Source organism: Enoplosus armatus, chromosome 13 (genome assembly GCF_043641665.1).
Source record: "Enoplosus armatus isolate fEnoArm2 chromosome 13, fEnoArm2.hap1, whole genome shotgun sequence".
NCBI classification, from domain to species: Eukaryota; Metazoa; Chordata; class Actinopteri; order Centrarchiformes; family Enoplosidae; genus Enoplosus; species Enoplosus armatus.
In genome coordinates, this window is record NC_092192.1 from 14,997,779 (window position 1) to 15,244,690 (window position 246,912).

The 246,912-nt window shown below is 41.3% G+C and overlaps 10 protein-coding genes across 17 annotated transcripts; 3 read left to right on the forward strand and 7 right to left on the reverse strand.

The window, feature by feature from the left end:
* Positions 1-5,736: 5,736 nt before the first annotated feature.
* On the reverse strand, positions 5,737-9,244 carry LOC139295250 (leucine-rich repeat neuronal protein 4). The gene is made up of 2 exons (XM_070917405.1): positions 9,196-9,244; positions 5,737-8,403 (listed from the first exon to the last, which is right to left on the reverse strand). Exon 2 carries the CDS (start codon positions 8,393-8,395, stop codon positions 7,664-7,666), a length of 732 nt encoding a protein of 243 aa, XP_070773506.1. The 5' UTR covers positions 8,396-8,403; positions 9,196-9,244; the 3' UTR covers positions 5,737-7,663.
* Positions 9,245-22,489: 13,245 nt separating this feature from the next.
* ltbp3 (latent transforming growth factor beta binding protein 3) lies at positions 22,490-53,866 on the forward strand. Its single transcript, XM_070916682.1, has 29 exons — positions 22,490-23,031; positions 36,238-36,516; positions 36,618-36,781; positions 36,880-36,985; positions 38,940-39,026; positions 39,207-39,323; positions 39,408-39,563; positions 40,323-40,430; positions 40,559-40,572; positions 40,674-40,743; positions 40,991-41,068; positions 41,932-42,060; positions 42,976-43,107; positions 43,196-43,324; positions 43,495-43,614; positions 44,281-44,403; positions 44,544-44,666; positions 44,878-44,997; positions 45,349-45,477; positions 45,770-45,940; positions 46,126-46,206; positions 46,507-46,635; positions 46,764-46,901; positions 47,026-47,166; positions 50,267-50,395; positions 52,008-52,169; positions 52,264-52,353; positions 52,469-52,597; positions 52,795-53,866. Exons 1-29 carry the CDS (start codon positions 22,794-22,796, stop codon positions 52,944-52,946), a joined length of 3,744 nt encoding a protein of 1,247 aa, XP_070772783.1. The 5' UTR covers positions 22,490-22,793; the 3' UTR covers positions 52,947-53,866.
* Positions 53,867-83,046: 29,180 nt separating this feature from the next.
* Positions 83,047-121,346, forward strand: sptbn2 (spectrin, beta, non-erythrocytic 2). 4 transcript variants are annotated; one of them, XM_070917947.1, is made up of 39 exons: positions 83,047-83,203; positions 89,162-89,287; positions 99,379-99,530; positions 99,795-99,968; positions 100,300-100,391; positions 100,570-100,650; positions 101,756-101,871; positions 102,225-102,337; positions 102,510-102,697; positions 102,813-102,930; positions 103,140-103,298; positions 103,416-103,718; positions 105,186-105,339; positions 105,454-105,848; positions 105,934-106,197; positions 106,280-106,491; positions 106,849-106,986; positions 107,102-107,321; positions 107,446-107,982; positions 108,769-108,971; positions 109,080-109,170; positions 109,370-109,516; positions 109,795-110,058; positions 110,336-110,560; positions 110,674-110,763; positions 110,979-111,257; positions 111,357-111,487; positions 111,592-111,796; positions 111,906-112,280; positions 112,372-112,616; positions 112,704-112,842; positions 113,005-113,089; positions 115,261-115,457; positions 115,630-115,754; positions 115,857-115,932; positions 118,219-118,397; positions 118,636-118,809; positions 118,982-119,024; positions 119,121-121,346. In XM_070917947.1, exons 1-39 carry the CDS (start codon positions 83,047-83,049, stop codon positions 119,331-119,333), a joined length of 7,185 nt encoding a protein of 2,394 aa, XP_070774048.1. In that variant the 3' UTR covers positions 119,334-121,346. The 4 variants fall into 4 exon arrangements, with proteins under 4 accessions (XP_070774048.1, XP_070774049.1, XP_070774050.1 ...); XM_070917948.1 differs by lacking the exon at positions 89,162-89,287 and adding an exon at positions 116,996-117,088; XM_070917949.1 differs by lacking the exon at positions 89,162-89,287 and adding an exon at positions 116,999-117,088.
* Positions 121,347-126,109: 4,763 nt separating this feature from the next.
* dpf2 (double PHD fingers 2) lies at positions 126,110-133,198 on the forward strand. 2 transcript variants are annotated; one of them, XM_070916797.1, is made up of 12 exons: positions 126,110-126,141; positions 127,833-127,993; positions 128,423-128,530; positions 128,781-128,959; positions 129,047-129,139; positions 129,245-129,323; positions 129,819-129,860; positions 131,673-131,810; positions 131,928-132,059; positions 132,171-132,283; positions 132,360-132,441; positions 132,691-133,198. In XM_070916797.1, the coding sequence occupies exons 1-12, from the start codon at positions 126,110-126,112 to the stop codon at positions 132,771-132,773; spliced, it is 1,242 nt and encodes a 413-aa protein (XP_070772898.1). In that variant the 3' UTR covers positions 132,774-133,198. The 2 variants fall into 2 exon arrangements, with proteins under 2 accessions (XP_070772898.1, XP_070772899.1); XM_070916798.1 differs by lacking the exon at positions 129,819-129,860.
* A 7,062-nt stretch (positions 133,199-140,260) lies between these two features.
* Positions 140,261-161,352, reverse strand: LOC139295008 (sodium/potassium/calcium exchanger 3-like). Its single transcript, XM_070917057.1, has 17 exons — positions 161,250-161,352; positions 155,262-155,372; positions 148,400-148,476; positions 148,145-148,219; positions 147,964-148,048; positions 147,472-147,575; positions 147,316-147,390; positions 147,193-147,218; positions 143,089-143,142; positions 142,855-142,997; positions 142,611-142,777; positions 142,293-142,530; positions 141,838-142,004; positions 141,450-141,564; positions 141,230-141,342; positions 140,987-141,052; positions 140,261-140,371 (listed from the first exon to the last, which is right to left on the reverse strand). Exons 1-17 carry the CDS (start codon positions 161,350-161,352, stop codon positions 140,261-140,263), a joined length of 1,830 nt encoding a protein of 609 aa, XP_070773158.1.
* An 8,653-nt stretch (positions 161,353-170,005) lies between these two features.
* Positions 170,006-183,672, reverse strand: sipa1 (signal-induced proliferation-associated 1). The gene is made up of 15 exons (XM_070917672.1): positions 182,559-183,672; positions 181,664-181,788; positions 181,379-181,567; positions 180,180-180,354; positions 179,715-179,818; positions 178,434-178,591; positions 177,388-177,994; positions 177,028-177,302; positions 175,852-176,274; positions 174,678-174,804; positions 174,449-174,572; positions 173,146-173,244; positions 172,798-172,867; positions 171,601-171,679; positions 170,006-170,149 (listed from the first exon to the last, which is right to left on the reverse strand). Exons 1-15 carry the CDS (start codon positions 183,670-183,672, stop codon positions 170,006-170,008), a joined length of 3,813 nt encoding a protein of 1,270 aa, XP_070773773.1.
* An 18,830-nt stretch (positions 183,673-202,502) lies between these two features.
* On the reverse strand, positions 202,503-210,476 carry LOC139294935 (histone acetyltransferase KAT5-like). Its single transcript, XM_070916940.1, has 15 exons — positions 210,447-210,476; positions 210,300-210,360; positions 209,273-209,341; positions 209,047-209,183; positions 208,146-208,214; positions 207,104-207,274; positions 206,942-207,016; positions 206,507-206,569; positions 206,076-206,324; positions 205,885-205,974; positions 205,639-205,779; positions 205,450-205,543; positions 205,190-205,349; positions 204,992-205,073; positions 202,503-204,415 (listed from the first exon to the last, which is right to left on the reverse strand). Exons 1-15 carry the CDS (start codon positions 210,474-210,476, stop codon positions 204,281-204,283), a joined length of 1,626 nt encoding a protein of 541 aa, XP_070773041.1. The 3' UTR covers positions 202,503-204,280.
* Positions 210,477-216,574: 6,098 nt separating this feature from the next.
* abcg4a (ATP-binding cassette, sub-family G (WHITE), member 4a) lies at positions 216,575-229,483 on the reverse strand. Of its 3 annotated transcripts, XM_070917258.1 has the most exons (16): positions 229,376-229,483; positions 229,195-229,283; positions 227,266-227,504; positions 222,234-222,351; positions 221,973-222,105; positions 221,839-221,889; positions 220,983-221,128; positions 220,767-220,890; positions 220,449-220,563; positions 220,222-220,361; positions 218,999-219,097; positions 218,713-218,881; positions 218,513-218,613; positions 218,269-218,427; positions 216,913-217,031; positions 216,575-216,800 (listed from the first exon to the last, which is right to left on the reverse strand). In XM_070917258.1, the coding sequence occupies exons 1-16, from the start codon at positions 229,481-229,483 to the stop codon at positions 216,575-216,577; spliced, it is 2,136 nt and encodes a 711-aa protein (XP_070773359.1). The 3 variants fall into 3 exon arrangements, with proteins under 3 accessions (XP_070773359.1, XP_070773360.1, XP_070773361.1); XM_070917259.1 differs by lacking the exons at positions 229,195-229,283; positions 229,376-229,483 and having other exon boundaries at positions 218,999-219,126; positions 220,227-220,361; positions 227,266-227,494; XM_070917260.1 differs by lacking the exons at positions 229,195-229,283; positions 229,376-229,483 and having other exon boundaries at positions 218,999-219,101; positions 220,214-220,361; positions 227,266-227,494.
* Positions 229,484-235,977: 6,494 nt separating this feature from the next.
* Positions 235,978-240,275, reverse strand: hinfp (histone H4 transcription factor). Its single transcript, XM_070917686.1, has 9 exons — positions 240,039-240,275; positions 239,233-239,459; positions 238,678-238,789; positions 238,353-238,505; positions 238,191-238,268; positions 237,481-237,601; positions 237,233-237,371; positions 237,011-237,135; positions 235,978-236,913 (listed from the first exon to the last, which is right to left on the reverse strand). The coding sequence occupies exons 1-9, from the start codon at positions 240,202-240,204 to the stop codon at positions 236,583-236,585; spliced, it is 1,452 nt and encodes a 483-aa protein (XP_070773787.1). The 5' UTR covers positions 240,205-240,275; the 3' UTR covers positions 235,978-236,582.
* An 821-nt stretch (positions 240,276-241,096) lies between these two features.
* dpagt1 (dolichyl-phosphate (UDP-N-acetylglucosamine) N-acetylglucosaminephosphotransferase 1 (GlcNAc-1-P transferase)) lies at positions 241,097-245,413 on the reverse strand. Of its 2 annotated transcripts, none has more exons than XM_070917438.1 (10): positions 245,002-245,413; positions 244,732-244,852; positions 244,433-244,646; positions 244,042-244,188; positions 243,853-243,937; positions 243,559-243,747; positions 243,363-243,450; positions 242,450-242,605; positions 242,311-242,352; positions 241,097-241,390 (listed from the first exon to the last, which is right to left on the reverse strand). In XM_070917438.1, the coding sequence occupies exons 1-10, from the start codon at positions 245,154-245,156 to the stop codon at positions 241,367-241,369; spliced, it is 1,221 nt and encodes a 406-aa protein (XP_070773539.1). In that variant the 5' UTR covers positions 245,157-245,413; the 3' UTR covers positions 241,097-241,366. The 2 variants fall into 2 exon arrangements, with proteins under 2 accessions (XP_070773539.1, XP_070773538.1); XM_070917437.1 differs by having other exon boundaries at positions 241,097-241,380; positions 242,218-242,352.
* Between the last annotated feature and the right edge of the window lie 1,499 nt (positions 245,414-246,912).

Genomic DNA, 246,912 nt, shown 5'->3' on the forward strand with positions numbered 1-246,912 from the left:
TGGCAGACAGCCAGGATATCCTGATGTTACTCCTGCTAGATGTATTTATTTTTGCACTGAATCACAAGCTGCCTTTCATTATTAGACTCTACAAAGGTTTCAGAAAAGGTTTACATCTCTCTCGCTCTCTTTCATCATGAATATTCAGAAAAGGTCAAATCTTTGCTCTCCTCTTGAGCTCTCTATCCCCCCGTGACTGTGTCCTGAATAATCTGTCCCTGATTCATCTCTTGTTCCAGTGCTTGTTCCTGCCCCAGCTGTAGTGTTTTTTTATTTTATTTTATGGCAGAGGCGGGAGGGAGTAATTGGGATTTGTTTTGTTAAACATCTGGCCTTGTATAAGTCCTAGATTTTCATTTATGCCTGAGTTGTGTCTCATATCTAAAGGTATTCTGTGTGCAAATCGCATGTTTGTATCCTCATTCTGTACTGGATTAAAGCTCCAAAAAACATTATTGGATAGAAAAATCTTCTTTTTTCCCTTGTTGAATCCTGTACCTGGTCTAAATACAGGACAGGGTGTGCACACAACTACCTTTCTCTGCATCTCATATTTATATTATATTTTCATATTACTGCAGTGAGCTCTCCCACTTTTTCATGCAAGTTTCTTCGCATAGCTCAAAGTGGATTGCAGACTCTGTGATAGATTGGCAGCCTGTCCAAGGTGTCTCCCTACTTTCAACGCAATGTATGCTGGGATATGCTCCAGTGCACCCTTGACAATGAAAAGGAAAAAGCAGGTAAAGAATATAAATGGCGGTGCGGGTGATGCAGTTTGCACACTGAGAGCTTTAAACTGTGAGACTCTCCTTTGAGGCAACAAAGAACATGTTATTTTATAAAGTGCATTAAGAGCCACTTCCTCCGGACCAACAGAGAAGAGCGGGGAACTGGAACAGTGCAGCTGCTGTGGGAGGACTACTTAACCTCACAGGGTTAAATACAGCTCCGGTTCTGTGTCCCTCCAGGTTTCCTTCACTCTTAAAGATTCAGCTGAGAGCACCTGATCCAAACTAAATCGAATCAAATAAGCAGCCACACGTTTAAAGAAGAATACATACGAAGCATACATCTTCTTTCAACACGTACTATGTCAAGTGTCATGAATTAAATGTTCTCTACCTGCTGTGACCTGATGACATTTGCAGGTTTTATTTTGTTTTTAATTCATGTAGTGAAAGATCTTAATTATTCGACTAATTCATCGTAAACCTGTAAATCTCCACAGAGATCCTTAATTTGTTAATGAGTAAAGGTCATGTCTTTTTATTGCAAAGCAAACTGAAACATAAAACTGAGATATCATTTCTCCTATGATTTGAAGGTATTTCTTTTTCTGTTTTCTAAATGAATTACATGTTATGATTGGAGTGGGCTCCTCCAGATGATAAATCATAGTCTGGCATACTGGCCCTGGTTTTGAAAACTTTGACATCTACAAACACTTTTTGAGTGATTTATGCATCCACATCTATCCACTGGACACTGGCGCACTGAAGTGGATTTTGTTTTTTGTTCTCTGATGAAAAGGAAAATGTCATGATTCCTGGCCTGTGAAGTCATGTGAGGGATGAAAGAGCAGGCGTGTGTGTGTGTGTGTGTGTGTGTTTGTGTGTGTGACAGTGCTGATGCCAAAGTGATTGATAACTCTCCTCCCTGAGCTGAGCTCACTTTCAACCTCCTCAGTTCGGTCCTGTATAATTCCAGGTTGCCATGGTTACCCTAGCTCTTCATACAAGGAAATGGAAAAAAAAAAACAGGAAAGATTTTCTCCTCCTCTCCTTTACGAAACGCTCTTGCTGATCTATCCTGGGGAGACGCAGGGAGAGCGCTGACCTGCCTGAAAAGAAACGGTGGCGGAGAGCAAACATTTAGCTGCTTCTCCAACACAAACTCTTCCTCTTCCTCGCAATGTAGAAATGTTGCTGAGCAGATTACCACCGCAAACTCATTTTCATCCCTATTAGAGCAACTAATTTCCATTTCCACTACATTATCACTGAGTGCATGCCAGGGCCCCTGGCTTTGGTTTCTACAGTGCTCTTCACAATGATGACCTCTAGTGGTTCCTATATGAAAACTAATGAAAGTTGCTCTGACTCACACTGACCTTGTTTTTGAAAGACATCCGGATGATGAGAGATGTCACACTCTTGTTTTTTCGTCACCGATGATGCCAAGAGAAGAAATGTAATCTAACACACGCCTTGTTGCATTTACATAAACCCTCGATCATCCTTCCAGAGACACCAGAGTCACACTTAGAGACAGAAGTTAATCTTTTTATTTACAGAGTTGTGGTTTGAGCCAAGGCAGACAGACACAGTCTAAGACATAACAGGAGTAAACAGGATGAGACGCCTGCAGGGGGGGATCAGTTTCTACAACCACCCACCACAGACCCAGACTTTCCTCTGATGAAGGCCCAGAGTCCCCCTGTAAAAAGCAGTTTTTAACACCCAGCTCATTTAGCAAGTTCTTTGATTGACACCCTTTTATTTGCCTTTCTTTTTGTTCATTGTGCTGTCTTCAAAATGCTTAAAAGACTAAAGAAGTGAAAACCTTCCTACGTTTGAATAAAGCCAGTCAGGACAGTCTAGATCCAATAATGGGCACTGATGGATGCCTGACCCACTTTGAACATTTTATGCCCTCTAAAAGCTCACCCCAGCGGGCAGAGAAAGCAGCCATTAGTGCCCCTGCTGGTGGATAACTAATAATGAAAACCAACATTCATTTTCCCAGTGCTAAATGCAAATTAATTTTTCATGAATAATTAATTGCATGAAAATGAATGATGGTTTTGAATAGGTACCAGTATAATGTTATGAGATGAACATAATATTACAACCTACAATTACTTTCATTGCAGTAAAGCCTCTTAAAGCCTCAGCTGCAAAGCTGCTGCCATGAAAATACACTCGGTGAAAGGAGATTGTTTTCCTCTAGAAATGAAACAATCAGGCCTTATTCAATGTAATGTCACATGCAACACAGGGGGTAGACAAAATAATCTTAACACTTTATGAAGAAGAATTTAATTTGCAGAAGCTGCTGCAGAAGAAATCAGGTTACAATTAGCATTTTTTACAGTTTATCCATCTTAACACTGAAGGTCTCAACTTCAACGGCTCTTCCTCTTTGTCATCTCAGATTTCATGTGTTTCACATATGCTGTCATGATTTCTATTCATCTTGACATATTAAATACTTTTGCACTGTGCTGGAACATTTACTTTTATATTAATACATGTACCTTACTTGATTATTTCTATTTTATGCTACTTTGCACTTCTACTTCAATGAGTGGAACATTACACTTTTTACTCCATTTATTTACAGCTATAAACTTTACAGATTCAGGTTTTACACATCTTGTAAAATATGAGGCTTTGTTATAAACTACCAAAAAGATATAGTTAGAATTACCTCCATGTCCTCCTTACTTAACTTAATAAAATTACTTTTTGGTCTTCACAAACTCCTAAGGGAAATATTTGTCTCTCTTTAACTGCTAAATGCTCCACTGTGTTCACCAGATAGCCACTCACTGTGTCTGCCCGCCGTTTTGTTCTGGGAAGGAAGTGTACAGTGTTTTTTTTTTTAATGAAAACAGCTGCCTGCTGCGTCTGAAAACTGCACTGATGAGACCAGTGAAAGTGAACCAGTAACAAATAACACGTTTCTGGCATGAAAACCAAAACAATGAGCTGAAAGACACTAAAACGCTCCACAGCGCTGAGGGGGAACTGCAGAGAGGTGATATTTCACCTTTCATTACACCGTCATTCGAGCCATTGTTAATATAAAAGCATTGATTAGGAAAGGATTAAGTAAAGGATCGAGCAGACAAAGGCCTTTAATTTGCACTGAACCAAATAGGATCCAGCTTTGTAGACATGATTATTATCGTGATTATGTTTTGGGTTTTTTTGCGTTAATGTTCTTCTCTGCCTTTCAGTACATCCATTCAGTACTTCTCTCAAGGTTGAAAGAGACCAGCAGAGGGCAATAAGGTGACTTTTATACTCCAAGCCTGGATTACTTCATGCCCCTTTAAAATGTCTCGTCTGCTTCGTGGCTTATGTGACATTTTCCATATTTAGTTGAGTTTATTGGGCGAGTCATTTTTCAACTCTGTCTGTTTAATCATCATTAGCCTAATGACCTAATGCAGCACCTGCATGAAGACTCCAAAACTTCATAAATACAAATAAAAACACGTCAAGCAGCAGTTCTTAGACTACACAAATACTCATACTGACACAAACAAACTCTGTCGTCATTGTTAATCACACAGTTTCGGCAGCAGTGGTGGCAGGTGGAGGCTGACACAAAGTATTTTCATGTGAAATTCCACATCCTGAATTCAGCTGATTCACTGTTTCATATGTGACCTCCTCACCACAAAGTAACATGACTCACCGGATTACTAAATGAGATAGCAGTGATTCAACATGACTCGTCCTGACTGAGAAGTGTCCTGTCAACATGCATCCCTGCTGGTGACCTTGCTGCAAAATTCGCTTGCAGTTACAAAAAAAAAAAAAAAAAGCAGCCACCAATAACCGAGTCACAGCTGAGCTTCATCGGGACCGTAATCTGCTTCGTCTCTCTCTTAAGATGTTGAAAATGAAAAACAGCTGACAAGAGCAGATACCTTACTGAGAAATCTCTCCTACGCACATTCTGCACCTCACATCTGTGCTTCTTCCAGATGATCTTCCGCTTTACTTCTACTGACATCAAAAACTGTTTGCAGAGATGCCCCGCCTGTCTGGGAGGTGCTGCCCATCGCTACAAAAATGTGGCATTTTTCCACTGAAAACCTCAGGAGATTATTCATTAGAGGCACAAACTCAGCATCAGCGAATGATTAGCAGATATAATAGTCTGTGTATCTTGTGTGCCATATGTCCATTATACATCAATCACTTTAAGTTTTAAGTCATTAGTTCACATATTTAGATTAGAAAATGTAACTAATACATTAATCTTCAAACAAATATCACAGAATACCACTGAATTTATTGGGTTCACAAAATTGAAGTGCCCACTGTGATTAATGTAATCTTGAGAGTATTCGAGCTTGCGCGAAAAAGCAATCTGGACTCCATCAGATCTCGTCAGTCATGTGATCCAAGAGAGAGAAGCTCAGGTGAGAGACTGGAATCCCCTCGCGCTTGAATTTCCTCTCTAAATTTGTGGAACCAAATAAAGTTTTTGACACAGAAAAACTTAAAATCACCGAACGAGGAGAGGAGAATTCAAACCACATAAATAAATGTTTTTCAGATTAAAATATTTCAATGCTATACATTTAGTGGGATTCAAATGTTACTGTTCAGTAGTGGTTACATTTTGTATTTAGGTTTTCAATTGCTTTAATAATTCAAATTATTACTTTTTTTGCTTCCATATCAGTAGTGTATGAGGCTCTCTTCAAGAGAAAATGGTGGCGTTTACCAGGTCTCCTCTACATTGTCTTTACAGTCATGTATCTTTCATGTCTTATATTGAGGTTGTAGATTTCTAGGCTCTGCATTCTTATGATCAAAGAGCTCAGAAGCATTTAAACTCCAGGCGCAGCTGCAGAGGCAAAGTACACGCTGCTCCTTCATTTTCCTTTTAGGTGCATGACTGGATGACAGTCAGTTTGCTCATTGAGAACTTTTTAACTTTGCGTAATAGGTAGATTTTGATTTCTTCATGAACATTCAAAAACATCCAGAGTTTCTCAAAAATAGTTTATTTCAAAAAGGCAAACCACATCAACTTTGTAACAACATACATATACGTGTATATTTGTTCATCTGTAAGTACATGTTGTGCTGTTCTGGTACCATCACCAGAACAGCACTGCTCTGGCAGTAGTCCTATTCTGCATGGGGTTTAAGTACATTACATCTTGGTCTGCTACCACCACATGATATTGTACGCCCATGTTTTTGCATTTTGTCTCATACTGGCCCATTCAAGTCAACTTTTCCCTCCCAGTTTGAGAGTGACTGCACTCTCTGAATGGGTGTCATAAAAGCAACATCTTGGGGCCATTTCAGCGACTGAAATAAACAATCTGTTGTGTCTCCAAATTACAGATGTTAGATGACTTCCATACAGCTCTGTGCGATGTAAATTGGAATGAGAAAGACGCCAAGAGCAGTGGAACAACTCTGCGGCAGCAGCCAGCAAGAAGGAATTATAACATGGCTGCGAGACATGCACATGGAGGCTTGAACATGAGATAAACTGGGAGAATTTAAATATTGGACTTTCTTCTCTTTTTCATCATGGTAAAAAAGAAGAAAAAAGCCAGAAGCTTCTCACCAGCCCAGTGCTAGATGACTGGAAGTCTCAGCTGGAATGAGACAAGTCTCACAAAATCCATATCCTCTGAGCAGGGCTATTGTATGACAGCTGGAAAAACAGCTCTGAACACTTGTGCTCATCCAGTGCGCTGACACAACTTCCGAAATATGACAAATGGAAAAACCCACCCATCCAAAAGCTGTTAAATAACTTCATAGTTTGACACATGGGTATAAAAGCAACTAATTATATGTTTTACTTGAGTCAAGTAGTCAGACTTTTAACATATACAGTCGCTCCAGTTTTAAAAGTCTGCCTTGTTCTGTGTTTTGTGTTTCAGTTTGTTTCTCCAAAGGAAACCTGTCAAATCAAACTCGTAACATGTATAAGGTCTAAGGCAACAAACAAAATGAGGTTCATAAATACAATACAAAATACAGCACATCATTCACTTGTAATGCTTGAAACCATAATCAATCCATTCACTCTTATCTACATAACTCTCACAGAGTTTCAAAGAAAATGTACATATACTGTTCTGTACTGTGGACACTATGTTTTGACGTGTCAACAACTGCTACATGATCACAAATAATACTTTGTCATTTGAACCTTTGTACCTTGTTTCTGGTGTGAATCTATTGTTATTTTCATTGTATTCTGTACTATTAAAACTGTCTCAGTAAATAAATTCCTATTCATCATATGACCTACACTGTTCAAAGAAAACTGTGTCTCCAAAGATAAACTTGAGGATAAAGTGCTCCTCTTAATCTAAATAAACTACAGTAAAACTCATTGGATTACTGGAAAACTGCATTGACACAAAGCTGAAAACATGACAGTTTTCTTAGCTCATGAAAAGCTGATGTCTTGGAGATATGTTGTTGATTGATTGTTTTTTTTGAGGAATCAAACAACATATTCAATAATCTAAAATCAAGGAATAAATAAATACTTAAATTACTGTGATTTTTCAAATGCAAAAATCCACATTATCTCTCCAGCAACATTCTTTTTGGCTTCTGGATTCCATTTTCAGACAACGCAGCTAAGAAATACCAATATTTTTCTGCAGCTGGTTTTTAAGTCATGGATTTGTGGAATTCCTTTGACACACCACCAATGGGTTTTCAGAATGAAACAAGAATTAGGCAATGAACATTACCGGTCAGATATTTTCATGTGAGATAATGAATTGTGTTTCCTACGGCATTTTCAGAGGACCTCTTTGTGCAGAAAGCCTCAGACACTATAATGTAGTCACAGTTAATTAACTGCAATGGGGCGGAGGAGTCTCGCGGGACAGAGTCTTATCTCTCTGAGCGTCCAGTCTTGCTCTGTTTTCTGTTCACTGTGTCTCGGCTGTGTCGTGCATGGAGATGCTGGCCTCCTGCTTCCTTTGCCTCTTGTGCCTCCAGAGGAGGACGGCCAGCAAGAGGAGCAGCAGGAAGCCCAGAGCTCCCCCAATGAGTCCTGCTTTCAGAGGCAGACTGCTGTCCCTGGGCTGGAACATCAAACAGGACCCGTCACTGTCTCCAGCATCATTCACTGCAACCACACAAACCTCTGAGATGTGATCTATGTCGCCAACTCCACCGCTCCTCTGGTCCTTCCCAAACGTCTGCCTCTCTTGCCCCCCGACTGTCACAATGTAAGCTGTGACATGTGAAGAAGGTGCACACCACTGAATTACAACCTCTGACCCGTTCCAGGACACTGATTTCAGGTTGGGAGCCTCTGGAGCCACATCATATAAAGTGAACCCTGGACACAAGCAGCCGGTGGAGGCTGCTAGATCAGCACAGGGGATCTGACCCTCGAGACAGGGTTTGTAGTTGCACCGTGTAAGGGTCCCTTCAACTGGAGACACTCTTTTGGGTAAAATAGGGGTGACTGTGTCATCTTCATAGTAATCATCTGGGGGAAGCACAAGGGCCTCGGTCGAAAACCAACGTGGTCTCAGAGGGCTCACGGGATGCGTCCCAGCGACTCGTGATGGCGTAGGCAGGGGAGCGCAACCCCTGATGAGAGCCAGGCAAACGATCACCAGGGGGAAAGGAAGGTCCCTGCTGGCAGCCATCGTGCTGTCTGGAGATCACAGAAAGTACAATTCCATCAATGTTTTGGAAAATCTGTATTTTTGCATAGGACTGAGAAGTATCCCCCTGGGCCTCCAGCAATGTGTACATTCAGAGCATGAAAGAGCCTGAACGAGGACATACAGCTATTCCTCCCCTGATGCTGTGTCTTTTAGAGATTATGCACAGGGAAGGAGTGTGTCGAATGAAACAAAAGGCTTAAACGTGGGCCTGGTTTCAGTTGGAAAATAAAAACATTCTCCCTAACTTCAAAGAATAAACTGTTTTCTCAAAACCAGAGCACATTGCTTTTACTCTTGGGTAAGCAAATGACAAAACATGTGGACACTTAATGAGTTGAAATTTATTATTCTGCGGCATGTTTGTCAATGATTTACAGTCTTGTACACAGAGCTGCTAGGAATAATCCCCATTTGTTGAGCTTTGGAGGTACTTCACATTACTTCAGCATTCCAGGCGGTATTGCACAACAGGTCATACACACCCAAGACACAGCTCACCCCGTTCAGCTGGATCCAGTTACAGGAAAGCTGCATGCGCGATTTCCACAAGAATCTACACAAACATACCTGAAATGTGCTCTGTGGTCAATGTGCATAGAGAGATAACAATGGCGCCCATTCAGAAATCTCCCTAACATAAGTCTGTGTCTAACTGCATTGAAAGCAGAGCAGGAGCCTCCATTGAATACTAATATACTTTGCTCTCTTTGTTTTTGCCACAGCTAAACTCTGTGTGTTAGGAGTGAATATGTGTCAAATATTAAAATATATGAACTTACCTGTTGTTTGCAAAAGCGTTATCAAAATGTGGGTGAGCTCTTTCCTCCGTGTCCCTTCACTTGCTACCCTCTCTTGCTCTGCCCCCCTTTATATGCTTCTCTTCTTCCCCAAACAATCACCTCCTTCTTTCTGCCCTCCCACAAACCCCCTTCTCCCTCATTCCCGACCGTTCTCCACCAGCTCCACCTCCCTTCCTGCTAAATGGTTTAGTAATGTGAGTAAGTGCGTGTGCATACTGTTCGTGGTATTACTTTAGTCTGCTATTAGTTAGATCACTGCTACCTAATTTCTGACCACATGGATTCTTGTTGCATTCTTTCTCAGTGGGCTGGTTCTTCAGAGCGTGTCAGACTCTTTAATGAGCTCTTGTTTTCCTTTTAGGGGTGAGGAAAATTGAATGGGATTGGGAATTATCTGTGTCATGGCTTTGATTCATTGGAATTTGTCATCTATACCAGTGGCTCCAGACAGTCTTTCACTCCCTATCCATCCCCTAACCTCTCACCCAAATAAAATGAATGACTTAAGTCCAAACACTGAAGCAAAACTGAAATGACTGAAACTGTTGTGCAGATGTGCAGCATGAGGCCGGAAATTAACCTGACTGGACTTGTTCCGGGAATGATTTGCTCTGTATGAAACGGCCAAGCTCGTACCTTTCTTAAAAATTCACTGAAATGAATCAAAATAAGAGATAAAATAACAAGTGGTGGTAATGAATTTGAGATAGCATCAACATCACAACAAGAAATCTCCACTCAGCACTTCTCATGTCCCAGGGAGGAGAAGAACTGAACAATATGTTTTGGTGATGTGACATCAGGAAAAGCAACTTTATGTGACAGCTGTGGGCTTAAATCCAGCGGTGCAGATGCGTCTCTGCTTGGATTTTGAGCTCAGTCTGCAGAAAAAGTGACCACAATTAGCTTGCATTGTCCTGTAAGAGAGATATTCACGGTCAGCTGAAGAGGTTCTTAGATGTTATAACCGATACCCCCACCCAACGCGGATATTACATTGAGTGACGGCTGCTCTGCGACCTAATCTTTAGGTTTTCGAACTCCCTGTGTCCCAAATATTCAGAGAACTTTAACCTTAACACCAAACAGCAGCAAAACATCAGACAACTGAGCTGAACCTATTCAACATGTCCTTCCATGTTGTACATCATAATATATACATAGCAGCTTTCATTAAAATTCACCAATCCAAGTCTAAGTGGCTACTTAGATGATCTCAGAGAGGAGCAAGACAGGACTTTGGTTGGAATGTACAAAATACAACCCAGTTTTATTGGAGTTTTATCAAAAGAGTAAATGAATACAAAATGTTTAAAAAGAAGAAAATATAAAACTTAAAGGAACAAAAGCAATTAAGCCAAAACCAAGTAACAAAGTCTCACAAACAACCAAGAACCCCAAAGGACCAAAAAGGCAACCGAAGAGAAGAGCCCCAAGTCTTTGTTCTGCTCTTCCTTTTATAACCCTTGACCCCTGTTCTCGAGGGTCGGAGATCCATAAAAGGTCTACCTCTGAAAAAACATCTTAGCTATTGGGTAACAACACAAGAGATCACAAATTACCTTTTCCAGCACGCTTCAACTTCCATGTTCAGCGAGGCGCCTGCAGGCACCGAAGCAGCCGTGCGTATGTGGTTTTTCACTGCAAGCGTAGGCGTGTTGTTGTACCTTTAATTGTCGTTTTAGCAGTTTCATACAGGCATAGATTCTGGGCCCGTATTGGGGAAACAGGTCACCTAAAGTACATCTTGACCTGAACTGTTAAACTTAATTTGAACTGTTACTTTGAAGGGGGGGGGATATGACTCAGACACAACACAGGTGGATTGCTCAACACAGATCAGACTAAGAAACATTTCAACCAAAGCTTAGATTTTACCTACTGAATGTGTCATATTGCTGCTACAGTATGCAAACACTTTGTTCCTTCAATAACAACTTTTGTCCCAGAGATTTTTGTCCCTATGTCATTATCAGCTGTTTCTTTTTATGTTCCTTTCTTTCTTGTATGATTATTTGTCTGTGGGTGAGTGAATGTGTTTGGGTCTAAGTACATACAAGTACAGCGTGTGGGTGTGTAAGTGTGAAGGAGATACATATAGGAATGTGTGTGGGTATGTTTTGTGTAATATTAATTGTGTTTGTGTATTATATCTGAGTCTAATACTGAAAAACACGTATCTATTTTTGCCTTATTTTATAATAATTCCTGTTAATGGTGAAATACCTCTTTTGTAATGCGTCAGTCTCTAAAGAGTGTATCCACAACAAGCCCATAATATAAACAGAGACACAACTTTTTTTTAATAGGCACAAAGATTATATATTGGGCAATATTAGCTACTTGTGTTGTGACTCTGGAAGTGACACAAAATCAAGCAGATGGTAACTGTTAGACAGTTTGTTATGTAATCCCACAATGCACTCCCCCTCTTTGCCATACACTGCATCAGTTTTTCCCCAACCACTGTGGATGTCTGGGAAGTGTCTGCTTTCCTCATCAGAAACTATTCCATAAGGAATAAATTATTTTTATATATGAAATGGAAGAGGCCCAAATGAATACTATAAGGTCCTGTTATGGCAGGACCAGAATATCTGTATTTTTATAGCTAAGATTTATAGCTAACACAACATCAAGCTATGATCAGGGCAACTCATGGGCTGAATGCTGCTGCCTACTTTTTTTATGGTCAAGGAATCATTAGTTGGGGTTATTTAACAGCCTACGGGAAAACAACAATAACTTGTTGCCAGCGTTGACTCCCTTCAGCGTTGACTTCTTTCATCTTTAAAACATCCAGACTAGTTAACACTTGCAGGAGTGAGGCACTGCATCACATATTTTCCATAATAATGTAATGGATTCCTCAGGCAGTATTCACTGGACAGTATGGCCTAATGATTTACTTCATCCCTCTGAACAACAATAATAAAGTGACAAAGAAAACCATTCATTTAAATCAAACATGTTAAAGTGCTCAGTGTTTTCATGTTTGTGAGGAGTCATAAATGATAAATGTGGGTCTTATTACCTGACCTCAGTATCATTCATTATTAAAGCAGTCTACAGTGCCTCCTACAGCCTACAAAATAAATTAAAGGCAACACTGGACAAAAAACACATGAATAAGGGTGTATCACTATAAGCAAAGAGCCAGGCGTTGTCTGTGTCTTTTCAGCCCAACAACTAGGCGTGGGTGACATTAATTGGTTTTCATGATGGATTGCACTCTGACAAAGAGCGCTTCATCTGCAAATCGTCAGAAAGTTCATGATACTTTTGGCTATGTTTCCGAGATTAAAATAATCAGGCCACAGCATCCTGCCCTGTTGATAAACTCTTGCCTTCAGAGTTTGTATAACCACTGAGAGGTCGACGACCTGCGGGTACAAGTAGATTTTGAACCCTGGAAGTTTAATTTTAGATTGAAAAGGGCAAACTTCAGCTTCTTTTCTCCGCAAATGGCTGCTGAACTACCGGGTAGTCAGAGCATATTGCACCCTGAACTCTGACTTGCAGGCTGACAATCTGAAATCAGAATCAGAATCAGAAATACTTTATTGATCCTGGGGGGAAATTGTACAGTGCCGGTGCTCCCATTCAAGACAAGTGGCTATCATGACTTCTCAAGGGTCACTAAGTCATATGCTAATTAGCATGTTATTTAATTGTGTCATATAAAGCCATGTGATAATTTTCGATTACACATGCAACAAAAACCAATATGCAACAAAATAGGAATACAAAATAAATAATACATTTTCATATTTGTCTATTGGTGGATTCATATATATATGTATATATATATATATATATTAAACTGATTACAATTAATTTGTCCATTTCACCCAATTGTGCCTGCTAGAGACAAAAAATATTGAACATGTGCACATACAAAGATTAGATTGAATTTCGTACAGTAGTAGATCAGAATTAATCATTTTAAATGGAAAGTAGGAAAGCTCGTGTGAACGTGGGGTTTACAAAGCAAATTGTCTTAATGATTAAGTCCTTTTTAATGTAACCCCACTGCCACCCCCTTTTAATATGCAAGATTTAATCGAATCACAAATGGCTTGATATGCAGACGGTAACTCAAGTAAAGTCAACGGGAAGCCCCATTACTCTGGCTGCTGAAGATACTCCCTGAAAGTCAAAGCTCAGGGAAAATAACACCCATGTACAACCTCTTTCTTGACGTCATTTCTATGCGACAGGCCTCAGCGTACAGTCCGGTACAGTTCTACCTACAGATGCTGGGAATGGGTGAGTCGCTGCTGAGGGCCATGGTATCAAAGTATTTGAAGATTAATTTACGTACTTGAATGACGCAGTTTAAGACCATCGGCACATTTCTCCCGCAGAGTCACGGTGTTTGCAAGAGTACGTCTTTCACCGACTGGCAGTGTTAGAATTTAAAGCTAGCAGGCTAATGTTAGCGAGCGCAGCCAGGCCCTGCGGAGAGTCGCATCTCAGAGTTGACTACATTGTTTTTGTCAGCGACGCCAGTTAAACAGTTAATGAGGCAGATGTAATTGGCGGCACCTCACTCATTGCTCTGACTTCTTCCAGAAACAAAACTCTCATAGTTACTCCAGTTCTTTAGGATTTTGGACTGTTTTTAGTAACACAGTAAACGTTAGCATAGCCCATAAACGTTAGCTAACTGAATTAAAGCTAGCTAACTACATTACAAATAATGACTTCCAGGAGGACAGGCTATGCTGGTAGCATGGATTCCTCTCCATCAAATAGCGGCAGCAGCTCAGTCCACAGTGGAAACCGTAAACAAAGTATAATCAACATTCCCGACAGGACTGGGGTAGAGCCCTGCTACGATCGGAAAGCGGACAAGGCTGGGTACGGAACTGCGCAGGGCAGCATGACTGTAACCTCGCTGAAATCACGTCTCGCCCCGACCATTCAAACTGCCATGTCCGCTGCGGTTGATACTCTTCTGGGCGAAGTGGTGCTTGTGCTCAATGAGACTCAACAAGAGTTGCTACATAAGGAACAGGAGAATGAAAGACTCAAAGTGCGCCTTGAAGTGTCTGAGAGGGAGCTGAAGACTTTACAGGAGTGTCTGTGTAGTGCTCAGAAGCTCATAGACCAGCTTCAGATCTCATACACAGGCCCTCAGACAATTAGTCAGTCAGTATTCGCCCCATCACTGTCTTCCATGGCTTCAATGGCTTCAGGCTTGGACCGGGACCACCAGAATTCCCGTAATGTGAACGGAGCCGGTGTCGACTTGGGTCTCGGTGGCTCTGTGGATGATTCGCTCCATGGGTTTGATTCAAGAGATGAGTACAAAATGTGCCAGCTTTCAATCCAACCAGATGGCTCTGTGACTAACCACGCTCTGGACTTTGCATCCAACACATCTCATATGTGCTCCGATTCCAGCAGACCAGGTAAATATACATGTGTGTTATACTGTATATTCTGGTTTCTTTTGCAAAAAACTTGAAACCAAATGAATCAATAACTTACTTTAAATGGACACAGGGATTCATATCTGTGTTTTAATATAGGAATGCTTGTAAGTTAACCATCTCTGCGTGTCTCGATTTGTCTTTAGATGAGAGGCAGTCTCAGGGACCAGGTGGAGCATCCAGGTTTGAGATTAAAGAGGAGCAGGGACCAGCTTCAGGCTCTGGTCAGCCCAGCAGGAAGGAGTCTGGGCTGCGTAACGATAACAGAGTCGGGGATGGAGAACGATCGTCCCACAACGTGGGTGATCTTGGCTACGTTCAAGTTGGAGGGGAGGGAGGTTCCCAGCGCGCCTTCACTCACCCTCTGCGTCACCAAAGACCTGTGCGAGAATGCAGCGGTGCCTTGCAGCAGGGCGGACTTGATGGACAGAAACAGCTGGCTAGGACTTCTGGAGCTGGTAGAGGAGACAGTGTTTCACCGGGCAGAGCAGAGGACTCAGCAGGACCCTCAGCCCCTGACACAGCAGGGGACCCCTCTGGAGATCGGCCTCACCACTGCTTGGAGTGCGGAAAGACCTTCCGTCTGATCTCCAGCCTGAAGAAGCACATCCGCATCCACACTGGAGAGAAGCCCTACCCGTGTGGAGTCTGCGGCCGGCGCTTCCGCGAGTCAGGGGCGCTTAAAACCCACCTGCGCATACACACAGGTGAGAAGCCGTACTCCTGCTCCGAGTGTGGAAACTGCTTTCGCCACTTGGACGGTTTGCGCAAACACAGGCGCACACACACCGGTGAGAAACCATATGTGTGCGCCATCTGTGGGAAGCGCCTGAGCCGCCTGCAGCACCTCAAACACCACCAGCTCATCCACACCGGAGAGAGGCCGTGCTGCTGCCCCTTCTGCAACCGCAGCTTCAAAGAGCCGGCAGCGCTGCGGAAACACATCCGTACGCACCGGGAGGAAGGCGGTCACATGGGAATTGGTGCCAGTGATGACACGGACCCAGACGCGATGGATGACATTAACAACCTCCATCCGGCAGCTCCGTCCCCTCAGATGAGGTTTGGGGAGTGGGGAGCTGAGGAGGATGACAGCTCGGTTGTGGACTGTGTGTAGAGGTTGACTAAAGGAGTAACTGTCTGCTGGTATTCTTACCATCGAACCTACTCCAGGTGAACGGAATAAGGTGTTTGTGTAGTTTGATGATGGAGAATCAGAATCAGAAATATAAGGTCATCTCTGTTCCATGCTGTTAAAGTGAAGAACGAGGCTACATAGAACACTAGCCTCGGAGTTTCCTTTATATCTGACATTTTCATTTAGAATAATAACTTGTAAAAATAACTTTTAAAATATCCACTGTACGTTCTTCAACAGCGAGTACGTTTTCATTCATCAAGCAGCAGCAGTATACAGGTTGTTCTTGGCACACGGAGCTGCTAATTTGGCAACTTCTTGGCAATAATTTGGGAAATTGATGGCAGAAGTGGAGAAGAAGAGCTGACTCCCCACTTTAAAAATATAAGTGCCTTGAACACTCAACCATCAGCTGAGTTGCTGCTGCTGCTGTTCAAGATAGTTCCCCCCTGGGTTTTACTCAGATTCTGGTCATGAGTTTCTAATAGTTTCACACATTAGTCAGTTTTTAATTTGCTGTTGCATTATCTCCAGTTATTATTCAGGCATGCTTTTGCCAACACACTGAGATGCTCAAATAGATAGAAATGGATCCATAGAGCTGGTTCATGCTTCATGTGTGGACAGACATGCAGGAGTGCAGACCATGTACATTATGCAGCTGGGCATTATTGACTAAACCAAATATCACAGTGTTTTTAGTTCAGTTTTTTAATCTTGATGAAGTGATGATATTTGAGTAGGGGGTGCTTTTATACAATATGTATTAACTCAAATGTATAGTCATCATTAGTGTTGTGGATGTCATGCTCAAGAACATAGTATTCATTTCACTCAGCTGAAACATGCATGCATCCATTTTAACCGATGGCAATATTAACCAAACTCCCTGACAATATCTGTCTCCTATTATGATATCTGTGTTATACTGATATGATATACCCCGAGCTCTACCACAGAATTCATCCTCGCTGTGTTGCTGGTCTTATTTTTTCTGCTAATCCCGTATGGACATTTTGCAGCACTGTCTAGTATCATTCAAGTTTTTGATGGTGCATAATAGAGCAGTCATAAACTAAAAACAATCATCTGTTTACTTATAGTCATCTGGTTTCTTCACCCAATCAATTAAGGTGAGTGGATGCAGTCACAGTAGAAAATCTAGTGTTTATGAAGGACCATAGCACATTTGTGAATATTATTGTACTGCCACAGATGACACCACTATTTTCAAGTAATAATTAATAACTACCAAAATACCATAATAAACACTAATTGACAAAAAATCCAGAGTAAACATAACCAGCCAGTTGAGTCATCAAATTTAAGAGGGTAGTGTGGCCTTGCAGTCTACCCTAATGAGGCCATTTGCAAGCTAAAACGCCAAAATATAATTTTGACTACGTTCAAACTGTCACGTGTGTCTTCATGAAGCATGAACCAGTTTCTCTCCCCATTCTGAAGCTCCACTCTGTCTTATCTCTTCTTGTCCCTCATCAGTTACACAATTGTAATGTTTTCAGTCAAGCGGAAGTCATCTGTGTCGAGAACACCTAAGCTTGAAGACATCCGTACATGCATTTGTTTGTTCAATAAAAACACACAGGGTTGTTTGAGGAGGTATATGAAGAGGACATGGGCACAGTTATTTGGCTGCAGCACCCAGAACAACAGCTTAAACAGCGTTCCTCGAGTCTGATCATCGTCTCTCTCTCATGGACCACATCTTAGCATTCCGTTTCTTTTCTTTTCACGTTCAAGCTGCTGCTGTATGTCTAGGAAGCCTTTCCTTTTCTGGACTTGTATTATTGTTACCAGCCACTTACTAGCAATTACTAGCGGACAGACTTTGGTGCTTGCATGTGCATATCTGTCCCTCTGCTGGCCGCGATGCCGCCCTGCTGTTTCTGTAAATAAGAATGTAGTTTTAGCCATTTTATCTGGATTAATGAGGGTTAACATTTGTGGAAAAGTTAATGTGCAACAATTACTTCTTTTTTTTTTTAACGTAACGTGCTTTGAAAACATCAGTATGCTAACATGCAATGTAATTATATATATATATATATATATATATATATATATATATATATATATATAATCTTATTAAATTTCTTCCTGATGCTCTGATGTGACGGGACTGATGCATCAAGGTTAACAGCAGAGCATTAATCTTTTCAGCCTTTTGAGCTAAACTGTAGGTCTCTGGTGTCATTTACCATGTATACTACTATAACGATCTCCATGTAACTATTCTATGTACATTTACAAGTGTAAGTCATTTTGAAAGGCGCTCAAAATGTTGGATATCTGTTACTGTATACCCAGAATATGACTTGCCAAGGTAGTCTTTACCCCAGATAATCATATTTATTGTTTTTTTGTATTACATACAGAGGGGGGCCTTTGCATGTAGGTTGAAACTGAAACGGCATTAAGAAGTCAGTGTTAAATGTGAAATTAATTACTTTTTTTATGCTTCTGTGTTCAAAATATACTCCCTCACATCACATCCATCCTGTTACCTACTGTAAATGTTACAATATTAAAGGGCCTTGTTTATACTTCTTTTCTTTCTTTATTCAATGTATGAAATTAAGAAGAGGTTTCTTTTTAAAATGTAAATTATGACCACAGTAAAACTATTAACTGGACTGACAATGTTCGCTCAAAGCTAAAGCCATGAGTGTCTCCTAATTTTAGATCATCCTGTCTGTTCATCACTTCAGTTTCATTGTATCATGGCAGGAAAACCACATTAAGCCTGGAGGAGAGTTTTCTCACCGACTGAAACGTTGCCAAACAGATTGTGTAGGTGGTGCGGACACGCCCAAAGACGGCTCCAAAATAACACCTTACTCTCCTCCAACGCCGAGTAATGACAGCTGTGTTCGTACACACAAACTGCTATTTGAGGTGGCTTTTGTTATGATTACAGAAGCTTTGGTTGGATGTAGCTGAAAAACATGGGAATGTATAGCAGTATTTCATCCCTAATACCAACAACTTTTGTATGAATAATAATAATAAACTTTACTTATATGGCACTTTTCTGGTGCTTCACAGAAAAAGAACAGTAAATAAAGAAGCGAAAACAAACAACACAGGGATCATAAAACATCAGGGGATAAATGACCACCTCATCATGTCCCTCTGAGGAAGGTCATTAAGGTTCAAATCAAGGTGGTTTTGCAGCTCTGGGATATTGATGTTGGTTCATGATCATACTGTACGTAATACTGTCAACTGTTTATTTAAGATTCTCAAATAGTATTCAAGATGTCACATGTAAACATCACAGTGAGCTGGATACGCCTTCGTCACATCAGGAAGATAGTGATGTCATTGATATATAGTTATGTTTAAGTAACCATAATTAATACACTGCAGTAAATACCACACTTAACTTTAGGCCATTACCTCTGCTGTCCTCGACATGACGTCTGACATGCGAATTGTTTTCTCAGGGATTACATCATCGATCGTTTGCAAATAAATGATCAATTCAGTCTTCATGGAGATTAAAGTCGCTTTGGAGTTTGAAGCTGAATTAGTGGGTTCTGTTTTGCTTTTGTGTCCCTTTAACCTTCTCAAATAGTTTCATTTAAATCTGTTTTAGAGGCCTGAAGAGACTAAAACTATTTAGTGTGTTGTCCAAAACATTAACATAACTTCATGGAGCAGAAAAAATGTGTTTGCTCTTTTTCCTTAACTTGTTGATCATCTTGTGACCCCTTGCGATGAGTCAGACCAGATATTTGAGTGAACAGATAGTATGCTTACATTTACTAAGTAATAGAAAAGAAGAAAATACACTTTCTTTGCACAACATAAAAGGAAACTGATGTTGAACTTTTTTTGTTTGTTGCACCCTTTCCAGTGTTGTTTCGACATGTCTAAGTTATGGTTATAAAGCTTGTGTTATGATATTTCATAACCTAAGACATGACAGTGGTAATAGTTTGTATTGCTGTAATGTTTCTGCTGTTGTTTCAGTGGAACAGGAGTTGCTGCAGGAATATCCGAAGCTGCTTAATTACGTGTTTATAATCTATTTGGAATAAAACAAACCAGTGTTTGTTAAATTTACAGAATTTAGGCCTACGTCTAAAGACGACATGCCCACGTGTGGATATTGCTCTTTTCACTTAAACTGAATGAAGTTAACCTGAAGACTCACTTGGAAGGATGCAAAACTTGTTCTAACAAAACAGACCACAAATTGGAGTTATGACATCAAGTTGAAGCAAGTGCTGTGGAAGGCTGAGTGCATCAGAGGAAGCTCACACAGGGGCCGAGCTTGTGATTCATAACAAACGGCACGGCGGAGCAACTCTGCATCTAAACAAGTCGCAACAGCTATTTTAATGACAGACAGAGAGGGGAAAGGAAATCTCACAGAAAGTACTACTGCAAAATACTGTAAACTGGGTCCTATCGTAAGACTCACAATGTTGTCCACCTGTTTTGATCTTAAAACGTTTGAACACACACACATTTATGGACATGTTTCTCAATAAGCTCATGTACAAGCTGAGTATAAATTATCATCTTTGAATAAACAGTGGCAGAAAGTAACTATGTACACTTACTCAAGTACTGTACTTAAATGTAATTCTGAGGTACTTCTACTCTGCTAAATTTGCGAGGTAAATATTCTATTTTTAACTACACTGCATTTATTTGACAGTTACATTTTGTAGATTTTGGTTATAACGGGTGCAAACAAATACAGTAAATAACTACCCAACAGTATGTAAAATTGTTTTATACATTCGTTTTATAGCTGCTGTTTTATATCTGGCCAGCTACAACGTTAAAATGCAGCTTACATGTCGATGCATCTGTAATAACAATCCCATAATATAATCGGTGGTACTACCTTCTGCTGCATAGTGAGTATTTTTATTTTGACGTTTGATACTTGAAGTACATTGTGAATAATTTTGAATGCAAGACTTGTTATGGAATGTTTTTACATTGTGGTTTGACACTTTTACTTAAATAAAGCATCTAAAAACTTCCACCACTATCCTCAGATAGACAAAGTTCCTTCTCTCTGGTAACATCTGGTTTTATCTTTCGGTTTTGTAATACAGCTGTTTATTTCTGTTTGTCATTACTGTCTGGTGCCATGAGTAATACTAAGGTTTCCGTTTTCAGAAGGGAAGTAATTATGTTGTACTAATAATAACAATGGTTTATGTGCGACCTATAATGTATTTGCATTGTGTGTGTGTTTCTTGGCAGCCGGTGATGCCGAGATGGCGAGTAGCAGAGAGAAATGTGAGAGCGGCCTGTGAACTCTCTGCAGGCCCATGCAGTCATTTCCTCAGCGACTGAAGGTAAACACTCTCCCTTTTTGGACGGGAAGTGACTCAACTCTCTCTCTCTTTCTCTTTGTCTCTTTCTCACTCTCACCCCTTGCCCATGTGACCCCAAACATAAGCTGGCCCCCGTGATCCTCACAGATTTTAAATGTTTAATTGTTACGTGTGGTTTATCAGCACACTTACTTTTCCCAGCTGTGAGAGTCACAGTTATTATATACGACTGGAATGACTTGAGGTGTTTCAGAGGACCCCTGCACAGTGAATTCATTTTTTACTTTTACTTTTTACAGTGTATGGAGCATTAACATCACCTATATAAAATAAAACCTTTATTAGGCCTTATTCACAATGGGAGGAAGACAGTTTTTCTGAATTAAGCATTTTTAATTTCAATTTGTATGTAGGTTTTACTGCTTATAACTTTTATTTAGGTAAAAAAGTTGAGTGCAGAGCTTTTGTTTTCGACTGTAGTATTGTGACTTTTTCTTTACTTAAGCATGTGGGTACTTTGTCTATCAGCAGGAAAAATGAGGTAATCTCGTCTTTGTTTACTGAGACATGTTGAAAAGGGTCACACGAGTAACCTTTTGTGGTTTGCCATGGTGACACTGCAGGTCGTACGTTAGAGCGTGAAATGTGCGATAGAAAAACTGATGTGTGATCAGATAAAATGAATACAATAAACAGATTGCACATCTGTACAGCTGTGGTGCAGATGTCACATAGTGTGATTTATTTCTCTCTCTAAGTGAACACATCAATGGGACGTCCACCTAGCTGCATCCTTACAGGTTGACCTCAGCCTGACCCTGATGACCCATATCTGAAAAAGTCCACACATTTGGAGTAGGCTCTGTCTGAGCCTTTTTCATGATGTACATGATATAGTCACTGGAGGTTGGGTATCAACACTGGGCTGAACTAGCAGGTAAAATGATCTGTTTTCTAATAAGCGATCCAGAGGTGATGCAGGTGTGAGCGCAGGGAAAGGCATTAATAAAGAGCTGATTTATCAGTGTCACTTTCTATTATTAATACTTTTCTACATCAGAAACCAAACACAAAGGTGTGTACAGCAGTATATTATGTCAGTATTTTTTTTATTTTCAGAGTGACACACACAGCTGTGCAGCTATGATTTGCAGAGTGGGGTCTGTGCGGGGGAGGAGGGGAGAGGAGGGGGGTGTGAGGAGAAATAACCAACAAGGAAACCACTTTCAGCTTTGCTCCTGCACCGCCTGGCTGGCCCGCAGCCAGGTTTCTCCAGAGAGGGTTGGCTCACCCCTTCTCCTCTCCTCCCTTCTTTCTCTCCCAAACCCACATACGCACTCTCTCCAGCCCTCCACAGCGACAGGCGAGAAGGAGGAAGAGCGACAAAAGCCCGGGGCAACTTTTCAAACAACAGCAACGAGGGCAACAAGAAACTTCCAAAGATGCCAAACGTGTCGGTTTTACAGACGGATCACTTGGGAACGCGAGGGAAGTGACTTTTTTTTCCCCCTTGACGAGAAAACAGGAGGGAGGACGCGCTTTTTTCCCCCTCCGCCGTATGAGACGTCAAACCTCTGCCTCGGTTTACAAAGCAGGCGCTTTTGAGCTGGAGCCGAAGCCCTCAGCTTGTGATTTAATGTCCCCGGGTCTCTGCGCAGGGCAGTGAAGGATGCCAGGATGCCCTCTCTGATCTCCCATCTGCTTGTCATCTGGCTGAGCGTCCACAGGCTGGTGTGGTGCACGGAGCGCTCCTCCACACGGGAGCGCTTCAAGGTGGTCATCGCTCCTCTCATCTGCAAGCGGATCTGCCTGAAGGGACAGTGTCAGGATACCTGCGAGCAGGGCAACAACACCACGCTGATCGCGGAGAACGGCCAGGCGGCCGACACGCTCATCGGACAGGGCTTCAGGGTCGGTGAGTGGCGGCGCGAGGCTGAAACAATGCTGTTTATTTATGAGGGGATATAATTAGGCCGCCGCGATTAACTAATAGTGCTGCCCTGACCTCATGGGTTTAGTTTTCCTCTGTGGAGCCTTTTTGAGAGGCGAGGGAGGCCTGTGTGGTTGCTCATATAGACAATCAGACAACTCACTGTCACTGGTAATATCCATTCAGCACTATGTCAGACATTATTCTGGGACAGTAACTACTTTGAATTGTTCATTTAGACAATACAATTGGAGTCACCACTATGAAACTCAATAAAAAGCTTAATATGGGTCTGATTCATATATTACTAAGCCCAATACAAAGAAAAGTCCTGCCTTCAGATTCTTAGTTCAGTAAAAATTACAACAGTGTGAACAGAAAAACGTACTTAAGTATCAAAAGTGAAAGTAATCACAATGCAGATTGACTCCCTTTCAGTGTCTTTAACTATTAAATTGACGCTAAAGTGAAGCCAGTCCAGCTGGTGCAGAGTCCAACACCTTATACTGTATAGATACCTCACTTACCATATGTTTCATATATAAAACCTTTACCTTATCTATCTTGTCAGATCAGTGAAGCGTAGTTGAGTAAGAAGTAAACATTTTACCTCTGTAGTGTGGTTGCGTGAAGTAAAAAGTATTTTTTTCAAAAAGCAGAGTACAAATACTGTATCACAAACTGGTACTTCAGTACAGTACATGACTAAATGTCCTTTGTTTCTTTCACCTCTGTGTAAAATTGGCAAAAACATCAACTAGGACCTGTAAGTGCCAGAACAAACAAAAATCAAGTCTGATTGATTCAGACATTTATTGCCTTAAAAGGTCCTATCTTCTTTATAACTTACATCAATTTGGTACCAGTTACTTATATCATGTCGTTAAGATTTATGTCAAGTGGGGATAAACTCTGCTCCGCAAATAAATAGGTGGCTATGATGAGGTGAGCTGGGTTTACCCTCCACTGCGTTGCTGGAAAATGTTCCCATGTTACACTTTAATTACTGAGGCATGGCTCATTACATAGCATATAAATGTGCTCTTAAGATCTATACTTTCCCCCACCGACTCCAGTGTCTGCTTGGTATGAGTGGAGCCTTTCTGCGCTGTATCAGATCAGCTGTGGTGAGACGTGGAGCCTTGCAGTCTACGTCAGTCTCTCCGGCCCAGAACTGGATTTCGCTGGTCCTCTTTTCTCTCCCTCGGTCAGTGTAGAGAATAAGATACTTAAGAAGAGAGTGACATGTTGATTGATCGTCTCAGATATGATGAAGTGAGTTTAAAACTGATAAAGGAGCTTCAACTTCTCACCAACATGTCTGTAGTGGACAGTGTTGTTGTGCCATAGATGATTTCTCTCTTTGTGTCAGCAGCTGTTAATTATTAGTCACTTTATCCCTGTTTCACCAACATCATTTAATATAGATTAATACAAAATCCACATTCCCATGTAGCAAAAGTCTAAAATAATAAACCAAAAATAACAGCACAATGTGCAGCTTCTTGCACCTATTTCTGTGGACATCACATCTTTTCTCGTCTGTCTGAAACAGAGCATAATCGACTTTAAATCCCCAAAATTATTAATGGTGATTTTGTCCAGAGTTTACCAGCCGCTCTGGGTGCTCACACACATGTTTGGATTTTAAAGGAGTAGCTAAGATGGAGCACTACTGAATGAAAAATGTCTTATATTCATAGCCAAAGCCAATGAGGAAGTCATAATAAATCACAAGCAGGTTACTGACTATAAGTTGCAGGGTTGTGGTGCTTCCTAAAGTTATCACACACAGTTTTGCGGTACAGAGAAGTTGTACTTGGTCATACAGATGTAGCCTCCCCAGCTGTTTTCATTGGTTGGCCCATGTGGAAGTAAGCAGGCTGGATTTAATCGAGGTCAAGTGAATCCTGCTTGTAACGCAGCAACAGTATTCCTCCTCGACACCGTGTAGTGCTGTAGAGTCAGAGAGTTTGCTCGGCCACCGGTCCTCCCTCTTGCGGTGCGTCACGTTTTGGAGCTTCTGTGTCAAATAATTCAAGAGAGACATTTTAAATTCCTGGAATACTTCATGCTGCCTCACATTTGGTGAGGATAGTGAAGCTGCTCTACAGTCACCTGTCACCTGGATTTCACAGTCAGAGTATCTGAGGAGAGTCCTTGCTGAGTGGATGAGTTTTTTGCGGCAGGGGATAGAGGGCTGGACTTCGGCTCGGAGAGGAGACGTGTGTTGTTCAGTGTGAGTGCTGGAATGTGGTGTGGACAAGTGGAAATTTCTCTCTTCCGTGTTAAAACGGCCACGGCTAGAGCAGCAACAATATGAAGACTTTTCCATATTTGAGCTGTTGTGACGTCAGCACAGCGAGGCCCAAACCGAGCGAACCTGACCTAAAACCCTTTCCTCAAAAGAAACGTAGTTCCTGTCAGTGTGTGATAGTGCAGAAATACCTTTCAGTACATGTGCTTCAATATGTACAAGGATTTTCACAGGCAGTAAAGAATTTGGCTGGAATTTGGTGGACAGGCAGGCTGAGATTCATTAATGAGGGCCAAGAAACAGTCAGGTTTTAGTGGCAATCTGGTATTTCTGCCAGCAGATGAATATCATATTATGGCTAAAATTTAGAAAGTATAGAGAGAGAAAGTTATTTTGTTTTAACCTTCATTTGGCTGGTTGACATGACAAAGTGACAAAAAACATGGGGATAAGAAATAGATAAATATACATCTGCTCCCAAAACATATATTTTAAATCCCAAGTGAATGTTTACGGGATCAGAAATACATTTAACCTTAAATTGAAGTTGGTTGAATGATATCACAGTGTTGAACAGCTGGAGAACAAATTGGAGAGCATATCAGTGTTGGCGGAGGTTTGGGAGTTGTTTCGACATAGTTTACTTTTTCCTGCGATGATATGAAACAGAGAAGGAAGAAAATTCCAGATTTAATAGGTGTTACCAACAAATGTTTGATATTTTTAGCCATGCTGGCGGGGTGGCTCTCTGGACGGTCTGTGGGTCGGTCAGTCGACCTCTTTGGTCCAGACTGAAATATCACAACAACTATTGGATGATTGCCATGAGATTTGGTACACAAATTCATGGTTCCCAGAGGATGAATCTTAATGACTTTGGTGGTCCCCTGACTTTTGCAGTGTGTGTGTGTGATAACGCTGTCCCGGACTGAGACAGACCACCACCCAGATGTTCAGTAGAGCAGATCTCAGTCTGGATCACCTGCTGTACATGAGGACAAATCACCTGACCGACAGGCAGCTCTTTTGTACTTTATGTCCCATTTGAGAGACCTTGCAGACAGACAGTCAGAGATTCTAGGATGTCTGTTATGGTTAAGTAAGTAGCAGTTAGAATGAATACTGGCCCATTTAATATACAGTGTGCAGCATACAGTACATCATAGCAGTCCATCTATGCAATCATTGTTTTACACATGTTCTCTGAGCTCTAGCAAACACTGCAGTTCATATACTACACACTTCATCATTAACAACACTTACTGCATGTCTGCATGACATGAGCTTCGCTGCAATAAAGGCAAAGTATGCCTGATATGATCTGGTCATACATTTCCAGGGAATCCACATTGATATTGTCATTGATATTGATCTATATTTCACTCGACACTTCCTGAAACTGATGAAAGCATGGAAACTTGAAAGCCTCCCCGGCATGCTGGCAGGCAGAGAAAAGTTGACGTTTTACAGCCTGATATGCCCTTTTCTTGGAGTCCACGTTGTATCTACTGTATGTAAGTCGTCATGGGGCTCTGCAGGAGTTTATGTCGGGAATAAAAGATTGAGTGCATCTTGAGGCTCGTCAGAATGGTTGCATTTGTAAATCACAAAATTGTAAAAACCTTGAATGAACCATTGCATTCTCATCCCATTGCATGTCCTCTTCCATACCTCTCTGGAACATGAACCTGTTTACTGGTATATGAAGACTGTCTTTGTAATTATCTCCATGTGTTTGGCTGACAAAATATCCAACGGCCAACTCGTTGTTTTTTTTTATCCTTAGCACTTGAAAGCTTGGTGTAAATTGTAGGATAGGGAGAAGTAGAGAAGGTCACAGGGTGCTTTTTTGCTGCTTGGAAACTGGGTGTTTTTGTTTATGTGTGTGCATCTGTCCCACACTTTGTCCACTTGTGAAAGGAAGTGTAGTCATCAGATAAAAAAAACTGTGGTTACATAAAAATCAGTACAAGGCATGTGCACAGACTACTGTGCACATGCCTGGGTTGCTCTGACTAAAATGTGTTTTTTCCCAACAAGAATCAGCCCAGGTCTGATTTTTTTCTAGCCGTTGCTAGCACAGAGGCATCCCATCCATCAGCCGTACTGACAGCAGCTGCTCGGCTCCCAGACGGCCCTCTTGAGTCTCGTCTCTCCCCTGCATCTCAGCAGCATCTCCTCTTTATCGGGGCTCCAGACGTCCAGGCTGCTCGAGATTCTCATCTTCTTCTGGAATAACCAAAAGCACAGGGCCTCAAGTTGCACAGGAAGTGGTCTTATCATATCCCAGTCCCCCCTAAAATGGGCATCATGAGAAGTGGATATGGCTATTTCAGGATTTCCCATGTGGTTCTGTATTTAGAGTAAAGTGACAGTAGTAGCCCTGTGGTTTGTTTTGGTTTTCCCTTGGCATGGGTCAGAGGTCCATGGGAGCCTGAAAATGAAGTCAAGTCAGTCAAATACAGGAGACAGAGTTGGTTCTGCTTTCTCTCTATTTAGGCAGCGAGTTTATTTTACCTTTCAAAGCCCTCTGCTCTTCCCCACACACTCTTTTTCCTCTTGTGCCAAACTATGGAGAAGGCGGTCTAGCACGGGCGACCAAAAACCTGCAGCACTCCAGATTTTTGCCACAGGTTGGACTGAAGTCAGAGGCGAAGCCGGGCACGGTTCCCGTGCTCACACCCTCTCAAACACAAACACACATGCTCGCGGGTGGCTCATGCACATTCATTTGCAGCTTATTAATTGTGAATGCTTCTTACATTTTGGTGAAATGCGCATTTATCATGTGTTTTTGCCAGCTGATCATTACCTCCTGTCAAGGCTTTAAGGTTTTAATATTTATGGATGCACATTCTGTCACCTCTCCCTGTCTATTTATGCTTGTTGGGAAAATAATACATGGGGTTATTTGGAGTCTGGAGTCGCTCTCATTAACCTTTTACCGCTCTTTCGCAAGCGGGATGCTATGCTATGCTATGTAGAACTTTCACAGACTTTCAATGCCACAAAAAGTTGTTGATGTAATATACTATATGTATTAATAGATTAGACTCTCATCCTTTTGGTCACTTTGAAAAAGAACGCTCTGTCCTAAAAATAATCAAGGTACACTTCACAGCAGAGTCAACAAGTGAAACCTCAAAAACATGGTGTCTCCCTCCCTTCAAAGCAGTCTGAATGTGATGAATATATAAAAGCTTGTTGTATAAAAGGCTTAAATCCACAGTCAGTTCTTTCTGTGTTTATATTTGTCAGGATTGCACCACAACACTCATTCAGAGAGAAAATCCACATGATCTGAGCAGGACTTTCCCATGAATTCAGACTCCTCCATGTCGTGACTTTCTGCAGAAAAAAAGCCAATTCTGCTGGGCAGGTTGAAAAAAAAGGATCATAGTCAGTTAAGTTTGGAAAACAAAAGCAGCAATTAGGTGTTTTTTGGAACGTCACAAGGGATCAGTGTGTATATTTGTGTGTGTGTGTGTGTGTGTGCCTAAGTGTGTTTGGTGCTCAAGAGCAGTGTACTGAACCCAGCTCAAACAAACAGCCTTCTTTGCCATCTTTAACACTCTCCTCCCATTTGCTTAGCGAGGGGGAGAAACGGAGCAGTTATTTAAAGCTGCGCAGAGGAATGCAAGCGCTAGGGACTGCACCCACACCGTGCAGGACCCTGGAGCTGTAGCGATTAGCCAGGGTAAACAGAATAACACGTCCTCTGCCAGCGCCGCCTGCTGCCATGGCCTGAGACTGTGCAATCTACCGACGTTACCTGCCACGCGCTCCAGTGCTGAGTGCTGAGTATCCCGCAGGGCAGGTATCTGACATAATCTCAGCAGAGCACTGTCAGCACTCCTCTACCTGCCTGCCCTCCAGTCCCAATAGCTGGGGCTTTAGGACAGTCATTATATGACATCATCCCCATCCATGCCAAGATCCTGTCTGACTTTCTGGCTCTCTTTCCACAAACATCTCTGCCAGAGGGTAGTGACAGGGTAATGCTGGACTCGTGCCCACCCAAGAGCTATGGAAACCACACTGCATATTTCCATGACATGTGAAAATCACGTTGTGCAAGGCAGAGTTTGATTTAGATTTGGATAATTGCAAACCTCCTCACTCAGATCCGTCCTGATCTTCCTGATGATGGCTGCTTCAGTTTCTCAGGAGGAGTGTGCTCATCGCCATCGTCCAGTTTCTGTAAGGTTAACAAACTGTTGTTTTAGGCCGACTGCGAGAGGTAATGAATGCCTTTGGTGACAGTGGTCGACTCTGGAAAAGGGCAGCACTATTGTTTGGACAGCTGAGGCCGCTCAGAGTTTCTGGGGGTTGACGGAGCACAGAGAGTTCTGCAGGGGGAGGAGGAATGCGTACGCAGGTTTGTGTTTTCAAAAGGCAGTGATTATGTCATTTACTCCCAACGTCTGGCTCAGCTGCAGCAGTCTGACCCACTTCATACGTCGCTCTTTCTCACTCCGTGTGGTATGTGGTCTCACAGTGCCAGTTGATGGTAGGTGTATTTGGGGATGCGGTTTCCTGCTTTGGAGCTGATGGTAAAGGGAAGCACGTCATATGTTGGTAGCCATTCCCCTATTCTCTTTTTAAACAGTGGCTCTTGCAGCAGCTGTGTTTACCGTTTATGGGGCCCAGTGTTGTTTAGTCACGGTTCTCTCAGGTCATGAAAGATGGCGTTGGATTGTAGTACTATACTATATCGAGGGATACTCATGGAAATAGCTTTTAAACTTAGATTAAATTAAACTTTTGACAATAGCATTTAATCAAATGACTGTGTAATGCGAAAGGGTCACTCATAGCGCCGAACCCACTGAAAACACCCAACACTGTAGCTCTATGCGGCTTTTAGCTGCTTGTAGCTCACTGTTTTGGTTTTCCAGGCAGGACATCAACAGTATGGTTGAGCCTCAGTGCTCTCATACTCGTATCACACCATAGGTAGCCAATTCCAGCATACTAGCTCAGAATAGTCAAGTTTATGCGCCCAACAAAAAAACAGCAGTTGAAGAAAGTCGAGCTACTAGCCGGCTAAAAATGCAGATATTCTTCTCTGGAGAAAACCGTACAAAAGCTAAAAGTCTCCCTGGTGTACAAAACGCTTATTCGTTTTCTTGCAGAGAGTGACATGAAAAGATCGATACCAAAGGGGAAACAGCTAGCCTGGCTCTGTCTGAAGGTAATAAAATCCACCTACCAGCACCTATAAAGCTCCCTAATTAACATGGTATCTTGTTTGTTTAATCTCTACAAAATCTGAAATGTAAAAACAGCAAGTGAGGTTTTATGGGGGACTTTTTCTTGGCCTGGAGCAGCGACTTCCTGGAGTCTCTGCTGGTTATTTGGCAACCTCACAGTGAAGACGAAGTGATGAAGATGATGACTAATTAAAACTGCAAGAGAGAAAAGATATTTGAGTCAATATGTTTGGAAGTGTGATACCAAGATATTTGTGAGAATTTCCTTTGTTGCAGTGTGAGTTGTAGTGTGTAGTAATAAGGCAGTGTATTTTAGAAATCTGCATCTGCATCATGCATCATAGTTACATTATAACTCCACTAGTGGAAACACAACTCATTGTGGTATCACAATGTGTATTTCATTTTTAAATCATCTCTGAGTGGGTTGATTCAGACCGGATATGAATCAGAGTGGAAGTGAGCGTCATCACGGATTTTGATGTCTGATTCTTGCTGACTGGGTAAATTTCTATTTGTAATTCCACCAGAATATGACTGTGTGGCTCTGACTCTGTATGGTGAGAGATGATGTCTGCAGTAGCTTTCAGTTCAGTGAGCTGGGGAGCTTTTGAACTGTGGTTTGTAGGGCTGTAATTTGTTGTTTTTGTGCTGGGAGGGTGCGGCTGTGGCTGAACGGACGCTATGGAGGGAGGGGGCTGAAGATGCGTCATCTCCAGACAGTGAGTGGGTGGGTGGGTGGTCACAGGGCACTCAGGGGGCAACCTTTCCTCTCTTTCTCTGTCTCTTTCTATTTGTCATTACACACATATACATGCCTGTACAAAGACATTTTTCTCTTCAGCTTCCAAAAAAAGGACAGACTAGTGTAATTTTCCCGCTACCAGTTATTACCTGTAATTTGGTAGAAATATGAAAAATGTGTGTCTGAGTCTGTCTTTATGTGTTTTCATGGACATACATGGTCTAGTTACACTAGACTTGCTTACTTAACAGTTGAGGAATGTACAGTATGTGTATAAAAAAGTGTCTGGGAATCACAATAATCCCCCTGAAACATCACATTCGCTTTTATTCTCTGGATTTTACATCTCTCCCCTCTGCCTCTTTATGCTTTATTCCCTCACTTTCCCAGATATATAATACACTGTATATGGCAATGATATCTTCCCTCTACCACCTCATGCTGTGAGGAGATCTGTCTTTCTCCTCACGGAGTGAATCATGACATTATGAAGAAGGAGCTCTCACTCGTATGTCACATGAAACACTCGGACGAGAAGAGCCTGAAGACAAAGCCCCCCCCCCCCCCTTTCTGTCTCTTTACTCCGTTCAGTTCACTCTTCTACTTGGAGTGAGTGCTGCATGGGGAAATGATACGCTTCCTGGCCGTCTTGGAACGTACCTGCAAGCTGACGTTCAATATTGAATTAGGTTTAAAAGCCTAGGATGAAGTCAACATTGAAATTTCTCTTAGCTGACTGAATCCATATATGGTGAAAATATGGCTATATATTTGATGGCGGTGCAGTGTGTCTTCATTCAAATCGTTAATTACAGTTATTGAATCACTACTTTGTGCAGATCTGAATTCCATAGATGGATGACGCGTAATCTTTGAATGGGATCCTGGATTGTTCTTAACTTCCTCCATTTTCTTTGACTAGCACGTGTGGAAAATAAGGTTCATGGCAACATAACTGCTTCACATCCACATGTCCCTCACCCCACCATTCAGCTAGCCGACGCTGTTCATGCCTCACATTCATTCAGACCTCTCAGTGGCGTTTGATTTTTTAATAACACACCACCTCTAGTCTCAGGAATGTGTCAGATCCATGAAGACAAAGGCGTAGTCCAAGACAGAGGGCGGCTACCTCTGAGACGCTAAGCTAACTGACGAGGAGACTCATTGAGCGATTTGGGATCATAAATTCTGCTGATGAACTCCGAGGTGATGATTTAAAGGGAAAGTCCGCTGGAAAGTAAAATCCCTGTTATGATGTCAACCTTAAAGCTTTGTGCTCTTTTCAGTATGTAATGTGGTGCAGTCACCTAACCACAGCGGCTCTCCAGGAGACGGTACACCCTCCACTTAATAGCTCACACACACACACACACACACACACACAGATGAACACACCCATTCTCATACAAGATCTGCAGAAAACATTAGCCAGTGTGGCTCAAGCTTAAATGAAGGAGGCAGATGTGAAGGAGAGGAGTCGCTGTATTTCATTATAACGTACAAATTATTCAGTCCTCCTGGAGCTCTGAAGACAAACAGACACGAGACGGCTAATTTGAACAGACTGCAATAATCAGGATAATATAGACATGTAATACAACCTGTTGTTGAGAGCTTTAGTTTGATGCTGTGTGGAGCTGTGATGAACCTGGAAACCCTGCTCTCCCCTGAATATGGATATGTTTAATGACAGTGAATAACTGTCTACTGTACTACTTTTCTATTTGCTATATTATTATGGCTCTGTGTGCAGATAGAAAACAAGCTGAACATTAGGCAAGGCAACTAACAGCAAGCTAATCAAGTTAGCAACAAGTAATATGATAAATAGAAAAAAAATATTGGACATTTGATATTTGATAATCCAATTCTGTGTTTATAAATAATGTTACACAAGTTCCAAAGTGTAGTTCAGTGAGAGCTGCCATCTCACTAATCTCTCAGTAAGTATATTTCCCTTCCCAACCTTTGATGGGAAGTGATATTGATTCTGTAGACATCCAGTATTTCAGTTTTCTCAGCAGACAAACACATGGCACACTGAGACAAAGATAAGGCATCCTTCCAACATCAAATTCCCCAGAAACTGAATTATTCTCCATATCAAGACTATATAAAAATGTAATTTATGTATGCAGTTAAGTGCATGCTTTACTTTTTTGTGTATTTCCTGTTTGAGTCGACACATGAAATGGATAAAACTGAGCCGTCACAGAAATGAGCCATGAGCCTCATGTTGCCTACATGAGAGTAAAGTTCCACATGAGGTAAAAAAAAATTACATTTTGGGGAAAAGAGAGCAAGGGTATGAGATCTGTAGATCAGCAGATATCCTGAGTTGAGGTATTGGAATCGGTATCTGTATTGTACTTTGCACTGTGTGTTGCATGGCATCACGCTGGGTTCATTTCACAACACACCTCATTCTCATGATCCCCACCCAAGAAATCTGAAATCTGATTCCTCTCCTCTCCTTTGTGTTCATTACTGTGGTGTTGACCCTGGCTGTGCTACATCAGAGTGCCGGTCTCATTCAGACACCTTCCCAGCCAGACGGGGCCTCAGCACCAGACTTTTCCCTGCAGTATGTCGTCTCTCCGCTCTCTGTGGGTTTAGATTGTGTAATCACGTTTGGAAAGCAGCTCTTTTCCTGACTTTCTGTGTCTGCAATCCTAATTTTCAACCCCCGCATCTTTCCCAGTTTCCTCTCATTCTAAATACAGTATTGAGACGAAATCTGAACCATGGAAACCGAAGCAGTGGTGTCAGAGGAAGTCTGACAAAGTTGAGTAGTCTGTCCTCTGCAGTCTGAGCTGCTCTCTTTCTTTTTCCTGCCTTCCAGCTCGATTCTGCATGTTGCTGCCTGCACTCAGTCCTAGTGGTTAAAGACCATTGTCACATGGAGTTAGGTAGTGGAAGGCTGCTTCTGAAGTATCCATCTTGCTTCGGATTTTAAAAAGTTTACCCCACTAGTTGGGTGTTTCATTGAGGTCCTTTCATTTTTATGCCTGACTTTCACTATGTGAGGATGTCCCTGCTGTGTTTAAAGTGATCTAGTCCCCTAATTACGCTGCAGCCCAGACTCCCTGGCAGTCCACACCTAATTACTTCCATGTGTGCACACTTGGCTCAGCAGCAGAAAGAGGCCTCCTCTCCTCTCCTCTCCTCTCCTCCGGCCAACATTTCACTTTCAGGATGGGTTTGTGTGGGTCTGAAAAGTGTTCAAGTTCAAACGTCACCGTTTTGGCAGCTCCAAATGGCAACAAGTAGTAAGCGTTTGAAAAATGTGAACTTCAATAGTCATCGTCAAATCATGAGTAAACTGCACAGAGCATGCTTGTGTTTATTGTCCAGGCCGGTCTGTGATGCATTATATTGACAATGACCAAATGTACTAAAAGGAAAAAGAACATTAGTAAGCCTTACTTTCTCTCCCAAACTTAGGGTAAACTGCAATGTGCCTGACACAATACTGGTAGTAATGGTAGTTATTGTTGTAGTAATACTAGCTGTAGTTGTTATATGTGAAGTAGTAGCAATGGAAGCAGAAGTGTTTCATGCATAGAAACCAACAGATAAAATAGAATGAATTGTGTTTTATGATACTTGTTACTTTGGTGTAAACCTCAGCACTGGATTTAACATTTTTAACAATTCACCGACGATACAAAGTTGATGTAAGAGAGATGATGAAAGCCGGTAACCCTCAATGTTTAGCAAGGTCTTTGCAAGGAGGATGAGAAATGTTGCTGTGCACTGAAAGACAGCAATGCGATGTTGAGCATATAGTGTGTATATTTGACAAGGAGGTTGTGATAAGATTGGATGTGGCCTCAGGAAAGGAGCCTAACAAAGAGATTGGTGAAATAATTGCTGAGAAAATGTGCAGGACTATTTGTTCTCCGCAGGTTGGCTGACAATCATTCACACAACAATCAAAATTGTTGCCAATAAACTAACTATAGATCGACTAATCGTTTCAGCTTTAATCAGATATTTACTGATGAAGAAGAAGAAAATGTGTTAATTTATTATGTATTTTGTTCTGAAATACCTGTTTGGCTGTTTAAAATGTTGATTTAGGATTTCAGGAGTTTGGCTGCTTTGATTAAATGCCATAAAATAAGAACAACATGCTTATAAATACTTAAACATGCATGTGAAGTAAGATACCAAAACATATTTTTGGTAGTGATACTGAAACTCAGGGATATTGGCTCAATGTTGGATGTTATTATGGATGCAGTTTCAGTTTTCTCTCAAATCCATTCTTGGATTCGTTACTTGCTTGCAGTTTTCCCCACAGTCCTGCTCTCTCGCTCTTTCTCTCTTTCCTCTGATTGTTCTATTGTGGGGAATTTCAGAAACAACTGGACAAACACAATGGGAGACCCAATAAAAATGCAGTGGATACTGTATATGCCATGAACCTCTCTCCAGCCAGCAGCTTTCCCATAGATTCCAAGATCGTTCCCATATGTCAGAATAAAGCTGTCCAACACATCAATGACTTTACCTGCTCTCCTGCTCAGACGCTGCTGCTGATTGGCTGGAGGGACCCGTTAGTCCGTCAGGCTGATGTGACTTTTACAGCGGCACAGTTCAAAGTGAATATTGTGCGTGGCCCGGCTCATGCCACCAGCATTTCTGTCTGTCTGCCGTATTTATGTGATATAACACTAAATCATCAGGCTGTTTACGCCATCATTATAAATCTCAGTCTGTCTCTGAGGTAAATGGATCTAAAATTAGCAATTCCAGACTTATGAATAAACATTTTGGTGGTTTTCCTGAGCAGTACGTTTTTCTAACTCTCATTTTTTGGGGTTTTATAACGTATTATTTGCTTGTGTGCTCAAGTTTTTCCTCTTCCTCTCAACTGATGTGATTCATAGCTGTGAACTGTTGACCTGAGGGAGTCTCAGTATGACAGCTCTCCCCCTCTCTCTCTCTCTCTCTCTCTCTCTCTGCAGTTGTGTGTCCCCTGACGTGTATGAATGGAGGAGTATGCAGCTCGAGGAAGCACTGCCTGTGCCCGCCCGGCTTCACCGGTCGGCTCTGCCAGTTTCCACTCCTGCAGACGCAGCAAGCTCAGGCAGCGCGAGGCAACAAGCAGCCTGTCTACCCCATATCTCTGAAGCCAGACGGCCTGAAACTAGGGGAGCAATCAGGCATAGGGCGTACCCAGTTGACGCAAACACACTCAGTTTTCACCCTACCCTTGACACAAGTAGGGCACCACTCATCTGAAGGTATCTATCATTTAGTTAATGCCAGAGTTTTGAGGAGTGGGGAAAATAGATTTTTGTGACACATTTTGTTCCTCCGATGTCTTCCTTTTCTCTATTTTCAGTGCAGATTAATGTACGTGTTCATCACACGCCAGACACCTCTGTGGTCATTCAACCTCTCGACCAATCAAATGTCAAGCCTCCTCACAAGACAGGGCCACGCCTGATCCCCTCCAGGCACAAACCAAAGGGCCGCTGCTTCCAGGAGACCACACCCAAACAAGCTGTGAGTTTAGACACATGCTGCAGTGATGGACAATCCTCAATCAGTTTTTCTTTTGTCGTTTTCCACTGATAACGTTTCTCTGTCTCCTCTTGCTTTAGTGCAACAGCACCCCGCTTCCCGTCCTGACCAATCAGGAGGATTGCTGTGGCAGTGTGGGCAATTCATGGGGACAAAACAAGTGTTATCAGTGCCCCAAGCTACCGAGTGAGTTACAGTGTGTTTCAAGAAATCTCCTCTACTGCTACGTTCATCTTGCTAAGCTCTAATTCATTTTTTTCCAGCTTCGTAGATGCCATCCACTATTTGTTTACTCTTATCCATGGTTTTTATATTCAGATGTGAAACTTAAACTTGTCCTCAGTAGATTTTCATCCAATCTACATCTTGTGTGTTCCTGGGAATAAATTATCGTTTATTGAGCCAAAACTGTCAAGCATTCCCAGCAATTTATACCTTCCACCTTATGAAATGATGGCCCTGGATTAAAACAATCTCTTCATACGTCTATAAAAATGTGTTTGAATGTGTACATGAAAGTTTGTGGTGAGGTGGGGTAGGGAGTGTGTGAACGGCTGGGAGGGAAAGAACGGAAGAAATTACGGGAATTACACACACAGACAGTGAGACAGAAAAAGAGAATGTGGAAAATAACCCTCTACTTAAGCATGTTCCTATGGGCCTGCCCAGTGCAGGACTGTCATCACATTGCTGAAGATTGAATTTCAAGAAAATCTTGGCTACTCACGTTTTTCCACTCCGCTATTATTCCGTTTCTCAGTTCTGACTCAGACAATGCTGCCTTTGACAAAACCCGATACTGTACGTCTGGTTAGTCTTTAGACGACTGGATTCCTGCCCGGAGTGCTGTCTGTTTTGTTACATTCATATCCATTTATAAGCCCCTCTGTTTTAATGAAAATGGCAAAAGTAAGCTGTGATCTTGCCCCTCTTTTCATTGTGCTCTCTAAATGTTGGTGTGAGTGCAGTCTTCCCACAGCTCTCTAATAAAACTGCCGTACATGTTTTTACTCCCTCACGGAAAGTCGAACATTCTTCTCTGTCAGAGGTTCAAGGCGCATTTAGAGTAAGAATAAGACCGAGAATAATGCATTGTTATGAGTTCAAACCTCATGAAAGTCTTTTTTGGTCTTTCAGACAAGCTACACTACACTTCAAGGGCCTCATAAAAAACTGCCATTAGAAAAGAAAAAGGAAAGCAAAGAAAGAAGAAAAGTAATGATAAAGGAGTAGTTTGACATTTTGGAAATATGCTTATTTGTTTACTGGCGGAAAGTTAGATGAGATGGTTACCACTCTCATATTTGTACGGCAAATATGAAGCCAGCAGCTGGCTAGACTGGAAACACCTAGCCTGGTTCTGTCTACCGGTAACAAAATCCACTATTTTTACACTCTCATTTCCCCCTGGCAACATGGTGTTTTAACACTGTGTTTTTTTACAGATGAAACAAGTAAGATATAACATGTTAATTAGTGAGCTTTAGAAACGCTGGTGGGCGCATTTTGTCACAGTCTGGCAGAACCAGCCTAGCTGTTTCCCCTGTCTCCAGTCTTTGTGCTAAGCTATGCTAAACAGCTGCTGGCTGTAGCCTTATAGTTAACAGTCAGATATGACAGTGGTATCAATGTTTCCATCAAACTCTCCATTAGATAAGTGTTTTTCTAAAAATGACAAACAGAAGTAGTTGTGTGGAGAAGCGTGAGAGAGAGATTCAAACCTTGCTTAGTTTTACACCTCTGCACACCTGGCCAATGGCTGTGCAAAGTGGGTGTTGTTGTTGCATTGTCTTTTTCAGAAAGTTACACAAATTGTCGTTTGTATCTCCAATGCAGTGGATTCAGGAAAACATGTGGGTGCTTAAAGATAATGGCTAGATGTCCCGTAAAGTTTCCTGACACCGTTAAATCTTTAATATTTCCAGATATTATAGAAGTTGGTTTTGGGTTTTGGGGATTCTTCACTTTTAACAGGCTAAATACCTTCTGGAGCTGAAATTCTACTACAACTATTTTTTAAGGTGAGGGTAGGGCTTTTACAGTTTTATTTTGGTTTGTATCATCCACCTGCAGCCCTTCCAGAAACACTATTTCACTCTCGCTTTTCTCACCTTTCCCTCTGTGCTCTGCCATGTCTCAGATGCATCCGTCAAGCAGACCATTGTGGAAGACTACGGCTCTACCTGTCCGCAGGGCTATAAAAGATTCAACAGCACTCACTGTCAAGGTAACACGGGCAGGATGTCGCTTATAACAAGGACAAATCAGAGAGCTCAGTCTTCTATGATTTCCAGTTTTTAGTGTAATTATGTCCAAGTGATAACGCTCCGGTATCACCTGCTTTCTGAATAGATATCATCCTTTACAGTATATCAGAATAACCTTTTCATTTTTGATGATCTTGAAGATATCAACGAGTGCTCCATGCAGGGTGTCTGTCAGAACGGAGACTGTCTGAACACACTGGGCAGCTTCAAATGTTCCTGCAAGGCTGGTTTGGTGTTTGACAGGAATCGATGTGTTGGTGAGTAAGAGGCCTTTCTATGTTTCCTCTCTTCTCTGCTTTTGATATTACACCAAATGAAAACGCTGTTGTCTCCTCTGTCAGAGTCTCCAGCTGAACATGCTCAGTGCTTCCTTATAGCGTCCGAGGTCAGGGGCTGCGAGCACGCACTGCCCACCCACCTCACCCAGGAGATGTGCTGCTGCACGGTGGGCAAAGCCTGGGGCCGCAACTGTGAGAGATGTCCTCAGGTGGGCACAGGTGAGTGGACGGAGACGGAGAGGAGCAGTTACAAGTTGCAGTTCACAATATGTTGTCATGACGACATCTGTCTGTCTGTCTGCATGTAAACACACAATTACTGAAGAACTTATGATACCACAGGTTTCCTCTGTACATTAAATGATCGTTCTTTACTGCGTACATTTATGTATTAAGGTAGATTTTCTGTTCTTACTGCAAATGTCAAGTTCATATTAATCTCATCATTGTGTGTGGTTTCATCTTGATTAATGATTTTATCAGAATACTCGATATATTGTGGTGATTATTCATTGCAGTTCAAGTGCATGTTAATGCTCACTTCTTGTCTGATGACACTAGCATACTTAGAAACTGGAGATGTAAAGACATAAGATTTTGACAGAATTTACAAAATAGAGAAATTCTGTATGTAATATATATATTATACAGTGTAGATAATATATGGAAAACCTTATTATGTTACTCATTATGTGTGAGGTTTTTGCTGTTTCTGTATTGGATTAATAGTGAATAGCTCCCAATACACACACCAACTTTGCCTATATTGGAAGTGGTTGGATTGGAAGTTTTACTTAAATTTTTTATACAATTCATGTTGTATTAGATTCCAGGAAGTAATCTGTGCCGCTGGCAAATATCAAAAGAGTGATTCTGCACTGAATAAAATGGCTGCATGTATTGCAAAATGTGAGAATCTAAAAAAAGTGAAATAAAGTAGCAGTCAAATCCTCTCTTCTCTCTCCTTGTGTTGCTCAGTGGCCTTCAGTAAGATCTGTCCTGCTGGGAAAGGCTACTTTCTCCTAAATAGAAGAGAGACCGTGGCCTTCCCTCCTATCATCTTCCCCCGCAATCCTGACAAGGAGGGTGAGTCCTCAAATACTGTTCGCACTTCTCAGGAATTCTCATCAAACATTTCTGACATTTCTACTTGTGAACCCTTTGTACAGATCATATGAATTGTAATACCTCTCTCTCTCTTCTTTTCCTTTCAGAACCAAAGCGGCCGGTAAGACATGATTTCGCTCTTTAATACAGTGATAATAACTGTAGTAACAGTAATAATGGTTATTTTTGCTGTTGTGAAATCTGATGGTCTCTCTAAATCAGGAGAGGCCTCCAGAGACGACAACTGCTGCACAGCAGGCTTCCACCAGCACCACCAGTCATCGTGTGCCCGGTAAACGCACCTCTAACCTCACCATTCATACTCCATAACTCCAGTTATAGAACATGTTGAAACGCAAGTGAACGTTTATTCGCTGATACTTTGGCCGTCACAATGAGGGCAAAGTTTCTGTCTTGCTCCTAACTGCAACAATGACTGACAGAGAAATGTTCCCCATGTGTGGTGAGGATTAAAGTTCAACATGTCATACTTCCTCTTAAAGTCTGTCCACTTCATCTCTCCTCTGTTGGATCCACAGTTGTAAAACCCACCCCTCCAACAATCATCAGAATGACCCCAGGCAATGACCCCTTCGAAACACAGACAAAAGTCTTGCGTGAGTTGCAAACATCTATTCTGAATTAAGCTCACAGAGAGTTGCTTCTGTCAAGGCTGGTTCATGTTTCATGCACCTCAAAACTGGACAACCCAGCTCTCCACATTCCCCAGTAAGAGTAGATGAGCTTTAGGTCCTTCACTCACAAATGACATGTTGACTTTCTCCATGTGATTAACATAATTTATGATAAACACTGAGGCAATCCCTGGTAAATATATATATATATATATATACATATATATATATATATATACATATAAATAGAAGAGTCCAGTTTAACACTAAGCTAAATCTAGTCAGATGCATGCTTCTGTAATGGTTAACTGACGGTTTTGGACACTTTGCATGTCGTGTGCTTTCAACCATGAAGCATGAACCAGCCTTAAGGCTATGTTCACACTCTTCGTGTTTTATGGAAGCAAGTGTTGCCATAACTACATTTGGTGCTGGCATTTAAAAGCAGGTTACGTGAGACACACTTCCATAAAAATTTCCATAAAAAGAAAAAAAACATGCACCCAAAGATATCAGTGAAAAGCACTGACCAGAATCACATAACAGTGTTAGAAACCACTTCTTCCATTGTATCTGCTTTTACTGCTTTCTTATTCTGATTGTGGTCAGTGAAACTTGTCTTGTGTGCTCATTTATGATTTTTAGAAAACACTCTTTCAGAGCATCCTCTCTGTACCTGCATTTTTAAAACCTTGAACAGTGTGAACATGGCCAAAGATAGAGGGATTTAGGTATGGCATGGGTGTTATCAGCTTTATATATATATCTATATATATATATAGATATATATATATATATGCATGTGTATATATATGATGCCGGTGTACTCTGTTCCCTCCTTGAAGCAGAGACAGATGAATGCAGGCTAAGCAGGAACATTTGTGGTCACGGAGAGTGTGAGAACAGCCTGAACGGCCACATCTGTCACTGTCACCCTGGCTACCATCTCAACCCGCAGAAGAACATCTGTGAGGGTAAGAGACGATGGTAGAGACGGTGGTTAGAGGAGGTACAGGGGTGGAAAGGTGATGGATAGTGATAAGGATAAAAACTCACCTGCCACTTACAGCTCACATTATGTACTGCAAAAAACTTAAACCGTCTATGAATTTTAAGCTGTGGCTCTCATCCTTTCTACTGGGTAAAATATGGCTACTGCCTTAAGATCAGTATTAAAAATAATAATAAATAAATAAATAATAATTTAATAATGATAATAAATGACAAGAATGATAAAAAATGTTCACATTTTTCTAATCTCAGTCTCAGAAAACAGCTGGCCCGACCTGATCCTCGTCAAGCCTTTTGTGTCTTGACTGTTACATTCATATGTGAAAGTATAACCAAAAAGATGATTACAGCTATCATTGGTCCTCTCAATTAATTCATAAATTATGATAATTACAATCAGTATTTTGGCTTCCACAATTATATTAAACTTGATTGTGTGTGATATTAAAGGTTTTAATTTAGCTTTTAAATAAAGTGTTTCCTATTTAACTGTGTTAATGTTTAGCTTAGGGGAACTCCACTGATTCTAAATGTCATTTAAAGAGCATTTTATTTTGATTTAAAGATTTGAGATACTAAGTTTCTCTAGGAATTGCAATTTGATTGGTTAAAAATCTTGTCTCGGCATCTAAAAATCCCTTTTCATTGATTATGCTTTGATACTAATATGGAGGTGTGAACACAAACATTCTTAGAGTGAAATACATGGACTGTTAAGGTTAGCTGTGTAGTTTTTGTCATGAGTGTAAATGTATCTGGTAGTAAGTGAGAGGTAGATGATCTGGAATCAGAGCACTGTGTCCTCTGAGCTCTATGATCCTCTGTTGTCTGTCTTTTCATCATGTGTAGTCATCATACTTTTCTCTTCTGTTGTCCAGATAATAATTATTGTGAGGCAGAACCGTGCGGCCACGGCAGAGGCCTTTGCGTCAACATAGAAGGAGGTTACCAATGCCTTTGTCGTCAGGGCTATAAACACATGGTGCAACATGGGAGACTTAAGTGCATAGGTAAGTGAGGTTGAGTGATTTCTATGTTAAAATGTTTTTTCTATAAGTTATGAGATCCTGCATTGGCTGTATCCTTTCTGTTTTGCAGATGTGAATGAGTGCTCTAAGCAAGACATCTGTGGCGTTGGAGGCCAGTGTGTGAACCTGCCCGGTTCTTATAAATGTGAATGTCATATCGGCTTCAGGAGCAAGTCACATCGTCATCCAGCCTGTGAAGGTACAAAAAGACACTGATTAGTGTGACATTATGGATATTAGTGCACAGGCTTTCCACAGACAAAACACTATGTGTGTGTGTCACTGTAATATGTTTGTGTCTGTGCTCTGCGTGTGTGCTCGTGTATACTACAAACATGGGTCTGTGAAACTTCTTCTCACGTATTCCAGACATAAATGAGTGTTTGAATCCCGACACTTGTCCCAATGAGCAATGTGAGAACACACCAGGCTCCTACGAATGTGTTCCTTGCTTGCCTGGTCACGAGGCCCGCTCCGGCACCTGCTATGGTGAGTGCATCCCTGCCATACAGCAAAATTCATCACTTTATTTACTTTATTTATCTTTCTTTCTGTGTGTGTTTTTGTGGGACTCACAAATGAAGGGAAATATTATCATGCTAATAAAATCTTCTTCAGTAAAGGGTGTTTGGAGTTATATCACTCCCATTTGTGTTATCCAACTGTTAGCGTGCAAATAATGGATAATATTGATCGCAAAAAAGCCAAATATACTCATTAATACAGAGCAGGATAATTCAGTCACCTTGTCAATACTGGGCATAGCTTCTTAAAATATGCTATTACATCAACACCACTTGTTTTAACTTGAGCCAATAGTGAGTTAGGCATTATTACAGGATAACGTCTCCAATCAACCTACTGTAGAAGAGAGACAAAAGAAAAATATATTTAAAAAACGTCAATATAAATATGACACATTACATGTCTCCACACATTTTAATAATTTGTCTTCCACTTCTTCAGTGGTCACAGACACTTGGGAATATTGTCATTTTGAGTAATAAAGTTTTTAGGTCACTGTATTTAGTGTATCAGTTACAGTATAATAATATACAGACCTAATGTAGTAGTAGAGTCCAAATAAATAACATGTCATTGGTCATTGATCACTGTCATTTACCTTCTTCTGATCTCTCCTGCACGTTCCACCAGACATTAACGAGTGTCAGAAGCCTGGCATCTGTCCAAACGGGCGCTGTGAGAACCTCCCTGGTACTTACCGCTGCCTGTGCAACGAGGGCTTCCTCCCATCTTCAGACAGCAAAGGTTGCAGTGGTACGTAACGCTTACCGAACCTTTACATGACATTACCTGGACTAAGTTGCTCATAATGAGTGATTTAATGGCTGTTTGGTGCTGAAGATGTAATGAGAAATTCTTAATCATCAAAGAAGTTGTCCCTTTTCCCCAAATAGACATTGATGAGTGTGAGGACGTCAGGCTGTGTGCTTATGGCCACTGCATCAATACAGAGGGCTCCTTCCAGTGCCAGTGCTACCCGGGATACCAGCGCACACAGGAGGGCAGCCACTGTGAAGGCATGAATTATTCAGTAAACCATCTATTTTAATAGTGTTCACCAATACCAATATGCCATTATGTATCACCTGAAACTCAATGGACAGCATTGGACTGTCCTAATAAAGTACGACTGAGTTCAGTTTGGTTTTGACCAGTTCATTAATAAACGTCGAAACTCCTCACCACATGCTTCACATTCCAACGTTGTTTTTATTTCCTTCCCTTCAGATATCAACGAGTGTGAGAGGCCATCAAACTGTCAGAGGGGCCGCTGTATCAACAGTATGGGCTCGTACCACTGTGAGTGCCAGAAGGGCTACATGCTGTTCGGAGGCAGGAGATGCCAAGGTCAGTCTCTGTAAAACATTATGGTCACTACTAACTACTAACTCATATGCAGGAGATGGTAAGTTAAATTGCAGTGTTTTATTTACTGTATCATTCACCATCTCTAACTTCTGTCTTATCTCTTTTAAGAGTTGATGTTACTGTTAAAGACTATTTAAGAGTATTTTAAATCTGAAGTAGTGTATGTGCTATTGACGCTACATGTGCCAATATTTAACATGTCTGAACAAATATATCACTGACCAAATGTTTTTACTTTACTCTGAAAAAAAATCTTTATTTTTTTGCAACTCAGATGGTGTTTGGATTGAAACAAATACTTAGAGCAGCATGTGTGACTTTCCCTTTCAGACATAGACGAATGTGCCGTAGACAGAAGCCTCTGCCAGCCCTACGGCTCTTGTGAGAACAGACCGGGCTCGTATGTGTGTGCCTGCAATCACGGTTATATCCTCTCAGAGGACAAACACAGCTGTGAGGGTAAGCCTGCTCGGATTCCTTCTGCTTTACTGTAGACCCACATTTATCCCAGAGCTTTATCCAGGCCTCAACGTTTGATCCCTGCCTGTCCCGAACCCAAAACATTTCAGTTCAAACCCAAACCAAATTTGAGGGCCCGAAAGCCAAAGAATTATAATTATTGGTCATGAATTATCAAATCCTATATTCTATATGAACCAAGTAACAAACTTTAAAACATTCAAATTAAAAGAAAGGCCAGCTTGGCAAGCCCATTTGAGACCACACCAAACCCTCTGTTCTGCTCCTGCAGCAGTTCGAGTGCTGACGGACGAGAAGAAGGAGTGTTACCTGAACCTCGATGACACTGTGTTCTGCGACAGCGTCCTGGCCACCAACGTCACCAAGCAGGAGTGCTGCTGCTCCATTGGAGTGGGATGGGGGGACCACTGTGAGATCTACCCCTGTCCTGTCTCCAAATCAGGTACATTTACAGCACACCATATGATGGATTGACACTAAATGCTTTGTGCTAACACCAACAGTGGGGGTTCACCAGCGCTAAATGCATGCATCTGGGTGAAAGTGTAGCAACATTATGTCATATTCTGAGTCTACTGTATGTCTTATGTAGTGTTTATTAAACTCTGCATTTTCTTTTCCTCCCAGACGAGTTCCACTTCCTGTGTCCAAACGGGCAAGGTCTCTACTATGATGAAGGACTCCTGTACAGCCTGCCTGCCTACCATGGTAGATATTATATAACTAACTGTACATTACATACATTCACATACACCTAGGCTACACAGCAACAAGATCTCCCAGCATTTGCACAGAAATTCTGTGTTAATATATAAAATATAATATAGAAACGATTATAGTTGCACCTGAGTTAAATACCTTTACATACTTATCCTTGTCCAAATAAGTTCCTAATGTTTATAGTTGTACTCACTGATGAGATTGGTAAATTGTCATCATTAATACTTCCCATAATTCACCCTGTGCCAGTCTGCTACTGAGAAGAGATTTTTCCTTCCTTGTTTGCAGATATCGACGAGTGTTCTTTGTTTGCTGATGAAATTTGCAAGAAGGGTCGCTGTGAGAACACCCAGCCCGGCTACGAGTGCTACTGTCAACGGGGCTTCTACTATGACACCAACCTTCTCGAGTGCATTGGTAAGCGCTCAGATACACACCATAAAATGGCGGCTCAAAAAATTCTCACATTTGTAAAGGCAAAGCAGTTTTGCAGATGCTTCCCGACAGATTTGTGTTGTTCATTATGGTTGCGTGTTCCCCCTCAGATGTGAACGAATGCCACGACGAGTCTCTGTGTACTAACGGTCAGTGCGTCAACACCGAAGGGTCTTTCTACTGCAACTGCAACCGGCCCTGGACTTCAGACTCCAACAAGGAGAAGTGTGTGATGGTAACAATAGCAGGTGAGTAAAATAGTACCTCCTCCCAGTGACCCTGGCAGCTTATTGTGCATTTATCTGGCTACTCGAGGAGTTATCTTGAGCGTTGAGTAAACCTTTTTGTTCTTTCTGTCTTTTTGTTTTTCAGATGTGAACGAGTGTGAGGACCCAGCCAACTGTAAGAATGGCCACTGTGTGGACACACCAGGGTCGTACTACTGCATCTGCTCTCCGCCCTGGACGCTGGCCACCGACCGTAACAGTTGTGTGACTCCTGAGGAGCAGGCTGGTGAGTGCAGACCCTCTGCAGTGGGAGGGTTATGAAGAGCAACAAGGCAGTTGTGGGCAACAGCAGTTTATTCTGGAAAACTCAAAACAGAGAACTCATAGTGCTGGCTGTCTGGGCTTGTGGGAGGCAGTATATGTGAGACAAAACTGATTCCCGTGCCAAGTTGAACAAAGAAGGAGAATGAATCTACTAACCTTTTGTAGGCGTCATTGTACTAAACAGAGGCAAGGATAGACATCAAGCTTTCAAGGCATTGGTCACTTTAACTTGAAGGCATTAACGTCATCATATTGAGTGGACAGATCAAACATAAAGATGTTCTTTTGTTCATTTTCTATATTATATATATATTAAGTGTTTTCATCACATTTCAAGTGGTTGAAGAAGGTTTTTGTGATCTTTGTCACTTTGAGTCATGGACACATTACAGAGGAACAACCTGAAAGTACCAAATGTATGTTTTACATACGGTGATGGCAGGATGTTGTTGGAAGAAGTATCATAGAGCCACACGAACAGTGTAAAATAAAGTACAAGAGTAAGGTAAACCAACTGAGAACAGGCATTTTAAACAGGCATTTTAAATCAAGGTCTAAGTTACAGATAGTGAACAGACAAATATACATATAAGACATATATTCATACATATATCCATGTACAGTTTGTACTTGTGATGGTAAAAATAGTTGTTGTTTGTGTATGCAGCTCAGTGTTCATATTTTTTTTAGCTGTAATGAACATAGAAGTGCTGAAATGAAATAGTGGTGTTAAAATATCCTACCACCACACAGAGTAGCTCCGGCTTCATCAAGGCTTATTTTATAACCTAATATAACTCAAGTGAGTAGTTGCCTTTGTAATTGTTCTTTACTGTAAGTGCTGTCTGAATTGCTGTTGCTTCAGTCACAAATGTTGAAAACAATATTGTCACGTGTGCTTGCCAAACACCATGTTGAAAAATTAGGAACCCTGAAGCCAATGCTCTGGTTGTATTGATGATGATGAGCATCTGAACTGATACTGAGTTGCACCAGATACCCGACAGGCCAGGTTGACACAGTCAATAGTCAAGGTTTGCTTCTGGTGGAGAATTTACTTTTTCCCCTTCATGGCCAGAGGTTGGGGACATGCAGGTAAATTGAAGAAAAGAAGGTTGCAGCCACCTTAACTTGCAGAAGCAAATGCAGTGAGGAATGAGTATTCAGCGGCTATGAAGGACGATTGTCAGATGGCAATGCTATGACCACGTTGCCAGAGGTATTTTGTAGGACGTGTTTTCTGCATGTGGTGAACTGTTGTTCCCTTTACACTCAGAATGGGAGATGTGTTTGCGTTCTTGCTATTAGGTCAACATGTTCAAGGTGAGCTCTGGACTCTCAACTTTGTTTGTGATGTTTATGGACACACCTGAGCTGAAGTCTGGAAAGTTCTGGTTTAGTGACAGTGGGGTGTCTTTGCTGTTGTTTTCAGATGACGGCGTCCTTTTAGTTTGTGGTCATCAATGTTTACTGTAGCAGTTTGCAACTGAGTGTGGCACAGTTGGGACAAACTGACTGGTTCCCTCCCATAAAAGAGAGCATTACTCAGTCTAGGTGACAGGTGGGGAGGGACAGCCCAAAGTGGAGTAGTTCAGGTAACTTGGGATCTTATTCATGATCTTGACATTGACCTCGGTGGAGGGACAGTGGCTGTAACAATGCAGACATTGTAGCTGGCTGTGATGTTAAAGACAAAAGTAAAATAAATTTTCATTTTGAGCCTTACCTTATGGTCACAAGCTTTGGGTAGTGACTCAAGTGTGGATACAAGTAGCCACAATTGGATTTCCCCTCAGTGTGGCTATGATTCAGAGGGACCTCTGTATCAAGCTGCTCCATCTTGGCATTGAAAGGAGCCACTTGAAGTGGTCTGAGTACCTGGAAAGCCTCCTTTTGTTAGTATTTAGACATGACTGAAATGGAAGAGTAGCATACAGAAAAGGTTTTGGATAACATTTCTAATCTGACCGTTCAGGATAATTCCTGGGTTTTTGAGGATACAAAGTATGAATGGCTCCGGTCTCCATGTTACCACTACAACCATGACATGAATAAAAGACTAGAAAATGGATGGGTGGACAGACACTGATGAGCCTACTCACTTAGACACATATGCTTTTGCCATTAACCTGTTAATTTGAGTAAGTATTTGGCTAAAAATTGACGTCCTCTGTACTTGGTGCAATGCTGAGGACAGGAATCATTATTCAGTCTAATCAGTTGTTTCAAATTGGGTAACAAGTTGTAAGGACTGCATGGATGTGAATATGTCCTGTAATAGCCTGGATTTAGAACAATTGGAAAACCTGGTAGATCTCTATTTTGAACATGCCTGAAATGCTCTAAATGCGTACTAGACCCTCATTCTTCAGGTATCAATCTAGTGACACCATATTTGGTTTTATTCAAGCTTCAAGAAAAAAACAAACACGTAAAGATTAGAAACTTACAGCATCGATATCGCAGTACACGCTGGCCTGCATGGCAGTATCATTTTCTCTGCAAACTGCCTACAGATGAAAGATTCCTCAGTTGAAGTTTTGCTGGAACCAAGTTTCCTGTTTTAACCTGCAGCCTTTTTGCAGATATCGCAGTGTGGTTGCATGTTTACTAGAGACCAAAAGCAGTATTATGCATGACCGAAGCTCATTTTGTCATAAGCAGAAGCCTTGCATGCAACATTTATGGTAGAAACGTTCAAACAGAAAGCAAACGGGACATACAGGGGGGTGGACACAATAACAGTACCCACTGTACATTGTTATCCAAAGCAATACAATATCACTGCAATGAATGCAGCATCTGAAGCTTGAAATGTTCAGTTTTTCTTGAGACTGTGTGAGAGTTGATTCAACTCTCTGTCACTTATTACAGCATTCCCAGAAAAAACTGAACATTGCACAGTGAACTTCACAAAGGGAGTATTTATTGCAGGATCATTGTACTGAATTTCATGATGTAGCACAAGTTTTTTTATATTATTGTGTCCACCACCTACAGACTAAGAGCTGGCCCCAAGCAGATGTTCATACTGTAACCAGTGTCTGTGGTGCCCTTTGCAGATGTGAATGAGTGCCAGGACCCCTCGTACTGTAAGAATGGGAGGTGTGAGAACACGCCCGGCTCCTTTCACTGTTTTTGCGACCCTCCCCTCACCTTCAGTGCAGCGCTGAAACAGTGCGTCTATGACGGTGGGTAAAATCAGCGTCAGCTCACCTGAGCATGACCCATCAAAATGAGTTTTGGCTTACGTCGACATCTGCCGCTCATGTTGCTCTTTGTAATTCCTCCCAATTTGTGTCCCATCTGGCCTGTACTGGCTTTATTTAATATCATGTTCCCTCTTACCCACTTTATAGAGACAGTTTCCCATTCTTGGAGAGATACCACTTTGCATAGCTATTAGAAATACATATCGAATGTACGCATTTATGCGCACAAAGCAATAAGAGTATGTTCAGTGTGAGGAAAAGTGATTACTTCTAGATTTTCTCTGCATGTCTATCTTTTGTCTCTTTTGTGTTATTATAGATGATAAAACTGATTTGCTCTGGTAGAGAAAAGACAGACTCAGCATTTGAAAACTGATCATTTAGTGGAGGGTGACTTGAGCTCACTAGTGATAATGCATGAAAGATATGTATTCACTGTACTGTAATGTTTTCGATGCCATTGGACTGCCTTTTTTGTTTTTACACAGTAATGAATGCCTTGAATATGGCTGGTTTAATATCTGTAATTAACACTACAGGACTGTTTGTGACGCATTGTGACCAGCAGACATAAATTGACACTGAACACTATTAAACTCGGTCTACACAATTATAGAAGACAAGGAGGCATACTGATCCACAAGCAATTGAGCTGTAACAACAAGCTGTTTGCTTAATGAGAGTAAACTGTTAGCATATCGTCATCATCGATGCAACACATCATTCTTCTGTAAAATGGGTTCTCAGTTTGGTAACATTTGTCTGTAGATTCTAGTAGTATAAATAAATCATTTAATCTATTAAAGCGCATTAACTTACATGTGCCATGACCAGATCTTCATACTGTACAAACAACATATAATAAGTTTAGTTAGGTTTTTTCTTTTGCTGTATCCATTACTTACAGAGGGAATATACTGTAGGAAAAGTGTTATGGCTACTGTAGGCTATGTAGGTATCCACTGTATTATGGGGTGGACTAATTTCTGCACTTTGGCTGCTTGGAGAGGCTCCTGACCTCTGTTACCCCAAACCATAATAAGTGTGTACAGATAATAAATGGATGGGTACATTTTGTGCACTTACTTGCTACTTCACTCTGATTTATAAATATTTGTTCACTGAAACATATCCAAGTGGATTTCATAACCTTTACATGTAACATTCATTGAAATACTATATAACATGTGACCAACATCTGTTGTCTATAAGTAGATTGTGGATGTCAGAAAGAATGTGAACGGATGTAATGATTTTCCTCTAAGCCAAATACTCCATATGTTTTGAGGCTTTATTACTATAAATATCAGAATTTTCAATTTCACATGCTGAATACACCTGAAAAGACATTTATCTTTAAAGTTACAAATTTACATACAGTATAATTTTTGTGTGTGGACATCTTGCATAACACTGCTTTACTTAGAAAACCTGATATTAATCTTAGAGCTCAGGACTGGCTGAATGTGGCTTCCTGTACTTTAACTATGAACTGTAACGCAAATGGAAAGAACCTTTCTGTAAATCTGATAGTGCCTGAATTCTTACATTTTACCTTTAATTGCTGTTTTTTATCCTCCTTTTTACCCAGATCGCACTGCAGCCCACAAGGACGTGTGTTTCCTGCAGGTCGACGAGGGCTTGATCTGCAGCGAGCCCAGGAACGGTATGGTGGTGACCTACTCGGAGTGCTGCTGTCACTACGGTCGAGGCTGGGGGCCCGAGTGTAACACCTGTCCGCCGAGAAACTCAGGTGAGCAAACTGAAGACTCGACTGGCCTCTCAACTTTGACCTACCACTTACCCTTTCTTTTGAACTAAAAAAGACATTTTTTCGTTGTGTTCAGAGATGTTCAGTCGTCTGTGTGAGATGCATCTGGAGACTGAGTCTGACGGGGAGCAGGATTTCCTGGCAGCTTTCGCCAACTACAACCCAGGTAAAACATACACCATCTTTGTCGATATACAATCTTATGTCAGACACACTCAACAATTATTTTCTAATCTCTTTCTGTCCCATATTTCCTCTTTTCCACTGCTTGTCTGTAAAAGGTGACAGTTCAGAGGAGGATTCGGACGAATGCAGCTGTGCAAATGGCCGCTGTGTCCGCTCTTACCTGGGTACCATGTGTGAATGTAACACAGGCTTTAGGCTGGACCACTCCCGCACCCGCTGTATAGGTTTGTACTTACTAATTTTACAAAAATACTTTTCAAGGAATATACAGCAGCCAATAGAGGTAAATACATAGACCGATATGTTATTTAGTCTGTATTTATGTGTTTAGGAACTTTGTATTTAGCACTGGTGAGTGATGTTTTTTTCCCTTTTTTACAGCTTACACTCATTGATAAGTTCTTGTGTTTATTTTTTTCAGACATTGATGAGTGTGCAGAACCAGGAGGCCATGTCAGTCCATGCAAAAACTCCCGCTGTGTGAACACCGCGGGCTCATACAAGTGCTTCTGCAAACATGGCTTTGTGGCCGCACGCAGGCCAAACATGTGTGTCCGCCGCAGAACTCGGTAACCTCTGCGTGTCGCTCTGTTTATCCCTATCTACAGTATGCAACACACACACAAACAGCCCCGCACATCCTGTACATACACTGCAGTCTCACAGTACGAACAGAGGACTGTGTGTGCGCAGTGAACCTGAAAACATGAGCGCTAATCGGGAGCCAAATCATAGCAAAAGGCTCATAGGAAATGTACAAAACATATCATTGTCAGCTCCTCTTTCACGTCCCATTTCACATTTAAAGAAATAATCAATACAGACAAGGAATATGTTTGTATGTCATTTTTGTAATTATTGTTTTTTAAACTGTTTTTTGTTAACTTTAAATTTTGAATTTTTGTGATTTTTTTTCATTGATCTCCCTGTTGCATTGATCTTTCATTCTTGATTTGAACATCTGATCTCAAGCCACCTCTTGTTTTAATAAGAAAATGTGTTTCAAAGATCTATCTGGTGTTCCTGTTTCAGCCCATTCAATATTTGTATGCTATAGGAATGCCATGAGAACTTTACATTCCCATTAAGTCCACCTACACCTTTGTTCAATTCTAAATTGACATCATCTGAATTGTATTTTCTGACCACACATTGTTCATTTTGTGTTATTGTACAGTTTTCCCAATGGATCAACAGTTTTTTGTAAGAATGGTCCCTGTTCTACCCCTGTTTATTTGTTGATGTAAAATATGAGAAACCTGAAGTTTGTGTATAATTTGACTTGTGCACCTAAGTGGACTGTAAGCTAGAAAAAAAAGGGTCATGCACTTAGCAAAGAAGAATATTTGCTAAACTTAGCTTATTCTGGAAAAGCAAGAAAGTTTGACATCTACTGTCATGATTGCTGCATCAAAGTATTTTAGAAAACCAAAGACGTTGTTGTTGACGTGTTGAGATAAGAAGAATTTAATAAAAAAGATGTCAACCAGTCATACAGTTGTTTTTATTGTGTTTGGGGGTGTTATATTTTGTTCACACATATGAAAGCATCTCATTTAAACAGAAAACAGATCAGACAGACGCATTCACATACAGTGAGTTGAAGTAGTACGGGCGACTGCACTGTGGATGATTCAGTGTTGCCTTTCAAGCACGCCTAGAAAGCAAATAAACCCAGCACATGGAAGGGTCTCCACAGGTCTTCCATTTTGCTTCTCTACTCTTTTACTTGTTATTTCAATGTACAAACCTGTAACATTCATAAATGTCATTAATTTAGCACATTTTGGTTGTTAGCATCCTATTTTGATTGGACACTTGTGATCTTAAAGTGATACATACATCCTACAGCATTGCACTGGCATTTTAAACCAGATATTTTGCAACATAAAGAAGTGCTTTGTTTTTATTTTAGGATTCAGTTATCACCATAAACAGCAAGGTTTCAAGTACTAAAATGAGGGGACATTTGCTGTTCTTTCAGTGCTGCAAATTATTTCCTGGAGATGTTTGTGCTACTGACTGCTTCCAAATTGTTAACACAATTGATTAAAAACCCTGTCTGAGTTTATTTTGTCTTAATTTTAATCTCAGGACACTCAAGAGTTTTGTTCATACCTGTTTACCATTTTAGAAATATCTCCAGATTTCAATTATCCCTTTCTTTTACTGACACTTTGACATGCTTTTATCTCCTCCCTGCTACATTCTGTTTTGTCCAATTTACTTTTCTCAGCCAGAAAATATGGCTACATTGAACACTTGATTTTATTGTATTGTAACTGTGTTTGTTTTTCACGGAAATAAGAAAAACTGTTAAACTTCCAATTCATTCTCATCAAGTGTAACCCAGAAATTAAATATAACCAAAACATATACTGTGTGTACGATAACATTTTCAATAGTAGATGAATACTGAATTATTTATTTGAATTAAATTAAGCAGTTCTTTACTCAGCCCTGATCAAAAGGACACAAAAGCCAAATGGATAACAGTAGCAACTGATGACATGAGACAGTAACAGAGGAAAAAAATGGAAGCAATGAAGAAGCTGTAGTTAAACATGTCTTCTTACTTTCTCCAGTGCACGTTCACAGACTTTGACAGAGGAATTTAAGGGGAAAGTGATGGGGATGCTTATAAACTGATCACAGTCTACCCTGACTGCATTGAGACATGTGGAGGAGTGAAGGGTGGACTGTATCAGAACAGAAATCAATCTTATTGAGGTCTTCCTTTTTCTAACCCACAGTTTGCTTTTAACTTGGCTTTATCAGACAAGAAAAAGCTCAAATTACCAGGCCGAAAATGGATGACAGTAACAAAACAAGAGGAAGACCTCAGTGTGAGTTGGTCAATATGGGAGAGTAGCCCACATCGCTCACAGATGACACCTGAACAACAGCACCATCTTCTGGCCTCTCTGTGTTACTATAACTCCTACCAGAAGCCTCAGTAAACACAAGCTGGTGTTCACCTTTGTGGAAGCTACTGTAAAATCCAGTTTTCCAAAGTTACCTAATCACAAGACAGATTTTGAGTACTAGAGCAGAGTTTGGTAAGTATAGCAGGGTAATCTGAGGGATGTGGTGTTGTTCATCAAGATGGTGATATTAATGCCAATGAGGCCAACTGGCTCTTTGTATCTGGTCCTGTCGGTGTTGGAGGTCACCATCAGCTGTTATTGTCTTTATTCATTTCCAACATGTTCTTAATTTTAAACCATATGATGACCAAACGTTTTGCTGCAATGAAATCAAATTGTTTAATTTTAGTTTTATGTTGCTTTATTGGCTTGACCATGTTGTTCATAGATGTAAGTCTGATTTCATTCAATTCTGTATTTACCTCAGTGGAAAATCGATAGTCGTTTTGACTTAAATTTATAGGCTGAATGATTTTTTGTTTGATTTTGTCTCAATATCTTTCAAAGTTTGCTTGTTGTAGGCCTAATGGTCTGTATATTAAAGGCAGGCTCATCTAAACTATTGTTCTGATTAGAAAGATCCCTTTGTGAAAATGCCCAAATATCATCACTAAAAAGCATCAAAAGGCTAAAAGATATAGAAACGTGATTTTAAGCAACAATTTAGCCAGAAATGAACCAGCTGAAAACATTTCTTTCAGAGCTCATAAACTATGAGGGATAGAGATACAGTATAGAGATTCCTGCATATAGCCATAAAGAGCTGTTACTGCAGGCTGATATTAAGACAGAAAGCAGATTTGATTGTAGGACACGTTAGATGGTGAGATGTGACTGTAATAACAACGCCATCATTAGAACGTTTAGCCCAGAACGTTTGAACATAAACAAACTCAGTGTGTCAAGAAAAGTCGCTGCGATTTTTCTGAGATTTCACTCGACGATTACTCAAAAAAGACGACCTCCATCGACGATTTTTTTCGCCCTGACATCGACTAACAATCAACTGTAAAGGACCAGAGCTGTTTTACCATGGAAGAAGTAAGATTTTTTACTTAAAATCCACCTTGTTTTACTATGTATTTCACCGTTGAGACAGTCAAAACCTTAACATTCTAAGATGCATTTACATGTTGCTATGGAAAGTGTGTTAATTACACTATCAGGGTAAATTAATCAACTTTGAGAGAGACGTTTGACAAAACTTAACTCAATAAATACCCCATATTACTGTGCAGTTTACCCCAGGGTTAAACGAGAATCATTTAAAATACATTTAAAGTATTATCGATAAAAAAAAAAAGATTAAAATGCTGCAAAAATAAGCATGAATCCCTTTCACGCCCTCATGTTTGAGACGGTTCATTTCCAACTCAAAACTGAAATATAAATATGCTACATCAGTTGTTCTGCTGGGAAACATTCTTCTGGAAAGGAGAAAGTGCATAGATATCCTAATACATCCTAAAAGGTAGCCTGACTAACCTTTTGATAAACAACATCAATAATTATTTCATTTGATAATTTTACACTAAGGTAACTAGTAGGCTTTACAGGCTTGCTGTCAATAATCAGGCCATCCAGCAGATTACACGGTGTTGTTTTCTTCCTCTCAAACTTGAACTATTTAAATAAAATAAATATAAATAAACATATTAAAACAAGTTCCCTTATTATTAGGCTATTATATTCCCTTATTATACAAATAAAGAACATACTGAGGGTAAAGACAACAATCTGTATCAATATCAGATGTAGTGTTAATGTAAAATAGTTTTCAAATATACAGTAAATCCCACTAATTTGAGAAGAAAGCTGATGTTCATAGGATTTGACACTTGGTTGCTCTGTTTCCATCCCCTCATCTGTTCATTTATTATGCCAATTACTGTAACAAAAACTAATATTATAACTTGATGAGCAGGTTATAAGAGGTTGAAAGTACATGTGCTGAAAGAATTTTCATTGTCATGAAATATTTTCTGACTTACAGGAATATGTTTATAATAATAGTAATAATTATAACAATAATGATGATAATAATAATAATAATAATAATGATACTTTTATTTATAGAGAACTTTTCAAGCAATAATTACAATGTGAGGTTAATATGCAACCAATAATTCAAATCAGCATGCGCTCGGATTTGGTGATACAAAGAGAAGCACAGTGTCCAAGTTTACATTTACATTATGCAAGCAACATACAGAAAGTTGACCAGCTGCCGTCAACATAAGACCTCTTGTAACAACAATTACTTTTTATACAACACATTTTACTGCTGTAAATACTTGTAGAAATGTGTTTATGTATGGTCTAATTTGTGACCTTTATTGAAGTGTTACTGGATTGTGGTGATAACAATTTCAATTTAAGCTTGTGAGGACTTTTTCTAGAAAGTTGTTATGGTAACAGTTGATGGTATATGTTCCTGTAACATGCAGCAGAAGTTTAAAGGTTTGCTTTGTTTTTGTCTTCAGGACTACACTTGGACTGCTGTCCTCTCACCAAACCCCAACTGGCCCAACATCCCGAAGCTGATACTTCGAAAGGTACCAGTATCAAGTAACTTTAACAGCTCTTCCCCAAGCTCCCCCCCTAGCCAGCCCCCTTCAGTGCCAGAGGATGAAAACTGGACTTGTACGGTGCTTGATGGTCAGAACAAGGTAATTATAAGAAGACTGCAGACGGTAAGTGTCCCTCTGATGGCGGAGGCACCCAGCTCTACAGCCCCCCCCACAATACCTCAGGTAAGAACCAAGCCTGTGCTGTTCACTACCGGCACCAAGCCCAAATGGGTGAGGAACCTGCAGGCCATCATGAAGGAGAGAAACCGGCAGCGTGGCATCAGACAAGGTAAGAGACCTGCTGGAAAGCTGGAAGGTAACCCCCCAAAGAAGCGGCCTTGTAACAGTTAACTTGAATTTAAGTTTACAGACCATGCACTGATGTGCTGTGCTGTGATGTGATTGATGTGATTGATGTGATTTGATTTATGTGATTGATGTAATTGATGTGCTGTGCTGTGATGTGATGTGATGTGATGTGATGTGATGTGTTGTGATGTGATTGATGTGATTGATGTGATTTGATTAATGTGATTGATGTGATTGATGTGATTTGATTTATGTGATTGATGTGCTGTGCTGTGATGTGATGTGATGTAACGTGTTGTGCTGTAAGGTGATGTGCTGTGCTATGCTGTGATTTGATAATTTCTTTGTCACTGAACTTATGACTCTGGTCAGGGTGCCTGTCAGAGTAGGGGATGATCTTGGGGGGATAGCGTGAACCTTCAACGTGTTATGCCCTCCCTGAGAAGCTCCTCTCTGGCAGATGTGAAAAGGATGCAGACACCATGTCGAGGAGGTTCATATGTCTGTCTGCGCCCACCCTAGACCAACAGTGGAGTCAACTGTGACAAGAACCACAGTTCATGGGTCGATGCTGACTTAATTTGCTGTGTGATGTGCTGTGATTGATGTGATTTTATTGATGTGATTTATGTGATTGATGTGTTGTGACGTGATGTGATGTAACGTGTTGTGCTGTAAGGTGATGTGAGGTGCTGTGATGTGATTTGATATATGTGATTGATGTAATTGATGTGATTTATGTGATTTATGTTATTGATGTGCTGTGACGTGACTTGATGTGATGTGAGGTGCTGTGATGTGATGTGATTGATGTGATGTGATGTGATGTGATGTGTTGTGATGTGATGTGATTGATGTGATGTGATTGATGTGATGTGATGTGTTGTGATGTGATGTGATGTGTTGTGATGTGATGTGATTGATGTGATTTGATTTATGTGATTGATGTGCTGTGCTATGCTGTGCTGTGATCATTTCTTTGTCACTGACCTTGTGACTCTGGTCAGGGTGCCTGTCAGAGTAGGGGATGATCTTGGGGGGATAGCGTGAACCTTCAACGTGTTATGCCCTCCCTGAGAAGCTCCTCTCTGGCAGATGTGAAAAGGATGCAGACACCATGTCGAGGAGGTTCATATGTCTGTCTGCGCCCACCCTAGACCAACAGTGGAGTCAACTGTGACAAGAACCACAGTTCATGGGTCGATGCTGACTTAATTTGCTGTGTGATGTGCTGTGATTGATGTGATTGATGTGATGTCCTGCGCTGTGCTGTGCTGTGAGGTGCTGTGCGGTGTGGTGCTGTGAGGTGCTATGCTGCGCTGTGCGGTGCTGTGCTGTGCTGTGAGGTGCTGTTCTGTGCGGTGAGGTGCTGTAAGGTGCTGTCAGGTGCTGTGCGGTGAGGTGCTGTTCTGCGCTGTGAGGTACTGTGCATTACTGTGCTTCGCTGTGAGGTGCTGTGCTGCAAGGTGCTGTGCTGTGCGGTGAGGAGCACAGTGAGCTGTGACCACCTCAAAGCAATGCACCACAGTTGTGCTGTGCTGTAAGGTGCTGTGCTGTGAGATGCTGTGCTGCGCTGTGAGGAGCACAGTTAGCTGTGACCACCTCACAGCACAGCAACTCACAGCACAGCACAGCACGTCTGTGGTGGACTGTGCTGTGAGGTGCTGTGAGGTGCTGTGCGGTGAGGTGCTGTGCGGTGAGGTGCTGTGAGATTCTGTGCTGTGCTGTGAGGTGCTGTGAGGAGCACAGTGAGCTGTGACCACCTCACAGCACCTCACAGCACAGTCCACCACAGAGGTGCTGTGCTGTGAGGTGCTGTGTGCTGCTCTTTGAGGTGCTGTGAGGTGCTGTGCTGTGCTGTGAGGTGTTGTGCGGTGCTGTGCTGCGCTGTGAGGTGCTATGCTGTGCTGTCAGGTGCGGTGAGGTGCTGTTCTGCGCTGTCAGGTGCTGTGCTGTGAGGTGCTGTGCTGCGAGGTGCTGTGCTGCGAGGTGCTGTGCTGTGCGGTGAGGTGCTGTGAGGAGCACAGTGAGCTGTGACCACCTCACAGCACCTCACAGCACATCACCTCACAGCACAGACCACCACAGAGGTGCTGTGCTGTGCTGTCAGGTGCTGTGCTGCGAGGTGCTGTGCTGTGCTATGAGGTGCCGTGAGGTGCTGTGAGATTCTGTGCTGTGCTGTGAGGTGCTGTGAGGAGCACAGTGAGCTGTGACCACCTCACGTCACCTCATAGCACAGGGCACCACAGAGGTGCTGTGCTGTGCTGTGAGGTGTTGTGCGGTGAGGTGCTGTTCTGCGCTGTGAGGTGCTGTGAGGAGCACAGTGGGCTGTGACTACCTCACAGCACAGTCCACCAAAGAGGTGCTGTGCTGTGCTGTGAGGTGCTGTGCTGCGAGGTGCTGTGCTGCGAGGTGCTGTGCTGCTCTTTGAGGTGCTGTGAGGTGCTGTGAGGAGCACAGTGAGCTGTGACCACCTCACGTCACCTCATAGCACAGGGCACCACAGAGGTGCTGTGCTGTGAGGTGCTGTGCTGTGAGGTGTTGTGCGTCGAGGTGCTGTGACGACCACAGTGGGCTGTGACCACCTCACAGCACCTCACAGCACAGTCCACCACGGAGGTGCTGTGCCGTGAGGTGCTGTGAGGTGCTGTGAGGAGCACAGTGAGCACCTCACAGCACCTCACAGCACAGTCCACCACAGAGGTGCTGTGCTGTCAGGTGCTGTGCTGCGAGGTGCTGTGCGGCGTGGTGCTGTGAGGAGCACAGTTAGTTGTGACCACCTCACATCACCTCATAGCACAGGGCACCACAAAGGTGCTATGCTGTGCTGTGCTGTCAGGTGCTGTCAGGTGCTGTGCTGTGCTGTGCTGTGAGGTGCTGTGCTGCGCTGTGAGGTGCTGTGAGGTGCTTTGCTGTGCTGTGCTGTCAGGTGCCGTGAGGTGCTGCGAGGTGCTGTGCTGCGTGGTGAGGTGCTGTGCTGTGAAATGCTGTGCCATGAGGTGCTGTGCTGTGCTGTGAGGTGCTGTGCCGTGAGGTGCTGTGCATTACTCTGCTGCGCAGTGAGGAGCACAGTGAGCTGTGACCACTTCATAGCACCTCAAAGCACAGCACCACAGATGTGCTGTGCTTTGAGGCAATACAGCTGTGTATTGCTGTGCTGCACTGTGAGGTGCTGTGCTGTGCGGTGAGGTGCTGTGTTGCGCTGTGAGGTGCTGTGCGGTGCTGTGCGGTGCTGTGCTGCGCTGTCAGGTGCTGTGCTGTGCTATGAGGTGCTGTGAGGAGCACAGTGAGCTGTGACCACCTCACAGCACCTCACAGCATAGTCCACCACAGAGGTGCTACGCTGTGAGGTGCTGTGCATTACTGTGCTGTGCGGTGAGGTGCTGTTCTGCGCTGTGAGGTGCTGTGCCTTGAGGTGCTCTGAGGTGAGTTTGGGGATCTTTCAGGGAAAGCGTGAACCTTCAACGTGTTATTCCTTCCCTGAGAAGCTTGTCTCTGGCTGATGATTGTGCTGTGCTGTAACGTGCTGAAACGTGCTGTGAAGTGATGTACTTTGCTGTGATGTGTGGTGCTGTGCTGTCCCATGGTACAGTGATAAAATTGTAATGCTAAAAAATAGTAATGGCAGTAGGAGGGCATTACCGCCTCCCTGTAACTCTTCTCACTACCAGGGGGAAACAAAGGCCAAGCAGTACAAAAGAGGTAAGTAAGATGAATCCTCAACATTGAGCTCATCATCTGGGAGTGGTTCATCCAATTGGTAAGAGCGTCACCCTGACATGATTGATTCACTTAGAGTTCAGAATTGCCCTTCGGTGCAGCTGGAATGTTAAAAGGTGAGTTTGATATGTACAGTTTTTTTTTTCATTTTCATGCTCTTAGCATAGTAAACCAAATCTTTCGCAGTTTTCTCTGTGATTGTTTTTTTTCTTCAGCACTTTCTTTTGATGAATACAGTATTTAATACGAAAAGAAGACGCCGGCCTTAGGACCGTAATAGGACACACAAGATGCTGCATGGCCCCAGGATGACAACAGATGAGAGACAAAAGTCAGGTAAAGATGAGGGATCAGTGAACGAAGTGAACAAAGGCTTTCTAATGGACATGGAAGAGCATGTTAATGCACTGGTAAATCTAAATGTATCGTACATTCTTTCATTATGTTGCGTGACAATGGATAATTAAAGGAAATATAAAACAGCCCCACAGATATTATATTTTTACATGCAATAAGTGTATAGTACTGCTGTCTTAGACACTAGTTATTTTTCTCAGAATTGATTAGAAGTTCATTTGTTTTTTGTTCTTTATGGCTTTCTTTAGGTGACTCCAAGACCCCAAATGAGAGAAACACCCGAGAGGAACCCAAGGATGCCAACAAAGATGACGGAAAAGGCCCTAATGAAAAAAAAAGAGATGAGGGACAGCTCTGAACAACAAATGGTAACTTGAAGAAGTAAAATGGTTCTATAGACACTTTATTTTTACAGAAGTGTATCGTGCTGTCCTTTGAGAAAATGTAATTATTTATCCCAGAATCAATTAATGACGTAATTATGTTTCATTATTTTGTGTGCAGTGACAAAGTATAACCGCAAATCTTAAAAATTGCTTTGTACATACAATATGTTTACATAAGAATATTGTACTATAAATGCCAAGAAAATGCATATTATTTGTTAGAATCAGTGGAAGGTGTATATTAACTTATGTATATTCATTGTTAGTTCCCTGCGGCTGGTCCTAAGTGGCATGTCTTCTAAACATATCCATCCTTTCTCTTCAGATTCAACTGGTCCAGCCTAATTGCGCAGTCTTATAAAGAGGGAACACCATGGCCTCTCTGTGTCCTCCCCGGCATCAGCAGCAACGAAGAAACAAAGTATCTAAGCTGCAGAGAAGACGCTCTTATCGTTTTCCAACCTTACCTTTACCTGGCCGATGAAAGGGAAACCCCAAAAACATGCAGAGAAGCAGTTTAGAGCAGGAGTCCAGCCGTGATGATATACAGGCTACACTATGATTTTAAACAAGTAAGTGGAAAGTAAAATTTTGGTGGAAGCCTTTTTTAAAGTTTTTCCTATAACCTTTGCCTAGCTTCTTCAAGTGGTTTAAGAATACTACTAGTATGTCATTTCATATTGTAGCACATGCAATGGTAATTTCAGGCTGAGTTCAGGCAAACTGTGTCATATCCTGATACACATGTCAGACTGGACCATCTCTATGTGAATTTGTCCAATTAACGCTGATGTTTGTTGGTTTCAGCTGAGAGCACAAAGCTGACAGAGGACCTGACTACTCCATTAAAGAGGCTGGGGACCAGTTAGCAGACAACACTCGGGGAAATGCCACAGGCACAGAGGAAGATTTCTGCAATATGTAGCATGATCAGACTGCAAAAAGAGGGCCTCAAATAAAAAGTCAAAACGTGCAAAAGTTTCTCAGTTTACGATTGGTCTTTTTCTTTAATGTTGTATGTGGGAAAGTGATACAATCCTGAAAAATAAGACCCTTTAAAGAACACTGGGTATAATATGTAACTTTGTAATATCCTTATTCAGCATTGTTGAAGTTATTCAGTATATGTATGACTTCTTGCTGCAGTTATCACATTCAAATCATTTCACATGTTATAATCATGAAATCCGTCTTTTAACTTAAAATAATGAATTGACTAAATGTCCAACTACAAGGATTGTTATGTGCCTTTATTGTGCCTCAGGAGTCACATGTTTTTCTCAACAATCGATATCAAAACAAAGCAGACAGTGACGAAGGTTCTTCACTACATTCTTCCTCTACAGTCTAAAGCCATAGTTGTCGTAGCTGTCAGTGCTGGGCCTGCAATGTTCATGAGAGATCAGACTGTACTGTATATAATGAAATGGAAAAAGAACAACCCTGAAAAATACTTTGTTTTTAAATATATTTACTTTTTATATATCAAAACTTGACTTTAATTCTACAAGAATATGCTTCCACACTTGAATGATGAAAAAACACTCCACTTTTATTTGTAGGGTTTCATTCCACTTAGTTTTTACAAAATAACTTTTTCTCAGCACACAGTGGGGCCTAATTAATTATGGCCCCTTTCCAGCAATTAATGCAATGCTATGCAGCATTTCAGAATCAGAAATACTTTATTGATCCCCCGGGGGAAATTAGATAAGTTACAGTGCTCCCATTCAAGAATAGAAAGTAGCATGTAGTTAGAAATGAGGAGTATGTAAAAATATAAGATATAAAAAATAAAAAATGTAAAAAATATAAATAAATATAAAAAAAATATATACATTTACAATATCTAAGTGAAAAAAATATAAAAAATATATAAAATAACAATATATATGGATGCATATATATGTATGTATTGCACTGTTTTTTTTTTATTAATCGAGAATAAATAATGAGGTAGTAGTTTCTGACAGAGGTGAAATAGTCCAGAATCAGTCTGTTTATTCTGAGTGTCTGACACTCAGAGGGAGGTGTTGAACAGTTTGATGGCCACAGGCAGGAATCGTTTCCTGTGGTACTCTGTTGTGCATTTGGGTGGAATGAGTCTCTCACTGAAGGTGCTCTTGTGCTCTTGTACATTTGCATCTTTTGTAAAGATAAGATCAGATAAACAAACTGAAGCTGAAGATAAATAAAAGGAGAATATTCACCATTACAGAGTCTACTGGTGGGAGTCAGTGTGCATGCATCATTCATAAAACAACGAAGCATAAAAGCCTTAAATTGCCTGTTTTTGTGGCCAGTTAGAGCATAACTGAGATTAGAGGGAAATGGTCAATTAGGAGGGTGCAGATTGCTTGCAGCAATCCATATGGAGACATTAGAGATGTGAGCACAGACCATTTATCAAGTACACGCAAACCTGCTGCACTCTATTACATTGTCTTCTCCACAATAGTAGCTGTTACCTGTCACACAATCTGTCCCACAGTGTATGATTTCACTTAATTTCCATAAATTAAAGATTCATGTTATCAGACAGCATTGTTGCATTTATGAACCAAGAGGTTTTATTGCTTTGAATTGGTAACAATCAAGCATCTAATAAAATCAATAGTTCTCTCATATGCAGTGTGATCTATTTAATTTATTCTTTCCTACAATCATATTTGATTTTGCCAGTCAAAAACAGGCATTACCCTTTTCTTTTTTTAATGGGGCAAAATAATCTACAAGATCTTCCATTAGAGGGAGCTAAAGGTACATATATTCAGCACGGAATATACTTTCCATCAATCTCACTAGGTCTTCACTATCATCATGTCTGTATAATGGTGTAGTCATCTCTGATGAAATGGAAAGGTTATATTTCTAAGGTGTGTGATTGAGATCAATCTAAGGGATAATGTGTCAATATACAGAATCCCACTGCTCCTGCAATATAGTAAATCTATTTCAAAGCTGTGGAGGAAACATACTGTAGATGTTGTATTCATCAGTGAAAAACAAGTGCCTTTTGGGATCAATCTTCTTTTACAGATCCACAGATTTACAGATGCTGAAATTCCTTTTTGTAAAACTAACAAGAACGATGATGGATGAATTTATGGACATTTACAACTTTTTACAACATTTCCACCTGTTTAATTATTTTCAGACATATCCCTATGGTCATAGTATACACTGCATACTATAATATATACACAGCTTTCATTAAGTCATTAAGCATTATCAAAACACTGTTGTACTGTCTGTGTACAATTTATGAGCCTCAGTATCAACAAAGACATTACAATTGAAATGTAGATATTTTTATTTCTTTGCATTATCATTAAAATAGGTCTGAAGGCTTTCACAACAATGTTTCTGGCTTTGGTCTGACATAATGAACATAATAGTTAGAAGCAAGACGTTTGAATCTAACATTATTCCCTTGTGTCATGTATTGGAGATGCTGTGGGTGTGTTTCGGATTGGCTACCACACCTGTTGTGTTTTCTTCAAAACACAGATAATTTCCACCTGGAAATGCTCACGGGCAACATGAGAATGAAACCACACTGTTATCATGTGATTCATAAATGCTACCTGCATGTGAAACAGCTCGCCTGCTGATTTGCACACTAAGAAATGGGTGTTATAGCTCACAAAGCTGTCTGTCTCCCTCTATAGATGGTCCTCATCCTGTGAGCTCACAGTGAGTCACGTTGCACCATAGTGGCACCACGGCTCCTCACTGTCCTGGTTTCATTCTGTCGAATTATTATATAATTTTAAACTGGAACAGCAGGGTGACCTCCAGCAACTAGTTTAGGGAGAAAGAAAGATAAGAAAAGGGACAGGAGAGACAGAGAAGTTGTCCTTGGGAGATGACTCAAAAAAGTGGTTATGGGGGATATAAATATCTTTTAGTAGGTCGCATTGACCGGACTATAACCCACTGGTACTGGTGGCTGTAGACTGCAGCCACGAAACTTTCTTCTTTTGATCAAATACAGCGTCAGTTGGCTCAGGAAGTTGCGGGACAAACATGACATAACACAGCAAGATAGTGATGATGTCTTGTAGTGACTTGCATGTTTCATCTGTCACTTGGCAAACACAGACCCAGATAAACTGCTGTTTTATGACATTTACAGTCTCATAAAGACTCAGCTGAGTCTATAGTCATAATAGTCACTGAGTCAGCCAATCTGTCATTTCACATCAGCTCAGTCATCAACATCTCTGTCAATGCAATGGCTGATTTATAAACACAAAGTGCGGAAAGAAAAGAGGGGGGCTGTTGAATTTTCTTACATTTTCTCCATTCAATAGCTCCCCTCCTTTTCTCTTCTCTTTTCTTCCACTGAAAAGGCACACGGCAGCTAGAACTGATAACAGAGGAAACCTCTTAAATACATTTAAACATTAATAAATAAAGCGTCACAAACAATTTGAGCAATGGCTTTTCTCTGAGACAAATGAGAAGTGGAGCTTATCTGTATTGGCAAAGAAAGATTTCCATGCCTGGCAGAGTCTTAGAGGTGTTGCTAATAAGAAAACAAACCCAGCAGGGAAGCCTTATAGGGAGGTAGTAGATTTGCTAAAATAAAGTAGCATGTAAAGATGAATTATACTCTCTGAAACAGGGCTTGGATCTAAAATAATCTACTAATAATTAGTAAATATTTGAAGAGCAGTAAACTTTAACCATGGGGCTGCAACTTTAAAGGCTAGCAGAGGAACTGCAGGACTACTGTATGTTAGTGAGTGTGCTGCTCCAGGTCACAGAGACCTGTTTAATATATCTGTTGTAAACTCCCATTGTGCTTCTTTCAGCTTGTGTCTGTGCCTGCCTAAGACACTTTATTTAAGGTCAGCACAGAGACCCCCCTCTATTAGCCGAGATTGGAGTCATGTGATTGAGCTTTAAGGTTGGCAATATCAGTCACACACACACACACACACACACACACACACACACACACACACACATTGTGCTTGGAAAAAAAAAAGAAAGAATAGAGATCATGTCCACCCGGCTGTGAAGCTATACAGTCACACCAACTTTATCAAACACAACTCCACCCTGGTCACTGCACACACTAATGATGACCCCACCCACCCAGGTCCCGTCTATAGTGAACAGACAGAGGGGGGGTTTATCTCAAACTGCTGCAATCTGCAGAAAGCACTGTGCTGGACACACTCTGGCAGCCAGTGGCAGCCTTATATCCTGCACTCAGCTCTTTCCCTTTGTCACGGTGGATTGTGGATGAGCTCTTTGCTGGGGTGTGGGTCTGTGAGCAGGGGTGGGGTCTGGGGCCGAGGGTGTAAACAGGTTGTGTGTGTGTGTGTGTGTGTGTGTGTGGTATCAATGCTGACACACATAGACACAGCTCAAATGAGTGATTTTTGAAGCCCTGGGGCTTTCTTTTAGCCACTACTGTACAGCGTCTGGACAGAGTCTGGCATGTCTAACCCTTTGCAGAGTAAAATGTAAATCCACCTGAACTCGAGTTTTTTCCAATTCAAAAAAGTAGAGGTTGTACCAGACCGATATGAGTGCATGTAAGGTCTTTTAGTATAGGTTTTTTATTTGTATTGTTCGGATGACAGCTAAATGGGGCTTTTTTTCTATGGTCATGTTGCCAATAAAACAATATTAGGAAAAACAATGAGACAATTAGATAAACTAAATGCCAGATATGAATTAAAATCCATCTCACTGAAGGGTAAATTAGGTAAGTATAAGATTTAAGTATGTAAAAAGTTGTACTATCAAAATGTATTAATGACAGGTACCAGCAACTAACTGATACATACAGCTGAGTATTGTCAGCAAAGCAATAACATTTGTTTATGCTAATATATAATAGTAGAAAAAGCTTCCACCTTTTGAGTGTTTTCAATGTTTGGATTTAAAATGGTTTTAGGTGGGTTGTGTCATCTTATGAGGAAGGGTCACGTCGATGAATACAAAGATAGAGAGTTGAATGTCAGCACTTACATGATGTTTCAACAAACTTAAATTTGTTATTTACAAGAACAGAACAGGCAAATATTTTTAACAACAGGGCTTCATTAGTGTTAGGCACAAACTGACTGAATGGTACATACTAACATGGCATTGCATGACAAAACATCCTTTAAGACAAAATCCAAAAACTTCAATTAACATAATGTATTTTAAAATCTTTGAAAAATATTATTCAGATTTAATCTAATCAGGGTTGTTTCTCTAAGAGCCCTGGTCACAGTTCAGTTACACACATTCACACCTGTAAACTGCACATAACAACCACAATCTGATCTGTTGGCCATGGAGCAGCATCACCGGAGCAGGTGGGGTTGAGGGTCTTGCTCAACAGCCCCTCCTCAGAGACAAGGCAAGTTTATGTTATCAAGCTTAGGAAATACATTGGTTTTCCTAAATCTAACTGATATAACTATTTTAATCCAAACCCAAATCAGTATGTTTCAGTCCAAATACCTACAGACCCATGACTTTGCCAAACAGTGTTCTCTTTGAGGTACAAGGTCCCCTTTTAAACCAATGAAACCTTTCCTCGCCTTAGTTCAAATGTCCATCAACATCACTGAAATAAGTTGTTGTTGAGTCAGGTGCTTAGTGCAATACATTTTGTGAGCAGTGTCAAATTTGCTCAAATATGTTGATAGTGCACATCAATAGCAACCATTGCAGTTGAAAAGTTCCTGCCCACTGGGAAAGCTTCACACATTCACAGCAAAAATGCTAAATACTGGAACTAACACTAACAACACAGCAGAGCTTTTTCATTATCACTAACTGCTTATAATGAGCAGCATGCTATTTTCCAAACTGCTCAGCCCTCCCTACGAGACCCATCATCCCATAAAGCCCTCACCACTACCACTTTGTTGGTTCAGCTACACCCATACTCAGATACACACCCTATAGAGAGACAGACACAGAGCAGACATGAGAACACAAAAATAATTTAGGTTTGGAGTTTGGGTGCCTTCCTTAGTGCCTGTCCACGGGCCACCAACATGAATGAGTCCCTCCCTAGAGTCTGGATCTTTTCTAACTGCAATAACCATCAAATCACTGCTCACATTACTATACTGTGCAACAGAGAAAGACAGGGGAAAACACGTATCCTGGTCTTGCGGGTCTCTTGCATGAGGATCTCCCAGGGCTTTATGAATAACCCAGATCCTGATGTCACACATCAACCAGGTGCTGCATAGTGTCTCAGGAATAATTTAGAGCAACAGCAGTTCTTAGAGATAAAATGCTAAAGCGAATGGAGGAAAGCCTAAAAGAAATAGACATCAAGATTGCGGTGTGCATGGGTTTTTGATTTCTAAAAAGATTTGAAAGTGCTGATATGGGTGAGACGTATCAATGGATCCCTATTAGGTAATCCTGCAGTATGATGTATGGATATAATAGGATGTACACTATGCATTACCAGGGCCAACACTGTTTTTTTTAACATTGATCATTGGTGAATCCAAGGAGAAGACACCATCCTATATTGATCCCCTTTTTAATAAATCATCATCAGTTACAAAGGAGAGATGTGAAGCTTTGAGATGCTTTAATGGGCTGCAGCCCCATGTGGAATGAAGGTGATGCATTCATTGTAAGTTATATGCTTCTATATGTAGAATTGCCTCATTAAATGCATTTACCGATTACAAGGCTACATATCATTTCTTGAAATACGACACTGAATGGTATGAGAATGTGAAGGCTTTCAGTTTTAGCACCAGGGACAGCACCAGATACAGGGACTGAGCATCTTCTCTCGGTGTTGTGCGGTTATTGTTGAGAATACTGAAAATGTGCACGGTGTTTCCCATGTGACTGTAAAGGGTCAGCACCCACCCACACACGCACACCCACCAACCCACCCACCCACCACCCACACCCCCCCACGCACACCCCTAACTACCACCACCACGTCCACTTTTTCTTTCTTCTCCCCGTTGAACGGGAGTGCAGGGAGCGGGAGTGAGTGAGGTACGGACGGCCCTTCGGATGCTCGGCCGCGGGGGGAAGAAGCTGCTGCGGATATCCGTCTCATACCTGCCTCAGAACGGGCTCTTCTCGTCGCCCATTTTTTCTTCCCCCGCTGACCGTTTTGTGTGAAAGCTAGATTTTAAAAAAAGAAGCCTGGTTTTGGTTTCGTAACGCGCTGCACTGGTAGCAGCGCGGAGGAAAATATCTTTTTTCTCGAGGATGCGGATTTAACGGAAAGACATGATCTGTGTCACCTGGGATTTTTAACCGTTAAAATTCGAATTAGCTTAACGGTAGTCGCACGCGTCGGCAGCAGAGGAAGATATCTTTCATGTCTGGTGAAATAGTGACGCGGTAGTAATAATATCGACAGCCACTGTAACAGAAGACAAAATAAGGGGTAAGCGTGATTTATTTTTTGTCTTTTTATCCTCCACCACCAGTAGGCTACCCACTAATAACAAAGCTAATGAGAGAGGGGAGTCTGTGATATTCAGGTGACTGCTGTTAGCTTGCCACTGCTATTAGCTGTCCCAGCCGACAGATAACGTTATTGTATCGCAGCTAATGCCGTTTTTGAAACTCTGAAAGAGATGCTGTTTAAAATAAACCCCTATGTAATCCTGGTATGTTGGCTGCCTTGTCGAGAAGTGTATCTGGCTGCAACGCCTTACGTTAGTTATTGGGAACCATCTCTCTGTATGCCTGTCTCTTCTTGCCTTTGTTTGAATCGATGTCAAACGGAGCCACATTTTATCTGCGTGTTCTGTACAAACCAGCATGTGGATCTTTTGATTCAACATCTGCCAACCAAGCCTGGTTGCCTGCCTGTTCGCCAGATTATTGTGACTAGTGTTTTGCCAGTAGCGTTATGTGGTATAGTGCTGGTATATTGTAAAGCTGCAGTTTTTTGCTTTCGACATTATGGGCTGTGTGGTTATGTTATGATAGGACTGAGATTTATACTGCGTGCCTGGCCTAGAATGTGAGTCATAGCAGGGATGCATCAGGTAAAAGTGTGTTAAAAGGTGGGCTTACAAGCAAAGGATCATTGAAAACAAAGGCCAGAGATCAAGTTGTTTTAAAAAGTGTAAGCTACATTCCCGTAAAGCATTTTAAGGCAATACCTCTAATTTTACAGAGCTGACATTTGCCGGCTACCACGTGCACAACCATGTTTCATGGCCCAGAGACATCAGCCCATTATCATGACAGAACTTAAAAACACATGGGCGTGCATAATTATGAAAGGAAATTTTTAATCATCATTCTTGAAGAGCCATTTGAGATTTTTGTATAAATGATAGATAGATAGATAGAGGAGAAATCAGAGAAAGAGGGCTGAAAGGAAAAGAAAAACAGTCGTGTATGGTAGTAGAGGGATAACACTGGCTATTGCCAAGTGGGAAGCTCCTCTTACATGCAAAGGGTTGACCAACTTGTATCAGTGAAAAACATCTACATTGATGGCATTTTATTGCTGTTCTTGGCTAGAACACATAACAGCAGGTCAGGAATGGTTAGGTGTTTTTCAAGGACTCTTTGGTAAGAGCTATGGCTGTTCTGTGGAACCTAACCTGTGGCCTCTCCATTACAGGACAGCCATTACTATCCTATGACAGTGGTTCTCAATACAACCCACCTCAGGTTTTCAACGCGCTTTATATTCAGTGACTGATTTACACATTGATTGCACGCTGAATGCATTAAATTGCAGCCATCTAGAGGGTGGGATAGAAAGCCAGGAGTTCATTCTGTTATGGTTTAAATGCCTCTTCCTTCTCCCCCTACCTCCTCCTTTCCTTTGTGGCCAGGACATTGGGTATATGGAAGACTAGATTTGACAAAATTATGTCATTTAAGTTGATTTCTAAATATAGATACATGTCTAATTTTAGTAGACAACTAAATAAGCAATAGCATAAATTACTTGATCAGTTTAGCAATTTGGTTATAATTATTTCATGTTTACCCGTGTTTATTGCTTTCCTTTATTTTTTTCCTTTTCATTTCCTACCTTGGGTTTGCCTAATGTCTCTTTTTCATTTATTTCATTGTTATTTAGCAACGATATCTGGATACAATATCAACACTATGATATGAAACAACATGCCTGGAATTTTAGCTATGTTGTGATATTCTGTAGCTAGTATTCTGATGTTATGGGCTGACTTACAGCTAAAAAGTGACATAGTTTACCTTTAATATTATTAATATTATTAGTCTAGCTTGTCTAATTTCCCCCCGGGGATGAATAAAGTATTTCTGATTCTGATTCTGATAAAAAAAAAAATGAATATCTCTACATTCTTGGCCATCATATCCACATTGCTAAATTTATATCACTTACATTAGAGATTATCAAGAGTTTTTGTTAAAATGTCAATATCACTCGCCCATACAGTCACATTCATTGTGAAGTAGATGGCAATTTATCTTTCCACAGACAGATTTAATTTTTCAAATAATTCATACATCAGTCATTTTAAATTATGTGTAAAACATCTATGCACTTCAACTTCTAGTAGATTAAAAGAATACGAAGCTAAATATCTGGTTGCTTTAAAGGCAACCAATAAATGATTCTTTGTTAAATTTACACAATATTCCCCACAGAGAAATCAGGCTTTGTTTCAGTAAGCTTGGTGTTGTACCACCAGAGGGCGACATGATGACTTTCCTCTTCCTGTTCACCTTGTTGAAATGATGGTCATGGAGCATTGCCTGTAGGCAGCATTAGGTGTGAGGTTGAAGCAGGCCACATACAGTATGTTTAATAATTAACAACATCCCTTTGGAGCTGTGGCTGAAATCTAGCCTCAGAGGCCAGCTGTGATATGACTAAACCCCAAATGTGGAAATTACAAGGACAATAACACTGTGCATCAAAACACACAGTGTGTTTGGAATAATTTATTGGCCATTCTGCAGTTTTTGTGTTTTTTTTTGTCTCTTTACACAAACATCAGCCATGACTTGCTATGAGGAGTAATACAAATGCATTTAATGCCTGTATGCGATAAACTTTCAGACAATATCTGCAGTCGTATCAAGTATATCCTTATTAGCGGTGCATAACGCCATCCAAACTTGAGCCTTGTTGTTCTTCATGTTGATTATATATGCTGGCCAATTAGAATACAGATATTGAAAGATATTGTTTGTGTGAGTTCACAAAGTCTTATTTTCAAATGTATTGATTAAGTCATTGCAGCTTTGCAATATGAGCACCAATATCCTTTCACTAGACTCTATATAGTGTTTGTTGATAACTCTTGGCTCAAAACATCCTAGTGAGATCACACTTTGTTATTGTGTTCAGTGCCACAGGTTGAAATAACTGTTGAGGGTTTTTGATGAAGAGACAGACGGGTTGTGATGATAGATGGATGAGATATGGCTGTTAGTTGGCTGGCTGGATGGCTGGCTAGATGAACAGCACTGAACAATGGAATGGGTTTTGTGAATGTGGGCCCCCCATAGTGCTGATTCTCAAAATCCCCCCCGAACAAGCTTTTTTTCAGTTCCTGCCATTCACACTTTCATTGTGCTGCAGTGAACCATATCACTAACCCAGCGTATGGCTTGTGTAACTAGTGCTGCTTTCTGATGTGCAATTCTTCATTTAACATTTAGTTTTTTAGGTCTATATACTACAACAACTCACAGAACAGTGGCAAGTTTAGTATTTGTAGTTATTGTGCTTTCTTCCACATTTATTTATCCATCCATTATTTCACATGAGGTTGTGTTGAATGTGAACCCACTGAAATGCTGTTGGCACATGTGCTCTGTGTTGTGAGGGCAGAAAGTGACATTGATGATGATTCGAGGTCAAAATGATTGTTTTTTTAAACTGTCGTCATAAAATAAACAATTGAAGAGATCGTTTGGCACTTGACACATCCTTAATTATCCGAGAGCTTTAACCGTTGAAAAGAAAATAGACACAAAGCTTTGGAAAAATAATATGCATATAATAAAATATCTACAATATTTTTTGTATTCTTTAAAACCCTTGTCAGGACAAGAATAGTGCTATTCTAACTTTGTTCCTGAAAAGTTCTGGAGATACATTTGAGGTTTTCACTCAGCAGAACATACTTTATGTCATGTTTTGTTATTTTCAAAATGTTCATTCTTTAATATTAATATTAAATAATGAATGTTAATGTTAATATTACAACTTCTTAAATACACACTGATGCAATATGTAAAATTATCTTAAAACCAACTGAGGAAAAATAAACTGAAGAACTGTCTTGAACAACTGTGTCATCTGCATAATATATGCATCTAGGAGAGCTGTGTCATTAATATAAATGGCAAATGATCTTGCATCTATAAGTAAAGAGTAAAGTTGATTGAAAAGTATTTTAGTGCTTGAATGGCATTTACATTCCAGAGAAAAACATAGCTGGCTTGCAGTTTTCTGCCTATACTGTGGGCTTTAAATCACTTGTGTCCAGCTTTCCATGGTAATTATTTTCCAAACTTCTGTATAGCATGGCTGTTGCAATGGTCTGCACTAACTTCAAATTGCATTCTTTTTTGTCTATACCACTGAAATAAATTATATTCATATTACTGTTGATGAGTTTGCTAATTTCCTTTGGAAATATTGGAAATACTAGCCATGTCTGGTATGAGTCTGACCCCATTTAAATCCAAAGCCTTGTGGCTCAGGCTTGTAGGCTACAAAACTGCTAGAAAGTGAGAGTATGATAACTGTAGGGCACTGCGTAACACACAATAGCTGAAATCACAAACACGGCTAAATACTCAATAGTTAAGGGAACGGGCAGTCTACTCATCTCTATTTTTAATGATGTCAGAAAAGTAGAGAGAGAGAAAGAATAAGGGCATTACAGGGGCACATATGACAGCAGCCAGAAGCTGGACACACAATCATTTGAAAAACATGCTCGTTTCTTTTGAATTGTTATTGTTATTTTTTTGAACTATTATATATTACAGTATGCAGTCAGTCTTCATTAATAAATCTACCCTTTTTAAAGATTAGGCCATTGGGAGGACTGTTTTACGTTCAGTGCCTCTTGCGGGGGCAGACTTTTCATGCAGAGGCAGAAATTCTGAACAGTTGTTGCACCTGTGCTTCACAGGGTCACAAACTGTTGCACACCCCCTCACAAATCTGAAAGTGCAACATCTCGCTGCCAATTCAATATAGAGCTATATCAAGCCATTCTAACTGTTCTCATTTTGATCTGGGCAGTATTTCACTATTTGGATACTCACAAAAAAAGGAAATAGTTTCCAATGAACTATCCATTGTTTGTGTTCAGTTTGCCAATGTAAGCCTTTTCAAACTACTCTGAAATTACGGTTAAAGACTGCAGTATCTTAGTGCTGCAAGACTTGCTTTTAACTAGTCAACATGTTTTTACCAAATATTGCAACTTGCTAAATGAATGCTCACAAGCTATTACTACTTCAGTCAACAGCTGTTTTACACCACCACTATAGAGAACGTCAGCTGGTGATTTAAGTGTGGTCTCCGACCTTTTAATGCATGCTATCCTTCAGTCTATACCAGTAGTTCCTGTTTTATTCTACTGTTAACTGGCAACCAAAGGAACACATATTTTACATATGAAAAGAACATATTTTATCAAATTGTTGAAGTTAAAATGGAGTCACTGGTAATAATAAACTGTATTAAACTCCAGCAGACAGGCATTATGAAGCTTAAGGAAGATAAAATTCTTGCACATTGCATATAGTTTTTAAGGTCTAGGAAAAGAAAAAGGAAAAGAAAACCCAAAATATTAAGTACATCTGATACAAAGGTTAAAAAACATCCTCTGCACATGCACATAGACTGTTGATGTTGGAGATTTGTGGGGATCAACAAATGGTTTGAGAGCAGTTAATGAAAATGCGTGTTTCTGGGGTTCTTCTGTAGTTTCATATGTAGCCATATTCACGTCTATATTGAATGGTCTTGTTGGTGTGAGGTATTTTATATTGTTCATGTAAAGCTTCTTAATTGTTCTAGGCTTTGTTCCTTGTGAGCCTTTCAATCAACCATGCACCATGCATCAGCATCACCACACAGACACACACACACAGGAGCAGACCTGTAGGCATGCCGACAGTGCTTACGCTTGCACTTGGTCTTGTGTGTTTTAAAATGGCAAGAACCAATCCACGGTGGATTAGCCTGATCTGCATGAATATTTCATTCACTGATGTTTTTAATTTGAATTTCTGGCAGCACCGGAGATTGATGCTGCTACTGTGACTTCCAGCCAAATGCACTTCAAAGCAGAGGCTAAGCTCAGGACTCATTCAGCAACAGAAGCAGCAACCACTATAACGTGTGCCATGCTTTGTCCATGCTGTGGCACTTCTGAATCTAAAAGTGGAAAAAGTAGTCCCGTTATTTAAATGGGCTAATGCTTTGGAAGGGCCAAACTTATTATTATTCCCACTGATTGTTTACTCATGCCTCTCATTGACAGAGATAAACAAGTGCTGCTTGACATCCACTAACCTGTGATATGAAATGCTGTACTGCTTCACAGAAGAATCATTGGAAAAATGTTACTGTGACACTACTTAAGATGATTTAGGGCATAAGGGTCCATGGTTTACTTCTCAAATTTCAGTCATATAATACCTTGAGATGACATGCATATGAGATGTAGGACATTGTTTACAAACCAGACACTCCTTCATTGTCCATGGAGTAGCTAAAGGATATAACAATACCTCAATATGATGTCATGTGAAGTCCTGCTTTTCTCATTTCTCGACTGATGAGACAGATTTTGATTAAACTGTTATAGGGCTATTTATGAATTCTTGAAGTGAATGGCACTGCCTTTGTGGTAAAAGAGTATATTTGCCACAAAGGTTGCATTCAATTGATTGTATTTTAATATGGTGAATTTGAGTATGAATATGATTTATTGACAGCTGAAAAATAATGATATATATTTCCTATAAATAGAATGACATCATGCATTTAGATTAATGTATATTTACAAGAAATCAGTAAAAAAAAAAAAAACAGGAAAAACAGCCGTCCAAAATTTTTTGAATACTTAATGTATTGTATTGTACCGTACCATTGTGCTGTATACAGAGCTGGTGCCCAAATCTAAGTAAATTGTCTATGTCCATGTGTGGAGGGCATGCTGGCCACTTGAGTGTTTGATGAATGTGATGCTACAGGTCAACAAAGGACCTCTGCTGTCCTATTCAGCAGGGCATTCAGGCCAGGATCAGCAGCCCGTGGAGGGGCCTCTGATGCATATGTGCCTCTGGCTGCCTCATCCCTGCAAACAGGAAAGGCTCGAATGGCTGGCCTCAACTCTCTGCTGACTCCTCCATTGTATGGGGCCAGTTTGGCGGGGCAGGCTTTGTGCGCTGCATTTTGGGATCTGCCTCCCCACCCACCAGTATCATCTGAGTATCACAGCAGGCTGATTGGGGTAACACAGAGGTGCCACCTCAGCTTGAACTCAAACTCATTAAAATGTGTTTATGTGAAGCTCTTGGCTGCTTTAAAGTCATAATATGTTTTCAGTAAAATATTTTAAACTTAATAATTGTGTATTTTGAATACTAGTATCATATTGTGGCTTCTGGTTTTAGAGTTTCATGGTAAGGCTTCTTTGTTTGGCATTACAGGGAGTGGTTGTGTGTGTGTGTGCCTACCCTATTCCCCTGGTGCACGGTGGCAGTGTGGTTGGCTAATGTGCACAGGCCTAATTCCCTGCAGGCAATTGATTGTGGGCTCTTTTTCTTTTTTCCTCTCTCCCTGATTAACGGGTGCAGTGACAAACAGACCAGCTGGGCGAAGGGAAGCAGCTCTGGAAGGGGAGGAGGGATGACGGAGAGTGAGACAGAAAGAGGTGGTGGCGCTGCCTATCATGCCGCTGGCCCTGCCCTGCTTTCTTAGCCGGTGTCAGTCTGCTGTGAGCGATAGCCTGATGTGTGTCGTCCGGGTCAGAAGCTGGGGTTTAGCCTTGAGACATTCCTCAGTGCCCCACTTTCACTCTTCTTCTTTTCAGAAGCACTGTTCTTCCGAACAGTGATACTTATGCCCCACTTTCCTATTTTGAGTTTAAAGAAAGCATAGTGCTGTCATGTTTTGAAAAGGTTTGTCTCCATGTAAGCCATAACTTGTTACCAAACTTTAGGATATTTCATAACAATACTGCAGACGTACTATAAATGAATCTGTGTCGACACAGCACTGCTATGTTGCCCAGTTATAATAGGCTGATTGTAACAGGAGCCCTGATTTCTTTTGCATTATATTTTTGTTTGTCTTGATTGTACTAGTAAGTGTTAAGAGAGTCATTTTTTCAAAGGCATATTGACATATGAAGGATCCGTAGCAGTCTCTGAATCTTTCATTACATTAATGTATGTCTTTTGTTATGTATTTGTGGATTAGGCCTTGAGGGGATTTTCTTTCATAGAGCCTCATTTATGCCCCCTTTTTGTGCTACATCTGCCTGACTGCCTGCCTGTCTGTGTCTCTGTCAGATATGAGCAGTATTGTTGGAAGTTGCATTGTAGTATCTTTGGGGCTAACATCTGATGTCTCTCGAAGGTTTGTAAAAAAAATGGACTGAAAAGGCTCCTTTATGCCTTTTTAGCATTTCAAAGTTATAGTTTAGAGGCTCTTTTCTGTCTCTGATTTGGTTTCTCTCTGGACCGGGGGAGGCAATTGTACGTCACGTCAGGCTAGCATGATTGTAGGTGTTGAACCGACCTGCTTTGTGTGCTGAATGCTGATACACTGTATGGTTGAGTACATGCTGAGTGGGTGGATTTGTATGGCTTTTAGAAGCACTGTGTGTGTGTGTGTGAGAGGGTTGGTGGTGATGGTGGAGGTGTAGTAGGTCAGCTCAGCTTGCATGTGTGGTTTTGTGCCACACTGTGTTTGTGTGTGTGGGTGGATGAGTATAGTAGGTTGTATCATAGTAGGTCAGGGGATTGTTTGTCTGATCCATTGAGGAGTGATTAGTGCGGACACTGAGCCGAGCCTCTTCCTACCCACAACAAGGGGAGGATTGCCCTCCATTTTCCACTGCCAGACTCTTGTGACCTCAATGGTCCTGCCCCCTCCAGCCCCCACCCTAGTCCATTCCCAAAGACAGATTGTCATGGACTTCATTGCTGCCAGGCCTGTCCTGGATAGTGTATCCTCTTTGTGGCTCTTGCTTCCATGCTGTGACATTTTGGTTATTTGAGCTGTGTTCCATCTTACCACTTAGCTTTTTGTCAGCAGCACCACACTACAATAAGTCACATGGTGTAGACCTGCCTGTAATATTCATTCATTAATTTGCCCCATAATTTGACACACACACAGACACATTCAATGAGTTCAAGACACCACCACTGGCACCCCAACCAAGCCCTGGGGTGCCAGTGAGTTGAGAGGTGACAGGTCGGCAGTTTGGAGGCGTTGTTCTTCCTTCTTCTCTAATCCCATGCATTTAGTTTCTATTCCCAGCCACTTCTTAATCTGTCACTAATAGGATTTGCCAAGCTTTTGTTTTATTTTTTTTATAGCTAGAATGTGTGTGACTTGTTTGACTTGGCTTATTAATAGTAGGGTTAGGGTTGGGATGATTGACAAAGCCATGGCCTGTTGATTTAAAAACTGAAGCCATCAATGCAATTCAATTTGATATCAAAGTCTATAAATGTAAAATAGTGGTAGTTGTAAATAGTAGTGAATTTATATTACTATGTGAAAGACAATGTTTATATATCTTACATTGTGTGTTAAGCCCAATGCATCATGGTGGCCTAATGGATCTAAACGGCATACCACATAACTGCAACATCCCTGGTTCGATAGTGGCTATGGACCTTTGTTGTATCTCATCCCCCTCTTTATAATTTATAATGTAATTCTTTGCTGCCTGTATATATACAGTAAACTATCCAATAAATGCAAAACAACACAATAAAGCCTTATCATGTGGCTCAGTGACAAATCAAGTCGCCCCCATGCTATACAGCAGCAGATAATTACTGTGACTGAACTCTCTTGCAGTTCCAAGACAGAATAGCTAATACTGTGCTGCAAAATGATGTTTGTGATTTCTGAGTAGAACACTTTATATTGAAGTTAGGTTTTTTAAATCTGCACTACCTCATTCCCCCTTTTGGCATTGCCTGTCTATTATGTGTTTTTTGCACTTCATGATGTAGGCACTATATATGAACCCAACCCGGCTTTACACTGGCAGAGTACAGTATAAAGTATCTGTTCTGCCAGTTGACGATTTCCAGGTTTGATTTAGAGGATGCATTGACTTAGCATGGCATGACTAGTCCAAGTGTTTTCCAATCATACCTCGTGGAAAAGAACAGAGGATGAATACGTAGCCTCATTAATGTGCAATGTGTTGCCTAGCTGGCCTGATTAATCTCCTCTGGAGTAGCACCTCATTTGCTCCCTGGAATCTGTTCCTTCCATCTTCTTGCTGTAGTACAATGTAATCTAACACAGACTAAACTAAACTCATTTTGCCAGACGTGGTGGAGATACTTGATATAACCAAATGTGAGGACTGCAGTTTCCATGCATTAAATGACTGAATTGAACCTTGAACCAAAGGACAGGGTTAGAAACACCTCTTTCAACGCCCCAGCATGTTTCTACCACCGTCCTCTCTCTCACCCATCATCTCCATACAAATCAGCCACAGCTGCCAGACACAACAAAAGATAAACTAACAGGTATTAGCAAACTGAGTGCTCAACCTTGTCTATTAATCTGTTCAATGCTCTTAAACTAATGGCCACAGTTAGTTAATGGGTCTCTGGTGGGGGGTTTAATCTTAATGTAGATCCCCCATTGAGTGTCAGTGCATAATACCTAGGACAGGATCTGTCTGGTCATATGGAATTAGTTGGAATGAAATCGTTAACAAATGAAACACTATTACTAATAAAACATGTCTGAGGTGGGAATCTATTCAGACTGAGTATATTTTTATCTGAATGTATGTAAAAGTATCAGATTTCCTTGCTGCTAACGATTGGGTTAACGTCCCTTTTAATCTGTGTAAAGATGCATTTGTTGCTGGTTCAAGTTAAATCTGTCTGAAAAATACAGAGACTCAGCCAGTTGGAGAAAGGGGGTGGAATTGACCTCCTGGTTTATGAAGTATTGATTGTTGCCATATGAGGGTACCCTTGTTCCTGGGTGCTGAGTTGTTACAAACACCATGATAGGAGGGATGTTGCATGGCTAGCAGTGAGTGCAAGGACGGGAACTGAGAATATTTATTCTGTGGGTTTTTGACCACTAGTCGGGCTGCAGAGCAATGTTTTGATGTCCCCACACTTATTGTATCATATGTTCTACCAGCATTTGCACAAGGATGCGTATGCATGCCACAAGCATCTCATGTTTTGAGGAAAGAGTGAAAGTAGCAACTGTATCAAAAGTGGTCAAAGCACAGCTGTATGATATACATACAGCTGTGCACATATTGGCAATATTGTGACATAAGCTAGGTAAAGTCTGGGGATTTTGGTTATTGCAATGTTGTAAAATGGTTAAAAATATTTTTTCCCCGACAGGCATTTCCAAGCTTATTTGACTGTTAAAGCTGAGTCAAATAACCAGTGAATGTCACTTCCTGTTAAATTATCTTATACACATTACTAATGATTTTTATTGCAAACTTTGTTTATTGGAAATATCGTCTGATGGCATCAACAGGCATCCTTAGATATTGCTTCATGATATTCAGGCACTTGTTTAATAATTTTTTATCTTTTGATTCTTTCAGTACCACCCAGGACTAATGTATAATGTGGTTTGTGTGTGTGTGTGCTTGTGTATGTACTGCTGTATGTGTGCACTGGCTTTGCTTGCAAGGGTGTGGGCCTAGCTTTATAGATTTTGCACATGTGCAGGTCTAGATTGAGGTTGTTTCTGCCATCAACACTCAGGGTAAAATTAGATTACTTGAGTTGTGCTGGCTTACAGGAGCAGTTATATTATATTATAATTACTGTTTGGCTAGCTTAACGACTTTATGACGGTTGCTGAACTTATCTCAAAGGTTTTATCTCATGCCACACTCTGGCAGTTATACTGTCCAAGCTGCTATTTGCATATGACTGCATATAAAAAGAGTGCAGCTGTGAGGATAGTGTGGGTGATGTATGTTACAGTACATCATCTGGCCCCTGATGAAATAGAAATAGATACTCCGTTTCTAAACTGAATCTTCCCATCTACCCAACATTAGCTTGCAAACATTTCAAGGGTCAGTCTTGGGAAGCTTCTGGTATCACGCAATGTCCTCTTCCTTCTCTGCATGCACTGACTTTGGATGCTTTTGTGTGTTTGTGTCTGAATTGTAGGTTGAATGTGTTTTTCTCCAGCCTGGACACCATGAGCACCATCTCGCCAACAGACTTTGACAGTTTGGAGATCCAGCAGCAGTACAATGACATCAACAACCGCTGGGACCTGGCTGCAGAGACTGACTGGGATAATGAGAACAGTTCAGCACGCCTCTTCGAGCGCTCACGCATCAAAGCTCTCGCAGGTATGCTACACCTCAGGCCCCACCAATGTACATGCTTGCATGGTGTCATCATGCACTTATGTGTACTGTAGGTCTGTGAGGATGAGCGACAAACATTTGGTTCTGTTTGAAACATTATTCTTTTGTCACAGTTTGAGACATTGTACAACAAAAATGATAATCTTAGGGGGTGGCTTGCAGTCCCATTTTCAATTTAGTATAATACTGAACTTCACAAAAGTGTACTATTTGAGTCTTGAGATATGAGTTTTGCCATACCTGTTTAGAGTGGTTCCTCTGAAGCATTCACACTGAGTTACCATTATATTCAATTATATAATTCTCATATAATGAATTATATAAGGTACACCTGCACAGTCAAATACAATTGCCAAAAAGCTACCTTTGTAAATATTATGATGTTTACTTTTTTATGACACTTTATTAGAGAGGTGTTGATTCAGCTCTATGATAATTTTTGAGGCTGCAGTTAGTAGTGTTGTTGTATTAGACTGGATTATCTTAAAGGTGTTTGGCAACTTTTCAAGACTCACTCCAGCGTTTACTCCCTTGATGTTCAACAGAAATACTAGTTTGTTGGGTGGCCACTAATTAAAAGCCCCTTTGTAACTACAGAAGGGATGTTACTGAGTCCATCAGGTGGTGGTCACAGTCCATCCTTCAAATCTGACTATCTAAACCCACATGCATTAAATAATTAATTAAAGAAAATTTTGAATATTGAGGTTATATAACAGTTTTGGTAATAAATATAATAATATGTGTAGCAGTCTCCACCACAAAGCTACAGGGAGCTGCAAAATGAAAGGAGCAAAAAAAGCTTATTTTCAAATCATTAGCTATAATTGATGGACAAATTGCACTGCTGGGTCCATTTAAATCCTGCTGAGCTGAAAAGTATGTTGCAAATGATGTTATGATAATTCAAAAATTACAGTCAAAAGACTTAAAAAGTACACCATCAAATGCAAGAAACATTCAGCAAAATTCTGTAATTGTCTTCTGTAATTTCTCCATCAAACTAATTAATATTACTGTTAGAGCCTACCGATTCAAGTGCTACTGTATAAAACTGACATGTCTTCATGGCATTGCGTAGTTTTTAGAGGGAAATCTTACACAGACACAAAGTGGGGTTAAGTTAATCAGCGATTAAAGTTAATCAATAAAATTGAGTATTTGTACATTTTTCCCTACATTTTACCATCTCAATGGGAAACAGTATAACGTAGTAAATTCAGCTGTTTGGTAATGTCCAAAGCTTTCACCTGTATAATGGCTCTGGTTAAGGAATTCTTATTTATATTTTTCAGTCACATACTGACACACTCTTATGTCAGGCTTTTGGTGGCAGCCGGTTTGGCACCACCAGAAATTATTCTGTAACTGTTTACATTTTTCAGTCTACCTTTCTTGCCTCATCATGTTCTAACATCACAGTCTTTGACAGCCCCTTTCTTGGAGGCTTGACAGATTAAGTAGTCAGGAGACGTCAAATCGTATATCATGAGCAGACAGGGCTGACTAACTAGCGGTGCTCTATGGATGGTCTCACCCAGTAACAGAACATCTGAGGTTGTGAACTCTATTTCTTGATTGTAATACTTTTTTCTTTTATATTTACTTTTTTCAAATATAACCATTTGAGGCAACATTGTCTTATATTTAGGCCATTATTGAAACTCTTAAAATTACATTTTAAAATATGCAACAGGAGACAAAATCACAGACTAACAGTAATCTGCACAAATCTAATTAGGCTCTGTAGACTGAGTAACAAACTTTATTCTTTTCTGTCCCAGAAGGCACAATTCTCTCTTTATAGGGCAAGACAGAAATACTTCCGAAAGGAGGACAAAGCCAGGCAGCTGTATAGTCAGTTCACCAAAGAGCAATAAGCAGGGATGGAATGAGGTGGTGAGGCCAGACTAGGGCCAGGTGTGGTGAAAATCCTCCATCCATATGGCAACACTTAAATATAAGTCAGCCATCTAAAATGTTCATAATGTTAGTCTGTTCTCTCAAGTCCATTTATGTAATTATTATTTTTTAAAACCAACCATTACATGAATGTACAAAGTGTATCCAGGTTTAACTTTTTCTGGGTGTTTTTTGAGCTGGAGCTCTTACTGGAGCCTACTGGACTCAAATGAATGAGGAGGCTGTATTGTTTGATGCAATGCTAATGTTGGTTTGAGTGCAGCTTTATAGTCTTGACATTCTTCCAAGCTGTGCAGGTACATGTCTTTCTGGCCAGCCTATCTTGTTGGAAGCTCCAATTAAGATGACCCAGATGAAAATCCTGATGGCCTTAAGTACATTCTGTGTGTGCGTGTGTGCGTGTGTGTGTGTGTGTGTGTGTGTGTGTGTGTGTGCGCACGTGTGTGTGTGTGTGTGTTTATTTATCTACCCTGTACCTTCCTGGTTTTACATTCTAAGGATAAAATCTCTCTTATTAGTCAAAATAAGTTGCAGTATCATGGAGAACCCAGCAGAGGGGAGCAACAGGCAGGCACCAAGACACACACACACACATACACACACACACACACACACACACACACACACACACACACACACACACAATCAGCCAAAACCACATGCTCTGATCTTTGGCCACCGCTGTAGTCAAAGTATTTCTGAAAGATAAACCCTCATTTCACTTACAAATACAGCCCGACTCATTCCTCATGCCAACAGAAACACACTTGGGTGTTGCCTGGTTGTATACTCATGGTACTGTATTTAAAGATATTCTATGTCTTGCTGTCATAAAATCATAGAGGTGTGTGTGTGTGTGTGCGCGCGCGGGTGCGTGCGTGCGTGTGTGCATGCGTGTACTCTCACTTGAATACCTGTGATACCATTTCCATTTGACAAGTGTGGGCTTGATGTGCACATTCTTTGACATGCTGTAGCAGCTATTTCCCCCTAGGCACAGCTCCTGCCCACCTTTTACAACTTATCAACAAATGTCAAGACCTTCTGTATCATGTAAGCTGCTGCTTACTTGCGCATCTCTCTCTCACAGTCTCTCTCAATGAAACAGTCTCTGCTTTTGTCTCTGTAATATGATCTCCTCATTTCCTGGTTCACACCTCTTATACCCTTCCGGTCCATTAAAATCATTTTACTCCTGGTGTGACAGCAGCGTCTGCCGCTTGTTTCACAGTAGAGAGCCTCCGCTGTATTAAGATCATTGTTATTTGCATTAATAACCACTTATCTACTCTCCTATGCCGTGTGGGTAGCAAGGCAAGCAATACAAATGTGTTTTTTTTTTTTAAAGCAACGCCCTGCTTCACACACACTCAGTTACATGTATTTGCTTGTGGAAGCTTCCATAGAAGGAACAAGCAAGGCCATCCATATGTCTTTTATTAACTCCACATCATTATCATAGATATGACAAATCAGTTAAATCTGGAAACCGCCAATTAATGCACACATACCATTCCTATATATTTGCTGTGTGTATATATAATGAATTAAGACGACACAGAAGCATGAATAATAGAATATCAATCACCCTCACATTTGGAGATACTGAGACAAAGACTTGGATGATTGTGGGACGCTTGAGAAATCAACCCTACTTGCTCCAGGGGGATTCCCCTTCAAATTAGATATTTACTGCCAGTGTTTGGCATATAGTCCAGCCTTCCACCCTCCCCCAGGTCCTTTACAAGGGGTTGTGCCGTAAGATGGATAAAATATACATGCTCAGCAATAGATCTCTCCTTTCTCCCTCTGGTAATGCTTACTCCCCCAGCAACTTCTATCTTTCCCTCTTTCTCATCTGCGTTCATTCACCACACCAGACCATCATTAATTATCTTTAATTCCAGTTTGCTCAATGCAGCAGTTTCTCCCACATCTCCCTTTGGCAGACTCCATTTCATATTTCACAAAATTCAGAAAATAACTGTTAATCCTACCCAGTGTGTTTGTTTATTAGCATATCCGAACGACTGATGGATTGCATAGGGAGGACACTGTCTAGGGAAAACACATATGCCAGACACACAAACCTGTCATCACATCTGCCCCTCATGTTAATTGGGATTGTGATGTTTGATATATGCCCAATGGGATCTTTAATGGCCATTACTGTGGTTTACCAGTTCTCTGCTCTTCCTTTCTCACTGCATGTGACCGTAGCATAGCCTCTGTTCCTCAGAAGGAAGTGTGTTCTCTTTGGATCTCATTAGTTCGGTCCCCCTCCATAAACACCCAGTCACAGAAGGCCCGGGGCATTTGGTCCTCTAATGAGACCCATCCAGATGCTCCCTGCTCATCAGGATCAAAAAAACAACCAGACATTTTTACCACTGCCCCCTGACCAGACCAAAAAGCCATCCCCTTGTAAGAAAGGCTGTGACCTTAGTCCACACTGTGTTTACAGTCTTGTGTAATTTCTGCACACACAGGCATTTAGTACATCTGTAACTTTGCCTTGGTGTTGCATTTTAGGTGTTAATTAGCAGCTACAAGAAATAGTAATTCCTTTCTTGTAGCTGCCTATTGAATGAACCTAAATTCAACACGATATTCACCCTTCAAAATATATTTATAATCTCTTAAGGTATAGTTTCTGCTGACAGTAATCTTGGTGTGTATTACACAGATTTAAGTAAACATAAACTTACTTGAGAATCTGAAGTATGCACTAAAAGGCTGTAATTACTGTTTCTATGACATGGAGTTCCTTTGTTCAGGGATGGAGGAAAATAATTATTGTGTAACTTTCAAATCCCAGTATAATTTAAAATACAAGTCTATTTTCCTCCAGTGTTTGCCAATAATCACTTAATTTGACAGTGGGGGGAAAATCAGCCATATTAAACATTTCAGAAAGCCAAAAAAGAACTTTCTTAATGAGGCGTGCCAGACATCATTTCTATATTTGTCCCTAATCTAGTAAGACATCAAATGTGTCAGTACAGCGTAGTTTTATAATAAAGACAGGTAATGACTCACTTCCATCCCCTCCCCCACCTCTGCCTAACCATCTGCCTGACAAACAGACACAAGTTCACAATTTCAAATCTTGTTCAGGCAGGAAAGAGCTTGTTGTGTTGCTGAGACTGACTCAACAACTTCCTTCCTGTCTTAACGCTTTATCATAAGGCAGAAAAAGAGAGATCAAATCTGGTCTTAGAGAGTGATAGAAATAAGATGGAACCACACAGCGAGACAACAGGGTAAGAAGGAGCAATCTGATGGGGACTTTTGTGATATACCTTCTTGGCAGGCCACACCCCGGTGCTCCCTGGAATTAAGGTGGAGTTAAATAATCCCCCTCAAGCTACACTGAGCAAAGAACTCTAATGGTTTAGTCCACCTCTACACCTCCTCCCTCCCCTCATCCTTCCACCATGTTCTTCCTTTGTGCTCCTCCCTCAAACGCACCTTATGCAAATGACACAATTTTCAGACGGCACAGCAGGCTTTGTTTACACAGCTATCCGACCACGGCCGGTTAGCCTGCTCTGCTGTGCTCTGCTCCAGCAAACGCGTGTTCAGAGTTTGGAGGGAAGGAATAGTCAGTGTTCCTTTGCTAGAACCACGAGGGAGCGCAACCAAAAGGTTTTACTTTGCTCAGAGGCCACAAGTGTGGTGGAATTCTTCACAGGAGGAGGTGAAACAAGAGAACATTTTGTTCTTCAGTTTTGTTTGAAATGATTCTTTGAAAAAATCCTCCACCCGTGCACTCACTGCTGTTTTCATTGGACAAGGTGGGACATACAGTAGATGAAGAAAAGAACAGGCGACAACATTTTCAAGCTCGAGGTGAATCTAGAAGAGGACAAACTGAGGCATTTTGGATGTACAAAACTTTTATCTTCTGGAAAACCCCCTAAACTATTTGATACATTTTTTGTGGGAAAGTTTGCTCCTGCTGTGCTATGCAGGAGAACCCCCATTCACTCTGTATCTGAAAGGAATATTTAGGAGAGAGATCCAGAAAAAAGGCCATGGAGTGGGAACACAGGGACAGAGAGCCCTGCTTGTCCCCAGCAGCATTTGTTAATCAGGTGCAATATTCTAACATCCTGGAGGGGAGGTTTAAACAGCTGCAAGGTAAGAGTCATACTGACCATTTGTAATATACATTTATCCAACAGTTTGTTTATGTTAGCTAAGCCAATATATTTGAATAAACGGTTGTCCCATTGACGTCACAGATTAGAGTCCCAAGTTCTTTGGTGTGTGGCTTATGGAAGCAGTTGTTAATGTTAAAAGTTATTGATGAGAAGGTCCTAGAGTGAGAAGGGTTACCCTTTAACATATACCCTGTTGTTTGTTGAAACAGGAAATTAAGTAGTCCTACAGCAGGTGCTTTGGGTTGTAAATCAGTCCCCAAATAGCTCAGCATTGTTTTGGAATAAGTGATTACCTGTGAGAAGTTGAAGAGACTCTTCTGAGTTCGGTACTATTTCAGAGCTTAATGTGCAGAGAACTGAGGAGAGCCATGGTAGACACACGGTAGGCTTCAGCTCAGCTCTAAAGCAGGCAGGCAGTCTGGCACCTGATCACTGAGCCACCTGTCCTTTTCTTATCTTATTACAATGTATGGCTCTGTCTCTGGCTAAAGCCTGTGAGGTCTGTGAGGTTCTGCGAACAGAAATCACAATCACAGAGGCCATTGGTTGTGACAGGACTTTAATGAGGAAATTATGTGGTAACTGAAGTGCAACCCCCCCCCCCCCCCCCCCCCAAAACTTAAATGATTCATTTTAAGGGAACCCTCTAACTCCCAAAACAGTTTCAATCAGTTTCTCAACTAACATCTGTAAATGCTTGTGTTCAATGGCAGTAAAAATTTCCTTTGTGGTGTGACTTGCACATATATTTTTACTGTTTGAGGGTTTTTGTTTGATTGCCATGTGTACCTATTGGAGTTCTTGCTTTGCCATGTGGCCTGTTCCTTTGAGCTTTAGACCACTTAGTCACAGGCCACGAGATAAAGTATTTGCAGTAGCTGAGTGTGTACGTGCTATAGTGTATGAAACTGGCATGTCAGTCAGTGGTGTGCATGAAGATGACAGTGTTTTGCTAGCTTCCGTTCCCTCCCTGGTTGCTTGAGGGGCAAGTCTACTCTCTGTGCATGTTTGACATTCTTGAAGTTGACCAACAGTTTTTCAAGTCCCATATTAAGCAATATCTTCAATGCCACTGAAGAAGAGATTGGTCTGCTGAAAGAACATGTATGTATGTATATATGTATGTATGTATGTATGTATGTATGTATGTATGTATGTACGTATGTATGTATGCCTGAATAAAAAATGTCTACACCCCCACACTGACAGCACCACTGCTCTTGATTGGAGAGAAGACCCACAGAATATACAAGATTTACAGCATTGTCAGATGCAGCCTCTCACAGAAAGAATACATACCGTCTTTTCCAACTTGTCAGGCAACTAACTGTGTAATTTTGGGGGTCAGAGATCAGTCACCAAATTTTCGCTGACAGGATTTATTCACACTTCCCTACAACAAGAATATTGTGAAATGAGGTTAATTCAAACCGGAACTCTGTTTATGAATATATGGAAAGGGGAATTAAGATAATGTGGCCTACATTTGTGTGTGATGTAATTACACCTTATGTTCTTTTTTTGGTCATCTCTGTGCATGGATATGTTCTGTATGGAGTTTGCTGTAAATATACTCACACGCGCACATACTCTGACGCACAAACACATCTTGGCAACACCCACTTGTATTTCCAGTTTGACTACCCTTGAGGCTCATTCCTTGTGTCACTCCCTCCCTCCCTGGGTTAAACCATGATGTGTACTGGAGTGATGAAGTAGAAGATGTGCACATAGATAGTTTGCTGACATTATGCCACCTCTTCACACAAATTGAAGTGTTCCCAAAATTGTTTCATATGCATACAAAACATACATTATGTTTGCATTCATTTGAAATATTTTTCAACTTCTTTTCGGAAAAGAAATTTGACCTCAACCATGCAATTGATTTCCATGTGAAGATGTTAACATTGACTTGTGGAGAAAAATAAAAAACGCATGTTGTAGTCATTTTTAGTGATATTGGTATAGACAGATTTTCTATGGCAATCCTGAAAAACATCCAAATGAAAGCACTGAACACATCCAGTATTATCTGACTCAGTGGTAAATGATATCTAACTGGTAAAGAATAAACTGAGTAACTAAATAACTGGCCAAGGGAGACCGGTTTAATAAAACACATGGTTGAGTTGAAGTGAGAGGAAAAAACCTTCATCTTTGTGCCATGAGCACTCTTTATTGACAGATGGAGGGACACGCTGTTTTTTTTAATAGATTTTATTTTGGCCCACCCTCACATCGTACTTTAAACCATAAAATTATTACTGACTGGCTAAGAGAATATACAGCTTATATCAAAGCCTAGCTTTTTCTTGTAGGCCAAACCACACAACTGCATGCACACTATATTATGCAATCTTACTGTGCCTCATGTGTAATATATAATAGAGATATTGATCTTGGCGCCAAGATAAATACATTGTAAATTTGGTTTGATGTCCTGGTTCATAGATGAATACAGTGTGTTAGTGTTACTCTACATGGTCCTGGTCCAAAGGGTCACCGTCCTAGCTACCTGCACCCTCTGAGTCAACTGCTGTGGACTTTAGTTTGGACTGTCACTCAGCAGGCATTAGCAGTATGGCTTTATTCAAATAGACAGTACTTTTACACAACTTTTACTTTTTTTTTGCCTTCAAGGCCTTTAAAACACTCTTACAAACACAGGAAAAAAAGTGAAAAGATGACTGCAGCTTAGATGTTTTTGTACTGAATTGACTGATTTCACACAGTAGTGTCGAGTTATTTTCTGTCAATCTACCTCTGCAATCTTTATTTCCTCAGGTAATTTAATTATGACATTTTGGTCTGTAAAGTCAAATCACAACAAAGTGATCCAAGGTTTTTTTGTTTATCTCAGTGAATGTTTAGCTGTCTTGGTCTGAAGCATTTTTGTTCTTATACTTTATTTAAGGATTTGAATTGATACTGGAAGAGATCAATGTCGCATTTTGGGTCAAGTTTCAAGTCTAGTTGCATACTATGAATTGAATGTTGTAACTTAATATTTCTAACACTCTTGAAAGCTCTGACTCTAGTGCCCTTCAGCTGTAACTCAGAGTCACATTACCTTGCTGAGGGTTCACCATACGTACAAACACACACACACATGCACAAAATGCCTTTTTGTTTGCACAGTTTTACTAATATTGACGGTTTCCTTCTTGGAAAGGTAACAACAGAGTGCAGTTTTGGAGGCTTCAGGATAATTATTGTCTTGTTGACGTTTCACACCCTTTTGTGTCCAGATGTTATGGCTGAGAGGTGCCTGTTTCTGTCTCCGGTCTCATGGGATTGGCCTTGGCCCAGTCCCCCCCTCCCCTATCTTCCCCATTATCAGCCACAGCTGCAGATGGTGCAGAGGGGCATAACCTTAAGGGCATGTTCAGTGCCTTCACTGTCTATAGAAAGGGAAAGAGGACAGTAGTCTAAGAGAGGTCTCTATTTTATTCACCCTGTCAGTTTTTCTGATTGTATGAACAAACCTGTTAGAGTGAGGCAAAACACATTTTCCTTCTATACTTGTAACCTCAAGCTGTTAAAGGTGTAAAAATAACTTGTGCCACATGTGGCAAGGCGGCAGTTTTACCACAGCTTCACTTTCAAAGTCATAAGCAAAGGAAGGGCACTTCCGTTTTTGCAGGGAGCAAAATGTCAAAGCATGTGCATCTGTGTGTGCCATTTTGCACACTTACTTTTGCACACACATTACTTGTTCACAGTTTGATTTGGATATCATAAATAATTGGTCTGATGATATGCAGGGATGCCCACTACAACTCTGTAGACATGTAACATCAATGGGTAACACCAGAGTAAATGTTCAATTTCCTTCAGAAATATAGTAAGAGTGAAATATTATTTGCACATAAGTTGATAAAACAGTGGCATGTGCTTTAAAGTACAAAATGCTGTAGCTATTAAACAACTAATGATTATTTAATTAATTGTTGCAGACTTCCTAATACAGTTTCTTATATAACTTAAGCAAATGTTGACTTTGAAGGTGTAGTAGATATTGTAACCTTTATTTAAAACTAAAACACAAGATAAACACACAGTGTGACTCCAAAGTAGCTTTAAGTTCTGTGTACATCGTGTATCCATACCAACTCCTCCTACAACTTTTTTTAAGGTGGTTTTTCCTCATTGTTTGCATTGCTCATGGCATCCATTAAGCATCATACACCGCAGCCATAGTTGACTCTCAGCTCAAACCACCCACTGGTGTCAATAAAAAATAGTAATCACTAACCACAAAGTTTAGAAGCGGCTTTTTTTGTCACTACTGTTTGTGATAAATACTTGACATGAAGACAACAGACTAGAATCCAGGATTTTTAAGTATTCCTTTAATGAGGGCCTTGCATCTACTCTGTAATTTCAGATAGCAAAACAGTTGGAAGCCGATGGTTGAGAAATTGATTCTTGAGTCTTAGTTTTTGGTTTCAGTCACAGAGTTGGTAGAATTCATACTAACTGCTATAGGGCAGTTGACTGTCTGATTTCAGCATTGCAAACAACTAGCGCATGTGTCATTTTATATTGGTTCCCAAATCAAAACAAACAAATCTTGCGACTTTTACAAATATGTGTTGTCTCTATTTTAGGAAGAGAATATATATATATATATTGGGTGGACTCAATGGAAAGATACTAAGTTATACCTTCATCCAGGTTTACCTAAAGATATGTCAAACATATAAGCAGATATTAAGTGTCAAACCAAAACATTCATGCACAGATAAGTGCATGCATACATACAGTACACATATGGACATACACACACACACAATGTGGTTTTCTTTTAATCAAAGCAAGTTTTATACTCAGTTTAATTCCATTAATGTTCTGAATTTACAATAAATTGAGTAGTACAACAATCTGAGTTTGCCATAGTTGCAATATAGAATTGATATCATATTTGTTATTTTTTCCAGCTAAATAAGAGTAGAGCTGACTCCCAGTGATGAGTGCCTTTCTCTCTACCCTTTGGCACAATACCATAATCTTGTCTGTGTGGGAATGTCCAAGAGAAGGTCATTAAAGCAGATTAAACTAGACAGATTGATGGAAGTAGTTTATTCATTCTTTCTGAGGACGGGGTGACCAGAGGCACTCATTACGCAAGAGTTTCCGTAGTCAAGGGCATTTCAGCCCAGCTAGAAAGGGAACCAGTAATGGCTAGGGAGGAAGGCATGACCTGGGCATGACATGAAATGAGATGAGATTGTTAGCAGCCCTTAATGATTGACCTGCCTGTTCTAAGCCCAGAGCTATTGCTTCTTCTGTAGCTCCTCTGAAAGATTCTTACATGTTTACATGAGTCAGCAAATAATCACAAGACCGTAGTCCTGTGTGTGTGTGTGTGTGTGTGTGTGTGTGTGTGTGTGTGTGTGTGTGTGTGTGTGTGTGTGTGTGTGTGTGACAGTAAATGGTCAGGGAAATGAAAAGTGGACAAAATCTGCAGTATGCATTTGTTGCTATTGCGTGAAGTGCTTACTCTGGTAAGCTATTTAAGGATGGAGTCACTCCTTGTCCTCTGTGCTGAAGTGACGCCACTGGGAGCCAAAGTGCAGTGTCATGCAACACAGTGTAGGGATGCAGGATTCATTGAGAAGACAGTGAGCAACATAGCGAACTTGCCTTCAGTAGGGAAAATCTACTGAAGTCTCTGCCTCTACCTATCTACTAATGCTTATTTTTGTCTCTGTGATGGACAAACAGATGATTTCATCATGGTCAGGGCATGGTCAGTGTGTACACACAGCAAAGCATGACAATGGCACAGCTGATGCAGATATGTGATGTTGTTTTCGTTCATAGGTGTGCGTGAGCTTTGGCCCTCCAATTCATTGCTAGTGTAGTATCTATCTCCATTTTATCACCAAACACGACTATGAGCCACACAGACAGGATTAAGTCTGGCGGCATATTTGCCCAGATTACCTGCAGATAATCATCGTTATCAACAGCGCACAAGTTTGTTTGGGGGTTAGATAGGAGAGCAGCAACGAGCTAAACCCCAGTACCTTCAACACTCCCCCGCCCTGACATATACTTAAAGCTACTACCAGAGACAAACATGTTCAAAGTGACTGGACATGCCCAAATATGCATTTGAACCATTCAGTGATGCCTGTAACCACTAGTTCTGATCTGCCATTGGTAAACAATGGAGGAACTATTATTTTGAATTGTCCATGTTTCAAGGCTGGTGTGAAAATTCATTTTAGTGGGATTTTTTTGTCAAAAAAAAGAAGACATCTGACAATACAGAGGAGGCATAGTCCCGCTTTCCTTTTCTTACCTTCAGCCATCAGGGTGATAAACAAAATTACAGTTGCAGACTCTGAGCATTTGAAAAAAAATAATGAACCATTTAGACATGGGTGTACAAACCATACAGTTGACATATCCTCCCATACACTAACAATGCAATCCACAAATGTCACATTGTTAGAGAATACAGCTGCACCAGTTTTGCCCTTATCTACCATAGCCGCAACTGATGACAAGTTTGTGTTTGCTTGCTATAATGGGCAAACACGTCAGAGGCTGATGTCTATGTTTGTCTGCCTTGTGTTCTTGTTCAGTAGCCTTGTTATTAGCAGGCAGCACGGGCAGGGTTGCAGCATCTCTTATATACAACCCCTGCCCACTGCCCCACAGCCTCTTCCTCAGTGCTGGGTGCTGTCACAACTTGATCAAGCATCAGGAGGAATGTAGTCTCCTCCACTGTGCCTCACCTGGCACAGTAATCCACCTCTGCTGGCTCATTGAACAACTTCAAATTGCTTAGTTGTTCTTTAATAATGGAATCATCTGTTAGGAGAGAGAGAGAGAGAGAGAGAGAGAGAGAGAGAGAGAGAGAGTTTAGTGAGCGTCAGGTCCTGAAAGTTGAAATGACAATGGGATGAAATGGTAAGACCACCAAAAACTTAAACAATAACTCCAAACAACCAGCACAGCCTATTACAGTATGTGGAGGACCAGCCAGGGCTAAACTAATGCAGGTCTGTTTGACCTATAGTAGCTGTTTGAGTGTGATGCCATAACATTCCCTTGTTTGTCTGATATCCTTGAGTTTAGGTAACAGGAAAAAAAGCACACACATATCCAGGGGGGCTGATAGCTGGGATAGCAGAAAAAAGCCTGTTTCTGCCTCAGCTCCAGTCCTCCAAATATGCCTGTAGGCCATGACAAAAGTCACTTGCTTTGAATTAACATATCTCCTTATCTTTGTACAGCCACCTATATTTTTTGTCTTTAAATGTCCCACTTCCCCAAGTAATGAAAATTTCAATGATGAATATATGTGCTGAATCTGGAGATTTGAATACACAAGACAACACATTGTTGGCACCTTTCTTTATAAAACGTGTTGATTCATGTTGTGTGCACTTTTGCACATATTAGCTGTAATCTCAGTGCGTTTGTCTGCAGAGTTACTATAATCAGATGTTACTCTCTAAGACCAACATATCCATCTCATTGTGCTGTGTGTTTTTGGCGTATAGGTTTATCTGCTACTGAACTCTTTGTCTTTAATGCATGTGCCCTCTCCCATTGTTACCAAGCCCTCGAGCAGGAAAAGAGAGAGGCAGAACAGGTCAGGGTGAGACCGTCAGTAAAAGAAACTTTTACAGTTGCACACAATTCTCATGCTTCTTCTGCAGTATTGTGTAAGAACCAGTTATTTTATTTAGATTTTAACTTGCTACTAAATTGGCTGTTATGGGTATTCATGCTACAAGCAGGTAAAAGTGACTTACTAGTCCAGAGAAAACAAAGCCACAAGTTCTCACTCTGTCTTTTTACTACTGCTTCCATGTGTCAGTCTGCTCAGATCTGGTTCAGAGAAGTGATCCACAGTGCATTGGCATTTTGTCACTCAGCTAGGATTACAACAAACACGTTTTAGTGATGGTTTTTTGATGGTGTGACAATCCATGATATTTTCATTTGAAGACTGTGAGGTGGACAAAACACATTAAAATGTGAGTCTCAACAGGGAAAGACTTGACAGGTGTGGACTTCAACACTGCCATGATACTCGTGGTACACGCATGCATCCTTGTGAGCATGTTAACATTAACAAACAATATGTATTGAAAAATATCACTGTACAGGGCCACTAGAAGCCAAAAGGTCCACAGGATACCTTTTAATGTATTACAGTGAGGTAAAATACAGAGGTCATAGTTGTAGGGGACTGAGTCTTGTATTTTAAATCTCATTATAAACATTAACTGTGACGGTATTTAACTTTTGTTTTATTATAGCAAATTGCTTAATCATATTATAGTACAAAAGAGGACCTCTGTAGTAGTGTATAGATACACAGGAAGCATTGTCAGCTTGCAGCAGGTCAAGTGTTGCATCCTGTGGAGTATTACTCCACCCTAGAAGGCTTGTGTGATATTTCCAAATCTGCTCATTTTGTTAGTCGACCGTTGGTAGAGTGGTTGATTGCACAACATGCTGCCTTTGGGCACCTCAAAATCACCTCCCATTGCTCACTCTTTTTGAAGTGGCTTAGTATTAATTTCTTTGTTTAATTATTATTATTATTAATAACTTTTATTATACTTGTGATTTAAGCTCATGGATCTCTTTTAAAATGACTATATATTAAACTTGGGTTGAAACTCTCAGCTTTGGATTGTGTTGCATTTGAATGTTACAGTAGCTTGCAGTTGCAAACCTTACCTTTTGCACGAGTATGTGTACAAATTGAATTAGTGGATTCTTTGATTACACTGTCAACAAACCACACTGTCTCAGCTTTTACTTCAGTGGAACAAGACCTTTGGCAACATTTAAATACTTGTTGATGGGCTAATGTTAGCAGTACCAACAAAGTTATATAATATTGTAATAATGCTAATAAATAAATATATGGTTGAATTGAATGGGGAGAATGAGCAAGGGTTACACAGAAGAGTTTTTATTCAAGTTAATGAATCTTGTCCAGGTACCTGACCCCTCAAAGCTACTTTCTTTCACATGAATTACATTTCTACCTTTGTTTTGGTTTTACAACATGCAACATCTGAAGCACTTAAGATGTAGCCTTGTTTGGGGGCTCATGGTGTTACACCAAGCTGAAGTGCATTGTGGAAAGAAGGTGTGGTGTATTACACCTTTTGTGCAGGATACCAGTCACCATCAAAGATGATTTTATCATATGGAGCTATGTGTGATGAACACTTTACAACTTTACTCAAACTGTGGTATGTTACATAATCAGTATAAAGATATGAAGGCTTTGCTATTTTGCAGTGTTTTAAGAGAGACATTCATCTTTACCACCATTGTATTTAGTTCCATGCTGCTGCAAGTAGGCTTTGTTTTATTTAACTCATTATTACAGAGCTGCTCCTCTGATCTATTTTCTGTCTGCTTCAGGGTTGTTCTGTGTGGGCCCTTGTTAGGTGCAGTGCATTAAGTGCAATGCTAGAATAGTGTTTTGAAATGGCAGGGAGACCTTGTGTCCTAGAAATGAGGTCACCTTGTTAGGTGGCGGAGCAGGATTAGCTTCTTACTCCCTTGGTCCATATGTCTGAGCTGCTGTTACAGCTTAATTTATTGTGACTCTTTTTTTAGCCCTGCTCCAATAAAGAAACAAGAAAATGTTCACCAAATGTCATTGGCTTTATGTGGAATTTTGCATTGTCACTTTTCATCATTATAATTAGAGTAATTAGCAATGCACACATGAGCAGAGCCAACAGTAAACTTTGGTCTGAAGAGTGAAAACCTCTCACTAAGCTGTCAATACAGTGATCCTAGAGACTTAATGGCGTAGCTTATCTGTGAAATGAACTGCTCAGGACAAGGGCTTATGTCCTTATGATTTACTGTCACCGGTCTGCTCTCATAAGTGATCAAAGTTGGAGACTACATTGGTGTTTGTTTTTGAGGAAAATTGATTCCATGTAAATATTTATTTTCCTGACAGTAATGATATTGAGGCCAGTGGCATCTCAGTCAGCAGAGTCAATTGTAATCTTGGTGTGATGCAACTTCAGCCCCTCTCTCTCCCTGTTGTGTCCTTTGCAGATGAACGTGAAGCAGTACAGAAGAAGACCTTCACCAAATGGGTAAACTCTCACTTAGGCCGAGTGACCTGTCGCATTGGTGACTTGTATACTGACTTGCGCGATGGCCGCATGCTAATCCGCCTTCTGGAAGTGCTCTCAGGAGAACAGCTGGTCAGTATCACACAGAAACCACCCCTTTCTGTCCTAACTCTGACCCAGGCATTCAGCATGACCCTCACCTTGCACCACAAGTCAGGAGGAAAGAGAAACCATGCGCTTAATTTCTTCTTTCTTTTAGCGTGATTTACTTCTCCTCCTGCTTCTACTTGTTTTTCTCTCTTTTAGTTCCTGCCATCCTTTCCTCTTCATGTGTGTTGTGATCACTTTTGCTCAATAATTTCAACATAGGTCGTCTTTTTCTTCTGCTCCCCACAGCCAAAGCCCACTAAGGGCCGCATGCGTATCCACTGCCTGGAAAATGTTGATAAAGCCCTGCAGTTTCTTAAGGAGCAAAAAGTCCATCTAGAAAACATGGGCTCACATGACATTGTGGATGGGAATCACCGTCTCACCCTGGGTCTCATCTGGACCATCATCCTTCGCTTCCAGGTAACAACTAGAGTAGCTTTGTGGAGCTCTGCCCATTCCCCCCTCAGCACAGCTGCCACGGTGCTTAACCTATTTCAAAGAGTGAGTTTGGCTTTGGGACATCAGGTCTCTGCATGTAGCCCAGTCCATCCTCAGGCAAACTCACAAAAAATGGTAACAAATGTTAATGCTGCTGCAATGTCATTGCGTGTGAATTTTCAGTACTTCCTGAAATTTGTAGTAGTAATGTACCAACAGATGATAGACTTGTCATAATATTGCAAGGTCTTATCATCTAGGAATTGTGTAAAAGTATGTGGTGGTCTTAACTTAATGAATGCTCTGCTGACAGATCCAGGACATCAGTGTGGAGACGGAAGACAACAAGGAGAAAAAATCAGCTAAAGATGCCCTGCTGCTTTGGTGCCAAATGAAAACTGCTGGGTGAGAAAGGAGCAGGAAGGGAAAGACAGAGGGAGGGCGTAATAACACAGGATAAACACTGTTAACATGTTGAAGATTTGACCATTTATGCTATTTTTGGGTATTTGGCTATTTAAATGGTTACTGATGCATTTTGTGTGTTGAGTTAATGATTAATGACTTCTGATCTGACCTGCAGATACCCCAATGTCAACATCCACAACTTCACTACCAGCTGGAGAGATGGTCTGGCGTTCAATGCCATTGTGCACAAACACAGGTCATTGATTTCTTCCTATACTTACCTACTACAATAAAACTGGCCCATTAGGCCATACTTGTAAGTGAGGATTTTAGATAGTCATCCTGCAAATCAAAAAGGTGTTCAGTATCTTCATCCCCTTTTTTATCTTTCTTTCTCAAATGAGGAGCACCTGTCGCAGTACCATCCCACTTCTCTGGGGTGTTTTTATCCCCTTTTCTATTTAGGTCTCCTCCTACTCCTCCCATCCTTCAAACTGTCTGCAGTATGTGAAAGGATGAAAATAAAATAGGGAGTAAGATGACCTAGATCACAGAAATAATAACCCACTTCTTTTCTATGAAGTGCCTTGCTTGGCAACTCACTTGCACACCCTGCTGGTAATAGTGCCATCAGTAGCTTGTGTTAAAATGAATCTGTGATCTGAGAGATGTAGCTGAAACTCATGAGCCAAATAGAACAGAGAGCTTTGCTCTTTACAATGTAGGCATTCATTGTAAAGTGATACTTGATACATAAATGCTAACATTGCTTTAATTGAACTTAGTGAACCATGGGATATTCATGTAAACCATGACACTGCCATTTACTTGATTAGGCCCCTATTCAAACTACTTCTAGGAGATGGACCACAGCAGGCAATTACAATATGCAAAGATTTTTTTCCCCTTTCCATTACTAAAGTGTCTGCAACGTAATGTCTCATGTTTGATTAATTAAGGACATACTGTAGCCTCAATGAGAAAATAGCCATTTTTGTTCTCATTCCCATATTTTGGGAATGCCCATTTGTGCTTATTGGTCATTAAAGCTTTAATGATACATCCCTCTAATGTCTTGGTAAACTCAAAATGAAGACATGGTCAGGCAAGAATAAGCAATAATTGGCAGGAGCAGCTTGCCTAATCCACAGATGAAAAGCCTGTTTGCATGCAGATGACGCTACCTAAATCCGATGGATTATTGAATGCACCTGGTCTGTAAACAGAGATATGTATTGGAGTGGACTTGTAAATATTTTTTCTCCATACCACAAGAAGGTGATTCTATATGTTAGCCTGAATGATATTGCCATTTTCTTGCACCTCCTCTGCCTACCATAATTGTTCCTTGGCCTCTGCAGATCCGACCTGATTGAATTTGACAACCTGAAGAGGTCCAATGCTCACTACAATCTCCAGAATGCTTTCAATGTGGCCGAGAAGGAACTGGGGCTTACCAAGCTCCTGGACCCAGAGGGTAAGTGGGTAAAACCTCCACAAAAACATGACGCATTTCTGTAAGTCACACTGACGGCCTGACACTGCCCACAAAGGCACTAAGCTGGTGCCTGTTTTCTGAAACAGATTGATGGGTGTTAGTGTATGGAGGATTACTGGAATTAATTGTAGCTTAGACAACGCTACATCACATGTCAGCTACACTGACATCACAAAAAGCATGTCGAAAGACCGTAACAGTTTGGCGCCTATTAAAAAAGTTTTTTTTGAGAGCCTGATCGTGTTTTTTGCACATGTTGAAGTTTATAGTTGCCAGATTAAATAATGGGGGAAGAGTCCAGGTGCAGATGGATCATACTGTCTTTTTTTCAGATGTTAATGTTGATCAGCCTGATGAAAAGTCCATCATTACCTATGTGGCGACCTACTACCATTACTTCTCCAAGATGAAAGCCCTGGCAGTGGAGGGCAAACGAATTGGCAAGGTTAGCTGTGTGTGTGTGTGTGTGTGTGTGTGTGTGTGTGTGTGTGTGTGTGTGTGTGTGTGTGTGTGTGTGTGTGTGTGTATGTATACATTCATGTGTGAGTAACACAATGAGTACATGTACATTGAGTGTCCACCAGTTTCCTTGATTCACAGATCTCTCTCTGTTACAGGTGCTGGACTATGCTATTGAGGCTGACCAGCTGATTGAGAAGTATGAGACCCTGGCCTCAGAGCTGCTACAGTGGATTGAGCAGACCATAGTGACGCTCAATGATCGGCAGCTAGCTAACTCACTGAGTGCCGTGCAGAACCAGCTCCAGGCTTTCAACTCCTACCGGACTGTGGAGAAACCCCCCAAGTGAGTAACAGAAAGCTGGGTTAACCAAGTTAATGACCCAATGCTTGTTATCCATTAGGATCCAAAGTGTGAAGCTATACAGTATGTTAATCAGAGGTGGTGTCTGTGTCCACAGATTTACAGAGAAAGGAAACTTGGAGGTTCTCCTCTTTACTATCCAGAGCAAGATGAGAGCAAACAATCAGAAAGTCTACATGCCAAGAGAGGGCAAACTCATCTCTGACATCAACAAGGTATGGGTTGCTCTAGAAAGGGCTGGAAATTGTGTTCCATCTATAAACGTGAAAGCCATGTTTCATAATGTAATTAATATGTTACATGAGCAGCTGCTTTTTGTGGAAATTGTAATGGAGTTTCACAAAATTGGCCACATCACATATGCAGTATTGGTATCCTAGTTGCAGTATGTTACCAACTTCCTGCATTTTCATTGGCGTGGCAGGCATGGGAACGACTGGAAAAGGCAGAGCACGAACGAGAGCTGGCTCTGAGGAATGAGTTGATCCGCCAGGAGAAGCTGGAGATGCTCGCTGCACGTTTTGACCGCAAAGCAGCTATGCGGGAGACATGGCTGAGTGAGAACCAGAGGCTGGTGTCTCAGGTAGTAAAAGAAAGTTGGATTATTCAGATCAATGTGTGGCTACAGATGGATTCTTATTTCTGACTTGAATACATTGAATAGTTTTACTGTGATAAGCTAATTTTCCTCTGTTATTAGGACAACTTTGGAACTGACTTGGGAGCAGTGGAAGCTGCCACGCGTAAACACGAGGCAATTGAGACAGACATTGGGGCATATTGGGAGCGTGTGGCTGCCGTGGAGGCTGTTGCCAAAGAGCTGGAAGCAGAGGCCTACCATGACGTGCGGCGAGTAACCGCGCGAAGAGATAACGTGCTTCGACTCTGGGAATACCTGAAAGAGCTTCTGGCTGCACGCAGAGAGCGGCTGAATGCCCATCGTGACCTACAGAGACTGTTTCAGGAGATGCGCTACATCATGGACTGGATGGCAGACATGAAGGTACAGACATTCTACGCATACATTCTGCTGGCTTTGTTTTTAATCAACAAAAAGGAATTTCCTAATCCTCTCAATTAAGTTAGTTGTTGTTCACATATGTCCTCGGCAGCTTTAGTGTCTGCTCTTATCAGAGGACCATTAACAGCAGTAATTAGCTCTGTGTTGCCTGTCATTGTTGGTTTTACTGAGGGTGGCTGAGTTAGACTTGTACGTTTCCCCTTACATGGTTAAATCTGGTGACTCCATTCCCACGTGCTGTGATATTAATTAATTTAATTTGATTCTGCCAGTCTGGAAAGGCTGGTATTGCCAAATGTAATTGTACACAGCATTTTACATTTTGGTTGCCATTGAAGTTGGTTAACACCTGACTGGTTCAAATAATTAATCGGTCTGCAAAATCACTCAGTGTACTTAATTTCCATGGTACACATGTTAACTATTAGAAATGATGGTGCTAGACCTCTAATAGAGGGTTTGTAAGGTTAGCAGTTGTCATTATAGGTCTTTGTAGTTGTAGGTTTAATTTCCTGTTGTGTTATGCCAGTGAATGCACTGTATAGGTGTCCTAAATGTTCAGCTTCTACCTTAATTTTGGTGTTACTCATTAATTGTGTTAAACTTTTAAACTGTTTTAAACTTGTGAACCTCTATCAATTGTGTATCTGTTTAAAAAATAGCATGTATGCTCTCTCCTCTGCCTCAGATCAAATGTTACCACTGCATGGTACTACTCTGAGAGCTTGGCCTCATCAGCCACCTGCCACCTTTTTAAACAAATACAGCACTATTTGCTGCCTATGAGCTTTGACCCACTTAAAAGTTAGCATTTGAGATTTTCTTTACATTTGTCTATTGAGAGAGTATAAAATGGTGTTTAATTATGAAGGGGGATTGCTGGGGTGGACATACACATGTCTGTGTTTTTTTTGTCTGGGTTTGAGCTGGTTAGGACATTAATCCATTTCTTCTGTAATTTTCAGTGGTAACTGGAATCAAGCTGTTAATGTTGTGGTGATTCAATTAACCATTACCATATAATTAGACTTATTGTATTTTGTATTGGTCTTGTAGCACAATGTCCTATTGTCATTTAATGGCCCTCTGCAGTAAGGCTCTGGCTCCCCATTTGTTCAGGTTAATGGTCTGTAGCTACAGCTTGTTGAAATTTGGTGGTCAGCTGTTATTATTGGTTTTTGGTCATTTAGGATATCATCAGGTACAAGGCATAGCTCATAAAATGGTTATTATTCAAAATGTATAAATATCTATTCTGTTATAGAAATATATATCTATTTCCAGGAATGTTGGCCACTCTCTACACATCCTGTAGGTGGACATAATACCCAACCTAGTTTCCTACCTTGTAAATACTGTTGCAAACAGAGTTTGGAGGGTTTTTGTTTGTGTTTTTTGAAGATGAAATAACCAAATATTCTACTGGACTGTGTTCTCTGTCTGTTTCAGGGTCGTCTGCAGTCTCCAGACAGTGGCAAACATTTGCATGATGTGTTAGACCTTCTACAGAAACACACTCTGGTAGAGGCTGACATTTCAGCTCAGGCAGAGAGGATCAAGGCCGTGCAGGGAGCTGCTAAGCGCTTCACTTCCTATGAACAAGGTGAGTCTTCAAAAATGCTTTTACACATCCTCTGTGCAGACCATACAGTTTTAGTCTGACCCATTTGTGCACAATATCTAAGTGCCATGTATTCCTGTCTTTTCTAATTGCCAGCCTACAAACCGTGTGAGCCGGGACTAGTTAGTGAAAAGGTTGACCTGCTGGGTCAAGCCTATGAGGAGCTTGGTCAGCTTGCTGGGAAACGCAGAGAGCGCCTAGAGGACTCGCGCCGCCTGTGGCAGTTCCTGTGGGATGTCGGAGAGGAGGCAGCCTGGATCAGAGAGCAGGAGCAGATCCTGGCCAGTGGAGACTGTGGCCGTGACCTCACGTCTGCCCTTCACCTCCTCAGCAAACATGAGGCTTTCAGGGATGAAATGGCAGCCCGCTATGGCCCCCTGAGTAACAGCATTGCTTCTGGAGAAGCTTTGGTTAAGGAGGGACACTTTGGAGCCCCAGAGGTCACTGAGAGGATTCAAGACATCCGTGCACAGTGGGCACATCTGGAGGAGGTGGGTGGTGATCACGATTCTTTGTATCTGTGCAGTATAATGCTGTTTTCTATATCGCTTTTTTCTTGTTCTCCCTACTCCTCAGACAACTAAGCTCAGAGAGCAGAGTCTTAAGGAAGCGGTGGCCCTGCACCAATTTCAAACAGATGCCAGTGACATGGAGGCCTGGATAATGGAGACACTTAGACAGGTGTCCAGTCAGGAGGTAGGCCACGATGAGTTCTCCACCCAAACTCTAGCTCGCAAGCAGAGGGAGATAGAGGAGGAGATCCAGAGCCACCACCCCCTCATCGACTCCCTGCATGAGCAGGCCCAAGCACTGCCACAGGCCTATGTACATTTCCCTCAGGTATGTGTGCTTTGTTTTTCATACTTCTTCAATGATGACATGCTGTTTGCAGTACTAAATTATTGTGTATTGCTGACTGTAGGTGGATGGTCGCCTACCTGCTATTGAGCAGAGCTATGAAGAACTGGAGTCTCTGTCAGCAGCTCGGCGCCAAGCTCTGGAAGGTGCCCTGGCCCTCTATCGCATGTTTAGTGAAGCTGGTGCCTGCCAGCTCTGGGTGGAGGAAAAGGAGCAGTGGTTACATGGCATGGACATCCCAACCAAGCTGGAGGACTTAGAGGTGGTGCAGCAGAGGTTAGTCTGGGCGTAAGGGAAGGGAAGAATGTTAATACAGAAGATTTTATTTAAGAAACAAGATTTCATTTAAGAAACATGATGATGGCTAAATTCTTATCCCTCAAAACCTATTCAAGTTGGAGACATTGAAGCTGAGACTTGTAGGTATGAAATAATAATCCATTAAAATAATTAAAATTATGAAAAACATAATTCAGCAATCATCAATACGTCGTTTTTTAGCTCTAATCTTGTTCTTAAAAGTATACAAAATGTTTTCTAATAGTTTTATTATCTACTGAAATATCGAATCAAAATTAGATGAGACTTTTCAGAATGAGTGAATTGACGCTGGTCTATTATTCATGGCTGCAGATTTGAGACACTGGAACCTGAAATGAACAATCTAGGCAGTCGTGTCACTGATGTGAACCAGGTGGCTGAGCAGCTGCTGAGCTCCGACAACTGTAACAAAGACCAAATCCACCAGACACGAGACCAACTGAACAACAGGTCAGAGCTAGCATACAAGGCCTAGTCAAACCCATTACTTCACACAGAAATATATTTATACTCAATGAGCACTGTGGTTAACATTTTTAGCCTAAATATTTGGTGTGGTCCCTAGGTGGAAGGAGTTCGAACAACTGGCAGGTCAAAAGAAACAAGGCCTAGAGTCGGCCCTTAACATCCAGAACTACCACTTGGAGTGTAATGAGATCCAAACTTGGATGAAGGAAAAGACCAAGGTGATCGAATCCACTCAGAGCCTGGGCAATGACCTGGCTGGAGTGATGGCACTGCAACGCAAACTCACTGGAATGGAGAGGGACCTGGAGGCCATTCAGGTATGGAGAGGTCACATGCAGTGACTGGGTCAAATAATAAATAATAGGCTTGTTTTGGTCTTCATGTTGAGGTATCTTGTCATCACATCTGTATTTTAAATACATTTTCTCTTTGTCCTTTCAGGGCAAATTGGATGACCTTAGAAACGAGGCAGAAAAGTTGGCCAAAGAACATCCAGATCAGGCTGGAGAGATCCAAGGACACCTGGCAGAGATTCAAGAGGTGTGGGAGGAGTTGAACGCCACCATGAAGCGCCGTGAAGAGTCACTGGGCGAAGCCAGCAAGCTGCAGGGCTTCCTTAGGGATCTGGATGACTTCCAGTCCTGGCTGTCCCGCACCCAGACAGCCGTGGCCTCAGAGGACATTCCCACCTCTCTGCCTGAGGCTGAGAGTTTGCTAGCCCAGCACGAGAGTATTAAGAATGAGGTGGATAACTATAAGGAGGACTATGAGAAGATGCGGGCGGTCGGTGAAGAGGTGACCCAAGGTCAGACAGATTCCCAGTACATGTTCTTGGCCCAGAGGCTGCAAGCACTGGACACTGGCTGGCATGAGTTGCGACGCATGTGGGAGAACCGCCACAGTCTTCTGGCCCAAGCCTTTGACTTCCAGACTTTCTTGAGAGACGCAAAGCAGGCAGAGGCTTTCCTCAACAGCCAGGTTAGGAAATACACTGTGCTTGAGAGCTATAGCCTCATTGTAAGAAAAATTATATACCAACGTACACCCTTATTGACACAGTCTGCTAAATCTGTCCTCTTGTCCCTCCCAGTATACTCTACGTGACTGAAATGCTTCATTACATTGCCAAATAGCCATATTTATAATCTAAATGTATTAAAATTAATTAATTAAATCTTAAACAGATTTAGCAATTTTGTGATGCTTTTTATTTGTAAAATTGTGTCCAAACTTTAATTTGTCTTTGTTGAACTAAAAAAACAAAATAATGGTTTTGGTGCAACACAAGTATGTTGTTCTGGTAATCAGATATATTTACCCTCATGTTTAAACTCAGTGTTTACCCTATATTAGTTTTTCTTATGGTTGTGTGGATTTGTGGTTTGTTAACATTGGTGCCCAGTTATGTGTTGTCACACACCTAGCTCTCAAATCAGAGCAACTGGGAGGACAGAAGTAAGCTGCACTGTAAGTGGGCTGTAGGCCTAGATCTGTATGGTGTAGGCCACTATACCAGGTCTATTTTTAAGTCACAAAATCACACGTAAGGACTGGAACAAGTAGGGATTCATTCATGTAAATTGTATTTATTATATTTGTAGCTCATTGTAGTTTGAATTCTTCAGTATATCCCCAGTTTGTACTTTTAAATGTTTTCATCTCAATACATCACTTACAGTAAAAAATCTAGAAAAATCATTTGAATTAGATAAATTCATAAAAGAAATGTAAAAAGAATGTAACATTTCTTCCGTCTCTGTGTAGGAGTACGTGCTGTCCCACACAGAGATGCCCACCAGTCTTCAGGGAGCAGAGGAGGCCATTAAGAAGCATGAGGATTTCCTCACTACCACAGAGGCCAGTGAGGAGAAGATAACTGGTGTGGTGGAGGCTGGACGGCGCCTCATTAATGACTGTAATGCAAACTCTGATAAGATCCAGGAAAAAGTTGATTCCATCCAGGAAAGGTTAGAGTTAAAGTAAAAGAAGGGAGAAAAAAAACCCTATTAATGTAAGTTTTTCTTTTTAATTTGATGTTTAAGGAGTGGCTCATTTAGCTTTCTCTTTTTCTCCAGGCATCTTAAGAATAAGGAGGCTGCAAATGAATTGCTGACAAAGCTTAAGGATAACCGTGAACTTCAGCACTTCCTCCAAGATGGACAAGAGGTAAAAAATATTTTTTAAAAATAAGATGAAATAATAACTTGATGAATAAATAAGTAAAGGATAAATATGTGAAAGTTACCTGGTATTGTGAATAGAAACGGCTTCTTGAATCATAAGAAACAAGCATAGAATTTGAATCACTTATATTTCTTTATAATAATAATAATGCTTGTATCACACGCTATTCTCTTTTATGTAGCTCACATTGTGGATCAATGAGAAGATGCTGACGGCACAGGACATGTCTTATGATGAGGCCAGAAATCTTCACAGCAAGTGGCAGAAACATCAGGCCTTCATGGCAGAGCTGGCCTCCAACAAAGACTGGCTGGATAAAATTGATAAGGTGTGGCCATTTTATATTAATTGCCATCATTAATGAGTAAACATATATTGAAGAAAAGATTTTTCCCAAATTTAATGTTATAAAACATAACTTGGACGTCCATTCATCTGCCTGATTGGTTTCCAAATTGATGGACTTGGGTAGGCTGATCAATATGGCTAAATAGCATTTCACTAATAAATCTTTCTTTACACTGGGGACAATCTACAAGTACTGACGTTGCCAAAGCGGCTAAATTAACGCAAATGAAAACTTGTCCTTGTTTCCTGTCTCAACAGGAGGGTCAGGCACTGGTGGCGGAGAAGCCGGAGCTAAAACCCGTTGTTCAGCAGACCCTGGAGGACCTACAGCGTCAGTGGGAGGAGCTGGAGGGCACCACCCAAACCAAGGCCCAGTGCTTGTTCGATGCCAACCGGGCAGAGCTCTTTACACAGAGCTGCTCTGCTCTGGATGTATGGCTGAAAAACCTTGAGAGTCAGCTGCATAGCGACGACTATGGCAAAGATTTGACCAGTGTCAACATCCTGCTCAAGAAGCATCAGGTAGACCACACTGTGCAAACAAAGCACAATCCATCCCATCTTTGCTGTCAAGAAATACTGTTGTATTCCAGGGCTGTAATATAATATACAAACCATCATGTATCAAGAAGTTATTGCAGTTATTAAAGAATTTAATCTGCACTTAATTTTAAGGATATATTATTTAGGATATTTATAAATCCTAAACTTGTGAGCTGAGTGCATGTGGCGGAACTGGCCAAATCTGTTTTGTGGAGATCGCCAAATGTCATATCTTCTTTTTACTGTCCCTGTATAGATGCTGGAGCACCAGATGGAGGTCAGGGAGAAGGAGGTGCAGTCCCTCCAGTCTCAGGCTGTGGCCCTGACCCAGGAGGACGCTGGACTCGCTGAGGTAGATGGTCAGCAAAGGCGTGTCACTGACAATTTCTCCAACCTTCAGGAGCCTCTCAAGCTGAGGAGGCAGCAGCTACTCGCCTCAAAAGAAGCACATCAATTCAACAGAGACCTGGAGGATGAAATTGTGAGTCCTGACTGACTGTAAAATTAGATATAGACGTATGGAGTAAGTGTTTCTATTGTATCTTGTTTTGCCTGATGCTCATATTTTATTCATTCTTCTGTTTTTCCTCTCAGCTATGGGTGAAAGAGAGGATGCCCCTGGCGGCCTCCACAGACCATGGAAAAGACCTGCCCACTGTGCAGCTGCTAATCAAGAAGAACCAGGTATAAAAAATCTATTTTTATTAACATGCAATAGTGAAGTGATTAATTACTAGTTCTTTGTTTAAAATGTTGTAATGTAGGGTATTTAAAAGGAAGATAAACGTGACTTACACTCATTGTCATCTCTGAATTATTAAACATCTTCACTGGGTATAGACCTAAGGCAAATGTGAGGCACAGAAATTGCCAACCCACCCTCTCTGTTTCTGAATCAGACATTGCAGAAGGAGATCCAGGGCCACCAGCCGCGAATTGATGACATCCATAGACGAGGCAAGACTCAGAGCCAGGTAGATGGTGAGAGACAGTCTGTCTTAGAGGAGCGCCTTGTTGAGCTGCAGGACCTCTGGGACCAGTTGATTGCAGAGACAGACAAGCGCCATGCTCGTCTAATAGAGGCCAATCGCGCCCAGCAGTTCTATGCTGATGCAGCGGAGGCGGAGGCCTGGATGGGAGAGCAAGAGCTCCACATGATGTCAGAGGAAAAAGCCAAGGTAAGACAAGACCAAATAAGACATAGAATTGCTTGTAGTGCCGCTCTTTCACAATCTGCTGTCTTGAGAAAACCCGATCATTTCCTGTTTGTCTCCCAGGATGAGCAAAGCGCCCTAGTTATGGTCAAGAAACACCAGACCCTAGAACAGGCACTTGAAGACTACGCCCAAACCATTCACCAGCTTGCCAACAGCAGCCGCCTCATGGTCACCAGTGAACACCCAGAGAGGTGAGAAAACTCAAGTAGATCTAAATGTTGAGGTGTCAACTGTGACACATGTCATCTTATGAACAAACCACTGATCTGTCATGCTCTCATTTTTGTGTAAACAGCGAGAGAATCAACTTACGGCAAGCCCAAGTTGACAAGCTGTATGCAGGGCTAAAAGACCTCGCTGAGGAGCGTCGTGGGCGGCTTCAGGAGAGACTGCGGCTGACCCAGCTGAAGCGGGAGGTGGATGACCTGGAACAGTGGATTGCAGAGAGGGAGGTGGTTGCTGGCTCCCATGAACTAGGACAGGACTATGAACATGTCACAGTGAGTTTTTTTTTTCACTTAGTCACATGCTTTGGAGACTCTGAAGCTCAGGGAAATTTAGCTGAATTAATTATGTTTCCCACTTTTGCCCTGATTTTTCTTTCTACAGATGCTGAGGGACAAGTTCCGGGAATTTGCTCGTGACACCAGCACCATCGGCCAAGAGCGTGTAGATGGTGTAAATGGGCTGGCAGATGACCTGATTGACTCGGGCCATCCTGAAAACGCCAGTGTGGCTGAGTGGAAGGACGGGTTAAACGAAGCTTGGGCTGATCTGCTGGAGCTGATTGACACACGCACACAAATGTTGGCAGCCTCCTATGAGTTGCACCGCTTCCATCAGGATGCAATGGAGGTGCTTGGGCGTGTTAAGGAGAAGAGGGAGGGACTGCCGTCTGACCTCGGCCGTGATCTGAACACTGTTCAGCATCTACACAGACAGCACAACACTTTCGAAAATGACATCCAGGCCCTCAGTGGACAGGTCAGCTGTCTGTTAATAAAGAGATGTGAGATTCCAAGAGAGCTGCGTGAATAGAAAACTGAATGTCCCCTCTTCCTCTATGACCTTCTAGGTGAACCAGGTGCAAGATGACGCAGCACGGCTGCAGAAGGCCTATGCTGGGGAGAAAGCTGATGACATTAACAGGAGTGAACATGCTGTGACTTCCGCCTGGGAGGGCCTGCTCGAGGCTGGTCAGGCCCGCAGGCTCCTCCTGCTGGACATAGTGGAGAAGTTCCGTTTCTTTAACATGGTGCGAGACCTCATGCTCTGGATGGACGGCGTCAACCTGCAGATTGACGCACATGACAGCCCCAGGTGAATGTCATTTTATGCTTTATGCTGTTATAATCAGTGTTACAAGTATATTTATATCTCAGTTCTCTCTCCTTTCTGTTTTCCCAGGGATGTGTCCTCTGCAGGGTTGGTCATTGCCAATCATCAGGACATCAAGTCAGAGATTGAGACCAGGGCAGACAGCTTTACTGCCTGTTTTGAGATGGGAAACACTCTCATTAACAATAATCACTATGCAGCTGATGAGGTATTGTGCAATGGGCCACTTGCACTGTTATCTGCAGTCATATTAATGCATATTTACAAAAAACAACTCTGAGAAAAAAGGAAACATATTTAATGGCTCATTGTGGGTTATTACTTTAGTGTCAGTCTTTTTATGTGTGCATAAATGTTGCTTGATTCACAGATCCGGGAGAAACTGGCTCAACTCCAGGAAAAGAGAGACAAGATCAACAAAAAGTGGCAAGACAAGATGGACCATTTACAAATTGGTATGCATGCCTAACATGTTTCAGAGTCTGTATAAGGGCACATTCAAACTAATAGTACCATGGCAAAAACAACACAAAGGTTATGTAGAGTAGGGTCAAGTTGAGTCCCTGAGGGGAAATTTGTCTTGGCCACTTGGACACAATGCTAAACAGGTGCTTCACAAAAAAACATTTTAAAACATAAAGGAGACATTTTACTATACATTTGACAATGACAATACGACAGCTGAAAAAAGAAACTGAGAATTAAAGTACCAAGTGCTAATGTGCTTGTGTATTTATTGCACATTGCTCTATTGCATTAAGATTTAACATTAGAGTTCAGCAGTTCAGCAACAATAGCTTCAAGCGGTTTGATATGCACTTTGGCAGAGGTTTGTATTCAGAGAAGAGGGGATGTTGAGAGTCTGCAATGATTTTTGTTGCTTGTTTCATGACTGCCTGGTCTTACAGGCTCTGTGTGGACTTATATTCTGTCTTCCCTATCACCTTCATAGTTGTTTTGTGCATGCTGGCAAGCCTGCTTTTCAGTTGCTCTGTTGGGTTTCCAAATCATGCTGTAATTCTGTATCTAATGATGCTTCTAGGATTGCCTGATAGAACATCGGCATGATCTGGCTGCTCGCCTTAGAAAGTAAAGTCTCTGCAGCAGTCTATTGCACAGGTTGTCAATGTGTGTTTTCCAGCACAGAAAGTTGTCTATGTGGACACCTAAGTATTTATGCAAGGACACCTGAATAATTGTCTGGTTTTTGATGACCATGTTTTGGTGACGTTTAGAATGAGATGGTTTGTGTCACACCACTTGATGAAGGTGTCTATCTCATTGTGGTATACATGTCCTTGTAAAGAAGGCTCAAAATCATTGAATTTTACAATATAATGGGGTATACTTTCCTGCAGTCATTAATGCACAATGTAAAGAGTATAGGTGATACCACACAACCTTGTGGGACCCCTGTATTGTTGTTTGGCCTCTGACAGTATCCCATTGACCTTCACTTGCTTTGTCCTAAAAGAATAAAACCATCCAATCAGGGTAGTGTTGACACTCATGTCCTTCAGTTTCTCTAAAAGCAGGTAGCATTGCACAATATTAAACGCTGAACTAAAATCAATCAATAAATGAAATTTGAGTGTTGGCCGACAATGGCGTCTTCAGTGCTGCGCTCAAGCTTATAGTCAAATTGACATATATCTGTAATGTAACATTGGCTCGACTACAAATTTCACAATGACTATCGAGGTCAAAGCTACAGTACAAAATTAATTATACACTGTGGCACAGGGCTTTTTAGGCATTGGTGTTATGATTGACTTCTTCCACAAAGCTGGGACAGTGTGTGTCTAAGGACCGTTGGAATATGGGACACTAAGCTGATGTCAATTCCTCTGCCCAGCTTTTGAGCAAAAAGCTGGCAGTTCGTCTGTGCCTGTGGACTCATTAGTGCACACTCTACTGAAAAGACGCTGAACATTAGGTGGGTCCACTTCCAGCCAGCAGGCGGCATCAGTGACGTCATAGACTGCAACATATTGTCATACTAATGAGAGACGTTTTGTGAAACAAACCTCAAGTAAAGGTCATTCAGCTTGTTTGATAGTCCAAGTTTAATTAGTTAGTTTCTTTGCAGGGTTCATTAGTAAGTTTGAAAGCTCCGTTCTATCGTTTGCCTGTGTTGTTCCCTTACATTTGTAACGTTGGTGTGGACATGTTGCTAAAGCTTAGAGGTAGCAGATAAAATACAAACCGGTATGGCCAGTTTGAAGGCCTGTTACATGCCGCACAGTAGTTCACACTCCTCTTTCAAGTTACACGGCATTCTACAAGGTTTGTGTGCTTACACACATTTGATTGGTGTTGATTGTAAAAGTAGAGCCAGGACTAACTTTTAGGTTTGTCTGCATATATTTTTATTTTCTGTTTTGTGGCCCCACCTCCCTGCACCAACACAGTGGTCTTACTGAAATCAATGAAGCCTGTGTTTTTTGCCATAGAGCTATTGTTGGTCCCAAAGGGCAAATGTGTGAGTTACTAGATGTGTACCTGACTCACCAATAGTTTCTGATGCTGTTATATTGTATTTCTTAATCTCTTATTATTTGTTCACTATCTCTGTCTCTTTTTGTTTTTCTCTCTGTCTTCTGCTCCCCTTCTCTCTGCATCTCAGTGCTGGAGGTGTTGCAGTTTGGACGCGATGCCTATGTTGCAGAGTCTTGGTTGGTAGGGCAAGAACCTCTGGTGCGAGCAGCAGAGCTGGGCGCAAATGTGGATGAGGTAGAGAGCCTAATTAAGCGCCATGAGGCCTTTGAGAAACTTGCTGCAGCTTGGGAAGACCGCTTTGTGCTGCTGGAGAAACTTACTACAGTAAGTAAAGAGATTAAATCGCATATTGAATTTTTCTGTGTATTTGAGAATGGTTTGGCTTGTTCTGAGTGGCCTTGTAGATACAAGATGTCCACCACTCATGTAGACATTAATGTTACCGCAGTCATGAGGTGTTACGTTTAGATAGCACTACTGACTTCCCATTTTTCAGCTTGAGGAGCATGAGATCCAGAGGAAGCGAGAGGAAGAGGAGAGAGCCCGGCGACCCCCTACACCACCCCCAGCAGAAGTTGTACAGTCTGAGACAGAAAGTCATGCACATGATTCTGCAGCCAGGTAACCCAAAAGGGACTTTTGGTAGAGCAGAATGGTCTTGGTGTATCGTATCAGCTGACATTGTTTTTTTTATTAACATACTTTCCTTGCTCTCAAACACAGAACCAGTCTGGACCAGACCACTCTCAATCAGTCGGTGTCAGTGAATGGAGTACACAGCGACAATGACACATCGCAGGTGAGACATGTTTTGTAGAGCTAAACGCTTTAAATGTGTTACAGTGTTTCTGCTCTGTGGTCAAACAGTCATTTTTTAACAGGTTTCCAATGTCATGGGCTCTAGCATGTAATGTTCTGTAACGTCTTTTCCATTTTGTCTCGCCTTATCGCCTATATTATGACATGGATTTGTATTTACTCAATCTGTGTTTAAAAAAAAGTTTAATGGAGAAAGAAATACTGGTAATTGGCATTAATGTTGCCATGAGAAGGTTTGTTAATATTACATTACTATCAAGTTCTAAAAGAAGTCCAAATCTGTGAGTATGTCATACATGTAATACACAATGTAACTTGTATGTGAGTGTGTGTCCTGTCTCTGTCTGTTGTACTCCAATCAGCAGCGTTGTTCCGGTACATATTCCCTAGTTATATAATGACATTAATTGCTACTATCCAATTGAAAGAATTATCTTTCTTGTGTCATTTATGAAATGTTAATTCAAGAAAAATACCTAGAAACAGTATGGTGGAACATTTTATATTAAGGATAAGCAGCAATGTTTTGCTGATAGATATTGTCGATGATACTTGACAAGTACGTTTGTAGTGTGGAAGCACTTTTTGGAAAAGAATCAGGTTTGCAGAGGAAGAAACTCATCCACCATCTCAGGAACCCTGATTCAATTGGACAGGGCACCTGTGAGGAGGGGCTTGGGATCTGGATAGGATACAGTGAACTTCCATGCATGTTAATGGATCTGAGTGAAAGTCCTCACTGGCAGATGAAAATGAGCACCTGGTGCCTTCATGTGTTTCAGAGGAGTTATGGCTGCTTGTGGACAGCAGACGTAAACGTATGTTTAGATCTGCAGCTGACACTGCAGAGAAGAATCAGCCAAACAAAGGGAGCCATTGCTGTATTAACCGAACTTCACACAGTTGTTGGTGACTGTTATTAGAAGCCCATTATAATTGTGATGTGTCTGAAAAAAGTTCTAGAAATGTAACCCATTTACTAACTTTCAAGTTTCTGCCACAGACAAAGACTTCTTAACAATGTCTTATTGCATTTTTACCAGCAGTCAGTATCGCTATCGTTGTCAGTGGGAAAGAAATCAGATCCTAAACGTGTGTATAAGCCAAAGCAGAGTGTGAGTACCAAGCCGGAGCGTGTGAGTACCAAGCCGTGGTCAGCTTTGTAGCTTCCCCTCGCCCACTTCATAGCCTCCACTCAGCTCCTGGTCAACTGCAGTGCCTTTTTTTCTTCTATTGAGAAGCCATTGCTCTCTGTCGCAGATGCAAACCATTGCTTTATTTATTCATGCACTATGCAGTTTCATTAATGAGTCCCATTGCTGTGTAAAGGCATGATGCTGATTCATGAACAGATTGTTTTCATGGATCAGTTATGTTGAAGTCTGCTGTTGTATATGTGCTCATATTGACCAGGAATGGAGTGACTGTAAATGTGAAGCCCAGAGTTGTAAATGTGGTGATAATTGTAGCTGTTCAAAGCTAATTTATATGTAGCTTGTATGTTTCCCTATATGTGTACACTTCCTGTGATGAGTGTGAAAGTCTTTTGATGGAGTCATTTAGTAACTCATCATTGAGGGAAAAAAAGACAAACACAAACATCTCCTTAGCTGATAATGCTTTATACTACTGTCACAATTGAGTCCCTTTGTCTGTGGATTTCGTATATTAGATTGATATGGTAACTAAAAGCCAGAATACTTAACCCTACCCTAACCAGATCTGGAGCATTTCAGGCTTTAGAGAGTTGAACTGTAATTGAGAGTGTGCTCATGTATGTTTTTGTCTGTGTTTGTGTATTACATTGTAGAGTTATCATTTATTAATTTACAGTTGCTCAACAAATTACTGAGACTTGACTCAAGAGGCAAAGATCATCTTAAGAATATTAATATTTACATTGCAAATCTGTATCTGCCTCAGGTTCCTTTGGTACGTTTTGATTTGTTTTTGAAAATGTAGACGTTTAACTATCCATGTTCAGTGTAGCATGCGTGTTTCCCATATGTATGGTTATTTTAATTGTATGTTTTACCCATATGAGTGACTGTAATTGTTCTGTTAAATATCATGTACTGTGTGATTATGTGGACCTCCTGAACCCATGCTATGCTGTTAGCTCAGGTAATCATACAGTGCCGTCAAAGCAAGCGTCATCATGGCTTTTCATGTATGGCTGTGAATGGCTGCTTTGCTGCTCACTGCGCCCATCCAGTCGTGTTTTTCCACCTCCTCACCACCATTCACATTTTGTTTTGAACCACAGGGCTCAGAGTCAGAGTCGGTGAATGGACCAGGTAGGGACAGCGGGCTGGCATCCTCTCGCCTTGATCCTTCTGCCACGTTACCAAGCAGGGGGGGAGCAGAGTCCGAGCCAGAAACCATGGAGGGGATGCTCTGTCGAAAACAGGAGATGGAGTCCCACAGCAAAAAGGCAGCTACCAGGTGAGTGTCGTTATGGGCGGGGGGGTCTGTCAAATGCATTAAAATAGACATCAGACGCCAGCCAATGATGACTGATTTTAGTTAAAATGATTGTACAATGATGTATTGCTGGAAAACTAGATATAGGCAATATATGATGTAGAAAAATGTGTTATATCTTTTTAAAGTTGTGTTTTGCAGTGTTACTACATTTCAAAGGTTTTTTAAAAATGTATGTAATCCCATGCCTTTGCTGTAGGTCCTGGCAGAATGTGTACTGTGTCCTAAGAAAAGGAAGTCTCGGTTTCTATAAAGACGGCAAGAGCGCAAGCAACGGCATTCCATACCACGGAGAGGTACCCATCAGCCTTGGAGAGGCTGTGTGTGAGGTAGCCAATGACTATAAGAAGAGGAAACATGTATTCAAGCTCAGGTGAGAGACTGGGCAACTTAAAACCTCAAAATAAGGATTCCTGATACAGTACGGTTGTCACCCTGTTAGATTTTAATGATAAAATGAGGGACTGTGATGAAATAGTGAGATGCATTAGACTTCATAGCTTATCCCTGACTAATGGTTTACCTCTTCAACACTGTGTCTGCAGGCTAGGGGATGGAAAAGAGTTCCTGTTCCAAGCAAAGGATGAGGTGAGATGCATAGAAAATAATTACTTTTTGGTGTGCTGTGACTCTACCTGAATGGTGAAGTATACTAAAGCTTCTTTTTTTTTTGACCGTCTAAAGGCGGAAATGAGCTCCTGGATCCGTTCCATCCTCGGCTCCATTCCAACCGGATCAGGAGACTCGCCTGGTGGTCCACGGGCCCTCAGCCGTGCCATGACGATGCCTCCCATCTCCCCAAGCTCAGCTGATGCTGGAGGTGTGACCATGCGCAACAAAGATGGGAAAGATAAGGATCGTGAGAAGAGGTTCAGCTTCTTTGGCAAGAAAAAATAGAACAGTTGTAAAATCGTAGATGGAAACTACATTTGTCAAAATTTCAACAAACTGAAGCAGGCAGAAAGGAAAGTACAAACAGGTCACACAAACACTCTGCTCTCAGTGCAGGCCCCAAGGAATTTGTCGACAGCTACTGTATGTGGCTTACAGAGAACTTTGTTTCTTTTCTTTCTCTCTGATTCTCTTCCTCGCCAGTTTTTTATCTGTCACTTACTTTTTTGTTCAGCCAATCCATATTTCACATTTAGCGGCACCCAACAATGAAAGCCCTCATCCAGTTTCAGCCAACCAGCAGAGCTTATTAGTCCGAGTCAGTAGCAGGTGTGGTTGGTATTAGCAGGGATTCAGGCCCAGTTCAGTTCCAATCCACCAAAACGGCTTTCCTTCACGTGAATATTTTCTCTTCAGCTGAGCCGTTTTGATGCCGTGTCACTAATGAAACGATGGATGGTGGCTTTCCACTGTGGTGCACGCTGGTTTTATTTCCCCACTTTCAAGCGCTCTCTCTTTGGGAAGGATCACCATCAGTCTCTTTTTCTGTTCTTGATATTGATGTTATTAACCTGAACAATATTATTGCTGTTATTATTATTATTTATATTTTGCTATTGCTGGTTTGAGAAAACAAACTAATTAATTTGACAGTAGATAATCTTGATTCATGTTGTGGAGAGAAACACATTTGGTTAAACTAGTGCAGAATGTTGGGCTTGCCCTTGTATGTATTATTTTGTTTTTTTTTAGGAATGACAGTTTATGAGGTGTTTTGAGAAAAAAATAAAGCTCATTAAATTTTAGCAGTGTGCAGTAAGTGATCACAAGTTTCATTGGGAAAAAAATATATATATATATTTAATAAGTGGTTTTATTTTTTATTTTATCTCTAATTTTGCCTGTATTTGATTATTTCTTTTGAGTGATCTTTTCTGCTTGATTTTCAACTTTCTTTTTTTTCTGTACAAAGCAGAGAAGATTAGTTTTCTAGTGTGTGCGTGTGTGCGTGCGTGCGTGTGTGAGTTGTGGTGCTGTGGATTTTGCACGTTTATGTTATTCCTGATCAAACGTGGCCAGATGAATGCTGCTTTTCGGTGCTCAAATGCAGACGAAAACATAAAAACACACAAACACAAAATAATACTGGAATGATTTCGTAAAATTAGCTTTTCTTTGCTTTTGGTTTTTATTATATGTAAGCTGACATTACCAATGAAGTTCCTCACGACGGTTTCATTATTTCTGTTTTAATCTTCTAATCTCTATTTACGTTCTCTCTCTATCTGCTGGCTTGAAGGCATGGGGGCAGTTTGTAGACAGAAAAAATCCGAAGCACATTTTCTGTGGTAGACCGCAGGGATGCGAGCAGGACAGATGGACAGCTGACAGGTCTCATACAGGTGAAGTGAGGGGTGTGGAAGTGAGATTGGAATAATTTATGTGCTACCTGACAGAGGGAGGTGTACCGAGCCTTACTTGAACCCACAACAGATACACTGAACCGCTTTTTACAAACCCACCCTCCATTGGAACAGTCTGAAAGGAAGCTTTCTTAGTACGAAGATAAGTGTTAAAAATGTGCCCTGTGGCAATGATCTAATGTATGTCAGTGGATTATATATGCAGGTACAATATGAATAAACAGTAACCGTGAAAAGCTGTGCTCACTGGCGGTGGCAGAGGTCCTAAATTGTCTCTTAAACAAGCTTTGCGCGCTTGCCTATGTGGCATGACTTCATGTAGGTTTATACTTGTATGTGTCTCATCATTGCCATCTCTTCTCTTCTGTGTTGATGTACTCTGGAAACACGAGACCACTTCATAGTTGGAGAGCAACTAATTATATGTAATTGGCATTTACAATAATCCAAAACAACATAATGGCAATCCAATATAGTTAATGTAAAGAAATGATAGGTGTTTATAGTTTCCTCAAATACTGTACATGTTTGAAATGAAAATGGCATTACAGTATGTTGAGAGACTGTAGGCAGTAGTGTAATTTTATATAAATATCTTGAGACCATTGAATTGATTGTTAACTGTTATTATAGTCAGTCACTTAAATCCAAGTGTTAATTTGCCTTTTCTAACTGCCAAAATGTAACAGGAAGTTACTGGATAACAATTCTGAATTCAAGAGTTTTGTGGATTATCTTACAAGTAGGTTGCAAGTAATCAATCATTTGTAATTTATTGCATCTTGAAAGTAACTCTTTAAAGCTGGTAATTGCCTGGATGTGTATACCATGCCTTGGAGGGCCAGGAATGTCACACCAAACTGTTGTGATAACACAAACGGCTGGAAGTAAACTTGTGTTTGGTTGCAGTTTAAACAGGTTGGCCTTATTTTCCGGTCCCAAATGGATGTGGAACCAGCGGTCTGTCGCTCAAGTCAAAGTCAGAGAAGAGAAATATCTGAACGCCCACTTTGAGACTATTGAACTGGGTTCAGTTGACAGCACCTGGTCCGAGTTGGATCAAAGTGACTGCCTTGTCTCTGTCAGTGGGACTGTATCTCGGGTGTGTGATGGAGCTCCTAGTTTAAGTAGCCTTAAACTAAGCTACGATCTAGGAACCAAGTTAATGAGGTCATTGCATACATAAGTGAGCCAACGCAGTTAGCGTACATTGTGCACAATTTTCTCTGCTCTGGACGTCAGACAGCACCCAGGTGATGTTAGGGAGTTCAAGTTTAAAGGTCACACAGTGTATTTTCTTATCAGCTCATTTGAATGTGAATGATTCAAATTAGTTTGGCCAAATTGGTCATGTGAAGCAAAAATATTTCTCATACTTGACATACTGTACACGAGCTCTCTCTTTCACACACACACACTCATTAAATACTGTACTGTATATTTAATGCAGAATGACCCTGGCAATCCAGTCTTGTGGAATTGTCCTCAGCTGGCTGTGATTCGATGTTGCATATGGCATCCTTTTAAAATAACATTGTGCTACTGGTGAGCTTTGACCAGAACATGGGAAGTATGTATTATTGATGTCAAAGAGATGAGGTTGTGGTTATGAGAGTACTTGTAACAATGGAGTACTTAATGAAGAAGAAAAAAAACAACAACTTTTACTTGTTAAGTATTAGATATGAGTGATGACAGACTGGTGACAATTTGAGCTTCCTTTTTTAGAAGAAGGCAGGATATTTGCTGTCTAGTGGGAGCTTGTATTTTTTCATCCAGTGGTCTGTCTTGCAGCATTTGATAAGCCTGTCCACCTACCTTCATTTCTCCTTACTTTTGACGAATGTCTGTTCCTTCCTCTGTAAGTCAGAGTTGTTAATACCACTACTATTATTAATTGCTATTATTACATTATTGCTACTGTTGTTACTATTACTACTACTGTTACTAATGCAACTTATTGCAAAAATTATAACTGCTGTCCATTTTCAGGTACGTGTCTGTAATACCAGACCCTTCCACACGATGTCAGTGTGCTGTGGAGCATTTTCATTACAAATCGAAAATAATGTTTGTTGACTTGTGTATCTACATCTAATATTAGGAATAATAAAACATGGTTTAATCAAAAACATGATATTGTTGGGGTTTTTTATGATTTAAAAAAAAAAGGTTAGCCACTGTCCAGAATTTATTCTATTACATGCACAACAGAAAAGTTGGATATTTAAAATTATGGTCAGTTGACAAACCTATAGAAGGCTGATTGTTCATCCATGCCTGGAACTGTTCAATTTTGTATCTCAATGCATGTGGTCTAAACATTAGTGATTGGGAAGTGTGTTACCAGTGGCATTTTTGCTGACAACCTTGACTGTCATGCCTACAATGGGACTCATTTTGCCATGCTGAAGTTGTGCACACCAGCCATTTAGTGTTGTGCTTCCATACAATTGGGGGAATCACAGAAGCCAGATTACAGTAAGAATGATCAGTAAAATCCTGATTTGTAGTGGGTCAAAATCCAAAAATGCTGATCCAACATTTCCCATGCAACTCAATAGCGTCTTTCGTTACCCTTGCCTCCTAAATGGCTGCTTCTTTCAAACCTCACGTCCTCAGTTTGTCATGCAGTCTTTCAGTTAAAAAGTCTTAAGACGTATAACTGAAGACATCTTCAAGGAAGGAAAACCAGAGCCACAGAAGATGTTATACAGATTTTGAAATGCAAGTCAAGACTGAGTGGGCACAATTAGGATCAAAACTAGTTGTTTTTACACCAAGCATAGAATAAAAGTAGAATAATAAGTGTTTAACTTTCAGTTATATTAATAGTCGCTCCATATGGAAATCAACACCACTGAAATCATGTATAGGGAGAATGATTTTATTTCCTCTATAGCATTACTCATAACACAATGCAGCAATTCAGTGCACACACTATAGAGAATATGACAAAGGAAAACCTTACATGTCAATTATCTTCAATAAAACACATTCATAAAACAATTTTTAAAATGTCAGCTACAAGACAGCATTACAATGTGTTTGTAACTTGAAATTAAAATACCCTAAATATTCTTGATTAGAGCTGCATGTGTGTGTTCACATATTACTACAGGAGTCTACATGTGAAATATCGTTCTGGCAGAATGCGTGTAGAGGATGTGGGAAAGATAGCTGCAGCCATTAAGAATGAATTAATGATGCAATTACAGCAAATGAGGTCAAAGATGATCGAGTAATGACTAACATACAGTAGGTTTCTGATGAATCAGTGGATGCTGGGAAGGATGTCATCATCTAAAGAGCAGAGCAAACCTGCAGTGAGAGTTGTTAAAAGAGACCCGAGCCTTAGTTTCATCATCACAGAGGTTATAATCTCTGTAATGGAGGTTGAAGAGTGGGAGAGGATGAGGATGGTGGTCAAAGACCTCAGAAAATAATGAGCCAGCAAGATAGCATAATCTAAAAGTTTATATTGAGAAAAGGGTGTAGGATGGACTGAGGGAACATCTCCTCCACATATTTGAAACAGTTCAACTTGGCCTGTGCAGTTTAAATAATGAGTTTCATTGGACTTAAATTTAAAAGCCAAGTGACAAACAAACTTCCAGTGATGAACAGAAAGTCTCTGTCAGTGCAGCCTTATCATGTATGTTCAGACCGATTCTAATTTGTAAATGTAATTTGGTAACATTAACAATAGTTCTGTTTTATTCAAGTGTCCATGTAAGCCTTGAGAGAGTGAAAGTGAGCCAGCATGCACAATACCAGGACCCTGACACTAAAGCAGCTAAATGGAATTCAGCCGTCTTCTTTTTATCACTTACACCTGTGTCTTTCCCACAGTGTTAAGATGTCTTCCATGTACATGGCCACAGTCCTGAAAGTCCTAAGAAAGGCTCTAATCAGGCAGCATACAGTACATGAAATCACGTGTGGGTGTTTACGGGCTTTAAATTGTCCGCTCTTTCTTTCCTGTTTGGTACTTTAAAGCCTTTTAAGCTGTAAATTGTGTATGAAAGGTGCCATATAAATAAAGTACACTCTTATTAAGGATGAAGGATATGGTGTTATGGGATAACTTATCCTACATGTACATGAGCTGCTGACGATAAGATATGGTCGGGCTACATCCCAAGGATGTAGTTCGTGGTGCACGGGCACAAGTAAAATTTTATATAAAACTCCTCCAATTATAAAAAAAAATCATTATAAAATATTTAAAAGATGCTGGTTAGGCCTTAAGGGTGGAGTAGTACAACAATGAGGCCTATCATACTATATATTAGTATATCAGTGTATATTTTCCATGCAGTCTTCCCTCCAGGCTGTGATCAGGTTCAACCCAGCATAGCTTTTTCCACAACTCTTGTTTCATTGCTTGTAAGCTACTGATCCCACAGGATGGGAAATCAGGGTTGGAGTCTGGCATAGAGATTAGTGTGTGGTTGAGGTCAGGCACGAGGGTAGGGGTGTGTTTAGGTAATTCATTTAAGGGTAATTGATAGGGGATAGGTTCAAAATGGTCAGGTCCCAGAGACCAAAGATGGAGGAAGTCCTACTCCACTTGGTCAATCTAAATAGCTAAAAATAGAAAAATAGAAAACATTTTGATAAAATGGACATATACAAAAAATGTTTCAGTCAGTCATTATCAGTCAATGGGATAGTAAATAAAAGTACATATAATTATGTTAATACAACTTTAAATTCATAGAAGGGTTGATAGTGAATAATTACACTGGGGAACACAATTTTTGTTGAGTTAGGTCTGACAGCTGTTTTTAACTAATTTTTGGGTGCGGAATCCAAAACTGATCTCAGTTTTTCTCTATCACGTCAAGTTTTTGAACTATAGGATCCCCGTTTTCTTAAAAAATATGAAAAATACTGTACTTAACAGATATGTGTGTGATAGTACTGACCTATTGGGAGCTGCACACACCTCTCACCGCACTGTCTCAATTGTGACTGCACAAACAAGTTGCCACGTAGCTGTAGATGAGTCCAATCGTAATCAGCTGGCAAGTCTTACTATCAGTGGAATTTTGCTTATCTGGAGGGTAAGCTGTGGAGAAAAAACTTGACGTGCTACAAAAAAACTGACTGCAATTTTGGAATCAGCATGCCAATTTTAGTTTTAATCAGCATAAAAATCTAACTCAACAGAATTTTTTTTTCAAATTGTTCCCCAGTGTTATTGGACTTGCAGCTCTGTCTGATGAAATATGTGGCAATGCCACAACGCCACCAGTAGAGGGCGCTAGGTGTCACGTTCCGGCTGTGTCTGCCTATAAGTCCATACGGAGGGCACAGTTACCCGCAGCCACTTTACCCCTGTATTACAGCAAGATGGCAGCTGTTGTTGAGAATGTTGTCAAACTGTAAGTGTTGGACTTTTATACTCACCTTACACCTGGCTAGTTGACACACACCGCGGTTACATCATATCGGCTGTATGATAATACACTCACTGACCGCGTCGCTAGCTAGCTTAGCAACATTTCCACTGACTTAGTAAGGTTGGCCAACGCTGTCGGACCGTCGAGTGTGTTCACATCCTGGAATGGAAGTGTAAGTTAGCAGACACGCAGGTGACGTTTCTGAAACACGAATCACGAGTCTGTGTAACAGAACATGCGTCGATTTGATCATAAATGTATTTCTACAGATATTATGGTTACTTGCTGTGTCTTTCTAGCCAAATAGCTACCGCGGTACTAACGACAGTGAAGTACAGCTGCTAGGTGGCTCGTGCGCTAACAAGCTAAAGTGAGTGTAATAGTGGCCAACGTTGTTAGCGCAGGCTTGAGTGCTGTGGCGACTGGCCAACTAGTTTAGAATGAATGAAAGACTGGCCTCGAAGATCACTCTTGAGGCACTCTGATTCACACATAGTAACTCTTTGGAACAGTAAAGGTAAAGTTTTCAGTGACCCGTACCCGGTTGTAACCAAACGTACTTCTACTTCCGTTGTCTTTACTTTTCGTTGGTGCCCAAGTGGTTGATGTTAGACGTTTTACGGCAATTACGGGTAATTGGTTAAGCTCTTAGTAACCATGGTAACATATGATAACGTGGGACTTACCTGACATCTAGCTAGATACACAAGTTTCTTCTAAACTTTACTTTTTGAACTTCTCCAGTGGTTATTTGCATGGCTTTGTGCCAACTCATTAATTAAATGCTGGCTTAAGAAATGAAAACTAGTATCTCAGTAGAGAACTAAACTAAGACTAACATGAAAACAATTTTCGTGAAGTTGAAATGAGAAATATTTACATACATAGCAATATTTCACATTTCTGATTGGTTGTAATATTTTTTTTTACTCACTGTTTGGAGCTATTTTCCATGAAAACGCCTCCCGTTTCCAGTTTAGTCTTGACCAAATAGTAGATAGGCAACACAGACACGTTTACGACATTATGCTGAATACAGTTTTAATTCTGTGAACAGCTGCTTTAAACCTTTTATACCACTGCATAGTAAACTCTCTCATCAAGGCTCAACTGCTCCAGTACAATTTGTGTTACTGTAGTTGCATTGGAAAGTGCCTTGCTCCAGGGCACCCTGACAGCCTGAGTAGTTGCAGCTGTTGGATGACAGGACTATTTGTTTTCATTCCCTCTTTTCGTTGCGATTCAGGGATTTGAAGAACCAGTAAGATCTCTGTCATGAGCCTTTTAGTCTCACTTGGAGGAGATGCGGCCCTTAGCTTTTCTGAAAGGGAAGAAGTGCACAGCACTCTCTGAGTCTATTTATGTTGAAAACACAGCACACTTGTGACTGTGCTGACTACCAAGCTCTTTGTTGTTGATGTACCAACAAAGGAGCACCTGCTGTTGCACTCTCACTAATGATTTAGTCTGAAGTACAAAGGCGTTGTCTAGTGAGTGAGAGTGAGCCATTTTTCTAAGGTGGCAGCACAACGCAGAAAGACAGCAGGCTTTAAACTAAACTGACAAGTTTGAACTGAAGTTTGACCTGGTTTTGAATAAACCGCCCCCCCCTGCTGATTTTTGTCCACATTAGACCGAATAACCAGCATCTGGCTCTGGTTTTGTTGTGTCAGGTTGGGAGAGCAGTACTACAGAGATGCCATGGAGCAATGTCATAACTACAATGCCAGGCTCTGTGCTGAGAGGAGTGTCCGAATGCCGTTCCTCGACTCGCAGACCGGTGTGGCTCAGAGCAATTGCTACATTTGGATGGAAAAAAGACACAGGGGACCAGGTGAGACATATAACGTGAAGTGTGCCAAGTCTATGGTTAAGGATCTGTTCAGGAACATAAGTTAAACAGTTGAAAATAATCAGACTGCTTTGAGCTTCACTTTAGCTGAAAAAGGCTTGTCAGCATCTTTCATATCACTGTCCTCTCTCTCTTCCATGTTTTTTGTAGAACCTTCTGAGAGCTAAAAACAATATGAAGAAAAAACATCTTGACATGCAAAAGAAGAGACAGCATCTTATGAAAGTGGACTAAATTGTTTGTAGAGTGAAAACCTCATATATACAACATACAGACTTTTCAATGAAGTGTAATTTAATCAAGGTGGTAGATAAATGTGATCTTTTTTTTTTTTTTGAGTTAGTCAGAAAGCGGTTCTGTATTAAAATAGGTTCAGTGTTATGTAGATGAATGTGTTCTGACGCCCCTCAGGCATGGCTCCGGGGCAGCTTTACACCTACCCATCCAGGAGGTGGAGGAAGAAACGGAGATCTCATCCTCCAGAGGACCCCCGGCTTATCTTTCCTCCTGTCAAGCCAGGTACCACAGCATTCAGCTCAGTTTGGCTCATCCTCCGTTTTATGATGAAAAAAAGCTATAAAAGGCTATGTTTTCCAGAGATTTATGAAAAAATACATCTTTATACCTATAAGGGTGATTGTATGCATCAGAATGTGCCTCAAACAGTCAGAAATGAGAAGTACCACTATCTGTATGTTTTTCTTGGAAAGACATACTTTCTGTTTTGCTTTTGTGCTTGAGTCTTATGTCATGTGTATTTTATTCATAGAGGCAGATATAGGGCTGAAGAAGGATGCTATGTTGTCTGCGGATGGCAGCAGCCTGGAGGCCCTACTGAAGGGGGACTCCTTGGAAAAACGGGCGACCACAGAGCTCCGAGGGTCTGAGGAGGATTCAAACCAGAGTGACTACACCGGAGGCCTTAACCCTGCTGCGCGGATTAGAAAGGTTCTTGTTTTCAGCATTAGATATTAGTCTAGAAAAACAATTTTACTTTACAATTATTTGCCTCACGTTCTCATTGCCTCAACATAGAAAATCGTTGAGCCAGACGACTTCCTGGACGACCTGGATGATGAAGACTATGAGGAAGACACGCCTAAAAGAAGAGGCAAAGGGAAGGGGAAGGTAAATAACGGTTGTGTACATAAATAGACTTTCTCCATCCATCTATCCCAACTCAACGTTTTTTGTGTGTGTGTCTGTTGACTCTAATAACGTCCCTGTTCTCAGGGTCGAGGAGTGGGCAGTAACAGGAAGAAGCTGGACACAGCGGCGCTGGAGGACAGAGACAAGCCGTACGCCTGTGACAGTGAGTCCTGATGGGGGAGAGTAGGGCAGGTGACCTCGGGTCTGAGCAGAGGGTCTGATGTTTGTAATCTAATCAAGCAAGACTTTACCTGAGTCCTCATTCGTTATCGCCTTCCTTTTCATCCTCTCTCCTTTCTCTTAATGTATTTCATCTTCTCTCTGCTCTTTGTTAGACTTCCTGAATCTGATTTATAAAGCTGGTCTAGGCTCAGCTGTATTTCTTTTTGTCATTATGATATCATACATTTCTTTAAATTACATTTCAAATCTTTCCATGAGCACAAGGGGAATGTTTCTTCCTCTTCTTTGGTGTTGTCAGACTATGTATCTGTACTGCTTGATGTGTTTTTTCCTCTTTTTGTAAAGCATTTTCACTTCCAGCTGCAGTTCTCAGTCAGGCAGCGGCGACTGACTGACTGATCCTGTGTCGGTTTATGAGCTTATTTCTCTGAGTCTTTGTCTGTGCTCTCTCTTCTCCTTCTCTTCTCTCTTTCAGACACTATCAAACAAAAGCATATTTCAAAACCTTCTGAAAGAGGTATATTTCTCTCATTCCTTTTTACTCCAGTCTGCCTTGTCTTTTGCCTTCACTGCCTGTTTATTTTCTGTCTGTGTTACCAAGTAGATTTGCCCTTTTGTGTAGTTCAGTTCGTAAGGTAAATGTTTTGTTCTGCACAATGTACTTACATGAAATTAACTAGATTTAGAAAAGGTCAAGACCATGTTATTATACCCCCCAATTAAACTGTAGTCTGTAATCGGCCAAAGTTATGAGCTGCTCAGCCTACAAAAGATAAGCTGTAGCCCATGAAAGTAGTTTTCCCCCTCAATCTGGCCCTGAACGTCCCACAGATTTAGATAAGCTAGATGCTGGATCCTGCTGCTGTTTCTCTCCGTGCTTTGACTTTTGTCTCACTACTTAATGTGTGCAATTTGACTGACACTGTTACAGTGTCTTTCCTTCCTTTTTCTTTATTCCTCTTCACCACCTCTGCACCCTGTTAAGTCTCCTTTCACGTTCCATGTTTTAGCGTGAACTGCTGCTGCTCTGGTATTTTTCAAAATCGTCTGCCACTGTACACAATCACTTGGCACGTGACCAGCTGTGGCCAACTCTCCCAAATAGTAGTCACTCCTTTAGATGACAGATGAAGAAACTGGACATTAGCCTTTGAGGAAATGAAAATGAGAGAAAGCATGGAAGTGAAAGAAGAAGTACTTTGTCTTTGGGTGTTATCTTATGACAAACCTCACACCCCACTGTGACGACAGCTGCACACAGTGGCATCTTTGTCCTCCCTAAAGTCAGTAAATCCTCCTTACACTGGCTTATCTTACACCACTGATCAATAGACTATCAATTCAGAAACATGCATATTCAGAGCAGTAAAACATTGTTGGAAAGGTCACACATCTCTGCAGTTACTCATTTACTAACTCCAGATGTGTGGTGCTTACAGATGTTATGCTTAATGCTGTGCTTAAATACGTGGCTACCACAGAGCTGCAGCTAAGAGGATATGATGATGCATGTCACTGCCTCAGAGCATTTTCTTCATCTTGCCAAACTTCTACATCATTCTTCATCTTTCCCTCTTATTTCATTGCCAATACATCATGTCATTGTGGCGATCCAGATATTAAACAAAAAGCAGGACACATCATCACTTCACATCAAAGCCATTGAAGTGTATTATACTGTACCACCGTATGCCTTAACAGAGTACGCCACCAAGTGATCATTCCACTTCTATAACATTTCTGGCTCACGATAGACAGTTGAAACAAAAACTTAAAAAAAAAAAAACGGCATCAAAATGCAGGAGAAACAGAGATATCATCTTTTTTTATTCCACGCATTGTTTTTTAAAACCTGGCGCCTGCATTACCCACAATGGCACCTGACAGCAGCTAATGAAGCCTCAATCCTCTAGCTTCAACCTTTAAGGCACAGAAGAGATATTGCACAGATCTAATTGTCTGAACAATTAAGTTCAGATTATATTTGCCTATATGGGCTTTAAAGTCTGTGTAGATAAATAATTTTAGATTTTTATAGTTATGAACATCCTGGACCCTGCTCATGTACAGTGTATAAAACTGTTTAAGAGGGAAACTGTAGGGCTTTGGCTGTTAACGGTAGCCCCTCAAAGTTCTTGTATCATCATAAAAGACGATCAGGGACAATAGAAATGATACAGTGATAGAAAGTATTTCTGTTACTCTCAGCTTTACTGTTAATGTTTTGATCAGCCCTTCCATGTGTCAATCCCCTGACTTTGTATAACATGGACTTTACTAATGTATTCTTTGTTTTCATACACGTTGTGTTTTCTGGTTTTGGTGGCAGTCTGTGGGAAGCGCTACAAGAACCGTCCTGGCCTGAGCTACCACTACGCCCACTCCCACCTGGCTGAGGAGGAGGGTGAGGAAAAGGAAGAGATGGAACTCAACGAGCCGGCCCTGCCGCTGCCTAGTGAGCCTAAAAGTAACAGATCGTTCACTGTGTCATCAGAGCTTTCACCGTTAGATTTCTAGGTTCAATGTAGAGCTGAACTGAGAAACTGAACACTGATGCCCTTGATGTTTTCATCTTGTTTCTCAGCTCCCAAGAAAGGCCCAGACGGTCTTGCGTTGCCTAATAATTACTGTGATTTCTGCTTGGGAGACTCCAAAACCAATCACAAGACTGGCCAGTCAGAAGAGCTGGTGTCCTGCTCCGACTGCGGACGCTCAGGTGTGTTAGAGACAGTTGGCTGGAATAGAGTAGCAAAAAAAAATGTTAGTTTATGCAGCTGATAGAGTAGGATTTTTTGCAGTGATGTGATGAACATTATTGTACACACAGGCCACCCCTCCTGCCTGCAGTTCACTCCTGTAATGATGGCCGCTGTGAAGACGTACCGCTGGCAGTGCATAGAGTGCAAGTGCTGCAACATCTGCGGCACCTCAGAGAATGACGTGAGTTTAACTACATTCAGATATTGTATTCATTGTGGTGTTGAAGTCTGACGTGTAAGGTGTCCATTTCTTCCAGGATCAGCTTCTGTTCTGTGATGACTGTGATAGAGGATATCACATGTACTGTCTCAACCCACCCATGTCTGAACCTCCAGAGGGTAAGTCCACAACATGTGTTCTACTTAAAAGAAAACAGCTTGATCTCAGGTGTTGAGTGAACAAAGTGGATCAAAAAAGGAGCTTGGTGACAGGGATGTAGAACTAGGACTACGTAGTTTGAAAAGCCAAAAATATGTGGGATGTTTTTTGGCTTTTCAGTAAAGGCAAAATAATACTTTAGGCTCTTGGACATACAGCTTTAAACGTCTCTGACATTAACAGATTTTCTCTGTAATTCTGGCACTCAGGGAGCTGGAGCTGTCATCTATGTCTGGACCTTTTGAAAGACAAGGCATCCATATACCAGAACCAGAACGCCCCACCATCGTGATGGCTGCCCCACCCTGCACACGCTCATCACTCAACCGTCCCGCAGCAGTTTACCCTTCACGACAGATGACAAACTCCCCTGACGAGCTGGCCGTGGAGGGAGTGTGTCCAGAACAGACTATAAATTGCAAAAAGGGAAGTATTCCTTACCAAACTGGCCTCACTTAGCTTCAGATATGACTGTTGCACAGTTCCAAGCTCAGATTTGATTTTTATTTTCACCTCTTCCGCCACATAGCCAATTTGAGCAGTTCTGAATTTCAGCAAGATACACAGCATAAATAGCCAAAATCTGACGTCCTGTTCAGGTTTTTTACACATACGCCTCCTCAAAGTTGCTAAAACCTTGACTCTATCCTGCAATGTACTGATTTTATGACTAGAGCAGAAATAGAGCTTGGAATCAAGTAGCATGCCAATGCTTGCTCATCGTAAAAAAAAAAGAAAAAAAAGAGACATTTTATAATATTTATATATTTCTATGCTATATAATAGTGTTAAGTATGTACAAATTGGAAAAAGGAATGGTCATGTAATGGTCTTTTTATTAGTGCCCATCTCATGGAAAAATCCACAACCACGTTATGTTAACCACATGGGCTGCTGATATTTGTTGATTCACTTGATAGAGTCAAAGGGATCTGCTGAGACTGTAAATTATTTTCCATCCCATCCACTGCCACACATATAAACAAAACAGGAACTGTGAATAGAAACCCTGACGTGCTCGTCAAAGTGGCTCCAAAGGCTGAGGGACTTCAGGGATGGCAGGTTAGACTTTAGTCTAGTTGGTGGCTGATTGAGCTGCACAGGACTCAAGAGGATGCATGATGCATGTTTCATTCAGGCTTTGGGGCCTTTTTGACTGAACTGACGGCTTTTCATTCAGAGACAGAGCAGACATGATGCTTGACTGAAAAATTGTCTTCAGTCTGCCCACCTGGCCCTTGTTTGACAGTGTTATGATGATTATTCCAGTCAAATTAAAAACAAATCCCACTTGCAGCCAGGTAAAGGAATGAAAAGCCTCCATCGCTGTGTTCTAGCAGTTTGCTGATCATGCACCATATCCAATATTTGTTGATGTTGTGACACCACTAGATTATTTTAATGTAATTGAGGACTATGCGACCTTGCAGATGGTCACTTGCTGACGATGTTAAAGCAATATCAAAGCTCCTGTAGGATGCTGGGATGATAGGGACTCATGGCAGAGTCAGTCTAGGCTCTGTTGGCAGATAATGTGTGTGATACTGTACATTTTCTTTCACAGAAAATGCTATTACAGATAGGGGACTGTGGCAGCAATTATTGATGGCTCCATATTGTAGAAAAGATATTATATTGTGCATATGTATAGTCCTATGGAGAAGCCGCTCTTTTTGTCACTGCTTTCGTAGATTTATTATGCAATGGTTTCCTTCTGTGGCAAGGCTATAAGAAGAAGTCTGTCAGAACTGCTAAAGCAGTAACTTTACCTCAAACAGAAACAGTATTTAAAGGGTTGAAACATGCTGTTGATAGATGGGACAAAGGCAGCAGGATGAATAGTAATGACCGCTGCAGCGTCTGCTCCAATAACTGCCTATTCTACAGGTAAACAAGTGCATGCTCAGTAATTGTCTACACTCTCATATGCTACGTAGTCGTCTCAGCGTTAGGTCTGCCAAGGTGTTGGGAAGTGGTGTAATATAAATTAACCATGCTATCATGTTGTTTCAATAGCCAACTAACAATTACTAAAGCATTACACACGAGTATAACTTGGTTTATTTTCTCATCACGTTTAAACTTAGTTATTTAGAGACAGTGGCTACTAGAATATTTTGCTGGTTGTTTTTGTATTCATGGATGATGTTTGCATATCTGATGTGTGGGACATTTTGGGACTTAAGTGGAAGTTGCCTTCTAGTTAATCCTGTGATCCAGGTTTCAACTGAGCCGCTCTCTTCCAAAGCTCGAAAAACAAGAAGCAAAGCCCATAATGTGATTAAGAGGCAAATTCTGGAGCTGCACCTTCTAAGCTGCACACAGAGGAAAGCCATAAACAAGAGGGAAGTCCCTTGTTGTTGTCATATTATAGATATAGATATATAATTCTTTGGTCTCTAGCTTTGACAGAGAATTGTTCATGAATAATGTTTAAACCAAGATCACAGGTTTATATAGTAGGTGAATTCTCTTCGAGTGGACTTTCATTTGGATTGTGATGGAATGTTTTATTGTACGAAATTTGTCTTCAGGAAAATAAAATACTAGGCACTATAACCTGCTGATGTTTGTTTTTCTGTCTTCCTCAATAAGCATTTGACAACAGCGTTTGAGAAATGAATGATGGGTTGGGATGATAAAAATATCGACAAATCTTACGAGCACTCTGAGAGGACGGCCTTTTTGTTGATGAGATAATGTGCTAAATTTGAACTAACGAGTTCCCCAAGTTTCCATTCTTGGGCCTGTTCTGTTCAACATCTACGTGCTCCCACTTTCTCAGAGTATAGACAAGATATCTTTCAAAGTATCTCACCATAATTATGCAGGCGACACACAGATTTATATAACAATATCACCGGGTGACTATGTATTGTTTGGAACAAGCACTGAGTTGGTGCATTGAACAAATCAGTGATTGCATATGCCAAAATGTTCTTCAATTATACGAAGATAAAACAGAAGTAATTGTCTTTGGAGCCAAAGAAGAAACACTCCAAGTCAGTGCTCAGCTTCAGTCACTAACTTTAAAGACCCAAATATTATTATTATGTGTAATTATGGACTCAGACCTAAATTTTAAATAGCAACATTAAGACAATTACTACAGGAGCCAAAAACATTACTTCCTACCTTTTCCTGTGATAACAAGTTAATTTAATTGTTTTCTCCAGATCACAAGTTATTCATGTCATTATCTCAGAATAAATGTTTGTCAAAGAATTGACTTTAAAATACTACTGTTGGTTTATAAAGCACTGAATGGCATAGGACCAAATTACATTTCTGATCTGCTGCTCCGTTATGAACTGTCCAGACGTCTCTGATGGTCTGACACAGGTCTGTTACTGTCCAGAGTCAAAACTTGAAAAAAGCAGCATTGAGTTTTTATGCACCACATATCTGGAACAAACTCTTTTAAATCAGGAATTAAGACTTTTCTGTTTGCCACTGCATTTTATTAAATTAAATTTGGGTCTATTCATATTTCTCGCATTTTTTGCACTGCAACTGCACTATACATTAGCTTATTTTTATCTTTGCTTTTATTTTACTATTAAAGTGTGTCTTTTTATATTGCCTTGTGTTTCTTTTCTTCACGCCCTTTATGTCTTATGTAAAGACCTTTGAATTGCCTTGTTGAAAGGTGCAATACAAATAAACCTGCCATGACTAATTTTATAACAGGAACATTTGCAAGTTAAAAATGTGTTTTGGTATCTTAAAAAAAACGAATACTTTTATACTAATAAAAAAAACATCAACTGTTGTAGAAATTATACTCAACCAATTCGCTTTGACTTTCACAAATAACCTTTCTGTGTTCCAAAATATATAAAGAATTCGAGTGCAGACAGTCAGGTTTGTGCATGATTAACGTTTGTAATTTACAGGAAATATAGAGAGACAGAGAAACACCAGGGAGAAGATTTGTGACTTGAGCAAGCTACATGCTACTATATGTAGTTTACTGTAGGAAGGGCAGGGTAGAGAAGAAGAAAAAAAAAATCAAAGATCTGTGTGTTTTTACTGGCTTACTCCATTAGATGGCGGTCATGGACTAAAGCATGTCCTCTTTCTAATCATTCAGCTGCACATCCATCCATCCATCCACTATCACTGCTACCTACAGAAAACAACAGGTGAAAGAGATGAATTGTTATTGCACAGATTTTTATTGGACTCGAGATACAACAGTCTTCTACGATCCAACACGACCTCTAAACAATACATTTCGACTCTAAAATATCTTCTACCTCCAAACATCACAGCAGAATATACAGAACATTCTTTGAGTGCTGTGAAACCACAACAAGTACTGTAGTTCAGCTGTTTGGTTTGGTGCTGTTGTGGCCCTTTTCCGTGGCCGTAACTAGCGTATTAACATTATTACTGGATTTGAATACAAGAGTTTACAGCAGAGACTCCCAACAGCTGTGTGAATGAACTCGTTAGCATTACAAGCTGCTGCAAGTCATCTCCTGGCAAAACACGAGTCACTGATGGCTGAGGTCGTTGAGGATGTTCAACGAGGATGAAGATAGTGAGGATATGCAGAGACAGGTTCTACCTCAGAGAATGCAAAAAACAAACGCAATAAAGGCAAAATTAAAAGTAGGGAACAAACAATTATTTTCATCATTGATTCATCTGTCGATAACAGCCCATGAAAGGGCAGAAAATAGTGAAAAATGACCCAGTGTCCTTTATTTCCCAAAGACAAAGGTGGCTGTTTTGCTCGACTAGCCGTCCCAAAGAGAAAAGCAACAAATCTTCACATTTGAGACACTGTAACTAGTGGATGTTTGCCATTTTTGCTTTATCAAAGACTCAGTTCATTGATTATCAGGATAGTTGTTGATTAATTTTCTGTTGATCAACTAATCATTTCGCTGGACAAACAGCAGTCATTGTAACAAGCTACAAGTGTTGAAGTGTATTCTGTGCTTTTATATTTGGGACATGGACATTTATAAGAGCATTTTCCTCTGACATTTTAACAGTGAATCCGTCACCCATTAAGATGCACTGATGGGATCTGGTATCGAAACTCCTGGCATGACATTTGAGCAGAGAAATATGTTGAAATGTAACTACACTTTGAAGCTGTAGCTATGAATAATAGATGAAAAAAGGTTTTTGAGTGGGAAAACACTTGCTGTCATTTAAATATTTCGTCTCCATTTTGATAAGAAACAGTGTACCTGAAATATCTTATGACATTTAGTGCAATAAATCAATCAACAGTGTCAGTTTGAAGCTATTGAAACAGGGGAGACTCAAACGAAATGCTTGTACACTCACAAATTTGAATATTCTGGCCATTCTTAAAAACATTTTTTACTTGATTAAACCTGCATTTTCTGTGTGTTCCCTTGCATGAAATAAGGTTGAGTGTGTGAATGAATCAATACTGAAATGAAAGTAAGGATTTTAAGACACAACTGCATTTGAATTCATAACAAACAGAGTTCTAGTCTCACGTTACAGCCTTCATATTCCACTTAACAAACTATGCATTCATTCTGTTACAATAAATCACAAGTAGGCTTACATTATGTATTTCTTTTTTAAATATCAAAAACATCACAAAACTAGTCTCTGTCAGACATTCATTATTGTAAAACTATGTCAATTATTTAACATTTACAAACAGTAAAAAGTATTGTCAAGTAGACGTTTAGAATAATTATACAGCCATTTGAAAAAAAAAAAGACAAATAGTTTGCCCAGATCCCTTCGGTGGAACATTTAGTCTTGAATTCATCATGTTAATCTGAGTCCAAATTGTTGTGTTTTCATAAGTTTCAGGACAGAGGAGCAGCAGGTACACATGAATATAGAATATGCAGCATTATTTGCCATACCACACAAATACAGTAAATGTATGTGTGAGTATACAACGTGCTGCTTCTGTCCTGATGATCGGAGTGTGTGTTCCACCAAAGGGAAAATAATCTCATAAAATGTACAAGAAACAATACAAACATCGATTGTCGTACCTAAACGTATAGTATTACAACTAACCTGCACTCAAAGTCATCAGTTTGTGACACTCATAGAAGTACATTATATATTAGATTTCATAGTAATAAGACCTCTAAAAATACTGTAACACTAGATTAATCTCTTTACGTACATTATGCTGTACCAATACTTGCTTATAAGCAGTGAGGCAAAAATCGTCAAAATATTGTCACAATAATGTGCATTTTCATATCAATGTTTCTATTCTAAAAGTCTTCGGACACATACACGGTGTCCTTTATTGTAGGACTAAAGTACCTCACCGTCTGCTCAGAGGTTCTTTGCTGTAATTCAGTGCCGTCTGCTACATTTGAATGCATGTAAATATTTCCACACTAATGGTAAAGTCAGCTAGGATGTACATTCAAAACATACTATTCAAACCTAAGGCCAACAGACAATATTAATCTGATAGAGGTTTTGTTTAATCTTGGACAATAGGCCCAAAGCATGACATGGCAGATTAAAGTACCATTTGTTTTACATCTGGGAAATCAACCTTTTAACCTAAAGCACTATATATAATTGAGATGGCCGCTAAGCCAGGGTTACATGTCAAATATATACTAATATATACTAATATATATATTATATCTTCGGCTTATTAATTTGTTTCTTCAAATGTACAGAATATTTTACGGATTTCATCCTTTTGTCACACATCCTGGTCCCTGACTTACTGTAGCCCAGTAGGATATTCATTCGATTATTTTAACGCTTTATTTCCCCTACTCTAAATCACAACTGCAGTCGTCTGCTACCTGTGCATATCCTGCTAGTTTGTTAATAGTTTGTGTAGTGTTGCCAGAAGCAAACACGACTGAACACTCACCACAACACAAACTGATGGGGAGACGATCTGTGGGGACAGCAGCAGAGAAGACGCAGGCTAATAAACACACTCTATTATAAATAACTTTTGTTTGCTGTGTTGTTGATGAAATCAACCAGCTAATTATCTTGTATCAATTGCTTGCTGCAGAATTCACAACATTAAAATCTAAATAAATAAATTAAACAATAGACAGGAAGCAACAGTCCCTGAAAGGATGAGAATTTTCCACTCATGCTCCTTGCATGGGATATTAGCAGGTAATGTGGTGTGTGTAATCTACGTTTGTGAACAAGTAAAAGGGTGTATATGTGTTTTTCGACTATTAAAGCTATGTAATTAAAACTGAGCCTGTAAAATACAAGTAAATCTAAACGTCTAATGACTTATTGCTTCAATTAATTTTTTGCAAAAAATAATTATCATGTTATATTAGCATGTTAGCCAGTTGACTGATAAGCTAACTAGGCTAGTTTTAAGTTTTAGTTGGAGGGGACCTCTCTCAAAACTGGAGTTGTAAGAACGTAACTACACAATGAGATTAAGGAGAAGTTGTTATGGGGCGGAATTTTTCTTTAGCTCTGTTACGGTTATTAAAGGCCTAACCAACTTTCTGCTTACATCTGCCATGTCATTACATTTTTTTTAAAAGACTGCTTTCAAACACTGCACTGCACGAAAAGGAGAAAAAGATTGTGCTATTGATAAAAGACTTGAGTGTGTGTTTGTGTAGTTGCATGTGTATCAGTATCACCCTAGTGAATCCTACAGAGGTGCACAGAAACTCTCACAAGGAACACAACAACTGTGTCACTCTTTTTTTCTTTTTTTTTGGCTTCAGGAAAGAGGATGAGGTGTGGTAGAAAGGTAGGTACTCAGCATGTTGTCTGACAGGGGTGACCTTTGACCTTAAGGCCTCACATCTGCCCGAAGAGGATGGAGCAGAGCAGGAAGATGGCATAGAGAAACATCAGACCCAGACCCAGCCGGCGATCCAGCTTCCAGTGGTTCAGATGAACGCTCATCACCTGAAAGCACAGAGATGGTGGTAAGGAAGAGCCAAAAAGATTCACCGGGAATAAAATTCTTTACAAAAATTCAATATCTATATATTTTTAAGTGAACAATTCTATTCTATTATTTGGCCTCTTGGGGGCAGTGCAACAAGCTGAAAACACAACATGACCACCTGACGGACGTAAGTCCAGTATTCACTCTCTTTTTTGCTATGATTCATTCTCCACCAAACCAAATTCTGTGGGAAATTTCTGGTTCATTAGCGGCTAGTTGCTAATTTTGTCATTCTGGTGTTTGGTGCTGAGCAGGTAACATACAGTGAGTTTTTTTTAGCTGTCAGGGGATTTTAATCCAGGTTTTCTGCAACAGAACTCAGATGTTCTGGTTTCACTTCGGCAGATATATCAGTCGAGCTCGACATGTACAGTAGTACAAAGAAACCTGCAGGGTGAAAATATAAGACCTCTAATGCAGGTTAATCCTCTCTGCAAGACAATGTTCAATTATTTCATCAAACATGTTCTGCACAGTGACAGCCAGATGTCTTGAACTGCATTAAAATCCATCTATACTGACAACAGATATTAAAACAACTACGCAACATCTGATATGTCTTGTTTCCTCACCGTCAGAAACACAGATGCCAGCAGCAGGATGACAGAATATACCAGTCCTTTATTATTAATGGAGACCTGTAGCAGAAACAAGCAGGGGGCACAATTTTATGACCATCTAACACAAGTGAAAACCCAAAATCTCAGTTTGATAGCTCTCGCATAACTGCAGACATCAGTGAACCAGGAAAATCACAGACAGAAGGATAAAGAGATTTATTTACGGTATTTAAGGGAGATAAAGTGTATGCATACTGTTGATCCGTGATCCACCACAAGGGTACGCAAAGCCCAGGGGAAACCCAAACCCAGCAGGATGTCAAAGATATTGCTTCCTATGGAGTTAGACACTGCCATGTCCCCCATGCCTGAAAGAGACGGGAAAAGTGACAGAGAAATGCTGAATCGAAGCACTTGCTCCACAAAGAGAGAACAGGCAAAAGACTTGGGAGTCGAAAATTCACACTTTTTTTACCTTGTCGAGCTACAATCAGACTTGCCATGCAGTCTGGCACGCTGGTCCCTGCTGCCAGGAAGGTTATGCCCATGATGTAGTCTGGGATGTCTAGTGTGAAGCTGATGATGGTGACCTGATAGAAACATGACGACACATCAGGGTCAAGTACTCAGCTGTAAAGAGCTGCATGAGTGATGTTGTATGGCTCGTACTGTATAGTAAGGATGGCAATCACACTCTGCCCTGTACCACCTTTCAACTAGCTTGTGTTTTGTAATTAACACAGATGTTTACATACTGTAGATTTTAACTGTGTTGTTGTAGTAGACCAACAGCCACCAGAAGTATCAGTGATCAGTTTTTCGTCATTTATGCTTGCAGGTTTTCTGTCTGTCTGCCTCCTTACCATCCACACCATGAGGTAGGAGAAGACGGCGATCCACAGGGTGGAGGCCACAAAGGTGACCATGAACCAGCGGTGCCAGCGTGGCAGAATACAGTTAGGCACAGTGCAGTAGAGCAGTAAGCCCAGAGGCCACGTGATCACCCACTTCACCCGCGCACAGCAGCTACCTGTGAAGAGCAGGGAGTCGCTGAGGAGGGCACATGGTGGTTTTTAAATCACGTCATCTAAGGACTTTCGTCAACAAAGGATTAGCTACAACACCAAAATATTTAAAAGTACATTTTCAAGGGCCTTTTATCCAACATTTAGTGGATAGAGGAAGTAATGTGAGAATTTAAAATGAGGTTTTATTCAAAAACAGAGTAACATTAACAAGAAAATCAACAGTCAGTCCATCAAAAAAACAAGTACTTGCAGGCTATATCTGCTGTTAGCAGTTGCTGGTTCTTCCTCACCTGGTATGCGCAGGGGACTGAAAATCCCATCTTCATCATCCTCCTCCTCCTCCGGCTGGCACACCTCGACCCCCGGCTTGTCCCCTGACTCTGTGTCTCCTATCCCGTGTCCCCTGCCTCCGTTCTCCAGACTGCAGGAGCCCGTCCTCTTCAGACTGTTGCTGTTTGATCCCCCTCGCGAGCCGGGGCTGGCCTCACCGTCTCGCTGGTTGTTCGAGCTCTGGATCAGCCTCTGTCTCTGTGAGAGGAGGGCGGGAAGTTCTTGTTGCAGAGCTCCAAGATGATTGCATTATAATGTGTGACATGTGCGTCAAATACCTCACTGATCAGCACGCGTCCCGCCATGGAGAGCCTGGTGCGGGGGGAGAAGTGGGGGGTGATCATGATACGCAGGCCTGCCTCAGAGAAGGACAGTTTGTGGGGGTTGAGGATGAGAAGCTCATCCACCATGATGACTGGAGGAGGCTCCTGTCCATGAGCCTGGCCTGTGAAAAGGTTGTTGTCGATTAAACAATCAACATTCCTTGTATCTATGACACAGTTTATCAGAACGTCTTCTGACCTTTGTTGAGAAGCACCATGGAGGTGTTGCAAGCTGAGGCATCCTCTCCCGTCTTGTCGTCTCTGTGATCCTCTGACCCGGGGCAGCACGGCCTGGTGCTCCTGAGTTGACGCGTCACAAAGGCCAGAATCTGGGAGTTGAACCTGCAACCAAACAGGTACATGATTTGTCCTCGGTGAGAATTCGGACAGGTGTGAAGGCGTTATGACTGAGGAGGAGGTTTGGTAAACTTACTTCATGATAATAATGTAGACTCCATACATGGTCATGAGCAGCAAGGACTCCCACCTGCACATAAGTAGTACATTATGTGTTAGTCTGGTCTGACATACCACAAAGTTACAAAGTCGCTCTTTGCACTGTAAGTTTAACCTCCCTTCAAAAAAATCACATCATAAGTAATACAGTAAGTTAACCTTTAGTCTTGGTTTAATCAGACTGCAATGGCAGTGGTGTCTGTAACGGATGTTACATGTGAACGCCATGTGAATGTGTAAATAATGGCAGCTTTATATAATAATATGGTAAATATATAATTCTGGTCTGATAATGATCTGAATTATAGAGCATAACATGTCATATATTTATTACACAAGAAACCTAGATACACAAATTCATACAGCATCGGACCACTATAAACTAGATTTTTAAAAACTGATGTAAGAAGGATGTCTTTATTATTATGTATATACCCATGTATGTACATTATTATCTGCATTGATGTAATCTTCATCCTCTACTGCACCTCTTCATCTGATATCAATCTATCGAATCAATCTCCTTAATTCACTTTATTTTCTTTCACTTCTTTCTCATAATTATTAAGATTCTTTTTGATGAAAATGTAAAAAAAAAAAAGTCAATGTTATTTTGAGATTATAATATTTTAAAAGGCTTTGGAAACCTATTTCCTCTATCAGTGTTTTAATATGAACAATAAGGTCACATACAGTGAACACACTATTTTGGTTATTGCACACAAGAGATGTCTGTATTTGTGTTTTTATCTGTGTTTGGTTTGAAGTGGACGGGGCTCAGTAGGGAAAAGGTGACGTATTTCTGTGCACCAATCAGAATTTAGCAACATTTGAGTCAAAGTGTGAAGACTGTTGTTGGGTTGTTTGCTCGTGTTCCCAGAACTGTAATCAAATCTGATCAAACCACACAGACCTGATGAAGCAGGTTAGTTGAGTTTCTGAATGTTATACCTTTTTTGTTTTTTTCCTGAACTTTAACTCCTTTAGTCATGAACATTAAATGTTATAGAGAAATACTTAAGATTTGAAACCAAGTTTTCAGAGGCTTTAAGCTGCAGTCCCTGTTCATGAACTTCCTCTAGGAGAGCTTCTCCTCATGAAACCCAAACACAGCCCTAAGGACATTAGATGGACGCTAGACAACCACACACACATGTGCAGACTCATATCGCACATATTCTGAGCATGCAGTGATTTAGTAAAGTCAGCTGAGACACAAATCTGACAGAGTGGTGAGGTGGAACACACCAGGACAGCCTCAGCTTGGCACACTACGACTCAATAAACAGTCTGCCATATATCACTGATGGATCCACTGCTACGACCGACATTAAGGTCGCTAATAAATCTACTCTTTCATTAAAACCACAGACACGAACAGCAATGCAAAGCCATTTTGTTTTACAAAAGGCCTCAGGTTGACAGAAGAGAGAACATTCAGGACAAGCTAAGAAGGCGTCCAGAGCACTAAATGAGCGAAGCGACACAAAAGAAATCAATCTAACAACTATTCCCAAATCAATCCAACAGCCAAATCGCTGATCACGTGTGAAGCGGCTGCCACTGATGACACACACCTCCTCCACACAAATTCAAACAAATGAAAAAGTAATTTTACAACAGATTTTAAATTGAACACGTTCTTCGCTACCTCCGCTGACTCCAAAATGAGCCACGGCGAACTGGAAATACTCATGCAGATGTTTTGTTATTTGTCGAGTACACATCAGCAACCAAATCGATTTAACATGTTCCACAATCGCTGATTGTTGAACTTGTTGACACCTTCATCTTCATGATTGTAATAACAGTCATTTGAGAGGAAGAGGTTGTTCACAGCAATCAAGTGCACTGCCTGCTCTGTCAATAGTGAATGTTTATGAGGGGTGGAAATAACAAAAAATAAATTGATAAAAATGGAGGTGATGAGTGTAATAATAAATGACAAAACATGGCCGGTTCTCATCATATCAGGACTGTTTTAATCAAATCAGCTTAAATTAATCAAATCATTTGATAAATTTCCATTTTTCATTTCACATGCATTTTCATCACCTCCATTTAAATCACTTCATTTTTGTTACTTCCCCTCATAAATGTTATTCAGAGATTCACACATATATATATATATATATATATATATATACAGTGGCTTGCAAAAGTATTCAGCCCCCTTGAACTTTTCCACATTTTGTCACGTTACGACCACAAACAGAAATATATTTTATTGGAATTTTATGTGAAAGACCAACACAAAGTGGCACACAATTGTGAAGTAGAAAGAAAATTATACATGATTAAAAAAAAAATTTACAAATAAAAAACTGAAAAGTACAGTGTGCAAAAATATTCAGCCCCCCTGAGTCAATACTTTGTGGAACCGCCTTTTGCTGCAATTACAGCTGCAAGTCTTTTGGGGTATGTCTCTACCAGCTTTGCACATCGAGAGACTGAAGTTTTTGCCCATTCTTCCTTGCAAAACAGCTCAAGCTCAGTCAGATTAGATGGAGAGCGTTTGTGAACGGCAGTTTTCAGATCTTGCCACAGATTCTCGATTGGATTTAGGTCTGGACTTTGACTGGGCCATTCTAACACATGAATATGTTTTGTTTTAAACCATTCCATTGTAGCCCTGGCTTTATGTTTACGGTCGTTGTCCTGCTGGAAGGTGAACCTCCGCCCCAGTCTCAAGTCTTTTGCAGACTCCAACAGGTTTTCTTCCAAGATTGCCCTGTATTTGGCTCCATCCATCTTCCCATCAACTCTGACCATCTTCCCTGTCCCTGCTGAAGAGAAGCACCCCCAGAGCATGATGCTGCCACCACCATGTTTGACAGTGGGGATGGTGTGTTTAGAGTGATGTGCAGTGTTAGTTTTCCGCCACACATAGCGTTTTGCATTTAGGCCAAAAAGTTCAATTTTGGTCTCATCTGACCAGAGCACCTTCTTCCACATGTTTGCTGTGTCTCCCATATGGCTTCTGGCAAACTGCAAACGGGACTTCTTATGGTTTTCTTTTAACAATGGCTTTCTTCTTGCCACTCTTCCATAAAGGCCAGATTTGTGCAGCGCACGACTAATAGTTGTCCTGTGGACAGATTCCCCCACCTGAGCTGTGGATCTCTGCAGTTCGTCGAGAGTCACCATGGGCCTCTTGGCTGCATCTCTGATCAGTGCTCTCCTTGTTCGGCCTGTAAGTTTAGGTGGACGGCCGTGTCTTGGTAGGTTTGCAGTTGTGCCATACAATTTCCATTTCCGGATGATGGATTGAACAGCGCTCCGTGAGATGTTCAAAGCTTGGGAAATCTTTTTATAGCCTAACCCTGCTTTAAACTTCTCCACAACTTTATCCCTGACCTGTCTGGTGTGTTCCTTGGACATCATGATGCTGTTTGCTCCCCAATATTCTCTTAACAAACCTCTGAGGCCGTCACAGAACAGCTGTATTTGTACTCAGATTAGATTACACACAGGTGGACTCTATTTAGTCATTAGGTCAACATTCGATCATTCAGCAATCATCAGGCAACTTCTGAAGGCAATTGGTTACACTCAGAGAAAAGGGGGCTGAATACTTTTGCACACTGTACTTTTCAGTTTTTTATTTGTAAATTTATTTTTAAATCATATATAATTTTCTTTCTACTTCACAATTGTGTGCCACTTTGTGTTGGTCTTTCACATAAAATTCCAATAAAATATATTTAGATTTGTGGTCGTAACGTGACAAAATGTGGAAAAGTTCAAGGGGGCTGAATACTTTTGCAAGCCACTGTATATATATATTACATTACATTTTTATCGGAATAGTAAAACTATGAATTTGTTAAGAGAGCTTGAAAAAAAGTTTTTTGTGACATTTTCCATCATTCTTATCAGTGTGCCAATAATATGAATGGGAGTGAATGTTAACAGAAATGTCAGCTCCTCTTCCGTCGACTGTGATCATGTAAATCCAAGTTTGAAGACCTTTCAAACAAGCTGAGCCCCAAAGCCAGGGATTCGGGCAATTCCTCAAACAATCTTTTTTTAAAAGCAGTAGCTAAAAAGTACAAGCAGAATTCAAAGTATGGGGACTCACCAGACAACGGTGGCATCATAGATAACCTAGAGGGAGGAAAATATAGATTCTTCAGAACACAACGTGGAGGTATAAAAGCTTCACACATGTTAATTGATTATTTTGACGAAAAGCAGAACTCACCATGATGAGAGTCAGTACAGAGAGGATGTAGTAGGTGGAATCTCTGAAAAGGGACCACCATGTCAGAACCACTGTCTGTGGAGAAAAGTAATGTGTGTTAGTGTTCGGTCACTCAGGAACAACTGCATGCAAGATGTTGGTAAAAGCTTTTCCTACCTGGCCTGCGAAGATCCCGCTCAGGCCGATGATGACCAGGATGTTGAAGACAGCCGAGCCAACAATCGTGCCGACTCCGACGTCTCCTTTAGTGATGAAGACACCTGTGAGGAGGGACAGATGGGAGAAGGGGAAGTCAGTTAGAATCTGGCTTTGTTTAGTTGCAGATTAGATAAAAATTTGTCATCTCCTATCGACTTCTGCTGCTCTTATTTTCTCTTTTTCTATTTAAACCCACACAAACATCCAGCTCTGTATTTGGATTTCCCTTGTCACTTATCTCCACAAAAATACCTAAAAATAAGAAAAATCCCTTTTGAGATTTTAAATTAGACTCTACTGACATCTCCTGGATGATGGTGGCACGGCAGAGGCTTCAAGCATTTATATGTGAAAATGTTGAGAATAATTAAAAATAATAATAATTTTGGCTTTTTGTTTTATCAAAACCACCACAAATGTTACTTGGTCTTGATTGGCTGAGCTACTAACCAATGAGAGAGGTGAAAAGCTCTGGAGCAGAGCTTCCTGCAGCCATAAACGTCGCCCCGGCCACATCTTCGCTGAGCTGCAGGTTCTGAAAGATTAGAAACAGACCAGAATAAGACAAGAATAATCAAATACTGATCTCAAGAAAATTACATCTGAAGACAGGCTGGTGCCGTTTTCTCACCTCAGATATTTTCTCAAGGGAAGGGACAAAGTAGTCGTCACAGATGATGGCCAGGGCGTAGAACATGTAGATGGCCTGGAGAGTATAGTCGAGCCCAGATAAGAGACAGGAGGGACACACACACATCCTGCCTCTTTACACAATAAATGAGTTATGTAGCTCTTGGTTTATAATATATGTTGGCTTGATGAGTCGAGGACATAAATAAAGAGAAAAACAGGCAGATTTCAGTGTGATACAGTGTGAAACACTCACACAGAGAGCATGTAGACACACAGCCCCCTCCTTCCTCTGCTCCTTGGTGAAGATGTCCTCTGGAAACTCATGGATGGCTGCGGGGGGGGTAGACAAGATGATAAATGTGTTCCCAACTAAAACATACATTTTCATTTTCTGAGTGAATTAACAGCCATGTTCTGCAAGCTTCAAACAAAATGGGAAAAAAATGCTGTTCGACATCAATTTACTGAAAAACAACAACAAAAACAAAGTGATACAGTACAAACAGTCTGTGAGATAATGATTAAATTATAGGCTTATTTGTTCATATTTGACAATAAGGAATACAAAATGTTCCCTTAAATTTAAGGAATAAATGATGTAATTTATTTATTGTCCTCATGCTTATGACATATTTTTTACCAAATAAAAAGTATGATGATGTGCTTTGTTTCCTTCTTATTTCAATTCAATTACAAGCACCATCTTTAAGTACATCCAATCATTTCAAAATGAAGACATAAAGGCCAGAAGTCATTGTCATAATATTGTGTTATCATCCTGCGTGTCTTCATTTTAGACACCGTTTCTTTCAGTCATTGTGCAACCCGAAACATCATCATGGAGACGCAGTGTTTGTCTTGCACTGAGGAGTGAGACAGGAAGTGAAACTTGCAGCTGCTTCCTGTCCTTCCTCCAGTGTAAAAGAAAAAAAAACCTGTTAATGACAGCTTTAGCCTCCCTCTGTTCCCTTGACGTTACAAAAGAGAGCCTCGAGAGTGTGGTACAGCTCCAATTTACAACTCGGAGCCGAGCTGGATGAATTTAAACTACTGGGGAGCATGGAGCTATTAATAGCTCCTCTGCTGTGTGAGACAACAGTGGGTCGACAGGCACACAATGAGCACAGTGCAGCCGTCACAATGTACACTGCACCGCGGCTGCATGGAAACTGAACAACAGACTGCGTGGATTAAGAGAGGGTCCCTTGTGATCGGGGATATGAGATTTGATCTTTGACACTGATGTGTCAGAGAGGGAGAAGGGGAGGCCATATGGTCCCGAGGAGGGGACGGTGATCAGTTCGAAAATGTAAATGTTTGTGCAGTAATGTTTACACATTTGTGACTGTGCCAGAGCGCAGCACAGCCTGCCTGGATGCCATAAACTGCTTCTTTTGCATCATTTTCAGTTAAATTCATCAGTTTCAGAGTCGAAGTGAGTTTCTGAAGGTTGCTCTGTTTTCTGCTCTCTTCGAGGTCTGAGGAGAAAATCCTACTTCTGTGTGCCAACTGTTATTGCGGGGCCACTAAATCATCGAGGCTTAGCATGTAAACTTTCTGTCATCTTATCGCACGAAAGAGGGAGCCTGAACGTGAAGCTGCGCTGTATGTGTCTTCTCAAGTGGCCTGTCAAGCTGATCAGCTGTTGGACATCTGTGCTCTCTCCGTGGCTTCATTTCTTTCACCTTCCTCTCCGCTCGCTGCGTCCTGTCTCACAGCCCTGGAAGCCTTCCAGTCTCCTTTCTGCCCCAAAACCTAAACTCTCAGGTTGTTCTGTTGCTGGAAACGCAGGACTGCAACATGTAGCTCAGATGGATGCTTTGAGGAGTTGCTCTGGTGAAGGCAGTTGCTATGGCGACCCTCTCCCTTGGGGCTCTTTACTTTTTTTTTTTTTTCATGGGTGGCAGTAGGAAGCCAAAGGCAAGGCGACTGCCTGAACAGTGAGAAAGGGGGAGGTGAATATGTGTTTCCCATGGTTAGACTTTATAAAAAATGAAAAAAAAAAAAAAGAAGTGACAGCAGCTCTGGACCGTAATTTCTAAAAATATTTATTTTTCCTTACAAACCCTCAGGAGAGGTCTGAGAGAGCGAGGGAGGGGGGAGAACGGCACATAGATACACAGAGACAGAAACTGTGTACTGGTTTACTGAAGGCTTCTGGACAGGAATGTGATTTGCCAAGACTCTTATGCTATCGTGGTTTCAACACCAGACCACAAACTGGAACACCCGGGTTAGAGATGATCGCACATCTGCAACTTCCCAAATCGGGGATTTGAGCCAGATGTGCCATCAGCCTGATAAAGTCAGTAGTTTTGTAATCAGAGGTCGAGCAGTGAGCCTAAGGAAAGATTTGGGCTGCAGCGTTACTCTGACAAAACAAGTGCCCCTGTAGTCAGACCTCTAACATCACTCCTCTCTGCGCTTCGCGTCTTTTTACGGCCAGAATCAAAAAAATGCTCCCACAACTCATTCGCCTCTGATCCATTTCGGTCCGTCAGTCTTCACAGCAGCTCACTTATCTTTGTTTCAGTACTATTACTCTTAAAAAGATGGATAGGTGATCTGCTCCTAAAAGCATTACATTTTAAATTCAAAGTATTAAACAGACTTTACTTTACCTTTACTTGAATAAAATAAAATGGCTCTCCACTGAAACTGAAACTGAAAACTCAAAAAGGTCCCTTGATGCTGTGGGAGTGAAGTGGCATCCTTTCTAAGAATTTCAACAAAGATACGAATATTGCAATTTCCTTTTGTCCTTTTGTGTGTATTAGGAGAGACAACCAATGATATTACTATAATTGAAAAGGACGTAGTGTTGATTCCAACGTGTCCCCAGCTTGAAAGATTAGATAACAGGAGCCATTTTAACAATTAAACTTGAAAAACTGGCACATATAATGGTGAGATAGAGGTGTTTAACGCAAAGTGGATTAAAGTTGAAGACAATCAAGACGTCACTAGATGTTTGGAAAAGACTATTTTATTTTAGATTTTTATTTTTCGTAGGGTTAAATAAATTAAACATAATCCAGCAGTTGGCTGGGTGTGGAATTGTTATTTGTTTGTTTTTTCCCTCTGTTTCTCATGTGCATCATGAATTAACTAGTCATTCTGTTTCATTATCTAAGATTTGATTCTGGATTTACTTATTGCCTCTCTGTTAACTAGCCGATATGGTAGATTCATGCTGCCTGTGAAGCAACGATTATCACTTGTTTTCTTGGTTGAACTTTGTTGAGAGATGAATGAAGAAAAAGACAAGCAATTAGTTGAAACCGAAAATAACTCAGCGATGGAAAAATTTGAAAAAAAAGTTGTATTTATTAACTCCACAGTGTTATAAAAGCCAGGAGGCACACGTTAGAACGAGACACTGTTTGTCAAGAAGCAAAGTGTAAATTGACCCTAATGCATCTGCTTTTAGCCTTAACACACCGAGTGTCCGCGATATAAACGTTTATTAGCTTTTAGTTGAGTCCACTTCAACATTTATAGCAATTATAAAACTCTGTTGCCTATTTGAAACTGCAACAAGACATTAACCAGTTACCGGTTTATTTTGGTGTAATTCTGATCATACAATAATAATAATAATAATAATAATGACAGATAATTCTTGTCTAAGAAGTCTAAGAAGCAAATACAGAGTTGATATTATTTCTATAAAAAAGGGCACAGTTTTCTGTCTTTTCTTAAACTGAAGTCTGTTTATGTTGCAGTGTTGCAGTACAGGTGACAGACCCTTTCTTATATGTGTATTTTATCTGAGTCCAGATCATTGAAGCCTGTGCAGCAGGTTAGATCTTCAAGTATAAGGTCAGTGCCAAGCAAATTCTTCAGAAGGCATTAGAAGTTAAGTCTAAGTGAAACCGGTGCAGATGTGAGGAGCTCTCTGTGAGTAAGTCTGCTGCGGGGGGGCTTCGCTGTAGCTGAATGAAGGGGTGGTGGGCGGCACAGAGTAATGTTATCGATCTGAAAGTCTGCAGGAGTCCTGGAGTCAAGCTACGGCATTGACTGGCACACCAAGTAAAGCCGTATCACGCACAAACCAAACTGCCACACAGAGACCTTCTGCAACGAGCCTGCATATTTTATGAGGAATCAAAAAATAAATATTTCATCCAGGTGTGTAATGTAAATTCAATTATGCATTTGCTCTTTGATTTGCTTTCCTTTGAGGCAGTTTGAAAGCAACGCTGATGAAACGACAGAAGGGCTTCAAACCGCACCAACCACCTCGCCTATCAATAAAAACACTACACATCATGTTACGCTGTTGTGACAGAAGAGAGCAAAAACAAACAAAAACTGCTGGGGGCGTAGCTTTAACTCTCTTTATTGTACAACACAATCCATCATTTTCTCCATCAGCTTGGTGGGTGAGGAAATAAAACGTGAAGTCAGAGGAAAGAGCAGAACATCCTCCCTTTAATGACAATGAAAGACTTTCATGATAAGCCTCACACTCAGCCTTAACCTCTGCCTTTTATTCCTTAAAAGTTGAGTCATTTTAGTGGACAGAATGTGAAAAGGAAGCAAATAAGAACCACCAGTATTCTGCCTCAAATTTTCCAAAACTTCCCTTGACTACAAATAACAGTCACATTAATGGCTGTTTGCTTTGTGTGGCATCCATTCTGACTGCCCCCATAAAACTCAAAGACCATTTGAAGACAGTTTCTGTTTTCAGATTATCTGCCAGTTTTTCTTTCTCAACGCTTTCCCATAAAATCCCCAAAACATGGCTGTGGAAAAATACTATTCTCAGCTGACTGTCGCTCGCCAAAATAAACAGCATAACAAACCTCGACGACACACGCGCAGTATGAGCCATTTACTTAATTTACATCATTTTGGATTCACCCCCCCACCCCCATCTCCTCACAGTCTATTTTTAGTTCTTTGCACTTTTAATGCTTGAAAGACAGAATTGTCTGGGTTTTAGCATTCAGTTGCCTAGCAACAACATTCTCCAAGGCTTGTCAGCTGAAGGCGGGTCACACCGTCTCCATCTTGTTAAGCAGAGGAGGGATGAAAAGAGAGAAAGAGAGCCTGGGGCTGGACGTTACTGTGCAATCCCTAAGATAATATCCCCTCGAGGTCCGGGCCAGGCTTTTTAATCACACTACAGATTATGCAATCACTGTCAGACGGCCCGCTGAGGAAGAGGGCGGCAACGTGAGCCCCGGGGCCACGCTCACTGGTGTGTCTTATACTACCTGTCCAGCCTTTTGTTCGCCTGCTTGTCTCCAGTGTATTACCACGGTAAATTATCTGCCTGCAGTACACTTGTGTCTTTGTAAGAGATAATGAGGGAGATCTGTTAGCAAACCAGGAACTCAATAAAGGTTAAGTGTGTTATCAGGTAGCGAAAACACAAATGGCTGTATGGAGCAAATGGAGAAGTGGTAGAGAGAGACACAGAGTCTCCATGTATCTTTCAAATGTGGAAAAAACCCCACCTCCAATGTAATATCATAGAGGAGGATGTGTGATAGACAGTGAGGTGTGTAATGAGTGAATTTACAGCAAGCGCCAGATCAATTGTCCCTGATGAGTCCAATGAACCAATGAATTATTTGTAATATCACTGAGCAAATACGATTATCAGGAGCTAGAACTGTTTATGATATATTCATTTACGATTAAAAACAGCTAAGAGATTTGAGGTTTGGTGATAAAATGTCAAACTAAAAATCTCTGATCCTACAGCAGATAATTGACCACACGTGTAGCTTCAAGCCACGGCTACACCTCGCACATTTAGTAAAATCATATTTAAGTCAAACCTCAGCCACTGGCAGATGCATTATGGAAATAACCTGAGATGCCCTGACATGATGATCTTTCCAACTGCTGTTACAAATGAAAATCTATTTGAAAAGTGCTGGGAAGTCTCTAAGACACCTTTGCATGCACGTTTCACTCACTCAGGAGGCTTCAGGTGGTATTTAGGAGTGTGGTCTGAACAGGCCATTTGCATGGTGCATTATTAGCATAACATGATTTGCATACATTTCTGTGACAATAAGCTTGAAATTCTGTACTCTGGCTTCAACAATTACTGTGTAGTTTGCATACAATACAGCATTGTGACTGGGCGCCTAATTTTAGCACAGCGATAGAGTAAATGCAAATGATCTGAAGATACAGAATTTTATTGTCAGTAAGGCAAAAGATTTTTCATTGTGCAGCCGTGTTATTTCATCTACTCCGTGCCACTCTTCCCGCACAACAATAAAGAGATTTCCTCTCCAATCTGAATTTTTAATAATAAAACCGCCAACTGGAATGAATGCGGCTCACGTCAGCCGGCCAGCTGTCGATTATAGCTGATTATGGCTGTCGATTGGCTGCATGTCTCAGTAATAATATCATGAAGAGCAGTCTGAATCCGTCCAAACTATCCAGACAGCAAGCAGACTCGGGAAGCAAAAGCAAATCAAGTTGGCGTCTGCTAAAGACAGACTACCTTAGAAAATCTAATCTGACAGTGACGACACACAACTAACACAACGCTCAGTCCGCATGACCTTTCAGTTCATCTGCAGGGGAGAGGCAGAAAGCTCTGGTGCACTCCGCCTTCCTTGTTTACCTGCATACACGGCACACATGCACGTATAAACACGCGGCAGAGGAGAGGCCTCTCTGTTATTTAGCCTACCCTAATTGATATAAATGGGGTGGACAAAATAATAGAAACACCTGTGAGTACAATATAATTCAACAGCACCGCAAACTACATCCCGCGTTAGTTTTAGCTAGGTATACCTAATAAACTGGCATGAGTCAATATGACTATAATATCTCAGGTTGTATTAGGTTGCATTAATTGTTGCACCAATGTGATGAATTGTCTTCATCTGTCAGGTATTGAATTCACTGATAAGTAAAAAAAAACAGACCTGTCTGGTTGTCTCATTTTTCTAAGCTTTGAGAAAATGTCATAATACATATTGATATAATATTAGATACACTGTGATAGAAGATATTATCCATATCGCCCACCCCTACACTGAACGATAAGGAAGTGCTGCAGTCTGGGAGAGTTTGCTGGCCTGACCTGGAGGAACAGACGGCATCTATCCAGGTAAGGAAGAGTGACTCACCTGCTCGGGGCTGATCCAGGCTCTGGTTGTCTGACTTCTCCTGCATCAGCCTGCGAGTCCATCGCAGCGTACCATCGTTCACGCCTGGCCGAAGCCCAGAAGACTCCGTCTCTGTTACAAAACAACACCAGAGTCATTTCAGTGTAAAACCAGCCAGATACACTTAAAAGGCCTCACACGGTCCAACCACAGAACTAAACCTCTTTCATTCAGGGATGGACTAATGATGGCTTTCATTATTGGTTAATATGCAGATTATCCTTCTGTTCGATTCATTGTTTAGTCAATAAAATGTAGAGCTAAAAGGATTAGTTAGTTGAACAGAAAAATAATCTGTGACTATTTTGATAACCCATTAATCGTTTCAGTCATTATTCAAGCAAAAATGTATCTCGTTCCAGCTTTTGCTACTTTCTTTGTCTATATAAAAGTGAACTGAACATCTTTGGTTTTAGACTGTTTGTCAGACAAAACAAGAGATTTGAAGCTTAGTAAATTGTGATGGGCATTTTTCACTATTTTCTGACATTCTGACTCATGATTAATCAAGAAAATATTCTAAAAAAATATGAAAGAAGCCCATCACAGTTTCCAAGAGCCCAATGTTATGTCTTAAAATTGCTTGTTTTGCCAGATCAACAATGTAAAAACAGCAAATCCTCCAATGAGAGAAGCTGGAACTGGTGATTTTATTGGCATTTTTGTTTGATAAATGACTTAAAATGGTTTGGTTATCAAAAAGTGGATCAACTAATCGTTGCAACCGGGAGCTGTTTGCAATAAACAGAAAACGTTTTTTTCAATGAACCTCTGACTGAACAACAATAACTAAAGAAGCTATTTCTTATTTTGATAGTTTGGGTTTGAAATTAAAAAATGTTCACTTGTCCTCGGAAAATCATCCAAGCATTGTTTTTCTATGTAGTAATTGTCTCCAGAGTTATTCTGAGTCCGACGAGGACTCCACACACTGTAGTTTCATGTTTCTGGCTCTGGGAGACAGCAGCATGTTCAGTGATTCAGTCCATGCTGCCGTCAGCTGTTCAGAGCCATCAGCGCTGAAATCTTTATGGTGTGTATTTCAGCTCTGTATTTCATTCCTCGATAGCTAATCTCTCTGTGGGTTTCAGTTTTTACTGCTTTACTAGGGCGACAGCCGAGGAACTCCCTGCAGATAAATCTGTCTCATCATCTCTCCTAAAGGGAAAAGAAATACAGACATCGTGCACCACCACCCACAGAGATCTTTCCACGAGGGCTGAAGAGATAGTGAGGCGGTTACTACGCTCTGTACTACACACTGTCTGTCCTTTTATTTACGAGGCAGCTTGGTGTTTGTGTGCGATGCTTTTCGTGATTGCCGGGCGCTGTAGTGTCCCTTTGTACATCACAGCTCAATGAGCCAATTTCACGAGGGCAGCGGTCGTGGCTGAGAGGGGACGTGAGGGCTTTCATGTTGAGGCATCAAGAGGAGCTCGACTTGTATGAAATTCAAATGGGTTTCTGCCACAGATGGCTCGGCACCATTTTCACACTTATAACTGGGAGAAGCCTCCGACACCTAAAACCACATCTTGTCTCATTAGAAAAATGAGGGAAATGAATCGTGATGCGTATTCTCTTTTCCAGATTCAGATTTTATTAACTTTATTCGCTGCACTTTTTCAATGCATTCACAAATTCAAACTTCATGTGTTCCTCGTCTCCCAGGCGGTTGTCATTACAATAGACTTGGATTGTTCTCCAGGCCTTTATGTCTTCCAGTAAGTTTGAGGGTTCTGGTGTTGCTAACGCTGAACAGTGTTTCCCCTCAGGAAATAGTTTAGCTGAGGTGGTAAGCCACCCAGATCTTGGCGTCTCTCGTCTTGTGATTAATTTAGTTAGTAGACAGCCATGCTTATGAAATACATGGCATTAGCTGTGTCAAATAGCCAGTTTTTCTTAATGTTTAATTCTATGAACGTTTATTCATTTTTAACATCACAACCTCACACACTTTCCACGCACTTCACTCTGCCTTCACTCTGACCTTTGACCTAGACGTTGCTTATAACTTCGGTGATCCATTGTGTTTAAGCTAACTTTACTGTTACAGTGATTGTCCCTCCAGATAAGACCGTCTGCTAAAGGCCTACAATGTAAATCTAAAGCAAAGAGGTTTCAAGGGATCAGTGATGAAAGCTGGTGAAACATGAAATGTGGTGTTTGTATGGAAATATCTTAATCCTGCTGCCACATTCTTCAACATAAACACACGCGGTTGAATGCAGAAAGGTAAGTGTAAATGCCATAAAGTTAAGTGTAAACATAATTCATAATTCATCTCTCCACATATCAGTGTCATAATGCAGACTGTGGGGAACCTCCAAGCTGAAGCTCTGCATCACAGATTGCCAAATGTTTCTGTTGTGACATTTATTCATGATTGTTTTAGTCAGAAGGCAGAAGTCAAAATCCCATGAATTCATCTTGTTGCAACACATGCTGGTGCATGATTTTTTTTCTCCAAAGCCTGGGAGAAGAAACTGTTATCTGGAACATGAAAGACCAAAGCCATACACTATCATCTGTTCCCTTCAGCGGAGGCAAACCACTCTCTCCTCCTTCTTTAACAGAAACAAGACATTTGATCCCGTCAATCACATTTCAACTGGACAGACCGGCTTCCTCAAGTCTTACCCCAAACAGGTTCACTGCCTCCACAGGGCCAGACTGTAGTCTGTGGTAGTAAATGTCTCTGACTGTGAAATTCTCAATAGTGGCAATGCAGGTCAGCGTGGCTACGTCTGAAACCTGAGTCTTTAGATAATACTTTATAAGAATAATATTTGTATTTCAGTTTCAACACTCTGAGCTCCATTTCCACGCAGATAACAGCTCAGTCATCCAGATCGCCACCCTGACATTCAGGCTGAACATTAAGCAAGTGTCATGTTGTTGTAAACAGAGAGCTGATGAACATTTGATTTGACCTTAAATGGGATCTAAATCACAGTTATATAAACATCTGAGCGTAGACAATACCAAGTTCAAGTAAAAAAACATCAGTGTGGAGCAAAACTGCAGATCCAAAGCTGAAACCAGGATTTTGTCACGAATGCAATTAGAGTGATATTGACAGCAGTTCAAGTGATCAAACATGGCTACGCAACTGGTCATCCCTCACTCCTGCTGCCATTTCTTAGTTTGTGCGGTTCTCAATTCAATTTTGACAATTTCCCTTTTTGGGAATGGCTACTATGGCAATATTGCAGAATTGTCTGTGTGTCAACAGAGATCCGATGCTAATTTATTTCCTCTCTAAGCACTTAGCGTACAACTTTCCTGTGACTTCAACATTTTTCCACTTATTCGGATGGCATGTGAAATGTATGTTTGTAGAAAGATTTGCCAAATTGGTGCAATCCAGTACGTGTGCTTTCAGCCCATCTGTCATTTCTCCCTGGGTGGATCCCCACTGGAGGGCACCAAAGTCAGAAATGTTGAAATTCTACAAGTAGTGACTTTAAAGCGGCTAGAATCAATATTTTTATATCAACAATGGATCACATGACTACTTGTATGTGAAAGGGGTCGCTCATAGTGACAAACCTACAGAGAATTATTACCTGACTCTGCAGTGTTAGTATAAACTGTTAAAAAGCTAGTACTTTCGGCCATAATGGAAACCATTTCGTGTGAGTTACAAAACTGTCCAACCTTTTATCAATGCTAAACTTCAGTCTATCCAGTGTGCCAGACAGAGTCATGACACAGGATCTTTACACGTCAGCTGTTAGACTCGCTGCTGCTGCTTTTTGTAAATGTTTCAAAAGGAATCCACCATTTGTGTGTACAGAAGAGGGACAGCTTTGTTGCAGATAAAATGCAGGCTGGGGAGGCTTGAAACATTCAGTTGATCATTGAAACTCCACGTTTGTGGTGGGTCAGCTTCAATTAAGAAATGTGTTGAATTTATCAGGTGTGTTATCAGTTATCCGCTTTGCTTTGTTGTTGTCTGGATGGAGTTTCTCATTCTTCTTCATTGCTTCCAACAATGTTTGCTGCCTCTGCAAATGTTTCTTCTTGGAGACTGCTGTCTTTACAACTCTGCCATAACATTTGGTTTTTCATCACATTGGTGGTGTTGTTGTGATTGTAACTTATTTTTCCGATATATCCAATCCAATGTTTTTTGCCAGAATCAGACCGATATTGATTCCGAGTGTTGGATCAGCACATCCATAAATGGTTGTAAAAGCGGTGGTATTCAGGATGCTGCAGTATGTGTAATATTTTCCACGTACCGTGAGAGTAACCTGCCTGTCGCCTTTACAAACAGCAGACCACATGCTTTGCCCCGTGCTTTTTGTATGGTTTAAATTGAGCAGCCTTGGTCTCGGTTCAAAAAACCTCTTCTGGTTGATGGCACACTCATAATTTAAAGGTGAAGTATAAATATTAATGACACGACTCATTCACTAGGACACTCTTCCACCAAGGACAGCACCCAATACTAGGATGAAACCTAAAACACTCCTGATAGAACAAAACCAATGTTCACTCATACATATCATTATCGTGCACACGAGATTACAGAGAACCACGTTGTTGGTGCTGAAGCTGCTGATGAGTGTGTGTGACCACATCAGTAAAGGTGATGAGAGGATAATGAGCTGGGGTGGCGGGGGTGGGGGGGGGGGTGTTGTGAAGGAGAGGTGCCTCTATGTCAACATGTATTGTATTGAAATCCAATGATTTCTGTGACGTTCACGACACTACATGTCCTTTCTGCATTGTGCTCACTGTGTCAAGAATATTTTACTGTGAGGACTGATGAGGAACATCAGGAATATGTCAATCAGATGTGTTGCGTGTGGACTTGTTGGACGTGTTATATTGTGTTATGAATGGAATGAAATCAGTCACTGTAAACAATCCAAGACAAATGAAATTCATTTATCTACAGTGACGGTCTGAGAAGAGGCAGAAATTAAGAAGGGCCGGCGGTCTATTTCGGGATCAGGCAAAAAACATCCACAAAAAGGAATCCTTAATGTCCAGTCGTGTAAAGTATTTCTTCCAAGATTAAATATCCAGTGAATGCCAGGTGGATCTGCAATAACCTATAACTGAATTTATCCCCGATGATTGGATTTACACACCCCACAATTTGTGTCTGCTTTATGTAATCAACACACTGTCACGTTCCTGCAGTGTGAACAGTGTAAATCATGACCAGAGGGACAGAAGCTGGGGGACGGTCACGTGAGAAAATCTCATCTGATTATTTAAAACAGTGCTTCTTTCCACTTCTGCACCTGCATTCTTTCTTATTTATGCAATTAAATGTTATAATAACACCTACTTTAACTCTGCTTGGAGGCATGCTGATGGAGAACGCAGCACCTGCACCTATATTTGGGCACTTATACACCAGACACCGCATAAAGATTCAGATTTATAAAAGAAGACTCTTAGATCCAAGGATAAGAGGGGAAGTATATTGAATCTTTGCTCCAAAGCAAGACAAAGCACTTCATGTTGTGCTCTGAATACATGGATCATACAGCATTTTAGTTGGTTTTATATGGGTCTGTTAAGATTGAATAAGGGTCACATATTTATTTTTTACAATTTCCTTTCCTTTTGGTTGGTTATTTTTGTACGGTTCTTCTTAATTGTCAACATATACTGTTACTGGTTAATAATTCATCACCTTTAATGTTTTTATTCTAATACAGGAAATTTTACTTTAGATTTAGCATCAATCCAAACTGCATTTATCTCTCAGGACAAAGCACACACATCAAATGTGTTCAATTAAATTCAAGTGATTAATATTGTGCATACTGTATATACTCATCAGCAAGTGCAGCCTGCTTTAGTTTGCCTTTTTATTGATGTAATGTTCATTTTCCAGTGTATATCTAAGCATGTCCATAGGATTATAATTGCAGTGCACGCACGCGGGCGCGCGCAGCCTGTGTGTCTATATTAAGGTCTCACCTGGTGCCTGGATGACCTGGGTGAGCCAAATGACGGCGACCAGCCCGACTCCACAGCAGCAGAACCGCTGGAAGGGCCGCCGGTGCCTCGCTGCTGCTCTCATTCCTCAGCCGGCCGCATATCCACGAAAAACATCTGTTGCTCTCTTCCTGCCACTTGTCTCACACTTTCTCTGCAAACAGCTCGGAGCAAACCACCGCCACCTCCAGCAGCGGCGGCAGCAGCAGCAGCTGCAGCAGCAAGCGACTTGTCTGCCAAGTTGTGTCCAAAAAATCCCCGCAAAGACAAGCCTGGTTTTCCCCTCAGGACTCAGAGCAGACGCTGTGCCGCTTCACTCCGCCAGAGCTCCGGGTCGCACATAGCGAGTAAACGCGTTACTAAAAGCTTTCTGCGTTCATGTGTTGAGTCTGAAAGGTCGACAGCAGATACCACAGTGAGGTGCAGCAACAGGAGGCGGCATGCTCTGAGCTCCGAGCTCTGTGTGCCTTCACTCTCTCTCTCTCTCCCTCTCTCTCTCTCTCTGCTCACACCGCGCTGCTGCACCCATGCGTGGCCACCAGGCGGCGACAAACTCATAGGTTCCTGTTCAGGAGAAATGGGCAGATGAATGTGAGACACCTCCACCTCATTGACCTCGTGGAGTGGAGCCCTGCTGAGATGCTGACAGTGTATTGCTCTCAAGCATCGAAACATAGAATACAGGGGGTGCAGTCCTGTAGACTACTGGTCCTGCAGAGCCCCAACACTGCATCAGATTTTCCATCCCTCCCCTCTCTGCCCTCACCCCATCAGCTCTTGATTGGCTGAACACACCTGATCCAGCTAGGAAAATATGGAACACTGGAGCTCAGAGTGGGCACCAATAAAATGCATTTCAGTATTTTAAATAATCTGTGTCATGCAATAAGCACAGGCTGAGATATCCTGACATTTAGTCCTTAATATGGTTCAAACTCCAAAATCATTAAATCCTACACTTCAACCACCCGATGGAGTTCTTTCATTAGACCCTTGATGTCTGCTCTATCTTTTAAACTCCAAACCTCAGTTTGTAATGCAGACTTTCTGTTAAAAATTAGTATATCAATATTAATTTTCTGATTTTAAAAAGCTCCTCCAAACATTTGTAAAGCAGATTAAAAAATATATTTTAAACCCTACATTGATTACAACCATGTTTACTTGCTAACAGTCTTCTTCTTCACTGCTTTTGTGGGTGAATTACCACGCTGTCTTTGCAAGTTACTGCCACCAACTGTCCATCAGCAGAATAGTATGTGTACCACGCTCCCTGCATGCTCACGTGTGTGTGTCCTCGTGCACGTGCACAATAAAAATTAATAAAAACTCTTAAAAACATTGCTCTATAGCACTACTAGTGGTCAAAAACCCACAAGGTACCTTTAATATTAAAGCTGTTATGACTTAAAACACCCATTAATAGTTTGAAACATCAACTAGTTTTGACCTCAGAAGGTCTTCATCTGGGTGAAGATGATAGAAGAAGTTCAAGTTTATGTTGTCTTTCCATCCATGAAAACATTTAAATATTTCCTCAGGAGCAGGGTATGAAAACTGACAAAATTCACTACAGTATCCACACCACTATAGTGAAACACTCCACAGTGCCCTGATAGAAGGTGGTGAGGATGTGAGAGGGGGATAAAGAGATAGCCATAAAAATCATATAATACAGTGATGCAGAGCCATCAGGTACAGTCAGTAACATTTATTGCGGCTGACCGAGAGGTACTGATTCAACTCTGTGAGAAATGTGGGTGCACCTTTAACAGGTGTTACCTTTCTTGTGTCCACCCCCCTGCAGCATGCACCAAGCAGCTTTCCCACTCCTTCCTGACAACTTACTTCATATAGAGTGTTATTATTATTGACATAAACAAGCGGACAGTCTGCCAGTAGAGTGAGATGGTTTGTTTCCTGCATAAAATGGTGACATCCAGTAATAAACATCAACAACGACACTTTGGATTCATTGTTTGCTTGTATTGAGAAGAATGAGACTTGAAGAAAAAAGTCTTAAAGAAAAAGGGAAAATATGTTTAGCCGCTAATGCAATCTATGTAGATTTCCCTTTTTGTTTTTCCTTCCTCTGTCTTGTTCCCTCATCCCCAGCTCTTGAATTATTATTAAATAAAAATGCAAAAAGTGAGGGGACTTTCCTGCTGTCTGTTTTGGGAAACAAAGACTACTTGTCACATGGAGACCTTCCAGAAACAGAGTGAAGACTAAGAAACACTGCTGCAGTGCTGTCTGCTAATAATCTCACCCTGCCAGTTTCCCAGAAAGTACATGAATGTACACAAACCCTTTTGAGTAAAAGTCCACGTATTGTACAGTAGAAGAAGTCTGGTTAATGTCTTCTATTAAAAATCAAGACCTTTGAAAAGACCCATTTTCACTTCAGTAAAATTAAATAAAACAGTGAACGTCGCCTCATCATCAACAACGTCAGTAAGGCTGCAGTGAGGTGGTGTTTGTCATTCTTTAATGTTTAACTGCAGAGTTTATGACTCTGTGATCATTGACTTGTTATATGAGCCGCATCACTTATTAACAGGTTGCATGCTTTACAAAACTGTTGTTTCTTTTCCACAGAAACGTGTTAAACATGTGTATTAGTTTGTTTCATTGGAGTAGAACAATTGCCTTTTAAATTGTTTTAAGTTCAGTTTTTGAATCTTTTCAAGTTATGTCCATTACGTCCTTAAACCAAACTTTTAATATTTCCCCAAAATGGAAATTTAATTCCATGCTAGTCTAAATAAATAAACTATTGGGTGTATTTCTAAACATTACCTCTTGTATACAATATTTATCCTGACTCATATAAGTGAAGTCTCCTGTATGGCAGGAGCACAGCAGTGATGTTGCAGGCAGACTCACATTAGGCCTCATTTACTTGTTGTGTATGGGGCAACAGTGGCCTGGCCATTTAAAATACAATATACAACCCTGCAAACCAGGAGTCTAAACACGCACGCACCAGCACATGGCCTCTGTATTTACAGAACACGGAGGAGTCAAACTGGCGTTAAGCCCTTGAGCTGTGTGTGACACATAGCCCCTAGTAAAGACTCCGTCCTGAGCTCCAACCCCAAATAAAGACATAGGCCAGCACATTGTTGTCATCAGTTCTCCTCCTGGTGTCAGGGCAGGGAAGATGAAGCGTTTTCTACGGCCGGTGTTTAGGAAAGCCTTCCAGAGGACAGAGTCCTGGGAAATGTTTGTATGATGTTGTCGTGCTCATGGAACAAGCTTTGGAAAGTGTTTTTGGCTTACCTCACGCTGTATCAATTCAGGGAGATGGGAATGTGCATCCAAACAGGACTTCAAACTGTTTTAAAACGGTACAATATCACCCTAAATCTGTACGTGAGTTTATGTGATGCAGGCTGGTTTTATATTTAAATCTTGATACTGAATCTCAATCAGAGATGTTGTATTTTATTGAGGATGTCATGGCAGTGTGTAGCAGTCATGAGTGCAGTGACATCCAAGCACGAGAGTTTTGGAGGTTTAGTGAGTTTGCTGGCAGTATGATGACAGCTGATCATGATGCTAAAGTTGTTGAAGATCGAAGATTAGTTGACTTCTTTTTAGCCATGCTGGTAGGGAAAACTTACATTGTTATCGGCCTCAGCTGCACTTTGTGTTTAGTGCTAATCAGCTGATGGTAGCATGCTAACATGCTAAACTCTGATGATGAACATGGTGAACATTACACCTGTTTTGTTGTTTTGGTTGCATTTTGTGTTTTCTGCAAAGCCGGATAAAGTTAAGAGTTACAGCACGGCGTGTGGTGTCAGGAAGTTTAATAACCATCATGACTGTGTGATCTAATCATTTCAAAACATGAACCAGATTAACCTGAAGAGGTTCTACAGTTTACTCTGTCAGCATGTTTCAGTTCCCTGTAGGAAGTTAAATGACAGAGAATATCTGGACAAACAAATCTGTGCCTCGACTTCACAGACAATATGAATCTGGGGGAGTTTTGAAGGGTCAGGGACAGAGCTTGTCACTGCACTGTGCTTGCTAAGCTGATCTAAGTGACAAACAGGAAGTTAAACTGTCTGCTTCTTGCATCCGTTAAAAGTTGGCCAAGTGTGATGGTCACAGAGCTTCCATTTCTAAAACACTGCTAAAGCCAGTCAACGTCAACATGTGTATTTTCAGTCTATCCAGAGTTCTTAACACCTGATAATCCTCAGCACCAATAGTTCTTGCTGAGAGTGTTTCAGCCTTGACGACAATAAAATAGCATTAAAGTCAGAGGGTCGAGATTAAATCAAAGCTTTTGACAAGTCGATTCTCAACAGTCAAAGTGATTTCTTATTGAAATCAGTGATGCTGTCTCTTAAAGTCTTCAAGTCAAATTCCTTCGAAAGCAAAGTGAGATCATTCAGGCAGATATCATCGGCTCATGAGCAGAGTTAAGCTGCGAATACATTTCTAATTAAAAACCACATTCAAATGTTCTTCGCTTGTCATGCAACGACCACAAAAATCAGATTTAGAACACGGAGCAGTTTGATTGTGAAGAGATGAGTGTTTTTTAATCCTGCCTCTCAGAGCTGCTGGGTTTCATTTCAGCTGTGGGATTGATTTACACCTGGAACAACTCTGCAAATAACCAGCTGGTACGACAGAAACCCAGTTGTACTCTGAGTGTATGAACCACTGGTATAGAATAAATGCAGCTGGCTGTATTAGGCTAACATTTACCATTACTTTTATTAATTCATTTTATGTCAGATATTTGCTTTTCTCTACATTGTGTCTTGGCTGCTGCTAATGCTGGATTCTTGTTTGGAGATGTAATTTGTAGTGTGAACGCAGATCTAAAATAAAACCATTTCCATCATTTCTAAAAGCACCTCAAGCATAGCCTTTATTAGCAAAAACAATATTCTATGTTCCCATATAAATTGACAGAATATTTTTGTGTTGTACTTATCCTTTTGCTAGTTCAATTACAACAGGAACCTCGTGTTTTAAGACCTCAGGAGCCGGCTGCTTCCCACATGGGACACTGTGTTATTTATTCCTTCATGAGTTTACATCCCATGAACACTATAAATTCACAATATGATCTAATTGCTAAAGACTCTTTCTATCCCTGATCATGATTTCAATCATGCAAATCAACAAAGACATAAAATAATATTCATAACTCATTTTTCTTTTGTTTTTTGATGAATGAAAAATAAATAGAGGTGGAGAGTGAGCTGTTGATACATCAGTTTACATCTTGTGTTGTGCTGCTGTGTCTGTAAGATATCTATGTATCTATCTATATAGATACATAGATATTATAGATATTATATATATATTGCATTTCGCTGTAATTGAACATTGTATGATTGCATGTGACAAATAAATTGATTGATAATGTTTTTCCTTCAAACACCAACTCAATCAATTAAAACACGTTTTTTGGACAGTGATCTAGTATTGTGGACCACCATGTCTGTGTGAGTGAGTAAATAAAAGATTTTAAAAGGTTCTGAACTTTCACTTTTGGTGTTGTTTATCGTCCTCAAACCAAAACAGAATGATAAACACCTCCCAACACAATTAATACCTTAAAGTCAGCCACACAAACATCTCAACATTATCTGCCTTCAGGCTATTTGTCTCTGTGTTGACAAAACATCTGTACAAACTTTGCTTGAGTCCAGGTTTAGATTGTTGCATTTCCAGATTAGGTCATGTAGATGTGCACATCTATGTCCAAAACATTGCTGATGACCCCCCGTTGTCCCTTATAGGTCATTCAGCCACAATCAGGTTTTATTTTCAAACACTCCGTTGGATTTTCTGAGACAATTTATTTTTAAATATTTAAATACCAAAATAATCATCCTTAGGGGAAGCATACGCCATTCAACACATTCATTTCAACTCAAAACTTGATTTCAACGCATCATCAGTCATTTTCAGCACCTTTTTCCTTTTAATTCCCCTTTTAAAAATCATCATATATTTGTCGGTTTGCTTCTTTGAACAATCGGTGGTACTCATTGAGCTTCAGTGATTCTTCAGACCAACAACACACATCTATCATCATTATCATCTGCTCTTTCGGATCATGTGTTACTCAATGACTTTTCCCTCGCACAGCGGATGAAAGACCAGATGTTGCGACGGTCTCTTAGAAAATCCTTCATCTGCCACTAAAAAAAAAAACCTCAGTAAGTGCAACCAAAGACAAAGAAATGAGGTCGCTAAGCTGGGTTAACATACATTACATTTTCAGGTAGGCACAAAGTCAGAGAAATAAGCCTTCACATAACACCAGTATGACCAGTTTGACCATCCATTCTGAATGAAGAGTTTCACTCATTAAGGCGTACCTAATGGTGTTTTAAGACCTTATTAAATACGTAAGAGCCATAGCTGAAATAGCTCAATACTAGAATGATAATAAGAACCATCGTCACGTTAAGCAAGATTTGCAGATAGCATTTTGTCATGTCATATCATGGTTGTTCTACAAAAGAAACTAAAATTTATAACCAAGCCCACCTTTCCTTTCTGCCCTATTTCACATTTTGTTTCCTCGAGACTTCCCTCCAGTTTAAACAGCTACAAGAAAATCCACATTGGCATGATTAATAAGTTACATTTTTATACATACACACATACAGAGGGGAGCTTGGAAGTTGCTTGGCACATTCTCATGCTTGACCAACCTCCTACAATCTAAATAACTATACAAGACACAGTAAAACAGGTCTTCTCACGCCAACGTGTCCCCGGGTCAGTCATGAGGCTTCAGCATGTACAGGAGAGATGAAACAGGAGCCTGCGTGGCCACGATTAACACTTGTCTGCATAATCATCCTGCAAAAGGAGGGCGTACACAAACCCAATGCACTAAGTAACATGGAACAGTTCAGCTGTACATACAGTATCTTCACATACTGATAAAGTTTTGATTCATAATTTAATCTGTATATACTGTATCTTAATATGCTGGTACCAGGTATTCACAGTGACTCTAAAATAAAATTACAAGAGGAAGTTTGTACAAGAAACAAGAGAGTCCGAGTGACTGGCGAAACGTTTGGCATCCCTTTTTGTCAGAGTTTAGAGTTTGTCATTGGAGTTTAGTTTGTGGGTCGAGTCAGTTTCTGTTTGATTTTCGGGAGAGAGCTGCCTGGGCTTTTTATCGTTGGCACTGAGGAGAAGCAGTCCCGACTCCTCTGAACGCGCGTTTGTTATTGGCGCCATCAGCAGTGGACACAAAAAGGTGAGGTAAGGTGGCGTCAGGGGGATGAGATCTTATCCACCTTCTTATGTTGAGCAAGACGTAACCTGGTCAGGCTAAATAAAGTACAGTATTGTGCCCTGTCCAGTGCTGATTTTACAAAAATAAAAATAAAAACAAAAAGTGCAAGAACGACACAGGAACACACACAAACACACACATCAGGGTGGAATGGCAAGATTTCACCTATTGTCCTTACCGCTACCACTCATAAGCCATACTAAACAATTACCCAAAATAGTCACTGTAGACATCCGCCAAACACAAAACATATTTAAATACAATATTCTGTATTTCACTATTAGTTCAAGGTGTTTTGTTCAGACACCTAAAGCTATTTCGCCAGCTGAAAGAAAAGCTGCCTTTTGGCATTTTGTGGTTCAGGCCAGCAGGAGGAGATCTTCTACAGTATGGCTGCTACAAATAGTGAGGTTAGAAGAAAACAGCTACAGGCAATCGTGGAAGGAAGCTGAAGCAGTCCTTTCCTGCCATTGTCTGTGTCTTCAGAAGAGGTATGACCCTTTTCAGTATCACTTGGATATTGTTTTCATACACACTTCCAGGAGGGAACAAGCATGCTCAGTTCATTTTTGGGGCCACATTTCCAGTTTATGTCCTTTTCATTTGTAGTTTTCTTTTTTAAATTGCCTCCACCTAAAAACTCCAGAATTTCTTAAGTACAGTACTAGTGAGAAGTGAAGAGGGCAGACGATGACGTCCTTACGTAACAGACCTCGCTCTGAGGCGAATCAGTTAGCATCATTACGTCTTTTGAAGTAGAAGGCTGCCTACAGGCTTGTCATTTTTTCTCTTGTTGTGTTTTGTTTCAAGGCCTTCCACACTACCAGCGCCAGGCAGAACCACACTCACACGCTGCAACTACACAGTCTGGCAGAGAGGATAGCAACACTACTGTTCACATATATTATTGGTGATATATATATACACTTTTGGTCATTTTGGATAAGACACCACCAAACATGCTATACAGTGTCTCTCAGTCTTAATTGCCACTTTTTTTTATATGCAAGTGCTATTCAGCCCAGCTTGTCAAGTATTTGAAGCAAGGTACAGTAAGAGATGCACACATACAGACACACACACACACGCACGCACACATGCGGCACACATCCACGCACATACTGTCACATACACCAGGAGAAGCACTCTGGCATGGCACGCCAACACGGCAGCTGCACGTTGGTCAGTCTATGAAGGTCATGGGATGTTGAAAATGTCATTTTTTTTCTTTTTCATTAGTTGATTTGCATACTCCTGCACCAACAGGCAGGTCCAGGATTCAGGATTGAGACTGTGGTAATACACAGATTGAAGAGAATACGTGTGCGTGTGTCTGCTTTTGCAAGTATGCATGAACAAAATAAGTATGCTGAACGTACAAGCGCGTCGTACGTCTTGTATCTTTCTGCTGATCTGTGTGTCTGTGTGTGCAGTGGTGGAGCTAACAGGGCTTGTTGACGTTGCACAGCAGCTCGGTGACTTTGATGAGGCGAGCCACTGTGCTCTGCGACTCCTCCTGCAGCCGCTGGTTGTTCTGCCTGAGGCTCTGCACCTCGGCCTGCAGCACCGCCTTGTCCTCTTTCTCCTGAAAGACATCGGCACACAACAAAACAAAAGCCGTCGCTCAGATCGCTGTGGCAGGAACGGGAGGGGAGCGACAGGTACAGCGGTGGCTTTAAGGAAACTAGTGGGCACACATAAACACAGAGCTTGAAATAAAACAACACAAACAGTGTAGAGAAGCACATCTCACTGCAGTGGGGAAAAAGGAACAAGTGATCACTGAACTGATCATTTCTTTGACAGAAAGTGACAGCAGTCTCTTTGGGGTTTTAGGCCGCTGGTCAGACTGATTAAGCGACTAGTCACCTGTAATGGGAATACGGCTGCAACTAATGATTACTTTCATTATTGAATAATCTGATGATTACTTTTCAATCAATTATTTAAACTACAAAACTTTAAAAATAGAGAAGAATACCCTCACAATTGCCCAAAGCCTGGGGTGACGTCTTTAAATAGCTTGTTCTGTCCGACAAACAGTCCAAAAACCAAAGATATTCAATTTACCGTCATATCAAACAGAGAAAAGCAGCAAATCCTCACATTTTAGAGGCTGGAACCAGATAATGTTTTAATTTTTGCTTCATAAATGACAAATACGATTAATCATTTATCAAAATGTATGCTGATACATTTTCTGTTGATCAACTAATCAGTTAATCAACTATCTGTATCAGCTGTAAATCTGTATTTTATAAAGATTCTTGAGAGTTCGTAGACTAAACAATCGGTTGATTGGAAGAATATTCATGAAATGAATCAATAATGAAAATAGTACAGTTGCAGTCCTGATCAAAGACTTAAAAATGAATAGAAAACGTTCCATATAATTGGGAGGAATAACATGTTTATATAATATTTTGTACACACAGAGACACATACACTATTGACCAAAGAGTCTCAACACAAGGTCCTCTTGTCTGCTGTCGACTGACTAACTCCTCCCGCTGAGGAAGGCCACGAGATGTGGTTGAAAGCTTCGGCAACACAAGTGGACTTTGTATTGAGAATCTCTGTTTGTCAAGTGGCCGAGGTCGAGGATTCATCAGCCTTCGAATTCATCACATACAGTATTCTTTGACATCTACATGAAAAATAAACACAGCAACACAGAATTATGTGCAGCAGAAATGTGCAGAAGAAAGTGCGAGAAACTATTGACAACAGCATTAAAGGAGTCGTAAAGGTATCTGAGAATGTTACTGTACAAATTTTACAACATAATTATGAATAAATAAATGAGTGTTTTTGTATTTAATGCATTTACAGTGAGTCAGATGTGACTAGAAATGGCTGACTGGATGGGAAGATTTGTACAAGTAAACAAAAGGCTGCATCAGAAAATACAAATCATCTCGCTCCAGCGACAGAAGCTGAACAATTTAAATACTTTTTTCCCCTACCTGACGACTTTCGCTTGGAGCTCACTGAAAATATTATTACAGAGAAAAACATTCATGAAAGTCAAAGCACCTTTTGCAGGTCATCCTGCAGCTTCCTCAGCATGGCCTCCAGCTGCGATACCTTCTCCTCTAGGTGGCCTGGAGAGTCACTGCAACAAAGAGAAGCAGTGACACTTCGTCAAAAGCAATTATACAGACGTTAATAGAAAGAAAAAGTTCTCTTCTCCTGTTGTAACACCTCCCTTCATCTCATAAGGAGTGAACTTTTCACTTTGCTTGATTGGTCATGGGGCCGTCTGTCACCGCCGCAGCCTCGGAGCTCAACACACATGAAACCTCTAATACTCAGAGATCAATTTACAGCCTGACAGGCAGATCCATTCTGAGCGAGAATAGTCATCTGACTGCAGTTATACATAATGACTACGCCCTACAGAGCCAAGCACAGGCGGCTCCCTGGTGATATGAAGAGCGTGATAATACCTTTGAAGGAAAGAACATGGCATTATCATCAAATGATCTGGGCCTCGTAGAGTATTTATACGTTTGATGTTTAATGATGAGGTATATTTTTTCTTCTTGGTTGGTTTAAAGTTATCCAAAAGTGCTACATGTATTTAGAAAATGAAAACAGATACTCAGAAGAGATGATAAACTAGTACAGTATATGGAGCACACTGTACTTGTGTCTTTTTTTTAACATTTTAGGTGCTAGCTGGAGCCAAATGTAATGGTGGAATAGTCATCAACGCTGACCTCTACAGTACGTGGGTGGACATAAACTGTGCCTGTAAATACTAGAGACTTGGACTGAAGTAAAGCTCTACGTTGGTGTTTGCTTATTTTCTTATTGACTCATTTTCTGTTTCGCATTTAACCGACGGGTCTGTGGACTGTGTGTGTTCAGACGCAGCATGGAGAAGAAAAACAAGGCGACCAGGGAGCTGGAAAAAGTATAAAAGAAAAAGTGAGACGGATTGGAGTGGGAGCTTTACAGAAAGACGACAACGACAGTGAGTCAGGCACACTGTGTGTGTGTGTGTGTGAGCATCTGCGTTTGCATGCGCATAAGTGCATCACTGAGTCAGCAAAAAGGCCCTCCTTATGAGGGAGCATTGACTCAAACAGTTGGATGTAGCCGATAAAGTCTAAATAATTGAGAGAGAATAAAAGAGTAGAGTGGAGAAAAGGGATGTGTGCAATGAAAAAGAGTCTAACTCTAACCACAGAGATATCAAACTGTCTGCTTCACTGTATAGCAACCCACCTCTCCTTTGGGTCTTTCAGCTTGCCGTCTGTCTGGTCCCCTGCTTGGGAGGGGTCTCCGGCTTTACGGTCTGCGATGAGATATACATGTTCTCTTACTATAGAGCTTTTCAATACATATTATATGGCCAAAAGTATGTGCTTGGATTGCTGTATCATTAAGATTTCACTTATTTGGAACAAAGGGGCCCAAACCATGAAAAACAACCTCAGACCAAAAGTATACAGCTATGGGTGTCAACATATGTTTGGTCATATGGTCAAATATTTAGAGTTCCTGTTGCTGGCAATCAAATCCAGGTTTCTATACAGTAAGTGAGGTGAGCAGCATATATCAATAGTTCCTCACCCTCTCGCGACAAAGCCTCCAGGATGCTGCGGCAGGCGGTGGCCAGGTCAGCGATGGATTGCCACTCCTCCTCAGTCGAATCTGTCGTCTCTGAGAGAACTGAGAGAAAGAGGTCGAGATTTATCACGCTTTCTTGTGAGACATATCTCAGAAAATATAATGTAGCAGGGACAATAACAGCAGAGCAATGGGACTGCAGACTTTTGAGCAGCCGTTCTACAATAACAAAGAGCCGCCACTGGGGGGTGCTGCTGTGTTAATGCTGGTCAGTTTCAGGGGCAGAATATATACAGGGACAAGGAGGAAGTGTTGTGATGGATGTGGTGTGCCTGCAGGTTTCACTGAATTATGTTTCTGACTTTGTGAGATCTTTTTTGATGCCAGTTAAGGTGGAATTTAAGACAGCACACGACTAAAACACAGTAGATGAAAGTAAAAATGTAAGACAATGAGCTAAATATCATTTCAATAATAAAGTTTTGGTAAATCATTGAATGCAAATTTAATAAAAAAAACATGTAAAAAATTACATTCAAGATGGTGAAATTGTCCCTTTTTAAAATCTACTGAGGCCTTGAATTTCATCTTTGGGTTTAAGAAGTTGTGATGCATCTTAATGACCTGCAGACTTCCTGTGAAAGAACGCAATATCAAACAATCAGAGGCTTCAGGGTCCGCCCCCATGAAAATCTGAAGAATCTGATGAGAGGATGAGCAAGTGTGCTCTTACGGCGGTTAAATGATGAGTCTCATAGTCTCAGTGGAGGCAGAGCAGATGGTGTAAGAGGGGCTCCTTGATTTGGGGCTGCCTAAAACTCCACCCCTCCCACTACCCATCTGTCCCCCTTTTATCCCAGCCCTGGCAGGGGGTGGCAGCAGAGCAGGGGTGATATTAGATTAGCGGAATAGGGGGCAGCGTGGATGAAAGAGGAGGGACAAAGGGGATGCAGTGGGGAGCAGAGGGAGGATAATGAAGAGAGGGGTTTAAGGCAGAAAAAATCTGGGAAAAGGAATTAAATCAGGCAGAGATGATTTGCAAACATGTGTAATTGTTCCGTTTTGGCATCATTTGAGCAGTCGTGTCAGCTGTTGTGTCTGAGAAGAGAGCTTTGTTTTGAGTCCATGATCAGGGTCAGAGTATCTCTGTGTGCACTTTGTCTCCTAATTCCTTTTCACACATTAATTTCGTTATTTTACAAGCTGCCACTGCAGAAGTGATTATAAATATATTATAAATACTATAATTATATGTATTTTATTGTAAAATAAAATATAAAATGAGCAGGAACAGGGAAGCACTTACTCTTGGTGATGGAGTTATGGAGACTCAGGGCTCGTGAATTTCTTTCAGCTCGGTCGACACACGACAGCCGGGTGGACGAGTCACTCGCCGAAGCTTTGTCATCGCCAAACTCAGCAGCCATGAACTGAAGACGCAGAGATACAGATAGAGAAAGACACGACACTGTCAGACAGGGGTACGGAGCGCTGAGGAGAAGCCACTCACATGTCCTTTCGTCTCAGTCTGTCACCTGTTCGTCCTCCAGGGGGACCTTGGGTTTGACGGCCAGGATCAGATCAGGTGTGGCATCTCTCAGCTCACCGACGTTCTCATAGATGTGGTGTTCCCCCGTCAGCCCCACGTTGTCGTACACGTGCCTGTCCGCCGGGCAAGGGAGGGAGAGATGAGGTGGTGGTGGGGGTGAAAAAAAAAAAAACACAAAGCAAATCTGCTGTTGATGCTTCCTGACATTTTTTTTTTATCCAATCCAGAGGTCAAAACAGAAACTGGAGCACTTAGACAAGTAATCTCCAGGATGGCTTGGATTTTGCCCTGATTGATGTTTGCCATCCTGCACTCTCAACATTATCTATCAAAAATATCATATCTGATGCGGTTTTGGTCAAATTATTCAGTTCTGCTTTGCGTGACAATAAGCAGTCAAATTCATTTTGGTGAGCAGCAGCGTTTAATATCATCCTCATGAATATTTCCTTTAAGCACAGTTTCCTCCTCGAGCTGATGTGGCCTTTTGGAGTTCTCGGGGTGAAACCAACCAGCGTGCTTAAAATGATTTGTCAGGCAGATACATACATGTCCTGCTGCTCTCACATATGTGTTTTTCTCTCTTCCTGGAGCTTAACACTTGGCAAACATGAGGACCTTGATGCTCAGGAGGAGGAGGTAGCGCACAGTGCAGACCATAATATAAGTGCTTGTTTAATGGAAACAAATGTGCTTTCTTGTTGTCGTTTACTTGACTTGCTGTCAACTAAAATGTACTTTTCATTTGAACTTTTTTTTTTTTACTATTGAAGAGTTGAAGATCTACTGTACAACCATCCAAATAGTTTTTAAAGAAAAGCTAGAGTGAAAGATAATTTAAAAACTTCTGCACTGAGTTAACACACTTCAGTGACGCAGACTGACACACTGCTCTGTGTCCTTTCTCCTTGTCCTTTGCAGGAAAAAGTGACGCACTGACTCTGAGATTAAATTGTGATGAGTCAGCTTCAGCTTGAGGATATTTTCAGCCGTGTTGGATGATTTAAGAGCCCTTTTACCTGACGGCCTCCCAGTTTGCAGATGTAACAAGAAAGATTGCAACATCTCGCAAAGCAGCGTTTCTTGTTGTTTTTTTCGTTATCTATTTCTCTTTAACGCTCATATTACAGGCTAGTGACATGAGCTTTAACAACACTCACCCATCACACGTATCCCTGTAGGATGGCTGTCTCTCCAAAGAGCAGCTGCGCGTGAGCTGCGAGCCGCTGCCTTCCTGACTCTGATTGGCCGGTTGGTCCTGCAGAGAAGTGGCCCGTAGCAAAGGTAAGCTGGGCGGCGTGAGGAGTGAGCCATGGCTTCTCTCACTTTGCCCTTTATCACACGACCGCCCTTCGCCCTCTTCAGCCTCCACCTGCACCACCATTGTGTCCACTTCACTGACACCACCCGCCTTCAGCTTGTCCTCCCTCGCCTCCTCCTCCTCCTCCTCCTCCTCCTCCTCCTCCTCCTCTTCCTCCTCCTCTTCTTCCCTCTCGTCCAGCACCCAGGCCTCACCCGACTGATCCTCGCCAGGCTTGCACTCTGCATCCTTGATGGCCTTCTGGTACAGCTCAGAAAAACTTCTGCAGAACATAACACAACAACATACTAAAAAGTAAGAAGAGAACCATCACTCCTCTCCTTTTTCATGCAGCTGCTCATTGAGTCATAAATGAATCCAGAAGCCAAAAACAAAGATGAGATGGAAAAAAAGGACTATATTCGTCTAAGCTTCTATCATATTCATTTGAAATCACAGAGCCTCCGATTCCTCTGAAGAATTATGACATCTGTGTGACAATTTGCACTTTGTTGTCACAGAACAAGCACTTCAGGACTGATATATAAATAAACCAAGGGGCTTCTCTGAGGATGCTTCTGCTTTGAAATGTTGCTCTAGTTAGTTAAGAGCTGCAGAGGTGTCCAGCTTAATATTGGTTTTTACTTATTTTAACAAGTCTGCCCACAGCCTGTCTGTGCCCTCTCTCTGACTTCAGATGAATGGAAAGTGTGTTGGAAACAGTGGGACAGCCTGTGCCAGTGTGCTTAAAGATCATTAGAGGGACTGATTGGTTGTTCGCCAGCTGGTGTGACACTGACTGCAGGTCAGTCATCAACAGCAGAGTGAGCCGTGACCCTGGAGTAGCACCTCTCTTGTTTTTCTAGGACTTGTCCCACTAACCCCCTCCTCCTTATTTGCTGTCAACCTCTCTCTGACCCCCTCACTGGGACTACTCTTCACTTTCTGGAGCATGCTTTATACCCATGAGCCCCTTCTCCTGTCTGTTGACCCAAATGTGCCCTCTCCTCCTCCTCCTATCTGCAGCCTCACCCACCTGCGAGGCTTGCCGTTCTCGTCCGGTGGGATGACAGTGATGTGGATCTTGTGCGCAGTGCGGAGCAGCCGGGTCCTCTCCTCTGGGGTCAGGTGAACCAGCGAGTGTCCGCACAGCCGCACCACACGAGCCCACAGCTGCAGGCCTCCGCTCTCAGCGTAGCAGAACCGCTGCAGCTCCGTCACAAAGCCCTCCTCGTTCATCAGGAAGCCAGGCTGCCCGACTCCGTCACGCAGGGGGGTGACCTCGAAGGCCTCACAGCCGCGGGTAACCAGCTGCGGGGGAGATAAAGAAGATGAAGGACTCAGAAAGAATTGAACCACCCACTGCAGAATATCAAATTTGGACACAATCACCCACCTCTAGCCTTTGCACCACCTCTCGTATATCCTCCATCTGGCTCTCCATCACACTGATTGACACCGACTCCCCGCGCTCATAGAAGATATCCAAGCAGGGCCCCCCCTCCTTAGCCTCTGTCACTGCCTTCCAGCCGATGACATCTCGACAGGAACAGTTAAACACCACCCTGCGTGTGTACCTCTCAATGAGCACCACCGACTCGGCCGACACCCCGAGCAGACAGGGGAGCCGGTGCTCTCCCGCCTCCCCTTCATCCCCGCTGTTGACCATCACGGCCCACACCAACGCCCCGGCACTGTGCAGCTCGGCCCCCTTGGCGCCCTTCAGCTTGTCTTTGCGCTTGCCTCCCAGCGAGAGCAGGGGGAACTTGGTGGAGGAGTCGATGGGTGTGGTGGTCACATAATTTTCGGCCAGGTCCTTCAGGTATTCCTGCCGTGTGCGGGTGGCCATAGAGCGGAACTTCTCGGACTTCTCCGCAGCGTTTTCAGCATTCACTGCCTTCGCCAGGAGGAAGTCTCTGAAGGCAGGCGAGCGAGGGAATCGGGCGCCCTTAGGGAACAGTGGGCCAAATAATGGCATGTCTTTAGAGCGTGTCACAGCCACCCTGAGAGGGAGAGAGAAAAAGAGGAATGACAGAGTAAGAGAGAGGGTGCAGCAGAAACATTCGATCTCTGTCTTGTTTGCAGGGCTTGAGTGTTGTGTAGTAGGCTCCTCTCCAGAATAACAAACATTTACACTGAATCTGCTGCCGTCGTGGTTTGTGTTTTCTCCTGAGCTGCCCCACAAGTACTATGATGTAAGATACACATGTTTCATGAATGATATGATCATCAACTTCGTCTGTAAACTCTTATTTAGTGAATAACTTATTTTCGTTCACACATAAAACCCACTGGCTGGCAATTAATTTATTGCCTCACAACATTTCATCATGCAAAACGAGGGTACAGTCATTTTGGGGGTAAAAAGCTGTATTCATTTTTCATTAAATCAAATCAGAGTATCAATAGTGGCATTTGGAGTGTAACAGATAAGAGTCAGACCTGTAATAGGTGTTGTCAGTGCAGGGCTCATGAACCTGAACGATGATGAAGACGTGTTGGAAATGGGAGCGGATGGACTTTGGAGTGAAGGGCAGGGCGCCCGGCTCCTGGAACACGATCGTCACGATGTCGTTACCGATGTGTCGCTTCCTCAGCAACTGACGACGCAAAGCAGAGACACAGAGAAGCGATTAAACGAGAAGGCCAGAGTCATTACGGCACGCTGAGAGGAGAACGAGCCTCATCCCACGGGAACAGTTTGACCAGAATCTACAGCAACGGTTTTAATTTCAAGTATGGATGTTCAAATGAACTGATACTATTATTTTGTTTTACTTATCATTCAATTTAAATTGATCAATTTTAATGTTTTCTATGTGTATGGTTTTTGATTGGATGCAATGCTGATGAAACTACATTACTTACTGTATGTAGTATAAGTGTAAACATTTGTTGATTATAATCCCAATAATTAGGATCAAAATAAACAATAAACAATGAACAAAATTATCAAAATCAAAGCTGTAAATTTAAATAAAGCCTAACTTGTGAAAAAAAGGTAGAATAAAATAAATAATAAAATAAGGCCATGACCATGCTGTTGCTATCGTTGTTAGCACAACTCAATACTAAAAAAATACTGTACTTGAGAGATTACAGTCTTGTAATTTCAAGTTCATTGATTAAGCATTAGGAAGCTTTTCATGACTTGAAAAAAATACCACTTCTTTCAAAAAAACAAAAACATGGAACTGAAACTAGATAAAAAGAACACTTAATCCAGATATAAATACATTACACTACAGGACAGTTTAAAGAGGTATCTCAGGCCTTTGTCACAGCCATGTTTTATTTTATTTAAACCTTTAATCTATATTACTGTGTCATGTCCAGTTTCTTTGTTAGTGACAGCAAACAGGCTTAAACCCGTAGACTGCACATAAAGAACAGACAGCCAGCTGAACAGGATGGCTGCCTGAGAGGCGACAGTGAATACTTTCATGGTGGGAGTGAACACTGGGGGGCAGGATTTTTATGTCATGCTTGTTGCGGCGCACAGAAGCTTTTTCTAAAGCATTAACCAAAGCATGACAGTCTGAACAGAGATGGGTAATGAAGGTTGTACCAAGACGCAAGATGCAATTTCTTTAAGAATAGAGGTGAAACATTTGAGAATAATTCTGTGAACTTGTGAGATGAAAAAAAATGGTTCTGCAACACAAAGGGCAGGAAAGGGAAATATTGATGTCATATCTCTGTTGAAATATGGGTTTGGTTCACCTGTTGTGTGTTGTTCGCTGTGTAGGGCAGCATAGTAGACACATGAAACATAATCTCATAGTCCTGGTAGCGCGTGTAGAGGGAATGTGTCCCAGTTGAGTCCGCTACACAAGCAAAAGACACACACACACACACACACACACACACACACACACACACACACACACACACAAAGAGATTTAGCAAAATCAGTCAACATCTCTGAATGAAAGACTAAACTCAAACTGCCACCGTCAGGGTGAAATCTGTCCCATTTGCTGTTCTCTGCTGCTCACTGAAGGGAAAACAGCTCTGAGATAATCAGCAGTGACTATGCTATTTTGCAGGCATTACTCAGATTACATGTGGCTAGATAGGAGTTTATCTTGGGCTTTCAATGGTGCACTGATGCCCTTCGGATAATGGTCCTGCGACAAGGTGAGATCCGGCCAATAGATGCGGGTGTGGCGTGTGTTTTCAGCTCACTCTTGTTGTCCAGCTGAGCTCGGTATTTCTCCCAGCCCTTCAGGCGCACACGCTCCCCCAGCAGATCCAGAAACTCCTCAAATGCCGGCCCCGAGCTCTCGTTGTTGTACATGTCTTCCTCTGAGCTCTGCCCGGCCCGGCAGTACATCACCCCAACCTTTCTCTGGAAATTCAGCTGCAACAGAAGACAGAGAAGCACAGTTTATATTCATCCTCACCACACTTTTAAATATGCATATTTATACCATCTTTTCATCTAATAGGGTATCCTGATCATTTGACATCTTACTTGTTTGAAAAAATTCTGTTGTAAAGGTTATACACATACACAGCATGCATTACACTATTAACCCTATTAATCCCCTCAAGCTTTTATGCCAGAGTTCAAGTTGCTCAGTGCTTCAAGCAGAGAGAGAGTCTATTTTGTCCAAGTTGTTTATTCCTTTTCTGAAGGAGTTAACATTAAAGGTGGAGCTCGAGGCTATCTGGTGTAGGTGGGAATGTAAAGAGTCATAAAAATAAAGTTTCTATTCCTGTGATAAGGCTCAAATGATTATGCGATCAACAGAAATAATCTGTGATAGTTTTGGTTGCATTTTCTCAAACTTGAAGATTTCCTTGCTTTTCTTCATTTTATTTTTTTAATGTCAGTTTTGATTTCTTTTTGAGTATTTGTTAGACAAAATAAGCAAATTGAGGAACATGTGACAAACAACATTGAACATTGTTGATCATTTTAAATTATTAATTGAAAAAATTAAGGACAGATTAATCATTGATTGAAAACATGGAAATTGATTAATTAAAATGATGAACTATTTATTATTATTAATATATGACAGGACAAACAAAAACAGACAATAACCCCCAATAAAACAGCACAGTAGAAAACAACGCACACATTTAGCTTATTGCAAAAAGTAATTGAGAGACGAGTATGTATATCGATATATATAAATATATATGTATTTATAACTTCACTTTCACACCTGAATACTCCTGATACCTGATTGATCAGTGTGGACAGACGGTGTAGACTTCAGATTTGAAATTTAATTTATGTTCTGGACACTCCAGTCTGACCTTGGAAAGAGGGTTAGGCTCTCTTTGCAGCTATTTGTCAGTATCCGGTGTCCTGAAAAGCTTTCTGTCTGACACATGCAGCAGTCTTTAGCATCAGCAGACGCAGCCTTACTCACCCCCTGTTCGTCCAGCTTCAGCAGGGTGTCCCGGACCTTGGGGGAGTTTGAGGCCAAGCGAAGGCAGTGCAGGTTCAGCTCAGGCATAATGAACTCCAGCAGCCTCTTGGGAGACAAGCCCCTAGGGGTCGTGTGACGAGCGGCAGAAGGCACTGACTCCTCAAAGATGGAACCTCGCAGTGTCTTCATCTGAGGAGACGATTCACATTCATCACATCCAGTCAAATCAATTTTACACACAATGATCCCGAGGAGAGCTTTGAGGAGAGAAAAGTGCCGATTTACCTCTGTGGTGCGAAAGATGATTCTGTAATTGTACTGAGCTCCGCTGGATCCTTCTTTCTCCTCTCGACGGAAACTGATGGCCACTGGACCGAGGCGATCGTCCATGCCGAAGAAATTCTGGTGTTCTGTGATGACAAGACAGTCACATAAATACAACCATGAAGAATGAAGAAAGATGAAAGAGACACACCGGGTCAAAAAACTGTGACAGTATTGGGGTTAAACTATCATGCTCATAAGGGACTGTATGAAAATTAGTATGGGTTGAATCTTATATTTCATTTTATAAAAAAGACACTCTGCCTAACATATCAAAAGAATGCATTTATGGCAAACTTAACAAAACGATGAAAATATAGCCATAATTTTGATATTAATTAAAAAGTTGCTAAATATAAAAATAAATATGGTTATTACAGTGGACAAGAACAAGCTGCTGATTTTGATGAGAAAAATAAAGGCCGAGTACGGAGACAGGACTGTTGTCCTCTGCAGATGACCAAAAAGCACCTTTATTACTTCTGGCACACACAAAAGCTTTTTTGGTGATGTTTCCTTCAAATATAAATCCAGGTTGAAAGTTAAAATAGCCAGACTACCCTCCCCTCAGGAAAAAGGAAAATTACATAACCCTTCCCCTTTTCTGACCTCCCCCTCCCCCCTAACCATTTTTGCACAGTCCCTAAATGATGAAATGAGAAATCTGTGCCCTGATAAAGATGAAGTACAGAGTTGAAAAGTGATTGTTCATCCATGATTGAATATCACCACAGTCTACTTCCACTTGTTGTTGAGTTGGACAGCAATTGATTTGTATCTCTGTGATATTATTCTCTCCACTGACTGGGCATAAACACAATCAGCAAAAGTTAAAGCTGACTTGCACTACACGTACCTTTCATGTAGAAATATTTGCGATAGTAATGGGCTCCCAGGTCTGCATGCTCTATAAAGTAGTTGCTCTTGCCCTGCTGTTGGACGTGACTCTCTCTGGGCTCCTCCAGGACCGACACTGCATCGTTGGGGGTTCGCAGGCTCGACCAGAGGCCCCGCCTCTCCTGGGATCGACCCAGACCCACCTGCTCTTCTCCCCCCGTCTCATTACGGAAGTGGGGGCAGCTGAGCAGGAGCTCATTGTCATTGCCATCACCTTCGTCCAGCAGCAGCGACTGCTCAGGGTCATCTGCGTTTCCCCCGTTGCCTCCCCCACCCTGTGCAGGTGAGGACGGGGTGGCTTGGGAGAGGGGGCGCAGCTGGGAGGCGGCTGAAGCCCCTGAGGTGATATTCTTTTTCCGTCCAATACTGTCTCTGTTTGTGGCCGCCTCGGTGAGGTCAAACAGGATGCTCTGAACATCGTAGTGGGCAAAGTTCCTCACCCAGGCTCCACCCCCGAGGTTGTCATATGGACCTGGTTGAGGGATCTGAGGGGGCGCAGGTTTGGTCTTCTTACTTAGACCTTCAGGCTTCGGCGGCTTGGCAGGTTTTGGGGAGTCCCCTGTGGAGAGAGACAGACCCCGAAAGAATCCATCAGGTTCTGGAGGGTTGCCCTGCAGTCCTAAAAGCAGGAAAGGGTCTTTGAAGCGAAGGGCATTTGGACTCAGGGGCCCCTGGTCGTCTATGCTCGCTTCCTGGGCTTGAGTCTGTCTCTCCAGTGAGGACAAGCTGCCGTATTCCCTGTGTAGCAGCACACCTGAGTCCCCCTGAGCCCCCGCACCTGCCTTCTCACCAACCGCCCGAGCTGCTTTGCCCCCTGCCTTCCCAGAGGAGTCCAAGTCTCCTAAGGTGACATCGCTGTTACTTCTCTGCATGATGTGGCCCCGGCCCACCGACCTCAGGTTGAGCCCCACGCGGCTCGGAGTGAGACTGTCTCCATCAGCTACATCACCCTCCCTCCTGGGGGGCCACTCCACTACACCTTCCTCCCGTTTGGGGTCAAAGTTGACGGTGGCGATAGGCGGCCGCATGTTCTGACGGCGAAACTTGCGGATGAAGAGGTCATCTGACTGCATGGTGCCTGAGAAACTAACTCCGACGATTGGTTCTCCACTCTGATCCGGAGCCCTCTGCTCTCCCAGTTAAAGTTCTGTCCTGGTCTCTATGGTGCTGGTGTGAAACGGGAACACTGTGCACGAAGATGAAAACCCCCTCTGAGTGAAAGCAACAAATATAGTCCTCATTCACACCACTTAAGATGGCTGAACTTTCTCAACCCTTGGGCTCTCATAGATGCCTCTGTGAGGTGCCACACTTCGTTATCACAAGTCAACGAGTTCTTGAAGACTGTAAATGAAGGAGACTCTGCAGCTGTGTCTCGTCGCAGGGGTCCGTCCAGGTGCGCAGATGTCTGTGTTGGTGGTACTCCAGTTGCGGGGTGCTCCTTCCTGTGGAGTAAGGATGAGAGGATCATCACTGGAGCCCGACTCTCTGTCCTCTGTGTGGGAGAGGCTCTGTCTCTATCGAACCTTTAACATGGCATCCATTCGTCTGCACTCTTCAGTGCCTGCTGCTGCTTCCCTTTTGGTCTGGTCCACTGGCCACCTGGAGGAAAAAAAGAAAGTCTTTTTCAATCCCATCTTTCACATCATTCAACCCACACTTCTATTATCTTAATCGACAGCTTTATATTCAACCTCTAACAGCTTGTCAGAGAGTAAACAGAAACACTTTGTGCAAAGGAATGGCTCTGATCAACAAGTATTGAATTCCTACAATAAAGCAGCAAGCAGGTCTGACGTGTGTTTTATTGTTGAGTAATGCCTTGTACCTCTGTTTTCTGTTTTCTTTCACTATTATTCTTTCCTTTACACACTTTCCGTTACAAAGTTTCCCTAAATAGTTCCACAGCAGAAGAAATGCTTTGCTGCATCCACCCTGCACACGCTCACAATAGACAGTATTAACAGAGGGGAGGGGGCCTTCCTGGCTTACTGACAGTGTGCCAACATACAAGAGAAATAAGTGTGAACTGTCTCTCACCCTCACATACGTTCACACACACAGACACAGTTTTGTTAGTTCCCTCCTGCACCAGCACTTAAAAGAGTATATAAATAACAACATTGTAAACTACCAACATAGTATTTTGGAACAGCTGTTAAGGCATTATTATTTTCAATGAGTCAATGAAGAAGTTAAAAGTCATTTAAAGGCAACAGCTTTGTGCTAACCAGTATGCGGCAGTGTGCTTCCCTTTTTTAAGTCCTTATACAATGTATCGTTTTACGTTTTGACTGCAACTCACCAACAAAGTGGATTTCGTTTCAGGTACAGATCAGCCAGTTTCCGTCATCATTTGTCACTGATGCCCTGTCTTTGACCAAACTGACGTCAATCAACTCAAGCTGAAACCTTTTGTCGCTCTCAATAAGGTATGAGACTTCTTCCTGTCTTGCTTTTTCACATGCATCTCCTCTCTCGTGCTTGCAGCCTAAAGAGCAGGTGCAGTGATGCAGAGCTGCTCGACACACACACACACACGCACGCACACACACACACACACACACACACACACACACAACATAAAAATGGCATAGAGTAAAGTGAGGAAGTCACAAGAAATCTTTGTTTCCCTTCCTTGCCTGCTCTCACACTCTCTCCATTTCCTCACAGTGAGAAAATATATATCAGCAGACGTTTAAATCTAGCAGCTTTAAAAAGCTGTAAATAAGATATTGCAGTTGAGTAACTGATCAGTCATGATCAGAGGTTATCAGTTGTTTCAATGGTTTGTCAAGATATGCTAATGTTTGTCGAGGTGTTTACGTGCACTTATATCATCTAGAAGACGTTCAGCGGGAGCTGCTGTTAGCAGGAAGTGTTGCTGACTGCAGATTTAGGCAGTTTCTCTCAGAGGTTTGTGTTAATACTCAAGCGGATTATGTCTGCTCTTCAAAAAGAGGAAAAAAAGGCTTGTATTAGACTTCATAACATGTTATTGTTTCATATTGTCTGATGCAGCATTTGATCACTTTCAGCATTGTCTTCTGTGCCTGTTTTCTCATTATAGTGTAATGGTGTTAGACATAAAAGCTATTCAAGTTTTTGTTTTGAGTACTAAAAAATGTATAAATGCTTTTGTTATATATAGACTATCTATTATATTTGATCTCAAGCTGTAACTTTTCACTTGTTTTCTTTAAAATAACATCTGCCTGAGCTGTGTGACACATTAATATTTCAAAGTCTCCACAGATGGGTAGACATGGCCTTATCCTGAGCTGTTTTACCTACCTACGACCAGTATCTTCATTTCAGACCATCATGTTGAGGTTTTAACCATTTAAATACAACAACAACAATAAATATGTATTTGAGCTTGGTGGTGTGGCTCTGCTCCTGCAAAGCTCCGAAACAAGCAGACAGACAGCCCCTGAGCTCATAATCTCCCTGGCAGAGGTTGAGACACACAGCGTTTGATGAAAATGAGTACATATTGAAAGAAAGAAACATTCAAAATCCACATAAATCTAAATGATAATACTAGCAGGGACTGGGAAGGTGGGGTTAAATCACTGGAAACAGGCAGGATGCAGGGCCATCATTTTAGAAATACTGAAGTCATGAGTCCAAATTCCCCCAGTGCAACCCTATCAAGCATATCACATTTTATATATCAATTTAACTGTTAAATTAAATTTTAGCCTTAAAGCATTCTCTACAATGCCAGCAATGTAACTCTGGTGGAGAAAGACTATAACCCGTTATTTCATTTTATTTTATTGGCCTAGAATGGTCAAATGTAAGAATACTGACTCAACCTTAAAATAATCACCTCGTGCACTTTGTGTGTAAGTATTGTAGGATGTAAATTTCTCCTCCGGTCATTTCATTCCACACATTTCCAGAAACAATACAGAGGTCCTCAATAGCAGCTCTGGCGCTGGTTGCATGCAGATAGAAAGAGTGCCAAATGTTTATATGGATAGGTAGTGCTACAAATAAGCTGTGGTCATGTGTGATTGAACAATATGTGTAACATTGGACTATAGAATGAATTCCTTGTCTGTCTAAATTAGTTTCTGACAAAGATGCTGCAGTAGTGGAATGATTAATTGCATGCAAAAAACCCCCACCTCTGATTGGTCCATGCTTCTCTCTCTCCCTGTCAATTTAAGACCTTTCCGGCCATGTGTGGTTCCCCATCTGACACACGAGCGCTGCTTCACATAGAGAAGCCTCTGTGCAGCGTCTGTGTGGTGCCAGGGCTGCTGACATTAAAACCCCGCTCATGTCTCTAAACATCATTACCCATGTGGGCACAAATGATGTCTGTCTATCTGCAATCATTAGGTGCAGCATCATCTGCATGTTTCACAATGCCGTGAAGAAAAGTGCGAGCAATCAATTTTCTCCGCTGTCTCAAAGTGGGAGTGTAGATTATTGGCAGCAGGTTCCTTTTTTCGAAAATCACAGATTGCCTTCATGTTGTTCCAACATCAAACTGAACTTCCAGGATCTGCCAGAAACACTCCTGCTCTCCACCAACACAGAGCGCGGGCTGAACTTGGACACTTATTACTCACCACCTTTGTGCAAATCACATATTCCTGAGCTTCTCGAGACCCCCAACCCATGAATCAGTCCTTGTTTCCATAGCAACCGGTCTGGTGCCACCCTCTTCCGATGTGGTATCTAGTCCACCGGTGCTTTACAATAACCCTGTTTACTCTTCTCAGAAGACGAAATGGCTCCGCTTTTGTGAAACGAGCCCATGACTGGTGATGTTTGAGTCTGTGAGCTTGGTTATGTTCCTCAGCTAATTACAACAGCAAGGCAACAAGGACTAATGAGGCAGGATAAATGATCCTGTCACTATGTAACTGCTAGGTTTTAAAAGGCAAGACGATGATGGGTGACCGAATAATCTTTCGTTTATTCTATATGGGTTTGGTGTTTGCAGGTAGAAGGTTGTAGGTAAATATAAAATGAACTGTACAGAAAGAAAATACAATTGTACTTCCCACAATTCATCCGGTTGCTTAGGCTAAAAAAATGTACATGTACAAAATCAAAAACATTAGAAAAGGTGAAGGTGGCTCTCCATCAGGAAACACATTAGCATGTGTTTTTTAGCTATGTTAGCAGCACGGCTCCAAGGATGACAATGTCAGTCTAATTCATTTATATTAGCATGCTGGAGCACTAAACTACGATATTGAACATGGTAAACAGTATACTTGCTTCACATCAGCATTTTAGCAATGCCATTGTGAATATATTAGCATGCTACTGTTAGCATTTAGCTAAAAGCAAAGCTGCGCCTAAGGATACCCTCAAGTAGGCTATCTGTCTATCCAAGTTATATTAGTAAACCTTTTATTTGACACTTTGATTTGTTTGACACCAGTGATATCAGCTGACAAGATAAGCTATTTGTAATGTGCAAAACAAACGTTTAGGTCAGTATTAGTTCCTGTGGCTCCTCAGTACCTGAAACTGATCAAAAAGGGGCATAATACACTTAACTCCTGGTACCAGTAGGCCTAAATGTTCACAGTTGTTGCACTTCTTCATTGGTTAGGCCTGAATTGTAACCAGCTTTGAAGAGGAACCGCATACAACTTGGATCGCCAAGTTATTTGCATGATTCACATCTACATAATTTGTCCGCTGTTGCAGCATCTATCTAGTACAGTGTTATTAGGTTATGTTTCATCTGTGTTTACCGCTGTGTGAGGGTAATAAACACAGTCCCTTTGAATCAGAATCAAGTACAGGAACAGAAAATTATTAGTATTTGGTGGAAGGAGCCAAACTTTTTAAAAGCAAGACAGTAATTTTCTTACCATTACTGATATGTGATGTCTTCAATCAAATCTTCAGTCGTCCAGATTAGTGTTTAAAATGCACATTACCACCACATCGACAGTGACCTCCCTTTGACTAGAAACTGTCCTCTCTCTGTGTCACCACTGCAGAGAGATGTGTGATGTACCTTAAGTAGAAGTACTAAGTGAAGAGGAACTGAACAGTTTTGTTCCTGCCCCCTCAAGTTTCTGCTCAATATATTTGGAAACCCATTGTTTGTATTTTCTGTATATTTTCTGCTGTATGCAACAGCCTGGCAATTATAAAGTCATTATATATACTCCTAACATAAAGGCAGGGAATTTCTGTCACTTAAACAACTACCCCCTGATCAGAAAAAAATGCTGCTACTCTTGAGAAAAAACCCACATAAATAGATTAATTAACAGATTAATAACCAGCTTAATGTTCCCAGGATATTTCTAGCTCAACAGACTCACAAGCTATATCAGTCTGGCTTAAACCAAACCCTAATATAATCATAAATGGATCATTTTGTAATAGCAGGCCTGACAGAGCGGCAATAAAAAATAACTTAAGGATATTATGAAGGCTTGAGACAATAAACAGCAACAGGAAGCTCTTTGGCTTTTGGTCTGATGATGCTGTACCTCGCTGGTTTAAAAACACAACATCATAACTTCTCATTCTTGAATTTTGTTGTAGCGAGCAGGTTCAGGCGTCATCTCTCCAAATATTTTTGGCATGTTGAACAAAAGCTGCAGTTGTTTATTTCTTATTTGAATGCAGCTGAAAACAGCCTGAAACTAAAGTAGATTAACATTGTCATGACGGCATAGTGGCATCATTTTAATTTCAGTACATAATGCCAACACATGAAACAGTAGAGTCACTGTCCACACAGAGATGACTGCTAGTGACAAATCAGATATCAGGTAGCAACACATAACCTTTCTCCTGTACAAGGAAACAAATACTCCACACAGTTATAGCTGCATGCGGCCACCCACGTCCACCGTGCACACACACGTCTCTCCATGTCAGTCAGTGCAGCAGTCGATGGAAACCGTGCGTGACCCCTGACGCTCCCTGAGCCACAACTCTGCCGCCACATCAACAGAAACTTGACCCTTTACTGGGCTGGTTAGATGGAACCACTTAAACACTTTGTATTAAATAGCTTTGGGGAGGAACTGCACAGAATTTGATTTACTGACTTTTTGGCATGAATTAAATCCCCATGATCTGCTTGTTTTGCTATATACACTTCACAGATAATTCCATATGTCCTCTGTGTCTCAACGGTCTAAAGAAAAACCTTACTTACGTCACCCTCCTGCCTTTCATCCACACTGACTGAAGTGGATTCACCACACAAATTCAATCATGGATCTTAACTCTGACATGTCTGAAACAGCTGTATTCTCAATAGTCTGCAGACAGCGTAGTCTGTGCGGTGCTATTCAAGCCTAGCATCAATTTAAATAACAAACAGAATAAAACTGCGTCTTAGTTTCTCTCTTGTGCCACAGGATCAGTCCAGGACGGATGACCCAGACACGCAGCTGATGCTCTCCAGGATTTTTTTTTTAAGATTTGGAGCATTCACTGAGAACACAGGGAGGATGCTGCCCTCCGCGGATCCCCTCGTGGTACCAGAGCTGGTCTCTCTCCCCGAGAAACTCAATAATGCATGTAGACAGCAGTGTTTAATCCTGCGTCTCAGAGCTTAAAACTCTGTTAGCAGCCAGTGGACAGTAATGATCTCCGTATTGTGCTCACATGCTCTAGACAAACTAGTCTATTTTTTAGTGCTGAAAAATCAATTTCTTTGTGTGCTGAGCTCCTGCGTCCATCAGAAGTGATGTCAGAGTCAGGTCTGCCTGAAACCCTCGGAGCAGAAAGGGAAAGGTGAAATTACACTGTGGAGGAGCGTCATTTGATCTGCTTTTAAGGATTACATCTCTTTGTATACTGTTGCTTGGACAATATTCTTTTGTTCTTATGCACCAGATTCACTTTGAAAGGCCATGACTGCCCAGGGTACATGTTTGGTTTGACTGACGACAGTAAATGAGGTCCACTTCCATGTTAAGTCCAGGACAAGGTTAATGGGCCTCTGGTGTACGCTGTCAGGACACAAAGTGAAGTCAGAGGGAGAGTCAAATTAAACATACACCGTTTTGGGGAAGTCACGGTCGCTTGACTTATTTTGCACCGACTCGAGTAAGTCTGCGTCCTGTGAAACAGGAAGAGATGACTGACTTTTGAACCCTGAGAGGATGGGTGTCGTCATCGTTTCTACTCAACACTTCCACACCTACGGCAGGCTGGCCGCCACACTGCAGCATGAACGAGCAGCTTTTTTGCCGAGCTGAGGTCAACTTAAACTCAGCTCACGTGCTTTTCATCAGAATGAACGCTGATGTTGCAGCCATTTGAAGTATTTAACGGCGAAAGCAAGACTGGCGCCTGATATAGACGATTGAGATTTGATCTGTTTTCTCTTCAGGTGAAGCTGCGGAAATCGGCTTAACGGCTCAGCAGCAATTAGATGTGATCAGTGACAAAAGTTGCGCGCTCACTACGGCCTTATCAGCTCTATCACAGCAGGTTGCAGCAACTTTTTAGACTTATAACTCAATGTCGTGTTTGTTGTCCTTCTGTCAAAATCGAAGCCAACTGTTGTGAAATACACCGCATGCCTCCACATATTAGGCAAGCGGCTTTTCAAAGCAGCAGGTAAAATAGAAATGGAGAAACCAGCAGTAACACCATGGAAGTTACTGCACTTCAGTGAATCCTCAACCAGGCAAGTAAACGTCCAGCTTCACAGTCTCGAGGTCAGCTGCTGTAGTGTCCTCATAGTTAAAAGCTGCCTTGCCGATTGTTAACCACAAGGTCTAAATCTACTCCTAATAGTGATTGATTTTGGGAAATTTAAAGCCTGGCTCAGTCTCACTCTCCTTATCGATCCCATGCAACCCTGTTACATTTGAGATCGGGTTGCATCCCTGCTTTTGCTGCAGAATATGTGACACTGAACTGCAATGCTTTTAAGAAAGTGAATGTGTATTAATGTGGCTGGATCTGATTCAGAAAATGAGTTCATTCTAATGCCCAACACTTGCTCTAGGCATCCTCAATCTTCCCCACCGACCCACCCCCCCCCCTCCCTTCACCACACTGCGGACAGTGAACTGGGCCAAGTCCAGAGGCTGCTAAGTGGATGGTACTGCAGCACTCTCTTTTTTTGTAATGTGTTTTATCTCTCTTTTTCATTCAAACAGTTTGCAAACGTCAGTCTGAGCTATTGGTCCCCACAGACACATAAGCCTGCATCCCCGGCACCTGGTGTTCAATGGGCCGATATCAGAAATAAAGGATAACTGTCAAGGTGGCAAGACAAAGTGCAGGTTTTTGAAGAATCTCAGAAAATGCCAGCCATTATCGTGAGTAATATATTGCAGCAACAGAGAAGTATGACTATAACCCACAGTTTCATCCTGTCATTGATAAACAACATTTCCCTGCTGTGCAAGCAATTCTCCACACACAAACATTACACATGCATCATCACAACTAGAGTAATTTGACTGTTGCCTTTTGAATTCTTGCTCTAATGATGTTTTCACAACACTTCAAGTGTGATGCTGACAGATAACAGAAGAGCAGTTATGTCATTTAAAGAAGTTGTCGGTGGTTATTTCCTTCACATGTGACGACTGAAGAAAATGTAAAGCGATCCTTACACATATCCTCTCTTGTCAGTCATGTTACAACATATTGATGCTAATTGGATCTTTTGGGGTTAGGGTAACAACATGTTTTCCCCCCTCCAAACACATTTGTGCGCGGTTTGAATATCTACTTTTCCTACTTCAAAGATTCGCTCTAAAAAGTCTGATAATATTGAAAATATTTTCAACTAGTGGAAATGTTAAATGCCTCATACCGCAAAAAGGACCAATCAGCAAAAAGAGCCAGTAAAATGCTGTCTTTGTGTGCATCAGCTCTGCTGTATGGAACTGTTGTTAGTGTTGTATGTGGAGGTCAAGCTTCCCTCTGGGCTATACAGTAGGATAAAGCTTCATCTCCACAACCAAATACCTTTAATTTCAAGGACAGCTGCCCTCCTTTTAAATGTGTCCTTCAAAAAATTGAAAATAAGTCTTCAGCCTAATAAATTATTAATGAGTCTGGGCAAAGGGGGCGAGGGTTACCAAGATGTTAATTATTCATTGGTTGGTTGCTCCCCTGTCCACTCTCGAACCACCGGGGATGCACACACAGACAGACACAAACCAGAGCTGATTTGTTATGATTTAGATCTAGGTCTGTTGTCTGACTTATTTGTGCACATGTGCCTCGTGTCTTACAGTAAACCAATATGGTTGAGGTCATCGAACATGTGACTTCAGCTGTGTCTGCTCCAGTTTCAGTTCATTTCTGGCTTTTTGTTTTTGTGAGAAGAGAAGGTTTTACTAAGAAAACAAGCTGCTCAAATGTATTAGAGTCAGACACTGACACTGGCAGTCAGTGTTTTACGAATATGTGCATGTAGACATTGTTTTTGTATTATTTGTTTCTCAAGTAGCAGATGTATAATCAGTGAACCTCCCCCTACAGTAAATGCAAAGAGGAAGTACGCTCAGAAAAGCTCTTTCTATAGTATTGTCCATATTAAAACCTAACTTCCTCTTGTAATAAATAGTGCAACCTAAAACTGATGCACTCTCAAATACAAATTTAAGCACTATTGTTTGTAACATAACCTACGTGCTGTTACTACCACAGTGAAACAAAGTACCTAAGTCACGCTATTGTTTGACATGTTATTTGCCATGACATCAACACTGTGTGCTGGCAGAGCACTGCCACTTCCTGTGTATCTGAAAATACACCTTGTGGCAGGCCATGTGTGTGACGGACGGATGGGCAAAGAGGTTTAAGGCTCGAACGTGAGATAAATTTGAGTGCATGTGTGTCTTTGTGTGTCTTTGCTGACTCTATAAAAGCCTTATAGATGTGGCAAACTGTCCACACAGTGACAGGAAGAGCAGCTGTCCCTCTGCGACCGCCCTGTGTGTGTGTGTGTGTGTGTGACAGAAAGGAACTGACCCTCAGCTTCATGACTGTATCTATTATGTAGAGCTACGGTTCACTGTTACTCCCCCGTCATCAGTGTAACCAGCTCTGAGGCAGAGGGAAAGAGATTGCCCAATATTACTTTAATAGCACTGAAGTATTACCCTACCTTGTCTACTTTCAGAGGAAGAGACGCTGACCTCCTCCGCTTCCTCACTTTCCCTATTGTCTGCTGAAATGTAGCCGAGTGCCCATGAAATGGCTGCAGCGCTAACAGCACCCACACTTATCCCCATTTCTCGGCTGAAAATCTTTGTTTATGGGAGCACATCTCCGGAAGCTGTCTTCAGTTGCTTTAAGTGTTGCTTATGACTTGAGGGGAAAGGCCACTTCTAAATGATTGCCATCAAACTTACAAGCTGCACTGGTTCAGTCAGTGTCCGTTGTGATCTTAGAGGACACAAATTGCTATCATTATTTGGAGAAATAGACTACTGACTTTCAGAGTGCAGGCAGTCTATATGTGGTGACTCTTGTTTTTCATTATTATTTTTTTTCTCTTTCCTTTCATTTCTATTTATTATATTATTTAGCACCTCTAAAACTCTGCACCTGTACATTGAAGCTAGTTGAAGCTAGTTGAAGCTAGCTACTTACAAATAATAAATGGTCATAAAATCATAATGATCCAAATGTGAAAAAAATATCCTAACACACTATATAGGGGGGGGGGGGGGGGGGGTTCACTGTGCATCTGCAGACAAGCACTTGCTGCAGTTTACAGCCTCTCTCTTGCCTGGTGGCCTCGTGTCATTTACACCAGCGGCTCTGCACCTTCTGACCTACATAAAGATGAGCAGCTAATGCACCAGTATGCTAACTATGATGATGCAGATAGCGGTTGATTTACTGTAGCTTTTCTCTGTTGCTGTGTGCGTAACTTTGGTCATAAGACGGAACAGGTTCTGTGGCTTCACACTTGTGAATGAAAACACAAAGTGCGTCACCGGGAGACTGCTGTGCATCGAGTGAATTACCAGTGTGCACTAATGCTTGCATGGAATGATTCACTGAGCCTGAACCTGTTCAATTGTCAAGTTTATCAGCGTCTGCCTGGAGCTAACATTTTTATTTCAGGTGCTAATGTTTCTTCACTAAGGTATAAAACGACACATAACTGCTGTGACTGCAAGGCACATATTTGTGTCACATTAACTAAAATGACCAAGAATAAGAGAAGTGTGGCAGAACTTCATTTCAAAGCAAATGTGAGACACCCCTCCCCTCTCCTCACCCCTCCAGCCCTCTTCCCTCCTATGCCACTAAGGTCACGTCTCAGTTTCTGGTGTGCGGTCGCTGTATGGGTAGACAGACAGTGCAGCACTGAAAGGTATTTGGCTCAAACTGCTCTCTCCTCTCGCTTCTTCATTAGCGCTGCCTTTAACATGTAAAGGAAACAGTTGAGGTTGCAAATTCCTCCTTATAGTTGTGACAGAGCAAAGAGGCCCTTCAGTCGGAAATAAATACATTGATAATCTCTAATATTTCATGCATTAGCCCAAGAATAGAATATTCTGTCAAGAGGGTATTTTTATACTCCTCTCAGTGTGGGATGTTTTCTGCCTTTTTGATCTCTATCTGCCAAGTATGGCGATGAAGTGATGTGGCGCGAGCCTGAATGGTCAGTCCTGGTCTGCTTTCAGTGGCTCTGAATACCCTTGAGTGCACTTCTCCTGTAATAGCAACAGGAACAATGAGAAGGAGCCACTGCAGTGCTTAATGGTTTAATGTATGACATAACTGAGAGGGACTTTGTGATTAAGGACAATAAGCTCCAATGTGTTTCTTCTTACAATGAAATAACATACAAGTGTGGTCTATGTTGAGGGATTTTTATACACATCTAAATATAACAGTTAGTAAGTATTCACAGCAGATGCTTACATAAATATGTCTCATGAAGGCACATATTTTAGGATTATTACATCAGGGTTTTGTTGGTAGAAATCCCTGGCTCAATTTCTTAGTGTCTCTCTTCTTCTCTCCATAGAAAGTACAATAATTATCAAAACTACTGCATCATTTATTTAAATAGGTCTAACACATCATTCATCAATAATGATTATGTTCTTTGTACTGTGCAGTCCTACTCTGAGTGAGTCATTCTCTTACTTTTTAAAACGTTTTTTTGCTCTGTCTTAATTGTGCTACTGGATGGCTAAAAAAGGAAAACAGCCTCGGACAAAACTAATGAGGCCTGATCTTCCATTAAGAGCAGCGGCCAATGTGAGGGGGGGGGGGCACAGGTGACAACCAAACAGAGAGCACAAGCTAAGAGGATCCACCCGGTGGCTTACGCTGCCAGCATCCTGCCATCCGATGAGGATAATGCTCCGCCTGTCCAACTGCCTTCCTCGCTGAGCCCCCACAGGGAGCCTGCCGGGGTGTAGCCATGCAAAATGGCTCCAAATGAGAAGAGTGATACGTTGCTGACTCAGACCAGAACAAAATCTGCCCGGTAACCTTGCAACATGTTCATCTAAATCTCAATGACTGAGTGCAAAAACAGATCAGAGTCACTTTGCTCATATCTATGCTGGATTTTGGGAAACTTGGACAATAATTATACACCCATGGACAAACTGGAAGTACCTTTAGAAATACGTTTTTTTGCATTTGTATTGTCTATTGAAGACTGCTGATTGTTAACTATCGTCATCTATTTGCTGAAGCTGATGCTCTGTGGAAAGAGAGTCGTTTTAGGAGTCACAGTATCATTCTGTACAGAAACAGGACAAACGATGTGAGCTGAAGTTTAAATCCTGGCAGACAAACAGCACCAGGAGACATCGGCCCTCACAGTGACTCAATCTTACTGCACAACTGTGTGATGCTGCTAACAAACCATCACCATCATTATTCAGCGTAAAGCACACAAAGGTTATTCACTTCTCCACCTGCCTTTAAAAGGGCAAACAACAACAACATAGCTCTCTTCTGCAATTCGTCTCTGTTTATGATGTGGTTTCACAACAATGACGATAGTTTCTGATGTCAGAGGTTACGGCTGGCATAAACAGAGACCGAGGGAGCATTTAGGATTATTTTTAATGACATTACTTCTCTACTAGGCTATAAGAACCAAATCTGAGTCCACAACACGACGGTCAAGCTCTCTCGGCTCTTGTTTGGTAAAGGAAAAAAAAAGTAAAAAAAAAAAAAGTAGGCCGATCGTTTCAAGAGTCTCCTCCTCCCCTCCTACTCAAGCTGCAATAGTAGAAAAAAACAAAACCCTTGTACATGTATGCTATTTTTTGGTCATGGACATTTCGGGTTATATGTGTGAAAAACTCTAGTTTCAGTTTCACGGGTTAAATAAGTGTGTCGCCTCCAGTTCAACTGCAACAGACTGAGTCCTGATATATTCATACAGAAACTTCATGAGTGTCAAGTGTATCAGACTGCAAAACGTGCTCATGTCCCGGACGTCACGCTATCCAGACTGGGGTTGAAGCGATTAGTCAATTCATCGATCGAAATCGTGAGTTGCAGCCATAAAACAAACGTCTCTTATCTCTCATCACCAGCCACATACAAAGCTGTGACTCCTTAGTAACAACAGGCAGACATGTCATCTTCATATGTGTAATTGAGGTGATTCGGTTATGGAAAATAATGAAAACCAACTGGCGCTAATTGCTAAACTGCTTTACCAATAGAGTGAATTTCCACCAGGTTGACTTAGAAAACATGTCCTCAGGAGAAAGGGCAATTAATAAAGCAGTTTATTTTGGCAAAAGAATGTATCACTACATTTTTATAGAGATAGAAAGCAAACTATGGACTACAATGGCCTCAGTTATTCTGGTATTAGCAGGATTTTAATTATATTCGGTTCTGGGCACCTGCTCTATCAAATTATAGACAAGTACTCTGGATTAAGGTGCTGCTAGTGTTTGTGTATGCTAAATATACTGTATACTGACAGAGAAGGTTACTCTTTTGATATATACTGTATATGCAGTGCAGTGGATGGCAGCAGAACAAAAGTCAACGGCAGCTGAGTTGGATGAATAGGCTGCATACTGCATGCTACACTCCATGCAGACATACAATAACTGCAATAGGTACAGTCAAACAAGGTGGGTTTTCATACACACACACACCTGCATTCAAAATTGACCCTGAGGAAAAACATCCCACCCTCCTGCCAGTCTCGCCAGGAACACAAACACAATGCCATCAAGTCACCACACATCCTTCCTCCCATCATGTCAGGTCGAGCTGCGTTTTATTGTTTAAAATGCTAATGTCAACCACAGTGAATACCACATTGCATGAGGAGCCATGCGGCTCAATGTAAATTAAATGGCCCGTCCTTTGAGTGCACTGGCTTATGTAAGCTGCTGCTGCTTGTCTCCCCCCCCCCCCCCCCCCCCCAGCTCTCCATCCCTGCCTTTCTTTCCCTTCAGCAGCCTTATCCACCCCCTGAAACCCTAACGTCTCATAAACACACAGCCCCATCCTAAATTAGAGAGTGCAGGGGGTGGTGAGGAGGGTGAGGAGGGTGAGGAGGGAGGGGGGCCTGACTCCCGCATCCCTCATTTTCTCTGCCACCTTGAAAACAACACCCCAATTCCGGTTGTGGTTCTCCATTCCATCATTGTTTGTGCACAACACATGCAGTGATGTTACAATGCTCTTTATCCACACGAATCCCCTGCACACTGCAGACTGATGCCTTTATTCCTCTTTGAGAAGAGGCATCTAGAAAAAAAAAATCCTGCTCCTCTTTTTGTTCCTGCATCTTCTTTCTCTCTGTCTCTCTTTCATTCTCTCAGGGTCCCTCCATCCATCCCTCCCTCCCCTCCTCCCTCCACCTTGTCCTCATCTCTGAGTCCTGCAGCCACAAGCGCTCTACAGCAAGGTTTCGCAGTGGCTTCTTGACAATGTCATAACGCTGTTTTAGAGACAATCTTGCCTTGGTGGAGAGTGCACAATGGAGAGAGACAGGAAAGATGATGGGGGGTAATGTCGGGAGAGGAGGAGGAGGGGAGGGAGGGGGGGGGCTGGGGATGAAATGCGACAAAGGTTGCGAGCTGGATTCAAACCTACAATGTCGCGTGTAAATGGTTATGAACAGGGCTCCTTAGCTCACTGAGTAAAATGCATTTTTAAAGAGCTGACAACAACACAATGGGTAGAGAGGCAGAGGGAGGGCAAGCTGGAGGATGATATGATAATGCCAAGCCATTATTTCATATCCTCTATCGCTCTCATACATTGTCTCTGGTTGGATTGTGTGAGTATAAGAGCATGCCTGTACAGAGGTATGGGGGCATACACGGTGTGCAGATCCATCCATCTGAATCTATTAACATCAGAAAGAGGACACAGGGAGGCTGGAATGTGAATTCTCCGTAATCTCAACACAGAAAGAAAAAGGCTTACCTCCACATTTCAGCTCTGCTCGACCCTGCCTTGTTTCATCCTGTTCCTCTCTGCCGACTCCCTCCCCTTCTCTCCCCATGACAGCATTTTTCTGCTATCTATCTCCACGGTGAGGCTCTTTCTCCTCCTCCTTCAGTTCCTCCTGTCTGCCGTCCTCTTCCTCTCTCCAAAAATAAAATAAAGCAACAGAGCACACGCACGCACACACACTTCCCGATCTGTGTCTACCGGCTCCTCTATTCTGTTGTTAAAGTCAAGAGGCAGGTTGATTTGTGCTGTCCTCCTCCCTCTTTCTCCCTCTCGTGCTGATTCTATTCCATTCACATCACACTAAAGCCAACCCCCTCTCTCTCCCTCGCTCACACACACACACACACACACACACACACACACACACACACACACACACACACACACACAGTTTACCCGGCCTCTCTCTCCTCCCCCCTCCTCATCTCCTTGTCAAAGGGAGGTTGAAGCAGCAACGGACAGCAGCGGCCAAGAGGAGAGCTCTCTGTGTCTTAAAAAGAAATTCAAAATGCTTCAGTGGCAAGACTGTGTTTTATTAAAAATGTGCTGAATCAAGGACCTAAGATCCTCACATAATAACATGACACGCACAACCAGAAATGTGGCAGATTAGATGCTGATGCAATGCTATATCATGATAGTCACCTCCCACAGTTTCTAAATCTTTCTTTTACTAATATGTTAATGGAAAGAGGCACTCGCAATATCAAACACCTTCATTCTTCCGTGCCAAAACTGACATTTCTGCACAAGAGAGATAAAGGCTCAGGGGCAAAGGTGAAAATGGCAGTGTGTGTGTGTGTGAGTGTGTGTGTGACAGTCTGTTTATTTGTAGAGACCTCTGTGTACTCCCCAAACGTAGTCAGTATGGGTCAAGAACCATAACAAACAATCAACCTGCTTAAGAACAATGGGAGCGCAGGAGTGTAACAACATAGCTTTGCCTTCTCCTTCACCATCAGCCACTGGATCCATCTTAAAAAAACACATACCTGTGAATTTAATGATGTTCAGGAGAGGAGAGGAAACACGCTGCTTAACCTGCACTGCAGCAGAGCCAAGTGTCCGGCACCATCCCCCTAATTACTGTATGGAGCCTCGTCCTGGCCGTACCATATGGCTGTGTGTGTTACCAGGTCAGTGGCTCTGGTCTGGGGTTGGGGGCAGGGAGGAGGAGCAGCCTGCGTTGCTGGTGGTGTGTGTCTTGAAGAGATAAGAAAAAATAAAAACAGAGGCACTAGTTGATGGTAGTTCAACAGTTTTCTTAAAAACAAGCATACCTCAGTGTGTGTTCATCAGTGGTCAAGAGGTGTTTTTGGAGTTCCACCCAGTGTCCAGCGTTGTTTTCATCTGAAAAGTAAGCCAACACAAATGTCTAACTATTCATGACAGGTGAGTTAGAAAGACCAAATATTCAAACCAAGCCAAATAGCACCTAACCATGTGATCATGTGACAATGTGGAGTTCATGGATATCTCATGCACGTGAACTAAATAATTGAAATAGAAATATGAATATTCTAGCTGGTCTAAAGTCCCACATTATGTCCCATTATGACACCATTAATACAATCGTGATTTACTAGCATTCATGGTATACATAGTTTTCAAAGCTGGAGCAAATTTGTGATGGTCTGAGCCTCTCAGAGGTCATTTTGTAAATGAAACAGCGCTACAACAATCAGTGCTACAGTGACACCATGTGGAAATGTTCCACTAAGACCACTGAGACTCTCGCAATGCTCGCAGCTCAGCAGAGAAACTCATTCGGCTTTGAAAAGTTGTGTCCATCTAATGACATATTACATTTTATGAGACATCTCATGCTCGAGACAAGCGGTTTGAAACAATGAGAGAAAATAATCTGTCCTGAGCCGCCAGCACAATAAAAACCAAGGTTCATTCAAGCCAAGTAAATTACAACCAGAATGCTTTTTAGTTATTATTCCTTAGTTCCCATTAATGATTCATAACACAGGTCATATCTTTTTCCTCCAAAGTGATAGCTATTAATGGATAGCTTTCAACAATCTAAGCCAATAATCTGTGCCATGGCTACAACCCAACAACAGTGTGCATTAAGGCCGCAAAGATTACTTTCATTACCAATTAATTTGCAGATTGTTTCCTTGATTAATTGTTTTGTCTATAAAAGGGTGAAAAGTGGTGATCACAATTTCCCAGAGCCCAAGGTGACATATTCAGATTTCTTGTTTTGTCCAAAACCAAAAGATATTTAATATATAATCAAACAAGACAAAGAAGAAAGAAGCAAATCATCACATTAAGAAGCTGAAACCAGAGAATATTTACATTTTCTTGCCTGTGGGTGACTCAATTGATATGTTTTCTAAATAGCTGCCGACTCATTTTCTGTTGATCTAAACAATTAATCCACTGATCTTTTCAGCTGTAATGCACATATAATATTTTCTTTGTGAGTTTTTATCTGAGTAAAAACACCTGAAGGCAGAAATGAAAAACACACTTGGATCTCAGAGGTCCACACAACACAGAATGTGCCACCAGTCAGGAATCAGGATGAGGAAATGTACTAAATGTCAGGAAGACATCCCAAATGAGTCATGTGGCGAGGATATTAGATTAGTGTGAAATTCCTCTCAGTCCTCATGGGGACTTGTGTGGCTCTGCCAGGTGCAAATAGAAAATGGATGTGATGTGAAGTTGGGAGAGGTTTCACCAGAGCTGCAGTGCAACCAAATGTCAAGAGTGAAGAGGCTGAGAATTCAAACCTGACTTGCACAAGTTGCACACTTGTTCTGTCCAGCTGAAAGGGTGTGGCTCAGCAGCAGCAGCAGCAGCAGCAACCATGAACTAGTCAAAGAAAATCAATTAACTTACTCATGCAGCAACTTGAGGCTACTTACTTAGGATCATATTTGGACAGTTGTTATGCATCTACCTGCAGCTTGGATAACCAAGTTTGATCCACCGCAGGAATCCATTTGTTGCAGCTGTAGTGCAATTACAATGGTCAGGTTGCAGGTTGTATTAAATTTCCCCTCCAACAAGCATCCCTCATGCCTAAAATTAGCCTGTGGTTTGAACTTTGCTAATGCAATTCTGCACACAGCGGGAGGGACATTCATAATGCTGCCCCCTGGTGGCTATTATAGAAACTTTCTGAAAAGGAAGCTTAACCCGCACAGTATGCACAGTACCAGTTTCCATTCTATTGCATTGCTTTCATCTGTGTACATTTGTATGTTTCCAGATGATAATATCTCTAGAATTAGAGTCAAATTATATTCTGCACAGATCTGTGTGTGTGTGTGTGTGTGTGTGTGGGGGGGGGGGGGTTACTGATACAGTAACTTCAGGGACCTCCACCTCCACCAGTGGTTAAGCATAGCTGAGCTTTCTTACCTGTATATATAGTTGAACCTGGCTCTCAGGCCTCTCTGCCAACAAAAACACTGTATACGGAACGTGGGAGGACTCACTCTTAAAAACACACATTTAAGACATCTTTAAGGGTTTTTAAGAAGTTGTTTTTATCAATTCAACAAGCTTTCATATCAAACGTTCAAATCATACTCTCAACTGTGTTTCACTTTAAGATATACTAAATAATTTCAACAGGGTCAATTCAACATCCTGTGTGACATGTAAACATAAAACACAAACTGAAAGTAAGATATCACCTTTATGTCTTTTCCTGTTGATATTGTGCAGCCAGTTAGTTTACATTAAGTAAAAAAGAAAAACTAAAGACAACTGTACACAAAATTTACATTCCTCTAACAGTTCAACATGGCTTCTTTCTTCTAAGCATTTTTTTCTTTCTTTCTTTTTTTTTTACAATCAGGTTCAGTATGTACAGTTATGGGGAACATGTTTAACTTGGGGAATTGATTTGTCTCATTGCACACTGTACAGATGATCATGACAGGGGATTACGTGAAAAAAGGAAGAAATATTCACCTGAATGATCACAAAGAGCATAAATACTTCCAACTATTTAAACTACAGGGAAATGAAAAGCAGAGTTACTAATGTAAAAGATAACAAACCTGAAGTGACCATGTTGGTTCTTAAGCAACATTATAACTGTATATATAACGGTCTTGATGTCTAGTTTTGAATTTTTTGTCTGCATCCAACCTGTTTATTTGAATATATGTATTTTTAAAGGGAGCCATATTTGATTCATTAGTTGACACTAGGAATAACCTGAAGCCTCCAAAGGGGAACTACTAACACACTTCTGTTCTCCCTGGTAGTTGAGAGACATTAAAGTTCAGGCACTCAAGGAGAATCACAATAAACTGTTGAGATGACAATTTGTTACTCCGAAAACAGATCCGAAAATTTGATTCCTTGTACTTTCTTTCTGGTTTACACACTCACAATACATATTTCATTGAGTCACTGCTAATGAGCGTAAACATAGTATGTTTATCAGTGGGTGTTAAAACTATTACAACTTGTGTATCCAGGAAAAGTCGTTTTGCAGCAGGTACACTTTGTACAAAAATCAATACTACTAAAAATGACTAAAATTTGGAGTGCTGTTCAGACATTTGTTGTCCTGATGTTTAATCAGTGCTAAAAGTATATTTTTCCATCAACTAAGGTTTCTTAAATATGAGTTGTATGAAAAACTTTTTTGAGCTACATAAATAACTTTGATGACAACATTTGAACTCATCTTTGTGTGGCAGATACAAAGGATGTAGACACACACACACACACTTTGTGTTGGCTAAAATAATAAACAAACAAACCCCTTTCCTTGTTGAATTTAAGGAAAAGAAATCCCCTTTGTGGTTTTTACAGAATGAGGACAAAAGATGAGGCAACTCACTGTAGAACTCAAATTATTATCTATAAAACCATCATCTTGTTTCCATTAGGTGGTCTATACGTTTGCCTTTGTAGGCTTTCATTTACATCATTAAACAGACACCATATGTCTCTTTTAACGCACTGTCGGTCATAAACAGGATCTTTTACACAGTAGAAGGTGTGTTGGATTTTTTTGGCGGTGTCACTGTTCACCAGTCTCTCTTCTGTCCCCAACTTTGAGAGCTTTTTAAATGCACATTATATAGTGAATATTCACAATAAAAGCTTATGAATCTCAAGTGACAATTTATGTTCCTTGTTCCTTGTTTCTTATCTAGAGGAGTCCTGGGCTTAAAAAGGTTTCAATGTTCTTGATGAGACAGCTTGACAAAAACCTTTATCTGATCCACCGTTTGCTTCAAGTCTGCTATCTGGCGGGTGGGAGGGTAATCAGTGAACAAGGTCGGGGCTCTACCACTTGCCCCTCTTGCTCCAGTCCTTAGGTGTGAAGTGAAGGCATTTTGGATCAATGCGCAAGTGTCTCTTCTGCATCGCTCTTTCATGCCCGTCCACAATGTCCTCTGAAAGAGTCAGGATGTACTGACCCTGCATTCAAGAGACAAGACAACATTTTAGACAGAATGTCACTTCACATTTTCTGGGGCATATTGCGTAAATTCTTGGGGAAAACAACCACGTCTGGTAACATCAATACATGTTCTGACTGGATACCACCAGTGTATTATATTAGCTGCCTGTACTTTGGTGTCAAATGTTGCTTATTTCATCAGTGGTGGCAGTTTTTAAACAACATTTTATCCATTTTCAAACTACAAACAACTAAATCAGTCAAATTTCCAAATTCTTCCCTATCATGACATTAAAAACATTCTCAAACGTAAGACTAAAAACATGTCAGGCTTTGGCATCTTCTCAGCAAACAGTTGAATGGAAAGTTGTACGTGGAGGGCCACTTCTAGTGTTTTACAATGGTCGGCATCAAGATACCAACTTCTGCTGTTTATCCATTTACAGTTCAGCTATTTGCAAGGCATTTCAGAAAGTATAGAAGTGGAGAAATGAGACAGAAGGGGGCTGCTAAACACCACCGTGCTGCAGATGCAATCAGAAAGGGCAGTGTTGAGGATGAAGGGAAAATGGAACACAGCATTGGTCTCTCACCTTGTAATAGTTGATGAGGTTGAGGTACTGAAGCGTTGAAATTACGTCTTCTTTCTTTACACTTGTGATCTCACTGATCTCACTGGAGGTTTAAAAAAAAGGGTCAAATGAAAAGGGAACCAATCATTAAACTGCTGTACTGAAAGTTATTCTTGGGAGACGATTAAAGGTTGAGATAAAATGCCAACAGGCACATACTTGATGGTAATCTGCGGCCTTTCTCCATTGTCAGGTTTAAGGTCCATGAGAATTTCCAAGATGGTCTGGGACCAGTAGGAGCGATAGGACAAAAGGCCGAGGTCAGAAAGTGGCTTCTCAGGAGTGCCTGTCTTTCCTTCTACCTTGGACAGCTCGTAACCTGACAAACACACAGTTATTAGCAAAAGAAAATGCCCAAAGAATTTGAAACTACAAATATCTACTGAACTTTGTGCCAGTGTTTTAGATACTACACTTACTGAACTCAATGAGCAGTTTGCCGTAGCCTCTCCGCTGGTAGGGAGGCAGGGTCAGGATGCAGGCAACGTTATAATCTTCTGTTGACTCTTTTTCCTGCACAAAATAAAATTAAGTTTTGCTTTGGGAACCCTGGTTAGAGGTTTCCAAGCTGTTCCAGTAGTTTAAACTTCTTTGCATAATTTGTGTACCTTAGAGAAGTAGCCCACTATGTGGAAGCCTTTGGAGTCATACTCCGTCATTACATAGAAGAGGAAAGGGTCTGTGTCGTAATACAAGGTTTTGTGGTCCAGGAAACACTTAGCAAGTAAACACAGGTTCTGGGAATAAGTCTGGAAAAATATAAGAGACATATATCAATCAAAAACAAAATAAAAACTATAAAAGGATGCATAAAATATGTTAAAGAGGAGAGAGAGAAATATCTTATCACTAACTTTGTTTTTCCTGCCATCAATCTCGAAGAATGAGATTGTGCCTTTGCGGTAGATCTCGTTGCCTGGAGGATGTCTTAGATTACATTTTGTCTGTCAAAGATGATAAACACGAGAGGATGAAAGGAATGTGCAACAATCTAAGCAGCAATGGATTAAGGGCTTAAAGCTGGCGACATACTGATGATTCTTACCAAATGCCTCTGGAGACACTTCAGGCTTTTGAGGTACTTGAGACAGAATTCACAGAGGTAGAGGATGGGCAATGTGGTGAGTTCCTGCGGGTACGGTGAGAAGTACCACGGCTTCAGTCTGTGACGTCCGAGCTCTATACACTCAATGTTTTTCATCCGGGTGACGATGTCGTCATGGCTGCGGTCGGACACCAGACTGCCCGTCATGCGGGGTGCAGAAGGGATGCCGTCCGAACTGTCCTGGGAATCCTGGTGGTAAACAAAGTGGACAGTAGACATAACATGAATAATCACAGTGGTTGTACATGTTACCAAAAAGGACTAAACTTGGGTCTGAGGTGAGCGGCACCTTCGTTTTATTGGACCCCCTAAGGTACAGCTGAATTTGGAGAGCAACACACAATCGGGCAATAATAGGAAATAAAACAGACCTCTGGTGGTGGCAGAAAGACACTGGCACTTGGAGGGTTGTTGTACTGCAAAACCTTTATCATCTAGCAGAAAAAGACACAAGAACGCAGGGTTTTGGAAATTACACAGGGGAATAAATTGATTCTTATTTATCCTGAACAGTTTAGATAAAGGGGCAGATTGAAAGCAACATTGAACTTCAGTCTAACATTTGTAGTTTTAGTACATCCTTGGGTGAGTTCACCAGCAATACTGACACTGAATTTGTAGCAAAACAAAAGGCCAATATGAACCAACTTGGTCCCCAACACTTGCTGGTGTGTTATAGGTCATGTCATGGTCATTATGCTATTTTTTTTGACATTTATGATTCAATGATCAAACAATATACAATACATTTGAAATGAGAAAACAATAAGCCGACTGTAAAGATGAAACATATAGCAGTTACATACCTCATCATTTCCTCCACAATTAGCTTTTCTCTTCCTCCCGGGCTGCGAGGGGATGAGTCGTCGCGCAGTGCCGTTCTATCGATATACAGAAATAAGAAGTTAACAATAAAAGACAAATGGAAACAGCTCAAACATTTAAGAACCCAAGACGAGTGTCTTTACCGTTGTGAGCGAGGAGAGCTGGTCATGGTCTTCTCGGGACTTAAAAGTGTTGGTTTCCCTCACAGCAGGAAAAACAGATGCCTGAGAGGCTTCAGCTGAACTTGGCAGGGAGGGCACAGGGGTGGCCGGGGATACCTGAGTCGCCAAGGGGACGGTCTCTACTTTCCTCTTCTGCAGCAAACAAATGTTGTTAAACATTTGGTTTCAAGGGAGCACAGACAGACCAAACACTTAATTGAATCACAATTTTTGTCTCCAAACAAGATTTTGTGATTCCAGCCAGACAAGATGCATGTGCTCAAGCTTCCTAAATAGACACCAATGTAATGATTAAAAGCTGCGTACTCCAGTTTTATTTATTATCAATATTATGTGCAGTTTGTCCACTGATATGAGCTCAGACTGTGTCTGTTTTAATAGCCACAGAATATCACTTTAAGTAGGTTTTACCCATGTCTGACTGTCTCCAGGTTAAACTAGTCCAAGGTAAATTACACCCTCCTTAAACCTGGCATTAAGATGCGATGGAAACAGATCAGCTGCAACTGCATTGGGTTTAAACTTACAACTAAAAATGTGTCTTCAGGAGCCCCCCCCGACCCCCCCTCTAATGCATCACTTTCAACTTTTTTTCTGTTGTGCAATTTATTGTTAGCAGTTTCAGTACATGTGATTAAAAATATTTCATTAAAGGTCTGCAGACAATGAAAGCTCAGAATAATCCATCTTCAGCACAACATGACAGATTACAACATAAACAGAGAATACCAGCTACCTTGACAGATTTGAAGCTGAAACGTGGCTTGACAAGTCCAGTGCATACACCTGTCAAACATTTGGATACACTGTGTGTTAAACCACTTCCAGATGTGATCTGCACGACTGGATCATCATCTTCTTTTTTTGTGTCATGGTTGTTTATATCTGGATTTCCATGCAGTTCAGCATGACCCGATAGCTGTATGATCACACAAGATGCATGTTAACACCAGGTTTAAACAAGGTCTCAGTCATTTCCAGAATGGGTAAATTCAAGTTGTACCGGTGTGGGGAGGGTTTTGCCTCTGGAAGGAGCTGTGGCAGCTGGTAGGTTGAGATCTAGGCTCTTCCTCTGAATTGAGCAGAAAGGAAGAGAAGCAAGGGGGGTTAAATGACATTCATATTAACCCTCAGGTTAACACTCAGGCATTCACTGTACACACACCCCAACCGGTGCCTTCATTAACTACTAACACAGTATTAAAAAAAACAGTTTCTGTGGCAGTCATTTGGAAGCAAAATCAGATCTGAAGAAGGTTGAATTCAAACATTTAAGAATGAAAACTGATAATTTCAATGTTTCTTTGCATGTCGAGGCTTGGTTAAATGCATATTCCTGTGCCCATACACCTGGCAAACACATCACATATTCTGGGGGTAGATTTTAAGAAATTGTTCAAGCAGCCTGCAACATATAAGTCATTCATAAAGTGACCATGTAAATGGCTGCTAATACTTTGTAGTTATGCTGAGTTTTTCTTCCCTGTAAACCACCAGTGAAAATTATTAACATGTAAAAAAGTTGTTCTTTGTGTTTCTGCTTCTGGTAGCATTGACCACTGATTACAAATACTAATCTAATTTGTTATGATCTACACCATACAGGTTATTATATCCATGAGACACTTATTATATAGTATTCATAACACAGTAATTGAGATTGACATCAATATCATTTTAAATTCTGTAAGTATCTTGAGTGTCTATGCAGAATGTGACTAATCCCACTCCTCTAATAGAAATAGCATCCACTGGCTTCCTTTGAGACTCAGTCGCTATTGCAGCTGTCAAAACACACTGGGATGTAAAATGTAGGCTCATATTGTATAAACTACTGTCTTCACAATTTTTTTTTAATTATGCTGCCCCACCTGAGTGTATTTGGTGGCATAGCATACACTTACCACTTCTCTCTCTGGAGAACTGGGACGGGAGCCTGGAAGACCATTCTTGGTTGGCGTTTTAGCTTCTTTCTTAGGGAACTGAAGTTTCTTCATGTCCAGCCTGTCCCCTGTGACCCACTCATCCAGGCGCTTGTTGACTTTAAACACAAGCAATTTTATACAAATGTTTCTGTGTTATTGACTATAACTGCAAAAGAAAAACAAGAAGTAAATAAACCATACTCACAGTCAATATAGTGAACATAGAAAAGCTTCCTCGCAGACACTTCCTTCACACTTAGAATTTCAGCCAATGCTGCAAGAAAAGCAGAGAATTCAAATCAAAACTTGCACTGAATTGGGCTGAAACAATTAGCAGAGTACTCAATTAGTCCATTGACAGAAAATGTATCGCAAAAATCACAAACATTTGTTGGTTTCAACTTTTCAAGTGTGACAAATGGCTGCTTTACATTATTATAATGTCATTATTACAAATTGAGTATCTTTTGGGTTTTAGACTGGTCAGACAACACAAGTAATTTGAAGACTTCACACAGTTCTGGGACATGTTGATGGCCATTCATTAACAATCTCATTTCATAATCAATTAAATATTATTCATTACAAAAACAAACGTTAGGTGCAGCCATAGTTGCAAGATGAATCTAACGTGTCACGAGAAAAAAACAAGAAATGTCTCTACTTCACAAATTATGTTTATTATTTCTTGTCTTTAGCTTTAATACTGCATAGGAGTGGCTAACTGTAGCTTTTCAGACCTCTGCCATTGACTTAAATAAGAAAACTCTAAGATGGGAACGTCTCTTTACTCACTGCTCATATAGATTTAAAGGGTCAAAATTAAGCCAAAATGTTTGGGAACCACTGCACAAAACCCACTTGGATGTGAGGTTAAAAAATGTCCTAAAATATTATTATTTATGCTTAGATGTCAGAATAGTAACACTGTCATAATGAGCCGTGTCACATTTGTAAACAACAGCCTGATGTCAGATGGATTTCGCCTCGTCTTACCCAATAAAATGTATTTAATCAAAATGTCCCTAATAGTTAGCTAGTTAACTTCTTGTTGTGTGCAACATTGGTTTTAACAAGGATTCAAATTAAACTCATTCACATTGTACAACTACATGTGAGCGTGGTGTTTACAGTGCTTTAACGAGAGGCCGTAGCGTCTGTTAACAACAGCTGAGGGTAGCTAGTTAGCATTAGCTAGCTTAGCACAGGAAAAACAAACGGACAATACTTACGCCATTCGTCCTCGTGTTCTTGGTTTTTACGAAGAACGGGGAGGCGACAGCCCTCAACAATCTCGACCTGTAGAAAACAATACATTAATATTCGCCCTGAAACTGGTCAGTGTCTCTAAAATAAAATTATATCTCTCGAAAACCTACCGAAGATGAGTTATCCGCCATTTTCGTCATCTGTGAGAGCAGGAGCAGGGTGTTGTGGGAAAATGCCGGTCCACAGCAAAGATGAAATAAACAGCAAGATGGTGCTTCTGGCACGAATGTGCGGAGCGGAAGTCGGAGAACTAACCCGGAAGAAAGAGGAAGGAATTATTTCCAAGAGGCAGGCAAGCTATCTGATCTCTGCTTTTGCTGAGCATGTTTATTGTGTGAGCACTTCAAAACACTTACTAAACATCCATTCACTCCCCATCCATTTGGCAAAAAGGGGCTAAATTTGATTGAAAGGTAAAAATTATAGATGTCTACATTACAGTTATTTTAACAGCATTTCAATGAGAGCCAGAACTACGCTGTCTAAAAGCTTGTCCATCCTTCAGATGTGGCCTGGGGTGTTGTTGTGTATTCAGGCCCAGCTTGTAGTACACTCATCCCTAACAGCCTTCACAGAGAGAAGCCCATTAGAATGCAGAGCACTTGCAAAATAGTAGTTCCTGAAGTAACTCCAGTATTATGAGGACATGCATCAACTTCTAACTGCATGCCTAACTGCCGTCTTGTTCTCAGTTTGCTGAATTTTATGTGAGTCAAGTGGCAGGCGTGCAACACCTTTATTAGGATTACTACCACTTGATTGGACAGTGAGTGCATTGATCTGTCTCAGGGTGCTGAGGCCTTATTAGAGTTTAACCAATTTACACCTATTCGATGGCTATGCAGTACTCATAAACAACCAGACTTCTCCTCAGCACTCAACACCCTGCAGCCACACATTCTTTCAGATAAACTCTCCACGCTTTCACCTAGATGACGGACTAATCCTGACTTTGTCACCAACAGGTCACAGAGAATGCTGGTCAACAACACTTTCTCTGACATCCTACACACTTCAACTGGTTCCCCGCAGTGCTGTGGCCTCTCAAACCTGCTCTTCATCCTCTACACTGATGAGAGGTCCACCCAGCCAAACTGTCACATGGTCAAGTTCCCCGACGACACAGTCCTCCTATCTCTATACCTCTATCTCTATATGAGTTTGTGGAGTGGTGTGACAACTCCTGCATAGAACTTAATGTGAACAAGACCAAGGAGATGGTGGTGACCTTCTCCAACAAACAGAGGGAACACCACTATCCACAGGAAGCCCGTAGAGATTTTTGAGGAGTATAAGTACCTGTTCACAATCTTCAATAACCTGTTGAAATTTGCCTCCAACACATAGGAGATCCTCAGGAAATACCACTGAAGCTGCTGCTCAAGCTGAATTGAGAAGAGTGAGAGCACACATCCAAAAAACTTACTGTGGGTAACTACTATTTTGTTGCAATGTGACACAGAATAATTAACATCAACCATTCAGTATCACACCGTGTGGGTTTGTGTCTTAATTGTGTCTGTCTTCAAACAGTTGGATTCAGGTTGTAATTGTCTCATAAGAGTAAAGGGACGTGTTTGGTTGTGACTGATGATCGATCAAATCAAACCAGGCATCAGACTCATAATGTTGAAATGACATTTCACATATACATGCTCAAACATATACTGCAAAGAGACTGCATGACATATAATGACATACAACAAAAAATACTGATGTAGTCCATATTTTCAAGGAAAAATGCTATACATTTATTACCAGCAGGGGTACCTCTTGTCTACAACTTAATCAATATACAGATACAGGCTTCATACAGAATGTGTCCTCCTAAATGACTTCCACTGACAACATTAATCAGGGCGTAATACACAGCTAAATGGAGATTTAGATATTATTTAGACCATATGGGATCTGAGTCTGAATAACAACCATGGAATGTTCAGTAGGTAAATATATAATGATATTATATTTATATTATTAGACATTTTCCCCACTGACTCGTATAGTCCTTCTGTTGCAACACCCTCATTTATTTTTCCTTTTTTTTCTTACCTACTCTATATGCAACAATGAGTGCAGCTCAGGGCCCAAGTCTGAAACCTAGTTTCCTCACCTGAAGCAATCTGGCTACCTGTCTTTTTAGATCTTTCTCCTGTGAGAGTGTTGAATGCAGCAGTGGGAATGAGGCAACGAATAAATGAAAGTCTTTAAAGCCTCAGTACCTTTTCTTTTGTCACCCGCTCTCAACTTTTGTTGTGTTCATGTTATGATGAATATAAGTTATGACTAAACTGCTTCACCATGCTGAATGAAGCCATTATGTACATTGGTGGAAGCACTTAAATCACTCTCATCATGCTGCATTGTGTTTGCCCGCAATTACTGCTCTCACAATCATCGGGACAATGGCACCTTTGGGTTGTAAAATGTGTGATTTTTCTGGTTCTTGATGATATTTACACCCGGCTTTCCATTTTTTAACAATTGACTCATTCTGTCAACAGCAATACAGCTTACATTTGAAAATGTTGTTCAAAGTTAGTGGTATTTGCTTTCAATAAACGTTTTTTTATAGTGATAATAAACTAGGTATTTCAATAACCTCCGATATGCCTCTAGTGTGACTTTAAAGTTACTCAAACCAGTGTCTCATGGCACATTTATATGAGGTGTAAACACAATCACATCTATGTCAAGCATTAACCCTTGTGTACTGGAAAGTATGCATAAACATGGGGATTTAACAACAGGCAATGTTTGAGCAAATCATCTCACTGAGTGAGGGCAAAGGTTATAAATGATCTTTATTATAATCCTTGGAACAGCGTTCAGTATACAGAACTTGCATTTTTTGAGTTGAGAAACCATACATTAAACTGCAAATGATAAACAAATTATATTAGACAAAAATAAAAAGAACAACCTGTTAAACAGCCTTCCATTCTGGTACCAATTTTCAATCAGACAATCGTAGCTTTCTGCAGGGATAGCCTGCATATTATCATTTACCATGCATGATAGAGTGCACTGAAGTCAGGTGGCTTATTGTGACAAACAGGCGAAAGAGTGACATGATAAATAAAAGTGTCAGAGAGAGTGAAAAACATTTTGATTTGAACATACGCTCATCAGCTGCATTCTGCATCCTGCACAATCACTTCCTGAATGCTGCTGACACATGATTACATTTGATTAAGATTAAATTATTTAGTACCTCCACTGGAGCCATATCATATCTGTCTGTAAGGACGTCTTTTCCGCTCTCGAAGGGACACCGGAAAACAAATCTTAAGAAACATGACAATTTTAGGAGGATTGAAAATCCAGTGGGATCTGAATTACTGCAAACATTGTGGACGTCAGAGCACGTCTTTTGGTCGTTTTGACAACATAATCTCACTGAAAAGTGCACCCACTATATTTCACATTTTGCAGCAGAGAAAGGATGATTTGCTTTCTTCTTTGGTACCACAGGCCTTTAAACCCAAGGCCAACACTGGTTAATGACTTCAGCTCTGCTAATGATCCCTGCTTCCGAGCTGTTTCTTTTCTGCAGTTAGGTTTTTAATCATACTAAGTCATACCCGCAGGTCTGCTACGTTTTTCATATAATTTGGGGAAGGTTAAAACACATATCCGCTGTGTTGGCAGTAAAACTGGCTTTATGCAATATTTTTTTCCCATGCTACACATTTTCCTGCTGTAACTCGAGAACCAATTATCCTGACAGGGTCTGACATTAAATCTGCCCAGTGGCTTTAGCTTGTCCAGCACCCGTCTACAGTACATGTTACTATTATTATTCTGCTTCTGTCTGTCTAATTGAATACTTAAAAGGGTCATCCAGCAAACATGTCCACCACATGTTACTGAACAGAAGCAACAAAAACACAACTAAAATGAAAAAGACAGATTGCAGCGTCACATTTTCCATTCATGAAACTGGTCTCATAGAGTTAAAATACCTTTGGATGCTTATTGCATGTAGTAAAACTGGTAGGATCACAAGGAATCAAATCAAGTTCTTAATATAAAACATATGAACCGACTGATGCCACAGCAGTGGGAGGTATAACAATTAAACATCACAATGTTGACTATTGCTATTAATGACAGAATCCAAACCTCCCTCAGTGATTACTGATCTGCTCTCTGAACCAGTTTGTTCCTAAGGAGACCACCAGTCTCTTCAGCTACACATTGATACGTTTGGTTGACTGTTGTTTATCCTTGCCTTCTTCCATCCTGCACATTTCACACTCTAATATGTTACCTTCTCACTCCTGACTCATTCTTTTTTTATCTACACCAGTGACGCACTCAACTCCAGATATTCTAAAAATGTTCAGCAGAAAGCTCATACATGGCAGGATACATACATTTGGATGAGGAAATAAAATTGTTATGCTATACTGAAATTTATTATCTCATAAATTTCATTCCTAAAGTGAACATGCAACATTCAGTTGCTGTTTTCCTGTTATACTTTCAAGCAGCACTCATCACATAGATATATAAAAATAAAATTAAATACAAATAAATAAAAAAGAATAAACATACATTGAAAAGTGCAAATGTACATGTGTTTACAGCATGACATATTCACTGTACAATCATTGATTATATACTCACATTATTTTATGCATTATAATAAGGATTACTAAGTAGCATAGTTTGAGTAAGAAATATTTCATAGCAAGTCTATTGGAAAATATTTGCATTGCCCTGTGACAAGGAGAGGCTCTTCTAAACATTGCCACGGGTGAATGTGTGTGTGTGTGTGTATGTCTGTGTGAATATGTACCTGTGCAGTGTGTGTGTGTGTGTGTGTGTGTGTGTGTGTGTGTGTGTGTGTTTGAGAACCAGCAGGACATAAGGTGTATGTGCAAACAATGAAGCAGAGGAAACTCAAATCATTCTAGTTCAGAGGCACAGAAACTGCCCAGCCTGCATTTCAGGTATCTAGCATTGTTTTGGACAACACACATCTGTCAGACATCAGCAAAGCAGAGATAAAGAGAAGGAGAGAATTTAGGATATTTCCTTTCGTAGCTCGGGGAGGAGGCAGCTAAAGAGTCATACAACGAGTGGAAACAAGCAGTTCAAAGAATTGTGTCAAAAGAGCGACACAGATTAGTCAAACATCACTTTTTTAATCATAGAATAGGCTATTGCACTTCAGCTAAAACACCATTCTCTTGTTGCAACCAATACGATTAGGACAGCCCTCCTAATCAGGCTGGAAACAGCAGTCATGCTTGCTTTCACATTTTGTTCCTAGTTCGCTGAATGCTTCCTCGGGTTACAGCAGAAACAAATGTGTATAAGGAGCAAGTGAGGAATCATGGGCCAGATCGCAGGGTGAATCCATACCAGTCTCTGTGTAAGACTGACATTTTTTACAAACATTTCATCCATGTCTGAACGTTCTACCACTGTTAAAGGTAGGGCAGAAGGAAAATGATCCACATTGGAGATACAATGCGAAGAAAGTCATCCACTGGCAGTCGGTTTGTTAAGGTCGTATTCCGTAAAGAAAGCCATCACATTTGGCGTCTTGGTGAGGAAACCTGATGAGAGGTTCCTACAGGAGAGCAAGTAGCCACACAAACATTTTCTGGCACTGAAAGTTTCCACTTCTCCTGACTGCAATACGAGGGTATCCGAAGAAATCTTGTTCCTGGAGCACCTTGATGGGTGCTGTCCAATTAAGTATCAATTAACGGGATTCTGATGTCGACCTCAGATTACCTTTTTATGCATTGGATTGAGACGCTGCAAGTTATTGGGCACTCATGCACCTCTATGGCTCCCCATGATTAGCCCATGATTCATGTGGCACTTTCTTGGAGTGGCCAAATAAGTACAAATCCCAATTTCTCAGTTTAAAGAAACATGGTTTCTGTTACTTTGTTGGGTATTCTGTTTATGAACGGAGATACAATATTTCTGGAAGGTAATGGTGATCTGAAAAATACTATTAACTGGAGGACAACAGACAATGGGCAGGGGTAGAACACGCCACAGTCTAAACTTTCCCTTTTCTTGAATAACAAACCGTTTCAAAGATAATATCATACTGTACAGTTTGGGTAATGGTGCAGCACAACTTTCTGATGACTTTATGTGCTGGACTTGTGTATGTTTTTGTACATATGTGAAGTAGCGAGAGAGACAGAGAGACTATACTGTATGTTTGCTTACTATCTCCCACCATCAGTGGTGGCCGCTGGACGTTCTAACGCTCTGATTTCACTTTGTAGCGCAGAACCAGGTAAGTAGCCAGTCTGAGGATCAGGAAGAAAACCCCCAGCACCATGAAGTCCACATACAGCTTTGCATCCTCCACATCCAGCAGCTGCAGGACCTCCTCTGGCTTTTGGAACTTACACACCAGGCCTGGACACTCGAGCTCCGACCGGTTCATCCCATAGATAGAGAGTATCACCCCCTCAAAGCCATACCTGAAAGTAGACATTTTTGACAAAACCTCATGAAGCCAGGCTCATTTAAAAATAATAATTTCAGATCAGAGAAAGCCTGACCACAAAGACCATGCAATTTGAACTGCAGTACCTGACATAGGAAACATAAGAGCTCCATTGTAGGTATTTGGGAATGGTGTCAAAATTGACGAAGAAGCCAGAGAAGAGGAGCACAGGTATAGCTGTGACTGGACCCACAAAGGTTGCCACCTGTGGAACACATGAGCAGTATTAAATGAAAACAACATGCTCTATGAAATATCTTGTCAGCAGATACAGCAGAAGAAGTGCCAATTTAGCTTTGCAACATTGTGAGAATCACAATGGACAGTTTAAGAAAAAGGAGCAAAATCGATGCAGCAGAACCAGAGACATAGATACCTAGCGCCTACATTACCCACAATGCAACTTGATCACTGACAGTTCAGCTGGAGATACGGGTGTGTTATGCTAGTAGCAGCTACTGTAGCCTCGAGCACTAGCCTCAAGTGGAGATGAGGAGCACATTACTCATTGAAAAAGTAATTACATTATTTTAGTAATGACTCAGTAGTAATGCGTTACATTACAGGTTCTTCTCTTTTTGTAAAGGCTAACCGCCCGCCTCCACCTCAAGCTCCTCTGCCAAGCTAGCATACCTCAGACCAGTTTGTCCACTGAACACCAAACTGATATCCTCTAACTCAAGACAGTGAACAAGCCGACCCCCAAATGTCAAAGTAATGGAGCGTTACTGGGATTAGTAACTGTAATGTAATTACTGGATTTCAAATTGTAAACCCTCGTTACTAAGTAACTACTCCCAAATGTTTTTCATGTTTTTCATTTTCAAACTTTAAGCTTCAAGCCACAAAACACTATATATAACTATTTTCACATACGCAGTTGTACTCCTCAACACCTGTAAACAGACTCTGGTGTGTGAAATCGGCGCAGTTCCCCTTTAAAGATCCCCTCCAGACATCTGACTCTGCATTGAATAATAATTTATGTCTGGTATGGTTTCTCCAAAGAAGTTCTTAAAATTACATATACTCCCTCCCCCTCACTAAAAATCTGCAATCTATGAATATGCAAATATATTTATATCATAAGTTTTACTACTGCACACAAGATGTCTCCTACTTCACTGAAAAGCCCATTCTCTGTGCGCTTGCACTGGTGGTTTCAAGTTTCCTCTTCACACTTGTATAAGTTGCATACTGTACCATGATTCTCAGTTGTGATGTCACATAATCCTGCTCGTTTGAACATATCTTAAACTCAGATTTAAGGTGAATTCAGAGAAACTTTCCCTCCTAAAGATAAATGTGAAAATAGGCTTCTAGTGTCAAACGTGGCGCATACACCATTCTGCACAGAGAAGCTCGAACATCCAAGTGAAGTAACAAAAATAAAAACACATATTATAGAGGAGGGGGACTTTAAGGTGTGCAGGTTTGCCTACCTGCAGAGACGTTGATGCAGCCCCTATAAGCAGACCCAGGGATTGGGCTACCAGGGCCGTGGATGTGGACAAGGCCACAAAGAGCAGGTAGCGACTCGCCTCTGGAGGCTGTTCAGTCATCCAGTACACTATACTACAGTACATGATTGGACAAAGCACCTGTAAAGAGATTTTAGTGTCGCTAATTTGAAATAATACTGTATGCATGTCCAAACCATTGTGTGCTCAGTCATTCGGACATTACCTGGAACGGTACATCAGCCATGGTTTTGGCCAAGTAATAGGCCTTCAGGCTGTACCAGTAGTTGAGATGTTCCCTTATAAACACAGACATCTCCAGAGGAACTGTGGAACAACAGCAGCGTTAAAATACTTTCCACTTCAACCAGAAGAACAACACGGCAAATCAATGTTTCCCATCTCTTGCTAGACTTAGCATCTTACAGGTTAGGACCGTGGGCATCAGGGCAGCAAACATGAGGAACAGCATGGAGAAAAAGAGGAAGCCAGTGTTGTTGAAGACCTTGCTGGCATCATTTCCAATTTTGAGATAAAGCAGGCCAATCAGCACTCCAATAGACAGATGGGACATCACCCTGAGGTGGGTCAGCACCTTGAAAACACACACAAAAACATCAACACAACTCAAAAGACTTAATTGATACCAAGAATCTAATTAAAGCTGAGTCTGAGTTTGAGCATAGAATAGTTCATATGATAATTATTTTACCGTGTCCCTGCATATCGTAATGAATGTTCTTTTGAAGAGAATGCAGAACTGTGTGAATGTACTGGTGGCAAAGCTATGTTTCTCAAGAGTTCCTGTGTCCTGTGGAGAAAGACAGTGAGAACAAGGAGTTAGTGATGTAATACACACAGATACAAGACAACCATAAGCAAAAAAGAGAAAATATACCTCTGTCATGTGACAAATAAACCTTTAACTGGTCTATGGTCTTGTTTATTTGATTAGAACGTTTTTAGAATGTTTTTCTTGTGTAACTTGTGAGTGTATTTTATATCATGTCCGAAATATGCGTTGAGTTTATGATTCAAATTGTCCCTGACTGATGCTGACAAGGCTTTCTCTTAATAATGCCCGTGTAGACATACTCAATGAATTAAAACTGCACACTGCGTCTGCCCCACACTCTAGGTGATGAATGATGGCATATGTTTTCAGTGGAAGTGGAAGGTCACTATAGCCACAATAATATCTTAAATCATGTTATCAAAGAAGATGAAAGTTAAGAGGCAATAGCCAGAAAATGAATATATGGATGTATAAGAATAGAAAACACCATAATCTCTGGTAAAGGTTACTGGCTGATGCCTACACAGAAAAAATGGCAACAGCGAAAATCAATAAACTGATAAAATGTTTAAAGGAGTAGAAGGGTGCACCATGCACCATGCACCATGTGGGAGTAATGGCATAACAGTGAGCTCTGCGGTTTACATTTACAGTTTCAGCATTTAGCTGATGCTCTTATCAAAAGTGACTTATGAGGCTGAGAATGAGAGAGTGAGAGGAAGCTGAGAGAGTCTGAGGAGTCAGACCGATGGAGAGGAGGCCCAGTTTGAGGAAAAATAAGTAATAATGTGGACAGGAAAGTGTAACAGGGTATTTTGTTTCATTGTAACACAACTGTAAGGTTCTTTTATTGACTTTAGTCATTGGAACCTCAAGTTATTCGAGTTCTTTTGGTCAAATGGACGCGAACAACACTCCTTTATTATAATTTGTTTAATAAGGAGAACATTTATCATTTCTATCACACTCTGGCTTTGTAGATTTGAAAATCTGAATTAATGTCAGTTGAACAATTCTTTGAGATTAGTAAAGACAGACATTTTTCAGGCTTTTTCATTATTGCATGACATGAGGCTATGACGTCTGTAAATATAAGACATAAAGGTGTGGTGCAAGGTGAGCTGGCTGGTGTCACTCACACTGTGACACTGAGAGGGACAGGAGGAGTCACTTTTGTCTCTGGAGTTCTTCTTGCCCTCCTCGGAGCACAGTCCTCCTTGGACAGCCTCAAACAGCACTGGATTCAGATCCCCATACTCCCCTGATGCCACCTCAATGACTTGGGACAGAGAGGGCAAGCTAGTAAGAACACAAACACTGACAAAAACAGACTCACTCATACATTCACAGGAGTTTCTTGACTTACTGAAATCAGCAGGATTGTGATATGTTGGACAGTGGAGGCCCAGGTTCTTCAGATATGGTATGAGGTAAGGGACTGTGCCCTTGTATATGCACTGACCCTGACTGAGAATATACAGCTGGTGGAGGAACACAGGTATGGAGTAATCAACATGGTTTCCAAAATCACTCTCTGAATAATATATGAACAGACAGAACGACAGGCCTGGATATCGACTGCTTGTCAGCTGAATAAATGAATCATGCTAACCTGTCGTGCCCTGGCCTGAGCAGCAGCTAATGGAAGGCCAGACGTGTCCAGCACTATAAGCACTCTAGTTACCTTATCAAACATCTCAAAGAGCTTGGCACTGGGCTGATGAATGGTGCAGATGATTGTCCGTCCTCCCTGAGCCAGAGACTTCATGAGGGAAACGACCTGGAAGCAGGACGCACTGTCCAGACCACTGGATGGGGACAAGAGACAAGACAGTTGCACTATTTAATATGGATTTATGTTGAGACTACGCAGATTCAAGCTAGGTGGGTAATATCCTACCTGGTGGGCTCATCAAAGAACATGACGGGAGGATTGTTGACCAGCTCGAGGGCGATGGCCAGTCTTTTACGCTGACCCCCAGAGAGAGAGTTGGTGCGTGTGTGAGCACAGTCCAGAAGACCCAGAGCAGTCAGGATCTCATCCACCTTAGACACAAACAGAGACAGATGTGGGTACATGATGACACATGAAACTGACAATATGAGTGGGTGATATAGATAAAGTCTTCTACCATGGTATATCTGACCTTATATTGTAATATTGATTGAATATACTGTATGTTGTGATGTAGAACACTTTGGACCTGGTTGCAAACAAGATCGCAATTATCATCCATATACAGGAAGTGACGTGACATCAACTGCAGAGGTGTTCTTCTGCTTTCTTCATGCAAGTGGAGTGATAAAAGCTATATTTGAAGCTGTCATTTTGTTCGTTCGGTGAATCAAACTATAAAATGCTCCTATGTGAAAGTTATCTGTAACCTTCCTGGCCATTGATGTCACTTCCTGTATACGGCTGACTATTGTGGTTGGTTTCCGCCATCTTGTCTGCAGCCAGCTTCTCTTGAAGAAGGTGGAAGGAAATTTATGCTTATTTTCCCATCTGATTATTTTATCTATGAAATGACAAGATGGAAATGCATGTATTTGACTAATCCAGTGAACTATATTCCTGAAAAAGCATCATTACATTGATACAAAAATCCTGTAAATCCAATATTCAAAGGATAGCTACTTTGGTATAAAAAGCATGCAAATCTCTGAGGTGAGACACATTTCTATTCTCTTGCCCATCCCTATGTGAATAGTAACTGTACATATAATTGTAATGCAATCAATACATTCAGACTTACAAGTTCTTTTTTGACCTGCATGCTCTCATTCAGCTTCAGATTGGCAGAAACCTGAAAGACAGACAGAAGTCAGCACATTACTGAACATCAGGATTTAATGAGGTGTTGGGAGTTGTTTTTTTAGATGACCTCACCATCATGGCCTCCCTCACAGTGAGGTGTGGCAGCAGCATGTCATCCTGCATTATGTAGCAGGACATCTTCCTGAAGGTCCTCAGGTCCCTCGGCCGACCATTCACCAGGATCTGGCCCTTCATGCCCGTCTCCCTGATTCCCCAACGGAAAACAAAATGATATTGCAGCCATTTTCTAATTATTATTAAATATTTTAAAATGTGTAAGATAATATAAGATGTTTGGGAATCTGCACAAACTCCATAAATCCCACAGCTCACCTGTACCCTGCCAGAATATTCATCAGAGTGGATTTGCCGGCTCCAGAAGGCCCCATGATGCCAATCAGCTCTCTGCTGTTGAACCTTCCTGACAGACACTTGAGGAGGGCTTTGTAACCTGACAAAGAGAAAAAAAGATGTTATTTATTGTGCTGTAATTGGTCTGAAATCATTCTCAGACATTTTACTCCAAAGTGTACATGTATCTTTTTATACTACATGTCAGATTAAAACAATGACCTTTCAATTAATTTGGTATATTTACTATAGTAGCCCATTCACAGGACTCACTTTTAGGTTACGCATATTTTGAATATCCACTAGTAATAACATTCAAAAGAAGAGTGAAAGGTGAGTAAAGATGGGAAAACATACTCACAAAAATGGAATAGCAAGTGTATAAGTGTGGTTTTACGAACAAATTTATAAGATTCAGCACAAGTTAATTTGACTGATGCTTATCTGACAAAACAAGGTAAGCTTAAAACATGTTACTGAGTGTATACATACATACATACTCATACATTACAGGAGAAGTGTTGATGGATGAAATTACATTTTTAATTTATTTATACCCTTTGTTATTCTATGGAAAATTAACATGGAACATTTCTGATGACACAAAATGATTTTACATTCTGTATCCAGCCTTCACCCTGAGGTAATTTAATGATGGTCCATCTGCTTGGTCAATTATAAGCCTGCTCACTTGTATAACACCTTTATAAACTCCTCACAGTGAGAAAGTGAACCAGGTGGAACAGCAGGTCAGGTTCAGTCAGATGGCCTGTTTCTACCCGTGTTGCACCATGAAACTGAAAGTGTTTCTACAGATGAAGAGCCTAATTGCACTCCAGCAGGGAGAGCCACAGGCTACTAAATCTGAATACCAGGAACCTCCAGGCAGAGCTGTGTTGTGGATCATAAGTGGTCAAGCAAATGTGTTATCAGATATATAGAAGTTATCCTTATTAGCAGGCTACAGTGACTACAGCCGCCATTTTAAAAAAAAATACTAGAAATGCTGGAAATGGAAGTTAGACAAACAAAGGTGTGAACGCTGTTATCAGTGTCTGTGGAAAAGTAAGAATTCAATTCAGTTCAATTGAATTTGGATGTGAGGAATCAAAAAAGTCAAAACCTGAATAAAAACTAAAGAAAAAAAACAAGACAGAAAGATTTAAGATCATGACGCCCTCGGTGGTGCCAAACAGAAAAACCACAGGCATTACTTCCTTGCAGGGGTTTTAAAAATGGTTGTAGTGCTGTGGTCTGCTAATGAAGATGGCTCAGGTTTTTTCATGATGCATTTCCTAGCCTTTCCTAACCTTGGTGCTTGAAGTGCAGTAGAAACAGTAAAACAACCTGTTTTAGAAATTACATCGATTCTGAAAGCTTCCAGATATGGAAAGTTTAAAAGGGCCATAAGTATCCTGCCTTTTGGTCACCCCTGACTCCCTCGCCTCACCCATTTCTCCATTGTCTGCAGGGATGCTTCTTCCTGTCTCGATCTGTGTAATTATGGTCTGCCAGCCCCCTTAAACCCTCACTCTATGAGTAAAGTAGCCTAATGGCAGTGCCCCCTCCTCCCTCACAATGTTATTACATCAGACAGCCTCCACTCAGACAGCAGAGCAGCCTGCAGTCAGTGAGGCAGCCCTGCTCTGGCATGTGGTGCATACTGATGATCTAACCCGGTGCTGTAGGTCGCGCATAATAATGGTCTTATCTGTGCGAGGCTGCAGGCACATCCTGACCACCCAGTCCCATGAGAGCCACAGAGTAAGCAGCTCACCTCACTGTCCACTCCTGACACCAGAAAGACACACTGATTTAACAGCCTGTGACAGTATATATACACTTGGAGATTACAGTCTGATCTCATGGGTATTTTTCACAATAACTGTTAGACAAATTATTGTGCGTCATGGTTGAGTTCACCATGACTCAAATGACACAAATGACAATTCAATTCTCACAGCAGGAATATAATGTTTCCATAAACCAGTATGGTCCGAAGAAATGCAGCCCCTTTCCCTCACACTTAATCAAAGTTTGCTTCTTTACCACAAGCTTATCTAAATTCTTTGCCAGGAAGTATCTGTTCTACATTTGCATATTCTGTATTTATCTTGTTCAATACACTAACATATACAGCCAGGCAGTGGTTGCACCGTTAGATGAAAAAATGCATTTCATCACAACAGAATAATAACCTGTTTACATAAAGTGTCATCGTGTGCACGTGATAGATAAAATGTATGTTTACAAGAGTACTCTACCTATTTAGCATTTCACTTGTATAATACCCAACAATGTTACAGAAGTGAAATGCTAAATAGGGATGGGAATGGGTTATCGTCTTTTTTATTCCACACATTCTTCTTCCTTGTCAAAACCTGGTGCCTACATTACCCACAATGCAACTCGACTGCCAGCAGCTGGCTCAGAGATACAGGTGTGTAATGCTAGTAGCGGCCTAGCCTCGAGCAGGGGCGGGGAGTGGGCTACAGAGGTCTGGTAACCTCACTTCCTTCTAACTCCACACTCACAGATTGTTTTAATTTTCAAACTTGTAGTCTTCTCAAGTGACATCACCTGAGGCAATATATCAGACTTTATCAGACGCAGCATTAAAGAAAGTCTTTTAATTTCCCCCCAGGGATCAATAAAGTATTTCTGATTGTGATTGTGACTCTAAACTGTTGGCCTATTCATCAATGAATTTGTCCAAGCTGTGAAATTGTTCACACAGAAAAAATGGAAGTGAAGGAATGAAAGAACCAAAATGAAGCAATAAGGTCAGCCTGATGTCCTTGATCATTTTCTAATGGTCTACCCCCCTCACATCAGGACATTTAGTAGATAAGATACTCAGACTCTGCACCATTCTTCATATATGACTAATACATAGTGCATCGCTTTGACTTCTGTTTTACCCTTGTCTGCTATAGTCTACAACACAACAGGATAAATAAGCAAGACTGCTACACATCATTGTGAGCCACACATGCAGAAATTCTTTTCAAACCGGATTACACCTAATCATACATTTTCATAACCATTCTGCAAGAAAATGACAAAATGTTAGTGGTACGGTAAATTTGAGTTATTATGTGCATGGTGATGCATTTTAAAAGGAGCACGGTCTCAGCAGCACAGAGCTGTTAATCAAAAGACGTGATTCTATAAGATGACCACACTCTTCTTCCTCCTAACAGACTCAGACCATCAATGCAGGTGCAGAGACGCAGTTGCCACAAATAACAAAACTCAGAGCTGGTATCACCTAGAGGCATGTAAACATTTCCCTGCTCTCCCTCCCACTTCCTGTCCTCCCCCTTTTCATAGCTGGGCTGGTGTTTCACCAGTTAGGAGAACACCTCAACAGGAGGAGAATACCCTCAACAGGAAAGCAGGTCACTGCAGCTTCATCCTGTATCTGGCTGCCCTCACCAAGAAGAGCCTACGATAAGGAATACAGATGGAGGGCAGCTCATACATCACCTAACCTCCCTGAACCCTTTTACAATAAAAGAACCAACTCTAAATTGACTGCAGTATCTTCATCTTGGTAATCTCTTCCTGTTCTTCACAGACATTTTAAGGAATGACTCATAAGTAGTGTGTCAGTGACTCAAAGGCTAAAACACATTACAAATGACATCAAGGGTTCATCCCTTTCCTTCTCTCTCCCTTCTGCCAGCTGTATAATTGCATATAATTCAGAAGAAATGACGTAAAATTTGGTGTTTTTTTCCAAGGAGAAATAATCACTGACTACAAAAGCACAAAGCAGAACAACAGCTGTAAGCTGTGTGTGATTACATCTGTTTTACAGCTTTGATCAGGCAGACAGGGACTGCAGAGAATCAGCTCTGAGCTCAGCTTGTCAAATGAGACACAAACATCGACGAGCCCCTCAGAATGAACCACAGCATAAGAAGCACACTGAGCGTAAAGTTAGGTGTGGCTCGTTATTTAATGTGAGTGGCAGAGGTAATTGGAGAGGCAGAAAGGAGTTATGAGGAGCAGGATGTATATGACGGGAGGCTCAGTGAGATTGGAAAGAGAGTAAAATGGCAGGTGGGCCTCTTTATGAAAGGCACTGCTTAATTAGTAAAAGCCGAGACAGTTCCTGTTCACACATCATCAGCCTGATGAGCAGAGGCAGGCGCCCTGAAGTGACAACACGAAAAACAAAAGCAGAAAACCACAGGTTGACTCTGGTTAGACTACTAAAGGAAAAACATGATCATCAGCGCACAAACAAACGCCGCTTTGTTGACCACTGAACAAGAGTCCCTCGCTGTTCCTCCTCCTGCCGTGATCCTCCTCATGAATACTCTCCATACATTCAGGTTTGACAACAAACACTCCTCTGCCATGCTTTCATAATCCACATCAATATTAAACAAGACTAAAAATAACACAAGGCCACCTGCAATGCATCATGTAGGGCCACTCCTAAGGATATGGAGAATGTAAATAAAGGATTCCTCTGAAGTCCTCACCCTGTTAAATATACAGAACATAACAAGAGCAGCTAAACAGAACAGTTTGCAAACGGTGGTTCAGTTGACAAGCAGAGATGACCAAAGGTTGGGGGCTCATCATTAATAAGGTTGGTGAGTTTAAATGCTGTTCATCTTCCATGAGCAGATCAATCGTGGGCCTGACTCACTGCCACCGCCTATCGTCAGACAACAAAGGGGAAAAGAGAGGCAAGCAGTGTGCCAACCTGCGAGTGTAAATTATTTACTCTGTCTAAACTCTGCTGAGCGCAGCAAAGTTTACAGGCACACTGTCTGCTACAACATGGTGGAAGTCTGTGTGTGAGGGCTGGGCTACGCATGTCAGAACAATAGAGCAAGGCATGGGAGACAGACTAACACTGAGGAAAAAAAGATTTTCTTAAAGGCTTTTAAATGCCTTCCTTGAAATTTCTGCACTCCAGATATTGATTGTCATGGGTGGTGCTTGCTTGCTTGCTCATCCATCATGGTTACTATGTGAGCTGAGCTTGCAGTACCTCTCCTCCTCCACCAGGGACCCTCGCGGATGGTGTGCGAGAGCTCATTGAACTCCAGGTCCACGGCAGAGCGGCGTGGGAGGTGGGAGAAGCGCTGAGCGTCAGTGATGTGGTTCTCCACTTTCTTCAGGTGGATAAGCAGCGGCGCCTCCTGAGGTGTTCCACCAGGGAGCTTGGTCTCCTCCATGGGGATGCTGACCGAGCCCTGCTCCAGTGTCCTCTCAGCCATGCTAAAAAGGCTGCAAAGGAGGACAGACAGGTTAGTTTTTAACTCCACTCTCCTGCTTCAAAGGTGCAATCATATCCCTACATTTTCATATCTGAAGAACCTCAGATGAATCCATTAAAGTAAAGTAAATCATTTCTTCAGAGACATTGGCCAATAGACATGACAAACAATTCATTGATTGGTTTTGGTTCCTTTGTTTTCCTTGATTGACTGACGTATAGGCCTCTATAGAAAAATCTGTTGCCTCAGCAGATGTGTGGACACAAAGGTGTGTTGCAGGAATGATTTTAGGATGACTGCAGACATCATCTTAAAACTAGGTGCTGGAGATGATCTGATTACAGTAAATTCTGTGGACTGGTTGAGGGGAATGAGATCCTGAGTGTGAGGAGCCGGGATCTGGTTTCAGTCCTGCAGCAGGCACGCTTATACTGCTGATTCACATACATTTCCTCCTACACTGAAGTGCCTGTTAAACCATGTAGTGGCTGCTGATCCAGTAGCTTTCCAATGATGTGAAACTGAAACCACACGTTGTATTCCCTAATATCAGCCTACAAGCAAGATGTCACAACATGTGATATCTTCAGAATCGCGTCACTATTTCATTAATCAAGTAAAAGTCAAAAGCTATTTAACAAAAGAAATACTGCAGTACTAAATGAAATGAATTAAGAGGATTGTGTGCATGATTCAAATGAGCTAAACAAGTGGCCTACTTTAGATTAGCAGTCTAGCTGTAAATAAAGAGCCATGTAATTATCAGTTCAAAGTTTATGGATGATCATGTTTAAATCAGAAAAACTAATGGGATGTGTGTTTTATTGTAAATTAATTGTGCGCAGTAGTATAAGGGATAATAATAATAAGAACACAGCTAATATACAAGACCACCTGATTCTGTCCAAACAGTATTTTATGTACATGCAGGCCTGAAATTGGCATAAAAATCCCTACTACCCAAAGAACTGAAGGAAGTAAACACACATGGTAACACACAGATGTGCATGCATAAACAATATCTGTTTGGGTCTAACTCATATCATGTGTGAACACATAGTCACTGTATACAAACATCCGCTGATGCCATGCAGTCTTGCACTCTCCAGCTAACTGTCTGCCGTTCATGACCTGCTGCATGTGTAGTAAAATATCCTCATGTGAAGGGGACCAGTGAAGGAAATTGGCCGTGACTTCTATTGACCACCCTGCCATTAGTGAATTTCCATTACCAGCCTGCATATAAGCTCTGTAAAACACTGACAGGCTTTAATGGCCTCCTCAGACAGATGAAGGCCTCCATGTTCATGTCATGTGCGGCCCCAAAGCCAGGACACGTGAGCACACACAGCCATAGTAAAAGTCTCCTGAGGGGGATGAAATATGGTTATTAAATGCATCCATATAGCTTTGCAGTGGTGTGGTGACTCTGTGCTCTGCAGTGACTTGTCAGTGGTGAGGGATGTTCCCCAGCTCTTCAAAAAGCACCTGTTACCAACAAACTGATGAGAATGAAAACCTGAGACACTGTTTAGGCTGTAAAATGACAGCAGTGGGGAGAAGTGACTCTTTTTTTAAGGTAGAGTCATAAATGTAATGAGCCTGTTCTGAGGACACATACAACACATTTACAGTAACTGTCTGTCCTACTGTGTGTTACATTGCACATGCACAAGCACACAAGCACGCACGCATCGCACATACTTATTATTGTGTGTTGAAATGACCAGGTGAGCAGCTCAGTCCTGGTTCTCCTCTCTGGATAAGAGCAACAGTGCTCAGTTGATCCCTTCAGACAAAACAGCACAATCCCTCCTCATCAGAAGGTCCCCCAAACAGTCCCAGCTAAAAAAAAAAAAAAAAAAAACCCAAGATGCTCACTGTGCGCCACAGTCCAGGAAAAATCCGGATCGGTTGAGAGTCATTAAAGGACCGAGCTGTGTTCTCCTTATCAATAGCTCTCGGGGTGCGGTGCACATCGTCCCGCATCCACTACAGCAACTCCTGAGATTAAAATCATGTCCGGCCTCAAACTATGACTGCATCCCAGAGAATCGTCAGGGGAACAGGATGCCTGTCATGCTTTTCCTCGGCAGGATTATTCCTTTCATCGAATCCATCCGTCCCGAGTTCGCATCGAAATGCTCACACACATCCTCAGCAGGGGTGTTGATGACAATCCTCAGAGCCTGACATCTGGAATGAAACAAAAACAGACAAACAGTGCTGCAGATGCTTCAGCAGCAGCAGCAGCAGCAGCAGCTCGTTATAGCAGCCGCCGTTATCCTCTTGCCGGTTAGTGCGTCTGTGTGGTACGCACGCCGGTCTGGGATGCAGGGCGTTGCTGGCAGGATGCTGCTGGTGGGGGGAAAAAATACGCTTTGGGTTTTATTTGTTTCCTCCTAATCCTCAAACAGACCTCATGATTTAAAATGATTAAAGTCTCACAGAAACAAAAGAACAAGTAGAACATGTTGTAAGGGCATTATACAATAATTGATCATAGACACATTTTGAGTCCCTGTAAAGACATTTTCAGGATATTGAGGTGATTTAAGGAGGGAGCTCTGACCCAAAAGTTGGAATTATTTCACAGTTAATCACATTCATTCAGATAAGTTTGGCCGCCAACGTTTCATTAAATCAGCCTCTCATAAGCCAATTTAAACCTTGTAAGTATTTCTATTCTGGGGCGACTTCGGGCTGCTGTCTCTGGGGAAATGAGACAAAGGAATGACCCAATGAAATTAGGATGAAGCTCCGTTGTGAATAAGAGTTTTTTTTATTTCTCATCTTGCCACATTATACTGATACAGATGATGAATTCGGGCTCCATCGCTGTTGTCGACACTCAGTGTAAACATGAGGAAGGTCTCGGTGAGATCTCAGGCCCCGCTGTCTCTTTAAAGGCCGCACCTGCGCAGCTGCCTGGTGCTGATGCTGCAGTGCCCGGGTTATTTTCGGTAAAACAGCCGGGGTTACTCGCGTTCAAGCGGGCCCTACATGCCTTACATCACCCTCGAGAGGAAATCAAAACCATTTTTAGCTAATCGCACCTGCCTCTTAATCAGACCAATTTAAAACGAGCCATCACGTCGCAACTTCATCTCAGCAACCCATCGCTCTCTGTGTGATTTGCCTCCTTATGCCCGCTAATATTATCAACCGGGACTATGTTCTTAGTCCCAGACACATGGAAACCTGAATCCAGCACACTGATTGCAAAGCTTAGGGATCGTATGTCTAGGCCTGTAAACCATCACAGGCTTGCACTATTTTTTTGTTATATTTTCTATACCTCAGCCTCGGTCTGAAGGAGACAAGTCAATATACAAAATAAATATAAAAATAAATATAATGCTCTGTTTTTAGGCTCCAGTAAATGTGTTACACGGCCATGTGACCCATAAGCTTGATTGATGACATTGCTATATAGTGAAGTTCTACTTCAATCTGTTATACTTCAAAGGCCAAATCCTGATTGCGTAATGTACTATTTGCCTTGAGGAAAGAGACGTGACCTTTCATCCTATTCTCTGTAGAAAAGGCTTAAGTTTGCATACATAAATAATCTAAAAACAACCAGCCATTCTCATTCATGCCTTCTGAGACCACAAGGCAGATCATTCATCAACTAGATGATCATTAAATCACTTCAGAGATAACAGTGTTTCTCTATTCATAAACCACACATTAACAGTGACCGACTGCCACATGTGTGAGACAACAGCAAACACTTGTGTTTTAGTTTCAGTCTGTGAATATTTGAACCCAACAAAGACGTCTTTGCAAAGTTGCAGAGCTGGAGGGTTAGGCACACTATAAGTACTGAGCTGCTGTGTTATTAGTCATCTGAAGGAGAAGATCGCACAGGATGGCACTAAGAACAGCTGCTTTGCTCTCTGTGGGCTTTCTTCTGTTGTTGACACGAGGAACTCTCACATCCACGGGTGAATATTTAAGAAAATATAAAACTACTACCTTAAATGACTCACTTTTGTGTGTATGCATCATGCAAAGCGTCACTATAACTGAATATAACATGGCGAGCAGGTCCAGCGACTCTTCCTATCAGGCTGTCTGTGGAGAATGACCTGTCTAACATGACTCCTGAGTCCTATTCCAGCTCTGTGGTGGAGGGAGGTGTGCTGCTGGGTGCTCTGAGGAGACTGCAGGAAACACAGCAGGACTTCAAGTAAGTTTCTCCTGGTGACTGATGATGACCCATTTCTGCTGGTAAAGAAAGTCTTGTAGAACGATGTCCCCACTCTGCATTTGTGTTGCCAGGTTCACAGTGAATGAGGACCCAGACTTTGGCCTGTTGCTGGAGAGTGTGAATGGAGTAGCTGGAAATGAGCGCGAGCAGACGTACTGGGAGATCCTGTCAGAAAGCTCAGGAGAGTACAGCAGGCTGGGTGTGGGTGAGCATCATCCCCAGAGCTTCAATAAGAGCATATCGGAGGAAGACCTAATAAGCTGTAATGAGGCAGGAGGATTAGCTGTCCTTTCACTTATTGCCTCGGGATGTCCTTTAGTGTGATTATCTTAAGATTTTATTGTAATATTACTCATCGTCTTATATATTTGGTGTGAAAACAGTGTGTGTGTGTGTGTGTGTGTGTGTTATGCACCTACATAATTATAGTCAGTGATTTTGGTTATTTTAGTGTGCTTCTTTGGTTTCAGAATCAGTGTTTATGTATGATTTAAAATGTCAGAGTTTCTGATCCAAACTTGTCCCCTTTCACAGGAATTGGCTGCTACACACCTAAAGCAAATGAACACATCGTCCTCAGGTTCAGCACTTGGCCCCAACAGTGATGGACGAGCTGACGCGTTTAGCAGTAACTCCTCAGGATCAGACGTGGAAGAGAATCAAACTTTATTTGATGTTTCATTTTGTTTTGCGTTTATGGCCGTCTCTGGATGATCAAGTTCCTGTAAAGTGGCGCTCAATGTTGTGGCCTGATGCGTGAGAATAAACAAAACAGCAACATCTAGTGGTTTTCACAAGCAATGTCATTTATCGAATCAAAACTAGAGAAATCTGACTGAGCATGTGAGCCAATGATCACATAGAGGCACTGGTTGGAAAACAACATTTATTTACATTCTGTGAATGTTTGGCCAGCCTTGTGTCATCTTTAAGTTAGTTATGATTAAAAACATATGGGATATTAGGAATCAATACAACAAATACTTCGACCACACCAACAGTATAAGAAGAAATGTGTGTACTGTTTGAGTGCAAAAATGTTGAATAACACTGGGAAGTTACTGTTATGGGTGGCATTATTTTTCAGCCTGTTTAAGGAAACTGCAGATTCAGGCTTTGAGTTTCTGCTTTCAGCTGTTAAAATTTCCAGAGTTTGCCTCCCCACTGCCACTAATCCACAAGGTGCTGGATTCAAAAAATAAGCTGTGACCCAAAGCACAGAAAATGAACTGTGTGTTTGCAATGGAGATTAGTGTGTGGGTGCTTTAACTGCAGATAAGGCAGCAGTTTTTCTTTTTATTCCTTTCAAATGCACCACACATCATTTCACATTTATACAATTCAATCTATATAAAAATAAAGATTTGATTTTGCAATATATAATATATAAGATTCACAATGAAGCATTTGAATATTAAAAAGCATACATAGTCTATTACCTATAAAAAGTATTTTCTTACAAGACTTTCAACTCTCTTTGTGTTAACTGTGACCCCTGAGCTCTCTGACCGAAGCTCCTGCCTTTGTAACAAGATTAAGGTTTCATCTCCTTCCAGGACAGATGGACTGAGAAGAGGAGTGACGCTAATCTCTGCGGTTTCACTTCCCTCTCTCCTTTCTCTAAACAGGGTATGTGAGATATTCCTGGTAGGCGGAATCTGTGATGTGAAATTATAGCAAGTTAATTCAGCAAAGCAGAGAATGCTGTCTGAGCTACCAAATACTGTGAGCAATAATTTGCCTCCCCAAAATGAGCTTCTAATTAAAACAGACCTCACCACCTGGCACTTCAGGTACAACTTTTTATTTTAGGTATTTCAAATTATTATTTGACCCAAGCCTGACACCTCACTTTTCTCTTCTGACCCTGTTGCCTCCTGACATCACACAGATTGACTGACTTTAGCAGTTCTGGTTTGCTTATAATTCAGATAGATTTGAACCTCGGGCAATGATATCTTCCTTCCATAGTGTAAAATCCTATATATAGAAACCAATGAGACATTGTTGGCTTCTGTGTGCCAGATAAATTAAATTAATGTCTTAAAACATCCAGATTTTGCTCCACTGATTTGTCCACACAATTGGATGAAGCAGCAAAAACAGTGTGTGGCTCTGTGGCATACAAGCTGTCTGTGTTTTGCCTCTTCATCTGGTGTCTCACTGCAGAGTCAACATAATACCTTCTCCATCTTTTAGCCTGTAGATGCTAAAAAAAAAGACAAAAGAGTTCTTTGCATGGAAATCCTCAAAGAAAGAGCAATAACCACATTCAAGTGTATTTGCACTGATACAACATTGCAACATGTTCCCATCACATCATTTCAACAAGTCCATCAATTCTGCTTGACAGTGTGGTGGGGAAGCTACTCACCGCATGATAAAGCGCAGTCACAAATGCAAGGGACACACTGTGCAAAGAACCGCTTCCAGCCAGTCTCCTTCTTCTTGCAGTTGTCTATCCGGGTGCAGCCGTGTTTGGGCGGGCCGAAGTAGCTCTTATATGTGCAGGTGGAGTTGCACGTCCCATTTAGTTCCCTCTCACTGACTTCAACCTGTCCACGTGGACACATTCCTGAAAGGCAGGTAGAAAGAAATCATATGATGAGCTAAAAGGTTCATGGGGCAATTTTTGTGTCACTGTAGTCAGTGTTTACTCACGTAGGCAGATAGGTTTTGGGGTCCAGAGGCCATTAGCCTCGCAAGAGCTGGTCGGGCTTCCCACCAGCATGAAGCCAGAGCGACAGGCGTACCTCACCACAGAGCCCACCCACCAGTCGTTACCATACACCACTCCATTATAGTCCACATCTGGCCTCCCACAGTTCACTGCCATACAAAGCAAAGGGAATGCAAAGGCAAAGCCGGACACGAAGCTCCGTGACAGATTGATCAGACAGAGGGACGTTTTTCTGTGTTTATGGGGTTATATCAAGTGTCAACAGACTGTCAGTCATTGTCGTGGTAATCTTACCTCTGCACAGGGACTTGTAGCCGAGCCAGCAGCAGCTCGAGTCTCCACAGCGATCTCTCCTTAGCTCCTGGTGCCGCGCCTTACAGCCTCCTAAACAAAGGGGCGCTGACCCGAACCAATAGATGTCGTCTATGAAGTCTGGTTGGGGATTCCATTCTATCTCACCTACAGTAGATACAGTACATAGTATATTTTTATCTACTTTTTCATACACCACAACTGGACAAACCACAACTATACTCAAAATAAATAAAAAAACCTCAAACCTCAATTTTCAAGCTTGAAAAAGGATTGAAAAATAACATTATACTGGCATTATAGGATGTCTTACCACTACCTTCCACCTCTCCAATCCATCCAGGTAACTGAGATATGGCTCTTTGGAAGGACCCAAACAACAGCAGCAGCAGTGGATATAAATTCATGGTGCCCATTCTCTGATGCATTCAGTTTCTATGAAAAACTGCAGATGGACCAGGTAACTGAGTCTAAGTCTTATTGCCGTCCAGCAACATTCTGTACATCATCATATTTGCAAAGTCAACAGACATGAAGCCATTCGAAGATCAGTCCCAGGAGGACTGCAGAGTGAAGAAGCAGAGAGCAGTAAGCAACACTTAAACTAAGCTGTATGTGCTGCCTAATCTTCTACACACAGCTAATGCCACTACCTGCTGTATGCCATGCTGTGACTGGATACACTGCTGCAAAGGTTTGTCATGATTTAAGTCACCTGATCACAAGATCAAAGCACAAGGGGGTGAGAAGATCACACTGTATTTTTAGGCATAGGGTTGTGAAAAGCAGTAATTGTGTTGTCTAAATATTTGCCATGAAAGTACTGACATTGCATGTGAGTAGCCGATAGTATTAGAATAAAAAAACCTTTATAATATATACACATTTTTTTGGCTTAAAATGATGCTTTGATCTAATGGAGTCTCACTAAGTATCTTAACAAACAATCTGCTAAGATTACTAAGACTACATTTTATACTAATAACATGTCCATTCTAGTAGAGCCCAATATAATCATAAAATGGAGCTGCAGTATAGCAATTACATTCAGCAGGGGGCGCCATAATGGAAGTAAAGATGGTGGATACTGGCATTTAGTGGCCTGTAAAGTCATATGAAATAAATTAGAACGATGCATATTCCTCTCTTCATGACTTGTTAAAAGGAATTAAGCAGAATTTAGTACAACATTAAAGAAAACTGTTGAGTGTGCAACATTAAAAACATTTGAATAAAAACTATTTCAAAGGTGATTTTTTCAAACAATGTGTCACAAGTTTATTCAAGTGTCAAAAAATACACTCTCCGCCCTCGTGAGGCAGGCCCTCTTTACTGCATTCCACACATTTTGGTGAATATTAATGCTAACACGACATTCCTCTAACTCATACCTTTAATCTTCAAAGGTGTGGCTGATCTGAACTTGGGACAGCTCTCCCATCTAAAAGAGAATGACCATCCACTCGGCAGTGCAGCATTAGTATGAATCTCATGCTGAGGATGTTACAGTATGAGTCTCTGAATAATTTAACTGGCAAACAGGTTGTCCACAAGCTCAACATTAGCAAACAAAACACACAAAAACATGTTTATTGCCTAATATAGGCTTATAGTCAAGATGGGTCATTATGGAGTACGCATCCCTTCATTTAGACGCTTTAATTTATTATCAAGTGCCACACTTTCTTTTTAAAATCTCAGCTACCTCTCTGTACCAACACCCATTAAAGGCTCAGAGATTCCACAAGAGTCTTCATACATTTGCCAAGTATCTTTGAAACAGCACAGCTGATTACAGAATGTCCTGTCATGTAAAGGATGTGTATGCAGGACTGTTGTGGCAGTCAAACCACCTGCATTCCTTGCTGCTGAGCAGCATCCTAGAGTTGCTGCATGACAGAGTCCTCCTCTGGTTGTGACAATCCTCCAGTGAGAACGTACAACATGGCCTCTTCCTGACTGCCCTCAGCACCGACGGATGGCTCCTCAGGCCTCTGCTCCTCCAGCAGCACCCCTCTCAGTTCTACCTGCAACTCTGAAGGAGTGGCCCCCGGGGATGCCTCCTCCATCTCCTGCCCCTCTGTCTGGCTACCGTCCTCGTCCTCCTCCCCTTGCCTATTTTGTCTTTCCCTCATTAGTTGCTCTGTCAGTTCCACACTCTCGTAGCGAATCAGCTGCAGCCGCAAGAAGCCATCCTCGTGCTCCTTGTACCTGACAGAGTGACGGAGAGGGCATCAGTGCTGCAACACCCCCACACATCTCAAATTCAGCATTACTGGATTGATCGAGTTTGGTAATTCAGACTTACCTGAACCTGGGGTGTCCAGAGGGCCATTTGAACTGGTGCTTTTTGTGCAGATGAACAGTCAGGTTGTTGCCCCTGGTGAAGCACTGACTGCACACATGGCACTTGTAGCGAGCTACAAAATTCCCCTGATTACGGAAAAGAAACTTTAGAGAACTATAAATTACATTAAAACTCCCTATCTGGGCGTAAATTAACAATCATTTAAAAGATTCCCCTTTTCACCTCATGCCCTCTTTTGTGGTGAATCTTCATGGTGCCAAGGGTACGAGAGGTGAAGCCACAGCCAGGAATGTCGCAGCGGAAGGCCGGCTCGCTGCTGTGGGTATCCAGGTGTTTGCGCAAGTCGATCAGATTCTTACACCTGCAAATACAAAATCAAATGTGGAAGGATTAAGGAAACAATAATGCCAAGTGTGTGTTTAACAGCTTGATCGTGTGTTGCATTGCTGCAGCTTCAGAGGACGTGATACCTGTATTCGCAGTATTCACAGCTGTATGGCTTCTCATTACTGTGGCGGAACTTAATGTGGTTGCGCAGGGAAGAGGGTGACGGACAAGTCATGTCACACAGCGGGCATTTGTAGTGGCTTACTGTACCAACAAGAGGAACACAAACCAGTGATGAGAGTAAATCATCTAATAGCACTGCAGCAACAGGATTCCCTCACTCACTAGGATGCCAAAGTGTACCACATGGTCAAATATAGACATCAGAAATCTATTTTTACTAATGCTTGTGTCAAGCCAAGAAATCCTGGAGAAACAGCTTATTTTACACTGTTGCTATAAAAACACAGAAACGTAACAGAGATTTCTTTGTAATGGGAGTTGCATTTATGGCAACACCAGCGGGACAAAAACAAACTTGTAAGACACTATTTTGGTGGGTTCATTGGGAAAGAATAGCTATTACATCAGATGTTTTATCATCCCAACAATTCGCTCTCAAGTTTAATTTTGAATGGGCATGAACTGAAACCACTGTCCACCTGGCAGGTAGAAATCAATCTAAAAATGCACGACATGGTTTGGAAAATGGATGTTAGTAGTACAATCTGTGTGTGATTCTACGTTAGTTGGCTCAAACATGCAAGAAAGAGCAGTGTGTTCTCTTAAGTCCTCCCCAGCACATGGAAATAACGACAGGTAACAGTGATAGCACAATGAAGGTGGGACTGACCGTGGGTTCTCATGTGGTCTCTGAGTAGTCTTTCTGTTGCAAAACGTTTGGAACAGTGAGAACACTGGAACCTCTGACCTACAGCAAACAAAGCAAGAATTACTAGATGAAAAATATTTGTTGTAAACATTGTTATTAATCTCACGATTGTGTTTTTTTTACCTTCCATGGCACTCTGTCGTATGATGTGGTCAAACAACTTTGTGTTGCTGGCGTACATCCCCCCACAGCCTGGACAAGCCACTACCTTCTCCTGGGTGTGGCTGCGCAGGTGCTCTCGCAGCTTAGGACGCCCTTTAGCAGTGGCCTCGCAGTCTGTAGAACGGCAGGCTCAGAACTTGGACTCAACAATTCTACATTCTTAGTACTGACAAGAAAACGTACTCAGCCTTTAAAACTTCTTTGACCATAAATCAGTTCTGTAACCTTTAGTTAGATGGACATTTCTGAACTATAATCTTGAGATGAATCATGTTAAATGATGTACCTTTCCATCCACAGCGTATTGGGAATTCACAGTCTCCTGCTGGTATATCTATGCACAGGCTATGCATCTCCACATGGCGATAGAACCACTCTGGGTTTTCATATGGTGATTGCTTTAACAACAGAAACACACAGCCAGAAGTATTTAACATTCAAGAAGAAAAAGTTTAAATTCTACTTATCACTTGATAGAAAGAAATCTTCCTATTCATCTCAACTTTGTGCAGTAGGAGGTCATGTCACTGTACCCTTACTGCTTAGCTTCTATTGTCTCATTTGCACAAAATCTCCCAAATGTTTATATCAAGTGAATTTATTAAGGCATGTGAGGCTTTGACTAATAATTGACAAGATGTTGTTATTTATTGGTGTGCAAAGACATGTCTTTGCTTTCCGTTCATCGTGGACTTATTAGCATTAGCTGAAGCATGCAGAGTACCACACCTTGTTTCCTCAACTGACGCCTGCATGTGAGTAGGTGGTTAAACACTCTGCACTTTTCTGGATAATCTTGCCTCACTCCACCAGCAGCAGCACTGGTCTCTGCCAAGCTTACCTCACATTCGTCCCACAGGCAGGTAAAATTGTCTGGGATTTCAGGGATGATGTTGTGGTTTTGGTAGCCGATGGAGCAGGTTCCAATTTCTGGCTGGGCATTAAGCACCTGCTGACCCAACTGCTTCAGCTTAGTGTGGTAACAGTGAAAGAACAGATGTCTTCGCAACTCTTCAGGGCCCTCCACAGAACAGAAACCGCAGTCTCTCCAAAGACAGTTTCTCTCCCCTTGGCACAAAAAATAAAGAGTTTGCATTAGAAGGTGTCGCCCTTTACGGGGCTATGCAGGGCATCAATACTTCTTGTTTATCACCTTTCATTTACTAACACTACAGCACATTGGATGTAAAATGAAGCAATAACTATTTGGTTAAAGTGGAAACTTTTAGCGGTTATTTTTGTGTTTACATGCACATCACACAAAAAGTGTAGGAACTGGGGTACAGATATGGAAAACATTAGACAAATTAAAGTTAAATAAAGTCATCACATTTAATATTTGGTTGCAAATCCTGGCATCTTCCCTGGTGGTAGTTTACAAGCAGGACTCGACTGTGGCCAACTTCACTTGGCCATTTTTTTTGTCATAAAAAAACTCTTTAGCCTCAGCCATTGTCTCATTTCAAGCCAATGTGCTGCAGTACAGAACTAAATCAATGAAAGGTCTCACGACTTCCAGGCTGCACTCTTATATCAATATCTGAAGTACACTTACTCTCCACATAACTAGCTAACGTTACAGCCCTAAATAAACACTAGACGAGTCACAGCCAGACACTTTGAATTATAATACTACAAACTGCTCACCTTCTGTTTCTTCTTCTTCTTCGCCCTCCTCCGCCATGTTCAAAGCCTTCAGGTGAGCCTCCGCATGCTTGCAGAAGTTCTCCATCCGAGTGAACGACTCCTGACACGAGCTCCATTCACACTCCAGTTTAAGTGTTTTCTTGTGCATCCGTTTGTTAGGAGGCATCTCTCTGTGTCCGAGGTGGGCTAAATATGGTGTGATTTACACAGACTGAAGCTACAAACGTCGCCCAGGTTTGAGCATCACCTGGCATCTACCGGTTGCTAGCTAACACCGGGTGCTGGTCGGTAACTGTAACGTTAACCAGGGCGTCTCTAAAGCATTTCACCGGCTCTAATAGAGCTTTACAAACACCACCCTGGAACACTTTGACAAACTAAAAAACATAAAAAGCGTCAAAGTCTTACTTAAGTAGGAGCTTTAACACAATAACTTGCTGTTTAGACGCACTGACATGATGTGAACATCTGAGTTGTTTTGAACCGCGGGCTGCGTGCAGCTTAGAGATGTCTCCCCAGAAACAATGTATACTTGAATTGTTCCGGGTGTAACACGTTCCGCCTCAAAATCTCCTTTTGACTTCAGGTTTTTCGATTAAATGTTGGGATAATTAGGGCTCGAAAGTAACATTTAGGCAAATCCTGTATACATTTTGAAGTACTTGTACTTTACTTGAGTATTTTCATTTTATGCTACTTTATACTTCTACCCTAATATATATTTCAGAGGCAAATATGGTGCATTTTACTCCAATACATTTATTTAGCTGTTATACAATTTACAGAATAGGATTTTACATACAAAACATGGTTAGTTTATGCAGTGTTACAGATTAAAACACCCAACACTACATAAAGGAGTAGAGCCTGATTGATGCCGGTATGTCTGAGCATTTCAAAAATCCCATTTTCTTAGACAAACACGAAAAAGGCATTTCTGATGTTAATTATATCTTTGGCATTTCTGCACTGCAGTTTCCTCTTTGTTGGCTGACTTATACACCAATACCAATCTGTGATAAACTAAAATGGGGTGATAATAAAAACTTTTCCTTTTGATACTTGATACATGTAGCTGATAATACTCCTGTAATTATAAATAAGACTGTGCATTATTTGTAGTTTGTAGTATTTATATATTGTCATATTGTGATTTCTAATCAAGGAACTGAATACTTCTTCAAACCACTGCAAATAATAATGATGGCGCAATCTTATATTTTAATTTTCTCAGCTTTTATTTTTCAATTTGAGCCTTCCATCTCAACAGTAAACAGTTTCTTGCTTGTAGTTCGATCATAAGCAATATAGTCCAGTGCCAGTTGACTTCACATTGTCACGTCTGCTGAACCCTTGGGGGAAAAATTCATATCAGTCATAAAAATACAGCTATGTATCCAATAATATCAAGAAAGTTATGAACAATCAATTCTTGTTACTGTTGTCATGACACCGTTCACCTTCCATAGACCTTAAATAACTTTTAAAGCAATTCTGACACTAAAATCTCACTTAATCTCTTCTAATATCTCCTCTATTTACCTCTAATTCCCGTGATCGTCTTGACTGATTATAGCTTTCTTATCTTTTCACTGCTTTTCTTCACAATCACCATTCTGTGTGCGTTTGTTCAGAGGTAAAAAAAACAAAAAACAAACAAACAAACAAACAAAATGATACTAACTTTCCCACCCATGTTGCAAGGATTGATAGTTATGCAAAATGAAGAGTGAGTGGGTACATTTTTGCTTCAACAGCAGATTCAAGCAATGGACCACCATGCGAATATTTTTATATATAGCATGTCTACATCCATAAATCTGTTATCAAATGGTAATAATTTCTTAGCAATCAGCCATTGACGTCAACGGCCCCATCCCCGCTTATTGTACTTTCCGTTAAAAAACCAAGTACAAAAATATATTTTCAGGGTGGACACACAATAATTAAGATCCAGTTACGTTTTCCTGCTTGTTTACTGAAGCCAGGAGAACAACAAACAGTGCTGCTGTTGATGTCCCACCCTCCACTGTTTTCATGCTCATATGTGAAAAAATGTTCAACCAAAGTGAAATATAGCTTTAAACCCCACGCTGGGTCTTTACTGCAGGTAGAGTCTGAGGCAGAAAAGTAATGGTGAGGTAATGGACTCTATTAAAAAGGCAGATGAACCACGAGCCTGTAAAATAGTTCCATAACAATATCCTATTTTCCCAGTCAGGATTCTCTCCTCTTTCCTGGAGAGCTGCTAGACGTCGTAGAAGAGACGCACCAGATGATAGCGGATCCCAAAAGCCACTGCACTGCCCATCACCTGAGAGAGACACAGAAATGAGCATCCAGTGAAACATTCAGACACTATGACTAACACTAATGCAGACTGTTTGGACACAGCAGGTGCTTTGTTCTACCTGTATGATGAGCATGATGACTGTGAGGTTTCTCTCATGGGTGGGACCGAGTAATTTCAGTACCAGATTTATTAAGGTCATGTTGTTACACTCAATAAAATCATCATCTCCCTCCTGGCCTCTTCGCACCTCTAGCAACTTCAATAACTCTGCCACCTGTTGAGGATCAAAGGCATTATTGTTATCAACCAATAAACACAGCTGGAAGCCTGCCACTGGTCTGCCTCACCTGTGTTTACCCACCTAGACCAATCCTCACTGCATGCACTTTTTCAATAAGCAACCTGGTGCGAGACCTCTCAATCGCTGCCCACATCTCAGCGATTCAAATAGTAATATAAAGAAGTGAGACAAAATGGCAATTCTGTGTAATTATCCAGCTAATTAATATGGGAATTCAAGTTTAATTAGGTCAGAGACTGAATTGTAATCTGCATCATCAATAACGCTGCTACCTGCTCACTTTCATGTATTGAAGGTACACGCTAGCCCTTACATGGGCTGTGGGTTTGATGTGCAAGATGTGCATACAGTACATGAGCAAACATGTTTCGAATCAAAACCAAATATTGCCAATGCGTTCTGACACTGTGGACTGACACTGTGAGTGAAATAGAGCGGAAACAATTAGTTGATTAAATGAATGGTAGAGAGAGAGACAATTAATTGGCATTTATTTCTAATTTTGTTAATCGCTGTTTAGTATTAATAGTATAGTCGTTTAAGTTATTTAGCAAGTACAATTGACATTGACTAGTTTCTCCAATGTGAGGATTTGCTGCATTTCCTTCAGTTTTGTTGGTTGGATCTAACAAGCAATCTGAAGTAATTACCTTGGGCTCTGGGAAAATGTGACAGGCATTTTTAATTTGGATGGTTAAGCGATTAGCAATAAAAGGTGAAAGAGCTTTACCTTCAGAATGAGATGTCCTAATTTAGAGAGGTCCTTTCTTTTGAATTTAGAGTAGCTCATCCCCAGTTTGCCTGTGTCTGGATTCAGCCTTTTATTAGCAGTGACATTGGGAGGAAGAAAGGCCGACATTGAGAGTACATAATCAGGATAAATGAAAAATGAAAAGATATCACAAACAAGTCCATGTGCAGGTTACCTGGGGAGCCGGTGTCTGGGACAGGGGATGATATGAAAAAGCTGAGGCAAGGAATAGACAAAGTTAACCACTTGAGGAATGAAGAACAGCAGCATAGTTTTGCTGAAGTGTCCCAGGATGCCGACTACAGCAAAGGTCATCCCAGCAAAGTAGCAGAACGTGTCTCCCACAAACACAGATGAGGGGTACCTGTGACAGAATAGGTTGCAAGTTGACAGCATAAAAGGGCACTGACATATCATATATACTTCTGCATTTTTCATAGAACTGCCTCAGGTGATAAGTTTAACTTACCAATTGTGGTAAAAAAGTGCTAATGTGGTGAAGAAGAATGGTATCATGAAGTAGAGGGAGAAAACATGGTCATCACGGTAATCTCCTGATAAATTAGGTAACACAAAAAAACAAATGTCACATGAAACATGTTCTGCATTTTGCATGTAATGTAAACGCTGATGATAAGAAAGAAAAAACACCACACACCACCGAGCTCCAGCAGGTTGAAGACGATGATGGAGCCGGAGATAAACAGGGCTTGACCTGACTCGATGCCATTGATGCCTGCTAGGATGTTGATGGCATTTGTGCAGAATACTGCAAGCATTCCCATGTAGACATAGTAGAGGATACCTGTAGAAGATCATAAATTACTTCATCATGAATGCAACAGCAGTGTCATCTCCTACATCAACTGTAACAGATGTGTTTATGTATGTCCTGCTTTATTTTTCGAGGAAGATTCATTTCAACTGCACTAATTTCAGTGGCACCCAGTTGAAAATTAGGAGGAGCTGGAGGATGTGACTGGGGTAGAGGGACGTCTGGGCTACCTTGCAGCTACCCAGACAATATCGCAAACAGCTGCACAACTCACCCATATCCAAGTGCAGCCCGAGCAGGACTCTGAAGGGCTTGGGCACCACGATCACTGTGTTCCCGAAGTTGGTAAAATAGACCATAAGCAGCGGGAGGGAAGCAATGGTGGGAAGTAGAAGCTTGTGTCTCCACCGCAGGTTCAGCACATCATCAGCGAAGCCCAGGAAGATCATGCAACAGATGGCCAGAAGTGCGCCAATAAGCTGTACAAACTGAGCACAGAAACAACACAGAACAGAGTTGGGGCTTCAGATTTGAGACAAACACACACGTTTAACTATACATCAGTCGACTCACCTCATCATGTGGGAAGCCCGTGCACTGATCTCCTACAAAGCAGCTAAGGAAAGGCACTGGGATGAAGCAGAAGAGGATGATGAGGAAGACCGTCCCACTGATGACTCCTTGGGACTCTGGGCTGCAACGAGACCAGGACCAGGAAGAGAATGAAAGCGAGAATTAGGGCAGGAGAAGAAGAAGCATAAGCTAGACATGTTTTACCTAACGTTATTATTAAAAACAAACGGAACGACACCAAATTACAGGACAGATAAGAAAGTGACTTACACTTCCTTTTTGGCTGTTTTGTTTAGGTCCATTCCGTACAACCTGGCTGAGATGAAATGGTCTTTGAAAGCAGGAATGAGTTTCAATGTGGCCATGCAGCCGAGTGCCGACATGAAACAGTTAATCACCAACGGGAGGACGGGTACTGGAGACATTTTGTCTGTTTCTGACAGATCAAATCACGTTTTTAGCTAATCTGACGTTGCCCCCACGGGCGATCGATGAGCGAGCTTTGGCTGTCTTCACTGAAGTAAAAACATGTCATATCGTTATATTACAACAAAATACTTCTCCGTGATTCCGGTGTCAAAGAAAAATAAGTCCATAAGTCACGATGGTAATCCATACCGTCTTTCATTACCAGTTATAGATGGTATTATCTGTCCAATGCCTGGTTGTCTTAACTCCACGTCTGATATCAGTTCAGCCGTTAAGTCCCGAGTGTTTCCAGAAGGAGGTGCTTCCTGTCAAACTCTTCAAAATAAAATGTTATTAAAAACGTCTGCAACGCTTCTTATTAGATGGAAACAATGGTTGCATTAAAGGGACGTCTTTGGTGAATGCATACACTTTGTTATCTTTTTACATAATATCACTATATTTGCTTTGTGTTTATGACCGTTCTTTCTGTACATCGGTGTTGCTCACTTGATTTACATGTAAACAAACACTTAGCTTTAACAGCTTCCTGCAGCTGCGTGTTGACACGGAAGTGACATCTTCTTCTGTGGTTGGCATGTTATCGGTATAATGCGCTTCCGCCACCTGTCATTCTTTCTTTTCATAAAATACCAGGTTGAATTTGCATTCCTCCAACCAGCCTTTTGGCAGATGTAGATGAGATGAGGGCGGGTACATTACAAAATTAGAAATAAACAAGTTTTAAAATGATGCAAATAAATAAACTAAAATCTTAAAAAAACAACATCAAAAGGGAGTGTGGGAATGTGGACTAGGCAAGTGACCAACCTTGGTCCTGGATTAACTAAATTTACTATTCGGCCACTGTATCCATGAACCTTGAAATACAGATCACACAGCATGCTATAGATGGCAGCTTCAATATATTTTGCCCAGAGACCAACCTGTACAACTTTACTTAGGAGTATGCACCATGTGAGCACAACATAAACAAAAGTAAATGAAGGTTTTAGAACTGGATTTTGAGGGCCCGTCTATAGGATAGGGCCACACCATTATATAATAATGCAGGACCCAGTTGATATTGCACTTAAATGGTGGAAATTCATAAACAAATTGACCAATAATAAAATTACCAACTGACACTCAGTGAACCCATGGTTGTTGCCTGCTTGGTCAGTAATCAAGCCTTGTTGAAAAATATTTTTTAACTTTTGAGTTTCCTGCCTATATTTTGAAGGGTCTGCATTTCGCTTCCGTTTTGCTGTTGCTTTCCTGCCCCTGCAGCGCCGCCTGTGGGCCACTGCTGCTCTTTGTCAAATCATCATATCGGAGCGGGTACAGAGGTAGGAGGGTACGACCAGCGGAGGTTTGCAACCCTCTGGAGTCAGTAATGCGCTAACAGAGAGCAGAATAAGGCTTGTTTTTGAATCGATAGATGACAGCAGAGAGACATCAGTCAAAACATCGCCGATGACGCGGATGCGGGACAAACACATTTGTAGTTGGCAGCGCTGCATATTTCCACGAAGCCAGCTTCATGTTACCGATGGCTTGCTTTCGATTACCCGCATCCTGCAGCTCGGACAGTTTAAGCTGAACGGTAGGTTGGTACTAAGCTACAATTGATGATCTGAGTTTTGTCTGCTAACCTGCGCTGCGTCGTCCTCTCTGCTAATGCATGATTCATTCAAAGACATCTACGCAACGTTAACGCAGTTTGTAGTGCATTTGCTTCTGCTTGGTATAAAGTGGTGTTTTGATGTGATC

Excerpts from the sequence above, each read along its gene's own strand:
- abcg4a (XM_070917258.1), bottom strand. The coding sequence starts at position 229,483 with ATGCGGGACGATGTGCACCGCACCCCGAGAGCTATTGATAAGGAGAAC. Across the intron at positions 220,891-220,982 it reads TTCTTTGATGAGCCCACCAG|TGGTCTGGACAGTGCGTCCT; the intron begins GTAGGATATTAC and ends GTCCCCATCCAG. Across the intron at positions 220,362-220,448 it reads TCACAATCCTGCTGATTTCA|TCATTGAGGTGGCATCAGGG; the intron begins GTAAGTCAAGAA and ends CTCTGTCCCAAG.
- dpagt1 (XM_070917438.1), bottom strand. The coding sequence starts at position 245,156 with ATGTCTCCAGTACCCGTCCTCCCGTTGGTGATTAACTGTTTCATGTCG. Across the intron at positions 244,853-245,001 it reads AAAACAGCCAAAAAGGAAGT|CCCAGAGTCCCAAGGAGTCA; the intron begins GTAAGTCACTTT and ends GTCTCGTTGCAG. Across the intron at positions 241,391-242,310 it reads TTGGGATCCGCTATCATCTG|GGTTCAGCAGACGTGACAAT; the intron begins GTGCGTCTCTTC and ends TTTTCCCCCAAG.
- ltbp3 (XM_070916682.1), top strand. The coding sequence starts at position 22,794 with ATGCCCTCTCTGATCTCCCATCTGCTTGTCATCTGGCTGAGCGTCCAC. Across the intron at positions 45,941-46,125 it reads CTGTCCTGTCTCCAAATCAG|ACGAGTTCCACTTCCTGTGT; the intron begins GTACATTTACAG and ends TTTTCCTCCCAG. Across the intron at positions 46,207-46,506 it reads CAGCCTGCCTGCCTACCATG|ATATCGACGAGTGTTCTTTG; the intron begins GTAGATATTATA and ends CCTTGTTTGCAG.
- LOC139294935 (XM_070916940.1), bottom strand. The coding sequence starts at position 210,476 with ATGACGAAAATGGCGGATAACTCATCTTCG. Across the intron at positions 207,017-207,103 it reads AGCTCTCCTCGCTCACAACG|AACGGCACTGCGCGACGACT; the intron begins GTAAAGACACTC and ends GTATATCGATAG. Across the intron at positions 205,074-205,189 it reads AGGCCGCAGATTACCATCAA|TGAGATCAGTGAGATCACAA; the intron begins GTATGTGCCTGT and ends TTAAACCTCCAG.
- dpf2 (XM_070916797.1), top strand. The coding sequence starts at position 126,110 with ATGGCAGCTGTTGTTGAGAATGTTGTCAAACT. Across the intron at positions 128,531-128,780 it reads CTTTCCTCCTGTCAAGCCAG|AGGCAGATATAGGGCTGAAG; the intron begins GTACCACAGCAT and ends TTTTATTCATAG. Across the intron at positions 132,442-132,690 it reads CATGTCTGAACCTCCAGAGG|GGAGCTGGAGCTGTCATCTA; the intron begins GTAAGTCCACAA and ends TCTGGCACTCAG.
- LOC139295250 (XM_070917405.1), bottom strand. The coding sequence starts at position 8,395 with ATGGCTGCCAGCAGGGACCTTCCTTTCCCCCTGGTGATCGTTTGCCTG.
- sptbn2 (XM_070917947.1), top strand. The coding sequence starts at position 83,047 with ATGAGCACCATCTCGCCAACAGACTTTGACAGTTTGGAGATCCAGCAG. Across the intron at positions 103,299-103,415 it reads ACCAGAGGCTGGTGTCTCAG|GACAACTTTGGAACTGACTT; the intron begins GTAGTAAAAGAA and ends CTCTGTTATTAG. Across the intron at positions 110,764-110,978 it reads TGCTAATCAAGAAGAACCAG|ACATTGCAGAAGGAGATCCA; the intron begins GTATAAAAAATC and ends TTTCTGAATCAG.
- hinfp (XM_070917686.1), bottom strand. The coding sequence starts at position 240,204 with ATGCCTCCTAACAAACGGATGCACAAGAAAACACTTAAACTGGAGTGT. Across the intron at positions 237,602-238,190 it reads AGACCACATGAGAACCCACG|TAAGCCACTACAAATGCCCG; the intron begins GTCAGTCCCACC and ends TTGTTGGTACAG. Across the intron at positions 237,136-237,232 it reads ACCACAAAAGAGGGCATGAG|GGGAATTTTGTAGCTCGCTA; the intron begins GTGAAAAGGGGA and ends TTCCGTAATCAG.
- sipa1 (XM_070917672.1), bottom strand. The coding sequence starts at position 183,672 with ATGCAGTCAGATGACCTCTTCATCCGCAAGTTTCGCCGTCAGAACATG. Across the intron at positions 178,592-179,714 it reads CAGCGAACAACACACAACAG|TTGCTGAGGAAGCGACACAT; the intron begins GTGAACCAAACC and ends TTGCGTCGTCAG. Across the intron at positions 177,995-178,433 it reads ACTGACAACACCTATTACAG|GGTGGCTGTGACACGCTCTA; the intron begins GTCTGACTCTTA and ends TCTCCCTCTCAG.
- LOC139295008 (XM_070917057.1), bottom strand. The coding sequence starts at position 161,352 with ATGAGAGCAGCAGCGAGGCACCGGCGGCCCTTCCAGCGGTTCTGCTGC. Across the intron at positions 142,778-142,854 it reads CATGGTGCTTCTCAACAAAG|GCCAGGCTCATGGACAGGAG; the intron begins GTCAGAAGACGT and ends ACCTTTTCACAG. Across the intron at positions 141,053-141,229 it reads TGGTGGATCACGGATCAACA|GTCTCCATTAATAATAAAGG; the intron begins GTATGCATACAC and ends TTTCTGCTACAG.